The sequence below is a fragment of the Haemaphysalis longicornis genome, unplaced genomic scaffold, assembly GCF_048455015.1.
Source record: "Haemaphysalis longicornis isolate Haplotype H1 unplaced genomic scaffold, Haemaphysalis longicornis Haplotype H1 scaffold_9, whole genome shotgun sequence".
In the NCBI taxonomy this organism is placed as follows: Eukaryota; Metazoa; Arthropoda; class Arachnida; order Ixodida; family Ixodidae; genus Haemaphysalis; species Haemaphysalis longicornis.
Genome location: NW_027526460.1, coordinates 8,771,166 through 9,056,785, shown reverse-complemented (window position 1 = coordinate 9,056,785; position 285,620 = coordinate 8,771,166). Strand labels below are relative to the sequence as shown.

Below are 285,620 nucleotides of genomic sequence, written 5' to 3'. Positions count from 1 at the left end.
AACGAGACCAAGAAGGCAACACCTGGTGGCGTCAGTTTACAGACTAGTGCTTCGAAAATTGCAGTGCTTTAGTCATTTTGCAGAAATATTTTGTAACCTCAGCAGACAAATATTCTTCTTTGGCACTTTGCGATAGTTTTCAACGGGGAACTAGAAACGCACAGAACATAGAACGTGCGATCTGAAAATGTGGCTCAAAAAGCTTTATGGTCTCTTGCCCTGTGCTGTGCACAGCCCAGCCAAACTTGCTCATCTCCCTCTCCACGTGCATGCAGAGAAATGAGAGCACAGAGCCAGCCGGGGCTTCACTGGTGTTATTTGCATCGGTATAAATACAAAAAGGGAGGAGAGCAGCTGTTCATGAAATGCCGTTGGCCGACACAGGTGGAGAGAAGTCGCTGGTTCTTCTAGCATCCGTGCAGCAGACCACCCGGGAGATGCGAACGCGGTGTGCGTACCGAGGCCTCTTTCACTCACTGAAACGGGGGGGGGGGGAGCCCACCGTTAGGATGCCCCCCGTACACGGGAGCTGCCGAGAAGGCCGACAGTCAATGGCACACACGGTATGGAGGAATTTCACGAGCGCCCTACCTTTCTAAGCAGCACACGGGAGTCACTTGGGCAGCAGGTAACGCACGTACGGCACTTCCACATCCTCCCCATTCGCATCGTTGCAGCAGAGCTCGAAGACCAGGGCCCGAACGTGGGGAGGAATGGGCTTGCGGGACACCTCCTTCACCACCTCGGTCATGCTGCACAAGTCGAGAAGGGAGCCAGGCAAAGTCACACACCCCCCAACCTAGTTCACCACTTCTACTGAACTCGTAATAGGGAGAAAGTGGAAAATGCGTACACCGGCATGCCTGTTCCAGAACGCGGGCTAGGACGGGCCCAAACAAGCGCATTGATGCCCGCCTGCAAACCCGTAATGGAGGTGCTGTGCCCACTGTGTCCACGGTACAAGCCCACTGGGGGGACAAGCACCTCTACTATGAAGTGGGTTTCCCTTCACCAGTGTCCACAAGTCAACAGAATAATTGCAAGGCCGGCAAGGTTATCAAACAAGGCACGGCCTCATCTGGTTATTCCAAGGCAGCTGTTCTCAGATTGGGACATACAAGAGTTCAGCAACCATTCGCACACCGTTCGGTCATCCCATCATTGGAGGAGCAGCAGTCAAAAGCTCGCTTCCTGCCATTCAGAGTTCTTCATCGCTTTGTTCTGTGCTGTTTTCGGGTCTGCCTCGCCATGCAGCCGTATGCCAGATATAATACAGCTGCTTTTAAGCTGAAAGCTAACGAATACGCTATGCTGCATACAACTGACCCTCACCTGACCATTTGTCGCTGAGGCGAGGGTGGGTTGTTTGCTGTACCGAGCTGCACCCTCATGCCTGTTCGTTGTACCTGCAACTTACTGCCATTGCCTTAGTGCATATTGTGACGGTCGTGCAACGTTCCTTTGTTACAACTGCGGCTACTATAAGTGGGTTCAACCGTGCACTTTTCATCCTCGTATACCACCCCACCAAAGTACGGGGAAAATAGACACCGCTGTAAGAGAAAACGGGCACCGCAAGAGCAGGCTGCCTGGAGAAGGGTCACTCACAGCAGCTTGAGGCGCTCCTCCTTTTTGGCGTTGCCCATGAAGAACGAGTAGAGCATGCACACCCCCTGGGACAGCATGGTGATGTCAATGGCGTGCTCGTTCTGCAGGGGGGGGGGGAGAGCACCACCCGTCAGCCACTGCGCGCGCGCGCACATGCACACGCACACACACACACACACACACACACACACACACACACACACACACACACCGCCACGCATGAAAGCACGCACCTTGAAGTAGTCGAGGAACTGCCGCAGCGTCAGCTCCCCCTGCACTTCAAAGCGGTCCCACAGGGTGAACTCGTGGCCGTTGTACTGCAAAAGGGCAGAAGAAAGGTTGAAGCAGGGTTTATGTGGCAAACATTCAAGGGTCTTTCAAAGCTCTATGTTCAGGGGAACATGGAGGCTTGAAATTATGAGAAGCAGCAGAAAAGGGGAAACATCGCTGGAGCCAATGTTTCAACACGGGAACCCCCCTTTGGAGAAGATGTCCAGCGACATTTTCTTCAACAATTTCACATCATTAATAAAGTTGCACCGGCAACCTGTGTTAAGTGCAAAATTTTATTTGCTAAAAATCAACCAACGCCCAATCAATCTTTATGTAGCCTCCTGTTGCTTCTCCTGAATTTTAGCGTCAATGCCAAAGATCTCCTGCTGTTTGCTCTTGGCAGACTTGGGCTGTTTGACTTCATGGTGCAAGTCAGGTTACTCATTGCCTTCACTTTTTCTGCACAGGAGTCTGCCGACGCAGTGAATTCTGCAACAGCAGCTTCGTTCTTTTTTTCTCTTTCTGAGAGTTTCAACCTCTTCACCAATGCACCATTTCTTCCTCTGGTTTGCATCTTCTAGCTTCTGCCTTTTTCTGGATTTCCAAGAAGGCACGGCATTAGTTCCTCGCAGAGGCCACACATGATTGCAATTCTTTTGTGAAGGGCACATTTAAAATGCCACCTGCTGCATCTACAGCATTACAGACAATGCGTTGTGAAGTGTGAGAAAGTTCCTTTTTTCTACTAAAACTAGGCGATTCAGGCTTAATCCCCTTTCTATGCTTGCCTAGCCGGGAGTAAGCGTAGGCAGCAGTTTTACAAACTTCCACAGCTCAGCATATGCTAAACCAATTTAAAAAAAAAAAAAAAAAGTCAAGTGCCTGGAAGCTACTTTTGAACAGCTGCGACTCACGCTTGAGCTCCTTTAGCAGCTCAATGAACTGTGCAAGCACAGTTTCCCTTGAAGACGCATGGATTCTCTCTGCTGCAATGAGTGCATCCAGAACTTTAAGCCTTCCAGGCACTCATCCGGCTTACACATCTGCCTGGGGTCTAGTGAAGAGAGGCCTCGCACAGTGGGATACAGTAGGGGGCTTTCTCCAAGATATTTTTTGTGACACTTGGAAGAAACTGCTTGCACTGCATGCGAAATTCAACTGCAGCTTTTGCACTTTGTGGCTTTTAAGAAGCTGCTCGGCAGTGTCTCCAACATTGATCTCAAGTGACACGTGGTTGTTTAAATCTTCACAAAGTTAATTTTTTGCAGGCCGGTGATTCCCGCAGATTAACGGAATAGAGAGGGCTTGAGATATATTTTTTAGCAGCTTTCAGACAACACTCTCAAGGTCGCTTGCAAAAAGAGAGTGGCTTGTCTGTCTGCAAGTGCATTAGAAACGGCTGTAGTGTCATGCCAATGGGACTTGGAAACTTGAGATTCACTACCACTAGTGGGTCAGGGCAAAAATAATACATTCTGAAAGGAAGCACATTTGGGAAGGTTCACTTCCTTATTTCTTGCCACTTCCACATAACATACTCAGACGTCAGGCCAAAGGCCAGAATCCGCTCTATCAACGGCACAGCTAGAAAGTCTGCTCTCCAGGCAGGTGCATCAAGAAACAACCTGCTCCCACTGCAGAGCAAAAGGCCCAACCTCCATTTACTTGCTGCAAGACCTACCTTGTAGGCATTGCGCACAGTGTGCGTGCTACAGCTGCCCAAGTTTTTGAAGGCCTGCAGGCCTTTGAACACCTCGAGATTTACAGTGGGCCCATTCATTGATATTTGCACTATGTTATGCAAGGGAAGTGGTTCCAAGGCACCAAGAAGTTTTTCTTGCAGGTCTTCAGCCCTGGCATGGCCCATAAACACATGTGAAGCATGCCAGTACCGTAAATGAACATCCATTTGCTTCTGTTGGCAATTCTCGTTCAGAGACTCTTGAAAACAAGACTACGCGGCAGTCGCCACTCTCCATCTCATACCGCAGGGATGACAGAAACAATGGCCTTAAACCACAGCACACAAAATGTTTGCACTTCTGTTCTCCGCAGGTAAAAGCTTGCGCTACCTTACTGCCTGGAAACATCCTTTTAAGCAATCCACTCGTGATGATGAACGATATGAATAGTGCACAGTTGCAACCTTCAATGTCCACAAGATTTCCGCATCCATCAAATTTGACAGCTGCAACGGCACCGGGTGCGGTTCGTTTGGCTGGCATTCCGGGACCGTCAGGAAATTTCGTATCACGCCGCTACTCCCGACGGCTTGCATATGCTCGCTATATTATGTTTTGCACCTCTTAAGTGACTTTTCAGAGCAGACTCCCCCATGGCAGTGATGTTGAACAAAGGACCTGCAGCAAACTTTGCACCTTGCCTGGAGCGGATTTCTTCAGACACGACCGCTCAAATCTGCATTTTCCAGGCATTGCAGGACCGCATGCTTACTGCCATACACAACGCTCAATCATCAACCACCTATCTAGGTCCACTCCAGGACTAGGGCCTCCCCCATTGACCTCCACGCGCTTCGGTCCAGTGCTGCCGGAGTCCATTCTTTCCTTCTGAACTTTCTTAGTTCATCTCTCCATCGACACAACACTACATGTGCACAATGTCACGATACAATTGTACACACAAGCGCTAAGCATGCACTAAACAACACGATTCGGCCACACAAACAGAGCAGACAAAGCAGCCGTTATCTTTTCTCAACTGGAAGCTGAAAGTAACAGGAAATGGCAGACACGTCAGTGTCAACGTGGTCAGATGTTCATAGTGGCCGCTAGACATGTTTGCCCGTCTTATTTTTTACAAACCCGCAATGGAAATTTAGGAGGGTTGAAAATTTCTGAAATAAAATCCCTAGCATGAAGGAAGTACTGACACCAAATTTTGACGCCTAAAAAATGATATAATTGGCTTCATTAGTTTGTACAGATGCCTCAAAGAAATTTTTGCAGCGATCCGAGGCCGGAATCACATCTAAATCGATTTTGATTGTACCGGCCGCGAGCTTCCACAAATCGGCAGCACTAGCGAAATCGCTTTCGTCGTGACGAAACATCGGCCAGTGTGTCTGGCCGGTTCAGGGTGACGTCACATAGCCGTTTACGGAACCGGAAACGATATCCTGCGCTGCTGTTGTCGGTGGTATTCGATTGGGCAGGAGACGTACGGGTGTAGCTGTGTGAGCAATGCTTGTAAACTTTGCACACTTTGCGTGTTCGACATCTTTGCTCTTCAGTTCGCGGCCGGCGCATGGTGTTCCCTTTCACTGGTGCCAAAAACCGCGCCGCACACCTCCATGACGCGCACCGCGGCGTCGGGGAGGTGTGCGTCGCCGAGCTCGCCCAAGTTGTGCTATGGCAAGCTCGCGGAATGCGAAGTACTGCTCGTGGAAGCCTCTTCCAGCCAATCGACGCCGACGCCAAGATGCATTATTTTCCACGCGACGACATGCAGCGCTAAACGTGGACTGAGTTCGTGCGCGGAGGCCGCAAGAACTGTCGCCCAAGCCAGCGGGCTCGGCGTTGCTCGGGTCATCTTGGGTGTTGGGAACTTCAGGCTTAGTATCGTGGCGAATATTTGATCGCCGGTATCTGTACAACTGCGAATGACCATCCCTTACACAACTTTTCACCACACTATCATCCCCTTTTTCGCATACTGAGCTTTATTTTGGCGATAAGTGCCGTTTCGGCGGTCGGCGACCAAGACATCTGCCGTGGCCTGTTTTGATTCTAGCGCGCGGGTGGCGCCATCTTTCAGCCACTCGCCGCACCGCGGTGCCGGCAGTGCTGGGTCGGAGCGCCAAACCTCCGCTGCTGGTCAGCGTAGGCTTACCATCGCGGCAAATATCTGAACGCCGCTTTTAAATTCAGCGCTGATAACAACCCCTAGCACAATTTTTCACCACACTAACATCTACTTTCTCGCATGTGGGACTTCTTTTTCGCGATCAGATTGATTATAAGAGTGGTGACAAGCTGTTGCTATCACGGACTGCGCCGGTTCGAGCCGCAGTGATATTAAAAAACGGACGACGGCGAAGACATCGCCGGCCTATCGCCTGGCCAAATAAAGTTGCTCTGTCTGTCGGGTGGCAGCGACTCATCAGAGTCTGACGATTCAGACGGCATGTCGACTGCTCGGGCGAGTGCAGACCATGTGCAATTGTAGCAGACAATGCGGCGAACGTCCCCGACGTCACGGGCGAGACCGTGGCGTCAGACTGGCCCGCTTGCAGGCGGGCCTTCGAACGGCCGTTTTCCCGTGTGGCGACCGAATTTGAAACTGGTTGCAATAAACGTGCTATAATTAATTCTGTGTTGGCGGCTGACGGCTTTCGGTTCGATTTTCGTAATTACTGGGCCAATAGGTATTCTTTACAGCATAAAAACTGAAAGCGAGAAATTTAGTGCCAGTAGTCCTTTAAGGGCACAGGGTAAGGCGAAATTTTGAAAAAATGACTGTTTTTCTTCGCAATTAGGGACATTCTTGTGCACATTTTCCATTTTCACACTTGCCTTAAAAAGTCTTATTTCTCGCTAAAAAGCAGTTTTCCCGTAAGCAAGAAGTAAGTACCCACATCCTCTTAAGAATGTTCTCAGGGTTTATTGTCATTTTTTTCCTAAAAAAACTTCCAGTTCTATATCAAAACGCTTTTCTGGAACCAGCTACATTAAGAAATTGCTTAGCAACCATTGCATAGCTGATTTTTCAGCGAGGGCAATCCAAAGACCCTGTTGCACGTTTTTTTCCACATTTTCCCTTCGAAGCTGCATGAATGATGAATCAACGCATGAGCCAGCATTTTAAAATCATTCAGACCAAAACCTGGGCGCAACACCACCATCAAGTGGCTTAAGGGGGGACACTGGTCTTAAAACAATTTCTTTTAATTTTCAAGTGAACTCTGTGAAACTTGTCAGTCTTGCTGCTTTTTTCCCACTGATTTCAAATATGCCAGTATTTTTTCAGTTGGTCAATTAGTTCCCAAGATAATTAGAGATAATTAGCCATTTTTGCCCCCACAATTAACAAAACAGTGTTGGTCACAAAACTGTAATCTTTATATTTTCCATTACTATGAACCCTGCTGAATGCAATCTTAGAAACAGTTTTTTGATGCATCGCTTGGAACTAATTTTACAGCTCATTAAACTTCGGTGTTTGAAATGGGCACTGAAAATAGTTCCTTGCCACTGGTGCTACCGAAGTTTAATGAGCCGTAAAATTAGTTCCAAGCGGTGCATCAAAAAACTGTTTCTAAGATTGCATTCAGCAGGGTTCATAGTAATGGAAAATATAAAGATTACAGTTTTGTGACCAACACTGTTTTGTTAATTGTGGGGGCAAAAATGGCTAATTATCTCTAATTATCTTGGGAACTAATTGACCAACTGAAAAAATACTGGCATATTTGAAATCAGTGGGAAAAAAGCAGCAAGACTGACAAGTTTCACAGAGTTTACTTGAAAATAAAAGAAGTTGTTTTAAGACCAGTGTCCCCCCTTAAGGGGACACGCGGGTCGAAAAAACGCGATTTTTTCGAAATATACCGATTTTTTGTTTTCCCTTCCATTAGCATCTTTGACTATCCTTCTTTCATGGGTAAAAAAATGAAAACAAAATACGAACGAGAACTTAGTCAAAAATGTGTCTGAATGACTCGCGGTGACCCAAGAAATCGCGCAATCAAGCCAAATTTCGGCCAGGTTTGAGAATTTATTCCGCACGGCAGCGTGGCTCGCCGCCATTTCGGTAACTTGAGAGAGGTAGAGCAAGCCTTCTCTCGATTGAGCCGCTCGCCAGCTTCGTATCTCCGCGTAAAAAAAATAAAAAAAATGTTTCTTCCCGCTTGTTTTGCGAGCTCCCACTGGGCATTTAAATCACGTGACGCGAAAGCGGGACCGCCATTGGCTCTTGCCGCTTGTGAGCCGCCATCGCCCGCATCGTTCCGTTCGCTACTTCGCGCTATCTTTTCTATTTCCTTGTCGTGTGTTTTTAATCGTGAACGGTGAGGAGAAGCGTGACTTTTGACGCCGGAAGCAGCGTACTTCATGCCGCTACAAAGGAAAGCGCAAGCGGCGCAGCATTGTGACGACCACGGCCAATGCCGGCACGACCGGCACCGTGAGGCCTAACGGCGCCGGGCCTTCACGCGTTGCAAGCGCGGCTCTACCAGGCGGGCCTGATTTTATCAGCGAAGATATCGGCTTTATAAGCGCATCGGAGAAGAAGTCGGCAGCCTTCCAAGGTGAGGAGACAGCCAGCCACGGGAGCGGTGCAGTTATCTGTGAAGTCGGCGCTCTGACTGACCTTGAGTGGCACCGTGTGCGCGACGTGCGGGAAGTGCGAACTCGTCGTAGTTGAGGTTGCGAACAAGCGGAAGGGCCTCGCATTGGTACTGGAACTGAAGTGCAAAAACAAGAAGTGCCCTGCGGGAGTGGCTGCGGGAGTGATTTCTTCTGTTTACTCGTCGCAGCGCGCTGCCGCCGTCGGTCGCGGAGGCCGCAAACCGGAACTCTGCAGGGGAAGTCCCCGTGATAGTTTCGCCGTCAATGTGAAAGCAGTACTCGCTGCACGCGCGGTTGGCATCGGACACGATCAGCTGTGCAGGTTTTGTGCCATTCTTGGTCTACCAAAACCATAGCATCAAAAGACGTTCTACAACACTGCCAAGAAAGTTCATGTTGCGGCCACAAAAGGCGTCTCTGACAACCTTGCTGAAGCAAGGCAAGTAACTGCGTTGCAAGCTGGTCAGACTGACCTCAGTGTGATTTTTGATGGCACTTGGCAGAAGCCAAGACACGAGCCACAACAGTGTTGGCACTGCCATTTCTCTTGACACTGGTCGCTGCCTGGATTTTGGGGTGCTGTCAAACTACTTGTACTTGTAGCCGCCACCAAAAGCTTGATGAGCAAGAGGAGGAAGTGTGGCAAGCCTTTCATGCCACTTGTGTGTGAAAAAAATGTTGACTGCTCATCCCATGCCATGGAGACGGAAGCAGCACTGCGCATCTGGCACAGGACGCTATCGTACAACCTGCAGTTCACTGTAGTGGAGACTGCCACTGCCCTCGCAGGGTTGTGGTTCAACAGGGGCCACACTAGCTTTGAGCAAGTTCTCCAAGAACTGGGAATCTTCCCTTCAGAAGAACTGGTCAGACTAAGCAATGCAAGTGACCAGCGGAGGATCAGGCAGATGTGTGCCAAGCTGACTGCTAAGGCTAGCCCCATTGCCGCAGCCTGGTGAAACGGTCCCATACCAAGGACTACCCCAGCAAAAACCGTGAGGGTGCAACTTATGCAGCAGGAGCATTCTAGTTTTAGTACCTCAATGTGGACATTTCAGACTGTATCCCCACCAAGTTTCATGTTGTTTGAGCAAGAATTTCTGAATCTGCCAAAGAAATAAACTTTCAATTGCGTTTTTCTCAGCTTGTTGTTTTTGTCCGTTTTCTGAGTTTGTGCACACTTATTTTCCCACTTAAAGTTGTCGTATCAGGATGAAATTTTGCACAGATGTTCATTATAACACGTAGAGTGCACAAATCTTGTTCATTATGCAATTTGTGTCCTTAGATATTTCTGACGGTCATAAAACAAAAATATACAGAACAAAAAAAGGCACACTACCAGTCATTTTTTTTTGTGTGGTGAGGAAAATGATGATGAGGCTTTTTCAGGTAGATTTGTGCACTCTGCAGTTCATAAGGAACCACCTAGGCTATTTTAAAAGTTTCAGAAAAAATTTTTACTATAAAAAAAAGTGTGCACAAAAAAGCCATTTTTCTGAAAGTCATGCTGCGTAACATTTTATCCGGAGCAGCTATTCAAAATCTGATTACATATATGACCAGAGGAGCTCAATCTCTACAAGCTGTGAAAATTTCAGCCTCCTAACTTCATTATTAAAAAAAAAGTTGTTTGGAGGAGCACGTCCCCTTAACTCTTTCACGACGGCGCCATAGGCGATCGGAAGCCGGCGTCCGATGATTTTAAATCTCCCGCAAAATCTGAAACCCGCGCTCCACAGACAACTATCGCCATCTGGTGTGTTCATTGGCAACGTCTCTTTCAATTTCGGTTTCGTTTGTTTATGTGTCTCGTGTGGTGGCGGCGTAGCAAGAGTAATTTGAACCGAAGGGGGAGGGGAGGAGGAGGAAAAATGGCGTTCGGTTCGCGCCGCGCTCCGCACAGTCGGACTGCTGTAGCAAGCACTTCGGCTGCTCCTGCTGTCGATTTTTCTGATTCCAGCAGCAGTGAGGGATCAAGCAATGATGTGGGATCTTCAGATTTCAGTTAGGAAGACGAAGCTCCGGTTCAGGTGCCTCGAACTTCAACAAGCGCTGGCGGGTAATTTCGTTGTGACTCCGCGCTGTATTTATAAACAAAACGTGCTTCTTATCTGACGACTGCGGTTTTGATTTTGTGTTTAGGGTCTCGAGAACGTACGGGCGGGATATTTTGCCAAATGCACCGCGCCGTATCGCGCTATCACCTTCAAGATAACCTTGCGCTCGTGTCAGATTAGCGCTGCAGGGTTCAGGTGCGATGCTTGTCGAGAGCGCTCGATTTTTGTTTTCTTGTTTTTTACCACCGAACTGATAAGGATTTTGTGCGAGGTCACAAAAGAGTATACCGTAATTACCTGATTCTAACGCGCACCCAATTTTCCTGACAAAAAACCGAAAAAACTTGCACCTCCGATTGTAACGCGCATGGAACTGTGTGAGCAAGAAAAACAAATGCGATAGAAACGGGTGATTTATTTCCCGAAGTAATCTCACTCATCTCACTCCTCGTCGCTCTCCGCTGACCACAAGATCTCGTCCTCGGTGCCGTCAAGCACGTTCGCGATGCCACACTTCTGAACGAACGTTCAACCATGGTCGATGGGATCGTGGCCCACGCCTCACACGCCCATCCCGCGAGCTTCTCCAGAGGCGCACGCTTCAGCCGACCGCTCGTTTTGAACACGTGAGAGCCGCTGCTGCCATTGCTGTTATCAAGCGCGCAAGTGGAACGATCTGACTATTTGTATGAACTCCGATGGAAAAGCCTAGGCGCCTATGCTTCCTGCGTGCGAAAAATTGTTGCTAAAAGCTTCAGCGCCATCTTGACATGGCGATGGTGATGGGTGGGACGAAATTTTCGCTGTTTCGGTTTCGTATCCGATTCTAACGCGCATGTGATTTTTCGACCTATTTTTCCGGAAAAAAAGTGCGCGTTAGAATCAGGTAAGTACGGTACTTGGATGCACATTTTACATAGACTCACACACCCTTGAGTGCCCTCGCGGCGTGGCACAGCTGTCAGTTGCGCTAGGTTGACGGGCCCTCAAAAATCCAAAACTTGGTGTAGACTGTTGATTTATATATTGAATCATAGCCAAGGAACGTAGGAACAATTTGTATATCTTAAAATACCTGAAATAATTTTTAGTCTCGGTAAAAGTGCCGATTTGTGTTTTTAGTATACTTTTCTTGGGGGCTTTTTTCTGATTACTTGACAAATAAACTGTAAGTAATTGTACTTTTAACAAAACTGATGCTTTGTGTTTGGAAGAGCAATCTATAAGCTACAATTTCATGCATAGCAAGATTACGTGTGTCCAGTAGCTCAAGAGAAAAAAAACGTTTTGTGGAAGCACTTAAAATCGGCCGTTTTTCCGCCGTAACGAAAGAGTTAAAGAGGTTGACCACAAGCAAAATACTGTGAACAAATCTGTACGATGGAGCACAAAATAGTCAAGGAAGAACAGACGACCGGGTGAAAAGGAAAAAAATGACTGACAGTGATTATGAAGCTGGTGCTTTAGAAATAAATGGCTCCATTGGTGTTTTTGGCAAAAAAGTATTGTTTTTCACCTCTTTTTTACTTTAACTCTTTCCGTACCGCACGCGCGATTTCGATCATGAGCGATCGAAATCGATCGGAGTTTTCAAACGCTGATTTGAAAGTCGCGCCGGGCGCTTTGAAACGTTTGGCGCCATCTACCGTGTAGCACAAGAAATAAGCTTTCATTTGCTGTGTAGTTTGTATTTTTTGAGCCAGGTGGCGGTGTTTAAAGCCCGTATACGCGGCGTAGTTGCCGCGGAAGATGGCTGCGCCCCCGCGAGCTCGATGCTTGCTCCCAAACACTGCAAATCGCGAGATTCTACTCAATCTTCGGTGGATTTTCGGGACTTTACTAGCAGCAGTGACTCTTCCGATGATTTCGATCTGTCAGACTTGCGTTCTGACAGTGACGATGACGACAATCAGCCCGGAACATCAGCGGCCGCCAACAGGTAAGCGAGCGGCTTGTTTCTCTAGTGTAGCCGGTTTTCTTTGAGTGCTCCGCTGACGGTTCGCGAGATTTATCAGTGTCACGGATGGTTCTATCTTATCTGCAGGGTTTCCACATCCTTTGGCCAAGACTCCCTGCTGCCTCGACAACGGAGTTTTTGCAATAAAAATCTTTACCCAAAACAATCGAGAAAAGCTTTTTTTCTTCGTGGTTTTGAAGCGCTGTAAACAAACTTTTGCAGCTCAGGAACCGCTCAAGTTAGGGCTTTGATGTTTTTAGAGAACATTGTTAAGAAATGCAGAAAACGTTTGTATATTTCAGAATTTCTTCTAAAATTTTTTCTTTGAAGTTATAGAGTGTTTTCGCAATTTTGTGCTAAATTTGCCTAAAATGTCTAATTTGACAATTTTTATTTTGCCTTTTCTCTCTTTACAATTTCATAAAAGTTATATCAATAAAAAGAGAATATATTTAGGTTCACTTTCGCGTGCTTTATACATTTTTTCACTGAACCGGTTCTTCATAAAAAAAACATTACCGGAACCCACAAAAAACGGCACTTTTCCCCCGGTACGCAAAGAGTTAAAGGGACCCAGCAACACTTGCCATCGACTACTAGTACTGTATTTTGGGATAAAGTCTATTGTCCCAGAAATCTCCTCCCGCAAGAATTATGAAAATCCGTTCACAATTAACCAAACTACGCGCGATGAGAAATCGCGCATAATCGTTCCCTCTCAACTCGAGCGCGGACAAGGCGACGAAAGCTGCGCGCTCTCTCCCGGAGAGGGGGGCGGCTCGCGGCGTTCTCTTCGGCGGCCTTCGATATATCACATGCCGGGTAGTTTTCTCCTTTTCTCCGCAACGCGGAGGGACCTATTTCCGGTCTGGTGCCACAAAAAAGCAGGCATGGGTGCCTGCTTGCAAGTGCGCGCTCGGGCTGGTAGGGCGTTTTTGAAGCAATAAACGTTTGTAGTCGAGTGGTCCCGTTGAAAGGGAAGTATTGAGCTCATCACTCAAACTCCGCGCGCACTCAAAACACAAAATAAACGGCAAAACTGTGCCTACAGGTTCAGGCATAGAAGAGGTTCGTACACAGCGATGACGACGACGGAAATGGGAGCATCTAGCCGCGAAGTTGACCAGTGACAGCCGATCGGGCAGCCATGGCCTATGTGACGTCCCTTAGGCCATGCATAATGAGGACAACTGAAGAGAGAGCGGTTTGTTTTTCCGCGTCTTTCACATCGATTTGCGCGCTCACCGCTTCACGTGCACGTGTAATATTTGGCTCAGGTATTCCTGGCTCAAAGAGTGTTGCAGGGTCCCTTTAAACTCAATTATCTCAAAACAATGTTTTTTTTCTTACATAGGTACCATTATTTCCTATATCTTCCAAGACAAAGAGCCGATTTTTTTTCCCTGTCATCTACATAACTTGTCACACCTGCTGTACTAGAATTGAAAATATGCACGTAAGAGTTTTTTTGGTACACAACTTTTAATACTAAAATAATGCCAAAATTTAGATACTAACGGCCAAAAAATTATAAAAATCTGAAATTTTTAAGAATGTTTATAATTCTAGTACAGTTAAAAGAGCACAAAATTTGAAAGAAAATGATATATACGCTATGTAGATACCTTTATTAGATGCCGAGAAAAATGTACCTCAAAATGGCCAAAAATGCATGGGAAGTATAGGGCTTACCCTGTGCACTTAAAAATAAAAACCCAAGAAATTCAAGGATTTTCAAGGGTCTGTTGAAAATTCCGAGATTCTCGAGGCCTTGAATTCAAATTCAAGGGTTTTCAAGGGTTTCAAGGACCTGCATGAACCCGGTAAGGTGTGAAAGCGCTGTCGCAGCATTTGTTGAGCACTTGTGATGTGCGACGGGCGATGTTTGACACAGGTTTCAAACAGAAGCCACAAGGAAGGAAAGACGCACACACATGGTGCTACAAGAACTATCAACAGTTCACCCTTCAGCAACATGCCCAAAGCTCCACTAAGAGTCGCTGTAGTGGGCCTGCACCCATACTGGGAACAAATAGCTCCCCTGTTCTCAGTTGACTGAAAACTTCCCGGCTGCCACAACACACAGAAAACAGGATGCTGGACTTGTGCCGCACCAGAAAAGGCCCCCTCACCTTGTTCTTTGGAGCGGCAATGGGTTCTGAGAAGCCGAAGAAGGGCAGAGCGAGATTCACAAAGCCATTCTTGTACAGCTCCAGCTTCTTGTGGCCCTGGACAAGCTGCACACGTGAAGAAACCCACAGTCAGCTTTCCTTCTCAAAGCACCAAGGTCCCTCCTCTTGGAGTGTTCACTGAGGAAGGCGTGCCGCCACCTGGTACAACTGGGGGCGCAGGGGTGCGTGCAGTCTGACATTGCCTAGTCAAGTGATTGAAAGCAATTTATTATTCAATTGAATTAACAATCCGGGAGCTTTTTCTAAACTTATCGTAAAACTTTTTTTAAACTTTAGGCTTTTAAAGTAACCGCTACACTTACAGAAGACCCACCGACTTCTAAATGACTGGCTTCTTTCTCCAAAGCAACTGTATCACGACATAACACAAGTCACACTTATCGCGAGGCTAGTCCCAACTTCGATGCGCACCGACAGCCGAGTTCAACTATGATGAGATGCAACCCTCCCACCCACCCATCATGCCCACCTTGTAGAGCTCGAGGCAGACGAGCCCCGCCACCAGGGAGGTGGTGGTGGCAATGGCGGGGATGATCTTGCCCGCAATGAGCTTGCTGCGCAGCCTGTCAGCCGGTGCAATGTCGTAGTTGGCCGCCCGCAGGTTGGAGGCCGCCACGATGAAGTCCATGTGGAAGTTGGTGTCGTCGTCCTTCTCGAACTCCAGGGGCGTCAGCTTCACGCTCCTCTGCAGTGTGCCGGCAGACGGCAGGCTCTTCAGCACGCTGTCCAGGCGTTCCTGGTCTGCAAGGGGGCAGGGGGCAAGGCACACATTCTTTAGGGTGCGGCGGCATCCATTGGCACCTGTGTAACCGAGTGAGCGAATGAGGCAGCCAGGGCAGAAAGAAACCGGAGAGGAGCATCTCGCAAAAGTGTGAGGGGGAGGGCGGCACGCGCGGCTATGGTGTCACCTCTCTCACTGCCTCCCCCTCACACTTTTGACATGGGCCACCACCAAAGAGCGCCCTCCCCGTCGCACTTTCCCCAGGCGTTGCCCCATGCGCCACTCATCCAACCCATGCGACATTTGCATGGGAGGTTCAAACATAATTTGCAACAACCTACTCGGCAGCAGCGATGCGCTGTCAGATAATGGCAGAGTAGTGCGTGCCGCCGTGTAATTGCTGATCCTGCCCCGCAATCACTGCCCGAGATGCAGCATATATGCGCTATGACCCGGAAGACTGCAGTTTGTGCTGCACCCAAATTTCACACTAGGGAGTATAGTCATCGTCCGTGCATTTTTTTCTTTCTCTTCCACCCCTTCCCAGCTTGGATCCTTTACTTCCCCCTCGACTTCAAACAACCAGTCTGGCGGACTGTTTGACTCCCATCCAGCAGCAAAGTATTGTTTGCTACTAGAAAAATCCACAAAGGATGAACTGACAAACCTCCTACCAGCTGGGCAAGAACGACAACAGGGGTGACGTCATTTTACAGACGAGGCAAGGCGGCACTTTCTACGCCAAGTGCAGCCTAGCATCCACGTGAATCCAACAGATATTCAAAGGCCTCCTCCTTTGCAATTGTGTAAACGTAAAGTACTGTTTGTCTTTGTAGGAAGTGAGTGACTGCATAAACTATCATCGGTGGTGTCGCAGGTACTCGGCCTGGAAGATGACAGGCACTACCAGCAGTCCCTTGATTTGCTCATTACCTCGCTCAATTACCAAAACTTCCCAGTTAAATAAGGCGACATTGGAAGCATTGTGAGAAAGGCCGCCTCGAATCACATTTCCCTAAAAGCACTTCAGTGGCCCTTCATGAGCACAAGGAGCAGCACCTGTGCTAACATTCCTTCCTGCTCACTCGCTCAGGTTCGTCCGCGTGCCAAGTCCACGCTGGGCAAAGGGCAAGGCTCGTTAACCCAACCACCATGGAGTGCGAGCGCTACAAGGCAGATCAGTGGTTTCAGTGCCAAGAGTAGCAGCAGCAGTCGCCGCCATCAACGCACCGGTGGGTCCCCCGGACTCGGCGGCCTGCTGAGCCTGCTGGGCCTCCTGGTCGGTGACGGCTATGCGCACGCCCGAGCGGGGCTTGAACGGGGGCACGCGCACCCGCTTCAGGATGTTCACGATCTCGTCCCGGTCCGTGCAGTGGGGAAGGCCAAACATGGACGCCCGCAGGTTGGCCGCAGCCACCACGTAGTCCATGTGCAGTGGCTGCACAAGCAGGCAAACAGGGAGGGGGGCTATCCAACTTGCCCCAAGTGCTGTTGTCAATCTCTTGCTACCTGCTTTAAAATTTTAGAGTCGATCAATCGTGTCGATGCCTGATCCCACCCCGTCTGAGACATTTCTAAAACAAGCTGGGTCATTAACTAGAGAAATGCCTTTACGAGAGTTTCATTTGTGCTAAAAGAATGCAATTTGAACGCAAATTTGTACCATCCCGCCACGAAAATCGGATGAACGCCAACCACTGCTCCCGCCCAAAAAGGAAGGCACACTGCTTACATTTACTGCACATAAGCACTTGGTTTTTGTTATCAGGACAACCATAAAAAATGGACAATTGCTGCGGTACCCCGATAATTTAGGTATGACACTGCCAATCCTTCACGGTAGTGAACAAAACAAGTTGGCCTAGTACAGTCTATTTTAAGACACTGCTTGAATCTCCTTCCAAAGCCAAAAGCCCCGGTATTTGAAAATTTTAAGAAAATGAGGATTACGTGATCCCAAACTGCATGCAAATCCAAACCCCACAGGCCTGTTCCTCCCTCCCCAGGGCCACTCACCTCTTCTGTGCTGAACTCCAACGGGTGGGGGCAGCGCTTGGGGCCTGACCAGAACGGAGCACCCGATGTCGTGGTCTGCGAGGAAAACACGCACACACTGAACACCACCTCCTCCCCCCCAAGTCAGGTGGGAAACAATTCCTAAAAGCAGAGGAAGACGCACTGAACATACAGTTGAACCCCTTTATAAGAGACACGTACCGGGGAGCAGTTTCTGTCTCTTGTATGAGATGTCTTTTATAAGCAGGGTACCAAGTTTTCACTAACTGATCAACCCATAGTTCAATGTGGGCACCGTATGACTAAAGTAAGCTCAAAAGAACACTACAGCGTGTTTCAAAAGATTCATTCTAATTTATGTTTGGCCCCCAGAATTTATGAAGCAGTTCTGAATCTTTGTTTCATGACTGTACTTACACTGTTTTTTACAACCGATTCTACAAGCTTTCTCTTCTTTCACTGTTTGTGGAAGATGAATCGTAGATGTTGAGTTCACAAGCCTGATGAATAGCCAGGGCGCACAGCTTCTTCCGCTGTGTGCTCAGGCTATTCATTACGCTTGCAGGACTCAACATCTGCGATGCTTCTTGATTGGGAGCTACGCGAGTGGGAGAGCCCGCATGTGCAATCGCGCTCCATCCAGTTAATGGAAGTAAGCTTCAACCACTTCTGTAAGTTGCATTTCCATTGGCAGGGCTTCTCATCGTCATTTCATAGCTGACTGAACCACTTTGTGTTTGTTGAAGTTCTAATAAATAGTGACTGCAGGTGTCTGTCGTCCACCTGTGTTTCCAGAATGGAAGCAACTGCAATTAGTGACTGGTGGCTCTGCATCTGAAATTAATATGTCTGTTACAGGCGAGATTATTGATTAAAGTTCCAGGATGACTTGTCCCTTATAACCAATCTTCTATATCTGATGTCTGTTATAAAAGAGGTCAATTTAATGGGAAAGATAGGGCAGCCAACCATGTGGGTGAATAGTGTCTCTTATACCCATTTGTCTCTTACATCAGTGTCTCTTATAACGAGGTTCAACTGTATTGTGCAAGGCATGCTGCAGGAGTGGGATTTTTGACTAGCAGTGGTGGAAGCAGTTTTCCACAGAGCACAGCTGTTAGAGCAGCCCTGTGTCACTGTTGCGTGTTCCTCCCTAACCTGTAGCCGGCATCACTCGGGTAGCAACAACGGAACAGGCACAGCAGCAACGCTTTCGCCACTATGGTCGTCAAGCTGGCATTCTTGCCAATTCCTTTTTTGTTAAAACAATACACGAGTGAAATAGGCTCCAAATGTACAAGCATCTGCTGTGAATGAAAACCGTTTTTTTTTTTTTTTTTCAAAGCTGTGGCTAGCGTTCCATCCAGATGGAGCCGGCGCGAAATTTGTACAGTTCTATCTAGACGAAAGCAAAACCGGCTGGTTAGACGCCATGCTCAGTCTTCAGATTTGGTGTAGAGGTTGCGCCTCAGATTGCACTAATGTGCTGGCTTCAATTCCCCCTGGATATACTTTTTTTTTCTTTTGCGTGGTTGGTTGTGCCAGCATTTTTTAAGCTTTACAAGCTTTACAAGCATTTTGTAAGCTTTACATTGTGCCAGCTTTACAATTGACACGGTGAGAGCAGTCGGTCTTGATTTTGCACTCAACCGGCCACTCCGCTACAGCTCACTAAGCCAAGGTTGACGTATCCATCGCCAGAGTTTCAATCATCTGTAGTTCGTAATAGTGATTACTAATTAACAGTTATTCTGGCTAGTCAATGAGCGGAAGCGGTTCGTTCGGCTGGGTAAATATTAAGAAAGACTGCTCTCGCTGCTTGTTGTGAAGCGGGCAGGGTCAAGCTTGGTGGTTCATTTGACGGCCGATTATCTGTAATCATTGAGTGACTATTAATCAAATGTGACTCTGCTTAATCAGTGAGCGAAAGCGGTTTGACCGGAAAAGTAGCGAAAGCGGTTTGACCGCTCATTGACTAGCCAGAATAACCGTTAATTAGTAATCACCGCTACGGACTACAGATGATCGGAACTCTGACGATAGATACGTCGGCCTTGGCTCTAGTGAGCGGTAGCGGAGCGGCCGGTTGAGTGGAAAATCAAGACAGACTGCTCTCACCACGTCAATTGTATAGTGGGCACGAAGTCAGCTGTGATGAAACAGTGGCACAACCATGAAGGGGAAGGGAGAGAGAGAGAGAGAGAGAGAGAGAGAGAGAGAGAGAGAGAGAGAGAGAGAGAGAGAGAGAGAGAGAGAGAGAGAGAGAGAGAGAGAGAGAGAGAGAGAGAGAGAGAGAGAGAGAGAGAGAGAGGCAAGCAAGTCCGGGGGGAATTGAAGCCAGCACATTAGTGCAATTATCCGAGGCATAACCTCTACACCAAATCTGAAGACTGAGCATGGTGTCTTATCAGCCGGTTTTGCTTTCGTCTGGATGGAACTGTACAAATTTCACGCCAGCTCCGTCTGCACGGAACGCTAAGCTCTCAGTTGTATTCCGTCTGGACCGAAGGATAACCCACAGCACTCCGTTCCGTCTGGGCGGAACGCTAGCCACAGCCTTTTTTCAAACCTGTAACTCCCCGGCTGCATCACCTTTGGGCGCTGCAGGTATACGTTGAATAAATAATAATAAAGCTTATCAATGGGAGATAAGGAGAACAGTACGTGACCTAGAGCTGCAGGAACTACATGTCACAATTCAAGCGTTCACATCTCGATGTTCACTAGTGCCAACAGAACTACTCCACGAGTTGAGAAGCAAGCAGATCAGCCTGCTTATGCGTGGCCTCTAGGCTATGACGACAACGTGGCATATTAGTGTGGCAATGCTGCAGCTAAAAAACTGACAATTAAAAACTGGCACCAACCAAGAATGTTTATAAAACCCAAAAAAGAAAGACGTTTTGGCTGCCGCACGGGTGTCTTGTTCACAATGAAAAATGGGGGCAAGAGTGATCCGGTTATGTTGGCTTCAAGATATGACTTGGGCAACGCGCGTACACGTGTGGGACGTAGCAGCCATTGAGATTGTTTGGATTGTCAAAGATTCAAGATAAAGCCGTGAGGTCCAATTCTCTTTTTCAATTATTTCTGCATTGGCCCAGTCTATTCCAATGGCTTTTTTTTCTCTAAAAGGCTGACACATTATGGTGATCTTTTCCCGCAAGACAGTGCAATAAGAGTGAGTAAACTGATTTACCACATACAAAGAAAGCACTTGTTTCTCTTCCTCCCCTCCCATGTTTGCAATGCTGGGAAAAGTTGCATGTGCCATACGGGGTTGGTGGAGGACTGGGGCTACCACTGCCAACGGCTGCAACAGATGCTCCATTACCTGGTCCTTGGGGAAGTTGTAGAGCAGCTGCTGGATCTGGTTGCTGTACTGGTCCTGGAAGCGCAGCCGAGCCCAGGCCACGCAGTCGGCGAAGGACGTGGGCCGCTCGTCAACCAGCATCTGCTTCAACCCTTCCAGCGTGTCCAGCTGGCAGCGGAGGAGGAGATTGGGGGGACGCTCTTCTTTACGAGAGAGCACTCGCCATCTGTTCATCTAAAGCTCCGCCACGTTGGGTAATTGCGTTTTGTACAGGATTAAGTCTATGGTAGCCGAAAGGTGGAACTCAAGAGGACTTGTCAGGATGGATGTTGTGGCAGTGATACTTTACTCCACATGTACCCAAGATTCTCCCACCCAGACATACACATGGTCACGTACAGAGTTGAATTTTTGCCCAGATGGCCCACGCTCTAAGCTAGAACCCTATCAGATATCAGGTCAAGATATGCTAATATTTCATCAACAAAACAGCGCAAGCTTTCACGGTGGCAAAAATCACGCTATGTATAGATATGCAAGATCCTTACCGGTTGGTTGCCAGGCAGCTTTAACGTCCGCTCCCTAAATGTGGGGTCACTGTACAAAATATGCAATCAACAAAGCTTTAGAGACAAACAAAAATACAGATTCAAAAAGAATTCTGAAAGCCAACCCCTACTTACTTCAGGTACTGGACCGCATTTTCAGCACTCTGCTTGAACAGTCCCTCAAACTCGTCGCGGGCCCACTGAAGGGAAAGAAAGAGATGGACGTCTAGCTCCTCCCTGTCGATGGTCCCCCCCCCCCCGCCCCAGAGCCAGCCATACCTGCAGGGTGTGCTCAATGGCGTTGGGGAAGTTCTTGAGGGTGCAGATGGGGATGGACTTCTCGGGGGGGTCCTGGGAGGAGGAGTAGGACTCGGTCAGGTGTGGGATCACCACCTGCACGTTGCCCTTGGTGCCCAGGGTGCCAGACTCCAGCAGGGGCTTGCGGTAGTACACGCACCGCCGGTCCATGTAGATGCCTGCATTAAGGGGGGACGCGGGTCTTAGAATGGCCCAAAATCGAAACCGCATTTTGGGAAAAACACATTTTTGAAGTCTTTATACCTTCAAGCACCTACTCTAAAAGTGTCACCGCTGAATTTGATCGGGAATAATCTCAAAAATGACTTTGAAAACGCAGTGGGAGCAGCAAAACGCCGAAAACTAGGCTAAAAAAGCTTGAACTTCGCGCGCGCGCCACACTCGAAGCAGACTGCCGGCGGCGGCCATCTTGGGCTCGTTTTGTAGCTGATTTCTTTGTGCGTATTTTGCGCCATCTCAAAATGGCATGGCATGAGGAGAACGAGCGTTACCGCCGATTTACCGAAGGTCGTTTTGGAGCCGCTGATTGGCAGGAGCACGCGCGCTCGAGTCGAGCCCCCCGTTCCGCGTCTGATTGGCTGGCGCCGTTGAGCCGCCATTTCTTTCGTTTCGTTTTTGCAGGCGCGCGTTCGCTGCCGCAGTATTTTCAATTCGGGTGCGTTTTCTCTGCCGTTAGTAACTGCGATTCTGTCGCAATGTCTTTATGTCTCGTGCCGCAATGCCTGGAGACCTTTACCTCAAAGAACTACGCGCTGCAAGCGTACGAAAACGCGATGGAAGACGCCGTAGACGGCGGTGCAGAGATTGCCTGTCACGTACGAACCTGGTCCGAGAAGCGCCGCGTGGAAACGTCCAGATTTAGTTAGCTGTTGTGCTATTCTTTAGTTTGCATCAACGTTGAAGGAAGTGCAAAGTAGGAACTACCGTAGGTGAAGTTCAGCAAAAAGTGCAGTTTTCCAGCGCTGTTTGCAAAAGTTTTTCATTACTTGCATATAGCCTTGCTGGTTATGTTTGTGGTACGGTCGCATACTTGGTTCTTTTTTTTGAGGAACAGAGTGACACGGCGCTTTTTATATTGGGCCATGCTGTAGCAAGAGTTAGAAACTGAAGATGCATTTTTCTCTTATTTTGCGACATCATGCTCTGCCTTACTGAGTGTTTCACTATCAGGCTTTTGACCTAGGATGATAAGACTGGTATCATTTAATTTGCAATAAACAGATCTAGCAGGTGATGCTGTTTGGATCACTCTGGTATCCATAGCCAAATTGAAGTCCACCTGCAGCTCTACATTCAACCATATAGCGCAAAAGACGAGAGACAGACAAGTGGATGAAAGTTATGTACACACAAGCCCAAATTTCTACGCTACTGCAGCTCTACAGTTTATTTTGTGAGGTCATGCTCTTCCTTGCGGGGTGTTTCCTTATCTTACTCTTTCCTTATCTTACTCTTGAGCCAGGATAACAAGACTGGTATAATTTCATTTGTATTGAATTGGTCTAGCAGCTGATGCTATTTGCATCACTGAAACATTGATCACCGAAGTGCATTTCACCTACAGCTTTGCTGTAGGTTTGAGATGCACTCCAGGACAATCTCTAATTCTGGGTGGCTGCTGAGATTTAGTCTCATTGGTAGCACAAAAATAACCGCAGCACATGGTATTTGTGCCTTTCTTTATTCTGTAAAGACACTGACAGAAAAGGTGAATGAGGACATACAGTTCCTGATGTGTAACAGTAGAAAATTTAATTTTCCTTCGCAATTTGTACGGTATCCGTGTGAATTTACGTCTATCTTTCCAGAGTTATTTTTGTGTTACAGTCACATACTTGGTATGCTTTTCTTCGTGAAGAATAGAGCTACAAAATGATGCTATTTATATTGTTGTAGCTATGCTGTAGCAAAAGTTATCGTGATCTGTAACTTCAAATGCATTTTTCTCAGTTTCTTTTTTTGCAAGACCAAGCTCTGCCTTACGGGGGTTTTTGTAGTGTTGCTCTTAGGCTAGGATGACAAGACCGGTACCATTGTATTCGTATTGAATTGATCTAGGGGGTGATGCTATTTTTATTGCTCTGTCATTGTTTACCTACTTGCAAAAATTAACAAAAATGAGGCAATTTTATACGAATTGTTGATATCAAATGTTCACATCTTTCATGCTTTCCAAAAGTCTTCGAAATGAATAAAAATAGCATAGCCCCCCAGAGTAGACCTTTGGCATTATGTCCGTATAAATCATCAATGAGTTTGCTAAAGTGAATTTGCTCTAAACCCCCGTAAGAAATGCCTCAATAAATGAATTTCAGTGTTGTATTTCTTGAACAAATGAAGCTATGTTAAAAACAATTACATATTTGAAATCAGTGTAAAAAACTGCTTAAGACTGCCAATTTCCATCTAGCTGGCACTAATAATAATAAAAAAATTGTCTAAACACCCACGTTCCCCCTTAAAGGGACACTGAAGTGATATGTAAACATTGCGGGATTACTAGCGCAAATTGTAGCCTGGAGTCCCCAGGCCATGTTTCGACCACTCTGGGCGCGTTTACGCGATTTTATTTAGTAGAAAATGCTGTCCTCCTCTCTTTACGCTCGCCCATTTTCTGGGGCGTTTTCCTGTGACGTCAGGAGGTGCCGAGCTCGCAATTGGCTGCGCTACTGCACGGCTCCCCGGCCTTCAGACAGAGTCAGCTCGGCCCAGCGTTTCGTCCGCCGGACGCCGACGGGTCGTCGCAATTCGTTCGCTCAGTTGAAACGAAGCCAGGACACGTTTGTGAATGGAAGAATGTGCCTTTCTTTACTTGGTTAGTTTGTACACTGTATCTAGCTCCAAGTCAAGGTCGCTTCACACAAGCGCTGCACAAGCGCACATGCGACGCTTCGCTGACTGGTACGCCAGTAGGAAAATATAAGGCCTCTTGAAGGCAGGAGGAGAGTCAGCGAAGTCAATATAGGTACTAAGGAAATAAAATCAACTGATATTTTTACCGTACAGCGTAAAACTAGGGTGCGGGAAGCACTTTTTTGCGCTGGGCGAACAACCACAGCGGTCAGCAGCACGACTACGCATCTGCGAACGCTTTTCCGTCTACGAAATGCAATTGCTAGACGTGAGCTATTGTGGAAACTCGGGGTACGCTTACTGCACGAGCGCAATACAACAAATAGTCACCTAAGCTGCTTGAAATGCCAAAACTAAATAGAAGTGTAAACGTGTTGTACAATATATACCTTATATTACCAAGGTCGGCTGAGCCGGTTTCGTGGCCTAGTGGTCTGGGGCGCTAGGTGTGTTGTCGCAAGTGTTTTGCAAGCCACGAGTTCGAGTCCCCGCAGGTACGTGCCTTTTTTTTTTTTGTAAGTTAACTTTTTCGTTTTCTGCCGATGTTTTCTACATTGAGTTCACCTTTTTTTTGGGCCGCAACGTTCATGGCTCCACGAACTAGTTCACAGAACGTGCACAGGCTGGCACTGGCGCGCTAGCGAGTTCTCGTTGGCGTGCTGTTGCCATAAGCACCGACTGCTTGCGGGCAGTGGGCACAGGCCAGAATCAACAGACCCTTGGCCTGGTGCGAACACGCTTTTTACGGTACAGGCATGAGTGAGGCAAGCTCCAAATATGGGGGAAAAGCGCATGACACTTGGGCGTCTGCGGGTACGCGGAGGGCGTCCATGCACTGCGTAGGCCTCGGCTAGTGAATGCTACGATTCCAAGCCGTCCTGGGAGGCTTATCTTTATGCATTTTCACAGCTGACAACATGGCAGAAGCGCGGTACGATGATTACTGAGTTATTGAGAATGCCCATCCTACAACGCCACCAGTTGCGTTTTACAGAACCGAAACCGAAAATTGTTTGGTTGCTCACCTTGGGCATCGTCCAATCACGGTGCCCGCTCCTCCTAACGTCACAGCTTTAGTTGGTGCGGCCGCCACAAACCGCGCATGGTAGTTTTTCTTCTTTCGCGCTTTGTAAAATAATTACCGATTTGTCAACTGGATAAACGATGAAAAGTGTGCTAATTTGAGCCAGTCTACGCAGTTCAAGCAAAAACGGGAGCTTGACAAATTCACTTCAGTGTCCCTTTAAGACAGCAGCCCCACTCGCACCTCCACGTCCGTCTTGTTTTGCCCACGATTGCTACACTGTGACACTTCCCGCCTTCAAACAGCAATCCTCCACTGGGACTGTGGGAATAGTGGTGATCCACTGATTTCCCTATTCCCCACAATGCACCATGGAGCTACAATGCCTCTCCTTTCCTTTCAGTGGACGCACACCTCCCATAGTGGGAAAACTGCCTGATACCCTGCTATTACTAAAAATGTCTTGTTATGATAGGGTAATATAGAGCTACAGCGAGCAAAATATTACACGAATATCCACTGGTGGACGTTTAAGAACGCATAAGCACCTCACCCTTCTCCCTCGCAAGCTCAAGGCTCGGCCCGGCACACCTTGCTCTAGAGAACACAGCATTTCCTGCACTCCCTTGCATACAGTGCCAAGCATGCTTGGTGCTCTAACCGTCCAGTGGTCACGTTTGATCACCTTAGCCACGGCATTGGCTGGCTGTTGTCCCTTTTGTTTACCGCAGGGATTGTCATTTCATCACCACCATTCCCATTCCGTCCTTTTGGACCCCCCACAGTGGCAGTAGTCACAGGGCTTGTCAAGATGGCATGTGGCCAAATTGACACGTTTACAGAGGCAGATAGCCAGCCCTGTTTGAACTTGACACCTCTCTAAGGCAACATTGGCAGCGTTGCAAAGGCAGCCTTCTCCTCTGCCCCTCTGTTAATGGAACAACCGTCGTCGACTGCTGCGATGACGGATCAATGCGGAAATTCTTGCTGGCATGCCTCACCTAAAGCCCATTCAATAAAAACACCCAGGAAGCATAAAAATTAAGGGGAAAAAAAAAAAATTGCTGTGCACACTAAATGGTCATCCAAGCATTTTAGACTCCCTGGTATGTTGCATTATAGTAAAAAAAGCTGGAAATTTTATACGTTCCCCTTGAAACATTCCATGAGGGGAGCACTATTTGCACCAAGACTTCACGATGCTATGAAGTTGCCCCAACTCAAGGAGAGCAGTGCACTCACGGGCGTCCACGTTGTCCAGGGCGTTGGCCACTCCGTCGAGAGAATCGAAGAACTCGTCCGTGTAGATGTGCTCGGTGTCGTTCCCCACCCGGTTCTCGTGCGCCACAATGTTCACGTCCGGGTTCATGTTTGCCACGGCAGCGGCAGCCGCACCAGCCTTCATTTTCTGCAGGGAGTCGGGAGTGTCACAGTGGCAGGAAACAAGCACGAGATTTCGGCAAGCCTCCGGCGCCAAAATTCCCAACGAAAGAGAGAGAGAAGAAAGACGCCACTCACGCCCACGTCCCACGTCCGGAAGAGGAACTGCCGGTTGAGATTGGAGCGCTCGATCAGGTCCATGTCCGTGATGTAGATGCAGCCCCCGTCTTGCTTCAAGCCCACACCCATCATGCCAAAGTTCTTCAGGAGCTCGCATCCAATGGCCCCGGCACCCACCTGCAGAAAGGCACACGCTCAGCTCCACAACGCAGGCAACTGGGCCAATGGCACGCCACTTTTCCCTGTCTAAGGAGAAAAATCGAACGGTTCTTCTTCGCCCACAGTGCAATCTTACAGCACTTCCTAACTGAGGTAAGTGAGCTTCAGGATTGCACAAAGACTAACCAGAACAAACCACGTGACAAACTAAACTATGCAGAGGTAAGACAGCCCAAGCATAATGGGGAGCAGTTTTTGGAGCAGCAAAATTTTGATGTTGGAGCACAAGAATCCCCATCTGGAGCAGTTCATAAGGCTTTATGTCATATTAGGAGCTTAAAAAAAATTACATTTGCAGTATTTTTGGGGAAGAAGTACCCTTTAGAATCAGTTTGGAATCATACATATCACTGAAATAACGTCTACAGAAAGTGTTTTTGCCAGAGAATCACAAGGTACAAACTGCACTACTACTTCCAAAAAAAAAAAAAAAAAAAAAAAAAAAATATTCCGGCTGTATGCATAGGCAACCTAAAATGCAGCAAACAATTTCAAAATGAAAAATTCTGCAATCACGCGGTGTTCTTTTTTCTGACCATTTGAATGCCAAAATTATTTCTGTAACGAAACCCCTCCGCAGATTGCACGAACAGGTGTTACAGCAAAAGTTGCGAGATAGTGGTCATTGCACCAATTTGATCCCCGAGGGGCACGTTCACCCCGATCGCAATTTGAACAACGTTTTGTTTAGCCACCTCGCTTTCGGCACAAAATTTGACTTCACATACATAAACTATTATTCCTCGTGTGACCAGTCCTGCCATCAGGGGCGCATTTCTGAACATGTCACGGCGATGCAACAAGCATCGCAACTTCTGGTGTGTCAATTGTTCAATTCCCCAGGAACATCAGAATCAAGCACAGCAATAACTGAACGTTTTATAACATCGCAACGAGTCCCGAGGTTTCCTTCATGAACCCCAATTGCAGACGCACACACTGCATTTCACATTTAAGTATGAGCCCCGGTGAAGTTGTTGGCGCCACGTTGTTTCCAACTGACTCATGCCTCTGCTACACGGTAACTTTAAATTGACCATTACCCACAACTGTGCCCTATGTATTTATAATGGGGCACCCAATAGACAACTGGTTCAAGGGACTTCGGTAGGCCTTCGATACAGCTGTGTAGCACAGGCATTAGTCTTTCGAGCTGTGCAACTTCCCCTAACCTGGCACACGTTCCCAACATTGTCCCTGCGTTAGCATCACTGTTCAGTACCACAACATAAAATGGTCTAACGGGAATCCAACTGACTGCGTATCTTAAACCAGAGAAAATATCGCTAAAACTGAGCGCTGTAACTAAATGCAGCCGTCACTTTGCCCAGCGGCCACGCTTTGTTGCCACAGCGATGCCCCATCGGGAAGGCAGTTTCGTTTGCTTCGTTTCACAGCCGTTCTTTTTCCGTCCTTTGTGCATTGAAAACGAGGGTTCATCTGACCTAGAGTTGCCAATATTTTCACCCCGTCCCAGCAACAGCACCACTAGGGCTGTTTAAAAACCATGTCAACTTCGCCTTTTTTGTGACGGAAACTAACCTAAGCGTCGAAATCCTGGCATTTCTAAGCTGTTTTGGAGCCCCTTGGCACAATTTCCATGCTTTTGGAGCAGGCTGGTGCAGGAAAACGGAATTGTATAAAAACTGCACAACATGCGAAGCTGTCTCACCCCCGACTATGGTTGGGTGTAAAAATACCCACTGAAGGTCCGGCAGCATTGTCACAACGCAACAAAATAACATTCCTAGAAATGAGAAGATTCTTCGCAGTGAATGAACAGAAACTCCAGAGCACACATGCAGGGAAGGCAGTCCTTACCAAGAAGTACTTTTGGGACCCCAGCTTCCGCTGCACATCAGCGCCAAACACACAGGCCTGAGCCGCGTACCGTGTGCCCACCTGTGGAGAGCACAACAGAGCCTGAGCATCACAGCGCCAAGGTGGAAATAAGCAGGCCAACGGCGGCACCGCAACACAAGCTCACCATTGCATTGGCATTCTGCTCCGACACAGGCCCCGACTGCGGCAGGCACTCAAATGCGTCGAAGTAGAACCACTGGTGGAGAGGGCCAAACTTGCCACTGCACGCCTGCGAGGCACATAGAAAATCTTGGTTTTAGAGCAGGAAATTCCAAATTTGAAGCAGGTTACGGTAGAAAGATACCTTCCTTTGGAGCACCGAATCCCAAATTTGGAGCAGTTTATTACAAAATAAGTGTCAACATACTTCAGCTCCAGTGGATAAGGTCGAGCAAAATTGACGAACGAAACTTGCAGAACACAGCAAGGCATGGTGTATTTGTGCCAACCTACAAAGCAGGCTCATCTAAATGCTTAATCTGTTTACAAAATCAATGATCAAGCAAAGAAAAAACCAAAAACAAAAGAATGTTATTGTATTTGTACTTATTTGTAGCAAATAGCTTTTCCACCTAAGCAGCACCTGGCTACACTAAAAGCAAATACAACTGTTCTTCAATACCACCAGAAGAAAAGTAGCAGCAGATAAATGACTTTGCAGACGTCATTGGCATTACATCAATACTTTGCCTTCAACATTTTAGTTTTCCAAGCTAAGGGCACAGGGTAAGGCGAAATTTTGAAAAAGTGACTGTTTTTCTTCGCAATTAGGGAAGTTCAATTCCTTGTGCACATTTTCCATATTCACACTTGCCTTAAAAAGTCTTACTTCTCGCTAAAAAGCAGTTTTCCCGTAAGCAAGTAGTAAGTGCCCCCATCCTCTAAGAATGTTCTCATGGTTTATTGTCATTTTTTTCATCAAAAAACTTCCAGTTCCATATCAAAACGCTTTTCTGGAACCAGCTACATTAAGAAATTGCTTAGCAACCATTGCATAGCTGATTTTTCAGCGAGGGCAATCCAAAGACCCTGTTGCACATTTTTTCCACATTTGCCCTTCGAAGCTGCACACAAAAAACATTTTTTTTGGGCTTCACACTCTAATGATTGCAACACTGGATGCCGTTCTTTCATTAAATGTGATAGCAACGCATGAGCCAGCATTTTGAAATCATTCAGACCAAAACCTGGGCACTAAACTACCATCAAGTGGGTTAAAGAGGTTGACCACAAGCAAAATACTTTGTTAAAAGATCTGTACGATGGTGCACAAAATAGTCAAGGAAGGACAGACGACCGGGTGAAAAGCAAAAAAAATTACTTTGACAGTGATTATGAAACTGGTGCTTTTTAAATAAATGGCTCCAGTGGTGTTTTTGGCAAAAAAGTATTTGTTTTTCACCTCTTTTTTTACTTTAAACTCAATTATCTAAAAACTGTTTTTTCTTACATAAGGTACCATTATTTTCTGTATCTTAAAGGACAACGAGCTGATTTTTTTCCCCTGTCATTTACATAACTTGTCACACCTGCTTTACTAGAATGGAAAATATGCACGTAACCGTTTTTTTGGTACACAACTTTTAATACTAAAATAATGCTAAAATTTAGGTACCAACGGACAAAAAATTATAAAAAACTGAATTTAAGGATGTTCATAATTCTAGTACAGTTAAAAGAGCACAAAATTTGAAAGAAAATGATATATACGAAAATGATATATACGTTATGTAGATACTTTTATTAGATGCCGAGAAAAATGTACCTAAAAATGGCCAAAAATGCATGGGAAGTATAGGGCTTACCCTGTGCCCTTAAAGGGACCCTGCAACACTCTTTGAGCAGTGCAAGTAAACCTGCGCGACGTTTAGATTACACTGCCAGGAATACCTGAGCCAAATATTACACGTGGACGTGAAGCAGTGAGCACGCAAATCGCTGTGAAAGAAGCGGAAAAACCGACCGCACTCTCTTCAGTTCTCATTAGGCACCCCTGGCATGGCCTAAATGACGTCATTCGGGCCATGGCTGTCCGGTTGGCTGTCACTGGTCAACTTCGCCGCTAATTTCTCCCATTTCCTGTGACGATCCGCTGCCGTCGGCACTGTGTGTGACCCTTCTCTATGCCTCAACCTGTAGGCACAGTTTTGAGGTTTCTTTTGTTTTTAGTGCGCGCGGAGTTTGAGTGATGAGCTCAATACTTCCCTTTCAACCAGACCACTCGACAACAAACGTTTATTGCTTCAAAGCTCGCCCTACCAGCCCGAGCGCGCGCTTGCGAGCAGGCAGCCATGCCTGCTTTTTTGTGGCACCTAACCGGAAATAGACCCCTCCACAATTCGGAGAAAAGGGGAGAACTCCCCGGCATGTCATTTATCGAAGGCTGCCGGAGAAGACGCCGCAAGCCGCCCCCTCTCCGGGAGAGAGCGCGCAGCTTTCATCGCTTGTCCACGGTAGAGTCAAGAGGGAACAATTATGCGCGTTTTTTCATCGCGTGCAGTTTCGGTGATAGTGAACGGATTTTCATAATTCTTGCGGGAGGAGATTTCTGGGACAATAGACTACCTTAAAATACATTCCGAGTAGTCGACGGTAAGTGTTGCAGGGTTCCTTTAAGAGCCTGCTCAAGGTTTTTGGTGTCAAATTTGTGCAGCGCATCGCCTGCTAAGCTCACACCTTCAGCGCATGGGCTCTTGCACTATGTGCCAGACCAGCACATTCGCCGTGGATTAATCCGCAACCGCTCTGCTCGCGACTGCATGCACGGATACAAGCTGCTTTCGTTGCTGCAAGCAGCTCCGTGTCTCCGCGGTTGCACATTGGCAGTCACGCCAGAGGAGGCAGCAGCGAACAACACATTTGGGTCGTGGCCTATTAAACGCGTGCAGTACTTTACAGCGGTGCAAACAGCGCTATGCCACACGCGCTTCCGAGCTGATAGCTAAAGATGCTTATCGAGATTGGGTTGTCGGCACGTGCGCTCGTAGTTGGCCGCTATCACGCCTTTGCCCTTTTCACATGGTTAACATTAACAGTAGAGGGTCACCGCACCCATGCCGAAGTCAATCCCTAGTCAGCTGGTCTCTGTATCTCAGCAGTTAGTACATTCAAAACTACATTTCATGCAAGAGCGCTCCACCACACAGTGCGATAACGATGTTTTCAGCAGATGGTGAATGTTTTCATCGGATATACCGGTGGCAGGCCAAGCACGTGTGTGTGCAAAGTCCCTCAGCGACTTTTCGGCAAAGGTACAGTACTACAGTGACCTAAAGTCCCTTCATCATCTCTTTGCCAGTGAACTAGAGGAGGCATAAATGGCAAAGGCTATTGACTGTGTAAATAAAGCGCTTTCTCCGCTACTGGACTGGATGATGTACCTTGTCAATGCGTTCTTTATTCCCCGCTAAACTTCGCAAAACAAATTTTGCACCTAGTAGGTCGTTTTGACGTAGCGTGGTGCAATTTAAACGAATTTCAAGGCATAATTGGCGCAGCTGTTGCACCCCTGCAAGTGCAAAAAGGGATGCCATTCCCGTGCAGTCCTCTGTAGTGCTGCCATTTTGGCCTTGTTTTGTTTGTGAATGCTTGAGCTTTTTCCTGCTATCGGTGCTAGCGACCGTGGCCAAGGTGCAGTTTGCTAGTGATTGGGGGCTCACAGAGCTTTTGTTTCCCGCATCCTGTGCGTAAAGCTACGATTGAACCTTGCGCAATTGAAGCTCACGAGAAAGGTGACGCGGGACTGCTACTAGCTGCTGCACGGAATGATAACTCTTCTCCGCCGTCTGCATTCTGGCATGCCTTTTTTTGTTCCTCTTCACGGTTCAGGATCTTTTCGTTGTTTACCTACTAATTTTACTTAGTTTTTGGCTGCCTCTACGATAAAACAACAAACCACATTTTCATGTCTGATTAGCAACACTAATTTCAGTGCTGTGCTAAAATTTTTAGGCTAAAAAATTTAGATAAAGGTCCATCTTGCCCTAGGGTACCTATCCAGGAATTATTGAAACTTCACAGTGCCTGCACACTGCGCTAATTATCCAAGGATTAAGAACCCATATCAACCATTTTGATAAACTTGAGAACTAACCTGCACAGTTCTACGAAACGGCACTTTTTCCAATGCTTGTGGTATAACACTACCCTACAAATTTCATTCAGGTATCTCAAGAAACAAAAAACTTGGCTTTCAAGCGTAGCCTTAGTTATCAAATCTCTCCTGTTATTTTCCCCCACCTATTACAGCTTGGTACAAGCTCCCCTGCAAACAAGGTCGTTATCAGTATTTTACCACTTTAGTTGTGACTTCACGAACGCTACTCCAGTGTGGATCCCAGTGATGTGGGGTTCATCCACGTCATTTCAGAGCAGTTTTTGGACCAGCTCAATTGTAAATTCGTAGCAGCCGAGAACACATTGGTGCAGCAAAACGGGCTTTTCGAACAGTGCGAAGCATGTCTGGGAGCAGCAATTGCTTTTTGCATAGAAAACAACCCACTGTGTCTAAACGTGGGTTCTTTTTACGTGGTTTAGACACTGTTTAAAACAGTGCCTAAACGCTAGCATATCCCATCTGTCACAATTCAGCCAGCAAATTTGCTCTAAAAACAAGTTAGGTACTAAGTAAGCTAGGTCTTGTATTTTTTTGTTCACGACTAACTGTAGGGAAAAGCAATGAGCAGAGCACTTGCAACTCGCGCACTGACAAAAGCAAACTTAAATGACAAAGGAAAACTAAATCTTATTGGCCTAATAGACAGCAATTATTGGCCCTGCATTTTGATCCCTCAGACTCCTTCTCTAAAAATAACTTTGGCAAAAAAAGCAGGTGACTGGATAGACAACCCTAATTTGGAACACGGGAAAGAAGAGATGTCCACTACGCAAACCACCTTCGTGGCCCTTTTTGCAGCCAGGGCAGGGCAGCGAGTGAAGTGACACGATGGAGTGCCCGCATGCAAGGAAGAAAAGGAGCGCCCTCCGATACCTTCATAATCTCCTGGGCAGCAATGCCGCCAATGACTGCCTGCATAGGGCACAGAGAGCCGGCCGCAGTGCGGGCCAGGGTCTTGACCAGCTCCTCGTCTACCTTCTCCGCCAGGGGGCTGGCCAGGGAAGCGTTCTGGTCCTTGGCCAGCTGCGCCACCTCGGCTGCATCCGCCTGCGAGCACCACTCACCACTGAGCCCAGGCACAGACCCCAGCTAAGCGAGGCTGTGCACCACACACGGACTGAAACTGCCCTCTACCCCCTACAAACGGGACGTCCAGTTTGTCAAGAGAGCAGCTGCTTCTCAGCACAAGTTCACTGTGCAACCATCCTCCCCCAGTCCTAGCCACTAGCAGGGGGAGAAAAAGACAAGCAAGACAACAGCACGGCTACCCAGGCATCAGAGAAAATGCCCGAGAACAGAAGAAACACCCAGGGTGAACTAGAGGCCCATCTCCAGCAGATGTGCTGTCTCACAAAGTGACAAACACTCCAGTGCTTAGCTGATGCACCAGTAATAAATTTAGCTTGTTCGTTTTCCTCCTCCACCTCACCAGTTGCCCACCCGCACCCCTAGAACACAATTTTCACATGCTCGAGGAGAACACATTTTTAAGTGAGCAGGCACTCATTACCGAATATGCAGTTTGCTCCATGAACAACTGCGCATGATAACTTCAACATTTTTAACGCTATGCATACCTTGTATTGCTATTTTCCCACACCTCCCACAGTTCATCTATGCGTCTATTGCAGAAACAGAAAACTACCCATTCGATTATTCCAACCATGCAAGGGCTTGCACAAAACACTCCTAGTAACCTCCCCACAGAACAAAGATTTCACGGCCTAGTTTACACCAAGTAAATAAAAAATAACACAGCGTAACTTGGGCGTTGCCCAAGGTCACTTGGCCCAACCACTCCCACCACAAGCTTTCAATCCAATAGAAAACGAATGCACCCTCAGTACCAAGTGGGAATGCAAGCCAGCCGAGGGTGAAGATGGGCAACGTACCTCATTCCAGGGGCGGGGTAATCTGCCGTGCTTCTTCTCAAAGGCGTGCAGGGCCTGGAAACCCAGGTGCAGCTGCTGCGGACGCTCCATCTTGGCAAAATCCGACATCACAAACTCGGGGGACCCCAGGGACTCCTCCAAGGATTTCTGGGAAGGAGAACAAAGCCCAGGGTGTGATGACGTGCGCTTCATCTGGCACAGGCAGCCATCACTGGGAAGCTGTCCTCCGCCAGGCACAAGCAACTTCACAAAGTTCATGCCACAACATTTTACGCAATGACTTCAATAGTTGGGCTTGCAATCGAAGCTTGCTGATTTCAGATCTACTTGCAAGAGGAAGTTTCGCCTTGATAATCTAACAAGCAAACACCAGCTGGCACAAAAACGGGCAAAAAGACGCAACTGGTTTCATTGAAAAAGGTTTAAGCAGAAGAAAAGGAAACACCATGCAGCAATTATTGCCCGAACAAATATTAGCCACAAAAGTTAGAAAACCAGAGCAACAGGAGCATGAACCAGGGTGAAATGTACAAGCTTCTTGTATTGAATGGGTAGCCAACAAGTGTTTATAGTGGAACCCTGCTTATGTTTTTCACTGGACCACGGAAAGAAGAAGACATAGCTCATACAACATGGGGAATGAATGCAGAACTGGAGATGCAACTTACGAACTTGACTTCCTTGGGCATCTTGACCTGGGTGGCAACGCCCCCCCTGATGTAGTCGCTAAAATGCGTCGTGTCTCCCACACTAAACGTGTATGGGCCTGAAGTGGATGGCGGGGGATAGGAAAATAAAGTCAGGCATCAAAACCTGCTGATCAGAACAGGTTCTTGCTAATGACAACTCCAAAACAGTCCCGATTACAAAATACATGTGATTACGAAAAAAGAGGAACATTGTCCAAGGCATCAGCCGTAGACACTCACCAAGCACCTTGACTTTGATGGGTTTGCAGTTGTTGATCTCAGTCATGCCCTGAACCTCGGAGAAGGTGACGTAGTTACCATCCTCTAGACCGTGCCGCGTTTCATCAAGGCAAGTCACCACAGAGTCCTTGTCCTGAAGCACAAAAGGCAAGGCAAACTACTTTACGAGGGGACAAGGTTCTTACAGCTAACTTTTTTATTTATGGGTAGAAACTAATGAAAATGTGCACAAAAATGCGTTTCTCTGTAGATTCCAAATATGAAATTATGTTGGGCTGCTGCTGATAGTTTGAAAGTTATCATACGAAGATTGATGATGATTTGTAGGGTTTAACGCGCCGACGCAACGCAGGCGATGAGGCGCGCCGTAGTGGAGGGCTCCGGATTAATTTTGACCACCTGGGGATCTTTAACGTGCGCCGAAATCTCGTGCACACGGGCGTTTTTGCTTTTCGCCTCCATTATCATACGAAGACTGAACCATAATTAGGTAAGTTCTTATGCAGCTTTAATGAACCTTTTCAATGAATTTTGTACCTTTTAATTACATGAATTGATAGCCAGAGAGTTCCCATATCCTATGACATCCTTTGTTTTTCTCTAAGCCATGGCACAAAAAAAAAAAAAAAAAAAAGTCAAGTAGATGGCAGTATTCGATATTTTGGCTAACCAAAATAACTGCAATTCATTATTTATACATAGCCTGAACAGAAAAACTAAGAATGTCATCAGGTGCCTCAGGCTGTACGTAAAAAAAAAAAAAAAAAAAAAAAAACAAGATTAACCTTACGAAGCAAAAACGTTTCCAAAAAGCTGCGCAAGGCTGAGGGAAGCAACCAAAAACATGAAACAGAAAACTGGGTTTAGAGTGACCATGTCCTATGAGATGAACGGTCAGTAGTGTCACTGCAATATTTCTCAGTTACAAAGACATGTTCTTCCCATTACCAAAACTGTCTGTCGATTCCAAAAATGCCAACCTCAACTGGAGATACCAGAGGCCAAGCAATGTACACCATTAGGATACAGCAAAATTTATCAACTTCAAATCGGCTGGCACTGTGAAATCTGGCGTCGTCTCGCTAGCGTCGTGAAAGCTGCAACAGTCCTTTGTAAACTCCCATCGTTCATTACAGTGCACTTTGGTACCCAGAATACTGGGTACGGCAGAAGGAGGAGGCTGAAACTTGCTTTAGATGCCCTTTTTTTGTTCTTTCGTGAGGCTATTTTATTTGTGGTTTTTGCACTGAAAGTTTGAGAGGATACAGAGGTGGGACACTGTGTGCAATGTGTTCTCCACAAGTGCATCACACGTCACTGATTCTAAAAAGAGCCTCTAAAAAAAAAAAAGAGAGAAAAGAGAAAAGAAGGCAATCTTTCTTAGTTTAAGGCTGAAAACGGTCGGGCGATACTGCCACCTACAAAATACCACCAGTTCCCGCCCTGCCTCAATGTTCAGTCGCTAACAGTTCTCTGGCCAGTGGACAAATCTCGAGCAGAAAAAGTGATCAGCAGGGCGTGCGGCAACAGACGTACCTTGCTGATGGATGCGATCATCACGGACACCGGCTGCTCCCCCGTGGTGTCAGAGACGAGGAAGCTCTCGCCAAAGTCGCAGAAGATCTGACTGCAATGCAAGCAGCGAGTCTAAGAGCCTTCTCACGGGATGGCACGACAAAGGACGGAGGTTGGCACACTCACCCGCACAGGCCCCGCGTGTCAGCCACGATCAGCGCAATGTTGTTCTTGCGCGTCAACTTTGAAATGGCAACTTGTTCTGCCAATGGAGTGTCCGTTAGCACCACCACCTGCCGGGGAACCAGAAAATGCAATGACATCATTGCCTCCCCTCAACTTGAGCTCTGACACTCAGACTGACCCCCCCGTTACACCTCCAGTCCCAGCTTTCGGCCCTTTGAAGTAGTGCCAACAAAATTTCTGCCTCACTACCAGAGACAATGGAGCCCAATACACTTGTGCATCGCTACACAAGTGAACTAATTGGGCAAGCCCTTCAGCCAGGACCTTAGTTACTGTGCAAGTGCACACAACTTTCATGCATTACGTAAACGTTGCAGACTCCACAAAAGACCCGGGCAAGCATGCGCAAGATGGAACGAAGATCCACTCACACTGAATCTTTTGAGAAAATCCTCGCTGAGGGGCTGTGTGTAGGCTGTGACGGGGACATAGGAGTTCAGCTCGGCCAGGGAGGACACGCACGCTTCGGCACGGTTCTTCTGGAGGCATTTCTCGTTCAAGTAGAACTGCAAATGCACCCCACGGGGCAGAAAATCACACGGTGCATGTTTTCCCACCCTGCTCCTCCACTTTGTTTTACACCTAGATTGCAGAAGTAGTGCCACAGTCACGCTTTATTGTGCCGGTTGTAACAGACAATCGCAAAGAGGAAAGCACCGAACTGTTACACCGACAGAAAAACCATTACAATGTGAAGACTTTAAAACCCCTTCACGATGGGCTGCTTATCCAACATTTCAAATCAAATTTCCTCGTGAGATTTTCCCTCTAGACATGAGAATCGAAGCAAGAGGACACGCTTTCCGGAAAGGGGTGAGAAGTGGCCGTACCTGCGAGGAGAGATCGGCAATGGTGCATTCGCCCTGGTCGTGCACGGTGACCGACTTGACGCCGCCAAGGATGATGTTCTTGGCGATCTCTACGCCCAGTCCCCGCATGCCCGAAATGAGCACGTCGGACCTGGCCATCCGAAGCATCGCCTCTTTCCCCAGGACATAGCTGCAAGGCACACGGGCCAATCATGCCACAAGCGAGGGAGCACTGCACTGCTACAACAGTACCGACAGTCGCGAGAGGGCATAGACATAAGCAACTCTCTGGGCCAGTGCTTGCCTTGGCTTCTTGCACCCACTTGTATATCCATTCGAAGGTTGGCAAAAGAGCTGGGACATTAAGGACACCTGAGAGCGCCAGACATAAACAAACCTCCAAAGTATGCCATTTACCAGAAACAGCCACAAAGAAATGGTACCCATGCAATAACTCCCATGCAACTCGCGGTTTTAACATCAAGCCTGACAAGTGCGCTTACGCTGTAAAGCTCAAAGTTCCCATTTGAGTTTTTTTTTATGAAGGAAGCTCCGTAAGAAGTCTGCTGGAAAGCAGTGTCACTACTGTGCTAGAAGAAAACCATACGCGTAAAAGTAAAAAAAAAAAAAAAAGGACACAGGCAACCATACCACCCGTTACAACTGCTATGCATGCATTCAGTTGCTTTAGCACCTAATTTGTTGTACAGTAGCTGCTGAGAACTACACAGTCATTAGCCAAGCTGCTATGCATGATCGCATCACCCTGTTTTAATTCTTGAATTTTACCAACTTGCGCGAAAAATGTTCAGTGTCTGCCTGACATGAATCTATCTCTAGGGTTCAAGGTAGCGTATTCAGGATACTAGACAAGTGCGGAGAAGCAGACAATGTTTTCACTGAAACAACAATGTGCCACCGACATCATCCCAACTGCCTGGATGCCTTGCAAGAGTATTTTACTGCTTTACATCCAACCTGGCACTTATATGCTGCTTTCGAATACAATTATGTATGTGTAATGTACCCAGTAAGCTTTATGCAGTACTTCTTAAGTATTAAGTACACCAGTGCTGCACAATTTATGTCAAGTGCACCGCCACCTTTAGGAAGCATAAAAAAGAAGCACATCATACCATGTACTCCCACCAAAAGTGCAATAGTAAGCAAACAACTCACAGCTGCCTGGAGTAGAGGCCCTCATCAATACCAGAGAGGTTCTGTGCTGCTGAGCCATTCTGGGCCATTTCCCCCTGCAAAGACAAGAGCAGCAAAGTCACTGTTAGCACTGAATGTACCAGGGGAGGGAACTTGCTGACGCAGCTGCCAGATACACTCTAGAAAAACAGCAAACGCAGCAGACTCCCATCACATTGAGGCAAGAACCTTAGAAGAGCTGATGCACCCCAAATAGCCTATCATTAAACAGAAACTTAAACATTTCATGCTACCTTCAGGCTTTTACTGAATAACATTCAATTGTATGAAATGAATGATTCACTCAAATGCCCCCTGGGCTACTATAAATATCATTGGAACATTCGATTGTTTCTAGACACACTGGCTGATAAAGAACCATTGTGTGTACATGGACTGTGGTGTGACGGTGATAACAAAAATTTCTGCAGTCATCAAGTTGAAATTTATCCCCGCTTGATAGGAGTGCCTGTCCAAGCACAAGCAGGAAAAACGCCCCGCCAAATCATTGCGAATATGGTTGAGAAAAACAAAAACGGACGCATTATGTAACATACCCACGCAATTCCTGTGCTCTATTAAGCTTCGAGTACAACGTCATAAGCACGCCAAAAAACGTAGAAGCAATATCGTTTATAAGTGTAATAGACGCTTAGTGCGCACATGCGAACGTTTATGCATTTTTACAGCAAGGCTAGAGGTGCCCACCTCTACAAAGTCTGTCCTGACTTCGTTGGCAAAAAGAAATTTACTACTGTGCAGTTTTCCTCGGCGCTACTTTCCGCAGAAGGATCGGCACAGCACGGTTCGCTACGATCGGCCGCAGCAACGCCGAATGATTCACCAAACAAAAACACCACCAGCGGGGGCACACTGCACCCACAAAGAAGGGCCACAAAGAATCGGGGACGCGTCGCCAGCGCGATTAGCAAAGCGTCACACTGGGATAGGCACCCCGCACACACACAACTGGCAATCCAAGCGCAACCGCACAGGCACAGATCAGGCGGCGACTTCCGGATGGAACACGTACGTGAAAACCCAAGCGCTCGTCCAGCGAACAAGGAGCGCCGATCGCAAAGTTCGTCGACTCTGAACCCACCGGAGCAACGCCGAGTCACTCTCGCTGGCCAAACAAGTGTCACACGGGCGCGGATTCAGCAGCGCCAGTTTCGCACTGGCCAGACTCGCAGCAGACGCTTCGCGCAGCTGTTTCGCTGCCCTCCAAGATTCGTTCGACGGCGTTATTCCGCTACAAATTTTCTTCCGCATCCGTTCAAAACCGCGTCAGCCGAGAGGCCCGTGGTGAGGAGGTACGAATCGAACGATGCGCGCAAGGCGGCTGGTGACCTCGGAAAGCCGTCGCGCGTACACGTCACACCTATTGTGCGGCAGCAGCGGGAAACACGGGACAGAGAACGGTAACCGAGAGAACTCGGTGAGCGCAAAAATTACACCGGCAGCGGGGAGCCGACGGCACAGGCGATCGCAGCGTCGGCTGTTGTGACGCCAAGCCGATCGCGTAGCTAGGCCTAGCAGCTACGCCGGTCGGCCGCACAACACCCACCTGCCCAGGCTGCGAAACGGGGAAATCTGGGCGCGCAGACTTGGTCGGCGTCCTCCGGCGGCTATCGGGCTTGCCGAAGACGGCCGCGTTCACCGAGGAACTGACGTTGGCCGCCGGCTTGCGGAACGTCGTTCCCATGGCGACCGCTAGATAAACATTTTGCAGACGCTTATTTCGGCAGCACGCGACCGGCCGCTCGTCACGCGGGAGCCGCAGTTCTGGGAACAGGCACTCGGACGCGAGACTACGATACACTGCGTGACCTTTCCACTGCATGGGAGCGTTTGAAGAGCAGGAATATTTCGCCTCATTTTTCAGTCATTCAGGCGGCGACTGCCCTGACCTTTTTACAAGCGCGTATTCGGTGCCACGAAGGAATCGATGAAAAATCAAATATCGCGCACGGCCGTTATAACGCGATAGGGCACGCAATAGAAACATGACTGGAGAACTGCCGTGGGCCGACTGCTGGCAAGAGCGAGCTTCGCAAGGCTAGGCTGTCAGCCGTTTCGCATTTCGCCAGCGAGGGTCAGAGACGCAGATGATTCGGGTCATACGGACACCTCCCTGTCACCATTCTGGTCAAGTATGAGCTCAAGCAGACAAATGTGCTGTATACCAGTCCAAAAAAGAAAACAGGAGGAAGGGGCAGAAAGTTTATTGCCACAGCAAGAGAGAAAAAAAAAAAAAACGCGAAAGCGAAAAAAAAAAAAAAGTGCCACACTAAGCGCAAACATTGCATTTTTCCCCTTTTATGAACACCACCTGGACAGCTCGATAGAAGGGGAAGAACAGCCACCCCATCTGCTCAAAACTCTTGACGATATGGTGTGCGGAGAAAGGCCACAAAGAAGTTTCTGAAAGTGCACGGCTTCTCCTGCAATGCCAATGTGGCAGAGCTTCCACAGCCTACGCCAGGCCATTCAGTATGCTATTTACAATAAAAAAATCCCCATATCAAACCGACACAATATTAATTTTGTCCTGTTCAAACAAAGGCAGAATTGCTTGCAAAGATGGATTGAAGAAATCAATCTACTTGGTCTACCTGAAATGAAGTTCACGATTGGTTTTGGTTAAAGGGGCACTGACACAAAAATTTTGCATCTTGTTTTTTTTTGTTGCAATAAGTAGCTAGGGACCTACTTATAACCTGTAGAAACCTCATTTGCTTCAGCGTGCGACGGTTGTTTAATTAGAGGCATTTTCAATGCGGCCAGTCGCAGTTTCGGTTTCAGCGAGTGCCGCGAAACGATGGATTTTGTGGATTTTGTGTGAACAAAGCTGACCACGTGACCGTCGGAGGGATATCACAGTTACAGAGCAGAGCCGCCGTAGCACTGTCGAATCCGCATCGACGGCAGTTTCTGCGAATGCCCCCCCCCCCGTACTGATCTCGTGAGGCGCCTAATTAAAAAGCGACCGTGGATGTGACGCAGGCGCTGAGAGGGCAAATGCTACCGCGGCTAACGAACGACGCGCGACACTCGAGACGGTGGGTGGCAAGACGCGCGCTGGGAGCAGCCGGCCGGTCTGCCTACAGGTCCGCCTACAGATGTGTTTGGCTTAGCACTGCGGCGGATATTCGAGTGCCGCTCTCGCAATCGGTGCAGATGACAATTTTTAATGCAACCCGCTATGGCATCATTAACTCCTTTCTCATGTAAGCCACCATGGTCGGGACTTGGGGACAATTTCGTGCAGCGGTAACAAGCTATCACTCGAGCTACCTGCGCCGGCGTGGGCCACTTCGCGGCCGTGGCCGCCGCCTGCACAGCGACCATGCGGCTTGCTCAGTGGGCTTTTCGTGCCTCCGGCGCGTTTCCGCATCCAATGGTAATAAACAGTAATAGAAACAGAGTGCCTGGAATCGCTGTAGAATTTTGGTCGCGGCCAGCTGCCCGATGAGCTGACGAAATCACGGCGCCTCCGCCGCCAACGATCGGGTCGTTCGTTCTCGAGAGCAGTAGCTCCGCCCTCCGGCCCTCCGATTGGAGCGGCGAGCCGGCAGTGCGGAAGCGGCAAACACAAACTCGTGACGTGTTTGGATGTTGTTTATTTACACTTGCGCGTGGTCCTCTGCTGGCCGCTCGGTTGCGTTTCGCACACTTCAAAATTGATTTTAAATATGTTCTAGGCTGTATTCACCGCTGATATTTTGCAGATGATGTATATGTGTCCCCACCAATCTATCTCCGAAGTTATCTCGCCTTCAAAATTTTGTGTCAGTGCCCCTTTAAGAGCAGGGACGCTACACAGGCCGATGAGTTGGGCTGTAGTCAAGCTCACGATAAATTTTGACCACCAAGCTCCCCATCAATTTTGGCCAGCCGGGGACCTTAACATCTTGAACACACCGGTGTTCTTGCTTTTCGTCTCCAAAAAGTCAAATGAAATTCTCCACCTTTCTTTAGTAACTTGCTTTGTGTTGGCCAAAAGTATGAGCTTCCCTAAAAGTGCTATTTTCATGCAGCAAAAGAGCAACAGGATGAAACAAATACAACAACTACCCACTTTACAAGCTTCATTGTTACGACGCCAATGCCTACAAAAACAAAAAATGCCAATAAATATGGCAGCAGAAAATTAAAACAAGCACAGCAATAAGCCAAAACTGCATTTATTCACAGTGCTTGAAAGTAATGTCCATGCAAGCAATAAAATATGATGCAATTGTATGCATGCACGTGATGCTTCAATGGGATGAAAGGTTGTACATTATGTCGCATTAAAACAGATGGTTGCCTTCCACTACAATGCTTAACAGCATTTTTTGTTCCATGGCAGAGTCAGACAACCACACACACACAGCCCCACATTGCGACACACTAGAAGGAAGAACTTGCAAATACCCATCTCCATGATGCTGCCATTAAAACAACCGAAGAACATGCGCATTAAAAGAGTGCATGCATTCTCCTGCAGCTATGGGGATGCAAGTGAAAAGGGATAAAAAAGGAAAGCCTGAAATCACATGTTTAAGTGACACAAAATTGCATAAATCTGAACAACACAAAAGATCCCAAAGCAAACTCCTCATAGCTATGCAATGAAGGACTGCGGATGAATTTAGGCATCTTAGGAATTTTTAATGTGCACCAAAATTTGTGCATGGTGTATTTCCATATCTGCCTCAATCTGAAGTCACTACAACCATTAATCATGCCTGTGATTTCGTGCTCAGTAGTGGAAAAACTGTCATACTTTGCCAGTGAGAAATGCAGCATATTGCTACGCAACGCCATGGTTGAAATGCACTTGCTCTACTTATGCAGCCTAATTCAACTTCACGGTTCAGAGCTCTGCCAATGACGGCACCGTTTTTTCTAACCGATATCTTTCCAGCAGTCCCTTCTGTATGTTATGTCCAATTTTTGATAATGTGTCAACATTTCGTGCCTTTCTTTGTAAACTCCAAAATACGCTGCAGTACATTTCCTGAATCATTTTTAACATTTCCTGAATCATTTTTAACTATAATCGTTATGCAGGCCGTGACTTTCTAACTTTTTTTTAGGGGCTGGGGCTGTTGGGGCTATCGTAATCGTCGACTGATGTAGTCGCGGTGCTAAAACACCAGAAAACTCGTTTACGCCTCGCGCTGAAATACCTTGTATCGCATACTAAAAAAACACCAGGACACTCGTTTAGCCTTGCGCTGGAACGCTTCGTGCTTCACATACACGAGACCTTTACAGCAAAGCTGTATACCTCCACCCCCAAATGGTTTCACCTCCGTTGGCGAAATTGCCAAGGCGCCAAGAGTACATTTATACACTGCATGCTTCACCCCTCCCCAGGTTTCACGTTAGTGGAGATGGCCCGGGAATTTAGTCATTTGGAAGTGTTGAGCGGTCGATGTGTTTTGTATTTTGTACGTAATCCTTGGAGCAAAGCATACCACTCAAATATTACTACTGTGCACATGTAAATGTTTTTCTCGCTGATGTACTGCTGCAACCTGGGTCTTGTACATTTTGTTACACCACTGCCAAAATGGGAGCCCGAGGCTTTGTTTAAGTGTGCTCTCCTATCGTGTAATCTCTACATGATGCAAATATATTTCACTGTTTATAACACCCAATTTCTAGCCAAAAAGTGTGGCTGCTACTGAAGCAACATTTTTATGCTTATAGGTTGCATAACATGAGTCGCAATACCATTAAACGCTAATTTGTTATCACGGTTAAGGACGACAACTTTCTCTTACAATTCCAGTTTTAAATTACTACAAATGAAATGCGTTGTGGTAAAAAGTTTTCTTGGGGTGGGCACAAATGACACCATGGGCCATGAAGACAAAATAGACGTTCAATTTGATAGAACTAGCCCTTGGTAACTCAATTAGCTTATTCCAGCCCCGAAGGGTACTTTTTTTAACGAAAAAATGAAAAACTCAAATTTTGCCCTACAGTGACATAACATGGGTAGGAGGCATGCAATAGAGGCCAGCAGTAAAGTAGTGTGTCAACTGAACTTCAGCATTCAAGAGATATGATCAAAATGAACTAGAAGCCTCATTGCAATTGCCCACTCATGTTTCCTCGTGGTGGCTGTGTGATGTCGTACAGCAATTGCTGCAAAATAGTTGGGCAGTCGACACTCCATCTGTTGTCATTAAAATCATTATTTGTTCGAAGTTTATGATAAATGTGGTACAATTGTAATCGAAACAAGGCAGTTCTTAATTGCCCAAAATTGATTTTTTGTCTTCATGGCCCCTTTAACCATTGAATAAAACTTTGCTTAACCAGAAAAAATCAACATGTTGACAACTGTCTTACAAAATAAAATGCAAAGTACCAAGTTAATTCAGCTTGTTCAGAAAAGCAAAACCTCTCCAAGAAAAAAAAAAAAAAATAGACAGGCGAGATAGAATATGCTGCAAACTGCAGCATTTGGGAAAACAAAAAAAAAATCATTAGAAAGTAGCTCACAGCAGTGGCCCAAATAAAAACTTTTCTACGCAATGTTTTGGCTATGTGCCAGCGGCACAATGCGTCACATCTGGTGCTCAGAATCTGGTTCCTCATTCTCCAGCAGCATTTTACTCTTTCTGTACAACGCATTGTATTCGTGTATCTGGAGCGTTGTAGCCAAAATTGTACGAACCAATTGTAAGTAAGTAGGCGAAACTTATGTTCAATGCATACGTAGTAACGGCACACTCACTTTTGTTGGGTGCAAACCTAGTAGAAATTTGGCAAAACAAGTTGGATTTGAAATAGCTGGCCCACTAACTTTTTGGTCATTCCCCCCCCCCCCCCCCCCTGTTATGCTGAGGATAACTGCATTTTTCAAATGCCCTTCGGAAAGCAATAAGTCCAACCCACTGCGCTTGCCGACAACGATCAGCACACACTGGTGGTGCGGGACGCGCTTTTGCGAGCACGGGGGCAACGGCTGAGTCGAAGGCGTCAGTCTTTTGATAGCACAGCTTGTGAACATCTCACATCGGCTTGTCTGCCTAATTATCACACCTGCGGTTGGTGAGCGACATGTCTACTCATAGCGGAACATCCGTTTCACTCCCTTCAAAAACTAGGCGAAAAGCGACGAAAGCAGTTAGCTGTCCCAGGCCTGCGACTCCCTTCAGGGGAGAGGTGCTATTTATGGCGGGGATCAAGTGCTGCCCTCACCGCCGCGAACTCAGACGCTATCCGAGAGAAAAAGGAAATGCAACCACAACTCTGGAATAATTATCGGAACCCGTTATAACGAAACTTGACAGCTACCTAGCCGGCCGCCAAACCCTGCTAACTCGCTCGAGAAACTCGGAAGCAACAAGGATGGATAGCTTCACGCGTCACGCCGCACCTAGGGCATGTGCTCGAATATCGCCTGCTCTGTGCGCAACAAGCTCGCAACACACTGCGCTTACCGACAATGATTAGCACACACTGGTGGTGCAGGACGCGCTTTTGCAAGCACGGGGGCACCGGTTGAGTCGCAGGCGTAAGCGGACGCCCCATAATTACGTTGAGTGCACGCCCACAATTTCGCGGCGCTGGAACGCTCATTACATACATTCGTGAACGCAAGGTTCACAAAAAGAGCTTCTGGAGGGGAGGAGCCGCGCAGGGAAACCACGCAACTTTCACTGGCCGGATGCTTAGGCCTAACCTCATGTGGACAGCCGGGCGACGTGTGCGTTTTAAGCGGCGAACAAGGAGCGCCACAGTCTTTAGGCGCAGCAGAGTCCGAACTTACGATTGCGTTTCCAGACGTGGCGTTGCCCGCAGTACCTTCGGTCTTGGGCTTCTTTGCCGGAGGGCTCGTGGCGTCGTTTTCAGAAACAGTGTCCTGTGCACAAGACATCTAAATCTTTGAGAGACCGGCACATGAATACACCATAGGATTAGTTTGTTTCTGCACCGTATGCCCTCCCCTCCAAGATGCACCTGCCTTCGCCGAGGCTATAACAGTCTTGCGACTGCTACAGCAGCAAAAGCGATGCACCCAAAACGCCGCGGACGCACACTGAAGATGGCCGACTCGCACACAAAAGGGAAGTAGAATGGGCGCGTTTCGATGCGCGCGAGCCGGCGCCGGCAATGCAATGCGGACGCGAAATTTTATCAACACGTGACTTTTTATGGCAAACAAAAAACATTTGCACTAGTGGTCACTCTTTTTTTGACGCGTAATGTGTTATTATCAAATATAATTGTGATTACTAAGTGAGATTACATTTTATGTACAATTTAGTACCACAGACGTCCGCAAGTATGAACTCTTTGTTAAAAAATTTCTGGCATTAACTGCAGACTCTGGTTAACTGTGTATCTTTTTAGTATTTTTTAACGACGGCAGTACGTTTCGTTAGCATAGCGTGGTTAATCCTTATTTTAGAGAATGCAGATAATCAGCAGTGGCAGCAGTCATTGCAAGTGCGTCTGACTTGTTGGTCGAAACTCGCATGCAATCTTGAACGCAGGGCGGTAAAACAGAAACCACGTGTGATGCATGCTTTTTTTACCTGTACAATTGCTCGTTTTTAAAATTGGAAGTGCCGCTGTTGCTTTAAGGATATCCAAGCTAGCTTAGCGGAGCACACACGGCACCAATGGAAGGTGCGCAGAAAAACTTGTTCACCGTTTGTCGAGCGCAACACGCCTACCTAGATGTTTCGCTGTGAGTACAAGTTTCTTGTTCGAGTCATGTCATGCATTTCGTCATGTATTTTGTACTGTATGTATACTCACGGCATCACTGCTCCTCTAAAATGTTCGGCAAGCACTGAATCCTATTTTCTCCTTACAGTACCTATTCTTAAAGGGACATTAAGGTGTAAAAACAAGTTGGCGCTTATTGATCAGTGTCGTGAACACAAATATGCCACTCGCAGTCAGTAGGAGTTGTTTATTAACAAAGAAAATGCCAAACGCGTGAAAACAAGTGTCGACGACCCACGCACTACAATTTGTGACATCATAAATAGCAAACGCATGGTGAACAGGATTAGTGGAGCCTGCCTCTGCGTTTTTCCGGAACAAACACTGAGGCAGCAGGGACATGCAAACGTAAAATAATGCCTGACAAGGCCCCGGCCTGACGGGGCCGGGTCCCCATCAAGCGATTTTTCGTCTTCAGCCCTGGTCTCTGAATTTCGCCTGCGAAATCGTAGATGCGGCAAAACTTTCCATATTTTGGAACTGTCTATGTTGCCGGCACTTCACCCCCATTGGCTAGCTGAAGTCGCGTGACCAAACTGCCGGCATTTGTGTAACACTGCTATTGTGCCGGCACAGTAGTCGGCATGGAAGTTTGCCGGCACCTGACTCAGCCGACCGTGTGTTTGGGAGAAACAGCAATGCTTGCAGCTGGTATGGCAGTTATGATAATTTGTGGACAGACCGAAGTGGTGGCATTTATCGGGCCTCACTAAATGCCTGTGCCTGCAAAGCACTGCTGAGAATATAGATGTCCCATTCTAGTGTAATAGAATCGTCACCGTGCACTCTTGCATTATTTATGAAGATCCGCCAAACAAACATGTATTCTGACTTACCCCTGTCGCACAGATCAAGGCAAGGGAGTTAGCGCAATGCCTGCAAAAAAATAATAAAATAAAAAATAAAGGACCAAGAGAAAATTTACACCATTTGTTTTTTTCACCCATCAATGGGGTAATGGTACATAGTGCAAAGTTAGAACTAAGGGGGCATTTATTGTTGAAGTCTGACATAGCGTCTTTCTGGATTCACTATCTATGTACAACAGTGAATAGAATATGTACAGTGCTCAGCGATTGAAACGCGATACTCGGAGCGCGTGGCTGCCGGTGCTTGTTGCGCCACAGGTGAGCGCTTGTGAAAGCGAGCTGACGCATTGTGGTATACGGTGAGGGTGAGAGCGTTCGTGACGCATGCTGACTGCATCCGGGGGACAGCCCTTCAGTGTGTGGTTCTTGGCGGCGCCATAGGGGTGCTACATGCCATGGCTTCAAAACGCTGCACCTGCGTGCAGCGCTGCTCCGCGCAAAGCTGGGCGAGCTGGCACCGCGCGCGTTATGAAGAATTTGAATGCGCGTTTATCGCGATGTGTTATCGTGGCGCGCACAGCACGCAGGCGCAGCGTTTTGAAGCCATGACATGTAGCACCCCTATGGCGCCGCCAAGAACCACACACTGCAGGGCTGTCTCCCGGATGCACTAAGCATGCGTCACGAACGCTCTCACCCTCACCGTATACCACAATGCGTCAGCTCGCTTTCACAAGCGCTCACCTGTGGCGCAACAAGCACCGGCAGCCACGCGCTCCGAGTATCGCGTTTCAATCGCTGAGCACTGTACCACCCCTGTAATCTACTGCTCGGCCTGTGTTCTGTCCTATAATTCCCTTGAGGTTTCCATGTTGTATATTACTCAGTATCTCTAAGAAAAGATCCTCACCACAGAGACAAGTATTTCAAATACGAATTCGACACAGAATATTACTTTATTTGGCACTCACAAGATAAAATAAGCTACAAAAACAATCAGTTTATCACGGAAGATAAAAGGAGGTGCAAAAAATAAGTGCCATCTAGATTCTCAGCAGTGCTTTGCAGGCACAGGCATATGTGGCCAGATAAATGCCACCACTTCGGTCTGTCCACAAATGATCATAACTGCCACAATGGCAGCAAGCAGGCATGTACCCGGAATTTTTTTTTTTGAGGGGGGGGGGGCAACCCAAGGTAACTTTTATGTGCAAATTAGGGGGGGGGGGGGGGGGGGGGGCGAGAGTACTGTACCGACCGTTAATAGTGCAAACACGATGAACACCCAGCGTTCACCACGAAGGCGCGTAAACCTCCAGAGTGAAATTAAGTGTACCCACCTTTCTGATGGAGGCGAAAAGCGACAACGCTTCTGTGTTCGAGATTTCAGCGCACGTTAAAGATCCCCAGGTGATCAAATTAATCCGGAGCCCTCCACGACGGCACGCCTCATTGCGTGAGTAATGTCGACCCGTTAAACCCCGCGATCAATCAATAAATCTATCAATCAATCAATCAAATTAAGTGTATCTAATAGCTACGCCTGTAAGATTCACCTACCCATACTTGGTAAACAAGGAACCAGGAAGAAATGCAGGAACGACACTGCCAAGAAAAAGTTAAAAACAAGCGAAAATGTAAAATAAAGATATCTATTAGCGGTTTGTTGAGTTAGTTCTGGAAGAGTTGGAGAGAAAGATACATTGGCGGAGCTGTCAAAGTTCTTTTGGATCCCTTGTTCACTGCTCTAGCAAGTTCAGTGACAAAACCGACTCGTAATATTATTTAGGAAGTTGCTGGTGCAGCCGTACAACAGTGTAGAGCGCAAGACGCAGCGGTCTTAGACGTACTGCGCCCAAGGCAGAAAATGAGAAAACAATTCACATACACAGAGCAGAAAAGTGCCTACATCGAGCGACTTGACTAGTAACTGTTGAAGCGTAATTTAAAAGACATGGAATCACGCTCCACCTGCGACGACGCTTTCTCAACTATCTTTTTAAATAAGATTTCTCTCCAAACAAGTCCACTGTATACTCCTCTGTCTAAACGACAACGATGGGGGAATGCGAAACTTACCAAACCAAATTCCAATAGCGCGCTCCGTTTATGTGGCGTGTCTGCCGTGACAATCTCCCATTGGTCGAGTGTATGATGCAAGACTGCGTTTTTCATGCGAACGCCTCTTTTTCATCGGGGAGGTTCACTGCACGGCGGGTGTGCTCTCTGGTGCTTTACTGATACCGCATTACATGGCTTTCCCTAGCACTCAACCATCGTCGCCGTTAGACGAAGGGTGGCACTCTGTTTAATTTTTCACGGCCACACCCGTCTCCAAATCTAGACTACTTCGACTGTGCCGGAATGGCGCAATCGGATAGAAGTCTGCTTCATGACGCGAGGGACCCCGGTTCGATTCTGACCATTCTTCACTTCACCCAGGGCCATCATCACCGTCAGGAAAAGTTGACTTTTTGGGTGGACTACTAACGACATCAGTGAAACCCTGGAAGCTTCGCTTTTAAATATTTCCCATATACTGATTCAATTTATTTTCTATTGCATTGCCTTCCTGTTTAGCTGTTGCCTCGGTTCGCTCGCTTAGTAGGTCGCCTACTTTCTCAGCTCCTTGTGACTCTATTTCTCGTCGCCAATTTTGCACAAAAAGCTTGACTCCATGCCCTTCCCCGCTCATGTCCGGTGTTCTCGAGGTCTGTTCATAGGAATGCAGCTCGGGGTCCGTAAATCCGCCGTTGTGCATAGCAGCCATTACCCACAATGGCTGTCAATCAACGATGCTGCTGTAACTGGCTTTAGTTGTGCGAAGGAATGCCGCCGGTGTCTCTTACCGCCATACAACTGCGATGCGCGCCTACACTTTGTCACCCTGCCGTCGTCGGGCTCTGTAACGTTCTTGCGCTTCCTTCGTGAGCCATCCTTCTTGTACAAACAGACGCGCCGACTGTGAACAGGGCTTTTGTACTGCTACGGTAATTTTCTTTAAGCGGGTGCGACACTCGTTAAAGGTGCCGGGCGATGGGGTCAAACATTATCTCGTGCCACGTCGCTCGTCGACATCCGGCTCCAAGTCTTTGTGTCTCCTTGGCTTGTTCGGCAAACACTGCACACGTACGTGAGCCGGACATTGGAAGGCATTCCGTGAGCTTATGGGGCTTTCAACACAACAGCGGGTTTCTCAGTGACAAGCAGACTTCTTACCGACAAATGCAAAAGCAGCATTTCCACAAAAACCAGTGGACAACGCTCTGTGAGTTTGGCTAAGGGAAGGAAACGGTTGAGCCACAAACACCAGGTATGGGCAACAGTATCCGCCGACACCATGGTGCGCTAGGATGGAGGGATGTTTAAAGAAAAAACGTTTTCTTCCCCATCAAAGCATATGCGATGCGAGCCGCGGAAACCGCCACCCTGGCGAAACCAGCGATGAGTTGCTGCTGTCCGAGGGAACCCAAGCACCGATTGCAGCCGAACAGGGTGAAGGGGCTGCAGCGAATGGCAAGTGGCAGGCCGGCAGCAGAGCACGAAGCCAGTGTACAGCGGTACTGGCTTGCATGTAAACGGAGCAAATAAACCTCGTGTATCTTTTTTAATTCATTCCATTGAGGTCTAGTACCAAACTTCCCTTTTTCTTTCTCAAATTCGTGTTCGGTGGACTTGGCTCACTTCGAAAGAAACACCTCAAACAGCTATCAAGCCCAGGATTTAAATGGCGGCGCTAAAGAATGTGTGCGACGAGAGAAGAGAGGAGGCGTGAAGGAGAGGGGCTATGGCGCAAAAAATTTCAGGGGGGAGGGGGCCCGGGTAAGGTCCCTCCTGGGCTCCCCCTCTGGGTACGTCCCTGGCAGCAAGCATTGCTGCTTCTGCCAAACACGTGGTCTGCTGAGTCAGCTGGCGGCAAACTGCCATGCCGACTACTGTGCTGGCTGCCGGCACAATAGCAGTGATACACAAATGCCGGCAGTTTGGTCACATGACTCCAGCTAGCCAATGGAGGTGAAGTGCCAGCAACAATCCACGCAGCCTACTTTGCCGGCTGCTGGCAACATAGACAGTTCCATCTATTTTTGTATTTCCATTGCTGCGATAAATTGCCAAATACCAAGCAGTGTTCACAGTAGTAGTTCGACTGTTTCAAACATGTGAAAGTTTGTCACAGCAACGAGAATGGATCCTTTTACCCCACAAGCGGCATTGAATCTTGCGAATTCACAGCCAAAATTCGCATACCTACTAATGTAGAACGGGCTTAGACGTGTACACTAAGAAATAACTTAAGGGGAAAAAAATGTATGCAGGAATTTTTGCATACATTTTGCGTTTTTGCTGGTCACGCTTTTAAAAGCACACAAACCTTAGCTAGCCAACATTAAAAAATGCGGTACCTCTGTTTGTTTCGATTTGACTGAAATGTTTTCCCTTGCGAACAAGCGCAGTCAAACTTAGCATGGATGCCTGCTGCACGCCTACTACTGTACCTACGAGCGCATATATATGAAACCATACCTGCTAACTCTTCCGAATTTTCCATAAAATGTACGAATTTGGACTAGTCTGGCGATTTTACGAATCTTGCCTGAAATTTTATGGATTTACAAAAGAACGGGAACATCTATTAAAATGACACTGTGGTGCCTTCTGCCGCGTGCACGAGGGCAATACATGCTCTTGTTATCATCATCCGCTGTCTTCTTTGGATGGACCACGCCTCAGTATCAAGTACTCGCTGCCATCTTGGCAAGCTTACTCATAGCACGTTGTTCGCGGGCCGGTTAAAACTTGCGTGTTCTCGTCACTCTTCGTCTTTATAGGAGTTTATTGGCATAACTTCCATACAGCTGAGAGCCAGAGGCAGCCAAAAGGCAGGAGCTGCGTCCGATGCAGTACGTCCTGCGGTACGACCATGGTCTGCCTCACAGTGGAATGGTGGGCTCAAAGCTGCGACAGTACTACCATGTGTTTTTGAAATCCTACACGTCATAATTTGCTCCTCCTGCCCAGTGGGTTTGTATGAGGACGCTTGTCCTCACGTGAGGACGCTTGTCCCAGAGCTTAAATTCTCTTAAACTTAAAAACATTTAAAAACATAAAAGTGTTTTACGAATTTCCAAGTCATCACGTTGGCAGGTATGATAAAACAGCCAGTGGCAAAAATAGATACTATTCGCACAATTCACTTGCAATGAGATGGCCGTCAACCTATTTCATCTACTGCTGTCCACTTTGTCCTGGGCGTTCCTGTAAAAGCTTTGAAGCATTACCAAGCCCCGCCCATTAAGCACTGTGCATCATGGCTGAGTTTGCTTGCACGCTGCCGCACAAACGTGGTGTTTCAAAAATCCTTTCCGATTGTGGCTGCGACAACAGTGAAAGCCAATGAGAACAGCCTTTCCAGGAGATTGAAGTGATTGAGTAAAATTGGATTCTGCTCGTTCTGGGCACTATGTGACATGCTCCGAGTTGTCACAAAAAGATGGAAGGGAAATGCCAACTTTAATTATTTATTTCTCAGGAAACAAGGCATCATTGGCCTTCAAACAAACAAAAACCGAAAGAGCTGCAAAACGTGATCTTTTAGTTAAAACAAAAATTTATTCCTCCTTTAGTGTCCCTTTAAATAATTTTCTCAAAGTGACAAACATAGAACACTGCTCTGTGTATCGACGTAAAGATAACTAATGGAATACATCTCAATCAGATGGCCCTTTTGGTTTATAAAATACAGAATTGTGTATGCGTGGCGTAAAGATCGCAATTGGATAGTTCTCTTGGTTTATAAAATACACAGTTGTGTCATCATCATCAGAAGCCTGGTTGCATCCACTGCAGGCTTCTACACACTTACTTGTTTATAAAATACACAGTTGTATATACGTGACTTATTAATTTGGGGTCTTTCAACACCTGTTACCATGAGAGTTTTAGATTAGGGAGCATACCTAGGTCGCAGATGTCCTAGCTTGTATTAAAATGTAAAGTTGGCAGAGCACATGATGCAGAGAACAGAAAACAGGTGGACCATTAGGGAAACGGGATGGCTACGAACAGATGGGCTCATCATCGCCATCAGCCTACCCAGGCCCACTGCAGGACGAAGGCCTCTCCGGGAGACATTGACCTTCAACTGTTCCTTTCCTGCACTGCTTGAATCCACAGTTTACCCCCGAATTCCCTTACTTCCATTGAGTAATTGGCCTTCCCCTTCTAGATTCGTCTCAGTAGCCACTCTGTTGCCCTGGTAGTTCACCGGTTTAATCTCACTGCATGGCCTGCCCAACTCCATTTTTTTTCCTTTATTTGATCTATGACATCGACTCGAGTTTGCCCCCTGATCCAGCAGGCTCGTTTTCTGTCCATAAGTGTTATTCTGATCGTTATTCGTTCCGTGGCCCATTGAGCCGACATAGGTCGGCTTTCTCATTGTTTTCGGTTTTCTATTTCTATACTAGCTAGAAATAAAAAAAACGATAACTCCATGTTCGGACAATATAAGTGAATGTGGTGGATGAGAATGGATTCACACAAAACAGGATGATGGGCTGAGGATGATGATTATCAGTTACGGACAAACTGTGCGATGTCCTTCTATTGCGTATGTTTGCGTTGAGTCCACACATTTCCCGTGCCATCATAAAGATGGCGGAGAAATTTGCTGGGCACAGTGAGCTGGAGGATCAAAAGTAAAGCTAAGATAATTTCATGTAATTTTCTGGCGCGATGTTACTACTGCGCAAGGGAAAAAAATATCAGGGTCTAAAATGTGTACCTTTTTTGACTCCCAGCTTGCATAACCTGCACAATGTTTCAGGGAACAAAATGGCACCCCTCACAACTGCAACAACTCGTATTTGTCTAGAATTTTTAGTGCTTAGGCATGAGCGTGGTTCTACAACTCGCCTACCCAGTATGGGGCCATCAACGCGACTCATGACACCTGGTAACCTACCATGTCTAGAGCCACTGGATAAGCTTCCATTTAGTGACACCGACCGGGCCATGGAAAGCCACTTTGGCCACTTTTATTCCATCCACAAGGAAGATTCGCCCAGCCTCTCTACTTTAGACTTATCACCCTTGCCTTGGCCCAGTGTTTCACTGCTACCGACAGAATTACGGGTATGACCTGTAGCGAAGAATGTAAGTGTATCAGTCACAGAGATATGGGGCTCACAGTGCTCACAGACTATGCTCACAGTGTATGCTCACAGAGATATGGGGGCAGTCTACAAGCCACCAGCCAGTGACCTATGAGCTTACAAAAAAACGCTATACCGTCGAGTCCTGCAAATCATCCTTCTCAAGTTCACTAACTTGCAGGCTAACAAGCCGGCTCGTTCTCTCTGAAGTCCCTCTGCCAGCTTTGCAAAAGCAACCTTGGAAGTTCTCCCTTGCCAGATGGTGCCATTGGCCAGCACTGCAACTCTCTGTTAAAGCGCCACCAAACAGCGCTCAAACGCCGAACAAAGTTTCATTAATATTAATAATTTCATGCGCCTTCAACAAAGGCTAGACGATAGGTAGCTGTTCCACTTTGTAGCGACAAATCTGTCAAAGTGTCACTACATGGCAGAATGCTGTCGAGAATAGTGTGACCAGTGTGCAGCATAACTCATGGTATTCCTAAAAAAAAAAAAAAAAGCTACTTTTCGGCTAGTAAGCTTGATTTCATATCATTGGTGCACACCCTTCACAATGTAAATGTTCGGGAAATGTGACAAGTGGCCACTATCTCCCCAAACCGTATGTTGTGAAACAAGAGAACACGAAAAAAGAGAAAAAGGTTATCTTTCACTGGTTTGGTGAACGTGCACTCGTGACTAACTCCTTGCAATGATGTGTTTCAGTGATTTTCAAGGGCGCCCTTTAGAAATCGATGCAAGGATATTCAAGTTCATTATCGGGCAAGCTTTGAAGAAGCTGTTTGGTGAAGTAAGTTTAATGGTTCAGCCACAGTTAGTACTTGGCCTTACCGGAAGCTTCATTTCCTTCGTTCTTTTTCTCAACAGGTTGGTGCATCTGTCCAGGTAGATGTGCTGAGATTCCGCGAATCCGACCTACGTGCATACTTGCGCGTTTCATCCAGGTATTTTGCTTGTGCCAGCATCATTTGTGTATGCTTTTGGCAGTAGCTGGCACACTATCGACTCAAACATGTCCCTTCTGTGACCCTCTAATTCAATCTTTCGCTCCATTTCTAGCAATCTGGTCAGGCTGTGGAGCTCACTGACACTGCATTCTTCGTACAATGGCAAACCATGTTCCTTCCGTGTGTACAAGGTACTCTACACTCCAGCTTTTCTCAGCTGTTGCAGAACCCCAGAGTAACACTTTCGTCTTCTTTTCTTCTTCTTCTTCAAGGTGTCCTCCGGTCTTGCTTCACTCAGTATGGCAAGCCCACACTATCAGCACTTGCCATCGACACAGCCATCTGCGAGCTAATAAATTCATGAGCTGTTATGTCAGCTGCCTGCCTGCGAGCGAATGCATCTTAGACTGTTGAGTTGCATTTACTTGCACACACTGAAAAAACTACAAGCATTTCTGAGGTGATCATCAAGGGCATAAGCAATGGCACAGCAGCTAGGGTAAGCTGTTTGTTGGACTGCTTTCGCGACGTAGCCCACACGCTAACATTGTACTGTACCAATAAAAGTTCTTGGCCAGGCCCCACTAAGAGGCAAAAAATTTGGATTCCTTGAGGTGCAGTATGTGCCTTTAGTGAAGTTCCATGCCTAGCACGAGGGCATTTGAGGGCAAGAGGCAAGGCAAGCTGCATGCCATTGCAGTGCCAATTTAAAAAGCAAAACACGCAGCAACATGTAGAAGATAAAGAATTGCAGTGCCGTGCATGTTTTATTAGTTTTGGTTTTCGGTGCCCGAGATATTACAAGCAGCTGCAAGTGGAAGGGAACTATTCAGTCCATTTTATAGAGCTTTTCCTGTCCAAGCAAAACACTAGCCTCAATTTTACCACTATGTAATGCATATTGCATAAAGTAGTGCTTAGAAGCTATAATTGCTGCCAAACGTTCCAAATGCCTTCCGAGTAAAAGTAAAAGCAGGTGGCGCCGATTGTGCAACACGTGGAAGCACAGCTGCAGAAAAGTATGTTGAATGCATCTGTTGCACCACTAAAGTGCCTGTGATACAAACTTTTAATGTATAAATTAATGCTAACATGCAAAGGAACCGGGAGAATGCACGTGGCATGTGGCACCCCTGTGCGTTCTTGCAACAAATACCTGCAGCTTACCTGTTTTCATTGTTCTGGCCTGAAAGTCAGACAGTTCCCCAATGTCATCTGTAAATGCAGAAAGGAAACTTTTGCTTGGTCACACAAGTCCCTAAAGCCCAAGTGCATAGGAAACACGAAACACCGGTCGTGTGGCCGCAAGTCTTTTGATTACCTCAAGTAGCCTAGCCAAGGAGTCACTGCAACAGCTCGAAGCATGAGCTACCCAGAGATTGTGCAGAAGGGAAGCCTCGCAGTATGCAGGGAGCTACGGTCATATGCAAGCACAGAAACACTCCGGATAAGAGCACGTATTTAATTGAAACGTTCACAAACGCGAATTTATATACAAGACGAGGCTGTCATTGTGACCACGTGCGTGATGACGGGGCGTGTCACTTAAACACCTGGTCCACGATTTCTATAAACATCTGCACCAGGACCCACTCGGAGACGGGGTCCAGAGGCGGGGTCTTGGTCCGCAGCGTGCTGGGGGACGCCTGGCCACCGCGCCGCAGGTGCCGCTGGACTTCCGCCTTGATGGAGCTCTGAAAGGGCACACCTCGTGAGGCACATAGGCAGGGGTTGGTGCTGCAGCACACGGTCGTCCCTAGACTAACTGGCACCTCCCTAGTAGTTGCTCACTGCTAGAGTTCTCAAAGGATGTTACTGTTGCGCAAACAGGTTGACTCTCCTGTAGGTATCCCACTGACCTTTAGAAATTTATTACATTGTTGTGTACGGTGTCTGGAACTGCGTCTGCATACTGCGAACTTCTTTTAACTGGCCCATTTAACCTAGTTTCTGCTGCCAATGTTGCACTAATAAAAAGGTTTTTGAGGTCTCGCATAGCATGTAGTATTCATTTCGGCAGCTCACAGACTTTTCGCTATGTGCTGTGCTGGAAAGGACAACAGTGAACACATTGCATGCACAACTTCCAGTTGAGCACCTAATTCTCCGCAAGCTACTGTGAACTGGTCCTTGAGTGAGCGACACAGAATCAATGAATTATATGAACCATGGGAGTGGCGACCAAAACTGATCGCTGTGCCACCTGTCGAGACCGCTCACAGCGCCGGCGTGGCCTTTCAGCGCTGCACACATGCCACTATTCCTTGCAAGCGTGCGACTGCTTTGTGCTCCAATAAATTTGCACCAGCAATATGGGATCCTTGCTGGCCATCGGGAAGACTGCTGGTTACCACCTCTTTCTGTGGAAATGCGGGCACACAACAGCTGGCACGCTGTTGCCTGTCTTGTGCTTGGTGCTTTCTCTTGGCTGCTTGGTATATGTTACTATGAAGAGCAGCATATCCATTTTTTTATGCACAATAATCTATTTTTGAAGCAAAAAGAAAAGGGTTGATGCACGAGGCCTATGTGCTAACAAATGGTGCTTCTATGCCACTGCTGGCTAACTTATATCTCTAATCAAGTTAGTGAGAAAAAAAAAAAAAAAACGCCACTCATTCAACCAATGCATAACAATTGGCGGTGTTATACAGCAAGTGTTACTAGCCAGCCATGTAAACGGCACCGTCCTATGCTACTCGGCAGATCACAAGTGCACGTCAAAGGGAGAAGAAAAAAATCTACGCAAGCAGTGGAGGCTCACAATCTCGTGGCTGAACGAGCGGGACAGGTGCTGCTTCTCGTGCGAGGGCATGCTGGGCTGCATTCGGTAGAGCAGAGCTTGACCCAGGGCTATGGACAGGCTCATCTCCAGCACGGCCAGCTCCACAAGCCTGCACGCACATTACAGGAGGGGGCAACAGAGTCGCACTCATTTACTGCAACACTGAAGGAGGACACCAAGCAGAGTTGGGTGCCCAATGCCCCTGTCTAAGGTGACTGCTTGGGGCAGCGCAGCGGGAACGGGGATCAAGCGTCAAATTTCGTGCCACTTTTATGTCGTTTTTGTGCACGCAATCCAATACTTAGTAATGCACACAAAGCAAACTTTCAAGGAGGAAACAAAAATATCTTAAAGAAACCACTGCAAGGAGTTTTGCAATAGTGTGCAAGCGATTTGCCCACATCCATCCCACTCACACAGCATCCTACTAGTTTTTCTTTTTTTTTTTTTTTATGCAACTCATTTACTGTCACAAGACCTGACTGAAGTTTTTCCAGGGGCAACATAAGCAGTCTCATATCAGAATATAATAGCCCCAGAGCTTTTTATTAAATTTACTTATAAGACCACATGCATTTCGACGAAGTGTCACAGAGGCACCACTGTTTCCAAGGGAAGTAGCTTTGCAATGCTTTTGCATCAAAAAAAAGAAAAATGGCTGCAGATGTAATGCGGTTGCCACCGCACAGCTTCCTCTACCTCAACACTTTCCTGCCCACGGAAAAAGCAGTGATTTTGGCTAGCCTGGCAAACAACTTTTCCCAGTCGCAAGAATATGGAACATACAAGTGTACGGTATCGAAATGTAGAGTAAATTTCCTCTCCGAAGAGAACGACCAGGAAAAAGAGGGGGGACGAAGAGTCGCCGAAAGAACAGGAGAAGATCAAGGTCAGAACAAGCGGCGGTCACACCATCCTGGAAGTCGAGAGGATCCGAGTGCTAGGCATGTTGATAGAGCGCAAGCGTGTGAAGGACAAGGCGGTAAACCGCCTCGTGGCTAAAGTCACCGCGGCCACACGGCTCATAAGAAGGGTGTCAAAGAGAAAGGTAGGCATGAAGCAGGAGAGACTCACCCGACTGGTGCAGTCTTTCGCCATAAGTCACATCACATACGTCACGGCGTTTCACAACTGGAGGCAGTGCGAGCGAAACAAGATCAACGCGCTCATACGCAAGGCGTACAAGGCGGCACTCAGACTCCTCGACTGCACGAGCACCGAGAAGTTTCTGGCCTGGGGTGAACAACACCCTGGAGGAGATCGCGGAGGCGCAGAGGACCGCCCAGATCTCGAGGCTATCGGAAACGAGAACGGGCAGACGGATACTGCGCGACCTGCATCTGACACCAATAGAGGAGGGAGCCGAAAACGAACAGGTACCTGTGCCGGAAGCCACAGGCAGACAGTTACAGGTATGCCCGGTACCGAAAAACATGAACCCCGAGTTCAACAAGAAGCGAAGGATGGCAAGGGCCAAGGCGCTCGTGGACCTCCACACCAGAGACTAAGGGACCATGTACGTGGACGCGGCGGAGTACCAGCAAAGCGAGAGGGCCTACGCCGTGGCGATCGTCAGGGCATCGACTGGCAAACGCCGCCTGTATAATCCTTGCTAACGCGTGAGCGAAAAATGGTCAAACAGCCACTCTCCTGTTGCTCTCTCCTACCCTTTCCCGCTCCGTAGCCTTCCTACGTGCTTTCATGTCCGCCAGCCAGCGCTGCTTCTTGGAAACTATGCAAAATAGTTGACAGTTTGTCTAGCGTTCCCCAGGTGGCGCTCCGACGCCTTCGAGGCAAGCTGACAGACACACGCTGTAGAAGTGGGTGCAGTGTTCGCGACTCGCGAGCAGTGATGTAAGGCGGGACGTCCGCCGGCGCGTGCCACATAGCGGATGAGTGCCTGAACTAAGCGTCCCTACCCCTCCCATTGGAGAAAGCGGGCAACGCGTTAGGCAATGTTTGTACAGGCAGCGTTGGACTGGTGAAATGGTAACGGCGGCGAGCGCGAGAACCCAGAAGGCGCACTGGGCAGAGGAGGTGGCCATCGCCCTGGCCATCACCGACCCCGCGTGCATGACGGTGCTGTGCAACTCAAGAATGGCGGCGCGTAACTACGCCAGAGGGAGAGTGTGCAGGGAGGCCGCGCGAGTACTACGCACGGTTGACCTCGACGGCGAGAGGAGGTGCGTGGCCATCAAGTGGTTCCCGGCACACCTTGGCATCGATGTGTCGGACCAGGGCAACACCAACCATAACGAGACTGCAAACGCAGCAGCGCGAGGACTAACCAACCGTGCTGCTGCGGCAGAAGCCGACTCGTCGCGGTGGTGGAGGGAGACCAAGGACAGCATGACCACCTACACCGAGCTTGTGATGTGGTACAGACTGAGCAGACGAAAGGTACCGCCACCCCACCCAGGCCTGACCCGAGAGGAAGCGGTGATATAGCGGCAACCGCAGACCCTGGCACTGATGAGGCATGTGTGTCCAAGCGTGTACGAGAGTGACTTGTGCCGAGTGTGCCAGAAAGAGAGAGCCACCGCGGCTCATATCCTTTGGGATTGTGTCGACAGAGACTATGATCCCGCCGCATCTCAAAGCCGCAGCGGGAAGCTACGACCAGGAACAGCAGACCAAGGCCGTCCAGCAGATCTCAGCGGCCCTCGAAAGGCAACGACCAACCGAAACCGATGAAAGGCTACCGCCCCAACATAGGGGCCGGCGAGGCCAGCCGAAGGGAGTAGCGAGGCTGGAGCCGAAGTAGAGGGACAAGAAGTTGAGAAGACGTCACGGCCAGGTCACAGAAAGACCCCCACGCGAGGGGGATGTAACCGAGCTGCAGGCACTTTAATAAAGTTGCTCTCTCTCTCTCTCTCTCTCTCTCTCTCTCTCTCTCTCTCTCTCTCTCTCTCTCTCTCTCTCTCTCTCTCTCTCTCTCTCTCTCTCTCTCTCTCTCTCTCTCTCTCTCTCTCTCCCTCCCTCCCTCCCTCCCTCCCTCCAGTGGTAATTGTTTCAAACATAAAAAAAAAAACTGAAAAAAAAAAACAAGAAAAGATTTGGGACAGACACAAGAAAAATAAGCAAAACGTCAGTGCTGCACCACACAGAAAAAATAAATATTCAAGATATACATTTTGTACATATACTATTAGCGCAGAATTCCTGCAAATATCAAATGCCTGACTGTGAAGACTCTTGACATAAAAAAAAGAAGATAGCGCTACTGGGTTTCGTGCCACTGTGCAAAGCAGTTCCTCGAAATATAGGTTGGCCACACATGCATCGCAGAAAACATTGTTTTTAGCTGCACTCTTTTTCTGTCCGTAGCACAATTTAGTTTCGATACTTTTGCATTTTCTGGTGCTTATGTTCAACAGGGGTATCAGGTTCTGGGCTGGTCAGTTTCGGCGCTGAACTCCAATGACCAAAAGTTGTTCTTGGAATCTGTACTGCTAATTTTGTCACCAAAAGTCGCGTGTAGAACCGTCCAAATCGCTAAAAATGCGGTGTTTCCGCAGTTCCATAGCCCATGAGTCGACACCATCTCCGCATCATCCGAGCACCCGTCACATGACACCGGCAGTGCTTTAAAAAATAGCGGCGCACAGAAAAGCAAACCAAAGAGGATGTGTCTCTACTACTCAGTAGATGGCGCCAGCCCTCAGAGCACACTCAAAAAGTGCCAAATTTGAGTGGAAAAACGTCAAAATTTGAACTTAAAAGTGTCGATAGTATACTATCGACTAGAACAGGCGTGGGCAGGAAAGTGTGCAATGAAGGCCTCACCTTTGGTGGTGACAGCTTTGTGCAGAGTCCGCTGGTGTCTTCACAGGGGACTGATGCTTGTCAGCCTGCATCAGTGAAGCCAAAACTGTTACACGGGCTGCACTCTGAATGAAGGATCACTGACCCCTGCAAGCATGCCGCACAGGTGACACTCATATTCTAGGTGTACACGGCTGGAGACCGGACGAGGTTTCCAGGGTTGTGGCTGCCGTCATGGCCAAATGTAATGGCAGTGCTAATTGTTGCACAGTAGATAGATAGATAGATAGAAACTTTATTGTTCATGGGATGGTGGGGCGAATCAGCCGCCTCGGTCCAGGCAGCCGCTGAGGGCCCTGATGATGTGGGCCGCCAGTTCCCGTTGCTGTTGGAGACTCGCCGCAACAGCCAGCCACTCTCCGGTGTAATTGTGTGGCTGGGTAGGGTTGTAGGGGCACTAGAGATGAACATGATGTCAAGTAGGGCCATTCAATTTCTCTGCCTTGAGAGTAGGATCAGAGGTGGTGGCCTGAACGTAGTGGGGACCTACCTCCGTGTGCGGCAGAACAACCTGTGGTGAATGTCTGGTGAAAGACTCCGCTGCCACCATCAACTGCAGGTGAACAGCCTTTGTGGCTTTGGTTGGAAAATGCAGGCCTACTTCTGCAGTGTTTGTAAGAAATGGCAAAAACCTTAACACAACTAAAGAATTCCTCCACAAAAACTGTTACTCCTGAGTTGCACGTCATAAGTGTCAATGAGGCCTGAAGGTGTCAGTGAGGCCTGAATTTTGCGGAATATTTACTCCCGCTATTGTCACTGACATCATGGCCAAGGTCACTTTGTTTCGTCGTTTAGCACCGCGCGGCCAAAGTGCACTTAAATCGGCATGTTTTACGGGTATAACACACACTACTGGCTCCTTCAACATATATGGAACCCTGAGCATAAAAGAACCAGCGAAAAGAACGCAGGACACGACAAGGACACAAACACCAGCGGCGTGTTTGTGTCCCTCTTCTCGTGTCCTGCGCTCTTTTCACAGCTTCTTTTATGCTCAGCATGAACCAACTCACCCAGCATTTCGCCCTCTTGAAATATGGAACCCTACGCTTGAGGTTGCTACAGTTGATTGCACCTGTTGGCAACTACCACCAGCAGCACACTGAGCCTGAGCCACTTCTGCTTGTTTGTATCGCATGATTGTCACGTAACATAATGGAGGAATAACTTTTAACAGCAATCTACCTCTGACTGAGCCATACCCACTGCCTCAGGGATTGCTACAAGTCTGTTGCTGCACGGGGCTCCCAGCGTGTTTTTTGCCACGCCTGAATGGTCTTGCTGCCCACAACAGCAGGGTTGGCTATGGAAGATATAAAAAAGGCACCCCTGACCTTGGTGAGCGACTTGAGGCAGACCTGGGTGGCTGCCAGCAGGGTGCCAAACGTCAGCTGCTGTTCCTGCTCTGCCGATGGCGGGTGGAAGGACGTCTGGGCTATGGGCTGCCACTCTGCTACATCCAGGGCCTTGGAACAAAACGGAGCAAGAGATTGGGCAGGGAAGGGGTCCACAACACCGCCTCAGCGGGCATCCAAATACAGCCGAGTCCACTTATAACGATACCGTTTATAACAATATACCGGATATAACGATGAACAACTATGGCACTGTCAAATTCTGTATAAATTCTATGGTAAAATAAACCGCCTATTACAATGCTCCTGTGCCACGAAATCGGATATAACGATTGAATCCGGTTACAGCATGCACCAAAAATGCGAGCTGCTGCCGGCTCTCCGCACTGACAGCACTCGCCGTGATGTGCCTTGCATCCCACCCACCCCTCAAAAAACGAGTCGACTGCGCCACTTACGGGGAAGTGAGGGGAGGATGGGAGCAGTTGTCCTTCAGAACCCCCCTCCTGGTGCTGCCGCTTCGGCATCATCCCCGCGCCCGCTTGCTGGCTCGAGCATTCTCTTGCTGTGCCACGTGTGTGCCGCTTGAATTTGACTGGGTGCCTCTTCAACTGCCTCCGTTTTTCCACGGGTGGAACGTCAGGGCTGATGTTTTGGAATGTCCGAGTGCCTCACTGAAGAGGCGATCATTGCACGGATACGTGCTGCGGACAGCAGGGATGACGATGCGATTGTGCAGCCTACTCGGGCAGCATTTTCGCAGGAGGCCCAACGCATGATACTGTCCCTCAGGGTCTTTGTTTTCGTCAAGGACCCTTCGCTCAGCTAGGAGGAGCGCCTATAGATGCTCTTGATAAAGATGCGCCCCAGCTTCACATGCAGCAAACAAAGCTGACCGACTACGGCTTCTTTTCTGAAAATAAGTAGTAGTAAGACCTTGCTTGCACGCGAATAAAATGTTTCGAGCTCTGTTTCATCTTTTTATTCCGCAACCCGCTTATACAAATTATCGGTTATGGTGATGGGATTTCGTTGGCACTTGGATATTGTTATAAGTGGACCAGATTGTACACCGAGAGGTGGCACCTGTACATGCACCACAGTGTGACGAGAGGGTTAATGAACTTCATGTGATGTTTCATCAGCATTCAGGGTTCAGTATTGATGTCTCTTCAGTATTCATTAAAGCTTTCTCTCTCTCTCTCTCATCAGCAACCTTTGCTACTGGCACTTTCCAATGGGAGCAAGGACAACAGGCACATGCATTGAAGTTGGTGTATAGTGCTTTTGCTACTATTGGGGAAAGAAAATGAAACATGGGTGCTAAGCAGAGGAGAAAGCAAGCAGGCGGGTGCACACTATCACCGCAGTAGCTGAAGGTGAGAACAAGTAGCGCAGTCATTTTGACGTAAACCGGACATAGATTAAATTTTTGTTGGGCACCCATGTAGAAAAAAAGCAAGAAAAAGGTGCTCCCGCCCTAAGAAAAGTACAAAGTGCTGCTTTTGAGTGCAGCAAGATTTTGCTTTCACAATAAAGAGGGCTCGTAAGATTTACCTGGTCTGAGAGTGCCTCAGCAACACATGGGCTGAACCGCTGGCAGCAGGAGAGGCAGACGAAGAGCAACTCCAGAAGCCTTGAAACACACAGACCACCACGTTCAGTTTGCAGCATGGGCCTTACAAGCAAGCAAAGCACGTGCATGGCGAACAAGTCCGCAAAGACAAGGGCGCAACTCATTTCCCAGGAATGTTCGCATGGCTGGCTGCGATAGAGAAATGATGCTGCAAAGTGTGACTTTGTGCAGCAAGGAACCACGAGTGGATCACAAGCCACAGAATCCATTCCCTCTACTGGAGGGATTACACCGAGTAGCATACATTTCAGAAACAGCCACTTTGTGCAACACCGCAGCACTCACAGAGGCCACTGCGGGGCACCTCACCACCTCCAAAGTATGTTTCCTACCAGCTGTGCCATCATAATTTCCCACTGGGCACACTCAAAACAGATGCTTTTTACAGGCATTGAACTCAGAATTTTGTTCCTGGAGCAGCACTGTCACATCTCTGACTCATAAGGTCCGATTTTCAATCGTAAAGGGTCAACTCAAGCACCCAGAGCATCATGGTCAACTGTCCAGACACAACTATGATGTCAACAACTCTGGGAATAATTCTCACACATAATTGCTGCATTTTTTTTGGGTCTTTAAAACCATGACCCGCACAGCGTTCCCCAGAGCAGCAGCCCCACGCATAGTTCCCTGGAGACTTGACAAAATGCTTGGCTCGAAAATGCTCCTCACTTTTTCCTCGCTTCATTCAGCTTGGGCGACGGGTCGACAATTTCGTCGGTCGACACCTGACGCCTGGGCTGGTTCCCCTGTTGTTCGGCTCGCACTTTCGCCGCAGGCCCCTGTTGGTTGTACTGGGCACAGAAAGAGGGAACCACACACCACAGGTGAGGTTTTCGAACGCAAACACAGCCTGTCCACTCAAAGCAGCCAGAAAAGCAAACAACACATTCTCACTCTTGAAAATAAAAATAGAGAAGGGGTTGGCGAGAGGGGATCCAAAAGACTATGATACACAAAATCCAATACAGTCGAGCCCACTTATAACGATCCCGTTTATAACAATATATTAGACATAACAATGAACAACTATGGCACCGTCCACTTTTGTATGTGTTCTATGGCAAAATAAACCACCTATTATGATGCTCCAGTGTCACAATATCGGATATAATGATTGAATCCGGTTACAGTGTGCACCGAAAATGCGAGCGGCCACCGGCTCTCTGCGCCAACAGCACGCACTGCGAGCTGCAATGCGCCGCCTCGCATCCCTTCCACCCCTCAGAAAACAAGTTGCCTGCACCGCTTACAAGGAAGCGAGAGGAGGGGGAGAGGTTTTCCTACCAAACCCCCCTCCCAGTGCCGCCGCTTTGGCACTGCCCCCGCGCCAGCTTGCGAGCTCGCATGTTCGGCGGTTCTGTCACGTAAGCGCCTTCAACTGTCTTCGTTTTTCCGCGGAAGGGACGTCAGGGCCGATGTTTAGGAAATGTCTCAGTGCCTCACTGAAGAGGCGATTGTTGCACAGATACCTACTGCAGACAGCGGTGACAGTGACGAGTCTTATGACACGGTTCCGCAGCCTATTCAGGTAGTGTGTTCACAGGAGCCCTAACACATGATACAGTCCCTCAGGGACTTCGCTTCCGCCAAGGACCTTTCGCTCAGCTAGGTGAATCATTCATATATGCCCTTGAAAAAGATGTGCGCCAGCTTCGCGTGAAGCAAACAAAGCTGCCAACCATGGCATCTCTTCTGAAAATAGGTAGCAATACAACCTTGCTTGCATGCGAATAAGATGTTTTGGTCTCTGTTTTGCCTTTTTTTTCCCCACAACCGGCTTATAACAATGATCGGTTTTAACGATGGAATTTTCTCGGCACATGAATATTGTTATAAGTAGACTAGACTGTAATATACACACACACAAAAGCAAACAGAGAGCGGCTTAATTGCGTATGACTATGATATCAGCCAATTTGGAAACCACAGTTATCAGCAAGAAAACTGGGCAGCTGCTGCCCTCACCACATTTATTTTTTTTTAAACATCTTGGAAGAATGACAAGTGCGGAATTACCTCTAACATGTGCTGTAGAAGAATGGGTCTGCAAAGGTAGGCAACTGCTGCAGACGCTGCTGAGCAGACACTCCTCTGAAAAAAAGAAGAGCAGAGGAGAAAGAGAGAGACCATGGGGTGTGATGCAGGCACCTGTGGGTAGCACTGCCTTTTCACACAGGGGTGGCGGCACTTACGACCCTTCTTCCACAACATCCCAATGAGAGGGTCATGACACATGGTTGACCAAAGGAAGAAGTCTTTAGAAATGAGAGCTCTCAGAACACGAACGTTGGTTAAAGTTGGGCTAGTTGGTACCGAGCGTAATAACGCATGATTACTAGTGCAACTGTAACAAGAACGGAAAGAAGAGCCACAGGACGACGCAGCGTCCCCTGCTCCAAAATCCAATCCAACCGCTTTCAGTCACTTGCATCATCTGCACCCTTGCGTTCTTTAGAAAGCATCTTTTTAACTTCTTATTGCTTTGGGAGATAAGAAAATTGGGAGAAAGAGAGAGCGAGAAACAGAGAATGCACATTCATGCATTTCTTGAGCTATTGTTGCCACAACAAATGATGAGACAACAACTTTCTTTCGGGAAATGACTACAAGGCTCCACAAATATTTCAGTTCTCTCCTTTTCTTGACTTCAGACCAAGAGTCTATTTCCAAGTAAAATACTATAGTGCAGTGCAGAAAAAAGCTTGTAGATGCTCTAACACCTATTAAGCTGACTGTTTGCTCCTTCCCTTGGGAAGTAGAGACAGTGGCAGCTTCTGACCATGCATACATCACGGTGCGCCCAAGGAAGGGACTGGAATTACCCAGAGTGCCACTTTTCACTGTGCAACACCTCACAGGCACAGGTTTGAATGGAGGCTCTTATTAAAAAGAACACTCACTGAGTATCGCACTCACAGGGGTGAGACAGCTTAATGAGATTTGGGAGCAGTTTTTGGAGCAGAAAATTCTCGATTTTGGAGCAGGAGAACCTTGATTTGGAGCAGGAGAACGACATTTATTACGTCACCTTAGGAGCCTAAAAAATAATTTTTTTGGCAACTTGGGGGGCAAAAGTGCACTTTCTAATAAGTTCTGTACGTACATAACACTGAAAAAGCCTTTCAATAAAGTTTTTTCTACCATAGTATCACAAGGTACGAACTGCACTACCTTTTTACAAACCATTTTTTAAATTCTTAGGCTCTATGCATAGATGGCGTGGAGTGCCATTGAAAATATTGAATTGAAAAACTAAGCACTCGCAAGGCATTTTTCTTACCACGTGAATGCCGAAATTATTATTTTTTAAAATCCCCAGACTCGGCTTTACGCGCAAGTGTAAGAGCCACAACAAAAGTTGCGCAAAGCGAGGTGACAGTCGTCGCACCCCACCAGCCCTCCTATATCAATCCTCAAGGTGCACGTTCACTAACGTGGGTATGTTTGGCCACCACTCTTTTGGCAATAAATTTCAGTTCAGATAGGTGAACTACCATGCAATAATAGCCCGTCCTGCTATCGGCGAACCCTGCTTGAAGATTTTGCGGCGATGTGCCTGCGTCGCCCCTTCTGCAGTGTCCATCGTCCCACCCCCACCGCTCGCAAGCTCGCTGTCACAGGCATCAATAACGAAGCGTTTTAAAACACTGCAATGAGTCCAAAATTTCACTTCAGGCACGCACCGCGCCTCACACTCAAGGCCGACATGAATTCCCGTCTTAGTCGAACTTCCCGCAACAGATCAAACGACTAAATGTAAACGCAGCCACCCCCACAACCAAAACCACGATAGAAATCGCCGTGAACGAGCCTCTGCCTGAACCACAAGCAACTGCTTCGCCCGGCAGCCATGTTTTCCAATCTTCACCACACCAAGATGGCGGCGCCCAGTAATGTCATTCTGGAGATACGGGGCGTTTTTTTCACCAGCTCGCCCAAATAGTTTGGCGCCTCAGCAAACATAAGTGTTTTTCTGTAGGACTTTGCAATGGTTTTCCGTGAGAAAGCTTTAAAAACGCACAGAATATAGCATGCGCAACCCAACATTGTGTCTTTCGAAAAAATTACCTCGGGGACAATTTTATGTGGGTCTTTTATTGGATGATCAATCAATTAAACCTTTACAAACAGCATCATCTTGGGGTGCGGGAAAATTATGCCATCTGTAAGCATTTTTCCTCACTGAAACTGACGGGAGCGTTAACATCCTCAGCGCTGAGACTGTTTTGGAGCAGTCTGGCGCAATTTTTGCAATTTTCAAGCTTTTGGAGCAGCCCGGCGCAGGAAAACAAATTTGTATCAAAAGTGCGCAATATGCGCAGCTGTCTCACCCCTGCACTCATACTGCCACCATGGTCTGTTCGGTTAGCAGCAGCATGGAATTTTTGCGAAAAGAGCTAGCATATGCAGACGTGTGAGACATGAAGTGCCAGTTGCATGCATGTTTCGCACATGGAGGGCACAGCACTGCATTCTGCTTACTGCAGATTTCATGCACAGCTATCTACTAATTACATCCATTTCTTTTTTATTAATTACCAGGCTTTATCTTTTTGCAAGAATCGATCACAACAATACAAGTTTTGAGTTCTGTCACTACATGTAATGGCAAGGAGAAAGACCTAGTACACTACTATGAAGTATGATACAAAATCAAACTAAAAAGGATAATAGTACCATTCATGGCACAAAATGCTAGAGCGTGATTGGTAAGCCAGGACCTACCATGAGCACGAGCAATGGATTTGTCTGGTTGCACGGCCACGATGTTCGCAGAGAAGCCACCTTGCAGACGAGGCGACAGGTAACCAAGGCCTCATCAATCTGTGTCGGGCACGTGCGCACTTTCGTGAGGCACTGCAGAAAGAAGGCACGAATCAATGTGAACAACACATTAATTCGTAGCTGTTTTTCACGGGGTGGCTACAGCGACAAAAATATTCTGCCTGGAATGACCGCAGAACAACATGATGCATTTTACGAGCCCACGCAGGGAAAACGAGGGCCAGAAAGAGACAGCCAGATAGCTTGCACTTGTGGTAATGAAGCAGCCTGTTTTATGATATGTTCCTTCCTTTCCTCCACTCCACCCACCCCCATAGAAGAATGCTCAGACAAGCTTTGGCAACCCCGTTTCATCATTCATAATTTACGACATCAGAACTTATAGTGTGAGAAAATGTATGCACTGTCCACACTCCTTTCTCACGCTTTTCAAAGTTTCTTTATTAGTAAACTACTACTGCCGCTGCTGCTGCTGCAAGTTCAGAGCACTGCTGCTGCAGTGCTCTGAATGCAGTTGCATTCAGAGCACTGTAACCTACCCCTACAGGCAAACTTGTTTATGTACTTTATTGCCTCCTTTTAGATTCCACATTTCCTATTTCTCGCAACATGCACTACGAAAATAAGTCTTTAACCCTAAATGCTACACATGTCATGACTAGTGCTTGTAAGTTGAGGATGGATACTTAGCGAGAAGCCATTCCTAACGCAGCAGCAAATCGGGCATCAAAGAGGCGTAACTCCGGCTGGAATCGAAATGGTCACCTAAAATGGGCTCTGATATGACAGCTTCAACTGAGACGCCTGGAAAGAAAAAAGTGCTCCTAGCCCTGTCTCAAGCAGTGCACGAGATGCACATTGAGCAGCCTAGAGAACGTGTCCGAGCCTTTAGAATTCTGCCAGATAGAGCTACGGGTGTCATCAATTTGGCTCCACGACTACAGTTCCAGGAGCGCGCCACTCACTTCGTAGAGGCGGTCCACGTGCAGCGCCATGAAGTCGAGTGCGTCTTCGAGGAAGAAGTGCCGGAGGGAGTGGAGCAGTGCGGTGACCAGCTGTACCAGTAGCTGGTACACAGCCAGCCAGCCCTTGTCGGTGGACGCGTAGCAGGCTGCCACGAAGGGGCTCACCTGCCCCGTGACGCCGCTCGACCGAAGGGCCTCGGCCATCTGCGAAGAGACAGTCACCCCGTCCCTTGCTTCACAAGGAGTGCAAAACAGAGGAGACAGACGACATTTCTTCCTTCCTGTCACAACGTGCCGTGCTTCAGTTGAGGAGATGCACCTCACTGATAATACGGTACGCACTGCTACTGGGTACTTGGCACCAATGACAACCTTCGTCCGTGACTGACAGGGACAGAGGCGCAAACTTGCATTAGTGTTTCTTTGTCCTGCACCATTTCTGCATACTTTTCTAGCTCTTCCTGGCATTGTTTTGTCACCACATCATCACAGACACTAACAAAGCTGCGCTACTTTCCAACTCATCGTAATAACTTGGTTGCGGTTACGTTGCAACTGGGGGCGACGACTCTGAAAAACTGCACGACTTAGACAGATGTAGGGCCAGAAAGGGACAACAGCTTGGGTCACATGACGTGCAGAATGAGAAAAGGCAGCAGAGTGGCGCCATCAAACAAAAGGCAGTTTTCTTAGCAGTGAGTGGCCCTGCATATTTATCCCCCGATTGTGGAAATATCTACAGACCCTAATTAATACCACCCTTCTGGCTCCTGGAAGTTATAACAGCCCACCACAATACTCGTACATAAAGCCCCACAGCCTTACTTGCTAACAGAGTGAGTCATGGTCCAGTTGTTACGATTCCCTGCTAGAAAGCTGTGGGATCCCCAGTGCTTGAAAATGTATTCTATTTGCGTGAACACACACACTCACTGAAATTTGAAGATGAGTTGGGCCACTGCTAAGAGTGTTTCAAGAGCATTAAAGGACAGTGTGCTGGTCAGATGTTTAGCCCAGCTACTTATCATCAAGTCCTAAAATCCTGTACCTGGGGTGTAGCCGACAAAACAATGAAGAAATGGCAGATGGCTTGGGCTAGGCGACTGTCCTTCATAGCCTGCAAGTGCACAAGAGATGCATTCATCAGTTCAGTGATTTCCTTGAAATTACTGTCTCCCTCATGCAATGTTAACACTATAACCAACAATAGAACAGCTTGGATTTCAGAGCCCACTTCAAATGTGCATATCAAGGGAACCATCTTAACCTAGCCAGAACTAGTACCATAATACACATTACTAGATAAAAACTGAACTTTAAGATGGCACTGAACTTTAAGATGACAATATTATTGAACTGGGGGATTCAAACACTGTTGTCCTGCCAACCCGTCGATGCTAGAATCCTTCTGCCATGTTTACAGCTTGAGCTGACAAAACTTCTCTCACTGCAAACGCAATTTTAACGCTTGTGCTGACATGATTGAAACTGCACACACAGATACAAAACAAAATGCCGTATTTCCGAGATTCTAAGCACCTTCTACTTTCGGAAAAAAAATAGGAAAAAAGTTTGCATGCGGATCTCAGCACCCAATTTTCTGTGAGGAAGCGCACATTACCCAGGCTGCCAAGTGTGCTTGCTTGCTCTGTTTTTGAGCCCGAGCTGTTGGAGTGGCGCAACCTCTACTCTCGTGCACAGCTAGGCTGGAGGCAGGTCCAAGTTGACCTTGTGGCCAAGTCAATTGTGAAGTGTTTGATTACAAACCACTTCGACAGAATAGAAGACGACACGTTGTAGGATAACCTGCTGCGGTGGCTCAGTGGATAAGGCGTTGTACTGCTGACCACAAGGATGCGGGTTCGATTCCCAGCCGCTTTTCTGATGGAGGTGAGAAGCAAAAACGCCCGTGTGTACGAGATTTCAGCGCACGGTAAACATCCCCAGGTGGTCAAAATTAACTTGGAGCCCTCCACTGCGGCGCGCCTCATTGCCCGCGTTGCGTCGGCGCGTTAAACCCCACAATCAATCGACATGTAGGACTGAGAACGGTAGCTTAAGTGGTGCGGCGAACACAAGTGGTAGTGACAGCGTGAATATTATACGTGCAAGCAGCAGGTTCACTGTCTGTACCTACTTTTCTTTAGAATACTTGCCAAATAAAATGTTATTCCTCGTGCCTGCCTCATCGAGATACCGCCACGAAAAAAAGAAGGGGAAAGGAGTCATTTTACATTTCTTGAATCTAAGCACCCCCCCACACTTCAGGCATTGCGATCGTGAAAAAAAGAAGGGGCGGTTAGAGTCGGGTAAATACAGTAGACCTTTTTTCTGATTTCTGGCTTTGAGTTGAAATTATTGTGAACAAGAAGAAATGGACAAAGCAAAAGAAACAAAATCAGTCAAACCGGCTTATTGCAGCCCACTGGCTTTATTTTGAGGCACTCGCACAAATCCAGAACGATCAGATTTTCAGGCCACAAGACGATAAATTTATACTGATAACGCCATAAAAAATGCAAAATTGCAACAGTAAGCTGAGGATTAAGATGGTACTTCCCATTTTGCAAAAGTTATAATCTACTTGCAACTAAAAAAACAAACTAGTTTCAGTAGCAACTGTCTACACAGTGTATGGTAGATCACATCAATATACTAAAGATCAGTACAGCATCTACAGAGCCTTATGTATGCTTACATTACTTGTACTCTCCCCTTAATAATCAGTGAAGTTTGAGTAGAAGACGACTTCACTGCGGCACCACAGCCAAGACCGTGGGTGAACTTTTCCAACCATGGTGTACAGCAAGGTCAATCAGAGCACACAGGTGTAAGCTAAAACTTTGCTTGGAGTGCCCAAACATCCAGGTTGGTACTGTGTTGAAATGTTAAAGGGGCCCTGCAGCACTCACCACCGACTACTCGGAATGTATTTTGTGGTAAAGTCTACTGTCCCAGCAATCTCGTCCCACAATAATTATGAAAATCTGTTCACTATCACCCGAGATACACGAAATGAAAAATTGTGCGTAATCCTTCCCTCTCAACTCGACCGCGGACTACGTGACGGAAGCTGTGCGCTACCTCCCAGGGAGGGAGGCAGCTCTTTGGCAGCCTTCTATATATCACGGGCCAGGGAGTTTTTTCTTTTTCTCCGCAACATGGAGGGCTCTATTTCCGGTCTGTTGCAACAAAAGAGCAGACACTGATGCCTGCTTGCAAGCATGCACTCAGGATGGTTAGAGCAGTTGTGAAGCAAGTATTGATTTCGTCACTCAAACTCCGCGCGTACTCACAACACAAAATAATTACCAAGACTGTCCGTACAGGTTAAGGAATAGAAGAGGTGGGCGCACAGCACCGGCGACGGCAGACCGTCGCAGGAAATGCAAGAAATAAACCGTGAAAGTGACCAGCAACAGCCTATGGGAAAGCCACCACTGTAATGACGTAATTACAGTGGTGCGTAATGAGGAAAACTGAAGAAAGCGCAGTTGATTTTTCCGTGTATTTCACAGTGAATTACATGCTTAACGCTTCATGTGCATGTGTAATACAATGGAATTTCGATGATATGATTCTGCGTGATACGAACTTCAGGATGATACGAATTTGTGATAAGTCCCGGCGAAGTTGCACTGTTTGCAATGGGAAAAGTTCGGCTCTTACGAACGAGCCTGCGCAGCCCGGAGGATGATACGAATGAGCCGGCAAGACGCCCGACTGCCGAGCAAGCAAGCGACGGCGACGTACGGGCTCCCTTTCCCCTCTTTGTCACTCTTTCTCCAGGAACGGCCAGGCTGTTGTTTTGTACTCGCGAATTGGCTCCGCACACTCCACAGGCGCACTGACGCTGCCGCGAAACCACCCTCACGCTGCGCGGCCGGCCGCGGCAACATAGGGCGGCTTCGGTCGCGAAGTAGTGCAGGGTGCTCGAGCGACTGCTTCTAAACGCTTTTTAAAATGCCGCCCAAAGCACACACGAAGATCTTTTGCTTCAAATGAGCTATTAATGTGGGCGAAAACGGTGCTATAAAACATCACCCGTGCCACTAGTGAAAGCACCAAAGGAATATCTGCCGGGGAGCTAAGCCTAACATCTACGGCGAAGCCAGCCGGCTGTCTCGAGCGCTTCGAAACTGTGCACGCCTCCCCATTGGCGCAAGTCGTCAGGCTCTTCCCACTGCCACGTGCGTTGCGCGAGGCACAAGCGGCCACGGGCGCGGAATTGCCGACGCGGGTGTGAAAAATATCGTGTGCGCAACGCCGATCGACGCGCACGAATTGCGTGCAAAAACGCTTCATACGGCGTGTAGTGAGCTTGGGCACCGCGAGTGAGGAGATGAAAGTCTAGAAAGGACTACTCGGTGACATGGAGGTTAAAAAAAAAAGCACAGAAACGCCACCGATTTTTTCAAGCGAAAGTAAGAACAGAGATAAACGAAAACTTTTTTAGTGCTCAATATTTTTGGTCTGGGTTGGTCATACGAATTTCGGATGATACGAATATTTTTCGCGGTCCCACGAAATTCGTATCGAGATTTTACTGTATTTAGTTCGGGTATTCCTGGCAATGTAATCTGAACGTTGCGCAGGTTTATTTGCACTGCTCAAAGCGTGTTGCAGGGTCCCTTTAAGGCCCAGGAGGCTTATGGCGGGTAAGCTCCCTAACACTGGTCACCGACAGCTCTACTCAACAATCCCTCCGGGAGACCCACAAGATGCCCATGTGAGGAAACCCTGCCGCGCTGAAGAGCGCCCACCTCCAGAGAAGCCTGCAGCAGCCTGGCGAGCAGGTCCACAATGAGGTTCTGCTGAAGCACCGGCACACAGCTGGTGTTGTCCCTGGAGAGCGACAGCAGGTCCTTCAGCAGGACAGTCAGCGCAGTGCACACCTAGACAAACGCAAGGCAAGAAAGGGCACGGTGGAACACAGACAGATGCACACAAGACACTCTGTTTCCTAGAGACGAAACACCAACCTGAACCGTGAGTGCGCTTTTTGATCTGAGGTCATCTACGCACTTCTGGCTGTAGTAGCCCAGTGCCGGACAGAGCAACGCCACCCAGGAGTGGAGGTTCGCCAGGCACGGCGCTGCAAGCAGGGCACAAGGAACACTGTCACTGCACTTGTCCTATCACACGCAAGACCATTTTCTGCCAGGCAGATGCTCGAAAAGAGCACACTCCCTCCACGGAAGAGTGCTTTTCTCCACATGCATGTCTTTTTCTTCTGCTACAATGTCAGTCCATTTGATGAAATTCAAGGTGGACAAAATGTGGTAACGGCTATCACTGATGCAACAGAGGGTGGGTTAGGTAACTCTGGTATAATTTGGACTAGTGTCACTGGATAAGACACAGAGTACCATCCCGAAGGCATGCAAGTGAGCAACGGCCGCCATTTTAATTTTTATGAGTATTTCCAGATTGCCACTTCTGCGGCCTCACCGCTAACTTTGATCAGGTCATTTGTAAACAACACTGCCAAAGATGAAGCAAAACGGCATCTTCGTACACATTTCTACTGCTGAAATGCTGTGAAGCGCCGTATTTTTTATTCGCGTTCGGAACGACACTAGTCGCACGCAGCCGCTGAGCTGGGAAGACAAGCTAAGCCTACCAGGTTAAACAACAAATTTGCGGCACCCATAAACCGTCGCAGTGTAAACAAATGTCACGTGATGCGAACTGACCAATGATCATGGCGGCAGCACGGAACAGTAGGAGAAAAGAGTGCCGATACAGTCGAACCCCGCTACAACGAACGCCGCTTCAACGAAATTTCCGCTTCAACGAAATATTTCCAATGCCCCGTCAGCTAGCCATAGAAGTCAATGCAACAAAGTCCTCGCCACAACGAACCATTTGTCAGGCTTGCTTTCGCTTCAACGAAATTTTCGATGATTTGGGCTGGGTTTGAACAATTATTTGACAACAAAATAAGCATAGCGCCAGCTATCTGTAACTTTTTATACATTCAGGACGCTTAGTTTCACCGAAAATGCGCGTTGCGACCACACCGCCACCCAAAACAAAACAAAAAATAACTCATAGGCGCACGCCATTGCTTGATGGTGATAACGATGTGGCTGGCCGTCTTTACACGAGGCGCAGGCCCGCTTCGCCAAGGCGGAGCCAGAGCTACAGCCAATCCGTATCCAGTTGAAATTGCATGAATGTGCTCCGCTGCTGGCGCGGTCACGGGTGCCGTCATGTATGCGTTGTGAGCAGCTGTCCTTGCCGTTTTCCTTCTACCATTCTTCATAGCCAAGAGCGAAAATCATGTTTGCGCGTTTGGTCTTGAAGCCTAGTCATCCTATCTTAGTCGCGAGCGCGCGGTCATGTTAAATGCAAGCGCGCGCGTCTTGCCTGCCAAGGTCAGTAGCTGCTGTGCCCTGTCAGAGGATAAGATAACGGCACTGCTCCTGCTACAAGCGAGAGGGGGGCTTCCCACGGCCTAGCAGCTATCTGCAAGTAATCAGCTCAGTGGACACGCCTTGTTGTACAGCCTGCATATCTTCACCCCCCTCCGTAACGCGTTCTTTGGGTGGTGAAAAAACAGATAACCATTGGTATGTTTGTTATCCGAATAAACATGAGTTATTGCGCGTCACTCCTTTTTCTAAACATTGTATTATGCTGCCAATGTTGCGGAAACGCACGGGGCTATTTTTCTGGCCTTTCCGTGGTGTGTTGGGGCAGATTTCGCCTCAACGAATTTCCGCTTCAACGAAATTTTTCGCACGTCCCGTCAATTTCGTTGTAGCGGGATTCGACTGTACTCTGAAACCTTATCTAGGGACATTAGTCTGGACCAGGGGTTCTCAAGCATGTTGGTCCCGGGGAACCCTGCTAAGATCCGTTAAGTGCCAAGGAACCCCGACCCCCCCCCCCCCCCCCCCCCCCCCACCCCTTTCGCCATTTTTCATTCAGTTCACGCTACATTCACGTGCAATAAATTCAAAATGAAGCAAGCTTGCTTGCTTTTGAATTTATTGCACGTGAATGTCGACTTTACGCGAGCGCGTACGCCAGGTGCACCTATCTCCAAACAGGAGAAATGCGCATGGAGATTCTACGCGGCCCGTTTTCAGAGTCTGGCTGGTTACAAGCTGCTGGCGGGATTTATTGCACAGCTCGCGCTTTTGTGTTATGTACTGAGATGTGCTTACTGACACTCGGGCACGAGTAATGGAGGTTCCTTAGATCGATCGCACCTCGGATTCGCCACCTAAGTTACTTGGCAAGTGCGGAACCAGGGAAAATTTATCAGTGGCTCGCGGAACCCTGAGGAGGGGGCTGCGGAACCCCTAGGTTCCGCGGAACCCACTTTGAGAAACCATGGTCTGGACTATTGCCATTTAAGACAGAATAAAGGTCGAGACAGAATATAGGTTGACCCCCTTACCTTGCAGCTGTGAAATGGGAAAAAAGAATTTAGGTTCACAGTATCGTTTTACTGTGGCCATAACCAGTTCTTTTGTCTAAGGTAACTTACTACAGCTGTCTGAAATCTCATCGAACGACTGCTTCTGTTTGGATGTCTTTCAAACAGCAAGTTGTACTCAGTGTAGACCTGGGAATTGCTTATGGATCACTTCTTAAACACTCACACGATTACGTCACTAGGAAGTGAGCACCCAGCATGGGACACCCACACGCAGACCGTCACGGGAGAGAGTCTTGCAGGTAGCCAGCGGGCGTCTTAGGGTTGTTGCCAGCCACTGATTCATAGCGACGTTGCACGATACTTGTGGAGAAAAGTCGCCCCCCTGTCCTTCAGTTTCAAGTGCGCAGCGTGGCGGCCCCGAAACGAGGTCTTCTGAGCGTTGCATATAATGAGCTGCCCCTTCAGCTTACGCCAGGAGTGTGCACTTTTTTTTGTGACACCGAAGTGGAGCTGGTCGGAGATTTTGTCGTTGGTTTAGGCATACTTAGCGCGTTTCTTTTAAGGGGAGACACTGCTCTTAAAAAAACTTTTTTAATTTTTAAGTAAACTCGGTGAAACGTGTCAGTCTTGCTGCTTTTCCTCCACTGATTTCAAATATGGCATTATTTTTTTTGTTGGTCAATTAGGTCCCGAGATAACTAGAGGTAATTAACCATTTTTGGAGGAACAATAGACAAAACTGTGTTGGTAAGAAAACTGTAATCTTTACATTTTCTAATACTATGAACACTGGTGAGTGCAATAAGACAATTAGTTTTTTGATGCGCCGCTTGAAACTAATTTTACAGCTCGTTAAACCTTGGTGGCAACACTGGCAAGGAGCCATTTTGCGTGCCAACTTCAAACACTGAAGTTTAATGAGCGGTAAAATCAGTTCCAAGCGATGAATAAAAAAGCTGATTGTCTTATTGCACTCACCAGGGTTCATAGTGTTGGAAAATGTAAAGATTACAGTTTTCTGACCAACACAGTTTTGTCTATTGTTCCTCCAAAAATGGTTAATTACCTCTAATTATCTCAGGGCCTAATTGACCAACTAAAAAAATAATGCCATATTTGAAATCAGTGGGGGGAAAGCAGCAAGACTGACAAGTTTCACGGAGTTTACTTAAAAATTAAAAGAAATAGTTTTAAGAGGGGTGTCCCCCCTTAAATGCTGCGGGAAACTGGCGCTGAGTGCCTGAACGTATTTTGAGCAAGAAGAAAAGAGCACATCATGCTCATTGACAGCGAGAGAAGCAACAAAACAAAGATGGCAGTTTTTCATGTCAGTGGCTATGGTTCCTTTGCGGTTTGGATGGGCTCGATGGTCTGCCTGGTTGCCAGATGATCACCAATATTAAGCTAATGACCAGTATATAGGTCAAGGGGGGACTTCTCGGCAACTTTTTTGGTAAAAAAACTCGACCGATATTCAGACTTATACGGTAATCAGCGGCACTGAGCACAGCCGTCTCTTTGGCGAAAAACACTGTGGGGGTCCAACCTCGTTGCTCCTGTGGGTGCCGCTGCAGTATGTTCACCATGGAGGTGGCCATGGTGCTCAGCACCAGCACCAGCTTGGGGTGCAAGGTGGTGACGCCCGAGTTCACCACGCGCAGCAGGGAGTCGATAGTGTGGGCCCAGTCAGTCACGGTGGACGTGCACTCACTGCCACGGGAGGAAGGAGAAGAAAGGGCATTAAGAGTGTAACAAGTGCGAAAGATGAGGGGCAAGGCAGGGACAAGGAGATTAAACATTGGGGTGCAAATAATTAGAGTTACAAAATTAATAGGTGCTTTGTTCTGTTTACTTACTGGGCAGTCTTTCTTTCTTACTTTTCTTAATTTACTTACTTGCTGAATAAGTGATTGCTGCTTTCGGTGCGAATAACGGTTTTGTTTGAACAGTTTCAAATTAACGCGGATTTTTGCAATTCTCAATACGAAAGCTGAAATTTACATACAGCATTTATGCTACAGTAAATACCCCATGTAAAAAAACAAAGAAAAGAAGGAGAAAGTAAAGGCTAGTTTCAGTGTTTCAGCACTAGTGTAATAAGGGTTTAAAAGCATTCTAAATGTCGTGATTAACACAATTTCCTTCAAAATGTTACAAAAACACATGCATGCATTTGCGCACACAAAAAATCAGCGACAAAAATTATGAACTTCATCTAGGAAGAAAACCCAGCATGCAGGGCATTAACTCTTTCGTTACCGCCGGAAACTGACCGATTTTTAGGGGTCTAAGAAAACTTTTTCTGTGCTAAACATATTGGTCAGGCACACATTGCAGTGACACAAAATGCATATAATTCAACGCCCTTTCCACACCAGTTTTAACAATTTTTTTTCATAAATAATGATTGCAAAAAAAATTATGAAATTGGAAATTTTTGTCTACGTATTGAAAAAACTAATAAAAAAAGGAAGATGTGTATAACAAACCACAAGTAGTAGAAAAAATAGTAAGAAGCAGTAGAAAAAAAAAATAGAAGAATATACATTTTGTAGGCAAACATTTCGCAAACCCATCAGTGGCATGCATTTTTCGAGGAACAGTAGCAGGCAACGGAGGCGCCATGGCAAATCGGCTTGAAGTTGGGTAACCGCGTAGTAGCATCAAATACAAATTTCGCAACGGAAGAACGAAACTAAAACTGCTGGAAGCAGGCCGACAATGCCAGGTCCACTCGTCAGACATGCGGGGGACCTTCAGAAATAAGCTTTGGCAGAATAAGGCTATTCTTTCTCCACACTAAACATCACTAGTGAATAGCTGGTGTCATTTTCAGGTAATTATCACCTCTTGATGCTGTCGGATTACAAAGCTGACAACATAATTTGGTATTTGACTTGCTAGGAGCTTTTGGTTAAAAAAAAGTTGATGGTAACGCAGCATAACCACGAGTGGCATGCTTTTTTTGTCATGCAGCAGCCATGCCCCCTTTCGTGAAAACACATGCACCTAAGCTGGCAAGAAATGCCGTCAAAAATCTCAATGTTGCTGGAGTGGGAAAATTTAAACTGATTCTACATGTGCAGTGCCTAGACTAACCACTGGGACGCATTAGGTGTACACAAATACACGTTGAAATCGGCAATATAAAGCATCGATCACCGGTGGTCGATTTGAATAGCCATGGTAACAAAAGAGTTAAATAATCAGCCTGACTTTAAAACCTTCAGCCTGACTTTAAAACCTCACAGGCATGCCTTCGTGGCGTGGTGGTACCATTCCCACGTCAGTGCTATCCCCGTCTCAGTACTAACAACACCTGAATTACACCAACACCTGTACCACAAATTTCCTTGCACACATGTACTTCAAACACGGGTTCCACCAATAATGGGGCAGAGTAAGTGCTTACCTGCTCCACTGCTTCAGGAGGACAAGGTACAGCTCACCCAGCACAATGCTGACTCTGAAGTTCTCCTGGATTTCCTGAGACACAAGAAGGGTGGAGGCATGTAGCAAAGGCCTGGCAGTCAGAACAACCTGACCCCCCACAAACATGGTGGCTTTTTATTTTATATCTCACTCCTGAACGCAGGCGGCAAAGGTCAACCAACCTTGCTCTAGCAGAATGGAAGCCCAATTAACAGGTATTAATTAACCGCCGGACTTATTTAAAACCGCCTGCTTATGTATCAAAAAGGACAGACAAAAGCAAGAGCAGGGAAATTCATTGCTGCACCTTGCTCTTTAAATTATCTTTTTTTCTGCTCGCATTTTCTGCCGGAAAATGTTGTTTGTGCAACTGGTGTTAGATTTGTAAAGCGTTATCTGCGTGGCGACATGAAAAACAGTGTTACTTGAATTTCTGTGATTTTGTTCCTGTGTATTAATTGTTTTTTTTTGTATCCATTATTGCTGCTGCATATGCTTATAGCAATCTTTGATGACCGCTGTGGCTTGTTTTATAGGATGCCTGTTTTTCTTTCTTTTTTTAATTTCACCTTCTGTCTCATTTTCCTTTTTCTCTCCCCCCCTTGCCTCTGTTGTTTGGTGTTGTACAATGCTGTTGGTTGCAAGCTTTTAAAAAAGGCCTCTGTTGATTTTTATGCTTGTATATTTTTTTAGTACGAGATTCATGGTTCCATTCATGGACTGAACACATTCTCTATGGATCTCCTACACCAATGCCCTCTTGGCGAATGTAGTAATGCGAATAAATAAACAGATCACAGATGAGTCAGGGACTCACATCGGAAAGCAGGCTGGCCAACACATCCTGCAGGATGGCATTCTTCTCATTGGGTGCAGGCTGCGCATGAGGACACTGGAAAAAAAGAAAGCAGGGGGGAAAAAAAGCCACGCTAGCTGCTGTGCTCACCTTCACCCAAAACTGCCGCCCCAAACAGCCAAGCTGGAATGCAGAAGCAGTGAATACCCTGACTGGTTTCACTCAACCACATACAAGGAGATCAAAAAATAAACGTAGAATCCCTCAGCTAGTCACTGCTCGGAAGAGAGAGAAGATCGGAAAGCAGTCGGGGTGGGGCTTTTGTGCCAAGCCTGCATGAAGTAGTGCAATGAAGCCCCATCATTTTGTGCAGCCAAACCGAAGTAACAACGACACTGCTGAGCAAACCTGAAGCATCACAGGATCTAAAGGAAACACTGCAAATGGGTCGTTATTGGCGTACTTTTATAGGTTAAAATTTTAGAAAAAACGGCTGTGGTTAGCAATAGCTCCCTTCCAAAGCCTTTTCTCCATTACCTTGGAGAGGGTGACGCACAGGTCCCGCCAACCGGACAGCAAAGTGAGGCTGTCAGTGACGGGGTTCGGCATCTCGCTGACGTCTGCAAAGCTCGCGGCCGACGCGTTCAGGTTGCCCGCCAGCTGCCTGGGCAGGCTGCTGGTCACAAACTGGGGAGGAAAAGAAGGCGTACGCACGCACACGGTGAGAAGCACGACTGCATGCATGAAAGGAACCACAGCCCACCAGCAAAACTTGTTGTGAACAAAGCATTTCAGAGAAGTGCCCACAAGCACAACAATAGCAAGAACCCAACTCCAACTCCTTGCACACAAATTCACAACACAACACTGTGCGTTGGATTTTGCCAATGTTATAAACCACTGCAATAAAAATGAATTAATGAGTTCATTTTTGCAACAAATTATGCTGCAAGTGAACAAAATTTCACATATTCTTCAGTACGCTCACTGGCTGCGTTAGGCACATTTGCCCACAGGTATTGTACACCTGCAGTACAAAATGCCTGCAAGGCATGCAGCTTGCAAGCACCCCCTTAGCCCACAGTTCAGCTTGAAGAGTGGTGATGTCAAGTTTCACAAATTCAGCTTTGACAGCTCTGTTGCAATCCATAAATCACGTACCACTGCTTTGCATACACTTGTCTTGCCTCAGTGTCAAGTAGGGTTTGATAGAATTCCGAGCTACTGTGCAAACACAGTATTTTTAGATGGTGGCACTTAACAAGTACCAACGAGTCCCACCTGTAAACTAGCATTGCTGCTAAAAAATAGGAAGATGACAATTTCAAACTGCTACCGAGGGCAAAGGCGACCACAAGCCACGGATGTCATTGCTTGACTGGCTAAACAAGGAAAAGAAACTAACTCAAAAACAGCTCACCCGCCGCGGTGGCTCAGTGGCTAAGGCGTTGCGCTGCTGAGCACGAGGTCGCGGGTTCGACTCCCGGCCGCGGCGGCCGCTTTTCTGATGGAGGCGAAAAGCAAAAACGCCCGTGTGTACGAGATTTCGGCGCACGTTAAAGATCCCCAGGTGGTCAAAATTAATCCGGAGCCCTCCACTACGGCGCACCTCATCGCCTGCGTTGCGTCGGCGCGTTAAACCCTACAATCAATCAATCAATCAAAAACAGCTCACCTTGGACAAGGCCTTGATCAGTCCCCTCTGCTTCACCTTGTCAAGGATGGTCTTCACATTGGGATCCAGCTGGCTTCTGTGCGCACAAAGGGGGGAAAACAGAGGAGAAGCGTGATCATACCACATGCCTCCAGAGCATAGCAGGCAAACAAAAGAAAAATCTACGTGCCAAATCATGGAGCCATCACGGACAAGGCTCCACGGACAGGGCACTAATCTGGACTTTCCTTTGCCGGCAAAGCACTAGGACACGACATTCAAGCGGCCGTGAGGACAAAATAACAGTGTGGTTAATTAATTAGAAACACTGCTTCGTCCCCATGGCAGTGGTACCAATTATATTGCAAATGACAAACAAATAATCAAGACATTAAAGGCACCATACAAAGCAGTAGCAACTCCCTGATTTCCGGCGATTTTGCTATGACATCACAGAATCTTGTTTGTGTGACTGGAGGTCGCCGGCCTAAGTTTCCGCCAAGAACAAGACTGGGCGATTGTAGTGGAGCCTGTAGTGTGTTTTATCGTGCCACCTGAATGCCAACAAGCAGTCAACACACTGACAAAAATTTTCTAAGTGTTGGCCCATAATACGTGGCTCCTGCCCATATTATGTCCCTGTGCAGCACAAAATTTGAAGGTTTTGCCATATTTCTTCCGTTTTTTCTGTTAAAAAAAAGTGCCTTTAGAGGCTCACGTGGAGCTGTGCAAGTTACCAAAGGCTAGTTCTTTCAAAGTGAACAAAGTTGCATTTTATCTTCATGGCCCCCCCAAAGCTTCCAGCACTAGTGACCTAAATTCGGCCACGCACACCCCGATAACACGCTTACACACCCCTTATCATAACAAGACATGCTCCGTGCAAATTCACTGCATCATACTCTGTGGAATGCGAAACTGACCGCTGCGCTGCTTTTCTCACTGCCAAGAGAGTAACCAAGGGAGTAACCAAAGGAGTAACCAAGGGAGTAGGAAACACTTGCTCACTTGGATTGATACAGCTCCAGGGCCAGAGTCTTGAAGATGAAGGCCACCAGCCGGCACTCCTGGCTCGCAATGGAGTCCTCGTTGAGAGGAAAGCACACCAGGCCCCAGAAGGAATGGCTGCGAAAACATGGGAAGAGTCACAAGCGTTACTTGTGAAACCATGGTCCGCTCCACTGCTTTTAATGGCTTCTTTTGCTGGCCAGTCCTGAGCCGTTTTGAGCAGCTTGTGCACAGCCCGGAACTGCTCTCGCAATAGAAAATCTATTTTAAAAAATAAAGTAAAAAAGAGCTTCTCTGGAGCACTTGTGGGCAATCCACAATGACCAATGAAAGAGACCACACAACACCCCTCCATTTGGCTCAGCTATGGGCTCAATGAATGCCACCCTTGGCAAGGCAGGAAGAGAATCGTCCAAGTAGCTGTGCATAATGCCAGGGTAAAAGTAATCCAACTTTTGAAAGTTTGCCCGCTGTTCTGGGGAGGCTGGAGAAACAAAGTGGCCCGCAGCCCGTGGCTCACTTGGTGCGCAGCAGCTCCATGGCCCGCAGCTGGTGGCAGGCCCAGAGGGTGTGGATGAACTCCATGGCGGCACAGTGGAGCTCGGCTGGGCAGAAGTCCACACCCTGAGGGAGGAGGAGGAGAGAAAGGGCGGGCACGGGCAGTCACGAGGGATCGGACGAGGCGTACCCATCGATCGGTGTGGTGCTGCAGCTTCCAGAAGGGAACAAAGGCGATGGTAAGACAGTGTGGGAAGTGAAGCTGTCGCAGCAATAAAAGGCACAGGCAGAGACACACGGGAGGCAATGAAAAGGAAACGCTCACAATAGGCTTTAGACTGCCTAATTCTGAAGCGCAACTTTGTCGGTCACGGAGCTAGAAAGAATGCTGGCAGAATTTCAACCCACCTCGATGCATGTCAAAGGATTCCCCGGAATTTTATTCCTTCCCTTTTTACGGCACTGTGGGCCCTGAAAGCCCTACCGCCAACAAGTAAACACCAAAACACACAACGGGCTGTAGCATGCGCCCACTTTTTAACACACTTCTTTTTTTTATCGTTTGTAGGTGATGCAGATTAAAGATTACTAATTTCTTTATTTCTTTTATTTATTTGGACAAGTGCCCACAAACAGCATGATGCCTTCAGTGTGGTGCACAGAAGAAAGAAAGGAGAGGAAAGGAAGATGTGTACAATAGAGAAAGAAGAGAAAAGAAATGAAAATAACAACAACAATGGAACAAACATCACATGACTGACTCACACGTGATTCTACAATACAAAAGAACACACTCGGGCTTTAAATGCATTTTTAACAGATCGAACAAGAGTGTTGCAACAGTCAAAGATACTTAGATCAGGTGCCTCAAGTGAATTGTAAAGGAGTTGTGTTCTGACAAAAGGAGCTCTACAACTTTTCTTACAAAGCTCGAAAACACAGTTATTCAAACAAGGGAAGGTTGTAGGGGATCATCTGCCTTTTTTGCCCTCAAACTTGGGACTGTAAGCAGCTTTAGTGTTGCCTATGTTTAGTGATGCCTATGCTTTACTGGCTACTACCACTCTTTGGAAAATCTCTGTGGTCTACCATGAATGCAACTGCATAAAAAACAAAGTGGCCAAGCTTTGTCAAGAACGCCAAACAGACCACCGCACAACCCATAATGCTTTGCTTCCAAGATGATCATTAAGGGAGCTCGGCTTAGGGGGGTAATCCCTTTGAGTGCCACAATGTTTACATTACAATTGCCTTCCCACTGCTCCAACAAAGCTCCATTAAATGCAAATAGTATGTGAAAGAATGGAAAGGCATCCACAAACCTCCTGTTTCATTTTGAGAATCTTCAGCACTTCCCCCAGGCAAAGACCCAATCCTGATGAGTGCTGTGGAGAGGACAGGAAGGAAACGGTAAAAAGCACGTCACTCACGGCATTGTGCAGAGCTGAAACTAGGGCATGTTCTATTGGCACATAGCGAAAGCCGCACACGCAAGACGCAGAACAAGGAAAAGCACAAAGCACAGCATTCATTCTGGTTGGCTATCAGAGAGGATGGCTATATGTGAGTTTTACATTTCCTCTAGTGAATTATTTGTTCAGGCTCAAAGAATGTGAACCAGTCACAGCTCAGAGGAGAACCCAGAACTTGTCCACAGTGCAATGTTGCTGCATGCAAAGTGTTTGCATGTTGAGTTCTGTACTGCTTGAGTGTAAAACAGTTGTTTGGCTTCAGGTGCCTCATTTTAGTGCTCACACCATTCCTGCCTGGTTTTAAGTGCACAGCAGTAATCCACAGCAGAGCTTAAAGGCCCAAGTGTAGAACCACTGCAAAAGAGTGATTTCTGTTCACACCTTCTGCATATTTCTTTATGCTTCCCAAACTTCGAAACTAGCGAGAGCCAGCGAGAGCAACTAAAATGGGCCATTCTTCTTCTCTACACATCAAGAACACGTACGGTTAACAGGGTTCGTACAGGCTTCAAAAGCAAAACTTCAAGGGTTTTCAAGGACCAGAAAACACATTTTTAAGGTCCCCATCTAACGTTTTATCTGGGATTAATTATAACTTTTCCAACAAAATGCAAAAGTTTTTTATTGCACAATGCCTAAGCACATTAGTGCACATTTAGATAGGTGCTAACAGGTTCGCAAATGCTCCTCCAGCTTTATTTTTTATTTATGGCTGGTATTTAGAGGTTTTTCTTTTTTCTTGGTGTTTTGCTGAGGCTGTTTGATTTCAAAACTTGGTTAATGTTGCCTGCATGTCCTGCTTTGGCAGCAAGAGTATCAGCAGAAATGAAATCCGCAAGTGTTGCTGCAAGGCAGGATGAACTATGTACACGTCCACCATTTGCACGTAAAAGCAAACGCAGATGGAGCGTATGAGGCACAGCAAACATGCAATGGGCAAGCGTCCACAGACTAGACCAGGGGTTCTCAAGCATGTTGGTCCCAGGGAACCCTGCTAAGTTCCGTTAAGTGCCAAGGAACCCCCCCCCCCTCCCGCCATTTTTCATTCCGTTCATGCTACATTAACGTGCAATAAATTCAAAAGTAAGCAAGGGTATCGTTTTTTTTCCCGTCGACTTTACGCGAATGCGTACTCTAGCGGCACCTATCTCCAAACAGGGGAAATGCGCATGGGGGTAATATTCAAGTGCAATAGTTTAACCACGTGGCCCGTTTTCGGAGTCTGGCTGGCTACAAGCTGCTGGCGAGATTTATTGCGCAGCTCGCGCGTTTCTGTTATGCGCCGAGATGTGCTTACTGACACTCGGGCGTGAGTAATGGAGGTTCCTTAGATCGATCGCACTTCAAGTTCACCATAAAAGACTTTGCGACTGCGGAACCAGGGAAAATTTATCAGTGACTCGCGGAACCCTGAGGAGGGGCCTGCGGAACCCCTAGGTTCCGCGGAACCCACTTTGAGAAACCATGGACTAGATGGAACATGCAAGATAGAGAACAGAAGCTGGCTTTCACTGGATTGTATCGTGACATGGATTGGATTGACAAGTGCCTGCTCCCAATGTTGCCTTGTAATAATTAAAATCCACCAAACTTGTAATTTCAAGCAACACACTGAAACTTGATTGTTATAATGTTGCTTTACATTTGTTAACACCTAAAATCCACGACAAACACTTTAAATTTTTGTGAAAAGACAGGGCCATTGATTCCCTCCGGAAAAATCAAGGGTTTTCAAGGACCATGTAAAAATTCCAGGACTTTCCAGGCCTTGAAATTGACACTTCTAAATTCAAGGGTTTTCAAGGTTTTCAAGGACCTGTGCGAACCCTGGGTTAAGGAGAAGAAACCATCTCTGAGAGAGAGAGAGAGAGAAGGCTCTTTATTGAAAAAGCAGAGAGTTTTGCCGGCGTTTGTGATCACCTACATGCTTCTCTGCTAGGGGTCGGGGATGTAGGGAGAACAGGCCCTAGAGAGAGGTGGGCAGAAAAGAAAAAAAAAGAGAGAGAAAAAAAAACGAAGAAGCAAAAAAAAAAAAAAAAAAAAAAAGAACGGCGTGGTTTGGCGGGCTTGGCGGACTATTTTTTAGATTGTGTTACAGAATTTACAATTTTGAAATGTGGCCAATGTCTTCCAAATAGGAAAACAAACTTTTTAGGGCCTGACGCTGCTTCGAGGGGCTTTATCCCTGGCCTACACAAGGATGTGTACAGCTATAGTTCCGCACTGGCGAGGGTACTGCTCCCTTCCCTTTCAGTCCCACCATCTCACCAGTGAAGAGGGAGCTGGAGAGCGGGCAGGAGCAGCCGAGGACGCAGGGGAGGAGGAGCCCAGCAGGAGCAGCAGCTGGAAGAGCCCCGGCTGGGTGCGGACGCAGACGGCCAGCAGCTGCAGCAGGGCCACCTTGAGGCGGCCGTCCTCGGTCTGCTTGCTGAGGCGCAGCAGCAGCTGGTCCCGGAAGCTCTCCGCATCGGGGCCCAGGCACGCCAGCAGGGACATGGGGTACAGCTGGAGTGGAGGGCAGGGTGGAGGGCAGGGTCACGTCACCCGGTCGGGAGAGGGAGAAGGGGGAGCAGCAGCCCGCCCACTTGCCTTGGCGATGCGCTTGAGCAGCTGCACAGCCAGGGTGCAGAGGCGGGGGTCCAGCCGCAGGTACAGGAAGCGCCCCACCGACACGGCCAGCGAGCTGCTGCCGCCTCCGCCCGCCTCCCCCCCACAGCCGGCCGCCAGCTGCTGCTGCTGCTGCTGCTGCAGCTGCTGCCCGGGGGACACGAGCAGCCGCTTCTCCAGCGGTGAGCCCCCCGCCGCACCCAGCAGAAGCAGGCGGTTCAGCAGCGAGAAGCACAGCCGCACCGAGGTCAGCAGCTCCTCCGACTGACGGCTGCACAGGACAATGGGGAGAGGGGGAGGAGCTACACTGCACTGCTCCCACCGTACACTGCCTTCAATGGAAAAACACACTGCCTACCTTCTACGGGAAGAATCCCACCCACTCCGAAGTCATGATTGCACAATCGCAGATGCACAACATGTGCCCAGTCACTTTTTCTTAAACTCACGACCTGGCCACTTTCACTGACCTCGTAAGTGCTATCTCACTAGTTCACTCTAAGGAGCCTTACGAAAGCCATCAGTTCAGAGCACACAGCAAGCTGTTGTTGACCTGTTCTCACTGGTCATTGTCACCAGTTGCATGGCACGCGCACAAGGTCACCAAAAGGGATCACAGTTTGGGCATGCTCGCAACTGGATTCATGGTACACATGCTGAGAGGGTCTGATGGAACCATGTGTGTCCACCAGGGGTGCTCTCAGGGTCAAGTGCTGGCAAAGAGTCCGGGTGCACACTGTGTTCTCAATTCACTCACCGGAACCTCTATGTACCAGACAAACCAGAATATAGGTAGAGCTGTTTCCCCAGAAAACGCATACAAAAGTTGCCCCTTTGTCTCATATGGTGGCCACTGGCTGAGTAAACTTTACTCTGGCAACCACTAACCACTAAAGCGCACACGTTTCACAGTTGCAGTCTCCACCACCTGAACCAGCACGACATAGCCTTCTTCTCAGAAGCTTGTTGCTTTTCATTATTTTTTAATTCTCACTCGTTAGTGTATTTAACCATTGCTTTTGCGTTTTGTGCTGTTAGTCATTAGTCAGGAACTCGGTGGAAGTTCACTGCTGCATTCAACATGTATGTGATACGAGCTGGCCAAAGCAAAGGACAATAGAGTGGCTCGGCGCCAGTCTGGCGTGACCGAGGAACACTGGAGGATCTAGACATCGAAGTTGTCATGACTACCAGTTCCATCAGAGGCCATCCACGGCTAAGCAATTAATTAAGCTTGTGTGCTAAGGACTGTGAAGAGAATTTAAATCTTTTAGGTCTTCAATTTGCTAAATTCAATTTGCTAAAAATCAATTTGCTAAATTCTACGACAGTAAGGTACATTCTTAACGCTGTCAACACGTTTTTATTCCCAACTCAGACCGATTTGCATGATTATTCGAAGTACACGGGAAACGTTACGCAAGAAAGCGATATGGCTCGCCCGCATTGCGGCACTCGAATACTGCAACATGTCATATTTTGTTTATCCCTAACATGGCCCGTCAGGTCGCTCTTAACATTAAATCTAACTTACAGGCATTCACTACAACTACTGGTGTTCAATCGTACCCTGTTGCGCAGTTAGGCGATCTTCTAATGCGCAGCGGCTACGCTGTGCGCGCCGCAGCTTCTGATGCGCCGGCCGTTTCTTTCGCAAGGCTAGCGAGCCTATACTGTCAAGCTTAGCAATAACTAAGTTTGTAAGATAGCAAATCAGATGAAAAGTTCACTTCGCAAACCACTATCACAAGCGCGCACACCGCATTTCACTCTCCAGGGTAAAGTCACGCGTACCATGAAGTGTTCGATGACCTCCGTCTTTCGAGCCATGCAACTTCCCATAATCTGGGTTTTGATCTCTGGCATTCCCATCGCAATATTGTCCGTGTTGCATACCACAGCAGATTAAAATGACTGAACAGAAACTTGGCCGCGCCAAGCAGCGCAAATCAACTCAGAAACGTGCACTAAGCAGTTTAGGCGGCCGCCACCTTGCATTTCCGCAGCTATGCCCAATCAGGAGGGCCATTTCAACGCACTCCGACCGGAAGACCAACCGCGCTGCAGCCTCAATTCTGGCTTCGTTCGTGCGTCTTTCTTTTGCTGTCATTCGTAAATTTGCAAATGAATGAAGATAAAAGAGACGGCTAGGACCGGAAAGAGGATCCCTCGGCCGATCGAATGGTACCAAAATGGCCGCGCCTGATGGCCACGTTGCGGAGATACAGCGCTCCGAAAATTGCAGTTTTTTCGCCCTTTTGCGCCGACATTTTGTCACCCCTGCTTGCAAAAGTATTTTTTATGCCACTGTGCGACGGTTTTTGGCGATAAAACTTTGCAAATGCACAGGATAGAAAACATAGAAGCTGCATATATGTGGCTTTCAAAAAATGTTTTGGTCATTTTTCCGAAGTTGAAAGCCACGTCCTTCCCTTAAGCTAATCAATCGAAATATTCGAACCCTTTCGAATATTTGAAATGTTTCGAATATATAGTTTTCGAAGCGAACAGGAATATAACATATTTAATATTCGAGTAATATTCCAAATTTTCGAATATTCGCACACCCCTAATAAAAAATAAAGTGACGTTTATGGTAAGCTTCTCTGCAGGTTCTCCTTTTTGTAGACTACTTTTTTCACTTAAAGTTAAGAGGCCAACCTACATAGACAATCGACCTATGTTAGCTTTATACGGATTGCGGTGTGTGCTATGAGTGGGGATTTTCAACTTTAATGTGACAGGGCGAATGCAGCAAGAAGGCTGACCGTTCTTGTATCAGCACAAAGAACAGCTGTTTTCTTTTTTTGTTTGTTTGTTTCACTACGTTTATCCCTTAATTTCGAACAAAACCCCTGTGGTGTGAGGTGCTTTGAAAAGTGCTCGCCTTTCACTGACACCATGCAATTCGCACGTGAATAATTTCAGCCCCCTGTCCCTTTTAGAGTACCACCTGGTGTGCCTCACCTGCCTTCGAACTCAATGGCCCGTGCAACGGGCTCCTCCGCCGTGACAATCAGACGAAGCAGGGCCGAGCACGACTCGCCGTGGAGCAGGCTGTACACGCACAACTCGGTGCTCCTGCACAAGGGGGAGAGAGGGAGGGAGATAAGGAACTGTTCAACCGTGAGGCCTCCTTCACGCTCCCCGCAGCAGCAGAGGGACGGGCGACGGCCCACCTGACGGCGTCAGCCTTGAACTCGGCCGAGACGGTGAGCACGCGGTGGAAGATGACGAGGCAGCGGTGGCCAATGCTGTCCCGGTCGTGCGCCCGGTTGTAGGGCCACTTGTGGAACAGGGGGAACACGTCCTGCAGCACCACCGCCAGGCACGCCAGGAAGTCCTGGTCTGGGGTCGTCACAAACGTCTGCAACCAGGGAAGGGCCAGGGCGATGAGAGCAGGTGGCAAGGAGGTGCTGCTGGTACCCAGGACATGCACTGAGACGCACTGCGTGCAGCCTCATCTAGGAGCACTGCGAGTAATCAACTATATTTTTTTATTTATCGTATTTATTAAATATTGGCTGGCGATTACGATACTTGGCGCAGCAGCAGTTCGCTGAGGCAGCACTCACTCGTGGGTTTTCTCGACGGCAGCGATGATGAGCCTCTGCGTCAACGGCGCGAAGTGCGGCTCAGGAAGGGACCGCGTCGTAGGCAGGGAACGACAGCATCGTCACACGCACGCCCCCCCTCACGTTTTCACCAGTGTCGTGTAGACAAGCACCTCGTGCGGGCACAGCATACTGACCCCCAACCCCTTCCTCCCCACCCGCACACTATCCAGGAGTGCTCGCGCCACCACGGCGAAACTGCCCTCCCCTCACAATTTCGCGACACTCTCCTCCTTTGCTTTCTTTCACTATTCGGTCTCGCCATCGTTCACTCGGTTACGATGGCAACGCCGCTCAGCCTAGAGATGGGAGCCAAAGGACTGCGCCCTAAAGCAGAAGTGGGAGAAGAAATATTTGGCTTTTTTGGCAAAGAAGTTGAGACGAACAGTTGTAGAAATTGTTCTCGCTATGTTACCTCTGTTATCCACCCAGGCAACAGCAAGGATCTTGTGGGGTGAATACACAGTCACTTCTTTAGTGCGCGACTTTTACCACATGCAACCTCCACAATGAGCACCTTTTACTAGACGTGCTTCCACCATGCCGTTCATGTAATGCTGACAACTACAGTAGAACCTCGTTGATACGTTCAAAAAATACGCAAGGGAGAAATGTTCAATACGGGAAAACGTACTATCCAGTAAGAAATGCACTATGGGGAATTTTCAGTGTTCACAATTGACAGGGTAGTAAGCGAGAAATCGTATGAACAGAGAACGTATCAACAGGGTTCTACTGTAGTAGTGTAGCCATGTTAAAAATGCAATGTGGTTAATTGGCAGAGATATAGGCTATTTTTGCTATCCATGCAAGTCCACAGTTGACTACTCTCTCTTGAAACCTTCAATAAATGGTAGCCTAGGTCCAATGACTACACAAAAGACACCGGGTTAATCTACCCCACCTGCCTGCGTTTTTAATAGTCTATGAAATTTGTTGAGGGGCACATGGCAACGTGGCCGGAATCAAGAACAACATCGCAACAAGATACATTACCCTGTAACCAGCATTTGCAGTGTAAAAATGCTGCTTGTAAAAATGCATCGCAAATGACACAAACAGGCAAGAAAGGAAACGACAAGGACGGGTGCCAACGTCCAAATCCATTTTTGAAGTCAGTTTCTGCTTGCATCACAACCACTTTTGACTCCTGGTAGTGTTCATGCTGTATCTTCACCAGCGATGTTACCTTCTATGTCCGGCTATCAGCCTTGCTATCAACAAGACAAACCAAGAGCACGACACAAAAAAGAACGAAACCACTCCAGCGACCCATACCTCAGCCACTGCGGCAAGCAGGTTCAAAAATGCCAGGCACACAGGGTGGTCTCCGGTGACCCTTTCATGCGAAGCCATGGCTTGGCTCAGGATGTTGTCCGTAACCATGTAACCCCTGCGAAAGATTTGGGCACAAAAGGGGGGAAAACAATGTTAAATAATCATAAAGTGCAATGCAAAATGAGTACCAGGCAGACAGAATGGGACAGTACGCAGCACTGGACACTTCATTCTGCACAGCTTTCACTATCCCGATTTTATTTGAAGGAATTTCACCTCTCTTTACGCATTCTCAGTTACGAGTGCACAAACTAGAGGTAACCATGACATTGTCATTAGTCTCGGCCCCGATTTCACCATCCCACTTTTTATTTTCTGTTTATAATAAGCACAAAAGAATGAAATGAGTGTACAAGATAGCAATTGCTTTTCTATGTTTTGAATCGTCTATTTTAAGCTGTCTTGTGCATAATCGTTTACACAGTGAAACTAGCAGAAAGCGTTAAGGGTATTCAGTGAGAAACATGCCCTCTACCAAAATGCAAAAGTTGTGACAAGAATATAGGGAGCATGGGGCTATTCGCCTGTGCTTTTACTGCACAAGTAATGTTGTGTTCATTTTTCTTCTTCGTTTTCATTTTCTTGAGAGCTATGGGGGTGGCGCCTCATAGAAATGCAGAGTTTTTTAAACATTTTAATGGTTGGAAAAAAATACTTCGAGAGGTTTTGTTTGTTTTTACCACAAGCAAATTAAAGAATGAGGCGAAGGCAGTGTGAGCTGCACTGGCCAATCAAAGATGCCAGTTCAGCAAAATTGAAGATGCCTACAGTGGGTACCCTTAAGCACTAACTTCGTATGTTATTGAACCCCCTCGGGACTAAAAGCAGCATAGACAATTCATTCTTGTTCGTAGGGTTTAACGCGCCAACACAACGCAGGCAATGAGGCACGCCGTAGTGGAGGGCTCCGGATTAATTTTGACCACCTGGGGATCGATTGATTGTGGGGTTTAACGCGCCGACGCAACGCAGGCGATGAGGCGCGCCGTAGTGGAGGGCTCCGGATTAATTTTGACCACCTGGGGATCTTTATCGTGCGCCGAAATCTCGTACACACGGGCGTTTTTGCTTTTCGCCTCCATCAGAAAAGCGGCCGCAGTGGCCGAAAATCGAACCCGTCCTCGTGCATAGGCAAATCATTAGGTTCTGATTTCGTCATACTTGTTATGAAAAAATGGTATGCAAACACAATTTTATCACTTTTGGTCCTTTGCTAAACAATTCAGGGTTTTTTTTTATGGCTAAGAGAAAAAGAAAACACTCGTAAACATTCTCTTGCTGCAGTATTTCTAGTTTCCTAGGTTTCTTTTCTAGGTGCAAGAGAAATATGGCAAAGCATCTACCTTTTCAAGCTAAAGTGTATTTTTCACTGTTTCGCTAGCATCCCGAGATTGCACTGTTGGTGCAAGAGACTGGAACAAGGAGAGCAGTAAGGAGACAAGGCGAGTGTACTTCAGTCTTCTTGGATAAGCTCAAAGCCCACATAGCAACAAGAACGATGGAGAAGCAACCCTGAACAAGTCCACATGGCCAACATGGAATGCCTACCATATGCTCTGGAAGCCTACCAGGCAATAAACCTTGGAAAGTGTGGATCTGCTAAAGCTTGCCGCATACAAGCGATTTCTCCAGCATTCCTGGGAAAAAGAAAGGGCGGCAGGGAGCGGAGGCGGTGCTCACTGGACGATCTGCTGCACGGACTTGGGCTGGGTGCTGAGCCCCGGCAGGAGGCCCGTGAGCACCAGGCGCTTCCAGGTGGCCTGCGGGTTGCTCTTGGCCAGCAGGGCCACCACCTCCAGGCACTCCCCCAGCAGCTCAATGGGCGGCCTGCTCAGCAGAATCAGCCTAAATAAAGGAGGGAGAAGGAGAAGGGTGAACACCACTTAGAGAGTAACTACGAATTAGGCCCCTTGAGGTCAGGAACACATGCCAATTGAAGTTAAAATAACAATGTGCCTCCTATGGAAGCCTGATTATGTAGCTTGACAATGCACAGTTTCACAAGGGATGCTCGCACAGGGGCAACTTGGTTGTGTGGTGCTCCAGAGTTTGCGGTGAACGCGATATTTCCTACATGGCTTCCTGGGCTCTGAACAATAAAGCAGCAATAGAACAGCAATAGCTCAAAACCACTGAGAACTGGCTTTTCTCTCCAGCATGGATGGAGGGGCTTTCGTGCCCTATGCAGTACACTGAAATGCGGACGGCGTTCAAATGTCATTTCAAAGCCGTGAAACGCACGAGAGGTTCATTCCTCGCACCACCTAGGTAGTTGGGAAACCCGTGAGGAACAAGCGAGGCGCACGGGCACGCACCTGTGCAGCGCGGCAAAGAGGCCGTCGATCAGGTGGGTCAGCAGGTCCTGCATGGAACGGTCAGACTCCAGCAGGCTGCGGACCAGGCGGGCAATGTGCAGCAGCCTCTGCAGCCAGCCCTTGTCCGAGTCACCCGCTGCGAGCAGCAGCCGCAAGGGCCCCACCGTCAGGGGGAAGCCCATCGGTTGGGCACAAGGAACGCTCACGCGCTCCAGGCTGAACACGCTCGTACGGGGGCCATACTCTTTTTCTTGAATCGGATCAGTTTAGGTGGGCTCCCATAAGGATGGGCAGTGTCCCCATATTCAACATGAAACGGAAACCTTGTTCAGTTGTGGGTAAGCACAAAGTGGCCTGCCTTCGTTAGTTTTGTTCCCATCTCTCAAAGGTTGCCGCCACACTTTAGCTTACCCCGTTGCAAAGAAGAGAGCAGATTACTGGGGAGGGAGCACACACCGACGGATACCGCAAGCCCCTCAATTTAGTGAAGAGCAGCGATCTGGCTTACCTGACTTGTAGAGCTCGCAGAGGCACACCTGCCAGCCGTTGACACCGACATGCCACCGAACGAGGGTGCACGCTGCAGTGGGGGGAGACAGAGCGCCACGCTTTGCTTCAACAAAGCAAGGGAGAACACAGGGGGAGAGAGGGACGGGCTACAGGGAACTCGTTAAACTCTAAATACAGCTGCCCTGTGTGGCGCAACCCACACCATTCTTCCATTCACCAATTAGCTGAAATCCAAAGCCTTGGTTCTTTTACAAAGCCGACAAAAGAGAGAAGCAACCTCGCACCTAACTAACTACAGAAACGATGTCCTGCTCGTTTGCAATATCACGAGGACGTAGGTTCGATTCCCGGGCACGGCAGCCGCTTTTCTGATGGAGGCGAATAGCAAATACACCCGTGTGTACGAGATTTCGGCGCACATTAAACATCCCCAAGGTCAAAATTAATCCGGAGTCCTCCACTACGGCGCGCCTCACCGCCTGCGTTGCGTCAGCGCATTAAACCCTATAATTAATCAAATTGCTTGCAATATGCCTTGACGTTGTCATAGTCTCCAGATATAAATTTTCATTTGTTCTCATGGCTGATTCTGACTCTTTGCTAGTTAAAACACACCATTTGTATAAGTCAATCACACTCACAATCAGCTGAAACAAGCCCTATGGACACGCCAGTGCGCAATCACACTTGACGTCGCCAAATCTGCAAGGAGCTCGGAGTGAGAAAAACAGTGCATTTAAATGGACTTTTCTTTCGAAGTAAAGATGCATGTAAAGTGGCCAGAAAAGGCAGAAAAGCTAGTGTACACATTCCATACTTAAAGCTAACCCAATGTTTCTTCTAGCGTGTCAAGCCAAAAAAATACTGATTCCGTTACGGTTCGGGTTCGGGTGAATTCATTTCATTCCAGTTCGACTAACTCATATGCCAAACCGGTTCGAAGAGGTAAATTATTGGCAAAGTGCAAAAAAATGTTTTGGAGATTAAAGCGACCATAAAAAAGGAATACAATTCTGGTTCATTCTTTAAAAACTGCCCTTTCCCGATAAAAGTGCTTTTTTAAAGACAACTGTATGCACATAGACTAAATATTAAGGAAAACAGATAATGGAGAATTACCAGCGACTCTTCACCCTGCCCTAATGTTGTCCTAGGAACTACACAACCCTGCCACCAAGAGACATGACTGTGGGATATATTTTCTATCACTTCATTTCTTTGCGTTCCTGAAATCGCAATCCTCTCTATATAATCGCGCATCACGCTGACCATTAAACCCCTAGAGTTAAGTCTGTGTTCCGGCATGTCACTTGGAGGGGACATGTTAAAACACCAGCGGTGTACCGGTGTTTGAACGTGTTTATCAGTTGTAGCATAAGGCAAGAAAATCCTAGAGCAGCCACATAAATGCCACCTATGAATTCGGTTGTTTGGTCACCTAGGAACATTTCTTAGTCACCTTATGAAGGGTGTGAGACAAAAAAAATTCATTAAAAGCAAGCTGTAGTTGACACTCAAGACACTGCATTACTGCACTGATCACTGAAATGCATTTTCAGATAGCCATCACGGATGTGTACATCCCTATGAATATGCCTCCATTCTACCTGATCCACGCCATTGATCCTTCCGCTGCACAGTGGAAGCTTATAACAGATTATGCAATTAAAAACTGAAAGGGTAATTTGACGCGTGAGGAACAAGATTGAACTCTTTTGGCAAGATGCTGCCATTTTGTCTGCAGCAGTACTCCCCCTCTTGAACGAGAAGCAGTGTATCGAGTTAGGCTAGTCACTGAAAGTGCACCTTCAGAAACAAAGCATCGCTGGAAGAGACAAAACATCAGGACAAGCAGAAAGGATGAGCACTGGGCAAATGGGACACAGCGGGATGGGCCTGCCTTTCTGCATGTGCTGTCTACTTCTTTATTCCACTTCATTCTTTTATTTGCTCCTTAAAGGCCCGAGGGCATTACATCAGGGGGGGGCTTGCGCCAAGGTATAGGAATACATACAGTAAAAACAAAAACAATGAAAAAGGACACAATGAAAATCAACATCAGCTGGAATAGCAAAACTATTGCAAACATGATGAGTGGGGAGAATAAACGAGGAAAAAAGCAACAATAGAATTTGCACAATCGATTTGGAAGGAGTACCACGTGAAGGTTGACAGGTTAGTAGTTCTAGTGCTAATAGGTTTAGTGCCGCTTTTTTTTTCCAAGTTGAAAATACCTGGAGCCCGAGAGGCTGGGAGATACAGATCTCTTGCAAAAGCATAAAGTGCGTACCACATGCTAACCGTTTTGTCTGTGACATCTATTATCATTATTTGGTTCTCTTCAAAAACCCAAATTTATCCAATTTTTGCCCCTGAAAAAGTTAAACCAGGCTTTACGGCTTTTGCTACCTTCACAGTCGTGACACGTTTGGTTGTGAAAGGAAGGACAAAGGAGGGGATGTCCAGAGCAAATTCTACGTGCTGGTGTTTTACTTATTCGATTGCTAAAAGCAGGAAAAAACACAAAAAAATGATAATATTCATTCATATACTTTTTGCGGAATCATTTAATTTAAAATTAATAATGGGCCTTCTTTGCTTTGTATTCCCGTGAAAACACACTTGCCCAAAAACACTGGCGCATATGAAGCCCCGAAGCTACTCCTGTGCTATTAAGTGTCCCGTATACAGTCGAACACGGATATATCGAACACGGGTATATCGAATTATTGTCTATATCGAACTCATAAATTATCCCCTTGAAAATTCTGTGTAAAAGTATAAGAATTCGTACGTTTATATCGAATTGTATTTTTCCTGACATTGGGTATATCGAACGCCGCGCGAGTTGGAAGGTGCTCTTCGGCGGTCGCTGCACTCCCGATTGAGGCTGAGGAGGATGTCGAGGAATGCGCGGGCATGGCGAAGACTGGCTCGCGTAACTAATCCCCCCCTCCGGAACGAATTTGCGCTTGCCCAGTCAGGCCCCGCTACCGGCCGCCGTATCGTTAGCGGACGGAGCCCGGTATGCTAAATCTGTCTAGGCACACAAGCCCGAACGCCCGGAAAATATGACAATGCGAGGTAGGGATGCCCCGACTGCGTACGTCCTTTTTTTTCGGCTGCGTACGTTCCCCGGCTTGCCAAAAAAGAGTTTTTCTTTCTCTCACTCTGGGTCTGTCTAACCCCGATGTCGTCTCCGGAAAGGGAAGAGGGAACGAAGGCGCTGGTGGCCTCCTCCTTCTTTTGCATTTTGCTGCTGTTGCTGCTGTTTGGCGAGTTGTCCCGCACCTTTCGGAGATCACTGTTTCTCTCGGAGATGACCATCGCGAGCGTTTTGTTGGACTCCGTTCAGAGAGCCTTGGAATTGTTACCTTCAAAGTTTTTGTGGCACGTGCGCGCTGTTCGTCTTTTGCGTGCGTGTTGTGCATGGTGTGCGAAGGCGCAGCGCGCTGCTGGAATTTTCTAGCTGTGCAGCATCGAGAAGATCGAGACCTGCGTCTTTAATTTCATTTCCAGGACGAAGAAGCAGGCCAAGATGAGCGATTTTTTTTCCACTGAAATAAAGTGTCCTGTTGCGTCGTGAGTGCGGAATTAGTTGTCATTCTTGAATGCGACGATCGGTAAGCGATCGTCCGTCATAGGTGAGGTCTCAGAGCCCATATTTTTTATATCGAATTTTTCATATATCGAACTAATTCGCGATCCCCTTGGAGTTCGATATATCCGTGTTCGACTGTATTGCAGTGTGGCAGAGGAATTTCGACAACCTGGGCATTTCCAACGAGCTCCAAAATCTCGCCACAGGGACGTTTTCATTTTTCGTTTACCCAAAAAAAAAAAAACAGCTCCCATTCCGGCGATCGAACACCCATCCTTGTGGCCAACAGCCAACGGCTTAGCCACTGAGCAGCTCCTGAGGGTCACACTTGTCACACTTTCTGGGTGTGCGACCTTTTTAGGAAAATTACGAAATGCAACAAGTACGCACATTTCGGGTGTAAGGCCTTGGCCATTCACAGTGCAGCACTCTTTCGCCCTGATTGTCCGGACAGAATCTTATCGAGGAAAGGACAAAGCCAGTGTTTCATGCCGCCTACAGGCTGCCGAGGGTGTGACATTTGTTTGCTCAACCTTTCACTCTGCCCGCGCTGCCAGTACCAATATACCATTACAACACTGGTTCACATCCCTTTCCTTGTGTTGCGACGACAAAGAGATCATTCATAGTGTTGCAAATGATCTGAAGGAAAAAGCGCGTGAAAGGATACGAAGTTGATTGCGCGTGAAAGAGAAAAGCCCCAAATCGTATTGACTGTGCATTACCAACAACGGATGGTCAAACTGTTTTGTCTCGAACCGGTAACCATTATTCCTTGACACCTTGAAAAACAGCGTGAAAAATCTCGGACGGAGAGAGGGCAGACAGACACGAGCGCTCATGTCAGCGCTCGTGTCTGTTTGCCCTCTCTTCGTCCGAGATTTTTGCGCTGTTTATCAAGGTGTCGTGTACCCAACTAGCCGAAAGTCAAGCTTTATGGCATTATTTCTTTTTTTGGTTTAGACGAGGTATTTCTCAACCAGCTTACCTCCAGAAGTGAAACGGGTCCCTGCAGTTCCTGCTGGGATGACCAGGGAATCTGCATTGAAAATCAGACAGCAGGGAAGAGCCATAAATTGGAATAAACAGTGGCGCTCTGAAGGCAGCCCAAAGCAGTTTCCACAGGGACAGCATCACTTGAGAGGTGCGGTGGAGCTCATGAGCTTGTTACAGAGGTGATGGTGACATGGGAAGGTTCTGGCAAACAGTAAAGGAGAAAAGTGCAGGGAGAGGGGTACCTGCTGTTTCATCACCCGATAGAGTCATTAAATAAGCTGCACAGCTCATCCAATGGGTTCGGTTGTCCCCTCCTCACTTCCTATTATGTAGCCAACTTTACATAACTTGCTCAGGAATTATGGTACACATTCTGAGAAAGTAGTGGTGTGACGACTTCTGCTTGTTCTTGTAATAAACCCAGTGTGTACTACTGGTGTGCTAATAAAGTAAAGTAATGTGATGGTGTGAAAGGATGACATATACAGGAATTAATTTGGTGGGGGGGACAAATGGGAAGAGGGAAAGCATGAAGGGAGGAAAACAGAATCAAATTAAAAGAAAAAAAAATTAAATTTTCGAAGTGGTGTGGGCATACTCTACATGACCTCCCTTTTTTTTTTTTACGTGGTTTTTCTCCCCTTACTGAAAAATGGGCAATTGTTGTGGTAAGGGCCAACATCAGAGATGCACAAGGTTGGTGCTTACCTTGCAAGAGCAAAATTTGCAAAATAATAATTGGTCTCTGTTATTGGTGGTAGATGGATTTAGTGCCGTTATCACCCACCCACCAAACCCCATTTCGATAATTTCGGGGGGAGAGGGGAGGGATGTCAGTGGCACATCACATCACCTCAGTCCAAAGTTATTAATTATACCGAACTAACAACTAATTATACTGAATCGGCATAATAAGGTTATACCCCTGTCACATGGCAAATCTAATGTCATTCAAACTGAATGACATTAGCTGTTGACGACATTCGGTTTGGCCGTGCGGGTCTACAGGGCGAAACAAATGTGATTTGATAGTTATAGCGATGACGATTAGCAAGCTCGCAAAATTGCAAAATTATACTTCAAGTGCGTCTAAGATATTTTCATGCATAATAGCTTTTTTTAAAACAAAACAGATAATTCTTTTTTTCAATTAAACAGAAGAAAACCACCGTTTTAGCCGACATAAGTACACATCACAAGCCGAGACAAGTACGCAAATAAGCCTTACCAGGCCAGTGCGCACATTGGGGACGAGATTTTTTTTTCGAAAATACTTGTTTGTCGTTCTTCATTTGAAAAACAATATGAAGGGGAAAATGTAAGTTTACTGACAATTTCTAAAAACAGTCTGCTTTTGTTTAATACTGAACTTTCTCATCTAGTGACACGCCACTGCTGTCAAGGCTACTGATTTGGCCACTGAATGAGCTCCCAAACCTCACTTAGCCGCTAAATGCCATTTGCCTCGAATGTCATTCGGTATTATCGTGTAGCGCCGAACTAAAGCCATTTAGAGCAAATGACATCTGCTCTAAACACCGTTAGACTTGCCGTGTGACAGGGTCATTAGGTAATCAGTAAAATTTATATGCACCCTACGCTAAACAACAACAACAAAAAAAAAAGAATTGTCATCTCCCTCTGATGTCATTGCCTCCTGGAGATGACAGGGCCGTGCAGACAAAATAGAGGTTTGGTTCATTAGAAAGACTGCTTTGTCCTGATAACAATGATACCAATCTTATCACAAACTCCGAACAAACAATGGAGATATTAAAGAAAACACATGAAGCAGAGGCCAATTAACCGCTTTCTGGCGACTTTCCTATGATGTCACAGAATTTTGTTTGCGCAATTGGTGACCGCCGAACTAATGCGTCGCTAAGACACATGACTGGACGAATGTAGTGGGGCCTCTAGTTCCCTGTGATCGCATCATTTGCGTGATAAAGTAGGGGTAACACACTGACAATTATGTTTTTACTGCTGGCCCGTCAATGTAACATGAAATTTGAGTTTCTGAATACTTGTGGTGTTTTTCTAGTCAAATAAATGGAGTTGAGTGAAGTACTGGGACCTAGTTCTTTCAAATTAAACGAAGTTGTGTTCTGTCATCGTGGCCCCTTCAACGATGCCACTTGGCATAGGACTGCAATTCCACCATACTACGATGAAGATTCCCAAAAAAATTTTGGCAAAATTTGTTTCACCTTCCCACTCCTGCTTCACAACCAGATCAGTTCATGGGGAAACACTGCTCGAGAGACTGCCGAGCTGGAGCAAGCACAAAGCACATGTTGCAAGTAGAGTGAGTTTACCAATAAACATTGCTGCCAACGTGAGGACACCAGCGTCCTTCCGGTTGTGCAACGATAGATTTGTGCTGACGAGCTGCCCTCCTCTCCCCTGATAACCCTTCAGCCTCTCTGGTTTGGGGTTCAAGTTGCTCCTCCTCCATCCTCTCCCTTCACCCTCCTTGCCCTACCGTTAGATGAAGGCTGCACAGATTACAGCAGATACCAGCAGACCAAAATAGTTGGAGAAAGAGAGCACGTGCACGCACAGAACAGCACGAAGAGCCCGAGAGTGGCAACAGCACAGACATTGGCCTCACTTGAGTCGTAAGGCAAGCGAGCCACACGAAGCTGGACCAAATCGTTGTCGGCTCCGTGAGGCCGCAAGTCGTTGGGATCCATGCCATCCAGCACCTCCAGAAAGTGGGGCACTTCCTGGAAGCAGCCCACCACCTGGGCCACAGTGACGAGCAGTCAGCCCCCAACATTGAGAGAGACCACACGTGCGTCCAAAGGGTGTTGTTCAATGACAAAGGCAGTGTAAATGGGCAAGTGAGTGAAGCATTGGAAACTCGATTATGACTCAACTCAGGAAAGAATTTCGGCTATATAAAGACCCCACTTCGACGCAAAATAAAAAGGCCCATCATAAACTCTGCAAAAAGGAGGACAACAGCAACCCTTAATCAAAACAAGCCTCCACGATTTCGCTCTGCGAGGAATCAGCAAATAGCGTGGCAATGTAGCAAGCGTTCACGCACACGGGCTACAAATTGTTAGCCCCAAATCTAGGCGCACACACGCAGAAAATTTGTGTATGCGTACCTAAAACACCACCTCTTGACTGAAAGCTCTTGAAGTGAAACATCCCTACTACAGCCTGACTTACAGCAATTTAACCATCGTTTGTTTCAGTGAACTCTTTATTATGTGTCACTCTATATCCAACATGGCTACGCAAAAGCTGCGACCCGTTCCCCGCACCCACACTAGCAGCATCCCCCTGCCTCCTCTAGCGTGGCACTCCCGAGGGGGGAAGGGGACGAGGAGCACGCACCTTGCGAGCACTGTCCTCGCTGGCCCTGGCCAGGGCCGCCAGCATCTGAAGCAGGGGCTCCGCCTTCAGAGGAAACATCTCCCGGGCCTCCCCAAACAGGTGGCCCAGCCCAGCACCTTCGCCCTGCCCGAAAAGAGGGAGCGGCACAACACGAGGAGCTTCTTGTGGCTGATAGCCAGCAACCAATGCCCCTCTAAGCCAGCAAGCCACCAGATTGTTCACTCCACTTGAGCGAAGCGTCGAGAGTTGGAAAAGAGATGCCACAAGCAAAACATGCACACTCTTTTTGCGAAAGAAAAACAAAAGAAAACAAAACACAAAAAGTTGCCGCAATTAAAGGAATCGTTCACAGGCACCTTCAAAGACGATCCCTCACTGGGGGGCTGGCTCACAGCTGCCAGTTTCAACTGCAATTTTAAAAACACCAGGGGCCAAGAAAAAGAACAAAAGAAGGTTCCTAAGCTCCCACTGTGAGTTTCGAAAGCTGCGTGGCAAGGGGTGATGAGGTAGGCTCCATCGACCACACTCGCACAATTTTCATTGCACAATTCATCCACAACACTGCACCAGAATAGCAAGGACCCAGTGAGGGCCAACAGCTTGAAAGGCAAAAGGCAGCAGGAAACAAGAGAGAGGCCCGCACCTTTTTCCAGAAGTCTTCAGCAATAGTTGGGTACTCAAGAAGCTTTTCAGCAAGGTGAAACAGTGGCTGCAGCAAAGAAAAAAAAAAAGTATGGAAAAAAAGCCCTAATTTATGGAACTCTGCTCACACACACGCACACACATCCTTGGAATGAATCAGGGGGATATTTCACTGTGATTAGTGTGAACTCTTCGGTGGCTATTTGTGACCATCCTAAACTAGCTACGAAAAGAGGTTTTTGATCTGCCAATATACAGTTAAGCCTTGTTGTAACAAACTAAAGGGGTGCCGGGTTTTGTTTATTATAAATAATATTTCGTTATAGCCGTAGCGGGCACTTACTACAAATATTGTTCACTGTAATTACCTAAAACAAATAGTGGGCGAAATCGGACCTCGCCGCATGGCTCTACAAAACAAAATATAACCGCATTCCGGAGATAAAAAGCAAAAGTCATGCATGCAGTTCAAAATACGTAACTCGTACTTCAAGCAGTCTTTGCTGCAATGAAATCCTTAATTGGATGTTGATGCATTTATCTGATGTGAATGACAGCTCGCTCAACTTCGTGCCCGACGTGACGGCTTTTAGCGCCTTCTGGTCTAGCGTTAAGTCTTTCACTTTCGCTTCCCACATGACGCATTTATGCTGCTCAAATCACACATGCAGCCTGGTTAAGGATAAGACTGAAACACTCAAAAAAAAAAAAAAAAAAAAAAAAAACATCCACACAACTTTGCGAACGCTGCTCTTGTAGTGCATGTCCGCGGCTGACAACAGCTGACGGTCAGCGTGCTGTGGCTGAGCATGCCGCGTTCTTTTTTTTTTTACTGCAAAAGTATACTGCAAAATGTGATGTTTGTGTACAGTTTGGGCGCGATAGGAGCACCAGTTTGCTCAGGACAATTTTTAAGGACACACTCATTTATTGTAACACCCCGCCCGTTACGCTATTAAACACCATACTCTTCAGTCTCAGATTTGAAACGCTTCTCTCGCACGCACAGCACTGCAACTGTTTGATGCTCAGGAGCAACACCCCAAACAATATTTTTTTTCCTCACACGCTTTGTAATTCTTTGGACATCTAGCACCACGTGCTGACAGACGAAGGTACTCGGACCTCCGAAAATTGAGCAAGACAGGGCAGCACGTACTTTTTTGCGCTAAAAAACAACACTTGTTTACGCGTGTCAACTCGCATCAAGCCCGGAAGCTCAATGGGCCCGTGACACGTAAGCAAAATTGTGCAATTTCGTTGTTATCACAAATGATAACAATATAATCTTGGGGTTTATCGTCTCAACTTGAACAATAAAATGAGCACGTTGAGGCTGATAAAGGTAGCGTCCTTGTTCGGCTGATATATGAAGCAGCAAGTGCCAGGTGTTGCTCAGAAGCAACACCTCATTTTGTCCGTCCTAATAAACCTAGTTTTTCTTTCTGACTTCATATTTGTGATGTCTGGAGTCCTTTCAGGTCACAAAAATGTTTTCGTAATCGTAAGTGAAAAAAGTAAAGTTTGGGACATCAAAGGGTTTTTAGAGGAACCAAGTTTGATGCTGAGCACGGTACAGTGTTGTCAGGGCTAGAAGGCACACCGCGGTTGGGGGCCCTGCACAAATAAGGCTACCAAGAGGGCAAACTATCTTCTCCCGCACACGTACAAGCCTGGATTTAATTCCTCTTCACCAGAAATAAGATACTGCTGACAGCACTGGGAGTCTCACTGGCGGCCTGTGGCTCAACAGCAGCAGAATGCCTTGGCAAACCAACAAAAAACAGCCAAGTGGCGTATTTGTCGGCCTCCCTCGTACTACCAGAAGTCACAGTAACAATGACAGCGCACTTATTGGGAACTTCCGGCAAAAACAAACAAATCCTGTGGGGTCGTTTTGCTATAAGCTGGGACCACCCGTGCAGCAGCTCACCTCAATGGGGCCAAAGGTGCTGTGCTCAAACGAGGTGACCATCAGCAACACCAGCTCGTAGACAATGGCGTGAACTTTGCTGGGCACCACCTGCAAACAAATGCAATGGGCCATTCACTGGCTGCTTAAAAATGCTCAACTCTCATTTATAAAAAGATAACCAGCTTGGCCATTTTGCCAACCTCAACGCGTTCACGCACACAGGGTCCCACCAATGCAGGCCGTATCCAAATGTAGCTACGTCACATAGGCTCGGCCAGCCCACTCGCCAAAACAAGACAAGGCTTTTTCAGGGTCCCTTTTTTGATAACTGCCACGCCTACATTTCTGGCTTTGGTGTCACATTTGCCACAAACAGTTTTTTGTGGTAGCAAGCCACCCAAGATGTTACATGAAAATGTTTGCTTCTCAGATCTTAGTAAGGCAAATCCTAATATTACGGGCATTCAACTACGAGGATCTGTAACAAATGAACGTGAAGTTAATGCTGCAAATACGGATTACACAAAATGGTCAACACATGGCGTTGGCAGCAAATTCAAGAAGGAGGGGATACTTACGGGAGAACAGATACTAAGGGCCATATTCCGAGTCCCTCCTCCACTCCATGTGCTCCTCCACTCGGCTGAGGGGAGGATTCCGCAATGCTTATGCATGGGGAAATCAATTTCAAGGACCTGCTCCACTGGCGGCTCGAGTGGAGGAAGGATTCAGAATACCAGGGTAAGGGTCAATGGAGGAGGAGGGCAAATGCTGCAGAAGGCCCTTACGAATCCACCAACACAGCCACACAGCTACACAGTCTGGCATGCCCCGCTGCACATCCAAGGGGTGCTGATAGTTAACAAGAAGCGCTCACCCCGGTGCCCAGGAAGGCCGGGTGCCGGAGGGCGCTGTTGAGGTAGCCAAAGGCCTCCAGCCGCAGGGCCTCCCGGCCCAGGGCGGTGAGCGTGGTGCCGGGAAGCACCCAGGAGCGCACCAGCAGCCACGACAGCAGCAGGGGGCCGTGGGCGCGGTTGCCGCCCAGGCAGGACATGCTGCGGTCCAGGGACTGCACACGGGCACCACCGCCATCAGTACTAGGTACGGGCCCACTATGGGCGCCTAATCACAATCACTGGCACAACGCCCAAAGCAACACCTGCGGACCCGCGCAGCATCCCAGCAGTGACTGGCACCACAGTAAAGTTCAGCAACATCAGCACACTTGAGAAGAGGAGTGACACCAATGGGGAGCCCTGCACTACAATTATCTCAACGCAAACAGGGCAGAGGCTCAGCGACTGCCTTCAGCCCTGCCATTGCTCAACATGCACAATGCTTCATCTGAGCACCTCACGCATGGTCCCTTTCCACATAACATCAATAATACGTGTCATCATTTCACGCTCCCCTTTAGTACCTGTTCCACCTGGATCTGTGTGCTGACACAAAAGTGCTGGGCAGTAGGCTAAGCACATTTCATATTTAGAAGGGAACCACAGTAGCCTGCTTAACAAACCTCCCCAGTCTGGCCTGGTTTCAGCACCAACGTGCCTTTTTTAACAAATCAGTCTGTTGAGAATGGCACATAGGCTTTTTTTTTGCAACACCATTGGATCAGAATTAAAATAGGCCCATGCACCTTGAACATTTGAAAATAGAAATTAAGAGAGAATAATACCCAAAATAGTAAAGTGGTTAGCGAACTTGCAGAATGCTTCCACAGCATGTCATTCTGAACGCACTTCACTTTCACACCTTGTACTCAAAGTAACAAAAATTGCTCTGCGGTGCACAGGCCAGGAATATCCTTTAAATGCTCAACTGTATGCAACACATCGGCGTATGCCAACTAAAGCAGCTTCAGAACCAAATTCCCAGGCCCACAAACTGCAAACTGTTGAACGCATTCTGTTAGACTTCAAATTTTTTAGGTGTGTCACAAAGTTCCCATACCTTGAGTGCCTCTGTGTCCTTCAGCAGCTGGTGGTCCGTCCTGCGAAAAATGTGTCAAAATTCCGATCACAACACCCTGCCTCTGGCGTGCCTCCGGCATGAACTCAACTGAAAGGCTTAATTAAACAGTCTGCTGGCCCAACACATGCACTTTATGCCCCATGCACTTTACACTCTTGCCAACAAACACGTTTCTTTTTCGTGCCATTCTCCCATTTCCCCATCCTTGGCCTTCCTGGAGGGCAGGCCTCCAAGACGCCAAGACGGCCAACTGTGACAGGCTGCCGCAGGTGCGAAGCAGAGAGGAGGAAGAGTGCAACCGACGAGCCACCAGCTCACCACCACCGAGGGTGCTGGGAGCGCAACTCACGAGCTCCTCAGGTGGCACTCGTGCAGCCAGTCCAGATCAAGGCTCTCCACCAGGACCAGGCACTCCAGGTAGCTGCACAGGATGGCATTTCCTCAGAAGCCGCTACCTCCTCACTTAAATTAAAGGGGCCATGAAGACAAAATTCAAGTTTGGTTCATTCAAAAGATTGCCTCGTGACACCACTTTTAACGTAAACTTGGCTCAAATAAGCTATATAATTAGGAAAAAAGGGAATGGCCATGCGACCCACTAGCTCATTTCTGGTAACAGAACCTGTGATGTCATATGCGCCCAGATGCACGATTGCCTGAGGCCGGCAAAAGCAAACGCAAATTAGGCAGAGCTTATAAGCTTGCCGAATGAGCTATTTGCGCTTAAATTTAGGACACATTCTTTTTATATCAGTAAGAATGGTGGGACAAACAGTGGAAGTTACAAAGGCACGTGAACATACAAGTACTGATGCACACTGCTGTTGGTACTGCGCGCACTATGCTTGGTTTAGGTGCACAGCACTGCGGGACTGTGGGGCTTTGGGGTCGTCTCAGACGACACTGGTCGATTGGTGCAAGCGACGATGTCTCACGTGACCATATTTGTCGAGCGAGCACCATGTTTCACAAAACGATTTTCTTGAACAAAAACAAGCCAGGTCTAAATACACTCACAAACAAACCAAAGGCTTTTTGAAAACAGCTTGCCACAGTGGGGTGGCGCCATCTAGGTTGACTAACAGTAAGCAAGTCTCCGCTCCACACCAAGTTTAGCAGAAAGACCTGTTCTTATGATATCATTGCAAACGTCATTCAAACACACGTTTTGGCTTGAGAATCAAAATTTTTGCTTAAATTGATTAATTCGCAGTAAATAAAGCATCGTTTGCTTGAGAATCAAAATTTTTGCTTAACTCTTTCGTTACCACGCCTATTCAAATCGATCACCGGTGATCGATGATTTATATTGCCTATTTCGACATGTTGTAGTCGTTTCTCGTACACCTAATGCAGCCAGTGATTAGTCTAGGCATTGCCCTTTTAGAATCAGTTTAAATTTTCCCGCTCCGGCGACATTGAGATTTTTGGCGGCGTTTTTTGCGAGCTGAGGTGCGCGTGTTTTTGACGAAGGGGGCGTGGCCGCTGCACTTGAGAAAAAAGGATGCAGGTCGTGGTTAGGCTGCATTACCATAATATTTCTTTTGTCAAAAGGCTCCTGGCAAGTCAAATACCAAATAATGGGGTCAGCTTTGTAATCCGACAGCGTTGAGAGGTGATAATTACTTGAAAATGGCCCCAGCTATTCACTAATGATCTTTGGTTCGGACAAAGGGCAGCTTTATTCTCCCAGAGCTTATTTCTGATGGTCCCCCGCATGTCTAGCAAGTGTGCCTCACATTTTCAACCAGTTTCCAGCAGTTTCGGTTTTGTTTTCGCATTGCGAAATTCACATTTGGCGCTACTACGCAGTTACCCAACTACAAGCTCATTTGCCATGGCACCTCCGTTGCCCGCTACTGCTGCTCAAAACAAGCATGCCGCTCGCGCTTCCACTTTATCTACGCCTTGCTTCTGCGATAAGAGCTTCCGCTGAAAGTCAAACGATAACACCAAGTCGTCAGGTATCAGTTCAGACGAGGAGAACGCTTCCAATTGGCCTTGAACGCCGCCAGCGGTTCAGCGGGCAGTTTCGGTTTCATACGAGGGTATTTCCGGAAGTCTAGTGTCGCTTCTTAGTAGTACTGTTTATTCTGACAAAGTCTCCAACAGCCTTGTATTTGTTTCTTTTCGAAATTGTTAGGTGGCGCTGCAATGTAGTAGGCTCATAGTGCTGAACTCGCTTCACAGCCCGACGGCGGCTTGGTGAAAGCTTGCTGGGCATGATTCTAGCGCGTCGTACCTTATTCCTGCAAGCAGGGCTACCATAGTGAGTCAGAACATGATAATAAAACGCAAATGAAAGTTCTGACTGATGAGCGATCATCAGAACGTCAACAAGCATCCACCAAAGAGTTTGGTTCTCAACTCCAAGCGGATTTTTTCACATCGCTTACTTGCCTTCAATATTGTGCCGGTCATAATCATTGACAAGGTGTTTTTACATCACATGGAGGCTAATTTGGGCCTTTAATAATGTCAAACCACCAGATTTTTTCTAGAGAACTATCCAAAATAGCATAACTTGAAATAGAGGTTGGGCTTCACCACATGGCATGGGCACCACGTGGGCTAACATTTTCTTTTGTATCTGACAAATTGTACTGCGCAACTCAATTTTTTTTTCTAGGACGGGTTTTTGAAATGTCTACCTACAAAATGTATATTCTAAATTTTTTCTACTACACGTGGTTTATTATACACAACTTACTTTTTTCTTTTTTCTTCGACGCGCGGACAAAAATTTCGAATTCGATAATTTTTTTCGGAATCAATATTTAGGACAACATTAATAAAACTGGTGTCGTTGGAAAGCGCGTGGAATAATCTGCATTGTATGTCACTGCAATGTGTGCCTAACCAATATGTATAGCACAAAAAAATGTTTTGTTAGACCCTTCAAAATTGGTCAATTTCCCGCGGTAACGAAAGAGTTAAATTGATTAATTCACATCGTTTGCTACTGGACAAGCACTGGGGGCACTACAGAACACGAAATCTTTCGAATAAAACAAACTTGTATTTCGTCTTTCTAAGCGTTACAACACTAAGTGAACAGTGTGTGTGTGTGTGTGTGTGTGTGTGTGTGTGTGTGTGTGTGTGTGTGTGTGTGTGTGTGTGTGTGTGTGTGTGTGTGTGTGTGTGTGTGTGTGTGTGTGTGTGTGTGTGTGTGTGTGTGTGTGTGTGTGTGTGTGTGTGTGTGTGTGTGTGTGTGTGTGTGTGTGTGTGTGTGTGTGTGTGTGTGTGTGTGTGTGTGTGTGTGTGTGTGTGTGTGTGTGTGTGTGTGTGTGTGTGTGTGTGTGTGTGTGTGTGTGTGTGTGTGTGTGTGTGTGTGTGTGTGTGTGTGTGTGTGTGTGTGTGTGTGTGTGTGTGTGTGTGTGTGTGTGTGTGTGTGTGTGTGTGTGTGTGTGTGTGTGTGTGTGTGTGTGTGTGTGTGTGTGTGTGTGTGTGTGTGTGTGTGTGTGTGTGTGTGTGTGTGTGTGTGTGTGTGTGTGTGTGTGTGTGTGTGTGTGTGTGTGTGTGTGTGTGTGTGTGTGTGTGTGTGTGTGTGTGTGTGTGTGTGTGTGTGTGTGTGTGTGTGTGTGTGTGTGTGTGTGTGTGTGTGTGTGTGTGTGTGTGTGTGTGTGTGTGTGTGTGTGTGTGTGTGTGTGTGTGTGTGTGTGTGTGTGTGTGTGTGTGTGTGTGTGTGTGTGTGTGTGTGTGTGTGTGTGTGTGTGTGTGTGTGTGTGTGTGTGTGTGTGTGTGTGTGTGTGTGTGTGTGTGTGTGTGTGTGTGTGTGTGTGTGTGTGTGTGTGTGTGTGTGTGTGTGTGTGTGTGTGTGTGTGTGTGTGTGTGTGTGTGTGTGTGTGTGTGTGTGTGTGTGTGTGTGTGTGTGTGTGTGTGTGTGTGTGTGTGTGTGTGTGTGTGTGTGTGTGTGTGTGTGCGCGCGCGCGCGCGCGCGCGCGCGTGCGTGCGTAACTATCAGCAGCCAGTCATCGCAACTGTGGCAGGGATGCAATATTCGTCTTCTAGTGCCCAGCCAAGAGAAACTGAATCATAAAAAACACCACATGTGCGGCACATGCGCTTTCACTGCTCCTAAAAGAAGCCACTTTCTTGAACTCATTAGCACAAGATAATGCAAGTATTTCTGCAAGACAAAAGCCATTACACTGTCACATATTAGTCAAAATTTCGTGTTTCACCCATGGTAGATGGTAATTGGTTGATTTTGGAAGCAACAAAACTCAAACATTCTAGCAATGCTTTCTCGGAAAGTCCCCAAAAAGAGAAACAGGAAGGCCCAAGTCAACTGCTGTCCGCAAAATGCGACTGTCAAGCTGACAAAGGTCGGCGGAAGATGCGGGGTCACCCTTGCATTTTCTGCCCAGTGTAATCTTGCGCGCCTGTGCTCGCGCATACCGGGTGAACACAGGAAGAAGGCCTGCGGAAAAAACACTCAAATCACTATGTCGATTGTGCTGTCAATGCTGTCTACAAAATCCTGGTATCTTGAAGAAGGTGTTACGCTGGCCAGATGGGCCATTGCCTTAACGAGCGAGCCAGGGAACATGAATTGGCTATAGGAAGAAGGCAGGGCACACAACTGCCTACCCACTGTCATGCCTTGGGCTGTGAACCATGGTTTAATGAAATCACAATACTGAACAGAAGTAAGAACAGGGATGCGAGGGAACTAGCTGAAGCGCCCTATATAAGAAAGAGAGCAAGGGATTCCGTGAGTGATAGCTCGATTGCACTGTAGAATAGTGAAATGGGATTTTTCAAAGACATGTTATGAACATCTTTATCGTGTTTATCATGTATGTATTACTTACTGCCTTTCTTTCTCATCGTCTCGTTTAACTCTGTTGTGCACGTTTTTCGTTGCATTTCAAACCAAGGGAACTACTCACCAATTATCTCAACAAGAAGTTCTACCCAGCCCCATTCTGAAGCAGTTATTTATGCAGCTTACACAAGACTACATCCACAACTGGAGTACCTCTGAGGAAAATTACCAGCTTTAGCATAAGCATTCCCATTGCTATTGCTATAACGCACCACATCATATGCCTTGATTAACACAACCCCCACACTAAGGGCCCAAGCTTCCACTATGGTGCAAAACTGAATTTTTTTAGGTCAACGTGGGGGTATTTCAAAAATGTTCCGGAACACAAAACATATGGCAAATTCAAGTTTAAGTTCAACCATTACAGGCATGCACAAACTAATAGAATCACAATCCTGCTCACAATCAAAATTTTTGGACTTAACTGGTTTGAAGCCGTAATCTAGTGTTTAGATTCATGCTTTACACTCAAACTAGTACCAGCTACCTAGGTATATTAGTAATTGCAGAGCCCACTACCCTTTTTTTCTTGGTCCTTTGTCCTGAACTAACTGGATGACATCAACCGACATTTTATTCGTCTAAAGTGGCCCCCGCCCGAACTATCGTCTTGCTGGCAGAGATGAAAGGCAGGCAGATTTGTTATGCCAGCTGCTCTGGCATTTGTGTGAGAGGCCCACGCTAATTTATCTACGTGCTTGCTCTTGCACCTGCCCATAAATCCAGCTGCATGATGACACATTCAATTATGCAACACCGCTAAGGCATCGCATGCGATCATTTCTGCAAGGCTACCCTTCCAAAAGGGTGTTTTCTCCCACACAACTGACATTGAGGGGGCAGGGAGGGAAGTGCACACACACTCTGCAACCTCATGAGAAAAACTGGTTAGTGGACTAAGTCAACCGTTTGTTGTGCAGCAGCAGGTGACGTTAGAAAAACTGCAACCTTGTTCCCACTTCGTCACCCCCAACATCTGAAGGAAATCCTCGAGCGGATGTCTAGGGCAATGATGATTTGGCACTTTTAATCCCTATAACTCCACTCAGTCAAAGACACCTGTTTTCTCAGCGCCCCTGTAGGCAGGCAGGGCCCGCCAGAAATTTCCAAACTGCTGTTACTGACTTCACACATGAAGCCTGCACCTGCAGTTTGTATAGATGGTATTCACTGAAAAGTGTAGCTGTCAATGTCTTTGCTTGGCAACACTGGAAATGGCCACAGACATGTCCGAAGGGCCACGGTTTTGTGCCACTGCGCCCACACGCCACAGAAAAAATAACACCGGCGTGCGTCGTCTGCTTCGTTCAACCCGATGATTCTCAATGGTGGTGTCAACAGAGATGTCGTTAATCGCACTCACATTGGAGTCGAGGCATTACTTTGCGTTTGGTGGGGCAGAGTTTGGGACGTCCAACACACATCGTGTTAGCACGGACAAGTACCGCCATCCCGCGGAGCCCAATGTACCCACCGACGGCGCACTCATATGGCTACCTGCATGCATGCCTCGCCAGTGAATACAACCTATAAAGAATTGGAACGAAAGAAGGGCACTCACCTGATTAAATTCAAGATCGGCGTATGGCTGTCATTCAGAAGCTTCCGGAACGAGTGCCTCTGTCCGAAATTATGTTTCTGCAACAAGCCAAGCAGCAAAAATAATTATCGTGTGGTTGAAGAGATGCGTGGTGACAGAAAACGCCATTAAAGAACAACAAAAGTTCACGTCCTAGCTTAAATCACACTTCACTTCTACCCTTTCGATCAACAACAATGACACAATCGCTAAGAAGTGAGAAGCTTTTGTTATTCAGGTGCAACTAACTTGGAAGAAATCTCTGAAACTCCGCACTGCATCGTTCCACTACAGCTGGCTTTGCATGAATTCTCAATCTGGATTCACTTGCCTCATCAATAAGAAAAAAAATGCTACTTTAAATTTCCAGTAGTGTTATACCCGTGCTACACGAGCGTTTCGAAGGCCTTCGAGTCGAATGTCATTTGACTCAAATGACGCCTTTGAGCTGCTACACGACGTTTCTCAAAGGAATTTGGTTAAAATAGCATTTGAGTCAAAGGAGCACGACAACTGACCTTTGAGTCTCAAAGGCCTTTGAAAAGCAAACGGTCGTACCCTCGGGCTCAGTTTCTGCAAGCCCTGATAACAAACAATTATTTACGAGTAAACCTTGGTGTTTGAAGTACAAAATCTTCACAATTTTTCGCTTGTTTTTGCTCGTTGTCACTCACTCTGATATTACGAAGTAACTTAGTACTCTCAATACCGGCGGTGCGAAAAAAGACAAAAAGAAACTGGCTGCCTTGTGCATGTTTTGTGCGCACTTGTAGATAGTTCTCAATTTAATCTCTAATAATTGCTTTTTTGCCCGTTTCAACTCTAAAATTACATTTTCGCCAAGAACAAAACATGGCAGCAGTGGCGACACAAAAACATGGCGGGCGAACGCGGAAACTTCCAACTGCCTTTGAGAATGGCAGGGGTGAGACAGCTAAATCAGTTTTGGGAGCAGTTTTTGGAGCAGCAAAATTTCGATTTTGGAGCAGATGAACCTTGATTTGGAGCAGAAGAACGACGTTAATTATGTCACCTTAGGAGCCTAAAAATTAAATTTTAAAGTTTTTTCTACCGGTGCATCACAAGGTACGAACTGCACTACCTTTTTACAAACCATTTTTTTTTACTTCTTGGGCTCTGTGCATAGATAGCATGGAGTGCCATCGAAGATATCGAATTCAAAAACTAAGCACTCGTAAGGCATTTGTATTATCATGTGGATGCCGAAATTATTATTTTTGTAATCCCATACTCGGCCTTAAGCACAAGAGTAGAGAGCCCCGGCAAAACTTGCGCAAAGCGAGGGTCACTGACAGTCGTCGCACCCCACCAGCCCTCCCATTTCGATCCCCAAGGTACACGTTCCCTACGCTTGTAATTTGAGTAACGTTGGTATGTTTAGCCACCTTTCTCTTGGCAATAAATTTCACTTCAGATAGAGGAACCATTAGTACTAGCGTGCAATAACAGCTCGTCCCGCTATCGGACACTGCTTGAACATTTTGCGGCGATGTAGCCTGCGCCGCCACTTCGGCAGTGTCGATCGCCCCATTCCTGCGGCTCACGATCTCGCTGTCACAGGCAGCAATAACTCGGCGTTTTATAACACTGCAATGAGCCCGAAATATCATTTCAAACACGCAGCGCTCCTCACACTCAAGGCTGAAACATGGCGAATTCGGGGGCACCACATTGTTTTTGATGAACTCCCGTCTTTCGAGTCGCGCAACTTCCCGCAACAACTCAGACTAAATGCAAACCCAGCCACCCCCATAACCAAAACCACGCCAGAAATCAGTGAAGAGCACTCTTCCTGAACCCCGAGCCACTGCTTCCCCAGGCGGCCACGTTTTCCAATATTCACCACACCAAGATGGCGGCGCCCAGTAATGTCGTTCCGGAGATACGGCGCTCCGAAAATTGCTGTTTTTTCATCAACTTGCACAAGCAGTTTGTCGCCTCCATACACAGAAGTATTTTTTCTGCAGGAATTTGCAATGGTTTTCGATGGGAAACTTTAAAAATGCACAAAATATTTTAATATGTGCAACCCGACATTGTCATTTTTGAAAAACTGTCTCGGGGACAATTTTATGCCGTTGTTTTATTGAATGATCAATCAATTAAACCTTTACAAACAGCATGACCTTGGGGGTGCTGGAAAATTATGCCACCAGTAAACATTTTCCCCACTAAAACTCACGGGAGCGTTAAAATCCTTCGCTCTCGGGCTGTTTTGGAGCAGTTTGGCGCAATTTTTGCAATTTTCAAGCTTTTGGAGCAGCATGGCGCAAGAAAACGAATTTGTATCAAAACTGCGCAATATGCGCAGCTGTCTCACCCCTGGAATGGTCGTGTCGATCGACAGAACTCCTTCCAGTTCGAATGACATTTGAAATTTCAAAGGTCATTCGACTGAAATGTCCTTCCAAACGCTCGTGTAGCACAGGTATTAGCTATTATGCCAGCTCACAATGCTTATTCTTGGCCGCTTACACTAATGTCAATTAAGTCGTGGAAGGTTACTGGCATGTCCACCCATCCCTTACTGCTCCTTACATCCGCAGATTATTGAAGAGCTGCCCGTGATAAAATCATAGATCAGAGGTTCCAGCACAATATCATTACCAGTCCTCAAAGTCTCCCTTCAGGATCCCTTTAAAGTTATTGTGGCTGGGCGAGAGAATGGCAGGTCCCCAATGTTCCGTACCTGAAATATATCGAGGAGTTGAGTGATGTTCTGCAGCTTGGGCTGTATGTCCTTGTAGTAGAGGAGAACAATCTTCAAAAGCTCACACTGAAAAAAGGTAAAAATTTCACAAGTTATGAAGAGGCAGTGCTTCATCAGTAAAAGAAGCAGGACCACCGGAACAGGAAAAAAAAAAAAAAAACTGCGAATGAGAATATAGGAGAACATAAAGACTCATTAAATGCCAATTAGAGAGCAGACATAGCCTACTTATATGAAAAAAAAAAAACACTAAGGACCATATAACTTTCTTGTCTTAACTGAAAGATCACGCCTTCTGTAATTCTTTAGGCTTTAAATCTAAAAGGTGCATACAATACATGTATAATTTCAAAATACAATGCAACTGCAATTTGGTACAAAATAAAAAAAATAACTGAAATCCCAATATGCTCAGTGAATTCAAGTGACAGAAATGCAATGTATCAAACATCTGCGTCTTTTCTTTCTTATTTCAATTTGGGGTGGGGATAGCGGATATAAAGGCTGAAGCGCAAGGGTGAGAAGCACTGGAGAAGATTTACACTTGCTTCTTATAATTCATACCGTTCAGCTTATTCGAGCTGTCCTAAACAAGATAGCCAATGTATCGGCATTAAACAACTAGCGTACTAATCCTGCCCTATGAAACAATAACATCGAATTATGTGCTGAATGTTTCTTGCAGGCATTCTCAAACAAAATGTCATGTTATTGGCACCCGCATGCATTGATGGCATCTGCCACTGTCTGCACTTCATTTGATATCTTACAGACCAGTGTTTACAGAGTTCAATCAGATGTGCTGCCTAGCATTAGAACAAGCCTTCCTGGTAAGAGAAATAATATGAGCAACGCTTGCTCACCTATAGTTCAAAATAAGAATGGGAGCATTTACCTGTTCCTGAAGTGTGTAGTTAACCCACTGGCCGATGAGGGTATTGGTCTGCAGAGATTGTACCACATACAGATGAAATAGTGCTTCTAAACAAAACCAAGCTCAGGAACAGCAGACAAAAGAAAAGTAACTGCCATGAAAACAGTTATACTTGCCTCCCAGTGTAATGGTCCCACATGTTGCATATATGAGGACGAAATGCGGTCACTGACCAAGTCAAGGTGAAAAAACACAGAGACGTTTCGGAACCCGTACGGGTTCCTTGATCAAGGAACCCGTACGGGTTCCGAAACGTCTCTGTGTTTTTTCACCTTGACTTGGTCAGTGACCGTATTTCGTCCTCATCATGATACCTGCCCAGACGAACTTTCGTCGAACTCTTGACTACATGTTGCATATATATTTGCAAAAACCGTTGCCAGGCTACTTTCCCTAACTCCCCAAAATACGGCACATGCAAATGCAGATTTTGAAATTGGAATTGGACACCTATCATCTGCAAGTACAAGCGGCGTAGAGCCTGTATGTCCTGCATCCGCTTCTACTTTCAAGGATGCAAGTAAAACACCAAAGGTGCCTTTTCACTATGAGGCTACAAACAAATATTACGAAAACAACCCGCAACGGCGTGGAATCCAACACCAACACAGCAAAGAAAAGTTAATTTTAACGATAAGCAGATGGAATCTTTTACTCGCTGCTTTTTCAAGGTCGTTACTTGCTGTTCTTTTCTAATCCATTTTTTCAAGGAGATGATCACGGAATGTCTGTTTACCATGTAAGGTCCATGCAGCTCCCTTGTAGGTGGCTGGACCTCAATGACTGAATCCAGCTGCTCAATGACCTGGGAAAAGGGGCTTTCACTGAAGAACACACACCAGCTATAAACTGTACAAACACAGGGTAGAGGCTCTAAACTTCAAGCGAGACAATTGGTAATGTGTTCCAACTTAATAAAAGAACCTTTCTTAAGAACTTAAGAACCTTTCACTCCGTTTTCAAAAGCACTCTGCATGCCCCAGGCTATAGGATGCAAGCTTGAAACTTTTTCCTGCGGGGAAAAAAACTGCGAACCCCTAAGCAAGCTGTTTAAAAAGTCTCACACACCAAACAAGACAGCACAATAACAAGTGCTCTAATTACTATTTTTTAAGAACTTATCATTTTTAGGATGACAATGGAATGAAGATTGTACAGGCCTCATTTAAATGAGCCAAGAATCAAGAAAGCAGGTGTGCTACACCAGGACTTCAGTTTTCACTGCTCAGTTCATCTGCCAAAGCGCTTTATTCCCTCCCCCTACTAAAAGGAAAAGCAATGTCCCACATGACTTCCAAATGTGCAGTTATAGGCTCCATGCAGTCAAGTTTGCCGAGTGAAGGCAGCGCCAACTACGGCGCTGACTGGGTAGACAGAGTCGCACTGGCCTGGCCGGCTGCCGGCTTCAGACACTGTGCACGCGCCTTTGCAAAGGCCTGTACCATACGTTTACCTACGCTTAAGCTTGCTAAATACACTGCAATGGCAACGGATCAAGTGTTATCCACTGACAGGCTTAAAAAAAAAAAAAAAGCGCATAAGGAAGGCTACCACCTTTGCTGCCCTGAAATCGTCCAAGCTGTGATGGCCAGTAACAGGCAGCACATATGTTTTCATGAAATTTTTACAAAATGCAGCGGCTATGACTACCGAGAAGATTACATGCTGCTGTTAAAGTAAAGTAAATCAGCTGCCAGCTGTTATAATACTCTTGAGTGTACAATAAATTTTCCCTCCAAGCAAATACCGCACACAATGGCAGTATTTGCACGAAGGTTTGATTTTTCTGCATCAGTAAAGTAAATCGGTTGCCAGCTGTTACAACACTCTTGAGCGTACAATAAATTTTCCCTCCTAGCGAATACCGCACGCAATGGCAGTATTTGCACGAAGGTTTGATTTTTCTGCATCATGCGTGTGCCTTTCACAGTGTTTATACCGAAAATTCATGCGGCATGTAACAGCCAGCCGTATGTTAATTATAAGAGAAATAATTGATGGATACAACATCCCACCCCTTTTCTGGCAAAATATGATTCTTTTTAAGCAAAGTAGGAACATTTGTTTGAAAAAAAAAAAAGCTGTCAAAAAATCGAAATAACTACTTCAATACAAGGTCTAAATTAAAGCAACACATGCGGGATTTTTGCATTACAAATAAACGTTTTTCAATACAACAATGCCTTAAAGGGGTTCACAACGTACAGGGGTTCCGCAGCATGCCTGCTGGGAAATGGCTGTGAACGATTCAAGACCATCTCTTCCTTTTTAAAGGGCAAGGAGGGCCTCCAAATATTATAAGTTATTGTGTAAACTCCATTTACTTTTATTCTCTTTTTACTCGCGAAACCACGGCGGTCCAACCCCGAGTATGTGAAGAAAACTGCTTTTTTTCAATGCTATGAACAGCTAATTAATCTACGCTTTCTAGCGAAGACACAAATGCACTGAGAAAACTATCTGGAAACATGAAAACGCACCCAAGAAATGCTGTACCTTTGCTTGGCGTGGCACTGGGCAGTCACCTTCGCCTGCACCCCTCCCCCGTACATGCAGTCAACTGTTCTATCCGTGTGTCTATTCCTAGCACGGTGCGGCGGAATTACCGTAGCATGCTTCAATTAATTTGAAACTTAAAAATTGCGCATACTACATTTCATCCGGTGCCGCCAGGCAGCAGCACACCCGACACCGGAGCGTGCAGGCGAGCGGTGGCCAACCCACTATTTTTCTTATTCCCCGATGGTGCCACTGGGTGTCACGGCTCAGTGTCACCCTCTGTTCACTGCATGGCGCCTATTAAGCATTTCTCGACTCCAAGCACATGTAAATACTTGTACCTGCCCTTGCCTTCCTCTAAGCGGGCACAAATAGATTAAAGCTGCTCAGACACCCCAATTTTGTGGTGTACCACAACAGAGGGGCATCAGAAGGAGGGGAGACACATCCCGGTAAGAGCCAATAATAGTCAATTGAAAAAGAAAAAGAACCACTCCTGCACTGCATAACACATGCTTTTCATTTTGGCAATATCAACAAGCAACTAGATGCAAGGGCTCTGAATGAAGAACTTTAAATGACTGCACTGTGATGTGAAAACAAGCACTTGATTGGTTGTTGAAACATGTACACTCAGATGATAAAGCACTTAATTATGCACCTTCTTAATGACGATTTCATTTTCATTGAAGCGCTCCAAGAATCCATCAAAGAGTTTCTGAAAAAAATAAAAGAAAACACAAATGCAGTCTTCATGCCATGAATACCCTAAATCAGAGAAGTAGCCAGAATCGTACTTTAAGGGAGGATTCCAAGAACCCTGGCTACTATCTGTCCTTTGCCACCATGGTTCTCAAAACTACGTCAATGGAAGTCCTTTAACCGACTAGCACATGGAATCAAATATAACTTTGGCAACACTTTTCTGCTACTCACTGGTTCACCTCGGGAAACGGTAAGGCAAATGCTGCAAGGCACCAAGAATGTCCACTAGAGGTGTTAAAGGCGCAATGCTTGAAAAGCATTGTATACCATGAAATTTTCAACAAACTGTCTGACATATAACAGTCGAACTACATCCTTCACAGGTGGTGCTTAAATGTGATAGGGTTCATTAAAACGGGGGCATGCAGACAAAACACAAGCTTGGTTCATTCTAAACATTGCCTCATTAGAATCATACTGATACCACTTTTATCGTAAACTTCGCTCAAATAAGCTACGTAATTATGAAAAAATGGAATGGCCATGTGACTCACTAGCTCATTTACCGCATTAGAATCTATGACGTAATATGCACAGCCATGAGAATGGCTGAGGCTGGTAAGAGCGCACGCAAACTAGGCACGGTTTATAAGCTTGCAGAACGAGCTATTTTTGTTTAAATGCAATGCATATTTATTGTATAGCAGTAAGAATGGCGGGGTAAACAACGGAAGCTACAAAAGTACACGTAAACATAGAAGTACCAGTGCGTACTGCTGTTGTTACTGCACGCACTGTTTTTTATGCTGCACAGCAGTCCGGTGCTTTGGGGTTGTCTCACACGACGCTGGCCGATTTGCGTGAGCGACATTGCCTTACATGACCCTATTTGTCTAACACACCCCATGTTTCACGAGATGATTACTACCAAACATAACAAAAACAAGCCAAGTGCAAATACAGTCAAAAACAAAGCAAAGGCGAATAGCGGCACAGAGCAGTATGTCGGCACCATCTAGGAGGACTGGCGGTAAACAAGGCTCTGCAGTTCGCTGCAGACTGAAATGCGCACTTGAAGCCCTGTCCTGGTTACATCCTCGCAGACGTCATGAAACACACGGTTTGGCGAGCGAATCAAAATTTTAACTCAAATTGATTAACTCTTCAGTGAATAAAGCATCGTTTGCTGCCGGACAAGCGCTGGGAGCACTACAAAACACCGAATCTATCAAATAAAACAAACTTGTATTTTGTCTGCATGGTCCCTTTAAAGCAGCAGTTCTCAAATGGGGCTCTGCGGACACTAGGGGGCCCGCGACAACATTTAAGGGGTACGCGAGCCTCCCTCAAAAATTTTCCACCCACCATTCTTTTCTCAATTTTGCCAGCACTTTCTTGCACTGCAAAAATGTGGCTTCGCCGCATTACATGCACGCTTAAATTCTTCGTGTAGCCCATATTTTAACATCTACGTTTTGCACAACACACCAGCTCTGGGAAGAAAAAAAAAACAGGCACAGAAAAGGCAGCATATCGGTGTTTAGAAGACTTTTAGATTAAAACAGACACAGAAAAGGCAGCATATCGGTGTTTAGAAGACTTTTAGATTAAAACAGACACAGAAAAGGCAGCATATCGGTGTTTAGAAGACTTTTAGATTCAAGAATAAATTGTTTACCATTATGAGGCGCATTCTCATTAACATCAAACAGAAAAGGCGGGCATTGGATAGCTGTGTGGGCAACATAAGCTGCAAGTACAAATTGTTTGGAACTATGACACCGATCAACACATGCTTCACCTCGGGGTCGCCCACCACTTTCGCAAACCCAAAAGGAGTCCTCGGGGCAGACATGGCTGAGAACCACTGTTTTAAAGGACTCAGCACTTAACATGGCATCTCACAAAGGGTGGCCGAAAAGTAGAATGTCTCAGTACCACATAGGGGTGGGAATTGTCCATCCAATGCTCGAGAATGTGCCGCAAGCAGAACAAGCTGAACAGGCGCTCTGTGCGGTAGTATTTCCACACCTGTATGAAAGAACGCGAAGGTTATGCGCAGAATAACAGACACACAGCCAAGCGGTGACAAGCTGGATAGAGGACAGTGCACTCACCTCGTTCAGTATGTGCGGTATGTTTCGTTCACTCGAAAGAGTTGACTTTTCAGGGAGAGCGAAGGGAGAATGAAAAGGATAAGTTAGAAATGCCAACGACTATCGCCATGTTTCTAGCAACAACTACGCAGACGGTCTCGGTTGCAGCATTTTAATTTACCTTCAGGTCTTCTTGGGTGCCTCTGTACTCGTAGGTCAGGTAAGAGCAGAACAACTCATAACTGCGATTTTTATCCAGGCCCTGAATGAAAACCGCTTATAAGTTGAGCTTCGCAAAAGAAAAAAAAAAAAAAAGAATCTGCGTCGCAGGGAAGTTGTGTCGCCGTGCTTACGAGGAGGGTGCTGAGCTTGGAAAGCAGTTCCTGATTAAAGCTTTTAGGTACGACCTTCGTCGACTTCCTAGGGTAGTGAAAAAGGAAATATGTTCATTTTTCGATGCAAATGACGAATGAAAAAAAAGTTACCTTTCTTCGGTGAAATACAAGATCCCGTTGAGAACTTGATCGGCATTTTTACTCAGTTCGGTGCCCACCAATTCCTGAAGAGCAATGCAAAGTATACGGACTAAATAACGCGCAATTGAAGTGTCACGCCCGATATAGCAGGAATACGTACGTTGGACTTGAGAACAGTGTTTCCGGATATGATGACCCACAGATCCTTAATAGACCTGAAAAACCAACCCATAACTTTCGTTCAGACCCACGCCGGTTGTCTCGCATTGATTACTGGTGCACGTCTAAAATTGTAACAGCTGCAAAGGTCAATTTTCAATTTCCCTGTCAGCACTGTTAAACTAGAACCGAGGCACATCACAACGCGGCATGAAAATACGTCACACGCAATTATAAAATGTGTTCAAAAGTTTCACGCGCCTTGGATCTTCCGCCATGGCGATGCCGATGATATGTGTGGACCGCAGCGACGTTAACCTTTTGATTTGCATAAAATATAACTTACATTTAAAAAAGGCAATAAATCAAACTAAATAAATTTAAAATAATATTATGCAAACAAGATAACAAATTTTGCGTTACTTAAAAAGTGTAAGGTGACGAGTATTTAAAATAGCCCCGCAGCACGCACTTACCCTCGGCGGCCTATTTAAACGTAACAACAGCAGCTTAGTTGTAAGCAAATCACAGCATTTATAAAGCTTGTCTCTCTCTTCCTTTCGCTGTTCCTCAAATTATTTTCGGGTGATTATTTGTAGCGAACTGCAACTTTTCGGCAAGCCAAAGGCGACAAAGCTTTTTGGCACGCTGGGTACCAACGCCACCGGCGCTCGGAACAGCCAGTTCAGTACAGATCTTCGGAGTAGACCACTGAGATCAGTGGAGTAGACATATGGTGGGCAGTGTCTGTTCCCCAGCTGCGGCTAAACGGCAGCCCTGTTTACCACATGTGAATAACGGAAATGTATGACAGTATTTTCTTCTATTAGACACTGGGCATCCTCGATTTAGCAGTCCTGGGCGGTCCGCGGCAGTCCGAGGACTGCGTTCGAACCGGAACTCCCATAGGAATACACAGGAAAATCGAGCGCCGGATCGCGTCTTGGGCAGTTCGCGGACGATCCAGGATTGATAATCGAGGAGGCCCACTAGTGTTTGCGTCAAATTTTTAGGGGTATTAATACCGAGGGTAGACCCAAGGGGACTGAAAATAAATTAATAGTATGGAATGCACTCTCATACCAGATATGCAATCAAGACGTTTTCAACGCATGAGGATATCAAGCGTTACTTGACTTCCCGAAAAACGCGGCATCCCCTGCAGAGTGACAGATCGTCAGTCTGAAAAAATAGCGTGGCAATATAAGCTGACAGCAAAGAGCGTTGACAGAACGTAGGTCGGCGAAGTTCTGCATGTGGGCGATACAAGGAAAGGACCAATGTCTTAACATTTTTATACGCCTCGAGCGCTCTGTAGGGGCGCCACTGAAAGCCCCCTAGCGGCCCGTTTCGAAAGCAGTCGCGGGAGCCGCCGGCCCACTCACCACTGTCACCGTTGCTTTTGCGGCACGTTCGCGACTGATATTTTCCGTTTGTATGCGTTGGAAATAGATATTTATGGGGAGCAGTCACTCTGTTCGCAAATGTGGCGTATTTAAGACAGTGTAAATGTTTCTGACGCGACCTTACTGTGGTACATTTGGTCCGCATAAGCGCCAGGTGTGTGTCACAAGCCGGCGTCATGAAACCGGCATATATGCATGGAGCTGATTTTTATTCCACTGCCTTGAAATTTACTAAACAGTACCTCCATAAGCAGCGTTCGTTCAGATGCTGATGCTACGGCTATACACTGCGATGTAAATCGGTTTTGTGTGCTTTCATAATCTAGCGGAGCACTCATACCTGACAGCCTGCCAGTTACGCTTCATATCTCGGATCACTACCCTGAACAATGCCAATGTGGCATAAATTTCACGCACATTCTACGCAATAAGTACGATGGATAATGCAAAATTACATGCAGGAGTCAGCACAACGAATTTATAGCCTTGTCGCGAGGTGAGCTTTCCCAGTCATCGGTTACATATATCTTCAGCTTATATCCACGGCAGTGACTAAACGCTTCTTCGAAACATCATCATATGACACAGGGAGCCTGCAGAATTTTGCACAAAAGTAAAATCAGAGGGCCTTATCAGATACCACACTCTTGCAACACCTTTTATCACTTGTGAACTTCCTTACTGTATACTTCAAAAAACAAGTCTGCCGAGTGATCAGCTGTTGAAGTCGAAAAACAAAATAAAGGTGAATGCGCAGCTTGTGTGTGATTACTAAAACGGTCATTCCTTGATTTCGCTCCGCATTTGTACACAACGATAATTATGTGCCTCCCTCCTCCTCCTCCCGCCCCCGGAAAATATCAGTGCATTTTGCATCTAGTTCGTCTAGTGAGTTCAACCTTACCTAAGGTAAGACGAACGTCTCTAGGGTTTCCGAAACTGCACTGGGTTTTTTCATTCCCGCACGAGCTATTACATTGCTTCTGGACTTGGCAGACCATTTATTTTTCCGTGGTTTCAGTAACTCTCCTTGGTTCATGCTATCAGGCGGGAGTGGGTATATATTTAATGACCCACAGACTTGAAATATACTTAACATGTTCGCGTGGCCTCTATTTCTATAAAACGCACAAGTTATTGTCATCAGGTAATCACCTCCCCAAATAATATTTTTCTACGACGTGTACATTCAAAACAAGGCCGAATTCGTTGACTGTGCTACAAAACGAAATCAACCTCTCACTGTGCCAATATCAGGTCTAAACGAGGCGTCAATAGAATTCACTTGCGCCTGAGATATTCGGAGGTGACAGTGTTGATATGCCGCTGCCGTCGCCGACGCCCATGAGAGTGGCGATGAAGCGCGCAGTACCGCGTCCCTGGTTAGCTCTTGTTGGCGTTCGAGCACTCTAATCAGGACGCAGCTGTTTTTTGAAGTGCCTAAACGTACTATTTACTTATAGACATCACAATAGCAAGATGTTTAGGGCGCGTAAAGGCAAAAAGAAGCGAAAGAGAACCAAAACACTGCATGAGCCGCTATCAGCTGTGCAGTGGACATCCCGTAAGCGCCGCGGAGAAGCGGCGGAAGGCGGCGCAGCGATTGCGAAGCTCGAGGCGTATAAGGCCCATATTGCCTCAAGAATGCCTTCCCAGAAATGCATTTGTGTGAACTAGTGATGCCGACTTTTAAAAGGCTCGATGTAAACAGCACAAGGGACAGGATGAGAAAAGCTGACAAGGACGGGTGCTGACTGACGACTTAATTTTATTGAAAGTAACAACGAAATGTATATGAAAAAGCAAGAGCACAAGCAAAACAAGAAAGGCAAACAAAGGTTACAATAAGATTATTAAACAGAGGTGTCACCCTCCACAGCCACACTGCCCAAATAACTTATCTCTTTTGCATGCAGCGAGATTGACGGCATGCTTACACACGATGCCTCCGCAACTTCACGTATGCGTTGATCCGGGTATCTGGTCACAATAGAGGCGTGGTCAAGCTTAGGCGAGCAGCCATGTTTTCCGCAATGAGTAGCGAGGTTGCTCCCCTGTGAGGTCTTGAGCGAATTAGCATGCTCACGTAGGCGATCGTTGATGCAACGCCCCGTCTGCCCTACGTAGAACTCCCCGCAGGACAGTGGGACATCGTACACCACAGAGACACTGCATTCTGTGTAAGGGCAACATGCTTGACGATGCAACGTCCCAAGCTACGGTCATCGTTGTTGTCCTGCCCCTTGCGCTGTTTTAATCATGGATCCTTACGGACTCACTCAGCTTTGCACTCGTTCAATATGGCTTGATGTAAAGCTTGATCTTCTGTCAAAATCGCTTTCCCACACTGAGCTGCAGTGAAGCCTATTCCTAAAGAAAAATCGAGTTCTTGCATGTTTCGCGACATTGTACACTCCGCAATACTAAACTCATAAACTTAACTCAGTGAAAAGTAAGAGAAAGCTTATGTGCCTCCTTGCTGTCGCTTAGCAAACTAGCCTTATGGTAGACATCCTGCCAGCGATTCAGTTCCACGGCAAAAGCATCCATACAAATAGTGCCGAGTGCGAAGATTGAAAGCTTAAATACGGTCTCTTGGTACACATAGAAATACCATTTATTTTTTGACAAGACAGGTAACAACCAAGGTTCAAAGTAACTGAAGTTCAATAAAAGTCTCAAATATTCAGTGAAATGCAGTTTCCACAGTTAATGAAGTTGTTCAAGCCAAATCTGCTTGCCCCACCAAGAGGAACTGCCGCTTGCTCACAAGAGCACGCTCCAAATTGCCAAATTAGTGCCTTTGGCCGAGATGCTGTCCTACGCACCTTGGTAAGTCAGCTTGTGCCACAGAAGGGGCTTTCTGACAGCTTAGAGGTTCTTGCTTCCCTGCAACTTTTTGGTCCAATCCAGGCCTCTCCCAATGTGATCCATTTGACACATTTATTAATCACCCAACAGCACAAGTGCTCTTTTCAGAGGCCCTTGTGAAGGCATAAAAGCATTCAAAAGAGACAAATACACAGTTGTATATGGTTTATTGGGGCAATAACCACAAACATGACAAATTGGCAATGTGAACACAAACTTTGGGAAAGTGACGGGTAGAAGGGAGTCACCGATTACCGCCAAAGGTAAAAGTGAACATGGCTGATGTAAACTCTAAACCTCCTCTACTTTGTGTGTATAATTAACTGCTGGCACAAATGGCACATGTGTTAATCTTTGTTCCTGTTACAGTACGGTACTTCCAAGTCTTGCTGCTTTTTATCATCCCGCAAAACGACAACCCACTAAAGAAGAAAATCTGTGCACCAGCCATTACATTGCAGCACAAGTTTCCTAGGAGAAGTCTGCAGTTTACATTTCCGCAACTTCTATTTGCAAGGGAGATTCAACCTTAAAAATCAAGCTAAAAACACATCTCATTACTGTCAGTATGAACTTAATGACTAGGGAGTGCGTTGAAGACCTTGGCATTACGCAACCACAAATAATTGGTCGATGCAACAGATTTTTAAAAAGAGTGATGGAAATAACAGCTAACACGAGAAATATCTTTTCCCATTTCGTCAGGCAAACAGGTAGAGGAAAGTGGACAAGCACATAAGAAGTGCAGTGCAAAGCCAGGACACTTCATAACAGCTGCGTAGTCAGCACGCAGTAGTTCATGGAACAAAAACTGAACACCCAGGAAAAGAATCCAACTTTTTAAGTAAAGTCTCGTACTTCGGTTAGTCCATTTTTTAAAACACTGGCCACTCTGATAACTCGAACAGTGCTTTTCCCCAGCAAGAAAATAAAGCAAACGCCCACAGCACAACAGTTTCTGAAAACAGTTCCTGCACCGTATCAGCCTTGGAGCAGAGGCTTCTTTCGCACAGTGTCAACACAGTATTTGATTAGGAAGAGCCTGCATTGAATTTTTCCTTTTTTTTTCTACTGTAATTTACAGCGTCCTGATGCTGACTGCCAGGTACGGCCCAACAAGCCAGTTTGGCTTGGGCTGACCCCTTATGTACGTTTACCTCTACGACAAATAAAAACATTTATTACTAAAAAAATTACGCAACATAACAGTTAAAATACCACTAATAAGCAAAAATTTTGTGCAGGCAGCATTACCGAGTAACTCATCGTTATACACGTGCGTCCTTTCGCAAAGGGGGAGTTCAAAGGGAAAGGAAGCCTCTTACATTTGGGATTGACAGCTACAGGAGCGGAGGTCCATTAAGATATCTTTTTTATTTAGCAATTCACAGGCTAATTGTGTTTCTGCTTTGTTGAGAACCAGTAAAGCCTCGCTGGTTCTCTCCGGTACTCCCATTTATATTGCCACAGTATGTATCTGCTCGTTGTTATCACTTTGGCTGGAACAGAGATGGCTCGCCCCATTTCTTCAACCACAAAAAAATTCTGCTCCCGCCAAGTATCCAGATTTATTCCCAATAAGTAGTACCTTTAATGCCGCATACAAATTCAACAGCACTACCAAATGCCCGTGATCACCTTACAACCTTTAGTATCGCCTTATACACGGCTTCAAGTATTGCCTGCGGCTTATTAAGCAATCGGTGGGAGCACATTCTCAGCTTAATAGGCGAGACTCAACACTAGCCACAAAAGGCCTTTCCGGCAACGCACTTCCAACCTCTGCAGCAAACAATCAAAATGGCACGCATTTTACACGCACAAAACTATTAAACTAATAGTAGGCTTGCCTATGAAGTAAGGAACTTGCAACAAGTAGAAATAGGCATCCAACGAAAGTATGGAACTGTATTACTACTAATAGCACAAACAAAGCACTTATCTAACCGAATTTTACACAGACTAAACCAACAGCCACTGGTCAAATTAGGTCAAGGTACACCAAGAGAAAAAAAAAAATGGCTGCCTAGACTCCAGGGCTACTATGATTTGGCTATGATTTGACAGGTTAACACGGAAATAAGCTGCATTAAAAAATAAAATAAAATGAACTGGGTTTACTACAGGGAAAGCTTGGAAGTGCCGAGCTGAATGAGCATTAATAGTTGACACTTGCTAATAGTGTCGCAGTAGTAACACAGCTTCAGTGTAGAACCGCTAAGACAGGGCTAAGAATTCTGCAGCTTTCACGAGAACTTTTTCGAATTTCAAAGATTAGGAACTTGGCGCTGTAGTGCTCATGACCATGCGACGCAAAGTTGGCCACTGATTGTACAAAACAGACAGAAACAATGTTGTACAGCTACAAGCACACGTACTCGGCACACTTCTCGGTCAAAAAAAAAAAAAAAAAAAGGAACTTCTTCAGAAGGCATCAGCAAGCAGCAGCAGCAACGGTTGTTTGCAAGTTTGCCACACATCAGGCTAGATGCACATTTCGATAAACAATCCCATGCTTGCTGCACGCCCTGCCTGGAGGAAATGATATTCTGTTGATTTAAGCAGCCATCCACAAGGCAATAAGTTCTCCCCAAGAGTATTCCTCAGTTTTCTGGCACAAACGAAAGATTGTACACAATGTAGCTATCACCACAACACAAAATAAGAATCGTAACGCTTGTTTACAGTTAACAGTAGCAAACTGAGGCAAAAATCAGTCAGAACACAAAATCACACGTCCAAACACTTCATGCCAAAATACAGATCACATATTATCCAACGTTTCTGTCTCAGTCAACAGGGTCCCCTGAACTATGTCAACTTTTTTTTCACAGCTCCTCACCTGCACTACACAGTATGGGTCAAGTTGGTAAGCAAAAGCAAAGCATTACATTGGGGCTGCATCCTGCAATGTCAATTTGAAGGTGGATAGTGCAATGTACACTTTACGAAAGGGCTCAAACAGGACAAAAACACGGCGCTTACATTGTGAAGCACCCAATGTGTGTTGTTGCAAAGCCCACAACGTGGTGTAAAACCAGCCAGTACTCTTCAAAGCATTGCCCTAATCACGGGCCGCACGTTTTTTTCCCTAGAATTGTATTCACCCATTTGCTAGCTCCATTTAAATAAAGCTTTATATCTAGTTAGAGATACGAAGCAGAGTAACTGAGTAATGACAGAAGCATTCTACTCACATCCCCTATTCCCAAATGCAGGGAGGATGACATGTTTGTGTGACCTGATGAGGAGCACAGAAGAATGCGCGCAACTTTTTTCCCATTTTCAAGTACTTTCATGTATGCCTGTTACTTGCTGTGCAGGTCTTTTTTTCACAGGCGCAAAGTGAAGTAGAGAACGTATCTTTTGAGAGAGCACGTATTTTAACAGTCCATGTTCTGCAAGGAGATTCCCACGACATAGCAGATGACTCGCCGCACTGCCAAGGTTTTTTGTTTACGCTGGGTTTTTCTTCAGTCTATCAGATTGAACAGGACTCAGGGCAATCAAAACGAAAGCATTCTGCAATACATATTGATAGGACTCTCTTATGCTAGGACTTGGGGAGCACAACAATTTAAATGCCTTGAAGCATATAAAAATACTGACCTGAAGAGAAAGAGCTCCACAGAAAAGAAGAGGTCCACAGAAGTCCACAAGAAGAGGTCCACAAGAAGAGGTCCACAGAAAAAAAAAAAAAAAAAAAAAAAAAGAGTTGCTCTGCTTTACCGCTACATACAACGAGATGTTGTCAATTATCTGGCATTCCACTCCTGTTCACTCAAGAATGAGCCAGCATTACGGCAACACCCCTCCCCTATTTACTCGGGTCTTCGTATCACGGCAGTTCATTTTTCCTGCTCTGACATTGCTATGCACAGCAGGGAATATCCACAGGTGCAAACCCATAGCCACTAAGCAACTGCCTGTCCAGGTCAGCCCCACAACTACTTCCACAGATGAAGTAACTAAGCAGAAATTTGTGTTAAATGGCTGGCCACCAATAAACTTCGTCAAAAGATGATACAAAATCAATTTGAAAGCGTTCTATAGCACAAATAATGTACACGTGCGGGAAAGCTCAAGCACAGACAATAATGTACACGAAATAATGCCACTGGTTAACAAAGAAAGAGGTCGCAAAGGCTAAGACTAAATAAAAATGAGCAATGTTGACACTTTGACAACCAACCTGGACGTGCAAGCAGGTTTTGCGTGTGGAAGTCTGCGACAGGTAGGATATGAAGTCCAAGACATGTTCACTGTTGGGTTCCCCCCCTCCTCATATTCAGCTGCCTTCCTAATTAAACCACCAGTTTAGGGGGAATCTTCCACATTTTTTGCACGCCCAACGTGTTTTGATTTACGAAGCACTCCTCCTACACTTCTGTCTCCAAAACTGGACCTACACCACAAATTGATTTTTCTGAAGGTCTCTCTGGTAGACATAAGTTCGTTTACGAGGTGTCCCTAATGCAGCTACACTGGATAAAATTTTTTTCCAGAGCATTCCCACAATGTATCGTTCTTAACCCCCCTCCCCCATTTCTGCATTGGTTTACCAGTCCCCAATTTTGTCCATCTACTCAGAAGGGAGTCAAAAAAAAAAAAAAAAGTCAAGTGAAAGCTCTGCAGGTTGGCACCTGGTAGAGACACGAGACAGACGGCACACACCAAACACTCCCGGCACGTCACGTCCCAACTTGCAATAACAGGCGTCGACCGCCGTCGAGTGCACCCAGCCTTCCCGGCCCAGAATCACTGTCCGTCCACCACAGTCTCGGGCACCCCTTGAGTCCCCTGGCCGTACCCCGGCCGTCAGATGGCCGGCCCTCACTTGGCCGGGTAGCCGGGGTTGTAGGGCGGCTGCTGCATGGGTGGTGGGGGCTGCTGCACGGGCATGGCGTTGTCCGTGTACGGGGGCGGATTGCCGTAGGGGGAGGCGTAGTAGCCGTAGCCTGGCATGGCGCCCCCGACGGGTGCTGGCTGCACGGGGTAGGCCCCCGGCTGTGGCTGCTGCGGGTACGGCTGCTGCGGGTAGGGCGCCATTGTCGGCTGCATCATGGCTGGCTGGGGCGCTGCCGGTGGTGCTACTGTGGCTGCCTGCCCACTCACTGTTCCAGGGGAGACACCGCAACACGTGAGCAAGTCGTTCGCAAGGCCAAGTGCAAATGCAGCAAACATTCAGCTCCAGCTGTCTTCTCCTAGTGAGAGCAACGTTACAACTCTTCTCTCTCTCTCTCTCTCTCTCTCTCTCTCTCTCTCTCTCTCTCTCTCTCTCTCTCTCTCTCTCTCTCTCTCTCTCTCTCTCTCTCTCTCTCTCTCTCTCTCTCTCTCTCTCTCTCTCTCTCTCTCTCTCTCTCTCTCTCTCTCTCTCTCTCTCTCTCTCTCTCTCTCTCTCTTGTGAGAGCGCTTACAGGGCCGGCCCACGAAAAATCTTTCGTCTGCACTCCACATGCTGTCTAAGGGGTGCAGTGTGAGACGTGGTGTCAGAATCGACAGTTCAAAAAAGAGGGGACAAGCCACACCATCTAAAAGCCTGTCCCTATCCACATTACCCACACCTTTCCCCACCACTTTCAAAAAAATTGTAGGCACTGCACCATACCAAGAAACGCCATCAGATTTAGTGCTACTTTGAAACTGCCGAAAAAGCAGCTGCCTTCTGGACTTCCATTAACTATGTATGCTGTTGGGCTAGTTGGTGCATAGCTGCTCACAAAATATAGCACTAAAACGGAACACACACAGCAAGGTAGACAAACAAATGCACTACTCACTGAGTAGTGCATTTGTACGTATAGTGAATTTGTCTCTCTTACTCTTGTGTGTTCACTTTTAGTGCTATATTTTGTGAGCCTTCTGGACTCTTGCTTCAGCATTCGCATTTTCTTTCCAAATTCTCACAAAGCATTAATGACATCATCAAGGTGACAGAAGACAGTTTCTATAATGAAGGCCTGCAGCAGCAGTGGTTTCGCATAATTAAGCATCCTTGCTGCTAATTTTTACCTCTAATACTCCATGGCTAGCCAATACCAAAAGAAGCCATGGTGCTCACCAAGGACTCTCCCCCGTTGTTGTCTTCGCCTGGCAAGAAGGCAGCAGCTACAGCAGAAGCAGGACACGATGACGATGACCACCGCAGCTATGATCATCACTATGATCACGCCAATGATCACCCCAACGGACTTACTGCAAGGCAAAGGGGAGAGGGAACCGTTTCAGTTTAGAGCCACGCAAAAACTGCAACCCGCGCCCCTGACCAAGCACTACAAGCCCAAGTGAAATTGCGAGAATAACACAAGGTTGCGTATAAAACTCGCACGGTGAAGCGTAACCAGGATCATTCAAACATAGAAATAAGTCACTAAATCAGGAGATGCCACTTCTGGAATAATGGAATGGTTAATTTATGAGATATGTGATGTTGCATGCAATTCAGCCCCAAATCGAAGATCATAAAAAGGGCTGTAGCATCTCAGTTTACACAAGAGAAGAAAAGCTACCATAAAAACCACAAAGAACAAAGATTTAAAGAATGAGCAGAAGAACATGCCCCTTTCACACAGCAGCCTCAAGTGATCGCGCCACTGTCAGCGCACAGCGGAATCCTCTCCCAATAGCTTCACACCGACTCTACGTTGCATCAGCCAAATTCATTCCCCATTTCCAAACTTTTTATGCGTCCCCTCAGCCAGCCTTCTTCAACTCGCCATACCAACCACTGGAAACCACACTGTCATGCACGATCCACTTGACCGGCCACCCCACCTTGCTTCTATTAGTTTACTGTACCAACACGAAAACTTGTTACTGAACCTACATCTATCCCTAAGTGGTGTTGTAAGGCAGTATGTAGATTAAAATGTTGGACAATTCACAGCATAATCATAATTAGGCAGGCTACAATCTACTGGACATGATTAAAGGGGCAGTCATCCCCATTTGTAAGCCTGGGTAACAGATGCAGGCAACATTTAAATAGAAATAAATATCAGCTCTCCCTCACAGCAATCTGTTGCTAATTGCGTAACACAGGGGGAAAAGCAAACGTACGAAGCATGCATAAAGGTTGAAAAACCCACAAACATACATCAATTTCTACTTGACAGGCATGCTCATGCATCACTGCTGTACTTAAAGGGACCCTGAAGTCAAAATACAAGTTGTTCTAGATCGATGGATTAACTCTCCGAGAATAAATCTACCACGGTTATGCGTAGTTTTTTTTTAACAGGGTAGGAAATAGCAAAAAAAGTGAACACAGGTGCCGCCGCCACCGGCAATACTGCGCAACTTGCACTGGAAGTGGTTAAAATATCTAGCATGAGCAATGTCTTTCCTGGCTGCCGCTGGATGGCGTTACTTAACCACACTTGGAGCAGTGGTACTGCTTTTCAAAGAAGTGCTCAAGCTACGCTAACAATTGTGAGGCCTCAAAAGGACATGTTTTTCCTCAACAAAGGCTCAACACTGATCCCGGGTCCCATGAAAGAACATTTTGCTTAGTGGTCTGGAGCTGCAAATGACATGGGAGTTCGGGAAAGCAGTACGTGGTAGCGTTGTATTCAGTTTTCATAGATTGATTATGGGGTTTAACGGGGCGACACTTCATAGGTGATGAGGCGCGCCATAGTGGAGGGCTCCGGATTAATTTTGACCACCTTGGGATTGTAGAGGGCGCTACAAGCCATTCTTGCTATATATTGTTGTGACCAATAAAGGTGGGGGTCGTTCATTCAGCTAGCACTGCTCCAGTCACTTGTGTGTGTGCGGCTAGTAGCCGTCAGCACCTATTTTCGTACAGGGATCTTTAATGTGCGCCGAAATCTTGAACACACAGGCATTTTTGCTTTTCGCCTCAATCTAAAAAGCAGCCGCCGCGGCCATTAATCGAACCCACATCCTTGTGCTCAGTAACACAACACCTTAGCCACTGAGCCACCGCGGCGGGTAGCAATGTATTCGGTTGTTTCTATACCACAATACACCACCGGTGCCTCGCTTGCTTCCAGTTTATCTTGACACAAAAAGCAGCTGCAGTCGCTGTTTGTGTCACATTTGATCAGAATCTGATTAGTGATTTCTCAGCAATTAAAGGGACCCAGAAAAGCTTTGTGAAGGTGGCAATCAAATGCATTCAGGTGGTAGAACACATAACGGGGAATTTTTGAGCCAAGTGTGAGCCCCATACGTTGTACGGATAATTTGTAAACAATTTTTGAAGATCGCCTTTCTCAGCCGATGAGCACGCCGCTGCAGCGAGCCGATCGTGGCTGACGCAACGGTGAGGCGCCCCCCTGATTCGCCCGATCATCAGCCGCCTGCAACGTCACTGCCATTGACTTTCGGCTGCTCTTCCTCCTTCCTCCGAGATCCCGAGGCAAAGGCGAATCTGCAGCGATTGACACGTGCCTAGGCGCAGGAATGTAGCTAGCAGAGAATGGGAGTCGAGTGTCGCAATGTCACGTGGCTATTCCCAGTGTTTCCAGCTGCTTTGAAAGAAGCAGAGAGGGAGGAGGAATCGATCGGCAAGTGGGGAGAGGTGCACTTAATTGCTTCTGGCGCAGCTAATACTGAATGTAGATCAATAATTCCAATGGCATTGCATCGCTATATTGGTACTACGTGACAATAAAGGCCTTTTGTAACTTTTACAAAAGGCTTTTCTGGGTCCCTTTAAGGTATCTTTCGGCACTAAGTGAACGCTACAATGGCTGCCAAGGTGAGACTTTCGTTTGAAACCAACTTGCTGGTTGCCTTCAGTGTCCCTTTAAGAGGGGAAATAAGCTCAGACATGAGACAAAAGCAGGCATAAAGATGGCATCTGGCTTCAACTTGTTTCCAGCTATGAGAGTGCCAACTGGCATCAACACACTGGAAACTTGCAAAATGAAAGGAACAGCACAACATTCCATTCTGCATGCAGATGCAGCATGGGAAGTGGCAAGCAGCATCTCCTAGGTGTGAACACTGTGCAGCAGTTCTTGGCTGGACTCTTAGACCTGCAAGTCAAGACGCAGTGGCTTTCCGCACTGAAGCTGCACCTGGACTACGATGTGCACCGAAGTTGAGGCTAGACTAACTTTGGCCAACCCTGGATCTGTAGTGTGTGCTAAAATGTTGCACTCGCAGGTGTTTCTGTTTTTCACATCCATCAGAAAAACAGCCACCGAGGCCTGGTATCGAACCCATGACCATGTGCTCAGAGGTTGCAACATTTTTGCAACCGTGGCATGGCTTAGATCTTCAATTAGTAAAGAATTGAAAATACCATAGCATTACCTACCTGCATCGGTATGTATGAGCTGCAGTTCACAACACAAAATACCCCACAAATTTTTAAAGTTTTTCAATACATAAAAAAAGTTTCACACTAGCCAGAAGGGTTTAAACTCAGTGAACTCAGTTTTAACGATTCGAAGACCGTTATGCCAATGCATCGTTCAGCACCACTGAGCCCATCTTCATAATCCCACAAGCACGCTGCAAGAACTGCGGCGGGTTTGCCCAGGCAGGCACACAAATGTGCGCACGCACACCAAACAGCAACAGGCCAGGACAGCGAAAATAATGCCATGGCGTTGAGCAAGCTCCCTTCGCAACTGCCACAACAGAGGCGAGGACGGGGGAAGAGTGCACTGGCCTGCACCGAGGAAGGTGCGAGCACAGCAGGTGCGGCTATCACCTGATAATCCGCCTGGGAGAAACCCCACTAAGCAACTTGTTTCCGTGCTTATTTTTGAAGCCGTGCTTGTAGCTTGAGCCCCGGAATGCATCACAGGAACAGAAGGGAGAAAAAAAAAAGATGTGGGAAAAGGCAGACGTCTTAATGAGGGGGACATACAACATAGCAGTGACTAGGGGAAGTAGATCATCAAATAGGCAAAAGTCAACTCTACTGGCAGAAAAAAACGACGATACAGACAACGCTGGAGATAAGATAGTCCACAAACAAACAGCAAAGAGGCATGTGCTTTCCGGCATGGGGAACTTCTGATAAGTTAGAAATGTGTGTCCTCAGATACAGGGAGCAGCTTCTGATGCACTAAATATATGCAAGATAAGGGATCGCCACCTGCACACATGCTGACACGAATTCACTGAGCCTGTTAACCTAGCAAGTTCCCAACGACATATGCTCCAACACCAGCAAAGCAGTTTTACGGCACTACTGAGGTTAGCTTAGCAACCGCCCTGACTGCTTTTGGAGTATGAGGGCGCCACCTGACATTTACATTCCTCAATTCACACATGGCAAGTGACAGCCCGCACACTTAACGCGATCTGTGCTTGTGCGATAAAATTAGGCTTTTTGCCCTGGCAAAGGTGGCGCAAGTTGATCTTGCTTGCAGTCTTTAGCGTGTGTGCATCAGACGCAGCATTAACTCCTGTTTTTGGACCTCTTCTGGAACAGTTTTGCGCTTCGTTGCAGGTCAACGCCTCTCGGCCACCTTCATCACATTTGGCACATCCTTCTCACTGCGCCATCGCCCTTTCCCAGCGTCGGCAGAGCCCCTTTTCTCTTGCACCAATGCGAAGTGCGGCGGTCTTGGTTATTCACCACTAACTGATGTGTCCACCCCCAACTTCAGACCATCTACCGAGACTGAACTCAAAACTAAGCAAAACAATTTGAATTGTCTGCAACCAATCTCGCAATTAACCAGGCCAACTCCTGTAGAACAGTTTACGTTCCTTAGTGAAGAAAAGCATCGCCTCCATGATGCTTGCAAGGTCTCAAGGAATGAAGCTGCTGAGTAGTTTTTCAACCCAGTTTGCAAACGTAAATGAGAATAAGCTAGTTTGGGCCCGACCAAACGCAAAGATGTGGACAATGCATTTAAAGAACTGTTACAAACTGTCAGTTTCCCTCTATTACAAACCCCACTTCAGAGTTCCTCGGCAGAGGGCCGTGAACTTACAATAGGCACCCTATGGTGCAGCTCAGTGCCTTTGCAGATCATTTGAATACTGTACATGAATTTGTACTGACCACGCAATCCAACTCAAGACTCCAAAACACAAAGAAAAATGCCCCCAAAAAGTGTCCAACACCTGGCAGACAGGCCTTTTTAAGATGGACGCTGCTACGCACAAGCCATTTTTATGTTTGTCACTGACCACCACTGCACAGCTGACTGACGAAGGCACTTCAGCCTACCTCTGCTACCCATGGGGACGCTGGTGCAGATGATTGGGGGGGGGGGGGGGGGGGGGGAGGGGGGGAGGGGGTCATACAATTACGGCAAAACCGTTTTAAATAAAAGATCCTTGGAAGGCACTCCCCATGCGCAACGGAACCGTGCGCCCCCTTCTCCTTTTAAGCCTACACTTCGCCGACTCGACGACCTCCCCTTTACGGCGCAGACAATTTTGTGCCATAGGCGCTGTCCGACACAGGCCGAAAAGGCTATAAAAGCCCTACTGCTCTTTTTGAAGGACACGGGCCTGTCTGAACGATTGTAGGGGCATTACTATAGTGCAGTGCCCTTAGTTCGCCCATTTTATCAGTGGACCGTATTAGTTTTGTGCATTTTCTGGTTGTGTGCGTTGTTTGTACCGCCTTTATAGTTGCCTGGTCACGCCTTGTGTTTTTTCTACTTTTCTTTCTGTCATTTTCTCCTTTAACATGTACCGCTGTCCTTTCTTTCCCTTTCATTTCCCGTATCCCCTCCCCCCTGAGTAGGGTAGCCAACCGGACAGTATTCTGGTTAACCTCCCTGCCTTTCCTGTACTATTCCTTCCTTCCTTCCCGTCGAATGAGGGATCATTGTGTTCAGTGCTTGACACCAGCCTCGTTGTGTTGTTGCCGGCCGAATTGACACGCCTTGCTCCGCGTACATGGACAGTGTGGCACAGCTTGGACGACAGCTACGGGTGACCATCATTGCACAAACTGTTTGGGAGAGGGCCTGGGAAACCCAGGGAACCTGGGTGGGTCACGATACCAGGCTGATCGCTTGTGTTTGTATCTAATTTTCATGCCTTGCAAACAAACACATCTATCATTTTGAGTTCCGCCTCTTTCATCAGTCCTGGCATCGGTCCGGTTTGCCTTGGTAAATCGATAATGAACAAAAGCTATGCTGCCATAACAGCCTGCCTTCGCAAAGACCAGCAGATAATTAGCAATGTGAGCCTGCTAAGAAAGAGGCAAGCAGGGGAATGGTTAACATAATCAATGCCACGGGACAACCATCTTCCATGCACTTTTCTTTCCACGTTTACACTTTTTGAGCAATGCTATGAATGGGCTAACTTTCGAAGTTAGTCGCAGCAAGGGGGACCAAGAAAAAGTGTTTGCATATAGGGCGGCAACAAATGAGGTTCCCTCAAGCCCTAATGACCCTGCAATCGTTTTTTCACCTGTGCACTGTTTATCTCTGCAAGAGCTCCACCCCGCGTAAATGCGATTAAATCCCACAAAGAAAAGCATGGCTTCTACATGAGTATAATGCACAATACCGGGTATGGCGCAGTTCATAGAAAAGTTGGTGCGTAACACCGCAAGAGTGCTTCAACAACACTACGATGGAAGTGACGACCCACATGGTCGAAGTCCCGTCTTCACAAGGTTGCAGCAGCTCACTGAGGTTCGTCTGAACAACTTTGTACAGTAATCCCTCGTTATAACGAAGTCAGAGGGACGGCCAAAAATTTCATTATAAGCAGGGTTTCAATATAAGCGCCAACTCGAGAAAAGCTAAAGCCTTTGAGCTTTAATTGCGCCACAGCTGTGAGGAATCAAAACACAAGGTATTCCGTGAAGCAAAACTTTATTAAGGTGCAAAAAAGGCAGCAAGCTTTGGTTGTTTCAAGCTTTGCTGGGCGCGAGCAACCGCTGCTCTAATTTGACAAAGCACTGCATGACGCTGCGGTCGCCACACATAAAAGTGGCAGTGGCAGTGGCCACTTTTATAGGGGGCGTGCGGGCATCACGGAACGTTACGAGAGTTCCGCGCTGGAAAGCACCGCAAACACAGTGGCTCGAGTTTGAGGTTGTATTTGTTGAGCCAAAAAACGACTATCCACTCATTGTGGGTGCACAGCGCAATCATGAAAACCAGCCGGTTTTACACTAGGGGCTTTGCAAGATGACTGGGCATTTTTTCCTCGAGCTGTACAGCAGTTAAGTTTGCGACACAAGAGTTCTTTGGCGCCCTGCCGACACTGCTGATTCTATGGATTCTATGAAGTGTCGGTGTTCGCGCACCATCTCGTCCGAGCATGACTAATGTCCAGAAACAAAATTCAATGGCCTTAACATGAATTTGGACCGTTTTTCTAAAGTCGGATGGGGCGAATCGAGCATGACCAGCTCGAGTAAATCGAATCGCCGGGAAAACACCAGCTCTCGTTGACCCGCCATGTTGATAGCCTGACTCGCGATGAGTTGTCGCTGCTCGGCGACGCCTCTGCTCGCCACTTCGCTCTAAGCGGGTCAAGCTCTTCGTGCACTTCCGAGCAATGCGGCATAAAATGCATGTGTTTGGATTGGGACCAGAAGATTTCGAATAAAGCGATATTTCGAGCAAAGCAAGTTCGTTATAACGAGGGATTACTGTACTCTAACTATTGCTGGGTGGCCATTTTTAGCCAAATATAGCAGATGCAGTTTTTCTTTTTTTTTGCACTTCAGCCGTTTTACGTAAGCAAATTTATTTTACGCCTTGATTTCCACTCAACACCCTGCAGTTAGTTCGCTGAATTCATGAATTTAACAATATATTCAATTTAGACACCAAATGTGATAAAAGCCACTTCCTGCCCTTCAACGTAGGCGTATTTATATAGCGACCTTCAAATTTCTAACATAGTGTATTGGCTGTAGGAAAGCAAGCAGCTACAGTGTTTCACAAGGCAATTGTGACCACCTTGAGAAGCAGTCCTGTAAAGCCATCATCCTTCTCGCATCATTTTCACAACCTATTGATAAATGTAGTGTTTTTCAATTCCCTAGACAAGCGTTTCATCAGGCATTTTAAAAAAAATCTGCATTTCCAGACTGCTCTTTACAAAAAATTCATTAGCTGACAGAGGCCAACTAGACAAGGCGTGTGTTGCTCGCAGTCCAGGTGCAACCAAGATCGGATCCAACCAGTCATGGGCACGTTACCGAAAAAAAGTAACAGTGTTACAGTTACAGTTACCTAACCCAAAAAAGTAACTTTGTTAGAGTTACAGTTACGAATTTTTCTAAAGTAACTAGTTACAGTTACAGTTACTGCAAAAAAGTAACGTCGTTATTTTTCCGTTACTGAAAAGATTCGGCATAGGTATTTATTAGAAACGTACGAAGGCATGCAGGTAGTAAAAATTACACGTAGTAAAGCCTGCATGAGGGGAACCTAAAATGATGCACTCTCATGCCCAAACCAGCAATCGTTGTGTACGCCTCCTTTTTTTTTTATTACGGAAGTGTTGCTATCCATCACAAGGAACTTTGTTTTTTTTGTTGCTGCACTCTCGCTGTAAGAAATTTATTTGCAAACATCATTGTAGCGCAGAATTAGTTGTTTCTCAAAATTGGAATCAGAGAGGCCGAACTTAACTACACCGAGCTGGATGACAACACAGCTAAAACAATCTTTCAATGTCAACTTCATTTTTTTTTTTCCGCCTACAATGCCGTCGCTTGTCCGCCCCGCGTAGTGAGAGAGTATCGGAAAAAGGGGGCGAAGGTGGCGGATCGACGGAAGGCCCTTGGGGGAATGGGGAGACGGACGTGGGAGTACATCGGTTGCCGAGGTGTTTTTGAAAGATACTCAAAAAATGTGCTTCGTTAACTTTTTATTTCGTGCTTGTGGTCGGAGACGGAGACCAATTTGAGCCATTGCCGAAGCGACGTTTGTTTGTGGGCCCTCGGAGTTGTTCTCCCGTCCCAACCCCCCGCCACCTCCATCCCCGGAATGAGACAAGATATTTCCAAAGGGAATAGACACTGAAATGAACGCCCCTGTTTCGCCCCTCTCTCTCCTCCCCCCTGTCCTTACAAAGACGGATTTCGCCGTCTCGACCGGGAAACACTGCTCTCACAATCCCAGCCTTCCACAGCAATCACTTCGCTGATCCCAGGAACCCCTCCCTTCGTTTGCTTTGAGGCGTAGGCCCAACGAAGCTCGCCCAAGTTTTCCTTGCACCCAACATTCAGAAACAGATGTAGCTACTGTTTACGTTTCGGCCACAGCCCTCGAAACGAAGTCGCAAGGCTTTCCAAGAACATTTCTTCGTGTAGTGGCAGTGTGTTCAGACGTCTGCTGGCCAAGATGCTGGCTGGTGTGAGGGCACTCGGGGGCCACCATCGTTGGGGTTGTCGTATGTGTGGAGGGGCGTGAAATTTATTGCTTCCTAGACCTCGTTCGAGCACTGTTGACAGCTCGACGAAGCCTCTAGACCAGGGCGTCCCAAACGCGTGGCCCCAAATACGGTCAGGCGTCTCTAAAGAGCACAATGGTCGCAAGCAACGGCGACTTGTGAATCGAACACTCTACAGTGCGCACAGAGCTGGACGAGCGCGAGGCCGCCGAGAGACTCCCCGCGGCGTTTTATGACCCCACAAACGGGGCTGCTTGTCGCTAATGAGAAAGCGACGCCCTGACTGGAGTTTTCCAGGCTTCCGCGAAAGTGCAAAGGTTTCAGGCCGTTGTTCGGCGTTGGTGGGTGTTTGTTTTCCTGTTCGCCTTTGTGTCAAACACTTTTACTTCGCCCCAGATGTGGCAAAAATGGAGCAGCCGCGCGTCGGCCTATAGGCTCTGGCGCGTCAACATGCATCCACGTGCGCTTAGACGCGTGTCGCAGCGTTATCTGTGGACTGGGTGAGAGCGATGTCGCGCTGCTGAGGAAAATACTGCAGCTTAGACTTCGAGCCCTTAGTAGACCGCGTGAGGCACCACGCACACGTGCACGGCTAAACATTTCTAGTCCAGATGTTTTTCACCCATGCGAAGGGAGTGAGCTGGCATAGATGAAGTAGACGAAGGTTCTGCGGCAGAAAGGCCGAAAAGTAAAACGCGCAAACTGTAGTCAAACCCGGCTATAACGAACCCAACTAGAGCGAATTATGCTACATATCGAACAAAAATAATTCAGCTACGGAAATACACGGGAAACATATTCCTTTTAACGAAGTTCACACCCGACATATCGAACTCTGCGTGCCTAGAATGGCCGCCGAAATGCATGGTCTCGGAGCGGCGATTGAGGTGTGGATTGGCCGCGACCACGGAGCAAGAGTTGCGGCTGAGACATTGCGCCTCGCACGTAGCGACGTGATGCCCGACACTTTCCGTAACTGTTTCCGACGCGCGGGACTCATGACGGAACCCGCCCAGTCAACGAGTCCGGACCAAGACAGCAGAACTGTGGCAAAAGCTCACCAATGTTCCCGATGACGTCGCGAATGAAAGCCGTCCGACGCTTATAATGAAGCGCTTTCGGCAGTCCATGTGCTCCGCCAATGCTTCTTCGATTTTGGAGGACGCGGACTCGAACTGGTGCAAACAATGTTTCGTGTAGAGAATGCTATGCTATTTGAAGCCACCAAAGCGAAAGTGAAAACAAAAATCACCGCTTTTTTCTTTGCAAAGTAAGCAGTTCAGACGGAAAGTAGCTTTATTACTTGGATTATTTTATTATGGATTATTTTTGGCATGGTAATGGCTACTTTACTGTGTTCGTTTCTGCATTCGGGGATGATGGAGTTGGGGAAGGACAGAGAGGGAGGTGGGGGGGGGCTCCCGCGGATTGCGAACTTGTTACAATAAGTTCGTTAGAGGCTGGTTCGGCTATATCGAACTACTGGATATATCGAACTAATCGCGGTGCATATTGCAATTCGCTATAAACGGGTTTGACGTACATCGGCCGTTAATGAGTGTTGCTGTCGGATAATTTTTTTACAGAAATAAAGTAACTGTAACGGTATTTCTCGTTACAGTTACACCACAAAAAAGTAACAGTGTTACAGTTACAAGTTCCTCTAACCCAAAAGTAACTAGTTACAGTTACAAGTTACCGAAAAAAGTAACTAGTTACCGGTAACGCGTTACTAGTAACTAGTTACTGCCCAAGACTGGATCCAACAGCACCCGGTCGTGGAATAAAAAGTTGATTTTTCAGCTCTCACAGCACTTGGCAAGTCAATCAGCCGCGCAAAAGGCACATGCGCCGAGTTGCAGGCAGCTAGCCTTTGAGCACACCCACCACACCATTTGATGGTGACATTAGTGTCCCTGTTTCAGCACTCACAGCCAGTTAGAGCAGCTTAAAATGGACAGACAACTAATTTTTGTGGAGTGCATGTCCTCTGGCTCATATGAAAGCCAGCATTTTATTATATACTGGGGTAACCACAAGGAATTTCTGAATGAACAGGTGGAAATCACTTTAATTTAGCACAAAAATTTCGGCAGTCTGAAAGGTAGTGTAGTGTCCAAACGTGACACTAAGTATGTGTCCAAACAGCTCCGTTGGTTTCTACTCGCAATTCCACAACCACATAAAGGAATAGGAAAGCGTGTGCTTGTTGTTTTAGCCAGGGACAAGTTTCTAAATGCTGGTTTAATCTCATGCGCAGTTAGAAGTATGTTGCCGCTGTCTGAGCCTCATGGTTGCCAACATTCCTTTTGGCGGGCTACGTATGGCTGGTAAATCTAAAAATTCCCATTTCAAAAGTTTTAGGGTGCTATCAGAAAAACCATTTCAGGTTAGGTGTTTTAACCAATGCCCATTCATTTGGGATAAAGAAAATATACTCGACAAAAAGCAGTTGTCTGTCCCTTTAAACAACGCATTCCGAGAGTAAATGAGACGTGGAAGTGAGGGTACACTGAATATCTGCAGTCAGTGCAAGACAGTCACTGTGGACGACAAGTGGGGCACTCAAGAAGGCCAGTCAAGAACCTTGCAGAGGGACACTCACATGGCATCCGAGTAGTTGTTTAGATCGCAGCAGTAGCGGAACTTCTTGGTGCCGCAGCAGTATCGCTCCGAGGGCCTGTCCAGGGTCCCAGGGCAAGTGAAGTACTGGGTTATGTCGAACACCTCTCGCGTGCATGTCGTGGCGAGAGCTGGGAGCAAAGAATAGAGTGTGCAAGTACAATAACACTATCAGGTACATTTGAACCGATCCACACAAATGTGTACTATTGCACACCTCAGGGAGAACAGGCTACGTTTTCACACAACTCTCTTTGTACCATCCTGTGTCAAAATATAACTCGCACCGCCTTCGAATTTTGTGTGCAAGTTGTGCTTCAGAAGCCAAGTTGGTTATTTGTAGAATTAGTACGGTCTTGCCCTCTTAAAACTCACGCTAAATCATGCACTATCAAAATTCTGTGCGTAAGGTGTACTCAAGGTCAATGACATCCCTGTCTGCTCTAGTCAAGTGTCACCTATGTACACACAGTGTAAACATCTAGTTTAGCCCCTAAAAAAAGTGTCAATACTACTGCATATATCAAGCATGCTCACAGGAAGTATTTTAATCTCTAGAAAGTTTACTATAATTACGAAAATTTCGATTCCCGCTTTTATTACACAAACCTTGTCTCCCAATGTTAACCGCCTTAAAAATGCAAGCTGAGCGTGGCAACAACATCAGTTAGATCGGGCGCTAACAAGAGTGGCTGAAATTCAAACCAACTTCCACATGAATTAAAGCAACGTCGACATATTGAAAGTGGTGCACCGTGAAATTTACCACAATCTTCATAGCAGAAATAGTGCGTCACGAAATTTCGCCTTCAAGGTTATGCGTGCGTAGCCGGACAGTCAAACGGCAACCGGATACGATAGAAATGGCAAAAAGATAAATTTAAAGCGTGGTGTGCCGAACCACTGGGCGGACGAGAGCGGATGGCGAAATGGCCCGTTCGATTAACTCTTTCGCGCCTTCGACAGGCAAACCAACTTACGTTCAACACGGTCAGAATCGTGAAGGGACGTGTTTACGCGCCTTTCTCGCGCGGACAGCCCACCCTACGATAATTTCGCTTCGGTGCAAGGCCTAGCTGTTGTGTCTGGTGGGTCCGGTTTCAAGAAATACGTCTTAGCCCGAACAGTTTCTGGTCGATTTCTCGTGACTATGCCCAGATCAGAAGCAAGAAAAAACTCAACGCCTGAACAATGTGAATCAGTGGCTAGCGCGAAGCGTTCAAACCAAGCGATTGCAATCGTCATTCCGCACGCGTTCACTGAAAGCGTTTCGGCACTTGCTACCAAACTGAAGCGCTTCAACGGCCAACCGTCAATTGGAGACTTCTTAAACATGCTTCCAACCAATGGAAAAACATCCACATACCGCTCTCGACGATTGTTGTCACGAAGACAATGGATAGGCTCAGGAGAACGTAGACGTTCATTGTCCTGCCAACGTCCGCGCGCGCAAGCAGGTAAAGAAGGGGCCGCCGGTGGCTGACCAAAGAATACCAGGCGCCTTTGACCACTTCGACCAACACGAACACGGGCGGTGACACCACGGACACGCACTCCCACCCCGACAACCCGTATCTCAAATCCGCTTCCGATTCTTCACGTTTACTACGTCACCCAAACAGCCGCCTTACGAGCAAATCCACGAGCAACTGCTGACTGACGTCACGCGCGATCTGGGCGACGCGGTGACGGGATCGGTGCACTGCGCGGATTCTCTTGCGGCCGAAAACGCAACACGCACGCAAAGGCCAACTCGGTCTTGGACGCAAAATACGGGAAGTCGTCTGGCAATAAACGATTTGTGAAGTAGGTTGTAGCACGTGCCCCCCGCGGGCCATCTCCCGTCAGTATTTGATGGCTGTTACCCAGGAAAGTTACCGATAACGAATGCATCTTTTTTTTTTTTTTTTCGGGGGGGGGGGGGGGGTGACAGATTTCTGGGAGCTTCAAGTGAAATGCGCGGGAGCGTGGGATATCGAGGCCACTTGAACTTTTCCCTAATAATGCTTTGCTGCGGAAATAATAAAAAAGTGCAATCCGGCGTTTTACGAACCAAAGCAACATACGTACGTACATGCAGGCTTAAAAAATTGCAAATTTGTCGACCGAGGATTCACAATCTCAACAGCTCGAGCAAAACTGCAAAAAGGCAGGAATGATGTAGCTAGCTGTGCACGTGGCTTGCCTCTACAATAGATCCCGTAAATGCATGCACAATAGCCAGGATACTTGGTCAGCTATAGCTTAATAACTTGAGTTATAGATGGGGCCTAAAAAATTAGCCGATTAAAAACAGCAGCCCGGGCGAAAGCGCGATGTCCCGCTAACAATCCCCGCTATCACAACATTGCAGCTGTTTTTTTTTAGAACTAACGTATTTATCTGTGGACGCTTACACGTACCGCGCAAAAATACAGGACATACACATTAGTCGACGAATTTGTGTATCCCTGTATTTTGAAAGATATTGATCATTATGACAGTTAAATTTAGGGCAGCAAATAATGGCGAAGTATTCTAGCACTTCTTATAGTTAAAAGAAAACGCGCATTTAGCCAGTTATTTTTGGGAAAATAGTCTTGTTAATTTAATGTGTGACAATTAATACGAAAGATATTTCTAAGCAGCATATACGGAGGAGTTTTACAGCGAACGTATACCGGCGGCAGCGGCCGCCGTTCGGCTGCCGATCTCAGGCCTTGATAACACTTGATAAACCGGACCAGCACGTGCACGTGCCGAATTTCGCACTGGATCCCTCCGGCTCCTTTCGCTGCTCTCGTCCAGCGGCGCAGCAATCACCACTTTCCAGCCAGCCAGGTGGCCCTGCGCTAAGTCACCAGGAACTCGTACGTTGCACTTACTCCACTCTAAAACTGACTGTCACACGCCGCACGAATCACCTCCCCCTGAGTGGCTCCGCGCGGACGGAACCCTGTCCCACCCCGTACCCTGTGCACACCGTACCTATCATGGAAGGCGTGCCATGTCCCGCTCATGCCCGTCTGAACGGCTTCGGCTGGTCGAGCGTGCTGTTGCGGCTCCTGCACTGACGACTCCACCTCAGACGCCATCCAAATTTTAATGATCGATCGATGTTGATTCTTCCTCCTCTGCTCGCTGCTCGTTTTCGCGGACTTCTCTTATATGGCTAGGGTTACATATGTATTTTGAATGTCCGGGAACAAGCTTAGGACTCCTGAGGCTCCCCGTGTCTTTCGAAAGCAAACATCCCTGCGCGCTGTGTGCTGATATATCACGCGGTCACAACCGATTAAGTCGCGTGCCCTTTAAAACGTGAACTGGACCGAAAGCAGCCCTAGCTAGCATAAATTGTTGCCGCAACGTTTCTGCCATGTTGTCAATGTTGTGTAACGTTAGGCAACATTACGCAACGTACGTGGTGACAATGTTGCCGAATGTGGGCCAACGTTCGACACTTTCAGCAACATTCACGCAACGTTGAGCGTCTCCACGTCTTTATGACGTTGCAGCAATTGATGTTGCCGAATGTGGGAAAATGCTGTACACATTCAGCAATATTCACGCAACGTTTACAAACAACGTATTGGCACACCGGCGGCGCTGCGAAGCGCGTCTCCGTGACGTCGCATTTGTCGTCTGCTTCACTCGGGTTAGCTCTCCCCGCTGTTTCTTTGCGCTCGGTTGACTTTTAATTGATGCTTGTCAGCACCAAGTTTTGTTTGTGCGCAACTGTTTATCACAATAAAACACTTAAAATCGCATACACTAACATTGCCGGCGTCGCCCCATTCCTTGCGAAACCGGTCCTGTGCGGAGCGCGAAGAGTCGGATATGCCTTAGCTCCTGTATCTAGCAATGTTTCGAACAAAGGGAACAGTCAGCTGCTAATAACCGACAACAGAGAAAATGCAAGACCAAAACAAATTCCCAAGCCTTCTGGGCTGTCGGCTCTGGCAGAAGGCATTACGACTCCCGCGGTAATCGTTTCTAAGGTAAAACAGTATTTGCAACCTTGCCGAACGCTCGAAAGCATTGCATCACATCTCTTTACGTTGTCATGGCATGAAAGTATGCCGACATGCACTATGGGCCGCAAAAAAATGTAGCTTCAGTTCTAAATAACCTACTGCGTGTATACTGGCGCGTGCTGTTTTTATAGCAGGCGTAACCAGGAGCTTTATTGAACAAAACGAGCCACGTGTACGCGGTAAAAATACAGTAACACTATGTTTGTTGAGACCTGGAGGCATACTTCGGTACATTTCCCACAGCCATATCTTCACAATATTCAGATATGAGTTACAGTAAAACTGCACACAAGCGGAGGTGGGGGAGGAGGAGAAAACTTTAGCAATGAAATCGAGCTGGTTAGTGAGCGGGGTCCTCAGTCCAGGACAAGACAGTAAGATTAATTTTCTTCAATTTATAGAACGTCCTCCCGAGTCGGCCAGGATTTGTTCTTTACGCCCGAAAGCCTTGGAAAACAATAAACAGCTGCTTGTACATATTCATCGGTTTCGATTCTTGTTGTACTGGAAACCGGCAGGTATATACTATTTATTGAGTTCGTTAGCGAGTATATCAGGCCTTCAACACCATAATCATGTCACAGCTGTGTGAGTTGAGAGTCAGTTCGTTATGATAACGATGGTTACGACAGAAATTCGGGGCACAAAAGCCGCCTTCGAGCGCTCTGGAGTCTCTGGACAACGTCGTTTCGCAGTGGCGTAGCAGACACTTTTTCATTGCATTTGCACGTGGATAAACAACGCACGCTACGTATGTGCACCTTCTTGCACGCAGCCATAACGAAAGCCAATCTGTGAAGAAGGTACTGTACGCCTTTTGTATGCAGTCTGAAGAAAATATCCACACGAACTTTGTGAGCCTCCCAAGCATCCCCAAATTTCCTAATAAGAAGTTTGTGACGGTGCAGAAATATTAATGCGTTGGGCACAGAAAAAAGAATCGTCTGATACAAGTCAAAAGCGAAAAAAATAGAAGACAGTTGTTTTATTTCCTGTTGTGCGATGCGCGTGTAGAGGCCCACTGCTTGTTGCATAGCATTAGATTTTTGAGCCATCATAGGAGCGTCTCAAAAATAATTTAGGGCAGCCTACGGATTGCCTCCCTAGAGAAGGCAAGCGTGGCAGGGGGCAGCAGAAAGTTAGATGGGCAGATGAGATCAAGAAGTTTGCCGGGATAAATTGGCCACAGTTAGCACAGTACCGGGATAATTGGAGATTAATGGGAGAGGCCTTTGGCCTGCAGTGGGCGTAGATAGGCTGGTGATGATGATGATGATGATGATGATGCATTTGGATACTTATCGAGGATGTCTGAGCAATGAACCTTACACACGATCATCTGACCTATGCTCTGAAGAAAGTTGTCCTTTCCCTCCTCGTGTATTGCATTTGATTGATTGATTGATTGATATGGGGTTTAATGCACCGACGCAACGCAGGCGATGAGGTGCGCCGTAGTGGAGGGCTCCCGATTAATTTTGACCACGTGTGGATCTTTAACGTGCGCCGAAATCTCGTGCACACGCCGGGCGTTTTTGCTTTTCGCCTCAATCAGAAAAGCGACCGCCGCGGTCGGGAATCGAACCCGCGTCCTAGTGCTCAGCAGCGCAACGCCTTAGCCACTGAGCCACAGCGGCGGGTCCTCGTACAGCTTGAAATTATTCAGAGGTGTCAGACGCTGCTAAGATAACTTAATTACTGGAAATACGCTCTTTTATGCACTAAAGCATCAAAGCGGGCGGTTTCTAGCACAGGCACTGTTACCACTTACAAGCGGAGTGTAGTAGCAGATGGCAGCGGCGCGAGTTTCTAAGCCGACGTCAGAGCGAGGGCGCCACTTAAACATCTCTTGCCCGTATATCCAACGTTAGACACATTCAACAACATTCACGCAACGTTTACAAACATGGGCAACTTCGTTTACATGGGCAACTTGGCCCGCATAAACTTTTTTTTTTTGCGTTGCTTGCAGCGATTTTGCCAAATGTTGGCAAATGTTTCTATGCATTCAGGCAACGTTGTGGGATTATAGAGGGGTAAAAGTAGGTTATTAATTACTTTCCCCTGTACTACCAAAACTGGCGACGAGAGACACTAATCAGCCTTTGTCTTCTCGTTTCGCCCAGCTAGCAAAATCTCCCACCCCGCGACTGCGCGCTGCACCGCGCCAGCCGCGGCGGGCCGTGGCTCGACGGAACAAAGGAAGAGACAGGTGTTTTCGCGCATTCATATTTATTACTGAATAATAAATACCGAAAGAGCATGCAGAGTATTTCGTTGAGAGCGAGGATCTAGTTCCTCTCCCGGGCAATTTAAGGGAATCGAGAGGTTCGACTCACTGCGACAACAGTCATCACCCGGGGCGCCTCAGCGCGCTCGCCTTTGCCTCGCCGGACGCCGATGGCAGCCATTGTCGCATTCCTCTCTTTGCCCGATCCTTAAAGGAGCCATGAAGACAAAATACAAATTGGGTTTAATTAAAAGACTGCTTAGTCCCGATAACAATTATACCAATATCATTGCAATCTTCGAACAAATAACGGAGATATTAAAGAAAACGTGTGAAGCAGTCGCGACCTCCTAGCCAATTTCCAGCAACTTTTCTATGACGTCACGGAACCTTGTTTGTGCGATTGGCGGCCGCCTAACTGACCTGTCGCGACGAGACATGACTGGACGTCTGTAATGGGGCCTGTAGTTCCATTTGACCATATCACTTGAATGCTAACGTGCACTTAACGCACTGAAAATTATGTTTTATTGTTGGCCCATATGACGCCATTCTTGCTCATAACACGTCACTGTGGCGCAAAATTTGAAAGTTTTTAAATACTTCTTGCTATTTTTTCGTTAAAAAATTATCTTTTGTGGCTGTAATGGAGCTGAGTGAGATACTGAATCCTAGTTCTTTCAAAATAAACGAAGTTGTATTTTCTCTTCATGGCTCCTTTAAAGGAAGGAGGTCACCAGGCGCGTCCTGTGGCCTCGCTTCCCGAGCTCCAACCCCCGCAGCTTTCATCCCGCGCGGTCTCGCCGGCCACAAGACACTCCTTCGGCGAGGAGGCAGGTATCCCTCGCCGACGTCTTGTCAAGCAAGTTCCCGCGAGGAGCAAGCAATGCGGCAAAGCCGAGCACAAGAGAACGCGCTAAGGGCGCGTTCCCACAACGTTTACTAACAAGAGCAAGCACCGTTACCCGTATGCACATGTGTGTGCGTGTAACTGCCGTACACACGCAAGCACGACGCACGCACGCACATGAATAACATCCTCATCGTCAGCCTGTCCACTGCAGGATGAGGGCCTCTCCCTTTTCGCCCAATGCTACACCAAAGGGGCAAATCTTGTTCTCTAGAACGGATGCTGTCTTCTTATGCATCGCCTATCCGGTGTAGCCTCTCTGATATCCGCTGATGATATACCGCAGGACCAGGCAGCACCCCAGACTGGGGAACATAACGGAACAAAGGGTGGTAGCTGTACTAGATTTGAACTTATTCAGAGGCAGACAACAGGGAACCCTACATTGACGTGTGATCATTTAGACACACATCTCTCGAAAACTTGCAGGCATACATGTGGAGGAGCTAGGGTCACGCCGAGCGTGTAGATTCCCCCATGAAATCTAAAAGGAACTGCGAACGTCAACGTTTCTCAAAACGAAAGAAACACGTGGGGCCGGTTCGATGGATGGCGCAGTCAAACTCGGCGGTCCCTAATTTGTTGGATGATCCCACAATATTAGTTTAGAGTGGATACAGCCTGGAATAAAATAATACCCCCTCCCGCGATCCGCATCGTTTCGTTAATGCCAAGTGCTGCGCCATTCTACGATGGTCATTTTCTCAAGATGGCCGCCGGCTGTCCCATAGATGAAATTCGTTTTTATTTGATTTATAAATAAGCAGCTAAGTTCCGTCACCGTTCTTGGTGTTATACAAAATATACCGCAAATATGGGACCTTCGTGTAAAGATTGAGTGCGAACAAAAGATGGGTTTGTTCAGGAAAAACTTGCAATAATTTATTGCTGTAACATTCTGTATAACTAAAACACACACAAAGTGGCTTCATTTATGTTGGAGAACAGAATTTGAACAGGCCAGGCAGGCAGATTACCGATCATAGCCGATACTCTTTCTAGCCTCATCAAGTTATCGGTGTCGTGATGAGCTCGCGTCATCCGCAATGATCGTGTTGGCCGCGGCATTTCTTTGTGTCGGGCGCATGGGTCCGCGGCGATTTCTTTCACGTGGAAGAAATCGAACCTCTGTCACACAGGCGTAATTATTACAATCATCGTGTAAATTACGTCCTATAAATATAAATGTCTGAATTCTAGCTGTTTCCCCTGTCTTAGTTTTATGGAATAGCAAGCTCAGTATAAGACAATATCTTTGCAGCGTTAATTGTTTTCAGCAATAAACAATAATGAAAAGTTCGCCCCCCGTCGCCCCCTAGTTGTTGCTTACCCCTGTATGTCCCATTTGCATTTCAGCCTTCGTAATATTGCTCAAAAACATTCACTTTCGAAAGCAATCATGAAATTTCTACTCGTCGGGCAAGTCGCACTTTTTTTGTGGAGTTGCTGAATTGTGTACTTTTTTACGGTGAGCTGCCAACATTATTTTGAAGACATGGCTCAACAACGAGGCACCTAATTATTTCTATACTCTTCCGTTCTTTTTTTTTTATACACTTTGAAGTATACACGCAAAAATTTCTTGGCGGCGTGCATCTGACACGTGAATTTCTTGGGGACAGATTGAACTTACAATAACTGTAGGCCGTCAATTTTCTTGGCTATCGACGCGTTTCTGTGATATACAGTCCCCGTGAAATTTATGAACGTGTGCGATGAAGCGTCGCTGCGCCCCACCTTCGAGATGAAAGCCAATCAAGTTATATAGGCGCGACAGTCATGCTCTGAAAAAAACGGTAGTTGATTCCTCTGTCATAGGAATCAGTAAAACACGAAAGTGAAATGTGCAGCGAAATCTGCAGCTGAACATGATTTGCGGGTCGGCGGCTCTCGTGGTTGGGCTTGGCGAGCGACGTCCTGCTGGCGGGTCGCTTCGGCAAAGGTGCACTGGCGTCGATCATTTCCGTGACGGATATGAAGTCAGTGAAATATTCGGCTATCGCGGCATAAAACACTTTTGTATTAAAATATAAAACCAGAAAACGAACAACCCTGTATGTATGTATTTATTGTTCTTTGGAAAAGGAAGATCCACCACCAGGCGTAAATTGTCTCGCCTAGGGGGCGGACACCGGAACGCCTGCTGGTGTAGGGGGGGAGGGGGAGGATAGGGAGAAAAGAATACATAGTAATAGGAGGATAGGGGAGAAGGTTGACATTATACAATGTATGTAACACGCACAAGGGTAAATATAAAACACAAAAGAGAAAAAAAGGAAAAAAAGGGGAATAAGAGAAAAAAAAGAAAGGAGTTGCACATTGAGAAAATTAACATTACAGAGAAACACTACAGATATAGACAACACATGAATCTACAAAGGACAAAGCACACATGTAAAAGGGGTCACACACGCACACACACAAGTACAGAAGCTGCTTCAGCAGCAGCACTCCACCACAATCTGGGCAGCTAGGCAGAGTTGTAGTGGAGTGCGCTGTGCAGCCCCGAGGCCCGCAGGTATGTACCCAGGACCTCGAGCACTTTGTCTCGCTCCCTAGCACTGCCCGGGGGCCAAAGCAGATCCTCAAGTGGCCGCGCTCCGTGAAGCACGACAAGCAGCTCTGCCCGCCCTGCCGCAAACTTGGGGTACTCGTATAGTACGTGCGGCAGGGACTGCACGGGCGCTCGGAAGTGGGTGCAGGCGGGGCTGGTCGCCCGCCCCAGACGGTGCTTCCGCTCCGCCGTCCACACGTCCCCCACGCGGAGGCGCAGGATGGCCGAGCGCAGTCGTCGAGGCAGGCGTGAGGCCCGCACAGGCGGCAGGCCTCCTCCGACACGCAGCCGCGGGTCCGGATGCCTGGTCAGGATGTCTCGCTGGATGAGCAGGCGGGCGTCGCTGGATGAGCAGGCGGGCGCCTAAGCATAACTTACTCTTTAGTACTAAAGGTTGCTTCCCCGCAAGAAGACCCTGTGTGCAGGGGTGCACCCTTTACAGGCCGCTTGCTTCGTTGTCCTGGCGTCACTTCCGTGACGGATATGACGTCAGCGAAATCTTCATGTACCCGGCAATAAAACACTTTCGTGTTAAAATCCCTACGTCCACTGTAAATCAACTCAGATCCGTGTAAACCTCAATCAAGATAATAGTGTGTTTCCAGCATAATTTCACTGGTGCGCGTGTACACGGGCCGTCGCCAGCCGTCAACACTCAACAGAAATAACATGTGCTCATACGTCTTTATCCTAAATTCTGTCACCCTCTATATGTCCTGTGATGCTTCACCGGCCATCCACATTAGCAGAGTGGAATGGCCTAATTATGATCGTCCACATCTTTATCATACGTATGCATGGTTTCGCCGCCTTCTAGGATTCAGGGAAAAAAGGGAGCTTTCACATGACCTGAAATTCGTGTATGCGCTTGCACGCGCGCCTGTATGCGCGCGCCAGTAGACGAGGCGCTGCCAATATGATCGTTTATCGATATAGAAAATTGGGCGAGCTGGTCGCTGTTCATCTTAGTTTAGAATCGCAAACGACAGAGGAAGAAAGCTACCCAAACGACCATGGACGACCGTGGGACGTCCGAAATACAGCCAAACATCCAATGCCCAGTTTAGACGGCCACTGTATGTCCACAGCACGTCCATGTTTGGATGTACATCTTTGTACGGACAGTAGACGTCCAGAAACGGATGTACAAGTCCGAAGGGCACCCGCCCGTGGACGTACAAAGTTACTACACAGCATCAAATATGGCTTTAAGTGAATATAAAAGCAAAAACAAAAAAGCTACTCGTCTTTCCAATTAAAAAGAATTTGCACATCAACACCCTGGCTTGAATATTGCAAGTTTCATCTGCACTTCTCTAAAATTAAGTGCATTTTTTTACTTTTTTGAAGCATGTCACCGACTCCAATGATGATCTCTTTGAGGATCTCTTTGGTGAAGGATATATATATATATATATATAAGTATTGAGAATCGCTAACTGAACATGTGAAGCAAGTTCACTGTGTTCATGTATGCTTGTCTGCCCGGTAGTGCGTTGGTGTTGTGCGGTGTAGTATTCGTTGTAGCAACGTGATCTTCTCCTTATGCGATTCTGGAAATTTTTAAATACATCCAATTTCGGACGTCCGACTGGATGTACGGAAGTGTTAAATCAGGACGTCCCACGGACCAACACGGCACGTCCATCGACCCTGAAACGGACGTCCGCTAGAGCCGGAATGGACGTACGGTGGACGGCCGACAGACGTCCGGCGGTCGCTTGGGTAGGCACTGGACGATCTGCATATTTATGTTGGCTTCTCCTTTATGTTGCATTCAAACTTTGAGGAGGACCCTTTCTTCTTTGCGTTTGAATTTTTGTTCCTACTCCACCCGATCGAGTGTACATTCAGTTTATTTGTCGATGTTTAAAAGCGCTGCCAAAACACAAAGACGTACAGTAGTCTGCGTGTCTTATATGTTTTGGTCCCTCGTCTCGTGCAGCGCTTTTAAACATCGCCAATAATCTACCAACTGGCCGGAACTACCACTCTGATTAACCATATATTTCTGTTTTTCGAATAAAATGTGATAGAACCGCATGCGCGCGTTAAACAAGAGAATGATCTTCCAAGTCAGCGGTAAAGGTACGTAACCAATCTAGCTCGGTCAATCACGGTCGACAAGGACGACGACGGTATTAGATAATTTAATACGAACAATTACAGACCGATTCTGTAAAATCGTGGCTCCTCTCTATGCGCAGCTAGCTGTCAAAATGTAGACTTCCGAGGCTGCCATTTTAAATGCAGAGCATTTCAGTAACTCACGATGTCACCCGCGTTGTCACCCGCGTTGTCCGCACCCCTCCCCCTACACTGTATAAAAGAAAATACTATCCGGCACCAGGTTTCGATCCCTCGACCCTGCGGGCGGAATGCAATGTACATGGTGCTCTACCCACTGCGCCACAAAGCCGTCTTTTTTTTTTTCTTTAATGCATGGAAATGTTAGAAAACTTCAAAAGACGAGACACTTAACACACAATTTAAGCACTAACAGACAGTCGAACAAAGATCAAAACTCAGGCAAGCAAACGCACGCATCCAAAAGAGGCAGCCACTCTGGTGGATCACTCTGCGCAGCATAAACGCTCCGCACCAACGCCGCCTGTTCCCGAAAAATGCACTTGGTCGGCCTAGGGGGTTCCGCATGCCGATCAGTCATACGGCACTTCCACAAGCTAAACAATCCTAGGAGAACGAAAACGTCATATGGCACCCGATTAACATCTTCAAATGGCAGGAAGCGAATGGTGTACGGGGTGATGTCGATGTCCTTTTTTAGTGTCCGCTGCAAAACGTCCCAGAAGAACACAGCGTCCCGGCACAACACAAAACAATGATCAATTGTCTCTGGTTGATTACAGAGGCGACAATTGTCCGACCAAGGAATAGACATTCCTTTTTCGCGCAGCCATGTCTTAACTGGGAGTGTGGAAGAATGAAGCTTGAAGAAAAATGTTTTTGCATTTGGCGGGATACACATGCTCATTACGCGTTTTAAAACATTGCTTTTCTGGCGGCCTAAGTAAGGCTGGCGATAAACAGGCACCGGGAATAGACTTTCAATAAGAGTGTTCGTCATAGCTTTCCTTGACATGCTGAACAGATATTCCAAGGAAAACCGCGCGGTAAGAAAGTTAAATGACTCCACGACCTCTTTGAGAAATCCCCATGGGGGCTTCGTATTGACCTCGCCCGTACATACAAGCAAAAAAGGCAAATGGAAACTTATGCGCTGCTGAAGTACAGTCAGTAAAAGTGGGTGATCAACCAATTTGTAGAAGAAAAAACGAGACACAAGTTGGTGCACAAACAAATGCATGAGCCCAACACCCCCTGCCTTTAAAGGAAGAAACAAGTTGTCCCTGCGCATAGGTTCCCATTGAGAGCCCCACACAAATGTTGCAAAAACTCTATGTAGGGCCTGAACTTTTGCTCGCGCACAGTGAAGCACTTGAAGCACATAAAGGAGCTTTGTGGCAAGGAAGACGTTACACACTCTTGCACGTGCAAACACAGAGAGGTCTCGCCCATTCCATGCCTGCGATGCGCGCTTAACTTGCGTGAGCGCTGATGACCAATGAGGCCCTGTGTTCCGTATTTGATGTAACGGCACGCCGAGGTACTGAAGTGGGGCGCTATCCCAAATAATACCAGCGAATGTAGATGGTTTTGTTCCCCATTGTTCGATCCAAAATCCCTTAGTTTTTTCCATATTAACATCCGCTCCAGACACATCGCAGAACTGCTTAGTCACTGTAAGGGCTTCCTGGACACTCCTTTTGTCAGCACAAAAATACGCTATATCATCTGCATAAGCAAGCACCTTAACTTCGCACGATTGTAAGCAAAAACCTTTTACTCTTTGACTCTGCTGAATGCTGAGACAAAGAGGCTCGAGGTACAATGCAAACAGCAATGGTGACAGGGGGCAACCTTGTCTGACAGACGACTTGATCGCAATCGGCTCAGACAGAATACCATTGACGATAAGCTGTGTACTGCACCGATCATAGCACAGCTTGATGCCCTTATATAACACATCACCTAAGTTGACTGCTGCCAGAAGTGCGAATAAGAAATCATGAGAAACCCGATCAAAAGCTTTTGCAAGGTCAATTTGTATTAGGGCCATCTGATCTACCGAATCGGACACGCACTCCGAGACAGAACGAGCGATATGAATATTTGTGTGAATACTCCTACCCCGAATACCGCAAGTTTGGTGGGATCCCACTAAACTAGTGATTGCTACAAAATTTTTGCGCCACAAAGCCGTCACAGAATGGGACGCTATGAACGCGCCTTATATCGTTGACTCATTCAAATTACTGCTGACGAGCGCTCTCTCGTCAGCAGTTGCCACAAGTGCAACAACATTAACGTAACGCAAACTACTTAACGTCGTGCGCCCCCAGAAATGCTCTGCATTTGATCGTGCCCCTCGCGAGGGGGATGTTTCACTGCGTCTTCCTACTGGCCAGTACACTCGTCGCCATCTGTCGGATGTTGTGCGAACCCTTTGCGGCTGATGGCACGCGATTTGAAACGACATTTTATTTGGACAACGGGCGCGGTGATCAAATACATGGAAGGTATTGAATAAAAAATTGTGTAGTTCAATATAAAAACCTAACAAATACATTTATGTTAGTATGCGAAACTTTGCATAATTAAAAGCTGCAAGCTTAAAATATATCCAGAGAATAACTAGGATGGGCCAATCCAACGTTGTTTTTAATAATATCGCGCGAGCATCGACCATTGGGGGTTCTTTTTTTTTTTTTTTTTTTTTTGCAGGTAGACAAGTAGAATTTGATCCACTTACATGTTTCAACCTGCTGATGGGAACACGTTCTCAGCAGTTTCTCCAAACATTTATTTTAGTAATGAGCAGGAGGATGTTCTTAGGGCCTCCACCCAGTGAGAGGCATCCTCATTCCAGGATGCCTTGGAGCTGGCTGGCCGTCCGGGCCCGTTCCACCAGTCGGCGCTGGTCCGAGAGCTCGGAGCTGGTCAGCTGCTCCACCCACTGCTCATATGTAGGATTGATATTTGGGGTTAGAGTGGGACTCCGTTGGCGCTCCCATACCACGTGGTATAGGGTTCCAGCAACAGGGCAAAAGTTACAGGTGGCAGGGTATTTGGTGGGCCACGTGTTGCGCACGACGCACAAGAGTCAAGGGATATTTGAGTTAAAAATTGGGTCAGCTCTCTGCAGTGGTATTTAATGTATATTCCCGCTGTTGGTAATCTGGGCTGTCGTTGATGCGTTGAACTGTTACTTTTGTAAGCTTTCTTGCGCAAGGACGGCCATTTTCGGACGGAAGTTTGGTAGCGCACGATAACGTAACCGAAAGCGAAACCGCAATTTCTTGAACGGGGGCGCATCGGGCGGTGCCCCTTCCGAAAGCAAAATGGCGAACGAAGTGGAGGCTGCTCCTCTTCGGAGCTTAGATGATTTTATTCTCGAGTCCGCCCGCTTTCAGCTGCCCAACGTGAAGGACTGGGACAAATGGGGAAACAGGGTGATCAACAACCTGCTCTACTACCAGTCCAACTACTTCGTCCTTGCCATCCTAGTCTTCCTCGCTGTTGGGTGAGTCGACTGGCAGATGGATGACACCACCCTAAATATAGCCGCTCGGTGAACAGCTGCGTTCGCGCACTTACAGCGCTGCGCCAATACACCGTGTCCAGTCATCTCTTATAACGTTGTATGCGAGTCGGAAACCAGAGATGAAAGAAGTTCTTGTGTTAACGTTCCTGTCCCAAGTGCACGGCGTGGCATGTCATGTGGAAGCAACCGCGCAGTTGGCCGAAAAAGAGCTGCAAACGCTTGCAGCTGCAGTGCTGCACGGTTAGTTGCGTCATGCCGGCATGATCTGTTAAGGCGCCAATACATATGTATTGAACCAGCCTTCGATTGATAGTTTTCGTCCTCTTTTGAGTGCACACGGTGATCTAACAAACGTAATTCCCTTTCTTTTTCTGCCGCAGAATCTTGCATCCTTCCAAAATGCTGTGCGGAATGCTTGCTGTGGCAGTCGCATTTGCCCTGTTCTATTACATAACAAACTCCAGAAGGGCGGCGACACAGTTCAAAAGGGATCACCCGGTCCTGAGCGTCTTCGTCATTTTGTTGGGTATGACAAATTAAGTTTCACATGATTGCACTGCACCCGCGCGCTGTTTGGTTGCGAAGTACTCACCATTGCCTGTTCTATTTATAGGCGGCTACTTCATCGTCCATGTCCTCAATTCTGTCGTCGTGTTCTTGTTCGGCATTCTGTTGCCCATAGCGCGTGAGTAGCAACTCAGCCTCTTCTGCTTCTTACATCTGTCATGCCTTGTAATTTTGTTGATCTGACATTCGATGTCCAATGAAGCGCGTTTTTCAGGGTATTTAAAAAAATGGCAGTGAAATCAGTGTAAGTGCGTGTGTTGTGTGCAAGCTTGTAGTTAGCACAATAATGGTTGACGTGCATGAAACCGATCTCGTTATAAGTGATACTTCATTGAAAGTGGATATCATTTGCTCTCAATTCACAGCAGTAGAGGCCATAACAAAACTTAATGGTGACAAAACTTCAAACAAAACTTGGTGGTAACGAGGGTTTAGTGCACAGTGGGATGCATTGTTTAGTAGAATTTAGTTACTCTGGGAAGGGGTGTTAATGTTTTTATACAGTTGAACCTCGTTATAACGAACACTGATGTAGCGAATTATCGGCTGCTGCGAACTAAATACAGACTTTGGTTGGTCACGCTTTATTTCAAAGACACTTATTCTTTTATAACGAAACTGAAACTGTGAGAGCTGCGCGATATCGGATATAACGAAGAAACGTTGACCAGGAGGCTGAGAAGCTAATAGGAAAAACCCCCCCATAGTCCTAAACTGCAGAGGTATAAAGGTCTTTTTGTTCGTGGACACTGCGGAAAACTTCATCCTGCTCAGTGCTGTGAGTATCCACCAGACGAAGATCACACCCTTCATCAAATAAATAAGGATGCGGTCCTGCTTTGTCAAGTGAACCCTGTTCTGTTGTAATTTCACGTATTCATGGTCCGGTTCATTGAGCTCGAAATGCAACAAGGAGACAGGTGAGGGTTACCTTGTGTATAGTGGGTTCGAAGCCTCAAGAAATGCATTTTTGTATCAAGTATCTTTGCGGGAGCCAGATTGTCGATTTGTTATAGCCGATGTTTACCTCTACTGTTATAATGAGTAGCGGTTATAACGAACTAATTTGCTGCCCCGATGCTACTATGTTATAACGAAGTTCGACTGTAGTGGAATCTTGCTAGTGGCAGTGGGGGGTGCACCTAAGTGAGCCGCGTTGTCAATTGCAGTGGTGTTCATCCACGCTTCGATGCGTCTGCGCAACATCAAGAATAAGCTGACCAACAAGATTGAGACCATTGGGCTGAAGCGGACGCCGATGGGGCTGTTCCTTGAAGCGCTGGGACAGGAACAGGAGGCTGGATCGTAAGTCTTCGCACAGACCTCCCTCGTCGCTCAGCCATCAAGGTTGCTGAAAATGCCTGCTGGGCGCACTATTGCTTTCCGGCTGCCGCCTTGCTTCGTCAGTGCACCGGTTTCCTAGAGGACCTTCCGTGGCTCTCGTGTACAAGAAATAAAGCAGGTGAACTCTGTTGGGGCCCTGCCTTTCTAGTTCATTAATGGCAGCGTGGAAATCTGGTGGTTTCGGTAAAAGCACTGCTTGCTTTAGTAAATTCTTAGTGAGATAAGGGCTGCACTGTTCCAGCATAAAGTGTTCGTGATAATTGAAGGGAGTGCGAGATATCCAGTTCAAAAAGACACCTACACTACACTGTGCCCCTTGCTGTGGGAGTAGGGCTTTGTTGTGCAAATTGATTGATTTGATTGATTGTAGGGTTTAACGCGCCGACGCAACGCAGGCAATGAGGCGCACCGTAGTGGAGGGCTCCAGATTAATTTTGACCACCTGGGGATCTTTAACGTGCGCCGAAATCTTGTACACACGGGCGTTTGCTTTTCGCCTCCATCAGAAAAGCGGCCGCCGCGGCCGGGAATCGAACACGCGACCTCATGCTCAGCAGCACAACGCCTTAGCCACTAAGCCACCGCGGCGGTTGTTGTGCAAGTAGTGTGCATAGAAAAAAAATTAGGAAAACTTGTACATTTAAAAAAAATATATGTCAGCACAAGGAGTCCTCATGAAATCCAGCCCAGTTAAGCCCTAGTTTGGCATTAAAATCAGCTCTATTGAATCCCGTACTTAGGCTGCTGTGATGTTGCTTTGTTAATTGAATTGTTTATACTGTTCCTGGCAAGTGCACATTAACTAGGTTTTGTTTCAGAGCCAGCACTGTTTGGGGAAACAAAAGAAAAACAAAGTCTTGCTGCATTGTAGGCTCGGTAGTTTGTCTCCCCTGTGCAGTGGCATAGCCAGAAATAAATTTAGGGGGTGCTATATGCCACCAGGAAAATTATAAAGAAAAAAGAAAAAGCAGACGTTCAAAAAATACATGTCATTTTTCTGCATGCATAAATTTTGGGGACTGTTCTCATACCAAAACACCCCATCTGGCTACGGCCCTGTCCCTGAAGCATTCTCTTCAATACTTGGCAAAATGCTGCAACACAGTATTACATTTTTTAATGACATTTTTTTATCTGAACAAAATTTAGTGAACATCGTGTGAGGTGAAACAGCAGCACACACATTTAAAATACAATGGTATAATATGCTACGTAACAGTTAGTCTAATGGCATACTGGAGGCCACTTCAGGCCAACATTCAGTAGAAGCTGTTGGGGGGGGGAGGGGGGTTGCCGTTATGCAAAGCTGAAGCACAAGTGCAAAGAAACCTTCTAAGAAACACCTAGCGTGTTTTGTTTCAGGTGCACCCAGTTTGCCTGCCATTTTCAGGCTGCTGTCAGATTGTTACTGGTGCTGCCTGTTCATTTTTTGTGCAACCAGTGAAAGTGACCATGCAAAACCAGTGGAAAGTTGTAAGCTGTAAGAGGAGAAAAAAGAACCCAAGGTAACTGGTGGGTCGATCAAAAAGGAAGTACTACAGCTAAGGGAGGGCCGATCGCCCCTCTCAGATGCCTGAGCTAACGCTACATGCCAGTGCGGTTTGCTGAGCTCGTAGGTATTCAATGAAGAAACAGCACATAAGATAGCACACTGAAAATGAAGAGAAGTAAACTTTTCAAAACGAGCAAGGTTGGTGGAGATGGCAGGGGCACCAGCCCTGTGTAGGGTGCCCCGGTCCTGGCTGGCCACCCAGGCTCTAGCGGTGACTTCTAGTTGTGCCACAACGTCCAAGCAGGACATCCAGTCCACCCACTGCCCGTAGGTAGGGTTGGGGATAAGTGATAAAAGCGGATATTACTGGCACCCCCATACCAGGCGCTATGAGGCACCAGGGAACGGGCAGTAGACACAGGTCATGTGGTATTGGGTAGGGTAGATTTTGTTAAAAAGGGTTTGGTGGGATTATGAGTTTGGTTGTAGCATTCGGAGAATAGTGGCTTCAAGCCAGGCTAGGTGAGGGGGAGGATATTTGTGGTGACTGAAGACATAGTGGGTGAGGGGGAAATTACCTTTTCTGTGATGCCATTAATTAGTTCAGTGGTTCTCAGCCATGACTGCCCCGGGGACCCCTTTTGGGCTTGCGATAGTGATGGGGGACCCCACGATGGAGCGTATGTTGATCTGTGCCTTAATGTCAAACAATTTGTACTTGAATCTGTAAGTCTTCTAGACACCTATATGCTGCCTTTTGTGGGTTTCTTTTCTTTGTCTTTCATAGCTGGCGTGTTGGACAAAATGCAGATGTCAAAATATGTGCCACGCGGAGAAGCTAAATGCACATTTAATCCGGCGGATCCACCTTTTTGCTTTGCAATCAAATGCTGGCAAAATCGAGAGAAAAATGGCGGGTGAAACGTTTGGCGGGAAGCTTCGCGGACCCCTGAAATGCTATCGCGGACCCCCTGGGGTCCGCAGAGCCCCATTTGAGAACCACTGAATTAGTTCATTATGCGTAGTCTGTTGTGAAGTTATTATAATCGCGACAGCCTAATATATCCATTTTGGACTTTGCGGAGAATATGCCTGAGCTGCGTCAGTGTAATTGGCTCATGGTTGAGGTTACACAGTGCATGTCTGTCCAAAGCCGAGTGCTTGTTTTTGCGGAGCCTGCCAGCAGCTGGGGAAGAAAATGGGCAAAAAAGAAACGCTGTTGGGGATGGGCATAACAGTGGCATCGGTTTTGGATTTCCCTGCGGTGAGGTGGGAACTGAGGGTGTGTCGGCCCATCAGTGTTTGCAAGCTCCTCAAAGACAGACTTTTTTTCCCCCATTTTTGAATGGGACTTTCCTCTCCTGAGAGAACAGGGTAGGTCCCTTGACAACGATCGAATGGAGGTATAGTATGACAGGCATGCCCAAAGTGCTGAAATAAAAATTCTATGCTGCATGCAGGCTGGATTAGTCAGCACCGGTCGAAATCGTGACATGGCATGCTGTGCCAATGTTAAAAAAATAAAAGAAAAGCGTATGACGGTGCTTTATATGGGTTTGAACTGAAAGAAAAAAAATCCGGTCATAGCTCAAACTTGTGAGGACTTGTTTTCGTGTCACGTGTCGCCTGAGCAGGGCAACTATGCTCTGTGGATGATACATAGCTGTCGTGTAATGAACAGTCGCGTCGATCGTCATTCTGCTCAGGAAGATGAAGCTTGGTTATGGGTGCAAGCGAAAGACAGAAGGGCCGGTGCCTCGATATTTCGGCATACCAAAGATTCCTGGACGGCATAAATTAATCGGTTGTCCTACACTTTGGCGTGCCTTGTAGCTAGGGTTGAGCATTCTTGTTCTTTTCATATTTTATTCAAATTTAGGCAACTTTTTAAGTTTTTATTTTGAAGGCATATCTTGGGTGATTATGCATGCAGGTTTTGCATTTGCATTAATGTAATATGATGTTAAAACGACAGGGATACATACTGGCCAGTTTATTCATCAAACTGGGACCGGGGTGAACACGCAAGCACAATTACACGCGAGAAAGCTATTGAATTCAGAGTAACCATAAATTTCACGAGCAATGAAGTCGTGTTTATTTAATTTCATAAAACTCACACACATTAGAGTTATGTGGCTGTCTTTGCCATTATTATTTTGAGGGCCCATTTTGATATTTCGAAATTGGCAGGCATAGCCTTTTGTGTGTTTTTTTTTTCTACCCATATTCTGGGAAATCGTCACAGCAGAGACAGCAAACAGTCTGAATCATATTTATACTCACCTCACTACACACTTGGTCGAGCGAGCTACAAGTTTTAATGTTGTCGCAATATTTCAACATATCGCTAAGTCGCGTTACGATAGTGATAGTATCTACATTGATTGAAACCTTGCCCCACTGAGCCAGATTTTCAGTGCAGCAAGCATGAGAAAAAATCAATTAGGCAAACTAAGGGGCAGGAGGAATTGACGGTTGGTTTGTGGGACGGTGCGTCATCTTAATGAAAGAGCCCTTCCCTGTGTGCCAGCCTGGCCTCTCTCTTTTTTTATCCTGCTCACCCTCCGAATTGTGCAGTAACAGTACATGTTATCTGCCTGTTTGAGTACCGTCAAATATTTGCTTGCAGTGCTCCATACACAAATTGGGAGATTTTTTTTCTCGTGTAGGTTGATGTGAGGCTGATCTGTTATAATCTATACTTTATAAATGTCTGTTTTCTACCGTCATTGCTTACCTGTGTTTGTACCTTATAGGTGCACTTGTTATTGCCGAGCTCATTCTGTACGCCAAGAATGGTTCATTAAACACTGGTTGCCTTCCTTACTTTTCTTTTTTGTCACACTTGACGTTCTGACTTGTGCATTGCTTCATATTAAAGACCCGGTCCCGTTGCAAAAATGGGTATAAAAAACAACAATGAAGAAAGTTTATAAATTGGGGATTTAAAAAAGTGGTGGCTTCCCCGGTGTTACACTAGATAAGAGAAGTAGTGCCGTTCTGCGGCATGATGACCAGCAGACAACATATTCCACTTTGCATGAGATGAATGGGAGGGTGTGCCTATGTGCTTGAGATTTACACATTCAGTGTATTTCAACATCCTGAGCACAAATATGCAGTCAGTTTTCGTCTATGGGGTGTAAGTTTAGAGTTGTGCAACATGTTATGTCACACCGTTTCGGGCAATATTTTCATTATGTACCTCTGAAATACTCAAATAGCTTTTATTCCTTTGTGCTCTAGAAGTACCAGGGAGTGCAACTATACCACTGCAGTAATTTTAGCATGGTTTCTGCAAACACTGTAAAATTCGCAAATGTCAGGTCATCAATTTACAATTTTTTTGTAAAACGAATTGCATAAAATCTTGTGCCAGCAAAAAGAAGTTCTGTACTTTTGTGGTGTTATTGCACTGTTCAGTTCGTAAGCTTTCGAATGCAGCCGAAATGGTGGAAATCGAACCAGTACATCCCAAGATATTGTATCCGACAGCTGACCATGTGGGAAAAAAATTGGTTCTGAGAAAACAGGGCACGAAGTTTGCAAACATAGGCAAAAATGGTCATTTAGGCGACTTCAAAGGGCGACAGCTTTGTGAATACTTATGATACAGTTATGATATTTTGCAGGTACATTCTTTGGGACCTGTAGACTGCAAAGAAAATTAATACAGAAAATTAATTTTTTGGCAAATTTTCGGTCCTCAAGACCAGTGTCCCCCCTTAAACAAAGCTGTTGGGCGAGTTGGTGCATCATGATTGAAAAATAGAGCACGACTTGGACTACGACAGTAAAGAAGGACGACGGGACAAGCGCTCACTTGTAACCGACATTTATTGAAGCATCGTCTCATATTTATGCATGCATCATTAGGAGCATGCGCATTAGGGTACACTAAATGGAAGGCATCAAACGGAGGACGCTATCAAAGTGAAGTTTTGCGTGCCAGCGAGTTTGAGTTTTTGAAAACTTCACTTTGATCGTGTCCTCCGTTTGATGCCTTCCATTTAGTGTACCCTAGTGCGCATGCTCCTAATGATGCATGTATAAATATGAGACGATGCTTCAATAAATGTTAGTTGCAAGTGAGCGCTTGTCCCGTCGTCCTTCTTTACTGTCGTAGTCCAAGTCGCGCTCTATTTTTCAATCATAAAGCAGTTTATGCACGCAAAAGAAACAAAGTAAAACGGTGGAGTTAGCCTATAACAGCTCCACTGTAAAAACAAGATAAAAGGATTCGCTGAGAAGCGAAATTTGAGCGCAGTACGAACTGCAGTCTTCTGGCGACGGCACATATCAATTGGCTGATGCTTCGGCGGCGAGCATCTCCGGATTCTGGCATCGGCGGCGCTGAGCCTCTGCTTGGGCATCTCGTTTAGCCGCAGCGGCAGACGAAGCACTTCCTTCGTCTCAGTAAGTGATCGCATCATCGGCGAACGCCTGAGGGTGCGCTACTCAGCGTTATTTCGTTATCTCGTAGCGCGGTACCCTAGGCATTGCTTTTCCTCACACTTTTGCCCTACTGTCCTCCTTACGCGTTCGTTCTCCCTTTGTCTTTTAACAATTCATTTTTTTTTTTTTTTTGAACAGAGGTGCTGTTCCAGGGCTGGCCCTTAAGCTACGTGCACACTAGCGGCAAACTTGCCGTAACGCCTTGCCGATGGCCGCGAGCGGCATGGTGCCGTGCTGCCGGTGAAGGCCACGTGGTGAAGGCCACACCAACTTGCCGTGGCGGTGGTCACGTGGTTAACCAGTCCTGCGCGCGCGATCTTGACCGAAATCTCCCCCGCTTTTTCAGGTGAAATGTATTCTCGCCGAGATGGCCCGCGCTCGCGGAAGGCGAAAAGCGAAAACGGCCGTGTGTGCGAGATTTCGGCGCACGTTAAAGATCCCCAGCTAGTCAAAATTAATCCGGAGCCCTCTACTACGGGGCGCCTCATCGCCGGTGTAGAGTCAGCGCGTTAAACCCCGCAATCAATCAATCAATCAATCAATCGATCAATAAATCAATCAATCGATCGATCGTGCTTGCGGAGGGGGTGGCGGTGAGGTGGAAAAAGGTTGGCGCGACACGTCACCTGCGCCAACGTTACTGGAATATTCGGTAGCATTTCGGCTGGCGTACCCGCAAATCTTCCCGCCATTTTTTTTGCGGGGCTACCATGGTTGCCAGACCAGGACTGCCCTCTGTTGATTAGCTCGCATCATCCGTAAAGGCCGCGGATCTGTGAGCCCGCTCTGGGTATACAAACCCCTGCGCGCTCGCGCCGCGGGCTCGGGCTCGAACCCGGGTTTTTTTCGCTTCGTCCCCATGGTTACCAGAACATTACTGCCCTCCCCTTTACGGACTGCCTTTACGGGCCCCATACGTTTGTAGTACCTCCCGTGGGGACGAAGCAAAAAAATAAACCCGGGCTCAAGCCCGAGCCCGCGCGGCGAGCGCGCAGGGGTTTGTAACCAGAGCGGGCTCACAGATCCGCGGCCTTTATGGATGATGCCAGCTAATCAACAGAGGGCAGTACTGGTCTGGCAATCATGGTAGCCCCGCGAAAAAATGGCGGGAAAATTTGCGGGTACGCCAACCGAAATTAGTAACGTTGACCTGCGCGTCGTCACAACCGCCATCCCTCATTGGCCTCTGCGCTCTGCGGAGCGGTAAAATTGGGTCTTGATTCTATTTGCTCTGCGGCAAGGAAAACGCGCCGTTCTCGGCGACAACAGGCTTCCAGCGGCTGCCGACGTTGGCAAGCGGCGCGCGACACGGCACGGCGCCGCTAGTGCGCACGTACCTTTACCTTGACACGCACCTGCTGGTATATCGCGTCACGCTCTCCGTGGAGCAGGTTTCTCCGCCGCCGAAAAACTGGTTCTCAGTAAAGAAAAAAATTCATAAGAAAATAAGAAACGGTCCTAGGGCCGTCATACTTAGATATAAAACAGCTCATATTGCCCCTGGGAAGATTTCTTCCCAGCGATGCATATGTGTTCAGAGGTGAAGCCTACTTTAAGAGGTTCGGTGTGGGCTAGGTCTTTGTAAGCTAGCTTTCCCACATTAGCGTGTCGTACAGTGAAGCATGGTCATCTACGGAGAGATTATGATTCCAGAAAACGGCTCTAACGTTTCTTGTATTATCGAAAGTATCCCGAAAGAAATTATATGGCAATTACCCGCTGAGACGACTCTGCCATTACGCCGAGTTTCAGTCAGTTCGCCAGTTCGCAGGAAAGTTGTGAACGTTACAGAATTCCTGTTTACTGTCAGTACACGGCTATCTACACAAAACATAAAACGGCTGTGTAACTGTTGCTTTACCGGAACTATCCGGAAACAAATTATATTACAATGAACCACTAAGAACAGTAAAATTAAGCACCACAGCTTCGCTGGTCATCCTTCATAGAGTGGAATGGCACTGATTTTTTTCTCCGTGGTGCAGTCCGAAGCTAGAGCTGTTTTCAAAGGCAAAGGGAGGGGAGGGTGAGGGGGGGGGGGGGGGTACTGCGGATGAATGATTTCATAAAATGAATCTGCGCGAAATCTAGGCTCAACCGTCGTTTCTTCATTGGCGATGTGACAAACGTTTGCATGCGACATTGGCCAACATTTAGTGATCATTTGGAAGATTATATATTATGGCCCAAAAAAAGTTGTGTGCGTGTAATGGTGACATGCATGCTGTTTACCGAGTGGGTACATAAATCGCACCCGTCGATCGCAACCCTAGAGGGTTGGCTCTAGGGTTGCCAACTCTTCAACGAAGGAAGTCGGGATGGGGGAGGGGGGGGAAGGGGGGGGGGGCGGTAGCGTACCCTGTTATAGGGAGGCATTGATTGATTGATTGTAGGGTTGAACGCGCCGACGCAACGCAGGCGATGAGGCGCGCCGTAGTGGAGGGCTCCCGATTAATTTTGACCGCCTGGGGATTTTTAACGTGCGCGAAATCTCGTACACACGGGCGTTTTTGCTTTTAGCCTGTATCAGATAAGCGGCCTCCGCGGCCGGGAATAGAACACGCGACCTCGTGCTCAGCAGCGCCACGCCTTAGCCACTGAGCCACCGCGGCGGGTCTGTTGCAGGAGAATCTATACTCATAAAAGTTGTCTCACTTCACGCGGAAGTTCGGCTTTGCCTGCAGCTCTGCATGGACAAATTCGTGCAAATTTCGTGTTGCGTAGCGTGACACGCCTTGTTGAGCGCGCGTTGGATCACATAAAAATTTCTAACTGGACGGTCCAGAATAAATGCGGGACATGTAGCTGTCCTGACAGGGACGGCGCGGGACTCTGGGTGTTGTATGAAAAGTAGGGACAGTCTCGCAAAATCCGGGACGGTTGGTAACCCTGCCGCTGACACCGATTCGTATGGCGTATGTGGTAGATGCAACAGTTGATGCAGGCAGGGACTTGTTCTCGGGTGTATCACGATTGCCCCGCGACGTTAGCCCCGTGTCTCAAATGCCCCACAAGCAGTAGCCCCGCTCCATAATCCCCGCGTGCCAAAAGCTCCGATGCCAGTTTCCCCGAATCATTGTTGTTGTTGTTGTTGTTGATCCTGATAATTAATGGCGCATACCCAATCAGGGGATCGGCCAAACAACAGAGGATTGTAAAAATGAATGGTACTCTTATCAATTCACGACACGCCTAGGAAGGATAATTTAGATCAGTTGGTTTTGAGAAGAAAAAAAAAACTGGAAAATTAAAGCGAGGATGACCAATCTCAATCATAAAGAGAATCGTTTAGAATTTTCAATGTAGCGCAGGAGAGCAGAGCATACATCCCGGCGGCAAAACCCCGTTTCGGATGCCCCGAACGATAGTATAGCCGGCCCTGTTAGTGATATCCCGAAACTGCAAAGCGGCACCTCCAGGGACTGACGTCTCAGTCGGGAAAAACGTCGGCATGTCAACAGGTAGTGTTCGACAGACTCGTCTTCGTTGCAATAGCTGCACAGAGCTGTTGGCGCCAGACGAGACCTGTGCAAGTACCTATTTAACTGGGGTACTCGACAACGTAAGGCTGTGATAACCACCTCTAAGTTGTGTGAAGGGCACCATTCAGGTTTCCATGAGAATTTAAGATGATTAAATTCACTTAACGACAGTAAAACCGATTCTTGCTGTTCTCGGAGTTTCAGCATCCTACGGTACCTAGCTGCTGTTATTAATGGTGTCGGCTCTACGACGTCTACTACAGGACCTGAAAGTGCTATCCTTGCTAGAGAGTCGGCTGTCTCGTTGAATGTGATCCCCGCATGACCAGGAACCCAAAGAAGGTTAATTTCAGTGAAGTGAGGTGGCACGAGTGACCGAAACGTCCGCAGAAGAGGAGTGTCTTTAGGGGAAGAAAGGGCTAAGCATACAGAAAAAGAATCAGAAATTATGATTGGAGATGTAATTGATACATCCAGCTTTCGTAGCGCCAGGACAATTGCCAGGAATTCCGCGAAGAATATCGGGATAAAATCAACCAGACGAACCGAAAAGGACCAGTTAAGGGAAAGGGAAAATATTCCTATACCGGATTTTTCTTCTTCTCCCGGGACGATATCATGGCGCGTCATTTTCTTTTCAGTGCCTATTTTTCTTTTAAATGAGTACTGACACCAAATTTTGATACCTAAAAAATGATATAATTGGCTTCAGTAGTTTGTACAGATGCCTCACAGAAATTTTTGCAGCGATCCGAGGCCGGAATCACATCTAAAATCGATTTTGATTGTCCAGGCCGCGAGCTTCCACAAATCGGCAGCACTAGCGCAATCGCTTTCGGCGTGACGAAACATTGGCCTGCGTGTCTGGCCGGCTCAGGGTGACGTCATATAGTCGTTTTCAGAACCGGAAACGATATCCTGCGCTGCTGTTGTCGGTGGTATTCGTTTGGGCAGGAGACGTGGGCGTAGCTGTGTGAGCAATGCTTGTAAACGTTGCGTGTTCGACGTCTTTGCTCTTCAGTTCGTGGCCGGCGCATGGTATTCCCTTGCACTGGTGCCGAAAACTGCGCGATGTCGACGGGCACCGCGGCGACGCGGCGGTGCGCGTCGCCGAGCACGCCCAAGTTGAGCTATGGCAAGCTCGCGGTATGCGAAGTACTGCTCGTGGAAGCCTGTCCGAGCAAATCGACGACGGCGCCAAGTGCATTATTTTCCACGCGACGACATGCAGCGCTAAACGTGGACTGAGTTCGTGCGCGCCGGCGGCCGCAAGAACTGTCGCCCAAGCCAGCGGGCTCGGGGTTTCACGGGTCACCTTGGGTGTTGGGAACTTAGTATCGTGGCGAGACTGGCGACTATTTGATCGCTGGTATCTGTACAACTGCGAATGACCATTCCTTACACAACTTTTCACCACACTATCATGCCCTTTTTAGCATATGAAGCTTTATTTTGGCAATAATTTCCGTTCCAGCGATCGGCGACCAAGACATCTGCCGCGGCCTGTTTTGATTCTAGCGCGCAGGTGGCGCCATCTTTCGGCCGCTCGCCGCACCGTGGTGCCGGCAGTGCTCAGTCGGAGCGCCGAACCTCCGCTTCCGGTCAGCGTAGGCTTACCATCGCGGCAAATATCTGAACGCCACTTTTAAATTCAGCGCTGATAACAACTCCTAGCACAATTTTCAACACACTAACATTTACTTTCTCGCATGTGGAGCTCCTTTTTCGTGATCAGATTGATTAGAAGAGTGGCAACAAGCTGTTGCTATCACGGACTGCGCCGGTTCGAGCCGCAGTGATATTAAAAAACGGACGACGGCGAAGACATCGCCGGCCTAATCGCCTGGCCAAATAAAGTTGTTCTGTCTGTCGGGTGGCACTGACTCATCCGAGTCTGACGATTCAGACGACATGTCGACTGCGCGGGCGAGTCGCGGACCATGTGAAATCGTAGCAGACGATGCGGCGAGCGCATGGAGGAAAGAGTATTAACTCTATGGAGGAAAGAAAAACGTCCCTGACGTCACGGGTGAGACCGTGACGTAAGGCTGGCCCGCTTGCAGGATGGCCTTCGAACGGCCATTTTCCCGCGCGGCGACTTAATTTGAAATTGGTTGCAATAAACGTGCTATAATTAATTCTGTGTTGGCGGCTGACGGCTTTCGGTTCGATTTTCGTAATTACTGGGCCAATAGGTATTCTTTACAGCATAAAAACTGAAAGCGAGAAATTTCGTGTCAGTACTCCTTTAAATTAGAGTAGAGGAAGGTTTGACGATCTCCTCAAGAAAATGATTGCGTCTGCCGCTTTTCCGGAGTAGCACAGGGAATAGATCGAGTGTAAACCGCTAAATTCAAGTATAAATAAATCGGTGTGTTTTAAGAAACGACTTCGTATGGATCAACATTATTGATTAATTGATAATTAGGAAGCATGGACTAACAGAGGACAAAGCATTCACCTCGGCCGGGCAACAGCCTCGTCGAGTGAACACGATATTCAGCACCAAATGAATTCCGTCGCTATGCTGGTTATTTCGGAAACGGAAAAAATGGTCCCGGAAAAAATGGTCCCAGTGACTATCTAGGAAAAAATGGTCCCATGCTCCAGTCGACGTGTTTCCCTTCAAGTTAGTCAGATCTGAACTTTTTGGCGGCTTTGCTTTTGTGCGTTTGCGTTTTAGCTAAAGGGTTGAAAAAGAGATGGAATGCTTTAATATTCAGCGGCAGAAATTAACTCCTGTGGAGGCTAAAATCTGGATGGATGGGTGGGCGATTTACGTACAGATGGATGGATGTATAGATGGATGGTAGGGCTGAGTACCGATTAAAAATTTAGTGCAAGTAATTGGATTAAAACCTCTCAAACAACTGCGAGGCCTGGAACAGCCGGTTTAGAAGCTTAGTCGGACACAGCTATCTCAGTGTCTGGAAGGTCATTAAAGCTCTACGCTGCGAGGTTTCATCAGAATCGGTGTAAATTGAAATCGGGATTTACGCGCTGATGCTCCGCCTTGGTTTAGCCTTCGTTTCTGCGCAGTGCGGCCCAAACCCAACTCTCGAACGTAAAGTCATCGAAATTAAAATATTAAAGCTAAAGCTTTAAGTTAATGCCTGGGACATCCCGTGCACTGAAATGATCGCACCGAAACATCGTGCACCGAAACGTCCGTGCGCTGAAAAGTCCGTGCACCGAAATGTGCGTGCACGTAAATATCCCCGGAAACGGAAAAAATGGTCCCGGAGAAAATGGTCCCGGAAAAAATGGTCCCGGAGAAAATGGTCCCGGAAAAAATGGTTCCGGAAAAAATGGTCCCAGTGACCATCTAGGAAAAAATGGTCCCATGGCCCAGCCAACGTGTTTCCCTCAAGTTAGTCCAATCTGAACTTTGTTGTGGTTTGATTTTGTCGCTTTGCGTTTTAGCTAAAGGTTTGAGAAAGATCGAATGCTTTAATGTTCCTATTAGGGGCCGAAATTAAAGCCTTTAAAGACTAAAATCTAACAAAGAAAATTGGGTAGACAGACAGACGGACGGACGGACGCTTTGATGGATGGATGGATGGATGGATGGATGGATGGATGGATGGATGGATGGATGGATGGATGGATGGATGGATGGATGGATGGATGGTAGGGCTGAGCATGGATTAAACATTTTAATGCAAGTAATTGGATTAACTTCCGCACAAGCAACTGCGAGGCCTGGAACCGTCGGTTTAGTAGCTTAGTCGAACACAGCCATCTCAGTGTCTGGAATGTCATAGAAGCTCTACGCTGCGAGGTTTCGTCAGTATCGGTGAAAATTGCACAAAAAAGCCGTGGGAGCTCCATCAAAGAAGCGCACAGCGTCGTCCCGAGTGTAGGACGTTTCGGTGCAAGGCATATTGGTGCAGGACGTTTCGGTGCAGACATTTCGATGTACGGATATTTCGGTGTACGTACATATCGGTGTATGGATACCGTTTCGCTGCACGGACTCCCTCCGTGCGCAAACATTTCGGCGACCGAATTATCGTGTGCTTGCTTGTTTGAAACAGCCATTATATATTTATTTTCGCTTAATATGGATTATAGACAACAATCTAGCGCAGCGCTTGCATTTTTAGATTGGTGCCGTCTTCAATTTTTCCGGGCATTTTTAAAACTGAACATTCCTATATTTTTCTTTAATACCTCGTCCATTTTAGCAAGACAAACGTTCTTGGTTCGATTAACCGGCTTTACTCGAACAAGACTTTTTCGTGCCTTGGGTTCGGGACCAATTTTTCCGGCACCATTTTTTCCTACCTTGGATTTGGGACCATTTTTTCCGGGACCATTTCTTCCGGGACCATTTTTTCGAGGACCATTTTTTCCGGGACCATTTTTTCCTACACCCAAATATCCGTGCACCATCATGTCCGTGCACCGAAATATCCGGCCACCGAAATATAAATGTAAATACAATTAAAATATACAATCTTTAACTTCAAAGCACGAATAAACAAAGGAAAAAAGCATTCAAGAGAAACAAATAGCAACAGAGTGTAATAAAAAGTTAAGAAAAAAAACGTAAAAAATTGCAGGGGGGGGGGAGAAGGGGGGGCTTACAACTCTCTGAGAATGTGAAGGCGAAATTGTCTGTTGATATGCCTTGAAATTTCATACGAACTTAACGGTCGCCCCCGTCCACTCCTGAATAGCCGCCTGGGCAGCCCCCTCTGACGCTCCTTCCTTTCACTACACATCACCAGGATCCTGTTTTTCGTATCGGTACCTTCACCTGTCGAGGTTGTGTGGAAGCGGTTTACCCTCCTCACAACGTGTGGGTTCAAAACAGAGATGTGCTGAGATTTATGCATGCTATATGTGGTTGAGACGCCATCAATGCGAAACATCTGTGGATTAAGCTAGCGTAACGGCAAATTAGAAAATAAATATTGGAGAGGTCATGAAAACAACCCAACCTGAATTTTGGTAAAACAAACGTTCTTGGTGCGATTAACCGGATTTACTCGAACAAGACTACTTTTCCTGCCTTGGCTTCGGGACCAATTTTTCCGGGACCATTTTTTCCTACCTTGGATTTGGGACCATTTCTTCCGGGACCATTTTTTCCAGGACCATTTTTTCCTACACCCGGTTATTTAGATCCAGTAGAGCAGGATGCGCTCATCATACGTGACTACAAGTATGTCATGCCAGCATGTATGACATCGTGAATGAAATTGATATTTTCAAGACACGAGCTTGGAAGACGAAAGCATTCACCACCAGACGACCCAGCTGTGCCTTTTGTTTTCGTCTCCCGTCTTTACGTCTCCTTGCCAAACAGAAAAAATACAATGAAAAAAAATTCTCTTTTCGTGCTCAGCTTTTGTTCGTCCACTGCACTGCTCCAACTTACTCGACCATAAAATAACACCAATGAAAGAACGGCAAACGCTCCTTTTCGAATCCGGCCGTCGTTGGGAGGGCGGTTAAAATTACCGTCGAACACGGATATATCGAACTCCAAGGGGATCCCGAGATAGTTCAATATATCGATAATTCGAAATGTAAAAATTGGGCCCATCTCCCAGCGAGGGGGACTCGAGTAAATGCGTTGCATAGGGGGTGGGTGTATTGCGTTAACGTTTAGTGTTTGGGGAGTTGGTGGTAGTGAATGCGTTGTATCAGCAGCTTCTTGACATAGTTTGAATGAGTCAAGGATATAAGGCGCGTTCGTAGCCTTTCGTTCTGTGTCGGCTTTGTGGCGCAGTGGGTAGAGCACCATGTACATTCCGTTCCGCCCGCAGGGTCGAGGGATCGAAACCAGGTGCCGGATAGTATTTTTTTTTATATAGTGTAGGGGGAGGGGTGCGGACAACGACGGTGCGGACTACGACGGATGTCAACGTGGGTGACATCGTGAGTTACTGAAATGCTCTGCATTTAAAAAAAAACATACGTAGAATAGCGTGGGCTTAGATTATGGCTACGGCGCTTAAAGAGCGGTTCTTTCGGCGCGGGGCAATCGGCACGGGCAAATGAGACGTTGCAAAAGCGACGGGGAAAATGTGTCTGGGGCTTATGAGCACGCGGCTTTCGAAAACGGGGCAAAAGCCGCGGGGCTTCCGGCGTGGGGCAAATGAGACGGGGCTTTTGAAATCGTGGGCTTTCGACCTCTTGTTCTCACATGCAGGCAAATAGTTTGGCCCGTCCCAGCAGAAACAGCGGGGAAGGGCGTTCTGTCTGGATGGATATTATATATATTGAAAACATTCGGCTTCACACCGTCCAGTTACTCGTGATAATATTTATAATTTTCTTGTAATACCAACGACATTATCAGGTCACACCAAGTCGCCACACCAAGAAAACTCTTTGTTTTTTTTGCTAAACGGAAGGTTACGCCCGCATTCGCCACAGGCGTAGCTGTGCGAGCGCTTATTCAGCGAAACATCGCAAATAAAAAAAAATTAAAACGCAAATTTCTCTTGTACAAAGACGTCAAAGGTTGAAAAGTCGCTGGTGTGACCGCAGAATGCGAAAGGACACCCTTTTTTTTTTTTTTTTTGAAAGCGCGAAGTCAGAAAAGCAGCGGCAGTCGCCGATCACACGGCACGGAGATGGGTCTCGAACGGGTGGTATCAGCCGGGTGTAGGAAAAAATGGTCCCGGAAAAAATGGTCCTGGAAAAAATGGTCCCGGAAGAAATTGTCCCGGAAAAAATGGTCCCAAATCCAAGGTAGGAAAAAATGGTCCCGGAAAAATTGGTCCCGAAGCCAAGGCAGGAAAAAGTAGTCTTGTTCGAGTAACTCCAATTAATCGCACCAAGAACGTTTGTTTTACCGAAACTCACGTTGAGTTGCTTTCATGGCCTCTCCCATATTTATTTTCTAATTTGCCGTTACGCTAGCTTAATCCACAGATGTTTCGCATTGATGACGTCTCAACCACATATAGCATGCATAAATCTCAGCACATCTCTGTTTTGAACCCACACGTTGTGAGGAGGGTAAACTGCTTCGACACAACCTCGGCAGGTGAAGGTACAGACACGAAAAACAGGATCCTGGTGATGTGTAGTGAAAGGAACGAGCGTCAGAGGGGGCCGCCCAGGGGACTAATCAGGCGTGGACGGGGGCTTTCGTACGAGCTTTCGTAAAGTTTGTACGAAAGTTCAAGGCATATCAACAGAAAATTTCGCCTTCACATTCTCAGAGTTGTAAGCACCCCCTGCAATTTTTTACATGGTTTTTTCCTTAACTTTTCCTTACACTCTTTGTTGCTATTTGTTTCTCTTGAATGCTTTTTTCTTTTGTTTATTCATGCTTTGGAGTTAAAGATTGTATATTTTAATTGTATTTACTATTACATTTGGTGGCCGGACATTTCGGTGCACGGACATTTCGGTGCACGCACTTTTCAGCGCACGGACGTTTCAGCGCACGGGCGTTTCGGTGCACGATGTCTCGGTGCGGTCATTTCGGTGAACGGGATGTCCCAGACATTAACTTAAAGCTTTAGCTTTAATATTTTAATTTCGATATGACTTTACGTTCGAGAGTTGGGTTTGGGCCGCACTGCGCAGAAACGAAGGTTAAACCAAGGCGGAGCATCAGCGCGTAAATCCCTATTTCAATTTACACCTATTCTGATAAAACCTCGCAGCGTAGAGCTTTAATGACCTTCCAGACACTGAGATAGCTGTGTCCGACTAAGCTTCTAAACCGGCGGTTCCAGTCCTCGCAGTTGTTTGTGCGGTTTTAATCCAATTACTTGCACTAAATTTTTAATCGATGCTCAGCCCTACCATCCATCCATCTATCCATCCATCTGTACATACATCGCCCACCCATCCATCCAGATTTTAGCCTCCACAGGAGTTAATTTCTGTCCCTTGTAGGAATATTAAGGCATTACATCTTTTTTTCAACCCTTTAACTAAAACGCAAACGCACAAAAGCAAAGCCGCAAAAAGTTCAGATCTGACTAACTCGAAGAGAAACACGTCGACTGGAGCATGGGACCATTTTTTCCTAGATGGTCACTGGGACCATTTTTTCCGGGACCATTTTTTCCAGGACCATTTTCTCCGGGACCATTTTTTCCGGGACCATTTTTTTCCGGGACCATTTTTTTCCGTTTCCGTATCAGCCGCTTGTAACTTCGGTACAAACAAAATGACGCGACATGTCTTTCATCAGTATTCGTGGCCCTCTTGAATAGTCTCGTTTCCCCAATTTTAAAGAAAATCGAAACTGTTTTTATTGGGATTTTTGAAGTTGGACATTTTTTAGAAAAAGCAACGCAGCCAATCTTTTTTGCGTATATTTATATTCTTTCTAGACTAGCGATATTCTACAGATATGTTTGGAAATATCTGGTCGACATTACCCATCACTAATAAGTTGGCCACAATTGCAAATACGGAGATAGGGGGTGTCAAAAGTAAGCGACTATCTAGCGTCTGTCCCGATTTCACAAATTTTTTTGTTTACGGCAGAACACAAAATTTGTCTTTACCTCTTTGTCATTTCTGTTTTCAAACAATTTTTAGTCAGAACGATCAAACCTTGCCGTGAGCAAAGCCCCAAATTGAAAAAAAAAAAAAAGAAAACCTGCAGCCGCCAAAAATCGTGCGTCACCTTTGCAATTTTTTTTTTCTCGCGAACTACGCACGCTATAGAAAAACGGATTGCAGTTGTAAGTTATTCTCTGGCTTGCGCATAACTCATAGAAATGTGGGGAAAAACAAGAAATGCGCGTGTACATGCACGTTCGTCCTCGCGTGGAATCACCCAGCATTAAAGTTAATTATTAATATCGCCAGGCTTTCTCCTTCAAAGCACGAAAGCAGACTTAAGTGCCTGGGAGGATGTTTTTGCCGCTTCCTGGGGTGAACCTGCCCACTCCCCACTAAGGGAGAAAGCGGAGTTAATTACAAAGAATAAGCCCCACACGCACAAGCGTACGCGCACGCGCGCGCGCAAGCACGCACACACAAACAAACAAAGAAACAAACAAACAAAGTCCACGGACGTTGACGCCGCCCGCATTGCCGCCGCCCTAGAGATGGGAGCGGTTGAAAGGAAAAACACATTGGAGATTTAGAGAAACAACTTTTATTTCAGCCCGGATAAAATTGGAAAAAACAGCTTCCCCACGGAATTTTGTGGTCATGCGGCTCTTTCTGGACATCGGGAATCTGCTGCTGTATAATATCGCAGAATACAGACCGTGAAATGGAATTGGGTCAAAAGGAAGAGTTTGGGAGTCTTCGAAGCACCTCGATCCGTCAAGGCGGTGGAAAGGAGTTCAAGCCACCGTTTGAGTCCCCTGGCCTGTCGCGTACTGCAGATTCCCCTACTTTTGAGGGCATGTGAAAGAAACTGGTCCTAATTTAGAAATGTGCACGCAGAGCTACTTAATGGGCTCGCAGGGGATCGCGTCCAGAATGCAGTCCAATCTCAATGTCTGGAAGACGTTGTCCGCCGCACAGCTAAGCATTATCAAGCGAATATTGATCGGACATGGATTGATGTAAATGTCAGTCCTGACGCTTCGATGTCAAATCAATGCCTTGACGTGAAATCGTGCTTAGATTTCACCTCCTACGCAATATATCAGTGTCTTGTACTCCAATATATTGCGTTGGAGCAGCTTGCCAACCGTCGTGTACTGCGGATAATTGCACCAAACTTAGTCACACAAAAAATACGTCAAAATGCACACCTGTGGTGAAAAATGCGACAAGATTATATTTTGATCAGGGCAACAAAAGTGTCACTGGCAACAAAGTGTACACCTATACAGAAAGCGCTTTCTATATACATGGTGCGAATTTACTTGCGAATCCGCGGCTGCGGCGGCGGTCGTGCGGTAAAACGACTTATTTTGGTAGCTGTGGCTATAGAACGTTTTTATTGATTGATTGATTGTGAGGTTTAACGCGCAGGCGTACACAGACGATGACGCGCGTCATAATGGAAGGCTCCGGATTAATTTTGACCAGCTGGCGATCTTTACCGCCCGCCGAAATCTCGAGCACGCGGACGTTTTCGCTTTTCGCCTCCATCAGAAAAGAATAGAATAGTTCGTTTTGCCGCACGAGCGGCGCCGCAACAGCGAATTCGCAGGTCCTGGAGGCCTTCGTGAGCAAAAACAACTACGGCAACTTCGTGACACCACCCCTTTACGGAAGAGAGTGCCCCACCGTTGAACAAAATTACGGCAACCGCTTTAAAAAAGTACACATAAAAGTAACTAAAAAACGTGGTTGATTCCTCTGTCATAGGAATCGGTAAAACACGAAAGTGAAATGTGCAGCGAAATCTGCAGCTCAGCATGATTTGCGGGTCGGCGGCTGCCTTGTGGGTGTGCTTGGCGAGTGACGTCCTGCTGGCGGGTCGCTTCGGCAAAGGTGCACTGGCGTCATTTCCGTGACGGATATGACGTCAGCGAAATCTTGGTGTATCCCGGCATGAAACACTAAAATAGAAAAGCCGAAACGAACAACCTGAAGTGTAACGTACTCTTTCGTTCTAACGGTTGCTTCCCCGCTAGAAGACCGTATGTTCAGGGGTGCACCCTTTACAGGCCGCTTGCTTTGTTGTACTGGCGTCACTTCCGTAACGGATATGAAGAAGGAGAAGAAGAAGAAGTTTATTTTGCCGAAGATATATTTACATAACAAAGTATACAGAAGGAGGTCCCAGAGCACGAAGCTGGAGGGGGACCTCCTATTACAGATAGAAAATAAAAAAAAACTCAATTCTGCACCAAAGTCACCAGTGAAAAGAAGGTATAATGCGTTAGTGCGAAATGCAACTCAGAGCTTTTTATGGATATTATATGTGTACCGTGCGAAATTTAACAAAGATCGTTGAAAACAATTTCGCAAAAATGGTAAAGTAATAAGCAGGTCAGGGGTGCAATGACAAATACAGCGTAAAAACATCGGGTCCAACCAGTTAAGCAAATTATTCTTTCAGGTTGAGTAAATATGCACGGAGATTGTTCTTAAAGCTTGGCAAAGATATCGATTGTTTTGTATCTGTCGGGAGAGAATTCCAGTTATTTACAGCCACAAAAGTAATATTCAGCTTGCCATAATTGGTGCGTATTTTAGGTAGAAGTAGGTTGTCAGTCGAAGCGTATACCTGGTGAAATTCAAATTTTTTAGTGAATCGCGGTTGAATATGCTAAATGAACACAGGCCATGCACAGATTTGAACAAGTAAACAAGGAGGTTGAATTTCACGAGATTTGAGACCGTGAGTATACGATATTCTGTAAGTAACAATGAAGCGTTAGTCCGGTATGGGCTGAAAGTGATGATCCGAAGATGTTCTGCAGTCGTAAGTGAAATATTCGTGAACCCCGGAATAAAACACTTTCGTGTTAAAATAACTCGCAGGGAACAAGATTCACACAGACCTAAGTGAAGGAGGGGGGGGGGGGGGGTAGACGAAGTGCGAAGTCGTTAGCGCTATGATTTTTGGCGGCGGCCCTGGTTGCATGGAGGTACTGAAACAGCCGGGCCTGTGGTTTCGCCCGCGAGTCTCCCCTAGTTTGTTCCGAGCAGCGACTCTCCGTCGAATTCCGGAGCGCGAGCTCGCAGAACCGCCCCGGGTATGAAGGCATTGCACCAGCTACGAGCTAGGCATGCCAGGAGGGCCACCAGGAAAGAATAGGTGCGCTTTCCGGATAGGATTGCTGGGCTTCTAGACAAAATTGTGGTTTCCGGCGCATGTGGTTGGCTTGGTCGCCGTACATGACAGCGCGGCAAATTTTTTTTGCCCCCCCCCCCCCCCCTACCTCGCTACGCCACAGCCTTCAGGTAAAACAAACCTATGCTTTCTTTATTAAGCCTACAGCCTGGTAAACTCCCAATTGCGCCTACATGACTATCCCAGCTTAGATTACTTGAAAGCTAAACTCCTAAAACTTTATTGCAGTGGTTCTCAACCACGAGTATGCCGGGGTTCGGGCTGGCAAAATCAAAGGGGAACCCATGATAATAAACGATGCTGATTCGTGCTTAAGTGTCAAACAGTTTGAGCTTTAAGATAGAGTCGCCCACAGACCGCTTTTGTGTCCGACTTTTATGCTGATGCGTGTCAAGCAGTTTTCTCTTGCAGCTAAAAGTAACCCAGACACCCATGTGCAGCCTTTTCTGTGTCTGGCTTTCCGGCACAGCTGGCGTGTTGTGCAAAAAGCCAAACTTAGAACGCATGCTACGCGAAGCGATCAAGTCATGCAGCGAAGCCACCTTTTTGCGTACCAAACACTGTTCGGCAAAAGGGAGAAAACAAGGGAGGGAAGAGTTTCGGGAAGGGCTTAGCGGACCGCTGAAATGCCCTTGCGCACCCCAGAGGTACGGTGGGGTCCCAGGATTCGAGAACCATTGCTTTAAAGCAGGGGTCGGCAGCCTGCGGCCCGCGGGGCAGTATTACGCGGCCCCCGGACGACGTCCGAACCCCACTACCCCCCTTGTCACTTCCTGCCTAAGGCCGACGTGGCAGTTTTGGCGTCAAATGCGGTTATACAGGAACAAATATCGCTTCCAGTTGACATTGTCCCCATTCCTCGCACCTCGGTTGGATTTGGCTCATATTGAACTGAAACATTCAAGTTTATGCGGCATTCTTACGAAAACTTTATTTAAATTGACTTTCAAGAATGGTGCAATGGAGTTTTTGCGCAAAATGCACTTAACATGTGCAACAGGGTTGCAAGAATGCTAGAACTATACATGAAGAGCAGGTGATTTCTCTTGGCAGCATTAGCAGCTCTTTTCGAGATCTTCCCTAGGATGAAGACACTCCCGAAGTAAGCAAGCTATTCGTTCCTTGCCATGAATTTTCAAAATGCTTCACAAGAAGGCTGCTCATATCTTCTTCTTCACCTTAATGAAGCGGCTCGTACCTACAGAAGGAGGGGGGAGGGGGATATTATTGCCAGGACTTGTAAGCGGTGACTATTAAGTACTAAAATGGTAAATATAGAAGTAAAAAAATATATATTACCAGATTTACTCCGCAGGGACGCGGGAGACGACATGAACGATTGTTTCACATCTCTCAGTTTCATTTCGTTCACTTCTTCCGGTCACTTTGTCGTCGGCGTCTGGGGAGACAGATCATTCGCCGATCTCCGAATTGCCGTCTGAATTCATAATAAGCCAGCTCCGAAAAGCAAAAAAAAAAAAAAAGACTCCTTCTCAAAACATTTAAGAAACAGTCCAAACAGTCAAGCCTAAAGCCAACTCCCATTGGGCAAATTGATTTGGCTCATTTTGATCCGTGCCACATCTGGCTCATTTTCGGTACAAACTACGATCTGCGTACACGTTTTCAGGGCGTTATCTCACCTTTTTTTCTGGCCACCTCTTTTTTTAGGGAAAAATTGCTGAGTTTTCCTTGTCACTGCAGTTTTGTCCGACTTAGTTTCGGTTTGTGGGTTTAGCTCGTGTCGAAAAAAAATAAAACGCCTCAAATTTGTGTACTCGCGCAGTAGTTTTCGTAATCATTTTTCTGCCTGAGGTCAGGGAAAGGAGTGTGGACACGCAGCTTTGTTAGTGGAGTAGTACTGGCTGTAATGGCGGAATTTCCTGATGCCACTTTTAGTCATAATAATTTTGTTATTATGGTGATTGTGGCGTACCGTGAATATCATCATCGTCTCGTGAAAAACATTTCGACCGCCTTATCATGGCGAGTGCACAAATCTGTTCATCGCTTCGCGCGCGCCAATTCCCCTTACTAATTCAGGCTTGTGAGAAGAAACTAGGACGGAATAAGAGGGCATGGAAAGTGGAATGCCAGTTTTTTTTTTTTTTGTCTGTCTGAGCTTTGGGCGGAGTTTAATGTTTGCATAACACGATAGCTATTAATTGAATGCAGAAGGAACTGCAGAGCTGTTAGAACCAGTTGAAGTACATTTTTCGTTCAGCGCGATTAAATTTTCGCCCTATTGCGAGTCTGTAGCACTCAGACATAATATGCTCCCAGAATTTATTGTTTGTGAATAATTAGTCAGTTTTCCCTTCACAAGTTTTATTTTATGGTGTAAGCAGAAAATATTAATTCGGCATCGCAGTAACAGAATGGAATATTGTACCGTAATTTATTCTTTGTTTTGCTTGAAACGCCGTGACAACAAGCCTTGGTTCTGTGTCGTATAATTTTTATTTCCTCGGAATATATAAATGTACATATAATTCTCGTGTTACACCGGGCTTTGAGGCACGCTGCAGGTGAATCTGTGCCCGTGCAAAGGACCCGGCTGTTTGAAAAATCGTCTCCATGGCACAGCAGGTGCGGCTGTCGCCAGTCGAACCCGCTACCTCGGGCGCTGAGGCTGAATAGCTGCGTCGTCATTTGCGCACCGTCTCCAGTCCGTTGCCCAGATGGTTTGTTATCGGCAGCGCAGCGTCGCAAATACGCATCCGAGGCAGTTCAAGGCAGGGGCTCCGCAAAACGAGCTCGTGTTTCGGTCGTACGGGCGCCTTCCGCATTAGGCAGTGCACTTGTACGCGGCATCAGGGGGGAGCATCTGTAAAGATGTCGATTGTTTTCACTGTAACGTCGCAGGTAGCCAGATCCAGATGTGGCCCCATGTCGGCGTACAGATGTCGCCCCGAGAGCTCTCGCCTTGAGCAGCAGATAAAGCAACACCGCCCCTGCTGTGGCGGGTATTGTTAGGAGTGCAATTTTCCGCGCACTCGTCGCCGCTTCCGTGCCTTGTTCACACTCTTGCGTATGGAGTCGACGATAACGGCGAGAAACAGCAGGCCGACGACCCCACGGGTGGCTGGCGTGGGTGATCTTTACCTGCCACAGGTGGAAACAACGTTATTTGAACTTAAACGTTGCGTGGAACGTGCGGCAGGCTTCCCTGCACGTCGCAATGCCCAGTTCGTAACCGGCTTTTTCGGGAGTGCGCGCCCTTCCTGGCCTCCACGTGGCCGCTGGGCCGCCGGGGGAAGGAGGGGACAATGGGACAGCGGTTAATGACGCTCCCACCGTTAGCCCTCCAAAGCGGTGAGAGCGGGACGTCGAGTGTGGGAGGTCGGGCACGGTTGTACCATTACCGTTAGCACCTTTCTCTCTTTTCTTTCTTGCATATTTCTTTATCGCTGCGAGTGTCCCGTCGGAAAATGCATCGTTTACGTCGGCCACTCACTGTTCGGCCCGCGGCTAACGGTGAGATAACGGCTTTTCTTTCAACGGAGACGCACATGTCTTCGCCTTTCGACGACTGCGTGCCAGACGTTCGTGCTGACGGGTGGCACGGCCGCGGGCGCTCATGAGGCATGCAGGCTGGCCATAGTCCGCGCACGATACCGAAATGCGAAAGGAAAGAAGTGGCGGTGCGAGGGCGGCGCTTCCTCTTACTAGTGGGCTTTCTACGAGTGGGCTGGGGTTTTCTTTTCTCCCCTTCTCTCCTTTTATTTTTTTTTCTGTGTTTGTTGCGCCGCCTTTCCCGTCGGTTTATGCCACAGGCTAAGAATCCGCCGTGCTTGCGCGTGCGATGTTTTGCCAAACGTGCTCTCTTCAGAGTCTGTCTGCTGCAACTGAGGCGTTGGAAGCTACACGAACTTTTTGGGGGCCTCCTCGTCCTCCTTCCGTCCCTCTTCTTTTTCCGTTCGCGTCAACGGGGGCGGCGTAGAAACAAGAGCGGAAAGAGGGAAGGGGCATCGTTGGCCGCTGAGGCACGTTCGTCCAATAAGCCGCCGCCGCCGCCTGTCTCGCTTCCCGAGAGCGCAGACTTTATAATTAGAGCCAGCACCAACTCGCACACAACACCACCACACGCATGCATGAAAAGTAAACAAGAAAGCGCGCCGCGTGCAGCCGCCTTCGCACCCTTTTCTTCGTCCTGCGTCGCTTCCCCCTTGCCCCGCCCTCCTGCTCCCTCTCCGCGTCTTCCCGCTCCTTTGCATAGCGGGACAAAGTTCGGAGGTGTTGTTGCTTCTGCTGGAATCGCGCTGCCGCGGCGGTGGGCGTGAAAAAGAAATAAGAGCTCCGCAAAAGGACAGCGATGCCGAGTGCAGACCTTATGCAAGAAGCTGACACTTGGTACACGCGTCACCAGAGTCGCTCACCATAGCCACGACCGAACAGCAGGAAGGGTCGGCATCGATGTTCGCCGATACGGAACTTGCGGCCTTGGACGTGCCCGAGGTCTACCAACGTCATCAAGCATCGAACGCTGCCGCCGCAGCGTACGAGCGTTGCTACACGTCCGCGGTCCTCATGCGACGATCTTCGTATCCCGATGTCGCCGCGGCTCCCTTCTATCCCCTCGACGACCTGGCGCTTCCGTGTTCCGCCCTCTCGGAACACCGGCACCCTTCGCCGTACCCCGTGTACGACCGCAGCTACGTCGACGCCCCGCCTTCGTCCTCGTTCCTGTACAACGCCGCCGCCGCCGCCGCTGCGTACGACTGCGCGTACGTCGGCTGTCCCGATTGCGTCGATCCTGGCGGCTACTCCTCGACGCCCGTCGGAGGGCGGTCCTCTGCGGACGATGAAGACGACGACGACGAAGGCGCGCCGTCCACTCCGTCGTCTTCGGCGCTGCGGCGGGCCGGCAGCCTGCGCAAGCGGTCCCTGTCGCAGGCCGAGCTGGAGCGGCGCAGGTCCCTGGCGAACCACCAGGAGCGGCGTCGCATGCACCGCCTCAACTCGGCGCTGGACCGGCTCCGCAGCGCCATTCCTCCACGCCTGCAGAACGGCAGCCGGCGCCTGTCCAAGATCAAGACGCTCAAGATGGCCATCAGCTACATCGTGGAACTGCAGGCCGTGCTGGCACCGGCGGCGGCCGCCAATGGCGGTGGCGGGACGGGTTCATCGGGTGCCCGCTCCTGGAACTGACTGTGGCACGCACTGGGACAGGCACGTGTCGGAGACGAGTGCGTGCGCGTGTTGGAACTGGGGAGAACAACGGTGAGCCTGTCGCGCTGGCCGTTGGTGATTGCTGCTGGGGTTGTGATATGGCCGTATACGGTCGGTGGGAGAAGATACGGTTTGGTAGTGTAGGGCAGGGCTGCTTTCTTCCGAACTGATAGCTACGCTTCGGAGTTGTCCTCTCTGTCTGTCTCTCTACCCTTTTTCGACCGACTGTTGTGATTTGTTGGAGTGTATAGCAGACGAGAAAGCGAAGGGGAAATACTTGCGCAGCTTACGACGACATGCCGCTGTTCTCTATGTCTTTGCTGTGTCCATGCCTGAACTGTGGGCTGCTATTGCGGGAATGTAATGTAGGGAGTTGTATTCGGCACACTGCTGGTATGTTTCATGCCGTATAGCGTAAGTAACCGATCACGACCTGTATGGCCTAGTATAGGCTAGTATCAATGCCTGTTCAAAAAAAAAAAAATCGTTAAGGCTAGGAGCAGGGTGCAGTTAGAATTCCTCATCGCGCCTTCCTTTTTCGTAGCGTGTCTACGTACCTTGCTCATTTTTTCTCCGATATTCTGTCACACTTGCGTGTGGCGGAAAGTGAGCAATCAGTTAAAACAAAGAAGACCGATTATTCATACCAGCTTCTGCTCGGGTTGTCACAAAAGGAAACTGCAAGTCATGTATATTTACGTCGCCGCCGCGTATATCGAGATACTGCTTACTGCCAATTTCTATCCTTCCCGAGTGATGGCTTCGATTTAAGAGTGCGGACACTGTTCGGAACAGATATAGTGTATTGTATGCTTTCTTCATGGTGCTAGCTACTACACCACACGATGTGTTCGGCCGAGAATGCCAAGCTCACGCTGTGCACTTGTTATCTCTGTTGGCACCTTGATATTTCCAACTATACCCTAAAACCAGGAAGGGCCCTGTTGAGGGATTTGTACATGCCAACGCAGGGTATTGATAATTATAGATACCAAGGCGATGGCTAGAGTGCGCGCGTGATTCATATTTTTAACTTTGGCTTAAGTTTTTTTTTTTTTTTTTTTAGCATTATAGCAAGCACGTATTGGTATCGGCTGCTTATATATAATGTTTCATCCTGAAGATTTCCGCTTCGCAAAGCCACGTTGAAAAAGGCGCGCCGTTCGACTCACTCTGTATGTGACCGAAAGATCTTGTTCATGGGGGTTAAATATTAATCGAATTCGACAAACGATTAATGTTAGCTGGCAAAAGGAAAACTATACACGAGGAGTATCCTGTTTTCTGAGGCGCAAATCTGAACGGGTAGGATCTTCATATTCATTGCACACTCAGACGTACGCGGTCAATTAATAACTTTGCAGGTCATTAATGATAGATATCTCGGTCGCTTCTGATTTTGGGCGCGACGATTTATCATTTAAGGCTGCGTACGTACATTTCTTTTGTAACATGTGCGTAGTCTGCACGACATGAGATTAACCGTATATGTGTTCTGAATTGGAGTGTATAGAATGCGAAGCGCAAAGCTTCGTTTGCCGCATGTCCTCGCCTCACTGTTTTTACGTCTTTCTTCTTTTTGAAGATTTCAGTGCGGCCTTTGCAGATTGTGATTTTGAGATGTATGTTTCTATTCTGCCACACGGTGTACTTTCGTGTGAAGCAATAAAAAGCTTCCCACAGATGATTTGATGTGTTGGATCGCTTTAATACTCTAGCTGAGGAACGTAGCCAGAGGGAGGGGGATGGGGGTTCGAACCCCCCCCCCCCCCCCCGCCCCCGAAATTTTTTTCCAGTCAGCGCGTAAGCGTTGCAATGACCGTATTCTGAGCCTGTCCTCCACTCCATGTGTTTCATCGACTCGACGGAGTGGAGCACACCGCAATGCTTTGAAAAATGCCTTGGACTGGAGGCCCGAGGGGAGGGGGAAACGTGTTCCTTTAAACAAAACTCCTCTCCCTTCCAATTACCCATGACAACCTCCGGAAAAAATTTCTGGCTATACGGCCATGCTCTAGCTCATTTCTTAAAGGTTGACGCCGGTACAAACTTGAAAAAAAAAAAAAAAAAAAGTTGGGACATTTCAAGGGCAGAAATATTTTGAGGCGGAATACGTGAAGTTTTTCGCGCTAGCATTCGCTGTAAGGTTTCATTGTTGTTGTAAGTTTTTTTGTTTTGTTTTGTAGATCACCGGTCTCATTTAGTAACACGGCTATCAATGAATTTGCGCAATGAGCGCTCCTAACTCGCCCCTACATTCTACAGTGGTCGGCGGAGGAAAAACGACAATAGGCGTTGGAGCCTCAGAATGACGTATCCGCTCCCCTGCCGTGCAGGTGGAACCGCGAATGAGCTCCGAACTTTGGGGATGCGCGCCGCTAATCGCGAGTGAGATTCGAACTCTTTAAACGCGCAGTAGCGTCGATTCTTACTTGGCTTCTCCCGTTTCCTGATGTGTGGCTTTAAGCCGGGGGCCAAAATTTTAACCAACGAATATTTTTACGGTTGTTAAGTACGTGCTTCCTCGCGTATAACGTCCTCCTGACCGTGTAAAGTACCGGTAAAAGTACCGGAGATCACGGCCTAAAATAGCTTTGATCACCTAAGAACTGTGCCGTGAAGCGGTTGTTGCAAATGATTTTGTTGCGGAAACACACACGCCTTTTACAAGCCGACCTAATTTCATTTCAGGAAACGCTTTCTGTTACTCCCTTGCCATCCCATATGCGCGTTGCTGTAACAGACGGCGGAAAAAAAAATTTTTTCGGCGTGGTCGGAACGATAGAGTCTTCACCTGCGCGACGCTCACAAAGCGCGTCTTTTTGCCGCACCACGCGCTCGGATCGAAGGAAATGACCGATGGGCAGAGCTCGCTCAAGGCAATGTCACATTTGTAAAGAGAGAGTAGGAGAGGGAGCAGACTTTAATTGCCGTCCCTTTTAAAGACGAATGCACCGAGCGGGGGTGTCTGGTGTCTTCGCCCCTTCCGAAGGGGGTGTCAGGATCTACAGTGCTTGCAAATGTCCGTCAAACCGGTTATCCGGTTAAACCGGATCGGAGCGACTCCGGCCGTGAAAGCAGGTTATCCGTGTACCCGGATTTTGAACAACTTATAATCAGTATAGCCCGTTTGAGTAGCCGGTTAACCGGATATTCGAAAACTCGAACGGTTGTTTGAAAAATACATTCTGCAATAGAGCTAGCAGCCGCGAAGAAGAAATGGGCTTCGAAACAGCGACGGCGACTCGGTGCCTCCATAAAATCGACGCCAAAAAACCTGCTGGTGTTCGCAAAGATATCTTTCGTACATAAAACAGAAATCCCGATATCGGAAAATGCGGATACAAAACCGGTTAGCAAGGTGCGCGAACAGATTACTCCGGTTATCCGGTTATCCGGCTTTCAAATTCGAATAATCGATGACCATGCAGAATAACCGGATAACCGATTTTGCCGGAAAATTTCTTCTGTATTGCCCTACTATCAGGAACCCGTGGGCCGACTAAAATTGCCTGCGGCCCACATTGCACTAAACAAATGGCAAATAGTTGCGTGGCGCAGGTTGCAACATCTTGGAGACAACAAACCACATTTGTAGAAAACAAGAAAAAATCAACAGACTAGGGACGTAAAAATGGGACGAGGTGTTATTGCTTAACGGCTGATTACCCACTCTTCAAAATAATTGTTGTGCGACCTTTATAGCAATAGTTCAGCTACTCTCTCGTTTCACTGACGGTTGTCTGGTGGGTTTTCATATTTTGCAACATGTAAAACCTTACCGCTGTGGTTTGACCGATAACCGCTATCTGACCGAGCGTCGTGAAATAATTATTATGGCCGTATACTTGGTTTTCTTCCAAGTGTTGCGTTTCTTCTTCCCATAAAAAAAAAAGGATATCCCTAAACTTTGCCTCTGTATAATTTTGCCGCATAAATATAACGCACACGTCCATATTGACTTGAAATAAAAAAAAAACTGCTTGGCAATATGCCTTTACAGCAAATTTTTGCGCGTAGAAATGATAGTGTCCGCGGGAATTTCTGCTCGGAAATGTCCGTGGATGACGGCCTGGGTTCATAGGTCGACAGCTTATAAGCTTCGCTAAGTTAACTTTATATGAACTCCGTAGGCGTACTGAGAAATGAACGGTAGAATTTTGACATGTTGGTATGACTCCCGTCTCTGGAAGCGCATCCAGTGCCTGGCAGCTCGTATCTTAATTTTCCGTTCAGCGCAGGTTTCGGATCGCAGGCCGACATCGCCGCGAAACTGCGCCAACCCTCCCACATGAATTTGTCACTGTAGTAAAACTGAACCGCATCGACTTTCATCAACGAGATATAAAAAAAAAAAAAGAACACAAATATATGCCAAGAAAATGCAGCGAAACCTCGCAATTCAAGTTTTGTAATGACTGAGTTGCAGTAATTGGTTCTCGAAGGTAGTTGAAGTGTTGCCATTCTTCGCGGTGTACGTGTCTGAAAGCCGGCTTCTAATTTTGGTGTAAAGTAATGCCTAATGTTTATGTAAATAAGGCGCGAAGTGCATGACATTATTGTAAGCTACTTAACCTGGGGCGGTATTCTCGTGTTTTGTCCGTTTTGTGTCCATTTCAAAAGTGTCCGTTTGGAGCAAGCCCGGATTGTCTAAAAGCGAACATCCGGATGTGACGCCATGCGAGCACGGCGCAGCTAAGAGCCGCGGCTTTTCGACACAGACGATTTGGAGCAGATAATTTTTCTTCGCCTTGTTGTTGGTTCGCTGGCGGAACAATAAACACATAAAAGATAGTTTAAAACAGGCTTAGTCGTTTAAAATGTGTTTACAAGAACATTTGCGCTAAAGTCACCCCAAAGCCTGCCTGCAACTGGAAGTACGTCTCAATCAAACAGATGCAAAACGGATAAACACGAGAATACCGCCCCTGATGTAACGATGTATTGATTGTGTGATTGCTCGTGAGTCGTGATATTATCTGAAAAGTGTAACTAGCATTATGTACGAGAGTGCTTATTTTAAAAGTACGCGCTGAATATCAGGAGTAACCCTGTAACAATGCTAGCATTTTTATGCTTACAGTCAGTAAATACCAGTCAAAAGTCGGCACATATGGTCGGGTGACACGGGCTGGAGGAGTATGTTACAGCTAACACAGAAGGGAGACTAAAACGTTTGTAGTGAATCACAAAAGGCTTCGCGCTCACGTATTACTGACACTAACCATCGATCATATCAATTCGAAGTTGCATTGATGTCAGTATTGCAGCTTCTTAACTTCTTGATCATCGCTCATTTTGGGAATGTTTGACTCGACATTAGGCAGTTAAATAAACAGTGAGAATAACGGCATAACCCTTAACATTTATCGGAAACAGGTGAGCACCTAGAACAAAGCCTTGGGGCTCACCGGAATCTAGGAGGCCCAGTAGAGATTTGTAATTATGGGCCATAATTAAAAATTACGTTTAGGTCTATTAGCTTAATTTGTTGAAAAATCGCCGATTTTGTCACTTACTTTACAAACGGTTGTAAAATGTATTGCACTCATACGTGTTGGTGCCCCACCTCCTGATGTGCACTTCCCCTTCTGCTTTGTGCGCACATGTACAGTCTTAGACAATTGAAACGCGAACATGAAGATATGAATCGGAACAAATTTCATTCCATTTGCAGTAGTAAAATTGCGGTAATAGCATTTTCTAAACGTACACGAATTGCACCGTTAGTTGACATCCACGAACAATATTCTTGTACTTGCGAATCCTGGTTCATATCTTTGTGTTCGCTTTGGTCCTTTGGTCACGATTGTACTTGTACATCATGCTGACTCGCGCTTATGTTAACACTTACCCACGCAAAGCAGCTGCGGCTGTAGAAATGTGTTACCTTCGCTTTGGCTATTGCGCACCCGACACTCTCTGTCCCATTTGAACCTCGCGCGGTGCAGTGCGCTGCTCATGTGTCTCGAGTGGCAAGCCGCGGCTTTCGGGTGTGTACCAAAGTCATCGTTAGGCTTGCGGTTCAGTCCCCTGAGGATGGTGAGAATGTATGCGGGCCAAGTATCATCGTCATCATTCGCTATAGGCCGAGGAGAGCTTGCATTAATTTTTATATTCTTCTACGGGCGGTTTAGGAAGACGAGCAGTTATTATTTTTCCGCACTTCCCTACACTGCTGATGCATGCCAGTTTCCACGTTTATGCACTCCCTTTAAATCTACGTTATGTTTTGTTCATTTGTGATGAGTAGGTCGGAACGCGTAAGCCGCTTTTGTAGTGCCGTTTCCTTTGATTTCTTTAAATCCTCCCCCTCATTTTTTCTTGTTCGCCACGTCGTCTTTGTGGGCGGCTTATATTCACCGTGGCCGAGCCTAAACACGGGATTGTAGAAATTGGAACTTTTTGAACGAGAACTTAGATTCTGGAACTTAGAACTTGTTAGCCGCGGGAAGAGCTTGCCTTTGTGGGAAAGTAAAAAAATATGTAAAGCTGGACAGGACGTTGCATATTATGGTTGTGGGCAACCAGGATGTTCACCTCGCGTTGTATAGACGAACCATAGCCGGAGGCTATGGAGGAACAAGCAAGTATAGTTCATCTCACAAGCTACCTGCAGCACTGTGGAGGCTACGTTGTTGTCCCCCTCAGGGCGCCTAACTCATCGCGAAGGAAGCGACAAAAGGCGCTGGGGCCGTGCGGTGCCACTTGCCGAGAGGGGAGAAGGGAGTGTCCTTTCAGGAGCCCCTTCACGGCGGATTAGGCGCCCTCAGCGGGCGCACTATTGATAACAATGTAGCCTCCACAGTGCTGCAGGTAGCTTGTGAGATGAACTATAGATAGCTGCACTGCGCGTGCATTTTGGGATGGTGAGTGCTCGGGTTGGCCAAAGCGAATGACGCAATGCGACGTGTAATGCGCACACGCTTGGCGAGCCTGCTGCTACGCTGCGCGCACACTGTCACCGGTGCACGGCGTGGTACTGACTAACCGGCGGCCACCGCGCCCCTTGCAGTCGCCACGTTGGCTCAGCGGCTGTGCAGGCCGGCTGCGATCTGGCTGACAAGCTGGAGGAGAAGTTCGCCCAAATCGGCCAACGTACGTCCCCTCCATCTCACGGCTGCACAGTAATGCACGCATGCGCTGCGTATAATATGTATATGGACAGGGCTGCATGAGGGGTTCTTTTCCTGGAAGGGCTGCATGAGAAGGTATACCGGCCTTGCAAGGCCGCCGACCAATCGGCGGGACCACACTCTGTTACCGAACACTCTGTTGCCGAGCATTGCGATAAGGCTATGAAGGTTTTGCCAGAGCGATTGTACGCGTGATTTACGAAACAACGAGCTGCTGGCTCTTTTTTTTAAATGCCGTTTAACGTACTTGTGAAGGAATCAGCGCAGTGAAACCTGAGTCAGTTGTATACAGGCGAACCTCGTTATAACGAAGTAGTATTGGGACAGCAAATTAGTTCGTCATAGCTGATATTCGTTGTAACAGTAGAGGTAAAAATCGGCTATAACAAATCGACGATCTGGCTCGCGCAAAAACACTTGATACAGAAATGCATTTTTTGAGGGTTCGAACCCACTATACACAAGGTAACCCTTACCTTTCTCCTTGTTGCATTTCGAGCTCAATGAACCGGAACATGAGTACGTGAAACTACAACATAACAGAGTTCACTTGACAAAGCAGGACCGCGTCCTTGTTTATTTGATGAAGAATGGGATCGTCGTCCGGTGGATACAGCACTGAGCAGGATGAAGTTTTCCACAGTGCCCACGAGCAAAAGGGCCTTTATACCTCTGCAGTTTAGGACTAGGGGGGGGGGGGTTCCAATTAGCTTCTCAGCCTCCTGGTCCAATATTTCTTCGTTATATCCGATATCGCGCAGCTCTCGCAGTTTCAGTTTCGTTTTAAAGAATAAGTGTCATTGAAATAAAGCGTGACCAACCAAAGTCTGTATTTAGTTCGCAATAGCCGATAATTCGCTATATCAGTGTTCTTTATAAAAAGGTTCAACTGTATTGGCGCATGAACATGGCATAATTTTTTTTTAATTCATTCAATATGCAACCCGTTGTACAGTGTTTCTAGCCTCGTGCAGCCACTTCGTTTTCGAGCTGCGATTCCCACATATGTCAATCAACTATAAATTTAAAATTGGCAGTGTTCTTAAGTTCCCTCAGCCGTTCAACGCAGGATTGTTCCAAGATGCCCGGCGCGAGTTACAGTAATTTCCCGGGATGGTTCGTATCAAGGCTTCCACGGTCAGGTAATGCAATCCTCCAGCTTCTGCGGGCGGCCGCATCTCGCAGCGTGCACACTGTGCTGGAATCGAACACTGATTCCTTACGTTTGCGGCAAAGAGAGAGACAGACGCTGTTCATTTTTTTTTTTCATTTCGAACGTCTTTACTGCGCGCGCTAGATAGAATAACCGCTCCTTCCTCGGGCGTATAACCGACGAACTCGCAGCCTTATTACCAGTAGGGTGGTTGTGGCCTCAAGACGACCGGTTTAATTGGCACCGTATAGCCGGCTTTGACGGCCTCAGTCGCGGACGTTCTCTTGCGCTGCTGCTCAGTTGTCTATGCACAATGGAGGTCCTCGGGAAGGGATGCTGGAGCGGCGGGCACAAGAAGAGGGCCGCGATTCATCTGCTCTTGTACTTTTCCACCGGATGTATACGACCAACTGTATACCATACATTTGTCGAAGACATCCTCATCTACAGGTTGCTAACGTGTGTCATTGCTGGGCATCGCGCGGGGTTTATGCCTGATCGTGGGTTCGTCTCAGGCGAGTGCATGTTTCGTTTCGCTGTACCTTTTTTTTTTCACTTACACTCACAGCCAGTATCGACGTTTTTCTTTCGCAATTCTCCGGCAAACAGAAGTGCTCAGTGGGCAGGCACGTTTGTAGGGCTGTCATAGGCTGTTCTTTTTGCGTAGATACATATATTGCACGATTTGTGCGCGCGTTGGCAGTAGGTGCGGCGCACGTTTTTACCCGTCCCCTTGCCTCAAGAGAGGGAGAGAGATAAATAGCATTTTTTTTTTTAAATATCTGTTGCCATTGTCATATATATTTCGTCTGCGTTCAATCACGCTTTGGGTTTGTTGACGAGCAGCCCAAGTGTCTGTGTTGCCTGAATTTTTTTTCTTTCTCCTCGTGTGTGTGTGGGGGGGTTCAGCATGCGCGCATCACGCATACAAGAAACAGTTCCAAATTCATTCAGCATACCCAAAAATTCCGTTAAAGGGGTTGAAAAAGGGGTTACCTACACTAATAGCTACACGGCTGCGTCTGCGCCCAATCATGTGAATTTAGCGTAAGCAACGAACTTTCTTCTGACCTGTTTTGTCCATTGTTTGGGTCGTAACTGTTAATCCCTTTTTCGCCCCGAAGGTATGAAGATTAACAGGAACAGGTGATGACGACGCCACGCACTGCTTGGGGAACGGATGCAGCAAGTCTCTCCATTTTCGTGCATTTGTAACTGGAATGCATTTAGAGGAGACATCGACTGCGCTCTGCCCTTCAAGCTCAAGGACTTTCTGACCGCAGGCTGAACGAGCTTCGGGGACGCTTCGTCGGGTCCTTCGCTCTGTAATCTCGCGCACAACTCACGTGCATGAATCACTGCAGCTATATTTGAGCTCATCTCAAACCGTGTTGTTAATTATGCAACCTCTGCGCTCTTTCTGACTTTTGTATTTATAACAACGAAAATGTTCACTCTGTAATGCACCAACCAACGAATAAAGCTGTATCTGTAGAGCTTCCACCTAACGTCTCAGACTCGGTTCTGGTCGAACGGAATACCTTACGTGCTTTACGTAAATGGCTTTCCGTAACAACGAGGGGAACTGTCATGCCAATCCTCGGCCGAAGGAGACATCATGCAGCGAAGTGGGCCGAAAGAACCCTGCGGTAATAATTTTATTCGTGGCAAACTTGAGCGTCGACATTTCATTTCTTTATTATTGATTCTTTGATTATTAGAGAGCGGCCCAGAATAAGACGTTGTCACCGCTTTGTACGATGTGCACAATCGCAACGCGTGCTTATACCTTCATAGGACCGCACTTAATGAGTGAACCTATCTCGGATAAGCTTTGCAACTGGGAACACGGCAGTTGGCGGATATCAGGAAGAAATGCGCCAGTGAGGGTGACGTTATAACGAGCACTGCTAAGCCTACAGTCCGTGATATCGCCCTTTTTCTCCCCTTACTAGCCATGCCCGCGAATGTCTAACCCGGCTGCACCAAATACGTACGGGTGCTTCCGAATGTATACAGTGCAGGGGCCAGACATCAGTGTCAAAAGGTAAACACGAATTCGGGGAAGCGTGCACTCACGCTCAAGACTTGAATGGCGAAGCTGTAGGTGAGCGTTGACGAACACACAGTTAAGTTTCATTGTTTATTCCATAGTGCTACTCGTCGTCGTCGCCGTATGCGTCGAAGAAGTCGTCGTCCGCGCGAGTGGCAGGTGCAAAGTCACTGCGCAGACGCTGCCACGTGAAGGGCTCACCTACAGTACTGAGCGCACGCGCACGACGACGCGAAGACTGGCTCTTATACGAACGAACCGATAGGAGCTCTCTATGGCGTGGCTTATCGTTCGAGCAGGTGTTGCGACGATTACGGCGAAGCGCTCCTCTCGAGTGCTGCTGCGGCCGATATCACGTGTGTCTCCGTTGTCTAGCGGGTGTTAAGACAGCTGCGCGATTGCGTTCCTCTCGGGAAGTTTTCTGCAACACCGAACTTGCGGCCAGTAACAACAGTTCGGCTGTTGAGTTATGGGAGGGATCGCAGCAGGCGTCACTCAAGTGACAAGTCTAAGGACCACATTTAGTTATTGCACACAGCCTGTGCTTGTATGAATCTGTCCTCTGAGAGGAGGTGAGTGCAACGTCGTGGCCGCCCCCTGGAGATATATATGCGCAAAGTAATGGTAAATGCGCTCGGAATAGTAAAGGTGAGTTTTTCAGGCGGACACGTCGGAGAGCGAACACTTCTCTGCGATGGCGGATACCGAGGAGGCCCGCTGATCGCAATCCTCTAGCCGCATCGCATCATCGGACCATCGCATCACATCGCATCATACATAGTTTGTGAAACGAAAACGCAACTGGCTGCTGTTTAGCCATTTCATATCGCAAATTTTATGTCCCGCCTCCCTGCTTGATTCATCCGTACTGGTGTCGTGAATAAAACACGGCGCTCTGCCTGTTCGCGGAGGGAAGCGAGGGCATGCTGCTCGAAACGTGGCAGCGGTGACTTTTATGCGATTGATCGCATGATGGTTTGAAATGACCGTTCTCTGTGAACATCGCAATCATGTCTGCCACAGGGACTGCGACGCCACGCAGACCCTGCAACCACTTCAGACGACGCATCTGTCAACGCCCCCACTGTTTTGTTTCCCAACGAGCCTGCTGCCGTTGGTCTGCTTCTCAGGTACGGCATATACTGCGTATCGTGACCAGCCTGTCGTTTTCCTTCAGCGTCTGCAGTAGCGCGGCTGCGACGCCTCCACTGGATGAGATGTTTCATTTCCGCACGGTGCATCCGGCATTGGCGTTCTTGAGTCGCTCTGCGTTTACTACTTGCGCTGCTGAGCACGAGGTCGCGGGTTCGATTCCCGGCCGCGGCGGCCGCTTTTCTGATGGAGGCGAAAAGCAAAAACGCCCGTGTGTACGAGATTTCGGCGCACGTTAAAGATCCCCAGGTGGTCAAAATTAATCCGGAGCCCTCCACTACGGCGCGCCTCATCGCCTGCGTTGCGTCGGCGCGTTAAACCCCACAATCAATCAATCAATCAATCTGCGTTTACTACAATCGTGGCCATGTACTCGTGAGTCGTAACGCAGGCGGTACAAGCCTCGCCATTTCAGTCCGCGGTGGCGCTCTCTTTGCATGTGCCAATGGTAGGCGTTATGTCAATACGGCATTGCAAGTGATAAGAATCGAGCACCTGGCTGATATCGGGTGATCTGTACGCAAATTCCGTTCCAAGTGGGCATTGCTTGAAAGCTCCCTACTTACCACGCCCCATCAATTTGTTGTGTCGGCTTCTCAGCAGTGCGCGCCGTTCGCCCAGAAAATCGCGCTTTACAGGCAGCACGTACACACTTTATTTCGCTCTCTGATGGACGGGAATGCCGTCGCTTACACTGTGTGTGCATTGGCTATGGGTTGTGACGGCGCACACAAACAAAGCGGCGCAGTGCGCACGGCTTGCGCGACGTCTGCATTTTGGGCAGCCGCTAGATGTGTGCCATTATGGCTGCTGGCGTGAACTCGAGCAAACTCAAACGCGTCGAACGAGCCCCATGTGTGGTGTGTGCGACCGCTTGCGTTTCCAAGACGATGGGACCTGTGTGCTGTCCAGGTAAGCTCGGGTTCTGGCACTGCTAATCGCAGCACGCGTTAGCATGTGGTCGGCTATGGTGTTCAGTCCTATTCGTGATTGCTCAGCCCGATCGTATCCAGTAAAACAGCCTGTAAAACCGAGTGCTCGTGTACCCTCTCTTCTTGATTCGTCTAACGCGTTGTTGCTTTCATTCAAAGCTACGTACCCGGAACCAGCTCGAGTTTCAGCTGTTCTGCAGAAAAAAGCCAAACGCGCCTTCAGGCGACGCGCGTGTTGAGACGCGGCTTCGCTGGGCGCCGGATGATCACCGATTTCAGCGGCTGTTGAGATCGCATTCGCCACTTGAGGCAGCTATGCGAAGGCCATCCGTCAGAGACGTCGCCCCGTCCTCGTCGAAGCAAATTTGGAATCACACTGAGCACACTCAAGTTAAACAATCGGAATAAATAGCTTTACAGTCGTCCCTCAATGTCTGATCCATTTCATTACCGTTTCTCAGCCAAGCGGTACGGAATCGTCGTTACGGCCGGATTCATTTCGTTGCGACTTTCGCGCTCATTTTATTCCTTTGATGGAGCAATATGGTACCCGTCCTTTTGATTTTTTTTTAGCATAAGTCTTTTTGTTGTTGTTGGGGCTCCTTTGTTATTGGTCAATGATTGTTGTATTTGTGCTATGCAGTAGTACAGTCAAACCCGGCTATAACGAACCCGGATAGATCGAATTATGCTATATATCGAACAAAAGTAATTCAGTTACGGAAATACATGGGAAACATATTCCTTATAACGAAGTGCACATCCGATATATCGAACTGGGCGCGCCTACAATGGCCGCCGAAATGCATGGTCTTAGAGCGGTGATTGAGATGTGGATTGGCCGTGACCACGGAGCAAGAGTTGCGGCTGAGACATTGCGCCTCGCACGGAGCGACGTGACGCCCGACACTTTCCGTTTCCGAAGCGCGGGACTCACGACGGAACCCGCGCAGTCAGCGAGTCCGGACCAAGACAGCAGCATCGGTGAACTGTGGGAAGAGCTCCCCCACGTTCCCGGTGATGTCGCGAGTGAAAGCCGTCCGACGCTTTAATGAAGCGCTTTCGGCAGTCGATGTGCTCCGCCAATGCTTCTTAGATTTTGGAGGACGCGGACTCGAACTGGTGCAAACAATGTTTCGTGTAGAAAATGCTATGCTAGTTGAAGCCGCCATAACGAAAGTGAAAACAAAAATCACCGCTTTTTTCTTTGCGAAGTAGGCAGTTCAGGCGGAAAGTAGCTTTAGTATTTGCAATAAATGTATTATTTTAGGTATGTTAATGGCTACTTTACTGTGTTCGTTTCTGCATGCGGGGATGGTGGAGTCGGGGAGGAGAAGGGAGGGGGAAGCTCCCGTGGATTGCGAGCTTGTAACAATAAGTTCGTTATAGGCGGGTTCGGCTATATCGAACTTTTGGATAAATCGAACTAATCGCGGTGCATATTGCAGTTCACTATAAACGGGTTTGACTGTATAATGAACATTTAAGAGTAGACTAAGCGGTAGGTAGCGAGGGGGGAGGCTAAAGTGCTGGAAGGGTCCTTCAAAGATTCATGGTGCTGGCTATGAGTCGGGAAGGGACTTCAGGTCTGCGTACCCGCAGCGTATACGAACCCCTCCCTTTTTTGTATGCGCTTTTTTTTTTTTGCCGCTACTTCGAGCGGTGAAGGACAAAGGCGTCGCAGGGGCGCCGGGAAATACCATTGCGCTCGATTCGCACGGGGAACAACACTTCGGAAGACATATAAGACGTGTCGAGTGCTAGGAGCGTCTCGCCAGCGTCTGGCGCAATCCCCTCTCCATGGCCGCCGCATCGGCGGTGTCGTGTTTCTTCCGAGCGTGCCCCTTGCGTGACTGGCTCGACCCAGACCGCGTCTACGCGCCTGGCGGAAAGAAAAGGTTAGGACATTGAGCTTCCCGCGAAAATAGGCGCACGAAGCGTTATGCGTCGGGAGATGCAAAAGTAGACGCCAGAAACCGATCGGACACTCGTGCGGCTTTTGCGTCGGCGATATGTATTCAATTCATACGAACGACGACAGTGGAATTCATCACGTCACAACGAGCGCGCAGGATTTTCGATATAAACTGAGCCAGGAATGCAGACAGGAGAATCGGACGCATCCGACAAGGCAAAAGAAAAAAAAAACAGAAAAAAATAAATTACACTAGTTTTCTGTTCTAACAATTTTTTGACATGCCGAAAATTTTGATCCATGAAGTTGTCGACCGCTGTAAAATGTGCAAGTTGCGAATTTTCCGCTCAGGAAAGTTGCGGCAGCGCGCGAGTCCCGTCTCGTTACGGTGGCTTGCACGAAGGTGTCCTCTTGCGCGCACTAGGATTCAGGTTTTCAGGTTTTATTGAAAAATATTTGTATACAGGAAAAGAACAATGGCAATTATTATTACAGAAGGAGGTCCCAGAGTTTACACTGTCGAGGGGACCTCTTGTGCTGAGTACAAAAGAAACGCACACACAGGCAGGTAGAGCGTTACAGAGACCAGTGAAGCGATATTTGGCTAATAACGAAAAAAACATCAATAGAACATAATTAAACAGATATATTAAAAGAACGGGTTAGACGTAATAAATCAAGGTTAATGGTCATTGATTACCGGCAAACTGTTGACCACAAGTGATTTTTTTAAGCAGTTATGAAATAAGCGTTCAGAGTTGATGAATTTGATGTTTGTGGGCAATGAATTCCAAAGAATTATTCCTGAAAAGAGGACTGTTTGTTTCCCGTAATTAGTGCGCACTTTTGGTAGTAGCATATTGTTTCGTTCCGCGAATCTGGTATTATTGGGGTTTAGCAATTGTGGGGCAGAAATATTAACGACAGTACCTTTATTTCGAATTCGATGAATTAGAATGCCGAGCTCTAATTGTAGCGAGTATGTGAGCGGAAGAATGTTCAGATTCCGGTAGATTGGGAGGGCAGATGTCTGGAAAGGATTGAATGTAATCAGGCGTACTGCTTGGTTTTGCAAGTGTTCAAGGTGAGACATGTGAATTTCGTACGTGTTTCCCCGGGAAGATAGGCAGTATGTGAGGTGGCTGTGTATGAAAGCGTAATACAGTGACAGAATAACATGCTGCTGGAAATAACGGCGAGATTTGATTAATACATGTATACCAAAACCAATTTTTTTAACAAGGAACATGACATGTTTGTTAAATTTTTGATGAGAGTCAAGCACAACGCCTAGAAACGTGGCCGTATTTGATGAATAAATCACGTGGTTATCTAGATGCTCGGAACTAAAAAGGTTTGCTTGTGAAAAACCATGAAGCATGTTTTTCTGGCGTTTATGTGCAGCGCATTATTGTTACACCATGACACAATGTTTACCAGTTCCTCGTTAAGTCGCGTCGCTGAGTTGTGAAGATTCTTATCACCGGCAAATATAGTCGTATCATAAGCGTAAAGAATGCAATCAGAACTGTTTAAGGCAACTAGGTAAGTCATTAATATACAAAAAAAAGAATCGACCCTAAAATGGATCCCTGCGGAACACCTTATACCCCTGTCACACGGGCACTTTCAATCGCGATTGAAGTGAATCGCGATCGAGTTTTCGAGCGCGCTCGGCGTACTGCCGATGCTACACGGCACGTTTCAATCGCGATTGAGAAGTTGCGCGGGTTGCGCTCGTGTTCGCCAGATGGCGCTAACCATGTACTTGTGGCCGGCGTCTGGTAACTTCGCGCGGTCGTAGGTATACGTAACTATGTAAATATTACCTCACGCTTATTTGGGTCAAGTTATTTCACACAATTTGTGGCGTTAGTTGAAGTTGTCACATTCGGTGCCATTACTGAGCGGGGACGAGAGTATCGCCGCTTTCGTTCGATCGCGCTTGGAAGCCTCGATCGCGCTTGAGAAACGAGGATTGAGTTCGAGCGGGATCGAGCTCGATCGCGATTGAAACTGCCGTGTAGCAGGTGCCCGATCCGGATTGAGCTCGATCCGGATCGACTCAATCGCGATTGAAAGTGCCCGTGTGACAGGGGTATTAATTAATAGTTATTGGCTGTGATCCGGCATCGGCAAATTGAACAACCTGTGTGCGGTCACACAGATAACTTTTTAGAAGGGTTAGAGCCGGCCCACATATACCGAATGATTCTAATTTCGAAAAAAGTATACTATGGTTAATTGTATCAAATGCCTTAGTAAAATCGATAAATATTGCCGCAGCCCAGCAACCATTGTCAAAAAAAGTTTTAATCTGATGAGTGAATTCTATTAGCGCTAGCCCCGTAGAAAAACTGGGCCGGAAACCAAATTTCCGTGGTGTGAGAAGGTTAAATTTTTCTAGGTACTTAGTGAGGCGGTCAGCAAGAAGTTTCTCGATTAGTTTACTTAAGAATGGCAGGATCGTTATTGGACGGTAGTTACCCAACGCATTTCGTTCTCCTTTTTTGAAAACTGGCACAACTTTTCCAAGTTTAAATCTGGAGGGGAAAATGCCTGTGGTAAATATGTTATTTATAAGAGTAGCGAGAACACCCGAAAGCTCACGAGCGACAAGCTAATTCTTGATGGTTGAATGAGGTCTAACCCTGGACCAGTACATTTTAGACCACACAGAACACTGAAAACCTCCTCCGGTGATGTAGGGCGTAAGTAAAATGATTGGGAACAACGAGCATAATGCGGATTATTAGTTGGTGGGATTGAGGATACCCTCGAAAAAAAAACTTGTTGAATGCATTCGCTATATCGGAAGAATTAGTCAGGCACTTTCTATCGACAACATTTCATTTGCGCTGGGTGCTTGCTTAGACATGTTCAAAAATTCCTTAATTAGTTCCCAATTTTTGTGATTGTTGTTACCATTTTTAATAATTTGATTTTGATAATAGTCTTGTTTTGCTGCTTTTATAACTTAATTTAGATAACGTTTGGGAGTAATTTTTGAACCGCTTCTGTAAAGCTAGATTAAATGGGCGCTTTTTAAGTTTTTTATGTAGGTTGTCCTTTTTACGAATACACCGTAGTAGATTGTTTGTGATCCACGGGTTTCTTGGTGCAGAGTAGCGTTTGTATGTCACAGAAAATGATGAGCATAAATTGTTTCCGTTAATTTATTAGAAAAATTGCTGAAAGCGGCTGCAACATTCGGTTCCTGGATTATAACGTTCCAGTCAATGTTTGAAATTAACTGTTGAAACAATTTGGTGTCGAAGAAAGACCTTGTTAGGGTTTTTCCCTTGCATTGATTATGAGTTTCGACCTTTCTGTGTTTATTTCATTTCAATAAAATTCCTCTCTCTCTCGACCAATAAAAAAATGGGGTAATGGTCCGTAATATCAAAGTTAACGATGCCCGCAATCTGAGGCGAGATGACGTTCGTTATAGGACATGATCAATGAGAGTGCCATGGCGGGGTGAAGTGCAGCGTGTAGGCGATTGTAACAATGATTCCAAACCACGGCCAACAAAACATTTTACGTATTCTGCGCAGCAGCTGCTCGTGATATCTGTAATGTCAATGTTTATATCACCAACTGTGATTAAATTTTTGTTTTTGTGATTCAGACGGCTCAAAATTATTTCCAGTTCTGCGCAGAAATTCACGTACGATGACGAAGGTGGGCGATAAATGGAGGCAATTATGGTGTTTTTGTTAGACGGGAAAGAAGCGCGGTCAAATTCAAGCCACACGGACTCTACTTTATCAAGGTTAAATTTTATGCCAGAGCGGCGCCTGTATGAGAGCAGATTCGAGATGAATATGGCTGAACCACCGTGGCGATCACTTGTTCGGTGGGCGTATTCCGCTTCATAACCCTGTATGGCAAACAGCCTATCGTCATCGCATGACAACCATGTCTCCGAGAGACAGATAATCGAAAAATTATGATCAAGGAGTGTTAGGAAGTCTGTTGCGTCATCCTTATGTTTGGGTAAACTACGTGCGTTAAAATGAATTACGGACTTGTGCGACGAAGACGATTTTCTGAGTAGTTCTTTAAGTTGATCTACGCTGTAGTACATGCTAAGCTGGTTATCTGATAGGTGATTGTTCATGTGAAGACGGAAAGATTATTGACCCCCGAAATGCGGTGCACATGACTGTCTTTGCACTTGCGAGCTAGAATCCATCCGTTTGCAGTTCAAAGAAATTCCCACTGTTTCTCTCGTTTCAGTGCAAGTGCCTGCGCAAAGAGCCGCTTGTTTTCGGGGGTCAGGCGAGGAACTATTGTGAATTCTTATACACTGGCTTCATTTCTGCGGGAATCGTTACGTCGCCATGTATTCAAGTCCAAAAGAATAGTAATACTAGAGAGAGAGAGAGAGAGAGAGAGAGAGAGAGAGAGAGAGAGAGAGAGAGAGATACTAGGGGCGCCGGAAAGATGGGGGTGGGTCAGGTAGACTAGCGCCGCCGCTGTTGTCAAAAAAAGAGAGACCCATACCCTCCCATGTTCTGGAAAGATGAGCGGGATTATGGCTCTACAAGCCAAAATAAGGAAAAGTGGTTGAAGTGATCCAAAGAGCAAGGCTCAATACGACTGAGTCATTTTGCCTGATCGTATGGTTCGTCTGCCAATGCTGTTAACAGGAATTCTCAATTCGCCTTTTGTAGCGTAAGCTACATTGGCCGAGGTTGAGCCGTTTCGCGTGGACCTTCAAGAGCCGTGCTGCGCAAGCGCGAGGAGCATTAGATTGGATTCGATTGGATTGCATTGGATTAGATTGGATTGGAAATCGTTTTAGCAGCAGTAAGAACGATAATCAGCTAATCCTAGACAACCAGGAAACAGAATAACCAGCTGAACTTTAAACTTTAGCTCACGCTACGGATATCCTGGCATAGCCGAGCTAAGCCACTGCTATTTTTTTTAAATGCAGAGCATTTCAGTAACTCACGATGTCACCCGCGTTGACGTTCGTAGTCGTAGTCCGCACCCCTCCCCCTACACTATAAAAAAAAAAACTATCCGGCGCCTGGTTTCGATCCCTCGACCCTGCGGGCGGAACGCAATGTACATGGTGCTCTACCCACTGCGCCACAAAGCCAACTTTTTTTTTTCTTTATTACATGGAAAAATACGCTCAGACGTTGCAGTACGAGGAATAAAAGCAAACAAAAGAATACCCTGAAGTTATGAGAAGCAAATATACATCAAAATTCAGGCAAACACACACAAGCGTTCAAAAGAGGGAACCAGTCAGGTGGTTGGTCAAGCGAACTATACACACTATGTACAAATGCCACAGTTTCTCGGAAATAAAACTTAGTTGATCTTGGTGGCTCAGCATGCCTATCACATAAGCGGCATCGCCACAGACTGTACAAACCAATTAACACGAACATGTCATAAGGTGGCTCACCAGGATAGTCGAATGGCAAAAATCGGATAAAGAAAGGCGTAATATCCATGTCTTTTTTGAGCGTTCGCTGTAGTATGTCCCAGAAAAATACAGCATCTCTGCAGTCTACAAAGCAGTGATCAATTGTCTCTGGTCGAGTACAGAGCCGACAGTCTGTCGACCAAGATAAACAGACCCCGATCTTCCATCCAAGTTTTAACAGGGAGCGTGCCAGTGTGTAATTTAAAGAAAAATGTTTTAACACCTGGCGGAACACACATTTTACACACTCTATTGAGGACATCCTGGTACGGACACTGTAGGTACAGAACACGATATAAAGGTGTGGGAAAAAGCCCAGAAACCAGGGCATCAGAAATAGACTCGCGCGTAGCAGTAAATAAGTACTCAAGGCTAAACCGAGCCTGTAAGAAGCGAATTGTGTCAACCACTTCTTTGAGGAAACCTCGCGGGCTTCGGGCTGCGTCCACAGACAGCGAAGACACCAATATCAGGGAGAAAATGTGCAAGACGTATTTGCAGTACAGCTTTCAAAAAGGATGTTGAACATCTCGAAAGTAGAATAAACGAGAAAGAAGCTGCCAAAGAAACAGATGAACAAGCCCAAGTCCCCCTCGCACAACCGGAAGGAAAAGGTTATCTCGACGCATTGGCTCACTACGCGAACACCAAATGAAGGTTGCAAAAATCCGGTGAAAAGCCTGTATCCTGAGTCGTGAGCAATGTAACACCTGTAGGACATAAAGAAGTCGGGTCACAAGGAACGTGTTACACGCCCGAGCACGAGAAAAGATGGACAGCAGCTGCCGTCCCCGCCAGTCATTCACTTGGCGCTGTAGCTTCACCGCCTGCTCCGACCAATGCGAGTCAGTATTGCGAAACTGCGAGAGGGGTACTCCTAAATAAGTTAGGTCTCTATTCCAATTGATTCCGGCGAAACAATCGGGTGTGGTTCCCCATTCTCCTAACCAAAATCCGCAGCTTTTCTCGAAATTCAGGGCCGCACCTGAAACCTCGCAAAATTCTTGTGTAATGGCAAGAGCATTCTCCACGCTGGCCTTGTCAGTACAAAATAAAGCGACATCATCGGCATATGCTAAAATTTTCACTTCGAAGGACGATAGCGTGAACCCTCTAACATTAATGTCCTCTATTATGCGCATGCATAATGGTTCCAGATATAAGCAAAACAGGAGTGGTGATAATGGGCACCCTTGACGAACCGATGAAAGAAGGTGGATTGGTTGGGTTAATCGACTGTTGACTATCACTCTTGTCGAGCCATTAGCATAACATATTTGAATACCTTCGGTAAGCCAAGACCCTGCGTTCACATGCTGTAGAGCACGAAACAGAAATTGGTGACTGACGCGATCGAATGCCTTTGCCAAATCTAGTTGTACTAAGGCTACCTGGGCTGACGTACCCGAAACACACTCCAATATAGACCTTGCTATGTGTATGTTAGTTTGAATAGATCGCCCACGGATGCCACATGTCTGATGGTCACCAACTAGTAGCTCAATTACATTTTGAAGACGGTTGGCCAAAATCTTAGCGAAGACTTTATAATCTACATTACATAAGGAAATGGGACGATATCCTTCTACTTTACGCAGTTTGTCAGGATCATTACTTTTGGGGATTAGAACAGTGTGGCCTTCGTAAGACTGCCGCGACCATCGCTTATATCACACATAAGAGCAGCGAAGCGCTACGCCTGATAACCGCGGAGCGCACCGATGTCGCCGATTCACTCATTCGTCAAGCTCGACTGCAATCAGCGCTGTAATGAACTAAATAGTCACTTTTCGTTGTTATTTTTCTCTTGAGTTCGATCATGTGACCCAACAGCTTACAAGGACAAGTATGGACAAATGCCATGCCATGGAGGAAAAAAAAGTTAGGAGACGGCATGACGTCACGCAGCTAGCCTTCGCAAGCCCAGGTCCGTTGAAGCCGCTCCCTCCGCCGTTTCCCTTTCTCAAGCCGCCGCAGTCGGCCCTCCAAGGTCGGGTGGGCCGGCGGCGGCGGCGGTCTCCGACTCCGGGGCATCTCTCGTGTTTCGTTGGCGGTAGCTGTTCCCCGTCCTTCCTGCATTTGTCTGCTCGGCGATCTCATGCCCGTGTGCGGGCAGGAGTGCCGCGTACGTGCGGAAGACAAAAGCCGTGGGAAAAAAAAACCAAAATATAGCAGGCTTCGCGACAACGGGCCGCAGAGCAGTTTCGAGCAGACGAAATTGAAGAGCGCGGCGGCCCATACAGAGGCGGTGCGGTGGGGTCACGTGGTGCAGTGACGCCTGGGCCGACTTCGATTTTACTTTTTATGCATAGGCTTCATGTTTCTCCGGCGGCGCCGTCTCCTAACTTTTTCTTCCTCCATGTGCCATGCATTGGCATGGAGGAAAGAAAATTCTTCCTCCATGTGCATTGGGTTCTCTTTGTCATGGAGAGGCTTGTACTGCCCTCTTATGTTGCGGTTACGCCAAACAAATAATTTTTATTTCATTGCCAAACATAAAAGCAAAATACTGCATGTTATTTGTATGTTCCATGATCGCTGACTTGACAATGGTCTCCTCGATTCGGCTACACTTTCTGCACTAGTTCACAAAAGTGCCGTGCAAGTGCAGCGCCAACTCGCAGTCTCGCACAGGGGCTAGTGCAGAAGTGTAGAAGAACTGGTGCAGCACGGCGTCAAAACGAGGGCCGAAGTGCAGGTGGCGCAAGGTGCACTGGCAAATCGAGTGCGCGAGTGCTGCACCGCCTGAACTGGTGCAGAAAGTGTAGCCAAATCGAGGAGACCAATTTTCAATTTGTGCACCGTAAGCCCGTAAGAGTTCTCTAGTATTTTATTGCCCTATGCGGTATATTCTCAAGAGCTCCCGTGAAGTCTATGTTAGTTTTTTATTCTAAGTCAAGAAAAGAGCTGCAGCCAAGCCAACACAATCCAAGGAGCTTGCGCGCTAAAGCATGATTTAAATGTCGTGGTAAAATTCGTGCTTTGTTTACAGAACTCCGATGAAATGAAGCTTGTAAGTTGGAATATTAACGGGCTTCGATCGCTGAAGTCAAGCATGAAGGATGTCTTGCTTGATCTGGACGCTGACATAATTTGCTTCCAGGAAACAAAAGCAACTCGTAAGAACCCACTTCATTTGTTGCAGTGGTAGCCACGTACCCCTTTACCGTTTCAGTGGTGAATGCATTTGCGTTTAAAGGGCGTCAACTTCTTCCTTCTTTTTCTGTTTTCTACACTCTACAGGGTGCGTGTTGGAGGAGAATTCCGCTATCGTCGACGGTTACAGCTCGTACTTTTCATTTCCGCGTCACCAGAGCGGTTATTCGGGTGTAGCTACGTTCTGCAAGGACAGCTGTCGCCCATTTGCAGCTGAAGAAGGCCTGAGCAACGTGTGGTCAAGTCCGAAGTGTCATGATTGCCTGGGGTCCTACGGGCAGACTTCAGTTTTCGACAGCAAATTTCTAAACGCAGTCGACGGCGAAGGACGTGCAGTCTTGACGCTGCATCGTGCCACGTAAGTATCAACATCTTTAAAGATGAACAGTCATCTCATTTGTGTCTCAGGAAGCTTTGATAATAAAACTGTGCAGCGGTTGCAGTTGCTCCAACAGGGTCGTCACTGCGGTCTTCTACATTGGAGCGCAGCGGTTACCTAATTACTTCCATTATTTTTAAGGTGAAGCTGTGCATGACGTGTGCATGTTCATTGCACTGCCCAGGTTTGGCGAGGATGTGAAGAAAATTGCCATCATCAACGTCTACTGCCCCCGTGCCGACCCAGAAAAACCAGAACGTGGCCAGATGAAGCTTGATTTCTACAGGTTACTCGAACTCCGTGCAAGAGCATTGTTAGAAGATGGAATGTGAGTTCCGAACTGGTTTCTTGCTTTGCAGTGCCTAGAGTGCCGTCCGACGGCTCTTTAGCTGGCTCTTGCAGTGCCGTCCGACGGTGCTGCAAATGTATGCTCCCGTGCCGTCCGGCTGGTCCGGCGCTTGAGAGCGGCTCCTGTACAGAGCTCTCAGCACACGGCCAGCACGAAAGAAAAAGAAAGTGCTCAGTTCCTTATGATGCATCAGCCAGCTCAACATCAGACGCTTGCGGGCGGTTATATAAGCCGTTGTGTTAATGTATCCCTGTGAGCAAGCGAACCGAAAACAAATTAGGTGCAATGTGAGCGTACTCATTCCCACTGGCAACTTAATTACCACGCCGCACCGCGTCGCGAAGCGATGAGGCGGCCTTCGCTTTTAGTCGCTTTGCGACGGCGGAGCCGATCGCTTGTCCCTTGTCGCGCAACGACCTCGCAAAACCAGATAGTTAATCATGGCTGCAAAGTCACCCGATGTAGTCGGTAACGAAACGTTTGTTTACATCTGCAATGGCAAACGGCGGCGAGCCGCTACCCGGTCAAAGTTGGCCACGCCGGCCAAGGCGGGCTCGCTGGGCCGGCAAGCAGCGTCCCGTGTGCTCACCAGATCTTTGGTCTGTGGCTTCAGCGTACACATGTACCAATAGACGAACAGTGGGAGACTCATCAGCGTGCAGAAACTACTTTGAATTGTCAAAGCAAGCTTCATCTTCGTAGGTATAGCTAGACGCATAGCGGGACGGTAGGCTGACTTGCACATTGAGTTTCTCAATAGCTCACATTGAGAAACTCTATGGACTTGCAGCCTTGTCGTACCTAATCGGCGAGTAGTAAACACTCGTAGAGTTTCAACGTGAAGTTCGAAGGTGCCAGAACTTTTGCTTCTGTGAAAATAAGCGAACTTTGCAGTCTGGGATACAGGTGTGGCATGTAAGCAAACGTGTGTATTTCTTGCTGCAATACGATGTTGAAAAGTGTCTGCTTCAGTTCGTTATTTTCGACTCTTCGCGCAACCGGCAATGCTTTGGGTACTGTTCCAAATGAAGTCGCATACATTTACATATAAGCACCCACGAGCATCCGATCTTGAGCTGGCTGGTGCGTCGTCAGAAACTTCTGTTTTGTCGTATAGGTATCTCAAGACGACTGAAGCTCGAAGGCGTGGTGCTGGCCGTGTGCTGAAAGCTCCGCCGCTCAAGCGCCGGACTGGCCGGACGGCACGGGAGCATACGCTTGCAGCGCCGTCGGACGGCACTGCAAGGCCCCACTAAGGAGCCATCGGACGGCACTCTGGACACTGCGTTCTTGCTTACAAGTTTGCATGTTCAAAATGCACTCACAGGTGCAAAACTGTTGAATGCACAGGGAAGTGATCATACTTGGTGACCTGAATACTTCACACCAAAAGATAGATCACTGTGACCCTTCAGACGACGAGGTAAGCCCTGCAAATTAGGAGTGCGTAGAAGCAAAATTTAGCACATCAGAGGTGTTCTTGTGCAGGACTTCTATTCAAACCCAGGGCGTCTGTGGTTGAGCAAGTTACTCATGGATAACAATGGTGAAAATCCAGCAGAAAAAGAGGTGACCAAAGGTATGAAAATGTTGGTGTGCATGCTTGCTTCAGTGTTGTATGCAGCCGCATGAGGTGCAGAGAACCGTAGAAGTATTTCGAAGTGCAGTGGGAGCAAGGTTAATTCTACTGAACGAAGCTACACATTGTACCTTCTTGCATTTAGGCGCATCTGCTTTCTTTAATGAATCGTTAATTCCTGTGTGTGCAGGCCAGTGTCACCCTGCGCCAGGGCCTCTTTCAGTGTGGACCTCTGCTTTGTTGCACGCAGATGAGCCTGAGAAGGCCTGCTTTCACGACACGTTCAGGAGTCTCCACCCCGCTGCAGAAAAGGCATTCACCTGCTGGAACACTCGGCTGGGTGCACGCCAGACAAACTACGGCACGCGCATCGACTACATCCTCTGCAGCGATGCCCTGCGACCTTTCCTGAGCAGCAGCGAAGTCCTGCCCCACGTGTTCGGCTCCGACCACTGCCCCGTGAAGGCTGCCTTTTGCTGCACGCCCTTAGCCTCGCTCCAGTGTCCATCTTACGCCACAAGGCACTGGCCTGAGTTTGCAGGCCGCCAACAAACCATCGCGACATTCTTGAGCAAGAAGCACGCATTCAGGAATGAGCCGATAAATTTGCTGGCAGGGTCATCGAGAGATCGTGCAGAAAGCAAAGAACAACCTTCCAAGAAGTTGAAGACTTCAAAAAGCAATGGGCAGTCTACTCTCAAGGGCTTCTTTGCAGTCGAAAGAAAAGGAACCAAGAAGGCTGAAACAGTGCTGCCGGATTCGACTGCATGCAGTGCCTCGGTGAACGGTCACAAAGCAGTTAGCTGTGGAGAGCTGCCTGCCACAGTCACCCCCAGTTGTGAGCCTGGGGCAGCGGTTGCTGGGATGGAACTGAACCGTCCCAGTGTGGATCAAGGTTTGGGGGAACAGGTCAAGCAGGCGGACTCCTCCCACGCTTGGAAGAGCCTTCTCAAGGGTCCGCCCACTGCTCCCATCTGCAAGGGCCACAGTGAACGGTGTGTCCTCAGAACCGTGAAGAAGCCAGGGCCCAATCTGGGTCGCCAGTTTTTCGTCTGTCCCCGACCTGAAGGCCATTCATCCGACCCCAGTGCACGCTGCAATTTCTTCCAGTGGGTGAACCCACCAAGAAGGACAAATGCAGTTACGAACACCCCATGACACCTCTCCTTGTGTTACAGTCAAGCTGGAAGTGCAGTGTGCATCCCCCCCCCCCCCTTTTCTTTTAATTACAGCGCACATGCCTACAGAGGGCAATGCTCTGCACATCGCATTGAGAAATCAGTAATGTGTTTCAGCATATTCCCTGGCATATTTTCTCAGTGATAACCATGAAGCTATGCAAGGTGGCAGCATTGACAGTTCATTGCAGTTACACCAAAACACCATTTTCAATTAGTTCCACCTAACTTAAAAAATAAAATAATTTATTCTTGCCCTGTGTTTTCTGCTCTGTGCAGCTATGCAAATGTGAAATTCTGAGCTTGTCCTTCTCAAGTCATGAAGTTCTCGTTGTGAGGCTTCTGGCGTGTGTGCAAAAGCCTTGCTTGCTGTGCGCCGAATTCGTATCGTCTGCCTTCAGCCAATTAAGGCCTGCTGAAAACGGGTACAACTTGGAATTTTGCCTCTGCTATGTTAATCTTATTACAGGTACTTCTCGTATGATCGACATAGTTTGCATCATAAAAATATATGCTTCGTGAATACAAACGTGGTGGCAGTTGTGCAGGTCACTTCCATTATGATCCCTAGTAGACAAAACTCGCCCGCTATATCGCAATAGCTATTCATGGCACGGACTAAAGGCTGTGTAAAGGCGTAGAAGTGTTGCAACCACTCGTTGCCATGCACAGGGTGTAAACCACAGTTGCTTAACATCTGCTTTCCCCTCTGGTTTTTGTTCACAAGATAATCCCTCAGAAGGCGAAAGCCTGGTGATATTTTTTAGCAACTTCTTTACTGCTGTTCCATATTTGCATTGCGTAGTGCAACAGCTATGGCACTGTCCCGATCCTGTCAGCAAGAGCATGTAGGTACTTGTCCCGTATGCGCGACTGTTAAACAAGACCATCGCTTTGTGACAGACCTCTGAGCAGTGATGGATGCGACAATCTCCCCTGTGGTGAAACAAAGTTGGCTGCAGCAGCAGTTGCCCATAAACGGCCGTCCTGGAATACAAATGGAGGGACGAATGTGCCAGCTTGTGCCTACAATGTTCACCATTAGTGCCCAGTCACTTTCTGCCACCTGAAAAGCATTTTAACCATCTGATCTTGTCAGCTACTACGTCCACGTTGGGTGTTGCATGCAACTGGCACAACCCACCATGCAGGACAGAGAAAGAAGCATCAGCTAATGCTGTGAGCAACTGCTCCTGCACGCACCTCAATTGTGCAAGTCCGGCTTTCCTGTTTCAAAAGAGCTTGTCAAGCCTTCCAGGAGTCTGAAGGCAGGGCTGCTTACTTGTTCCCCATTGCTCTTCATTGACGGTCCATACCTCTCGGGTGCACAAACCTCCTTTAGTGCACACTTGTGAAAATGCTCTCACTAAAAACATGTAACATTCTTATCAATTTACCCAAATCCTCTTGTTCCTTAGTCAAGAGCATATAACAGTTTTGACATTTTATAATCAATGGTGTTTTTAGAGGAAACAGCTAATTGATGTACACTGTCGCCTTAGAGCCCAAGATAGAGCACTGCACGGGATCGGGCCGGGCCCGGGCTCAATGCCGCGGGCCCAGGCCGGGCTCAGGCTTGACGCCGTGGGCCCGTACCGGGCTCGGGCTTGAATTCATAGGCATGGCCGTTAAAGGTCCGACATGAAGTGTAGAAAAGAGCATCAAAATGAATATTCTTGGTTTATTTTTGCGCGCTTCTTGCTGTTATCTGTACGCATTGTTTTAAAAACGTGTTTTGCTAGGTCTGATGGTCACTATACTGCAATTTTAATGACATTTCTTGTACTGCATCAAGATTTTATATTTTGGTGTACAACATACCAAAGATACAATTACAAGGAATGCCCAAGAGGGGAAGGAATTAATTCAGACATCCTGGAGCTGTGCACCTATGCCTATGTATGTACACGTGTGTTTTAGATGTCGCACCAATCAAAATGCGGCTGCCGTGGTCGGGAATCAAACTCGCGTGCCAGAGAAACACCACCGCTTAAACCACTGCAGGTGAAGTATTTCAACGCGCGTGCTTACTCGTTGATTCAAATGCGGATCAAAAAATTTCAGCAATACCAGCTTGTGGCCGAGACAACCACGTGAAGTTGCCAAAAGTCTGGTCATCAAAGGTGATGGTGTCTCTCGTGTAAGAATACGAGCTATTATTACTGCCGATGTGGCGTGAACTGCAGACGGTGAAAGCTAAACTACGTGCACTTTTAAACCCTTATTTTTTGCGTTTCAGTTCATGACGTGCTTGTACAGACTAGATGCTCCGTCTGATCACCCGGAATATAATAAACAAACTTTCTTCAGCGTCAAAGAGCGGGCCTGGTCACACACACGCGGGCCATCCCTAGGCCAAAAAAATAAAATACCGGGCCGGGCTCACTTATGAATGCCCGGGCTCGGGCTAAGTGTTACGGGCCCAGGTCGGGCTCGGGCCTCAAAATCGGGCCCGTGCAGTGCTCTAGGGCCCCAAGAACAGATTGGCAGATCTCGCAATTAGGCACTAAGCAAGCTTGCAGTGCTGGTAGGCTTGAAGGACCAAATTGTAGCTCAGTAAATTAAAAGCACTGTGTAATGCTGCAACAGCAAGGATGCTGGTGTATTGGCTGTTGCCCTCTGTACAATGATGCAAATTTGCTTAGCACCTGCAGTGCAGATCACGCGAGGAGGTCTCAATAAAGCCTGGCCTATTCGAAGAGCCCGAGTGCAGACAGCTCGTACCAGGGCTCCTGCTGCCATTTCCAGCCAGAAGAAAACCGTCGGCGAGTCGCAACACGCGTATCAATGCCCTGAAAAAATTTATCGCACTCAACACTTAAAGGCAAGGCTTGACAGAACGCTGAATTCTGTCTCTGCCTGAATGCGAACAACTTCACGGGCATTTGGGGCATTAAAAAAGAAAACAAAAGTTGCACGTTTCCAAGCTTTATTTCCAGTAATATAGTCTCTTGGCATTTACATTATGCACTATGTACATCTGTCAAGAGTGTCAACAGTAACAGGTTCCTCCGAGACAGCTTTGAACACTGGTCACGCACGGTAAGTCTCACAAAAGGACGAGCAGCATGCAATACTTGCTCTTCTCTTTCTATGGCACGCAGCAACAGACATACCATTCGCACCACGCAACCGTGTTGTATGCATGCCGCGGCGTGGCTCACCCCCATGGATTGCCATTCACATGTGACTCAAGGGGCCAACAAAACGCGGGAAAGATCACCAGCTTCACACCTGGCCTCCACCAAGCCACCGGAAACAGGAGCTGCCCGCTGTGCAAGAGCAGCCCCGTTTCTCCGAGCGTGATGGGCGAACAGAGACCGAGAGTGTAAGCAAACGATGCAAGACCTTGCCTCAGGGCCCACACACTGCTAGAGTTCTCCCAAGTGTCGTTGGGGATGGATTTGCCGTCCTTGCAACAGTCTTGGCTCAACCGATTCAGTGTAAGCGAAGAAGTGTGGCAAGGCTCCCAACGCTTTTGAGCACACTTCAGCCAATCCTTGCGTGTAGATTCAGCCTTCAAGTTCTGTTGTTGATCTGCAATGTCAATCAGGCTTGTAGAGTACACAGGTTTCTTTTTGAAGAAACAGTCCGAAATTAGCTGCTTACTTAATTTGTGTTGATTTTTTTTGTTATATTTTAAGCTAATGCCCTGCAGTTTACTTATTTCCTTTTATGCCAGCACTGACTTGCAAGGCATTGCGTGATCCACTACAGTTGCTATCGGTGCTCCCAAATGGACATGCTTGGGGAGTGTTTTTGATGATCGGTCAGCCCTTTGCCTCAATGTCAACATCTACGATCACCAGTACACATGAGATTAACAAAGGCCTCTCACTGCCACTTCAGTCCTAGCCTTGATGAAAAAGAAGCCCTACTTCAGTGTACGAACCCTCACAACAATCAAAGTATGGCAACGAACGGAGCGAAACATAGAACTAAAGAACATTCGTTCCACTAAACCTGGCCCACAGACTTGCCGGAACCAAAGCAGGGGGAGAGGAAGAAGATCAGGCAAGGCATAATGGAAGCACAGTAGGACTTTGATAACGTCATGGCCAGTCGGTTGGAACTGGTTGCCTTTCATTTATGGAGAGCTGTTGGGCTAGTGCGGCTCGGGGGGAGGGGGCTCTGCTTCCGGCCATCTCTGCGTGTGTGTATGTGTGTGTGTGTGTGTTCAGTCTGGGCGCCACAAGTATGCCGCAGCGGAGACAACACCAGACATGCAAGGTACCCCCCCCCAAAAAAAAAGAGCTGGCAGTGCACTCTTCACGACTGGTCTGCCCCACGTGCTTGCCTCGTGAGCAATGTGTGAACTGAAGGAACTCGGGGGAAACAGTGCGCTGGCAAACACAGCAGAGAGGCAACAGTTGGGACCATCGACTGCTCACCTGTGCAAAGCGCCAAAACATGGGCTGCAGGCAAGCACTCGTTGAGGAAACGAGGTTTTGTGCTACACTCCTAGCCTAACCTTGCACAACATGCTGCAAGTGTGGCAGTGGCTCTTCTCTGCTGGTGCGCCTGCCCTGGATGCCGAGATCAAGCAAAACACCCCACAGTTGGCTTTCCACAACCAACGCCTCTCGAGTCGTGCATATGAAAAAGCGCTTGCCGCACTAGGACAGAAAAATAGCTGCCGATTCTAGGGTCGCACAGTGCCTGAAGTAGTCGAGGTGATGCTACGCTAGCTCAGCGCCTTACATGCGAAGGAGTGCAATAGATACGCACGTGTGTATGTCTTGTTTCTCATTTCTCCTTTCACTGTGTTCACGCACGCGGGCACATACATTCACACACAACAACACTAAGTACCACAGTTCCTAAACAGCAATAGTTTTTATGTGCTCTGCCTAACAGGGTGTTTTGTATCTTTGCAGCAGCAGTGGAAGTAGCATGCTGGGGGAAGAGTCGTTCCTTTTCTCTGGCACGTCGCCAAGAGGCAGCCTCGTGGCCTGCAACCATAACGACTTCGCTGGTGCCCAATGAACAAACAGCTATGTATACTGGTTGCGGCATTTCGAATGTGATCGCTACAAAGTCTGTCAGCCAGTAAAGCACTCCGATGCCAAGTGGCAGCTGCCCTGGCCAACGAAAGAAGGTTACTGGCTAAGCAAGCAAGCTTCATTTTGGTTAACAAATAGATAAGAGGCATACTTCAATATCAAAGTATAAAATTAAAAAAAAAAAAAAAAACGATTTTTTTGCAATCCTCAAGAACAGACTTACAAAAGGGCATCCACTTCAACACTGTAATCATGCCTTTGATTTTATTCACACAAAATAATAACACTGCTAGCAAAGTTTTGTACTTAACTGCCACCAAATCCCACTTTTCTGTCAAGCAACGTCTTTCGACTCTCGATAAAATCAATTCAGCAATCCGCGCATAACGTCGCCACATAGATTTGTCGCCTTGACTTCAAACAGCAGACCTTGTTGAGCCTACGTGCAGTATGGAGCAGCGGTGGCATTGCGCTGCTGCCGCTGTCGATCGCAATGCAGTGCTTCCAAAGAGATGCACTCCGACACAACAGCGCTGTACTGCTCAGTGAGGGTGGCGTGCAAGAAGACAGTTCTAGGAATCATCCCGTACTGGGACACCAACGAGGTTTGCGTTGCAGGAACGCGGCATGCCACTGTGCAACCTTAACTTATAGTAGTCGCACAGACACATTCGAATAGCCACTGCTTATTGCTGGCTTCTGTCTCAGTGTGCTTTGTAATGAACAGAATGCAAAAACAGGCAAGAAATTCCTGGCTTTGTACAGGCGCCACATGGATGACACTGGACCAGAAACCTCAAAGAAGAAAAAATTAAACAAGCACCTTCATTTGCACTACCATAAATGTGGCAAAAAAAATCCACGACACAGAAATGCATGAATGGTTCGCGTGAACAACAAACGTCTGGCTTTTGCCAGGTCACGTGCAAACCAGGGCAAAAGGCATCAAGTAAGCACGTTCACAAAATGGTCTTGACAAGTGTTCAACACGTGAGCCACACAGTCTTTGCACGCAACAACTTTGGGTGAGTTCAGCTTGCCCCATTCACAGACACCGAGGACTGCACAAAAAAGCAGTGGTGCTCGTAACAGAGATCAAGCTGAAGGTTCGGCCAATTCAAACAACCGTTCCTTCGCGTAAAACCATTTTTGTGTGACACCTTCCACACTGCTACATGCTACGCGAGACGAACAAAAAAATAAGTGGAATGTTTTTGTACTAAAGACAACTTTTGCAAACACAAGTATGAAATGCACATTGGTGAGTATCCTTAACAGTGCAGCAGGCACCTGGGCACCTTACCTTCGAAGGGACTGATTAGTGGTTGCACTCGGAGATGTTGACAAAGGGAAAACCACATTTACAATTTGCAGGAGGGGAGGGCAGGGGTGATGGGGCAGTAAGGGAGATTAGCGTGACACTTCTCGGTGCTAAGCTAATGACATGGGCTACCGACACATACCGCAAAAAAGTTTAAAAGGAAGTCCAATGCCTCTTATAATTACACAAGCAACGACAAAGCAGCAGCATCTTAGAATGCCTGCCCCATTAAACAATTTTTAAAACAATAAATTTAAAAATACCCAAAGGAAATAAGTACCATACTTGCTCACAACCTATATGAGATTCTAGGGCAAATTTTCCCTTTCCAGCCAGCTGGATGGAGAGGAGTTCATTATTTCTATAATGGCAAACAAACCACAACCGATGTAGTTAATACCTTTGCAGCAAGAGCTTACAGCAATAACCCACCCAAATGCTCTTGCCGCTGTTAGCATCAGTCTGATGTAGCAAAGCTAAAGTAACACATGGCACAAATCATTATAGCAATAAAATTCACTTTTCTTTTGCCGCTTTGGTGCTTTCTTTAGCACAGGCTCGGAGTGCAGCCGGGCCGTTCTTGATTAGACGATAGTCCAAGCACAGCTTCTTTCAAGAGCTCCCCATTTTAAACTACTGTCATCATAAAAAACAATACAACAAAGATATTCCCGCTTTAAACAACAACTTCCACCTCTGGAACAACCTGTACTAAACCCTCACAACAATAGAATACATATATGCTGGAATGTATGTTCTCTGAAGAGGTTTACATAACATGACATTTTAGTTAAGGTTGTTGATCAAGCACACTCTGCCCGTGCTTTTTGCAGGAAAAAAGATTACTATGCTAGACTAGACTATGCTGAAATAAAGCAGCGATGCTGTGAAGCAATAATGAAAGAAAGAAAACAAAACGTGCACTAATCCCAGGCAGACAATGGCTCCACACTTAAATATTGCGTACGATGGAAGGGGAAAAAAACAGGTGACAAAAATAATTGGTAAAAGTTGGGTGACCCGTAAGTAGCTGATAAATGCATTTTTTTGCGCAGCAAGAAACCAAAAAATTAAGCAGAACACTAAGCTTCCATGCTTTGACGTGAACTTAGTTTAAAAGTCAACATAGAATAGCTTGGGATGTTGGGAGTGCCCGCATAAAAATCACTGGGCCATACAGTGATGCCAAGAGTGCACCGGTGAGAATCACGGGGTCTGTTATCACCCTACGACAAAAATTATTCACACAGAGTTGCAATGGGTCAGGAGTCCTGAATACACACACAAAAAATTAAGTATAAGGTAGCCTTTCCTAATCGGGCACGGTGGCACAGTCACAAGTCCCTGGCCACTCAGTTAAAACAAAATGCAAGTTTGTTGCATGTTGGCAGAGAAAAAAGCTTCTCTCATAAATTAGACTGAACACCCGAGTTGTTGAAATTAACAACAGCCTATGCACACTGGGAGAAGTCATTTAACTGGAACAGGATTGCCGCAACTGACCGTTAATAAAGTCAAACAGCAAAGCCTCGTTAACCAGGGGACTAGTATGGTCAGTTCTGTTTATCTAGAGCTCTCACTCACCTAAAGGGGTACTCACCGAGGAGCGTTACTCGCCAAACCAACTTTCGGGCTGCTGTTTCGAGCGGCACCTCCATCAGGCGATTCCCATTCAGCCCACTGTATCTACACACCACATTTACTGCCACTGGGCTCGTCCAACAAACCGCTCTTCTGGCAGTTCCCAGTGGAAAAAAAAAAATGTGCTCGTGGCCTAAATGGCTGAAGGGGCGGGGCCTACGAAGACCCCCGCCCACAAGCTCGCTGCCATCAGTAGAGCTGCTCTGTATTGCTATATCGAACGCAAAGGAAAATAAACGCTGCTTTACTGTGCAGCACAGACTGCCAACTCTCAGTGCTACCTGCACCAAGGTCGCCGCTGCTACAAGTGCGTGTGGCTGAAGCGACATTTGTCACAAACAGGTCAAACAGAAGAGGTCAGAGGAGAGGCAGGGTCCTGCTGCGGGGCCAATGAGCAGTTCTAGCGGGAAGTGTACAGTTTGCTGGCAACACAAATGTGGCCATGCTGAACCACAAGCACAAGTGCCAGGTACGCTCCGCAAATTATGAGTGGCGGCAGTTTTTTTTTTTTTTTTTTTCACGGTTCCTGCTGGAGCCGGTGTCATTTGGAGAAAACTAGTGTTTGAGAGCTTGGCTAACATGCGCAACTAGACCCTCCCACTAAACTGGCACATGGGAAAAAGAACAGTGCAAGTGGGGGTGGAACGCTTCATGCGTGTAGGCTCAAATGCAGCTGTGCACGGGGGCGGAAACGGCTGCCAAAACACGGAAGAGTCCTTCCTGCGAGCACAGGGAGTTGGCCGCCACAGCGCGACAGTTCAACCATGCCACTCAAGCATGCCCAAAAGATGTGGAATAACAAGCATGGGAGAACCACAGGGAAATGACTCGATGAGCTCTCGCTGGCATGTGCTCGACCATGCACGTCAGCTCAGCAGCACGTCTTATGCAAAGGCTCTGAAGCGCTCTGGGCTCGTAACGCCAAAATTAACTTGACAAGCAGGATTCACCAATCCTCCTTACAAGGAAAAAACAACTTAAAGAAGTGCCTTTCTGAATATAGCAACTCTGCAATGACACTTAAAAAAAAACAAAAAAAACCTACATGGACAAGAAAGCCCCAACGTATCAAAATGCTCCCAAAAAACAACAAGAATCGAGGGCACAAAATGAATGCACACATGGGAATGTGGTATATCCAGCACACTGGCAAAGCCCTGAGCCCATGCCAGTGAGCCTGAGCCCCCAGGGCTGACCCCAGGTTAAAACAGCTGGTCGAAGGGAGCTGGGCAAGCTGGACCTTCTGTCTCCGAGCTTCCTGCAACGCTATGCATGTTGCTCCTCACGACCTGTGCAAGAAAGACAGCCCCTCCGTTCTCATTTCTCACGTATGAAGCGAGGGTGCTTCGACTGAAAAACTGCTCACCAGTAAATCAGCACTACAACAGGTTTGTCTTTACGGATGTGCTCTGCGAGCCTCGTATAAAACCATAGGCTTACAGCAGGTTGCATTCCAACTTGTGATCTGACCAATGAGGGTAAACCTTCCGCAAGAGCGAACCGCCAAGTCGAAACGACACAACGGTAAAAACTAAGTGCGGCCAAAACATTTGTAAAGGAATGTTTAAACACAACCTGAAGGTAATGGGTAATTTCTCAGTTTCCCTCGTACACAGCTAAAGTTTGAGAGGCACTGGCGCTATACGTGTTCACAAACATACACAGTCACACGCAACTCCGCCTCTGCGTTTTCAGGTTGCACCACAATGTGGGGCAAACTGCCAGAGCTCAGGCACCTATATATTGTGCTCCTCCCAGAAATTGCCAGATTTTCATCGAGTGTAGCTAGTTTCAAATCTCTCTACACTTAAAATGCATTCCAACTTATGAATAATAATAATAATAATAATAATAATAATAATAATAATAATAATAACCAGCCCATTTTATGCATTTTATGTCCACTGCAAAACAAAGGCCTCTCCTATTATTGACGTCAGACTTCTCCAATCTTGTGCTGTCAAAATCCACTAGAAGTTATAAATTATGTTTTTCTCCATTTAGTGAGCTGTATCAGAGCCAAAAAAAAAAAAAAAAAAAAGGTAAGGTCAGAGCAGCAGCGGTAGCATTACCGAGACAGGAGAGGTGCAAGCTCGCCCAGTCCCGTTACGGGCACTGAACTCTTTTTCTCCCCAAACATAGCTTTGCCCAGTGGTGCTGGATCCTCCCAGGCCAGCAGCTGGCTGGCTCAGTACTGGGTGCCAAAGGTGGGGCTCTGGATGGGCGGGGGCGACTGTGGCGGGTACTGGGCGTTGGACTGGGGGAACGGGGGCACCGCACCCCCGACGGGGGGCGGCTGCCGCTGGCCGTGCAGGCTGGTCTCCTTGAAGACGAACCAGCAGCCGGCCAGCCACAGGAGCACGTTGAAGAAGCCCAGGATCTGCCATGCAAGGAGCAGGGGGAACTTCAGCTGAAGCTAGCCGATTCACTGACGGAATTATTGAACTGAGTGAACCACAGTAACAGAAAATTGGTGCCGCTGGCACTACCGGTGCAAGGCTGGAGAAACAGCTGAGCTGGCAGCCCCTCTCCCTTTGTACGAGAACCAGCTGTTGCACCTCGCACAGATTTTCGAACTTGCCGCTGAAAGCTCTCCGTGACTGGCAGGCCTGGATCTTTTCGTCCGCAGGCTTTCACATCTCTCCTAAAGTGGACCGTGTTATCACGCACTAACACCCGTGGCCAGGAACACAGCCTACAAATCCGGAGGAAATGCTGTACGCCCGGAATGCAATGATAGCTCAATTAGATAATAACGCAAGAGACCCATGTTCAATTCCGACTGCAGCAAGCGCTTTTTCCTTTTCGATTGGCTGCACATGTCATGGTTCCCCACCACTGACAACCCTGTACCTCTTGGGCCTTTGGGGTGGCCCACTGGCTATGTTGCCAGTTTGACGGCATAAAGGCCCCCGGCTTGATTCCCAGGACCTCCCCGACCACGTTGGTTTTTTGGGGCTTCAGGGTTATCTTGGTGCGGCCTGGCGTTGACAGCTCTGCCGTTAAAAAGCAGTACAGATGAGACCTGCTTGGACAGAAACAAGTACAGAGCACAGGTTGCACACCAGCTTCTTATCACTGGCTGGCAGCCCTGTCAATGAAAAAGGGCTGAAGGGAGCAGCCAGGATAACTCTGCAATGGCTGCCTTCTTTGTACTATCTGTACACACTGCAGTGTTACTGCACTGCGTCATTTGTACGTATTATGCATACTGTGTTATATGCAGCATAGTTTCATACAATAATAACAGAGAGGAAACTGGCGCTAGTGACAACGTGAACTCAGACGGCTCTTACGCTTCGATGGGAACAATGGGTAGTCATGGAACCAGATTGCATAGGATTGAAATGGGCCTGGGGCTGCACAAATTGTGTTTTTGTCAAAAAGACTCCTGTTGCTCGGTTTGCTGCTTACAAATTACACGGTGAACAAGAAAGTGACCAAAAAAGTGGTTTTGTACGAAATGAAACGGCACATTCTAGCCTGAATTAGTGACATTCATAAAGCGCCGTTCCTACCAGCTGCTGGTACTGCTGCAGTCTACGCCGTAGGAGCCGGCGTTTTCACGAAAGGTGTGGCTGTTCCAAGCAATTCGCAACCGCTGTCAGCTTCGAAAATACATTGCTCTGCCGAATGAGCAGCGCCACAACTCCTAACCTGCCGGCAACTTCGCCGCATACAGCGCCGTCATTTGTGTTTTCGTGCTCACTGTGCCAGCACTGAAGTGATAACCTACCCAATTCACAACTCTGGTTATAAAACACTTCCACTCAGGGCGGCGTCAGTGCGCGTGCGGCATTCAGTTCAAGAAGAAACACACTTTTGAACGCTTCTTCCAACCTAGGCAAATGCGTTCATCCAATCCATAGTAACCTCCACAAGCCATCAAGTGCCAATCCGAATCCAGAACTATACCCATCATGCCCATCGCAGTAGACGATCGCAGTGCCAGATTCCTCTCTAGTTGTTATTGCATGAAACTATGATATGCAGGTTATTGCAATTATTTAACAGAATGAAGAGGTTGATGGCTGGCCAACAGCATTGTACACAGTATCTTCGCACAAATAACCCACCTAGTGCATGTAATTAAACTTTCAGAAAGTCATAGAAGCATCATTTTTCTTTCTTTATCTGGGTGTACACAAAGCACCACTGGTGAAAGAAAAGCATGGAGCTGTAGGGCAAGGCACATCTGTTGAGCTGATGTCACTAGGTTGCAAGAAGCTCTGGTCATGCTTGTGCCAGGGGCAGTGCATATACTGCATCTGGGAGCCGGATGGCACATATGGTGCAGTGCTCCCACCTCTGATACAGCACCCTTGTGCAGGACACTAAGGATTGTCACACGTGGGCTCCACCACGGAGCAAGATAAACAGGAGCGCCGACTTCGCTCTCTCCGGCGGGCTCTTAATGTCCATAACTCGTGGAGCACAATGTAGATGGCGCAGCGAAAGGGACCTTAGCCGGCGGCGGCTAAGCGGCCGGCGTTCCCCGTGCGCCGGCGGGAGAGTTGGCGGAACGCATTCCGTCGGCTCTGTCGTCTGCTTCGGCGACGGTAGTTTTGGGCACGGACTGCTTTGGGCCTGCTTTGGCGCCGCTTCGCGTTCATTGCGCGCCTCCTTCGCACAGTTGATTAACTTGTTCGACAGCACCTTCCGGGTAACCCGGACCCGAAGGAATCGAGTGGCCGTACGGCAAAGATACGTTAAGGATTGGTTTCCATGGCGGGAAAACAAAATATAGAGACCACATACAAACATATGGCTGCTATACAAACACTGCCTTTTGCGCGGTGCTTGCCGAAAATGTGGCTCCGTTTTGTAAATTTGGGAATACCAATTTGGCTCTGTTTTAACAGGTTTTACAAAAGGCGAAAGGAGTAACTGGTTCTGATCACTGGCGATTATAAAAGTTCCCTCAGCTTTCTCGCAGTTCTGCAACTTGCGTCCAAAACAGAGCGCGCCTAGAACACGGGCCGGCACTTACACGCTCATCAGAAAAGAACAGAAATGCGATAACATCACCCGCGACTGCCCGCGACGTAGCGATCTGCTCAAGATCAAGTCCCTGACAGTGCGGTCTTTTCACAAGCCTTCATTTTGCGATAACTCGCCGAAAGAAAAGGTTTAACGAGCCGGTTGTTTTGCTGGTCAGTCGCTTAACGAAAAAAAAAAAACGCCGGGAACCCTGGTAGGCCAAAAAATTGCAGCCATACAAATCGCAGCATTTTATTTGGAGACCGCGGTGTTATCGACGAGATAACACGACCGTAGAGCGACAGTGAACATCGGGCGGTAAGTTGCGGCATGAGTTAAAATGAAGTATGCGTTTGATATTCTTGGGTTCCTTATCAAGCTGACAGTGTTTTTGTACAGTTGATACAACAGGGCAGCCGTCCAATTCAGTCATTGGCACAGAAATGTGCATCATTGCCGTTTGCCGATGGAGTCTCCGGGCGACCCTCGTAAGCGTTGTTCGTGCGCAGAAGCAGCATAAAATAATTAAGCACGCGGCCGGAGAGCGGGATAACAACAGAGGGTAACCTTTGCGCTGCATCGATTCCTCGTAAGCAGAATCACGCTAGACTAAGTTGTGGCGTTCCATATTACTCTTGCTCATTCTTTGGTGCTTCTGAAGTCGTCGTCGTTCAGTTGCGCCTTACATGTGCTGGGTTAGTACAATATTTTTAGTATTTAGTATTTAGAACGTTTAGTCTGACAATATTTCATAATGACAGACTAAACGTTCCGGGAATAAGCGATCGCCATGTATGCGGCGGCGTGCGCTTATCTGCGCCGTCTATTGCAGCCGCGCACGGGTGTTTAAATTCCGCGCGTGCACGCATGCCTCCTGCATAGTAGGACAGGCATAAGACAGACGTCGCTGCGCAAGAAAAGATGCCTCTGGGGAGAGCGAAGAAGGGAAGAGCCATGTACAGAGGCACAGCGACGAGAGGGCGAACGAAGGAGGAAGAGAGCAAAGGGAAAGCTGGGCGGCCAGCGGCGCGTGGACATTATCTGCCCGAGCAAAAGATTTTTTCTGGGCCACAGTCGGCGCTCCTCTTTATATCTTGCTCCGTGGGCTCCACCATATAACACTCTCAACAGCAGCAGTTTTTGAGCAACGTAGAAAATCCGTGAAGTACGGAGCAATGCATTGCTGCCCCATTAATTTTCCTGCACTTCTACTTTCGATGGCACAAATCCTGAAAACGTTGGGAAGGGACTGGTGGACCTCGATTAGACGCTTTGAATAGGTGGCCGGTAAAAAGTGCAAAGGCTCATGGGTACCTTGTCCCGCAGAGTCCCGCCACTTCGGTTCGAGAGCTCTCCTGGCTTCCTGTACGATGGCCGCTTTCACGCGCGTGTGCTTGTTGTTTATCTGTTTCCATCAGGGAGGGGGGGGGGGGGGGGGGGTACGCTCATGCATCGTGCATTTAAGAATAAACGATTGACCCTACTAGGGGTTACAGACGGCGGCTCTTGAATACCAGCTCCTGCTCACCCAGCTGGCCCGAGAGGCAGGGGCTGGCAACAGTTTCTGCCAGCCCCTGCTCTTGAGGGCATGGGGAAGGGCTCGTGCTTGCTTTTTCTGCCTTCTGTGAAAATATGTCTGAGTGTAGTACCTGGCTGTTGGCAGTGTTTGCGTTCTGCTGGATATCCGGTGCAGCCTGATTGGATGCTGGAAGGTGTTTGTTTCTGCACGCCTGAGTGCTGTTTCTTGGGACTTCTCGAGGTTTGGGTGAGGTAGCGGGAAGGTCTGTCGATTGAGCTTGTAATGCTGTGTTATTTCTTGGCAGGTTACAAGTGGTGTAGGTGTCTCCCCGTCCCTGAGGCCCGGTCGGCAAGTTCTCAAGCCTTCTGGTGGGCAGATTGGTTGCCCTTCATGGAGGCATGTGCAGGCGTCCACACAGTCCTCGCTCTTCTATCGGGGAATTTGGTTGAGAGCCTGAGGTGCATTGCTGGTGCCACCCAACCCGATCTGAAGCTCCTGCACGCTTCCTGGGAGCCACTTGCGGCCACCGTGGCTTTGGTCTATGTGGTTATTAGGGTGGCACTGACAGGGGGCGCTGTCTTTGTGGTGACCACCGCTGTCTTTGCTCTTCTACCACATACGACTGCGGCGTGCAAACATTACAGGATGCCCTGTACAGCCCGTCAACAAATTTGGTCGCGTGTTTTGCCCTGGTGTGCACATGCAGTCTAAAGTACGTGCTAACGTCACCTTCCACTGCCAGTGATGTGGTATCTGCTACAGCTGCCAGCAGAAAAAGTGCAAGACTGGAAGAACAGGCGAGTAAGCAGCCACAAATTCGCTGCTCAGGTCACGAGTAGTTCTAACGTCTTCTGCTGGGTAGGACAGCGCACGGCCGTCTTGCTCGACAGGATTACGGGGGCTGGGGCTGAAGGTGTGCTTGTAATTACTGGTAGACACATATCATAATTATTACTGGCCACTCACCAGAGACACGTTGAGGGTGGCAAAGCTCCCGCTCGACTCGGGGGAGCAAAGGGCAACGTTTACGTCCCTGCAGATGCCAATGGGGGGCCACTTGCTGATGTAGTCGGGACTGGTGTAGTACTTGACATCACGCACTCCCTGCGCCCACGCACACGAGCCCGCAAACCAGAACAGCGTCAGCAGCGCTGTCAGGCACAGGTCCTGCAAGCAACGGAGGGCAGGGACGTTGGACCAACTGCGCATCGCACAAGACGCCGTCCGCCTGGCTGCCAGAAAAACATTTTTGATGCACGCACGTCCTGGCGTACTGTCGTTGACGTGAACGACTCCTAACTGACCTGCTACTCACCGAAGCGAGTGGTGAAACGGTGTGCGCAAATCATCTTGTTTGCGATCCCACTCCCAACAGGAGAGAGTGGATGATTAGTATGCAGTACAAGGCACGCCATTACTGGGAGTGAGTAATGACAAGGGAAGTACCACACATGCAACAGCACTGAGGCATTGATCATAAAATGATGCTTGAATTGAAAAAAAAGTTTAAACAGCCACCCATCGGTCGGCAGGCTCACACAACCCCCCCCCCCCTCACCATTGACGAGTGAGTGGTGAATGCGCTTCACCATCGTTTCAAGCTCGTGAGTGTGAGTGAGTGCGTGCGCCGGTCGCGGTGTGAGCCCCGCTCACCAAATGCGATTGCAGAACTCCGCCCGCCACTCGGAAGTGGTAAGTGCACTCGCACAGCCTGCACAATGTACGAGGCCTGCTGCTTTGAGCACCACTCTTGCGTGCGTACTCGCAGTGGACTAATCGTCACAGGAGCCGCTTGCTGCAGTGGTTGCTGCTAGCGCCATCCATGTACGTACAGACACTAGTTAATGGCACAATTGCATTCAGCTTTGAGAATATGTCATCACTGCACTCCTGTAATGGCGAGCGTGGAATGAACTCTACGGTGACATGTTGATTTAGTAATACGATTTGGATGGACGTCTGATGCCATATTGCACTAATACTTTCCTGTGTCATGACTCATGGAGGGACTGCTGCGCACACTGACACCAAATGATGTTTCAGGCTTGTAGCATTTGGTGTCGTAACAACAACACCGCATTATGGTGTCGTAGTTCCTGGTGTACACAATTGTCTTGCTTGCTACATATGTTATACTATACAGGCTGTTCTATGTGCACACTGCGTGCCCATCCTCGCTAGAAAAGGTGTCGCGGATTTTAATGAATTGGCCTATAGAGTTGCCACCTGCCCTGTTTTTGACCGGCCCGACCGGTGTTTTATACAGCGGGCCGGTTGCCAGTTCGTACTTAAAACCGGCCGTCATTGGCGGTTTTTCGGTCATTGTGCGGCGATTATTTCTTTTATGGCATTTTATAAGCGTAATTCAGAAACTACGACGATAAATAGGTGTCGGCACACTGCGCAAAAACACGCGAGCGGAGAAAATATGTGCCGCGAGCGCGGGCGAGATGCAAAGAAGAGCTTTTAATGGATGAAGTATGTGTGGTTACTTTTCAATGCAGCACATTCAGAGCAATAACCAAAATTTCAGTAACTTTCAGTTGTGGGGATCCACTTGATCCCCAGTTCGTCTACCCACGAGCGGAGCCTTTGAACGAGCGCACTTTCCCGCACACGATACGTCACCCACGGGCCTACGCGCCGACGGCCGGCAACCGCTCTGTTGCCGCTCCTCCTTGCCCAGCCTCCTCTCCCCTGCTCCTTGTAAGCACGGTGCGTGTGCTTCGCGCTCTCTCTTGCTCTGGCCCCACGGATAGGGGAGATGGGGAACGGAGGAGATCGGAGCCGGATAACCGGGGCGCTGCTTGTACCAGGTTGGCTCGTCTCCTCCCCGCCGCGCCGTTCGGCCGGGGCCTGCTTTTGGCCCTGCTCAGACGCGCAGGGTAGGCCTACCCCTACCTTGCGAGCGGCCCACGTGCAACCTCGGCCATGGTCGCCCGTTTGGGCTGTCGTCGCCTTTGTCGGTGAGTCGAACCCGTCGCGGCGTCTCCCTCGTGGACGCCGCGAACCTCTCTGAGGCATTTTGGATGGGTCATTTCCGGGCGTGGGGAAACACCCTGTATCCCACAACGGCCCACTTGGGCCCATCTTGCCCACACAGTACAAACGTTAAGTTGATCCCTCTATATAGGATAACGCTATAATGCATGCGGCATTGCATGTCATAAAATATGGATTTTTTTTTTCACCACAAATTCAAACGTCTAAATACCCCCCCCCCCCCCCTTCTCCCCCCCTCCCCTTCCGAAGGGCCGGTTTCTTTGGGGGGGGGGGGGGGGGGGAAAGGTGGCAACCCTATCGGCATATCAGAATGGCAAAATGGTTCGGATCAGCAAATGGCGTGTTGTGGAAGTAGCCTATTTTCGGGGACTTGGCATCTTACATGTATCAGCATTTGTCATTACTCATTACGACTGCGCTCTCTTGTGATACTTCGCTTTCATGCAGACCTGGCGTCACACATCCTTCTACTACAGTTATGGTGCTTGCCTTGAGGCATGTGCTTTGCTGCTGTCACTCTCTGACACACCTGAAAACTTCAGCACTGGTGTTTTATGAGAAATGCACCAAAGTTTTTCTGTTGCGTTATGCTGCGTGTAAGTTGCATTGATTCCTACACGCCAATGTACGTATCTTTCGCAACGTGCAGCAAATGAAGTAGCTTGCATTCACACATACCTGACATGTATGTCATTATGACTTGCCAACTGCACCCCTTCGTAATGTTCCATGGCTCCCGCAAAAGTTGGCGTATGTGTTCGTGCAGCATGACAAGAATCGTACGTTATGTCTGACTCTTCATTCGCCTTACTGATTGATGATTGATTGTAGGGTTTAACGCGCCAACATAATGCAGGCAATGAGGCGCGCCATAACAGGGGGCTCCAGATTAATTTTGACCATGTGCGGATCTTTAACGTGCGCCGAAATGTTGAACACACGGGCGTTTCTGCTTTTCGCCTCCATCAGAAAAGTGGCTGCAGAGGCCGGGAATTGAACCCGCGACCTTGTGCAGTCGCCTTATCAAATTAGGGACTATGAATTGCTACTGTTGCGTGCAGTTTCTGAAATACTATATATTTCATATCTTCAGATAACAAAAGGTAAAATACGTACTTCTCACGGTGATATGTTGTTATCGACGGTCATTTACCATTACGGTTGTGAAACTGCATACCCAATTTGAAAGTGAGACTCGGGCTCCCGCGATTTGCTTTTTCACTCTATCATTGTTTTGACCAGGTTGCGGACCCGACAGAACCAGGCTCTGACGTCGGCGCCAATTAACGCGCGTTCGTCGGCAGTCCTGTCATCACCCTGGGATTTGTCGGTATCGACTCGTGCCACGTGCGAATCCGCATTGAATACAGCGGTTCACCAGCCCTGCGTCAACTTCACCCCTTCAACTCTCCGAGCGACGACAGCGACAACAGAGGGGGCGAGTTCAGGCACGCGACTCACCGAGCCATCCCCGCACAGGTGACTCTGATGAAAGGAGACACCAGCGGTAACAAAGGAGACGACTTCGGAGGCGCGAGCCATGAAATGGGTAATCGGCGAGCATCATGAGTCAAGCACTCAGGTGCACCAGGCGCTTGGAAAAAAGGTCTCCCCGTACCAGCGGCACCATCGCATCCTCACCCTCGTGGTCATGTGGGCAAGCAATATGAACAGCTTTGAGCAATGGCGGAGCCAATGTGTGTCAGATTGTGGGTCCGTGATTAGACCAGACATGTGCGTCAGATTGTGGGTCCGTGATTGGACCAGACTTTTGGGAGTTGAATTCCCTAGGAGTACTCTAGGGCCTTTTGCCGCCGATTGTTGCTGGCTGTGCGATTTGTTTGAGGCACAGCATCTAAACTTGTACTCATCATGTAAATACGTGCATAAAGTTTTTCTCCTTCACCAGCACGGTTCCGTTGCCCGATCATTGTCTCCGGACACCAGTCACGCTGCCAAGATAGATTCCCAAACCCGGATGTCACAACACCGTGCACGGTTGCCAACCAGCTTGTTTTGAAGGCGAAATTGCCTGCGCTGTTTTATTTTCATATTTCGCATTGTCATTAGCCCAAACACTGTAGCCCCCGCTATGCTTGCTACGCTTGCTCGCTGAAAAGGGCTTCCTTGTCTAATGTTCGTCACATTTTGTGCCCCACATGTAGATCGCAATATGTACGCCGATGGCGTACGGACTACCAGATAGTTACTGACCGCTGCTGGTATACATCACTGCGCCCAGCACTCTGTGGTGTGGCGAATTGTTCACTTTTACGGCGATCAAATAGCACAATTTGTGAGTGAGTGAATGAATAAGTGAGCGTGAGCGTGAGAACATGTTTGCTCATTTCATCTGCAAAACGTGTGCACGCATTAATGCTACCTGTGTAACCGTAAGGTGCCACGTTATGGTCGCTGTTTCCAAAGCAACAGAAAGTTGCGTGCTTGTGTCCGTTCACTATCATGTTGGTTCGTAGTCGGAGCTTTGCAATCGAAGCTTGCCACGGCTTAGTGCTGGGAAAATACTGAATGATCTCACTTTTCAAATGGAAAAGAGTTTGGAATCGCACGATATAGGACAAGCTCAGTAGTGTTGCTTGTTTGTGCATCACGCGAGACAAGTTTAGTAGTCCCACCTTGTCAATTTCATAATGACCAAACAGCTGCATTCCGAGTCGTCCCTGAAGTGGTAACCCTTTGCATGACAGGCTGGTTTTCTTCCCACGACTGCCTACCGGCGACGTGCCAAACCTCACTTTTATTGCCCAAGTAAGGGCTGTGGGCCACCTCGGCGCAGGGGGTGGTGCGCATGCGCGCAGGACGCCCGCAGGGCACAGAGCATTACACACGACCAAGCCCTGACAGTTCACAGCCGGCAGGAGATACCAATCTTCTACGCAGAATGCGCGCGCAGCATAGGCAGATAGTGGCGCCCATAAGAGGGGGCCAGACAAGCCGAGGGGGCGGTCAGTCGCGCGTAGTCGAGCGGTGGTGTTTGACCCGTGGAAGTGAGTGACGAGAGGCCCGTACCTACTCGGACGGAAGGACAACAGCACGACGCAAGGTTGCCGAGGAAAACGAATAAGTGTCCGCTTTGCTTGACCACGGCTGGTAGTAAAGCCTACACGAGGGGAACCTAAAATGATGCACTCTCACGCCCAAACCAACAATCGTTGTGTACGCCTCATTTTTTTTCATTACGGAAGTTTTGCTATCCGTCACAAGGCACTTAAATTTTTTGCAGCGAGAGTGCAGCAACAAAAAAATAATTTGCAAACATCATTGTAGCACAGAATTAGTTGTTCTTCAAAATTGGAATCAGAGGGGCCGAACTTATACTATACCGAGCTGGATGACAACACAGCCGAAACAATCTTTCAATGTCAACTTAATTTATTTTCGCCTACAATGCCGTTGCTTGTCCGCCCCGCGTAGTGAGAGAGTATGGGAAAAAGGGGGCGATGGAGACGGATCGACGGAAGGCCCTTGGAGGAATGGAGAAACGGACGTGGGAGTACATCGGTTGTAAAGGTATTTTTGAAAGATACTCAAAAAAAGCGCTTCGTTAACATTTTATTTCGTGCTTGTGGTCGGAGACGAAGACCAATTTGAGCCAATGCCGAAGCGACGTTTGTCTGTGGGCCCTCGGAGTTGTTCTCCCGCCCCAACCCCCAGCCACCCCCATCCCCGGAATGAGACAAGATATTTCCAAAGGGAATAGAAACTGAAATGAACGCTTTACTGTTTCCCCCTTCTCCTCCTCCCCCCTGTCCTCACAAAGGGATTTCGCCGTCTCGATCGGGAAACACTGCTCTAACAATCCCAGCCTTCCACAGCAATCACGTCGCCGATCCCAGGAACCCCTCCCTTCGTTTGCTTTGAGGCGTAGGCCGAACAAAGCTCGCCCAAGTATTCCTTGCACCCAACATTCAGAATCAGATGTAGCTACTGTTTTCATTTCGGCCACAGCCCTCGAAACGAAGTCACGAGGCTTTCCAAGAACATTTCTTCGTGCAGTGGCAGTGTGGTCAGACGTCTGCCGGCCAAGATGCTGGCTGGTGTGAGAGCACTCGGGGGCCACCATCGTTGGGGTCGTCGTATGCGTGGAGGGGCGTGAAATTTATTACTTCCTCGACCTCGTTCGAGTACTGTTGACAGCTCGATGAAGCCTCTAGACCAGGGGTCCCAAACGCGTGGTCCCAAATACGGCCAGGCGTCTCTAAAGAGCACAATGGTCGCAAACAACTGCGACTTGTGAATCGAACACTACAGTGCGCACAGGGCTGGACGAGCGCGAGGACGCCGAGAGACTCCCCGCGGCGTTTTATGACCCCACAAACGGGGCTGCACGTCGCTAATGAGAAAGCGACGCCCTGACCAGTTTTCCAGGCTTCCGCGAAAGTGCAAAGGTTTCAGTGCGTTGTGCAGCGTTTGTGGGTGTTTGTTTTCCTGTTCGCCTTTGTGTAAAACACTTTTTTACTGCGCCCCAGATGTGGTGAAAATGGTGCAGCCAAGCGTTGGCCGCGTCAACATGCATTCACGTGCGCTTAGACACGTGTCGCAGCGTTATTTATGGCCTGGGTGAGAGCGATGTCTCGCTGCTGAGAAAAATACTGCAGCTTAGACTTAGAAACTTCGAGCCCTTAGTAGACTGCGCGAGACACCACGCACACGTGCACGCCTCAACATTTCTAGTCCAGGGCCCGTTTGCCCGAACGCGATAAGTGTGGGAATAAGTTTTCAACTACAACTTCAAGGATGTCTAGGTAATAAGTCGTTCGCCCGAAACTGATGTAAACGCTCGGTTAAGGTAGCGTTTCCGTCGGGTTTTTTGGCAACCGGCTTATTTCCCGTGGCCGACTAACTTATTGGCGTCTTATTCGTAAGCGGGAACTTAATCGAGAACTTATACGTACGGGCAAATGGGCCCAGATGTTTTTCACCCATGCGAAGGGAGTGAGCTGGCATAGATGAAGTAGACGAAGGTTCTGCGGAAGAAAGGCCGAAAAAGTGAAACGCGCAAACTATACATCGGCCGTTAATGAGTGCTGCTGTTGGATAATTTTTTTATAGAAATAAAGTAACTGTAACGATATTTCTCGTTACAGTTACTCTACAAAAAAGTAACAGTGTTACAGTTACAAGTTACTGAAAAAAGTAACTAGTTACCGGTAACGCGTTACTAGTAACTAGTTACTGCCCAAGACTGAGTCGCACACGACGAACTATGCACCCTCTCCCTCCATATAGAGATAGAAAAAACTATAGAAAACATTGCTGGCATTAATGTGGGAAGCTAGCCAAAGCAGGAAAGCCCATGTAAATGTAACTGCAGCTTCAGTTGCGGTAGCACCTCCTTGAGCCTCAATGTGACAATTCACGTCGATGAAAACCCACGTTCACTCTGGGAGCTTGTGCAAAATCAGTGAAGGGTTTGCAGAGCCAAGAAACCTTGCCCAGGTAGAAGAAGCTCTCCATCACATGAGCAGTCGCTACTGCAACCAACAAAACTATAATAAATAATTTTCAATACCTCACAAGGAGATTTGCTGACACGTTTTACCCATGCTGTCTGAGACAGTAACCACTCCATACGCCTGGCACCTGTGGTGGTGAAGGGGTCCGGGTGGCAATGCCACCACACTGGTGCCCGTTGCTGGCTAGACAAGCCCAGCGGTTCATTTAGAAGCTCGCTCATACTGTAAATACTAGACAAGGCTTCCCCCTCTACTTTCCGTGCTGCTGCCGCGTCCCTGTTGTCTAAGCGTTCATTGTAAATAAAAAATCCTTTCATCCCCAGGCGCTCAAAATTACGCCTTAGCTTTCCACTAAGCCATGCCAATGTGGAGCTACGCTTGTAAGGCATTAAATTATTCTTTCCACTTCACGTACTGTGGCCGCACGGCCGCATTTAATATTTCCACAAAATGGAACGATTCATGTGGTTCACAAACATCAAGCGAAGTTAAAATTCCTATGCTGTAAAGAAGCAAAATGTGTGCGAATGCGAATAAGTATTAGCGGAGGTTGTGAGCTGCGCGTGTGAGTGGGGGATGTGAGTGGTGAATGCCAGTGCGAGTGCATGTGAGTGGTGAACATGAGTGCAAGTGAGTGCGAGTGCCCAATGTGAGTGGCGAGCGTGAGTGATAGGCGAGTGCCAGTGGTGAGCCTATGTGCGAGTGAGGTCGAGGTCGAGTGGTGAGCGTGAGTGAGAGCAAGTGCTAGTGGTAAGGTTGAGTGGTGAGGTTGAGTACGAATGAGTGTGAGTGACAGAGCGTGGTTAGTGTGAGCAGAAGTGAGTGTGAGTGACGATGGCAAGTGGGGAGCATGAGTGCGAGTAGTGACGGTGAGTGGCGAGCGTGAGCACGAGTGAGTGCGAGCGGTGAGCACAAGCGTGGGCGAGTGTGAGTGGTGAGGGCAATTGTTCATCGAGAGTGCGAGCGAGTGGTGTCCAGTGTTGCCAAGGTATGCAGCCACCAATATCCACTGCCCCCTGTAATTGTGAAATGCTCTCCACAGTAACACAAAGAAGGAGCACCCGCTTCTTGTTCGTAAAACTGGCACCGACCTGATGGGGAGGTTCACAGCAGCTGCACCACACTCCAGCCACACCGAGTGCAAAGACATGGGCTCTGTATGCAGGGTGAAGTTTTGGCAACACTGCTTCCACACTATGATGCAGCATTACTGCAATGGCCCCTGCATCCACTCGGCTTGCCAAATTCTGCTTAGGGCTCCTGCCTCTCTACAACAGCACTTCTGGATCGTTCATAAACTCCTACTCGTGGACAAGCTGGGCCGTTTCCCCGAAAATCCACGGGCCACCCTATGGTCCCTGTTGGCTGCCCACATTGAAACTCTCTGTGCACTTGCGGCAAGCCTGCCACCGTGGGAGGAGTATGCAACACCCCCTTCCTCGGAGGACTCGTAACTGAGGCTCAGACTTGAGTTGCTGAATAAAATTGGCCCTCTCCCTGTCTGCATCTTCACCAACGAGTCTCTTTGCCAGCTCAAGGAGCCTTGACAACTGATTGTACAACACTCGCATGGTAGCACGCCAACAACGCTCACCCTTGCGGCGATTTCACAGCTCCATGTTACCACCACAACAGCACTGCCCTCATCACCACAGCAACAGCACTGGCCACATGGTTGCCTCTATAAAACGGCCGCAACAGTCCCTATCAGCCGGGAGCGTGCCATCAACAGCTCCGGTGCAAAAGATTTGCCCGATTATCACAGGGTGAGTGTTGTGATTTGGTTGCAGCAGCAAGCAGCTGATTTTGACTTGCCAAACACCACTGGGTGTGGCAATACATTTTATGTGCTGCAATGCCGTGCCAGAAATCACGCATGCAGCTGGCAAACTTTCTTACAAATGGGGCAACCCGCCTTCTTCAACATTCATTGCTGCCGCACACACGACCTGGCCAACTCCTGTACACTAGTGCACAGATGTGGTTAGCCAAGGTCAAAACCAGCTGGAACAAGTTTCTTGCCCCTCTTTGACCCTCTCTGCACATCCCGCCTGCAACCTCTTCTACTCTGAGGTCTGCTGAAGTGAGATGGTTCTGTGTATATCAAGCCAGTCTTCTGGCACCCATGTGGCTAACAAGAAACAGAAGCTCCCCACGGAGGCACCTACCAGGATGGGCACGGTCTGGTTCTCGGCGTACATCTTGCTCGAGAAGAGGTAAATGCCCAGGATGCCCACACAGTACAGGAAGGACAGCACACCGGTGGCTACGAAGAATTCCGCATTGCTCGCAAAGTTGAAAGGCAGCTCAATGGTGTCCATGACCACATCCACGTTGATGGGGCAGGATTTGGGCACTTTGAAGGGGAAGTAGGACATCCTGGAACGAGAGCAAGGCTCCTGTTAACGGAGAATATGCGCGGACAAAACAAGACTTTCGAGAGGAGTGGGCTTTTCAAATTGTCGTGACAGTTGTACGTTGACTGTTCAAGCTTGGGTAAATCACTAGAGGCCTAGTTTTAGGCAAATACCTATTTTGTCCCCGGCACTCCTATCGCGCCACTTTGATATAGTAGTATGAGCATTATTACACGTTAAAGGGACACTAAAGGCTGAATGAAATTTTGTTTTAATTCATCAATATTTCATGCGTTTCGTAGCTCTCCCGGCTTCTTTTCAACGAGCAACGATGCGTTCTCTGCTGAGAGGTAAGCAAACAAAGCTGGCATTTTTCTCACCTGCTTCCCTTTCATTTTCCATGACGTACTCCAGCCACTGCGTTACAAACTGGGAGCGAGGCACGGGTACGGTCTACAGGCACCCTCACGCTGGCTACAGCAGCTTTTACATCTGCAAGCCATGGCTGACGCCGGCAAAGTTCGGGCTCGGGCCAGCCAGCACGAGCGGGCTGGCTTGGAGTGTTGTTATTTCTTCTCCCCACCGGAACAAGAAATGCTTGCCACCACTTTAGCGGCCAGTGTGCCCGCCTACACCGGACACCCAGACCCCATCACGCCGGTTGCGAGCGAAGAAGCGACAAGCGCCGTTTCAAATACCCTGCAAGCACAACTGCCCAGCTATGCACCATTAAAGCGGGAGCCTTCGTCTCACTTCATCTGGCGATTACATCCACCTCACATTCTCTTCTCTCACGCGACGCGACAACCTGGCGTGAAAGACACACTTGCTTCCCGCACCTCTCTCGAGTAGTCCTTGTGGCAGAGGCTCTGATCGGCCGAAACATGACAAAGGTAGAGGTATGCGCGCACGATTTACGGATTATCTATCAACGGCGGCTCGCAGTGAACAGAAAAGCACAAGTTTGGACTGTTCGGACAACCCCCTGCATTGATTACCCTAACCTTTCACGAGCGACGAGATGCAAAACAGGCGCGGGCATGCTCTATACCACCCAATAGCAACGGCCAAGCGCGGAGGACGGATTAGAAGCTCAGGCAGGTCGCCTAATAACATGCAGTGCACCTTGTTCCTTTTGCTGCTTCCTACGAGGGGTATTGTTTACAGAAGCTCAGGCGTTCACCGCGGTAGGTTATAGACTTCGCTAGTTGCACACCAATGCTTTCCCAAAACGAAACTGAAGGCATGATGACCGACTCTGAAGCATGAGGGAAGCAGCCCGTCTCACAATGTACTATACGAGTTGTAGTCAGTGCTTTTTAAATCAAATCAGCTTGCGGAAAGTTCTGATTTTAATTTATTTCATGTGCTCAATCACTTAGGAACTGTTCATTTGAGGAAAACGTTTACAGATGTTTCTCCCATGAGCTCTCGCCAATCACAATGTTTGTTTGATTGATTGATTGATTGTGGGGTTTAACGCGCCGACGCAATGCAGGCGATGAGGCGCGCCGTAGTGGAGGGCTCCGGATTAATTTTGACCACCTGGGGATCTTTATCGTGCGCCGAAATCTCGTACACATGGGCTTTTTGCTTTTCGCCTCCATCAGAAAAGCGGCCGCCACGGCCGGGAATCGAACCCACGACCTCGTGCTCGGCAGCGCAACGCCTTAGCCACTGAGCCACCGCGGCGGGTAATCACAATGTTTGTGACGCCACAAACCGTAGTAACCAAAAGCGTACGGGGCGTTGTCGCCTGCTTTCCCGTTTCTGGCGTTTTCTGCCCTACTAAGCAACTGCTAGTTGCGAGAATGGTGTATTTAGATTGTCGGCACCGTAATCTACCGATACAGGCCATTTTGTTTCCACCCTTTAGTCTCCCTTTTTTTTTTTTAAACCGCCGCCCGCGGTGGCTCAGTGGCTCAGGCATTGCGCTGCTGAGCACGAGGTCGCGGGTTCGATTCCTGGCCGCGACGGCCGCTTTTCTGATGGAGGCGAAAAGCAAAAACGCCGTGTGTACGAGATTTCGGCGCACGTTAAATATCCCCAGGTGGTCAAAATTAATCCTTTTTTGTTGTTGTTTTTGGGGTTTAACGCGCCAACGCTACACAGGCAATGAGACGCTGTAGTGGAGGGCTCCGGATTAATTTTGACCACCTGGGGATTTTTAATGTGCGCCGATATCTCGAACACATGGGCATTTTCGCTTTTTGCAACTGTTTGGCTGCTAAACACCTTTTGGAAATGCTCTTTAAATGTGTGGAACTTGTATCTGGCCATGTTGGAACATTTTGCCTGAACAATTCAGATAATTCAATATACCTATACGAGGAAATCGCTAGAATTATACCCAAGAGCTCTCAGGTAAAAGCATGATAATTTCTTGATAAATCAGAGCCTCTTAAGTTTATTACTTGCGTCTGTTTTTGTTGTGTCATAATAAATTGCATCAGGCAAACATAAAGTAGTGCTTTTTAATCCGTATTTCTAGCTCTGAGGTATTCTTTTTCATGCCCATTTCACCATATGCAACGCTCGGGTAAGTGACAGTGGAGCAAGTGGCAGTGGCCGTTGAACACGAATGCTTGCAGGGCACTTTGTTGTATTCAGCCAACGGATCATCATTAGTCCAGCAGTTTTACAGGACAATTGAACGGCTATGTTCAATTGTTAGCATCTTTGTGCCTTTTTTTGGTTTAGCTATCCTAGATACAGGTTGCGCACTGCTTCATTTGAAATTATTTGCATTTACATATAAAAATTTATGGTGTCTATATTTACGACACTGGAGGCCTAAAACGATGCTTTGCCTGCCTGTTTCGGGTGCCTAAAACATGGCTTTTTAATGCCTAAAAATCCGACAGCTAGTAATCACCACACTGCTTAATGCACCACGAAAAGCAAACCCTATTAAAACATGTGGCAGGTGCTTACCGCAAGGACACAATAGGACGATACTAAAAAAAGCTGAGAAAGAAGCCACAAGGTCAAAGGAGACAAAACCTGGAGCTGGTGACGGGCTGTGCGCAGTGAGGGTGTACGTGAGAGACAGCAAGCAGGAGACAAAACCAGAGAGTGCAAACAACAATTGCAGTCAAACAGTCTTCTTGTCCCATGTAACTGTATCTGCAGCACCTTTCCTTTCTTTTTTTGTGAACCCTCTTTGACTGAACTTTCCTTGTCACATACAGTTCTCACCATAGCATTGTTAATGGTTGTGCTGCATAGACAACTGCATCACCTTCACAGTGGAAACTGGTAACCCAGTAACTCCTTCGCTTAAAAAATTTTGAAATTTTCTGTCCATGCTCGAACTCAAGATGGCACCAAACAAGATCCCCCACTTTGCTATTTCTCTATAATGAGTGATGTGCGAATCTTCCTTGACCCGTGACAAAGTTCCACAGAACAGCTACTTGAAAACGTGGGTGTCTGTAAAAGGATACAACAGCAAACAAGGAACAATTTTCCCCTGTGGAGTAAAAGGCTGAAGATGGACAGCCATGACCAGCATGGTGGTTACCTACACTCGGGAAATGTTCTGAAAATACCCCTTCAGGGCCCCCCCTTTGTGCAAGTGGCAGAGGGACAAGCGCCGAGTTTGCATGCTGAAAGACGAGCCCACCTGAAGGGATAACCAAACTGTACAGCAACATTGAATGGGGCTTCCTTCTGGGTGCAGGTTATGGAAAAAACAGATGTGGTCCCGAAGCCAGATGTGGTTGCAAAGGCAAATATGGCAAACACCTGCACAGCAAGGGAGGCACACATCTCACATCCACTGCTCCACCCGATTTCCTGAGCACGAATATTGGGTCAAAACGCAGCTAAAAGCACTGAACCTGTGGCTTACAAGCTAAAGACACAACGAGGTGGCACATACACAGCCCCAGGTTTAACTTCCAGCAACAATTTGGTGGTCTTGTTGTATATGCAAGGTAAAAAAGAAGTGTACGATTGTGTGACCCATCATTTGCTTGGGGCGGAATCGGCGCAAAACTGACGTGGTATCTGATTTCCCGCCTTGTTTACCATGCACCTTTATCTGGAAAAACAAAGTATTGACACATTGTTGACAGTGGATGTAAAGGTGCCACCGGTCAGAACATCTCAGCAAGTTCGACCACATGGTCTATAAATCTAATGTGCATGCCAAGATAAGAAGGCACAGAAAAATCAATGTGCTTTTTTAAAAACACGGCTCCACATAAATACGCATTAAATGGCTAGTGAGCACTGATGTGTAACTGATTTCTGTTTCATTCTGTTCCCTGTGCCCCCTCCATTTGTAATTGTAAAATTTTACACTGCAATTCGTACTGCAATTAAACAAATTGAAAAAGTTCACAAGAAAGTTTCAAATTTTCTGGCTTCACTCACAGGCCCACTAGATGACATGAAGCAGGCCACAAGGGAAGCCTACAGCCGAACTTATACCAACTGAAGTCCTTTGTAGTGCACCAAACAACTTTAATCACCACACAAGTAGGAAAAGCTAGCCCCCCCAAAAAATGTGACAACGCTCTTCAACTGTAACCATGCTCTTCAACTGAGCAAAAAAACACAAAACGTTTTTCTACCCTCCCTAATATTAGCAATACCGAGACTTAGGACACCAGTTCACAGATTCCACAAAGGTAGGGTAGAAAGCAACATGGTGAGCAAGTCAGCGTCGTAGCTCAGGGACGGTGAAGATATCACTTCGTACACTGGAATTTATTGCCTGACATAGTGGACTAACCGCACACCAGACCCCACCACAAAAATGCCTCGCAAAAAAGCAAGAACACAGCAATGCAAGAAATGCGGCATACAAGTTAGGAATCCCCATACAGCGGTTGGGTTGAATGTCATTTCGTTATAAGACAGCTGTAAATGTCACTTAGACTTAAAAAATGCAACACACATAATGGCGTTTGTTTGACAGGTGCGGTCTAGGAAAATTTTAGTGAAGTTTTTATGGCGGACCTGGGTTACTTTTTTTTTTCACTACTGGAATTCTGATGCGCTCGTTTAACTCGTACGACATTTAGCTGACAGCGTGCACGTGACACGCGTTACCGAAGAGGAAAAAAAGTAGGCAGAGTTTCAGTATTTTGTTAAAGTTGTTGTTTCCATGTGTGTGTCATGCTCGCAGCATGGATCGACTCATATATATCACACTGAGCAACAGTTTTGTCAGAGCTTTGGAAAGATATGGCTCACTACATTAATGAGCAACCTCGCCCCTTAGCAGAACTGACGTTTAACGGCTGCACAGCTCAGGCACATGCAAATCTATGTGCGGGTATTTAAAAAACCACAAAGAAGTTTTTTTTTTTTTTTTTTTTTTAAGATGCATGAAAGCACAGCGTATACTTTTCATAATTTATTGTCACTGTGCGAGCGAATACCCGAGAAGAAAAAAAAGATGCGATGAATTGTGTTGCTGTAAGCAAAATTGGTAAGCAAATAAATGCACGGCACACTTACAAACTGAAGGACTCGTATGAATCCCCTCGGTTCCTTTAGGACTCTGAAATTAAGGTCCATCGCTGGTCTAGAGCAGAGAGAAAGGAAAGAAGAGCGCGCTATAAAACCACCTCCCTGCAGCCTTCACACTAAGAAAGGGGGGGGGGGGGGGGGGAGAAAAAAAACAATGGCAGGAAATCGCGTCGCAATCATGGGCATGCAAGCCACTGACTCGTGATCGCTCGGTTCAAATGAAACAAAAATACATACAACAGTCGGTTTATTTATTTTTTCCCAGGATTAATTTATTCCAACCGGACCGGTGAAGAGCACGGTGAAGTTTCGTTTGCTCCACATATTTCGAAGCGATCGTAATCGTAGCGGAATAAAAACATCGCCCACGCGACCCCGCACAGGCGGTCGACACGGACGTCCTCAGGAGGCGCACCTGCGTTCGGCTCCCTCGGCGATGAAAACAGATTTCGCCATGCTAGCGGAGCAGTCACCTTACAGCCGTTGCGACCGTTTGCCGCAATTTCTACACAGTAACCTGCCCTTTGCGGCTGACCACAACAGGGGGTCAGCGCGCGTGTGCGCGCACCCGTGAGAACGCCGCTTCCAAGAGTTAAAGTCGCGTCGCCGCAGGTAAAGATAGCGCGAACTGCGCCGAGAAAACGCGCCTAGTACAGTGAACTTGGTTCTGCACGTGACACACCTGCATTCCGCAGCTGCAAATTGACGCCGAACAATTTAGCCTCTCTGCTACCTTGGTCTTTGGACGGGTGCGGGCGGAGATACGTATCGATCTTCGGCGTCTAAATGCGGACCGACACATTCCGCGAAAAGACACTTTACGGAGGCCAAAGTAGACCTAATTCGCTACCTTTGCAACGGAAACGGCCGCGCGAGTTAATCGCGGCCCAAGGACAGACCGTACGGTGGTTACCTGAAACGGCCCCTCCCGGGAACTCCTGCGCCCGTTGGCCGCCTGCTGCCCGAAGTCTGGCCCGCACCAGCCGCTGCTTCGCTTTCTCCTCTCGCTCCTCCACTGCCCTCTGCGCGAATGAGCACGGGAAATCGGACCAAACGCCCCTTCAAACTGCTCCTCGGGGCCCAAAGCGCTAAACGAAACCGTCCGCACGGATTGTACGGGTGGAAACGTTACCTGTCAAGACAGCAGGCGCGCCCGACGTCTAGTAGGTCTCTGCGTTTTCGTGCGTATTTTTTCTGGCGCCTATGCGGAATCCATAGGCTCCGCTGAGAATTGGCGCCGCCCCTCGCAGATGATAGCTTCCCTTGCACTTTGAGGTAACGGGCAGTAACGGGTATGTTTGTGACAGTGCTAATACAAGTTATAAGAGGGCGTGGTAAATTCTGAAACTAATAAAATGCTGCCACTCTTTCTTATTAATTTTTTTAAAAATAAACCATAAAAAATTTTATAATTACATTGCTTAAACAACCAAGAAATGGTTAATTTAAAAGCTTTGAAAATTATGTTATAAAGCGTTCCCTACAGGCAAAACTTACGAAAAATATTTAAAACTGCGTCCAAGTATTCCTGTAAAGTAAACCAAAATCAACCAAAAATTTATCGAGTTACTAATCTGATCTTATTGAATATTTTTAATGACAATGTTCAGTGACAACTTGGGTATTTTGTACACCCTCGCACGAGAGTACTACACCACGTCATTACACGTGTTCTCCTCCTCTTTAGCAACATGGCAGCGATGTGGTCACTAGCCGCCGCTCTCCTTTTGGTTCTCGTTAACTACAGCTATGGTAAGTCTTATTTTGCACTTTTTATGTTTTGTTATGTGACACAGAAACTTTTGTAGTTAACTACTCACTTGTTTAGCATCTCTGATTATTTTTTCACTTTCGGTCAGGCGTCTGAACCCGGCGTAGCATTTGCTGAACATACTTGACCGGATAGTCATACCAGTTCTCATTTAGTTTCGTTCTTTCTTAAAGCATAGTGGGCTAAATATTGCTTGCGAACGTGAAAACTGAAGCCAATTGATTACTTGCATTTGTTTTTGCAGGCAAAACGTGCGATAACCCCGAGGTAACGCCAAAAGTATACACCACCACCGATGGACTCATCGTCGCAAACATTGCTTTCATCGCCGAATTCCACCTCAGATGTCGAGAAAATCTGCAGGTAACGAGAATTCCAGTAGTCGGTTTTCTTCTCGATTTATTAATCTGTCTACCTGTCAGATTGATTGACTGTCGGGTTGAACACGCCGACGCTTCACAGGCGATGAGGCGGGCCGTAGTAGAGGGCACCGGATTAATTTTGACCACCTGGGGGACCTGGAGTTCTGGGAATCTCGAACACACGGGCGTTTTTGCTTTTCGCCTCCATCAGAAAAGCGGACGCCGCGGCCGGGAATCGAACCCACGTCCTCGTGCTCAGCAGCAATCTACCTGTCAAAGCGTCAAAATGCAATGAAATGGTTTTGCGGGGCTTGGCACAACGAATCGCGTAACAAATAAACGGATTTTGAAGCGGGCTTGTTTTCGGTCATGGGGCCTGTGGAAGAGTTTTGCAAACTGGCGCACCTCTTTCCCCCTATGGGAGCTATATACAGGAGTTCTACACGGGACTGTTAAGTGAGTGGGAGTTTGTCAAGAAGTCAGGGTTTCATTTAGTTCTAAATTAACTTTCGAGTTTCCTTTTTTAACTAACATATTAACCATATCGGATTAGGAAAATTTTGGCCCAGCTTAAACCTTGCTGTTGTTATCATAAGGCTGTCTTTTTTTCAGATTCTGGCAATTTCTGTTAAATTACGTAAATGAATCAAGGTAATTTTTTCCACCACACTGAATTTTAATATCCCGTGTACAGCTTGTTTTGACTGGACGTGCTGCTTGCATGTGAGCGGACTCCAGTCGGATGATCAGGAGCCAGAGGCAACTGTTTGATTCGTGATGAAATGTAGGGAATAATCAGGTAACCGCAAAAAGCATAAAGAATCTCGAGTGCTACACAGAACGCAATGCCCCAATCTACGTTCACTGCCGACAAGTTGGTACGGGGCACATGGGAGTCCAAGTAAAAACAAACGACTCCTGCCGCTCAAGATGGCCGGTGATTCACTCGTTGAGAGGCTTGAGCAAGTGACCACACATGCTGGAAATAAGAACCATGCTGCCTTGGATGGCAATGATTCCTAAATAGAAATCTCTAGGAAGTCGCGTTTCCTGTTGAGGATTATTATTTCCAAAGATGGCAGCGTTGTCTGCACGGCACATCACTGTATATTTTGTTGTTTCAGAATGCCCCGCTGTATGCAGACGTGCGAGACAAGATTATTCCTGTGGTCAAGTCTGCCGAGACCAATGATTACCAAGTGAGCTGGACCGAAGAACTGAACAAGGCACGCTCTGGAGACTACCTTATAAGGGTGTACGATGAAGAAGGCTACGGAGCTCTGAGAAAGGTGCGAAACAAGCTCTCCCTTTGCCACACACGAGGATCTTGATGTGGTGTTGTGCACTTGCGCCCTTTCAGGCTCAGCGGACAGGAGAAGGCGCACAGGGTGTCACCCCTCTCTTCACGATCAACGTTCACCATCCTGTGAGTGTTGCTAAGATGATTTGCTCTTTGCGTGCCTTGCGATGCAGCCTCTGCGAGGTGGTTGTGGTTTGCGTCAAATATTCAAAAACCTCTGTGCTACCGCAAAAGATGTTCGAAGGTGGGCAATGAATTACTTAAAGGGACAGACAACCGATTTTTGTCGAGAATATATTCTCTATCCCAAATGGAAGGGCATCACTTAAAGCACCTTGACGAGAAACGGTTTTGCTGATAATGCCCTAGAACTTTTTAAATCGAAATTTTTAGATCTGCGAGCCGTATGTGTCCCTCTCAAAAATGATGCTGGCAACCACGACATAGAGTAGCTCAGCAACATACTTTTGTCTGTATGCGAAATGAAAAACGATATTTAAAAACTTGTCCCCAGCTAAAAAAGTTTGAATCGCAGGCTTTCCTGTTCCGTTATGTGTTTTTTAACGCAACAGTCTATTGTAGAGTTCCTGTATATAGCTCCCCTAGGGGAGCAGAGTTGCGCGTCCATCCACCATCTTAAGTTCCAGGTCGTGCGGAAAAGCCACCCTTCTCGCGTGAAAAAGCTGCCGCCGGCACTCCGTGGCCACCGGGCCAGCGGCAGTGGCGAGGAGCAGCCGGGCAAAAACTGGCTCACGATATTGGACCGCTTATCAGATGAGCGGCCGCCACTGCCGCCGCTTCCACAATCGCCAATACCCAGTTGAGCACAACTGACTGAATACGGGGTCTTGTGTGCAGCACTGAAAGCGGGCATTCCTGTCGAACTGGAACCGGCGGCATGTGGCAACCAGACGTGCAACTCTTGCGCTACGCTATATACAGGAACTCTAGTCTATTGTGCACGAATGCGCCATCTGTTGGGATAGACGATAGGTAGAATCTGGCTTCACGCTGTGGAGGTGGGAAGTTCGATTCTCCCTGGGTGCACCGTTTTTTTTTTTTTTTTTTTTTTTTTTTTTTTTTTTAAACCTGCCATTGGCCTATTCGGGAACTGAAATCAAATATTTTGGCAGAACAAACGCCTCTGCCTCAGGCAGAATCGTCAAAGCTCCTTCACTAGGTCTGTTTACTGAACGCTGCCGTTGATTGTGGGCATGGTGGCTCAGTTAGCCACACTGAGAAGCAACCCAGCGGCGGCGGGCGGCGTGTCTTTAGAATTTTCAAAATAATGTTTAGAAATACATATAAAATTTAACCTTGTACAAATACTTGTGTCGAAAGGTCTTCAATACGTAAATAAACGTTTCAGCAGTTACAGTAGCTGCTAGGTTTGCAGGTCACGTGACAGGGACACATATTGTAGTGCCAAGTTTCGACACTACGAACCGCCACCCTTCCGATTTCAGGAAGTTTGCTGCCAAATAAAATTATTTCCGCCGATTTGTTTAGAAATTGCTTGTGGTTACCGGTCTATATAAAACGCTGGCTTTCATATGAGCTAGAGAACGTATACGCGACAAAAATTGGTTGTCTGTCCCTTAAAAATGGTGCTGGCCAATCTCTGTGCCAATAAAATGCATCACAAATATAAGTACACTAAAATAGGGGGAACTGACTTCATAATTCAGTACCCTTTAGCTGTTTAAGTTAGCGTGACAGTATATTTAGTAAAGATATAGCATATACATGCTTTGATGATGACGTTCATGAAAACTGGGGTGAACGCAAGGACAAAAAATTGGCATTTACATGCAAATGCGATTGCTAGTTGCCCTCCTTGGTTTGCTCAAGTGGTAATGGGACAGTTAAGTTAGTGCAAGTTGAAATGATGGACACAAGATCTAAACAGTGGTAATTAGTTTTTAATAGCAATATGCTGTGAATTCTTGAAATGTGATTGTTTTTTAGCGCTTGCGTGGAGGGTATTTGAGGCTGTTAAACTTACCGCAAGGATTGTAGACACATGAACGCTGCTGATAATCGAACTGGCATGTTCCACTTTGTTGTTACATGAAGTGAAAATCTCTACTCCTGGCACCAGGGGTGAGACAGCTGCGCATAGTGCGCACTTTTGATACAAATCTGCTTTCCTGCACCAGGCTGCTCCAAAGGCATGAAAATTGCAAAAATTGCGCCAAACTGCTCCAAAACAGCCTGTGAGCCAAGGATTTTAACGCTCCCGCCAGTTTCAGCGGGGGAAAGTGCTTACTGACGGCATAATTTTCCAGCTTCCCAAGGTGATCCTGTTTGTAAAGGTTTAATTGATTGATCATTCAATAAAAACCCACATAAAATTGTCCCCAATATAGTTTTTACCGGAGGTCACCATGTCGGGTTGCACCAATATATTCTCATAGTTTTTTTTTTTTAAGTTTTCCCATAGAAAACAATTGCAAAGTCCTGTAGAAAAAATATGTATGTGTACTCAGGCGACAAACTACAGGTGAAAATTGATGAAAAGACGGCAATTTTCGAAGCGCCGTATCTCCCGAACGACATTACTGGGTGCCGCCATCTTGGTGTGGTGAATATTGGAAAACATGGCCGTTGGGCGAAGCAGTTGCTCGTGGTTCAGGCAGAGTTCTCTTGGCTGATTTCTACCGTGGTTTTGGTTATGGGGGTGGCTGGGTTTGCATTTAGTCGTTTGATCTGTTGAGGGAAGTTGCATGACTCGAAGAATGGGATTGCGCTGCTGAGCACGAGGTCGCGGGTTCGATTCCCGGCCGCGGCGGCTGCTTTTCTGATGGAGGCGAAAAGCAAAAACGCCCGTGTGTACGAGATTTCGGCGCACATTAAAGATCCCCAGGTGGTCAAAATTAATCCGGAGCCCTCCACTACGGCGCGCCTCATCGCCTGCGTTGCGTCGGCGCGTTAAACCCTACAATCAATCAAATCAATCAATCGAAGAATGGGAGTTCTTCAAAAACAACGTGGGGCCCGTCAATTCGCCGTGTTTCGACCTCGAGTGAGAGGCGCGGTGCGTGCTTGAAGTGAAATTTCGGGCTCATTGCGGTGGTATTATAAAATGCTGAGTTATTGCTGCCCTTGACAGCGAGTGGCGGAAATGGGACGATAAACACTGCAGAAGTGGCGGCGCAGGCTACATCGCTGCAAAATGTTCAAGCAGTGGCCGATAGTGGGACTAAGTGGCTAAACATACCAACATTACTCAAATTGCGATAGTAGTGAATGCGCACCTTGGAGATTGAAATGGGAGGGCTGGTGGGGTGTGAAGATTATCTCCTCGCTTTGCGCAACTTTTGCCATGCTTCTACAATTGTGTGTAAATCCGAGTCTGGGATTACAAAAATAATAATTTCAGCATTCACATGATAATGAAAATGCCTTACGATTGCTTAGTTTTTTTATTCGATGTTTTCAACGGCGCTCCATGCTACCTATGCATAGAGCCTAAGAATTTATAAATGGCTTGTAAAAAGGTAGTGCAGTTCGTACCTTGTGATACTCTAGTAGAAAAAACTTCATTGAAAGGCTGTTTCAGTGTTATGTACGTTCAAAACCCATTAAAAAGTGCACCCCCTTCCCCCCGAGTTGCCGAAAATTTGATTTTTAGGCTCCTAAGGTGACATAATAAATGTCATCATTCTGCTCCAAGTCAAGGTTCTTCTGCTCCCAAATCTGATTCAGCTGTCTCACACCTGTGCAAACAAAATACAAGTTTGTTTTATTCGAAAGATTTGTGTTTTATAGTGCCCCCACTGCTTTTCCGCCGGCAAACGATGCCGTATTCATTGAGGAATTAATCAAGTGAGGTTAAAATTTTGATTCTCCCGCCAAATCGTGTGTTTCGTGATGCCTGCTGTGAAGTCACAAGGGTGGGTAGTCAAACGAGCTTCCAGTGCGTCGTTAGGCTCTGCAGCCTTACTTACCATCAGTCCTCCCAGGTGGCGCTACCAAACTGATTTGAGGACCATTTTCTGCCTTTGCTTTGCTTTGCTTTTGACCGTATTTGCACCTGGCTTGTTCTGGTTACGGTAGGAAGCAATCGTTTTGTGAAACATAGGGTATGTTCGACAAACAGGGTCATGTAAGACCTCGCTTTTGCCAATCGGCCAGTGTGGTGTAAGACAACTCCAAAGCGGTGGACTGCTGTGCGGCTACAACAAGCATAGTGCACCTGGTACCAACAGCAGTGCGCACCGGTACCTCTATGTTTAACAGTATTTTCGTAACTTTCATTGTTTGCCACACCATCCTTACTGCTGTGAAATGATTGTGCTCATTTAAGTGCAAGTAGCTTGTTTATAAGCCCTGCCTAGTTTGCGTTTGCTTTTTCCAGCTTCAGCCAATCGCAGAGCTGGGCATAGGATGCCATAGGTTCTGTTGCGGGAATTGAGCTAGTGGGTCGCATGGCCATTCCCTTTTTTCCTAATTATATATCTTATTTGAGTGAAGTGTGCATTAAAAGTGGTGTTGGTAGGATTCCAACGAGGCAATCTTTCGAATGAACCAAATGTGTTTTGTCTGCATGGCACCTTTGACCCTTTCCTGCCTGCAGGAACAGCAGTGATTTCGGGTAGTCTTATCAAAGCATTTTTTTCCCGGGCAATAAAATGATGTAACATGCTGGTGTATGGTATCAAAATGTAGAAGGGTAAATCTTCTTTGCAGTGGCAAGTTGTTTCAAACAAGGATGTTTGTGTGGGGAAAAAAAATGAACAAAAAAACTGCACAGAAAAATTTTGTGACAAATACAAAAAACTAAGCGAGAACATTGGTGTTGCTCCACACCGAAAAAACAAAAAATTGAAGATATATGTTACCAAATGTGATCTAGTGTCAAGAAAGACGACGCAGAAGCAATGAGCCCAGCAACAACGGCACGGGCAGTGAAGCTCGTGCCATCTTCTCCCTGTATCGAATCACCCCCTCGAATGTCATAATAAACCGGTGCTCCTTTAACCACGTCTGCGTCCTGGTCTTCAACGATTTGGTGCCGTGACCAGGATGGAAGGCTTGCACTGCTGAGGAGCCCTGCTGATGAAGCAGGTCCACCTGAGAGAAGAGGATGCATCGACCAAGAACGGCGCATCACCTCAGCTCCTGCTAGTGTGGCGTCTCCGTGAACCGCCCACCATTGTGGATCACCTCAGACGAACATGTGGTGCTCTGCGCACCTCAACTACTAAGATTATCAATGAGGTGGAGTCCATAATGGAGGTGACCCTGCTAACACCTCAATATGCTCAAACTGAAAGAGACGGCTTTAACGGATTTGGAGGGAGAAATAGAGCACCGTGTTCCAAATGAAGATCTAAAGGAAGAATTTGCCACAGCTGAACGTTGCCGGGATTCGCATGCTTTTCTGCACTGAAAGACAGCTCGCAGCTGTGTCATATAGTATAAGACAAGAGGTTGCGTCATCTCACGAAAGAGTCCAGCTTCGACTGCCGAAGCTAGAGATTAAGCCTTTCGGTGGAGAGTTCATTCAGTGGCTTTCATTTTGGGACTTAAATGAGTAGGCAATGCATAAGAACCTATCGCTAGCCGACGTTAAAGTATCTGTGCAGTTATTTGAAGGGGAAAGCATCAGGCTTCATCAGCAGCAATCCAAAAACCAACAAAAGCTACCCCATAGAACTGCTGCTGCAGCGTTTTGGAAATGAAACCCTGCTAATCAACGAGCATATGTGCAAATTGCTGAACCTCCCTAAAGTGACCTCCTGCGACGACATGAACGGCCTATGGATGCTGGAGGATCATAATGTACACAGTGAGTCCTACGGGGTAACGTTGAAGACGACGCTATTGCAGAATCTGCCCTATGAACTCGTCCTCAAGTTCAACTAGTTAACTTTGACGGAATTGTCCACACGAGGACCACAAGTGGAACGGCCTGACGATGCCTCGACGCTACGTGACGTATTGAACCTTGAAGTATGGAGTGGGGAGTTGACTTCTATAATGACTGGATCAGGCACATCTGCCACAATTGAACCAACCCAGAATGAAGTCAAGGACAACATTGAAGGTTCTTCTTCCGCGCTAACGGTCCCGATGTCCCGCCATGTGAACCTAAGGACCACATCGTAGATGAATGGCCGGCTGACCTTCCGTTAAAAGAAAAGAAAGCCAAATTGTGAAAACGGCGATGTTGCTTTCGCTGCTCCAGGCACTTCCGCCGCGCCAAGGATTGCAAAATCGCAAGAAAGCGTTCATGTCGACTTTGCAGAGGACGTCATATTACTTCCTTGTACAATCCCAACAGAAAAATTAACGACTGCGTCCAGCTCTACAGCTGTGTCAGAGGCGCCCCAGAAAACAGCTTTTGGATGGACACTGCAAGAAGAAACGAAATTTAACTCGCCAAGCATCGAATTGGGAGCGGTGACAAACTTGCACGTGGCAACTGAAGATCGCGTATCCATGCCGGAAGCCTTTCGGGAGCTCGATCACCTAAGACACCGAGATAAGCGAATACATTCAGAAGAAGAGTATGAGGACTTAATTGCCTTCACCGCAACCACATTTTAAAGCAGTGAACGTAACCTTGTTCAATTTCGTAGGCGCCTGGATCGTCATAAGCCCAGGCACGATGAACACATTGACAACATCAGCGATTTGGAACACAGCGAACATATAGACGACACAGGCGATAAAAGTGAGTTTACATCAACCACCTTCAAAAATCTGACATTTCAATGAAGTGGTTACCTACAAACGAAAAGGAACACAAAACATCCGAATTTCATTGGATGCGTTTCGAGCGATGGTTGGCGGAACAGTGTCATCGCTGGGACGCTGCGACGCCTACCTCAACAAGAAAGAAACACTGAGGGGAGGATGGCTTCTGCAGCTCGGGAACTTCACCGGAAGCATAGTGCTGGCCGAATTGAGAGATTTTCCTGCCCCTTGCCCAACTGCTTCCCGTGATAGTTTATGCTCCACTTTAGAGCGCGAAGCTTCATGAGCAGAAACCGTTTGTGTGCAATGGAAACATCGAGGGTGTGGATTGTGTCAGCATGAATGCCTGCACAAGTTGCCCGCCGCCCATATGACACCAAGGAAATCTTAAGTTCCTCTCGACCTTGGAGACACCGCGCTTGTTAAGCATAAATTCACCCATCGACAAACGTTGACGAGTGACTCAACTCTTCTGGGAAGAGATGGAAAATTTCATTTATGTGAAGTGCGTACGCCTGCCAGAATCATTTCTAGTCGTCCGATTTAGCTGTGGGGTCGCTTTGAGGCTTTGGATTAATACACAGAGTTCATTCCAGATCCAAGAAGTTATTCAACCAGATTCGTATTATTTGGATGCCTTCCCTGAGCTTGTTACAAAATGTGATCTGGTTGGAAGGAAGAGACGCAGAAGCAATGAGCCCAGCAGCAACGGCACGGGCAGCGAAGCTCGTGACATCATGGGTTGGCTGCAGATGCATCACAAAAAATAGTAGTTTCTGCTTCACTCTTTTTTGATCGTAGCACAATTTAGTTTTGCTACTGTTGAGTTTTCTGGGCCTTCTGTTGAACAGGGGTATCAGATTCCCAGCTCGTTTTACACACTTTAGCTTTTCATACTAAAATTAGATGAAGAGCTGTCCTCGGAGTTAGTGCTGCCTATCCAATAATTCGTGTGTATGCTCTGGAAGGCAGCGTTTCCGTGCTGTGGTCGTGCGCAATGTCGACGCCATTGCCCTATCTTCAGAGCACCGTCACATGACTCCAGTGATCATTTAAAAAATCAGCACTATGTGAAAAAACAAAAGCAGTGAGGGTATAAGTGTCTGTACTATTCAGTAGGTGGTGCCAGCTCTCAAAGCGCAGTCAGAAAGCGGCAAATCCAAATGGGGAAAGGTCAAAATTTGAACTTGAAAGCGGCGATAGGCTACTATCGATTTGAATAGGCCAGGGAAGTGTTCAGAAGGATTTCCAAGGCTGTAGCCAGCATACCCACAAAAGTCCTCTTAAAAAGCACCGTTGCAGTAGCTTATGGGGTATTAGTGCTTTAATTTGATACCAGTGGCTAGTTGAAGCGGAGCGCCACATTTTTACAAAATTGCAGCTCTCGTCAAACTGAGCTCAATTCAGTTATCCCTTGTTAACTTGAAGTTGTAAAATCTGCTTAAAATTTCAAGAGAAGCAGAGTTTTGAGTTAAGCGAAATGCCTAAAATTTAGGGCGAGGTCACTGAAATAAGAGCTAGTGCTGGCAGCAAAAGTTCCAATGGGAAGGCCTACTTCCTTAATAACGGCAAAATGTTTGCAGGAAACGCGAATTTTTGTTATGGTGGAAGAAAGAATGGCGTGATGTTCGCGTGAGCTGCGTAGTCTACAGGAATTTCAGAGATGTAGACGTCAGACAACAATTTGGTAACAAGGCATTGGCCTCATACAGCGCGTAGCTAACTGTTCGAATGGAGACTTCATCAGCTGCCTGTAGCGGACTTCTTTGTCTTGTGTCCTCACTGCCAGCATTTCAAGATATCCACGGTCCCCCGAGGGGGGGGAATGCATGGGGCCTATGGGAGATAAATGCAGGGTGGGAAGAAGTTACCACTTAACCGATATTTCAAGATATCCAAGTTTGAGTTAAAAAGGGATTACTGTATATTGATATCAGGGCTGTCGCCAAAAAATGAGTAAAATAAATGAATGCATGAAAATGAACACAATAAAAAAATTGCCGCCGCTTGCACTGGTGGTGCTAGGCTGGGGAAAGAGCAGAGCGGGCGGCCCCTCTCCCTTTGTCGGAGACCTCGGCTGTTGCACCTGACATTTATTTCCGAACGTGCCGCTGAAAGTTGCCTCTCCATGACTGGCAGGCCTGGATCTTTTCGTCTGCAGGCTTTCTCGTCTCTCCCAAAGTGGACCGCGTTAGAGCGTGCTGTGCGCCCAGAATGCGATGATAGCTCAGTTGGATAGACACCCGTTTCTTAACGCGAGGGACCCAGGTCCGATTCTGACCACGTGAAAGGGGGCGTTACTGTTCCCCGCAGCTGCTAACCCTGTACCTCCTGTGCCTGTGGGTGGCCCAGTGGTCATGTTGCTGGTTCCATGCCGTAAAGGTACCAGGTTCGATTCACGGGACCTCCCTAAGCACATTTTTTTTCTTGAGGCTTCCAATCTTTATTTGGTGTGACGGACAGACGAAGTTTGGCTCTGCTGTTAATAACGGCGTACGTTGGGGATGTTGAGGGACTGCACCTAGTTCACAGCAAGAGGGCTGCATTCAGTAATTTCAAGCCTTGAAGGGACTGTGAAGGCGGCATACAGCTGCATGCAAACTCTTCGGAGTAAAGAAACTTGTATAATATGCAATCTAGGAAGCTGCACATGTGACGTGCAGTACTGTCTTGTTGAGGTCTCGCAGAAGTTTGAAGCGGGAAAATTTTTCCACGTGCTGCTCTCACTCCTTCTCTCCCTAGGTTTGCCCATGTGCTGTATCATGGGTAGTTTTTCTTGTCAACGTGCAACTTTTCCTTTCTTCCCTCAGGGAACCTACCAGGGCCCTTGGATCCAGAGTGAATTTGTGGCTGTGCTGGCTTCGGCGCTACTCTGGTACTTTGCCTACAGTGCAAAGGCAAAGCTTCAGGCATAGGCTCACCACACCTGCTCAAATTCCTCCTGTCTCATAGCATTTTTCTCCACTTTTTTTTTTATTTTTCACGAGAATAAAAGGGGGCCAGTGGGGCCTAATGCGTCCTTTCGTAACCACAATCGTTCTGTCTTTTCTTTTGGGAGCCTACACAGTTTTGGTGATAAGTTTACACTGTGCTTTCTTGTGCACTGTATGCATAAAAGTGTGTCTAGATCAGCCGAAAGCAAAATTACGTGCCAACATTAGCACATAGGGGATAATGGTCGGTCTCATCTTGTAACATATGCTAAGCTGTGTCATCACATAGTTTCGTAGTCCTTGAATGAATGTGGAGCCTTCCACTACAGTGCGCCTCATTATTGCCTATGTAGCGTCCGTGTGTATCAACCAACCAATCGTTTAGTAATGCAAAAAATGTCAAAATAGTGGGAATGAATATTGCCACCCCGAGCACTTTTCTGTCCTGTATTTGGGACAGGGAAAGTTCTAAACCTTGAAATGGGATTGGCACAGCTTGTCCAATTATTGATTAAAAAAAACGGTAATGTAAGGGCATTTAAGCGTGATATGGGTGGATCTGGCAACTTAATTTCATTGGCTGAAAATGGGCTTCGTTAGTTATTGGGGAGTGGCGTGAGAAATTGCGCGCTGCTTGCTCTCAATGTTCGTGGGGCGACAGCAGGAGCTGTGTTACGTGGGTTTTGAAAGGGGGGAGTTTCGAAGCGGGATTTAGCGCACTCTTGAGTGGACCCAAAAAGGACACAAGTTAAAAGTGTCCAATTATCGTCCGGTATCCATTACGTGCGCTTATTGCAAGCTATTGGAACATATAGTAGCCGGTTACATTCAAAATTTTTTAGCGGAAAATAATGTCTTATACCCCTGCTACACTGGGGTCTAAATGTCATTTGGCTCAAATGCCAAGTTGTGCTGCTACATTAGGTCTTTAAATGCCATTTGGCTCAAATGACATTTGAGCCAAATGAGCACCGAGAGAGACATTTAAGATTCCAAATGCCATTTCCAGCACTCTCGGACGCAGCGTCTTCGATCGGCAATAAAAAATATAATACTTCCGTACGTAAAACTAAAAATATTGTTGTTTGTGAAACTTTGTTCACTGTTTATTTACTTAAAATACGAAATCAACATATTTAATTTTCATACTCTCAAAACCAGTGGGTCAGTTGCAAAAAACACAAACAAAAACAATGCAAGACAGCCATATTTAGAGTCAAAACTGGTGTCTCTTCTAATTTGATATCATTTTACTGCCTCGGACTCTCCTAAGTTTGATTGTTGTATTAGTGTACGAAAACGGAACGGGGCAACAACAGCGCCACTACAGCACAGCGAACAGTTGTGAAAACTTTCAAATGCCATCGAAATTGTAGCGTAGCAGGGCGGATTCTGAATGGCGTTTGAAGCAACCCATTTGGTTCAAATGACATTTGGACCCCAGTGTAGCAGGGGTATTATCTTCCCTCCAACATGGCTTTCGGAAAGGTCTCTCTACTGTCACTCAATTGGCAACAGTTGTTCATGAATTTTTGAAGGTACTTGACAACGCTGGGCAAATAATGTTGTGTTAATTCCTTGACCTTTGTGAAGCGTTCGACAAGGTGTCCCATAGCAAGCTGCTGTCTTACGGCGATCGGTCTTCCCGCGTATTTGGTTAACTGGGTTCGTGAATATTTAAAAAATAGGGCGCAATTTGTTGATGTTGGGGAATGCGTTTGTGATGCTGTCTGTCTCATCTGGAGTGCCTCAGAGCAGTGTGCTGGGGCCCCTTCTTTTTCTAATTTACGTCAATGATTTGACTGAAGTGGTTTCTGGCCCTGTTTCATTGAAATTGCTCGCTGATGATTGTGTTTTGTTTATGAACGTTCGTTCTGCAAGTGATCAGGCTATACTACAGGAAACTACTGACAGTGTTGAACAATGGTGCTAAGATTGGGATATGGAAATTAACTCACAAAAAACAGTCCTTTTGAGCATAACGCGTAAAAAGTAGCCCAGCGTTTTCCAGTACCACCTAAATGGCTTCGCAGTTTCAGAAGTTTTGTCTTATATGTATTTAGGCGTCACTTTTACTCAAAATTTGACATGGTCCCAACATATTTCCGACATATGCGCATCAGCCTTTAAAAAGCTATGTTTGTTAAGGCGAAAGCTTAAGCATTCTCCGAGTAATGTTAAGCTCTTAGCCTATCAGACTTTCATCAGGTCAAAACTTGAATATGCGTCTGTTGTGTGGGACCCGCAAACTAAAAAAGATGTCAACCAACTTGAGATGCTCTAAAGAAAATGCGTTCGTTTCATTTATGGCAAATACAGACGACAAGACTCCCCCTCGTAGCTCATGATCAACAATATTATCCCGACCCTAGAAACAAGAAGGAAACTAAACCATCTATTGCTTCTTCACAATATATTGACCAAGAAAGTTTCGTTGCCTATACCTACATTTCTTAAGCCCTTAACCACGAAAAGAACGCGTCACACACGAGAGCATGCTTTAGAGCCTATTTTCGCAAGGACTAGTTCATTTAAAAATAGCTTTTTTCCGCGTACCATAGAAGACTGGAATTTACTTCCTGAGTCAATTCTAGCAGCTGACAATGTTGCTAGAGCATTGGAGCAGCACTTGTCTTGGTTGAACCGATGGTATCATATCAGTGTGTTAGTATGATTGATATTGCATTCTGTTCGGTTTCATGATTTATGTTGTCCATGCGCTGTTTTGTTTTATGTTGCCTTTTTTGTTGTTGTTGCTGCTGCTGCTGATACCGAGTAGTGAGCTTTGTATTCTTCACTTGCCCCTCCTGCTAGGGCCATTCTGGCCTGCGGTATTTTGAAGTAAATAAGTGACAACGATTCCAGTGGTTTGGAACGGTTCAAGCATCCGCTTAACTTTTGGCCGGAAAGCTGAATCAAGAGTGAATCGGGTATCTTTTCCACGCCTCTGTTTGGGTGCGTGACGCCGCGTGACACCGGGACCGCGGGCGACCCACGACGACAAGCCGGGCCCATAAAATGCTCAGCACTGAAAAGTCCGGGCTGGGCAAGGCCGTGCAAAGCAGATTTCGGCGGGCCTGGGATCGAACTTGAAGCCGCGGGCCCGGCACGCGGTTGTACTGCATAAATGCAAGACATTAATTCTTCGCTCAGCTAAAGTGACGAGCCCCAACCACATGGAGCGATTTTTTCGCCGCGCACCAAGTCGCTCATCGAATCGCTCGGTTCTGGGTCGCCAGAAACAGTCGCTCGCCTCCCGGAAGTGGCCTCAGCGACTAGCCAATAGGAGAGCCCCTACGTAAGCACGCAACCTCCGGTTTTGAAAGAGAACGGGGGGAAGATTTTGCAAATCCACGCAGACGACGTTTGCGGTGCAGCGGCAAAGAAAGCTTTGCGTGGCAAATCTTGTGTACACGCTGAAGCAGAAGCAAGAAGGCTCCCGCGCACACTGGGTGAGACCCGTGTGGGAAAAACGACGTCAAGAAAGCGAATTCTTCACGCCGTTCATGTTGGAGCCGAGAAACGAGGCGCAGAAGGAAAAGCGTGCGCTATCGCTAACCCAAACCAGTTTTAGAGATGCAATGAAGTGCAAAAAGCAAGGTGGAAAGGCGTAATACTTTTTAGTCATGCTTTTTATGACAAATGAATACAAAAAAATGTTTGCAAACATCCAGCGTACCAAGCGCGTTACTATGCGCAGTGCGGAAACATTGAAATCGCCATCCTCAGTCGCATGCTCAGTCGCTCGGGAAGCACTTGATCCAGCTGCGCAATCAATGGGCGGAGCCACGGAGACCCATGACGTCATAAATAAAAAATAAAATCCGCTTTTACTGGGCGGAGCCACAAAAGCCCGTGACGTCATAACAAAAATAAAAAAGAAAACAGACCGGGTGAACGCCACAAAATTTTGCTTTTTGTTTTTTATTACTTTTATTTTTACGAAAAGCAGCGTGAGCCGATGTTGTGGCTGGGAGTTCGGTGGCATGCTCGGCGTTTGTTTTACGAGAAGCGGCGGCGCGGAATCAAAATCCTCCCTGTTCTGTGGTGGAATCGTGGAGGAATCTCGAGATGATGGCTCGATGCACTGCGGGCTCCACCAAGTTCCAAAATGTGTTTGTGTGTCCGCCTTGTTTCAGCTGATCAGTTGGGGACTTCCGTCGATGTCAACATACGTGCGTGAAGTGGTTGGTGCGTTAGGGCCCGGTGGACAGCACTTGTGTTCGATGATGCGTTTGTGTGCGTGTCCGTTTTGTTATTTGATCAGTTGGTGCGTGCTTGTAGTGCACATAGGGGATGCGCCAGGGCATTGCAACCGCTTTGAACGTTTTAAAGCAAAGCTTTTTACCTCTACCCCCCAAGGGTTCTTTCGCGACCGTTGGTGTCAACAGAAAACTCCCGCGAACCAATCAAAGAATTCACTGGCACCGCCAGGAATCGAACCTGGAACTAATAGAGTAACAAAGCCATAGCCGGTTGTCCCACGCGCAGACGGGGAGAACAAGTGGTGAACACCAAGCACATCTACGGGTTTAACCCCTGCGTTCTCGCTGAACGCCACGCGATAGCGGTTAAGGAAGCTCACACCAACCCGTGGTACCTCTCTTCTAGTACACCAATGTGCTAAATCCTGTGGCTTCCAGTGTTCGCGTTAAAAATCTCAGCTCCTTGTCGTCTGCCCTCACGTGAAACGACACCTCAAGGAACACATTCAAATACTCCTTGATGGCCAGGCCACCACTCCAAGCGCCAGCATCAAGATCCTGGACCTACATCTTCAGGGCAACACCAAGAGTGACGTATCCTTGCAGCACCTCAAACTGAGCATGAATAAAATCATGCACATGGTCAGGCGAGTTGCCACCAAGAAGCGAGGCCTCAAGGAATCCGATAACTTTCGATTGGTTCTAGCTTTTGTCCTCACGAGAATCACTTACGTGAACCCCCCTGTCTTCTTCTCGGCAAGGAGGACATAAAGATGCTTTATATAATGATTAGAAAAGCGGTTGAGCAAGCCATTGGTATTCCAATGAGTGCGTCCACAGAGAGGCTGCTTAGCACAGGGCTCTACAACATGCTGGAAAAGCTGATAGGGGACCATCGTTCTATCCATAAGCTCCAATTGAGCAGAACTGCAGCGGGTCGCCGCATCCTTCACCAGATTGGCTGGGCAGCATGTCATTCCGCTTGATGTACTCTGTACTCCTGGACTTTTGGCGACAAGAACTAAAGATGCTCCCTTTGCTTAGAAATATGAACCCCTCGCACGACGAGGGTCCCCGACAAGCACTGGCTTAAGCGCTCAACACCATCCTCGGTGGGGATCATGCAGTTACCTACACAGACGCCTCCCAACATCGAGGGCAGCAGTACGCCATCATCGTGGCTACCTCCTTGCTCACGCCAACTGATCACCAGCACACAGCAAAATAGATTCACATACATAGAACTGCACTCCGCCAATCTTCCTTGAATAGCAGCTGCAGACGCCGCGGGTTTTAGTGGGCAAATTAATTGCGAGATGACATGTGTGATAAAGTCTGTTGAAATGGCTCACGCAATAAAGATATACTACTCGCCTCCCTGGCTTTCAATGCAGTACAGGCGTACAAGCGTTTTGAGGGGCTGATTTATAGGTTTTTTTCGGGGCTTGGGTGGTGCCGACATTTCGCAATTTAAAAGGAAAGGGTGTACAAGAATTTGGAATGGCACGGTAGGATGTTACACTCTCCCTACTAGGTGTAGCGATGAAGATTTTTTGCTGGATGTAGCTGCAACTTTGTCCGAAAACTGAAGTCCTTGCGGTAAGACTGCATAAACTTAGAGTTTAGAAAAAACAAAACAAAAAAAAACGTCAAAGCTTTCATAATTGTTCGCTATCTTCAACAGCCAGCACAGGTAGTCTGTTTCACTGCCGTCACATGACCGGCAATTTCTAAAGTGCAATGTTGACCGCAGTCCTGAAGGGCGTGCCATACGGATACGCAGGACCTGAGTGTGCTAATCACGGAGCAAGATATAAAGAGGAGCGCCGACTGTGGCCCAGAAAAAATCTTTTGCTCGGGCCGATAATGTCCACGCGCCGCCGGCCGCCCAGCTTTCCCTTTGCTCTCTTCCTCCTTCGTTCGCCCTCTCGTCGCTGTGCCTCTGCACATGGCTCTTCCCTTCTTCGCTCTCCCCAGAGGCATCTTTTCTTGCGCAGCGACGTCTGTCTTATGCCTGTCCTACTATGCAGGAGGCATGCGTGCACGCGCGGAATTTAAACACCCGTGCGCGGCCGCAATAGACGGCGCAGATAAGCGCACGCCGCCGCATACATGGCCATCGCTTATTCCCGGAACGTTTAGTCTGACATTATGAATATCCACTAAAAATATTCTACTAACCCAGCACATGTAAGACGCAACTGAACGACGACGACTTCAGAAGCACCAAAGAATGAGCAAGAGTAATATGCAACGCCACAACATAGTCTAGCGTGATTCTGCTTACGACGAATCGATGCAGCGCAAAGGTTACCCTCTGTAGTTATCCCGCTCTCCGGCCGCGTGCTTAATTATTTATGCTGCTTCTGCGCACGAACAACGCTTACTACGAGGGTCGCCCGGAGACTCCATCGGCAAACGGCAATGATGCACATTTCTGTGCCAATGACTGAATTGGACGGCTGCCCTGTTGTATCAACTGTACAAAAACACTGTCAGCTTGATAAGGAACCCAAGAATATCAAACGCATACTTCATTTTAACTCATGCCGCAACTTACCGCCCGATGTTCACTGTCGCTCTACGGTCGTGTTATCTCGTCGATAACACCGCGGTCTCCAAATAAAATGCTGCGATTTGTATGGCTGCAATTTTTTGGCCTACCAGGGTTCCCGGCGTTTTTTTTTTCGTTAAGCGACTGACCAGCAAAACAACCGGCTCGTTAAACCTTTTCTTTCGGCGAGTTATCGCGAAATGAAGGCTTGTGAAAAGACCACACTGTCAGGGACTTGATCTTGAGCAGATTGCTACGTCGCGGGCAGTCGCGGGTGATGTTATCGCATTTCTGTTCTTTTCTGATGAGCGTGTAAGTGCCGGCCCGTGTTCTAGGCGCACTCTGTTTTGGACGCAAGTTGCAGAACTGCGAGAAAGCTGAGTAAACTTTTATAATCGCCAGTGATCAGAACCAGTTACTCCTTTCGCCTTTTGTAAAACCTGTTAAAACAGAGCCAAATTGGTATTCCCAAATTTACAAAACGGAGCCACATTTTCGGCAAGCACCGCGCAAAAGGTAGTGTTTGTATAGCAGCCATATGTTTGTATGTGGTCTCTATATTTTGTTTTCCCGCCATGGAAACCAATCCTTAACGTATCTTTGCCGTACGGCCACTCAATTCCTTCGGGTCCGGGTTACCCGGAAGGTGCTGTCGAACAAGTTAATCAACTGTGCGAAGGAGGCGCGCAATGAACGCGAAGCGGCGCCAAAGCAGGCCCAAAGCAGTCCGTGCCCAAAACTACCGTCGCCGAAGCAGACGACAGAGCCGACGGAATGCGTTCCGCCAACTCGCCCGCCGGCGCACGGGGAACGCCGGCCGCTTAGCCTTAGCCGCCGCCGGCTAAGGTCCCTTTCGCTGCGCCATCTACATTGTGATCCGCGAGTTATGGACATTAAGAGCCCGCCGGAGAGAGCGAAGTCGGCGCTCCTGTTTATCTTGCTCCGTGGTGCTAATCATTTGAGTAGCGTGGATTGTTGCGCTAGTTGGTTCACGTACATAATTAAAAAAGCTTTGCGCTAAAGGCCAGTACAAAGCAGAAGACGTCGGTGTCGTTCTCTCCTTTCTTCCGTCCTTCAGAACAACTTTAAGTTATTTTATTATGGACCAACCAAGCTGTGCAGGTTTTTTGTAGTGCATAAAAATATCCGAATGTCCAAGGGGGGGAGGGGGGCAGTTGCCCCCCCTTGCCCCCCCTTCCGGACGCCCATGCTTCTGTGTGCAGTCGTGAGTTTCAAAATTGATGCTTGAGAAATGCCGGCTTACTGTAAACATACAAAACACGCTGCAATTATAAATTACCACGCCGAGCACCTAATGGAAACTAAATAGTATAGCCTTGTCCGAACCCGCTCGAAGGCGTTAAAAACTCGCGTTCATACCGTTCATACATTGCGGACAAGTCGCGAAAAGTAAACATCAGCCGTGAAGAGTACAGGCTACGGCAGTGATCGTTAATCGAATCCGGGCATGACTATAAAAACATCTTAGGGGAAATAGGCACTGATTAAGCCAAACTGCAGATCATAACATTTTTAAACATGTGCGGCGAAGCAATCTGATCACCGTTCTCGCGTCATACATTTATCAGGCAATACGAGCAGTCGCGCGGTGAGATCATAAGTGAGCTACGCGTTTCCGTCGCTGTTACAAGGTGTTTGCTTGCACACACATGTCCCGCCACAAGTATTTCATAATGAATTTACAGCGTACTTTTCTCGGCATCAGTTGCATCGTCCTTGGCGTTAGCTGGCTGCGTATGTATACGAGCTGTGGGTCGCGATGGTAGCAACTACCTAAACGCGGCGGTGTCGCCGGGAACGCTGATTGCTTGCCCGAATTATTTGGTTTACAGACAACTTTTTTTGGTAATTTGCATCAAATCCACAAGGAGCGGGCGAGACGGTGGCCACCAAAAAAAAGAAAAAAAAAACGCGTCCGCATACGCATGGGAAATGTGTTGTAGCAGACGACAACCCGATTCGGCGTCCTACAAGTGACGTCACTCGTAGGTGGCGCCACGGTATGTCCGTGGTGCTGTTGGCGCGCGCCTGTCGGCTTTTCCGCCTTGTGCATCACGTCACAGTTTTTGGTACTGACGTCACGTGCAACTATGGCCGGTCGGGCCGTTCTGGCGCGCGCGCGCGCCCATAATCGGCTGTGGTGCGACAAGAACAGTGACGTCAAATGCGCCTTTTCGTCATGGCGGCTGTGGTGGTGGTGGTTCATGTGGTGGTGGCGTTTGTGACGAGGCGCTGGTTTTACCGTGCCACCCAGGCATGCTGCGCCGTTCTTGGGGAGCAGGGATTTATACACCCCCCCCCCCCAACACCGCCCTAACACCACCGCCCCCCTCAAAAGGATTTGGACCCCCCCCCCCCAAAAGAAAAAAAATTAACATCCACGGGCACCCCGCCCAGGGATTTACACACGTCCCCCAAAAGGCCCTCAACACCCCCCCCCCCAGAAGATTTCGACCCCCCCCCCAAATCGAAATTCTGGATAAACCCCTGTTGGGCAGTATGAGGGAAGGTGAGGTGCCCTGTCGACAGTGTTCTGGTGCGTTGAACGCATGACCGACCTCCACCTGAGCTCCCAATAAGGCTGAGCTACGCACAGGCTCTGGGGGGAAATGATCGCGAGGTAATTACGTGATGAAATTAAATGCGGCAGCTACGACAAGGATTCCACCGATGATTTTCAAGTGTTTTCCTTTCAGTGTAGACGCAGTAGAAATTATAAGCAGAACAAGGTCACGGAACGCGCTTTCGAAAATAGCGCAGAGACAAGTGACAAACAAGTGCGCTTAGTTTGTCACTGATCCGTATGTTTTCGTATCTGCGCTGTGTTTGAAGTATTCAAACGGTGTACCCAGAGTCAAGGTTTGATGTGTTATCTTGGACCCGCTTGGTCACTATAAGAAGAGTCGAACGAGACAAAAGAGTTGGATGCCCACAATTACCCGAAAGCCGCATTGAATGTATGCGCGTTCACCTCAAAACACTTAAAAAAGACTCAAAACACTCCAAGTAGCCCATGTTGAGGCATGGGTGCCCAGTCTGGTTCGTATCGTCTATGAAGTACGTCGCCTACCTTCATTTGTGTACATTTCAAGCACGCGACGAGGTGCGAGGTGAAAACTGCGACGCCAATCCCGGGGCCGACATAAAATGAAACGGGTGTAACAGATATATTCGGTACTGGTTAGCCTCATCAACGATAAATTCTTTGCGAATTCGTCGAATCAAGCCTGATTGTCTTCAAGCACTGTTCGAGCCTTCGCTTCGAGACAGAAAAACACAAAAATGGCTGCTGCGGCTTAGCTCAGCTAACCTCGGATATGCAAAGCAAAAGCTCGGCTTGGTTTCGCTTGGCTAAACCTTTGATTTGGTTGTATTTCCGACCACGTCTCAAAGCCGTTCGGTTCCGTGCAACGCTCACAGAAGGAGGCCCGGCGAACGCGGCGTTCATTCATGGCGAACGCCGCAGTGCCGCATGCATGGGAGGCTGCGGGGGTGGTTGGCTGCCTCGACCGCAGCGGCGGTGGCGACCACTGTCGGCGCCCGGAAGCGCCAACAGCGGGCCCGGCGAATCACGCGATGCGCTTCGAGCGATGTGTCGCCGGGAGTGTGCCTCCGGTCAAAAGGTCATTTGCGCATACTCCACGAAATCGCTGGACGAAAGCAGCAAAACGCCGAGTGCAATGATGATGATGATGATATTTTGGCTGTACCCTTTGAATCGGGTGGGTGTGCCGCGCACACGCTAGCCAGGACAAACAGAAAGAGAAATGCATGACAAACATAACGACAATAACGCGGCCCGAACGAGACACAAACATATGGCACACCAAAAATAAACACGTGACAACACTCAGCTACATACGAGAAACCAAGAAAAAAACAAAAAAGCATAAACGAAGAATCTCAGAATGTACAATTAACGTCCCTGCAAGCTGGGCTGCCGTCGCACACCAGCGTTCCAGGCGGCGCTTTGTACGCGCAACAGCGGGCACGTCCACCACACCGTCGGCGTCCCCGAAGCCGAGAGCTGCCTGCAGGGTCGGAGGCGGACCACTTTCTCCAAGGACGGCTAGTAACGTTGCGGCACACCACACTGGCCACCTGGTCATCGAACGTTTTCTGGCGCACGAGAGTACGGAGGGCTTCCGCACGAGCCTCGAAGAGCAGCGCGCTCCCCAAGCTGTTGTCGTACAGCTGGCAGCCACCGATCGAGGTCTTGTGCTGCGCGTAAACCGCCAGAGTGGGCTTTTCCCGCACAGCACGCTGCCACATCGCCTCCTCTTCTTCGCGCACTCGACGGCGCGTGTCACGTGTCCAGGCTGCGGCAGTGTCCACAGAAACAGGCTCGCGGAAGAAGCCGTACTTCTTCTCCAAGAAGTACACACGGCGTGCCCAATTTGTGCGGATGCAAGTCGCCGCCAGATACTCGAACACTCGTCGCGCCCAGCGCTCCCGATGCATGAACTGGAGGCGACCGCGGTACGACAGCTTACTAGCCGCCTCACGTGCTTCAAAGGACGACCAGCCGAGGTCTCCCTGTACCGCTTCATTGGCCACATACCGATGACATCCTACAGCGGTGCGTCCCACTGCGCGCTGCTGTCTCTGGAGCCATTGCCGAGTGGACGTTGAGAGGCACACCACAGCATTCGCGAACGTGAGAGCAGGCACATGCACTTAACTTCCACAGGTCACTCACCATCAGGAAACGGTTGCAGCCCCACAAGCTTCGGCGGCGAAGAATGCACTGGCCACGAACGGCAGACTGACGCACCTTTGCCTCGTGGTGTGAGTACATGGAAGGACCGGCAGAAAGCACTACGTCCAGGTACTATGGTCCAGACGAACCGCACGCATGTCGTCTCGCCGCCGCGCGGTCGAATGAATACACCCTATTGGCGGTGAGTGTTTGAGTGGCGCCCCTTGTCTCTGACGTCGGCTTAGGGACTCGCGCCGCTGTCGTCTGCTACACTCCGCTTGTGAGGGGCAGCAGTGTCTGTGCTAGAAATCGCCCGCTTTGTTGCTTTAATACATTAAAATCACAGTTCTAGTAATTCAGTTATTTTTGCCAGCTTCTGACACACCCAAATAATTTCAAGCTGTATCTCCCACAAGTTTGCAACACACGAGGAGATAGAGAACAACTTTCTTCAGAGCATCGGTCAGAAGATCGTGTGTAGCTTGTCCTTTCTGGCTTATTCGCGAGGATCAGCGCTCACAGATCCTCGATAAGCATTCAGAATGCGTAGGCTTCCATGCAGTGTTTTTGAGATGCTCTTATGAAGACTCAGCAGTCTAATGCTGCGTACCAAGCAGCGGCCCCTACACGCGCATCGCACAGCAGGAAATAAAACGGTCGTTGTTGTTGACTTGTATCAGATTAATGTTTTTTTTTTTTTTCTGTGCCCAGCGAATTAATTTTTCTGCACCGTCAGAAACGTCTTATTAGGAGGTTTGGGGATGTTTGGGAGGCTCACAAAGAGAGTGTGGATATTTTCTTCAGGTTGTATGGCATACATTCCCTTCACAAATTGGCTTTCGTTACGGCTGCGTGCAAGACGATGCATATCCACACTGATTCCGCAGCGTGCGTTGTTTATTCACATGCAAATACAATGAGAACGTTTGTGCTACGCCACCGCTATCGCACCCCAGTCAACGTTGTCCAGAGTACTCGAAGGCGGCTTCTGTGCTCCGAATTTCTATTGTAACCAAATTGTCATCACAACGACCTGACTCTCAATCCTAACAATTATAACATGATTACGGCGTTCAAGGCATGGTATACTCGCTAACTAACGCAATAAATAGTGTACGTGCATATATTACAAGAGCAGAAACTGATGAATATTTCCAAGCAGCTCTTTATTGGTTTCCACCCCTTCGAGGCGCAAACAACAAATCCTATTCTACTCAGGATGGCATTCTATGAACTGAAGAAAATTATTTTTACTCTCTTGTCCTGGACTGAGGACTCGCCCCATCAAGCAGCTCGATTTCATTGTTAAATAAAGTTTTCTCCTCCTCTTGAGTGTAGTTTTCCTATAACGCATATCCGAATATTGGGAAGATATAGCTGTGGGAAATGTACCGAAATGCCCCTCCAGATTGGTATTATCTTTACAGTAGACGTGATTCGTTTTGCTCAATAAACGTCCACACATGGTTAGAAGCCTGGTATAAAACCAGCTTATACACACAGTGGGTTATTTGAAACTCAACCTACAGTTTTTGCAGCCCATAGTGCATTTCGGCATACTGCCATGCCATGACAACGTAAAGACATGTGATACAACACTTTCGATCCTTCGGAAAGGTTGCAAAAACTGTTTTACCTTAAATATGATTACCGGGAATCGTAATGCTTCTGTCAAAGTCGACAGCTCTGAAGGCCTACAATTTGTTTTTGGTCTTGTATTTTCGCTGTTGTCGCTTACTAGCTGCTGGCTATTCCCTTTGTTCGAAAGATTGCTTAAAGCCCCGAATCTTCGAGCTCCGCAAAGGACCGGCTTCGCAAGGAATGGGGCGACGCCAGAAATGTTTCTTCCGTAGCAGCATCGAAAACAATACTTTAACTCCCACCTTGAGCTAGTGTATGTGATTTTAAGCCTATTATTATGACAAAAAGTTACGCACACGCAAATTCTGGTGCGGGCAAGAAGAAGACGTCGAACTTACGGAGGCGCGCTTCGCAGCGCCGCCCGTGTTCGCGCTCACCGCCAATAGTGTTGATCTACTAACAAAGGCGTATTCGATGCTCAACCGTTGCGTTTGAAATAGGGTTCGACATGAGGATGCTTCTACGCGACTGCACACGAAGGAATCGGTTTGGAGAGCCCGTGGAACACAGTCCAAGAATCACTTTAAAAGTTGTGCAGACAATAGCAGCTACCACCATTTTGGATTCAAAACTGTACCTCTTGCCAATGCACCCCATTACGTTGCTGCTAGATGTTGTTTTTCGGGCATTGGATGAACTAGAAGACTAGGATGAACCCGATAGAGTTCATAACACTCAATTCTAGCTGCTCAGTAACATGAATTGCACTAGAAAGCGAACATTGAGGCTAAGCAGTGTTCATATAAGAGCCAAATTTGAACACGGGCATTGATAGGCATCTAGGCACAAACGCCAAAGTAGGCATTTAGGCACCATAAAAAGACAATAAAAGCCCTTCGTAACCTCTAATTCATCCTGATATATCAAAGTGGCGTGATAGGACCGCAAGGAACAAAATAGGCAATGTGGCTTTGATGTGTGTGGTCAAAGCGCAAACTATTCTCGCAAACACCACGTAGATGGGTGTTCTCAGAAATTTTATTGCAGATGCGCTATGAAGCCTTTTATTTACTGCGCATCATTGATGATTGTGTTATGGTCACTGTTGTGCACATCGACGGCATCTGCCTTAACCTCATTCGCAATGCCATGTGCCTACAATCTACGCACGAGCAGGACTTCGTCTTGGGATAGGCAGGTGTTGCAGAGGATTCCCCGCTCGGGCAAGGACAATGGGACCGGATTGCGCTGCTGAGCACGAGGTCGCGAGTTCGATTCCCGGCCGCGGCGGCCGCTTCTTTAATGGAGGCGAAAAGCAAGAACGCCCGTGCGTACGAGATTTCGGCGCGCGTCAAAGATCCCCAGGTGGTCAAAATTAAGCCGGAGCCCTGCGCTACGGCGCGCCTCATCGCCTGCGTTGCGTCGGCGGGTTTAAACTCTGCAATCAATTGACCAATCAAAAATGGTACCAACACAGCAAGTCATTCGTCTTTCTTGGCAGCTCAGTGTGCTTGCAAGTGTGCTGCACGAAAAGGAAGTCGTCATCAATTACTCATTCGACAGCACAAGGGGGTGGCAGCGTTTGTTTTATGCTGTATACCTATGAATTCGTCGGGGATTTTGCGCGACAACGCCGGACCGTGATGGAGGGGATACCATTGACAGTCCTCAGTTAAAAAGAAAGGCGCAGCCTTTGCATCGCAGAGATGGAACTGGCGGGAAAAAAGGCACTCATGTTACCGCCCGATATACATAGCCGTATACTGGCGGAAGCCAATGCAGCACTTTATTTGCCTATCGCTATAGCAGTAGGCTCAAAAATATTAATGAACATGCAGGGAGGAGAGAGAGAAACAACTTTATTGAACCGATTTTACGAGGTCTTGTCCCGGCGTCGTCGATGGGAGTGGTTCCCTATTCTTGAGACCCATATGCCTCTCTGGCCTCTTGTCCCCTGGCAACCAGCTTGATTTGGTCTTCCAGAGAGGGGCTGATCAGCAAGGTCTCCAGTACGCCTGTGGCCTTAATCTGTTAGTTGGGTACTGCCATTTTGTGAAGGCGATTGCGGCGCATTTGTTGGCTAATATTTCAGGACCACGTGCCACAATAAATTTCACAATCAAATTTATCGCACACAAGGCTCGCGCAGCGCACTCGCCAGTTGCGGCCTGAGCACCATATGCGGATATCGGCTGCGTTCATTGGAATTTCAAGTTATTGCGCTGTAAATCCTCGACATATCATCTGCAACCGCCTGAGTCGTGTGACCTTATCAACCGAGCATCTGTGGTCTCCCCGTGTTTGGCTTTCCCCCGCCCTTAACTTCCTTCAACACCTTCTCCATTTTCTTTTGACTATGCTTTAATGCGCTGTTCTCGAACGAATAAACGGTTCAGTCCCAGCGCCGGCCTAGACTGTCGGCCGCGCTGTGTGCGCGCCGACTGCAACAGATTGTGGCAGAATCGATCAGGAATCAGCACATCACCCTAGCCGACTGTGTTGATCACGTTGTTCGAGGTTGTCTCACCATCTGCTGCGGACATGTAAATGAACCTGTCGGAAAGGTAATGGAAGATCCAGCCCTGAAAGGACTGCAGACCTGTTGCCATGCGGATAGCTTCACGGAGCATCATCATACTCCGGTGTGATGTCAAGAAGTTATCTGCCGTCGAGTCTGCATGCATGCTTCACATGAATTGCAAGGACAATCACACTCTCCGGCCATTGCGGAAGCCAGACATCTGCGAGCGACGGGTAGACGTTCCGCTGTTCTAGGTACTAACCCAAGCGGAACAGTACCATCTTCTCCATGAGCTTGCCTATGCAGCTTAGGAGCACTATGCGCGTGGGCGCTAGGTGTGTTTCCAGACTGATGCGGGCGCTTTTCCACTCTTGTTCAAGATGGCCGGTCTCCCTATAGAGCGGTTAAACGTTCAGAGAAACCACGCGCCGCTTCGCATTGGCATATATGTGGCATAAAACCACACAGCTGATCTCGTCTGAACATAAGGATGAGTCTTTCTTAAGTTCCGAACTGAGGCCAGAGCAGCCTCGAGCTCCGCCATTAAGAACGGTTCATCCTCTGTGGACGAGTGCTGTCTGCAGGTCACCCCCGCGGGTCAGTAATTTTGACAGAGATGGTCTTAGCAAAGTTTAGGTCACTTACCTTTATTTTCAGCTAAATGAAGTTGAAGAGGTGTAGCTAAGACCATGGAGCACGAAGAACTATAAGCTCTACATCTTAGTGAGTTGCTTTGTGGGGACAAACTTCGAACACAACACCCATTAAAGGGACACTGAAGTGATATGTAAACATTGCGGGATTACTAGCGCAAATTGTAGTCCGGAGTCCCCAGGCCATGTCTCGACCACTCTAGGCGCGTTTACGCGATTTTATTTAGTAGAAAAACTAATTCGAAAACGCTGTCCTCCTCTCTTTACGCTCGCCCATTTGCTGTGGCGTTTTCGTGTGACGTCAGGAGGGGACGAGCTGGCAATTGGCTGCGCCACGGCTGCGCTACTGCACGGCTCCCCGGCCGACAGAGTCAGTCGGCCCAGCGTTTCGTCCGCCGGCCGCCGGCGGGTCGTCGCAATCAAGGAGGTTAAAAAAAATTGCTTGGTCGCAATTCGTTCGCTTAGTTGAAACGAAGCCAGGACACGCTTGTGAATGGAAGAATGTGCCTTTCTTTACTTGGTTTGTTTGTACACTGTATCTAGCTCCAAGTCAAGGTCGCTTCACACAAGCGCTGTACATGCGACGCTTCGCTGACTGGTACGCCAGTAGGAAAATATAAGGCCTCTTGAAGGCGGGAGAAGAGTCAGCGAAGTCAATATAGGTACTAAGAAAATAAAATCAACTGATATTTTTACCGTACAGCGTAAAACTAGGGCGCGGGAAGCACTTCTTTGCGCTGGGCGAACAAGCACAGCGGTCAGCAGCACGACTACGCATCTGCGAACGCTTTTCCGTCTACGAAATGCAATTGCTAGATGTGAGCTACTGTGGAAACTCGGGCGACGCTTACTGCACGATCGCAGTACAACAAATAGTCACCTAAGCGGCTTGAAATGCCAAAACTAAATAAAAGTGTAAACCGGTTGTACAATATATACTCTATATTAGCAACACATTCGCGTCCCGCTCCGTGGCCTAGCGGTCTAGGGCGCCAGAAATTCACTGCAAATGTTTTGCGAGTCACGACACGAGTTCAAATCCCCGCGGGTACGTGCTTTTTTTTTTTGTAAGTTAACTTTTTTGTTTTCCGCCGATGTTTTCTATATTGAGTTCACCTTTTTTGGGGCCGCAACGTTCATGGCTACACGAACTAGTTCACAAAACGCGCGCAGGCTGGCACTGGCGCGCTAGCGAGTTCTCGTTGGCGTGCTGTTGCCATAAGCACCGACTGCTTGCAGGCAGTGGGCACAGACCAGAATGAACAGACCCTTGGCCTGGTACGAACATGCTTTTTACGATACAGGCATGAGGGTGGCAAGCTCCAAATATGGGGGAAAAGCGCATGACATTTGGGCGTCTGCGGGTACGCGGAGGGCATTCATGCACTGCGTAGGTCTCGGCTAGTGAATGCTACGACTACAAGCCGTCCTGGGAGGCTTATCTTGTGCATTTTACAGCCGACAACATGGCAGAAGCGCGGTACGATGATTACTGAGATATTGAGAATGCCCATCCAACAAAGCCATTGGTTATGTTTTACAGAACCGAAACCGAAACTTGTGTGATTGCTAACCTTGGGCATCGTCCAATCACGGCGCCCCTCCTCTCAACGTCACAGCCTTAGTTGGTGCGGCCGCCACAAACCGCGCATGGTAGTTTTTCTTCTTTCGCGCTTTGTAAAATAATTACCTATTTGTCAACCGGATAAACGCTGAAAAGTGTGCTAATTTGAGCCAGTCTACGCAGTGCAAGCAAAAACGGGAGCTTGACAAATTCACTTCAGTGTCCCTTTAAGCGCTTGTGTGTGTCGCCCCTGTCTGTCCCCGTAATTTGTGCGCGTTGAAGTTTTCAATCATGGCTTGAAAGCCTCTTCAGATGTCTTTGAATGAACTACTGTATGTGCCTAGCCGCTCGCACGTCTTCTAACACTATTTTCCTTAGCGCGCGTCTTTGCGTCCTTCTTGGGACCGCCGATGCTGGTCGGCGTGTACCCTCCTTTGGCAGCCTTCCGGTTTTGGTGCACAACTTCCGGGCTTTCGTGACGATGTTTATAACGTCATCGTATAACGAAAAAATTAGTGCCCTTCCACTCTGTGAAGAAGGATGTCCTGCAAAGCTGGACGCAGTCCGCGCAGTGCACGAAACAACACATTTATCGTAATTTGCGATGGAGCATGCATATTCCCTAGCCAATCAGCTGAGTGAACCTTTGATGGATCCAATCTTTGTTTTTTTTTTCAGATAAACATGGAACAATCTGTGTCCCTCCCGTCGTAAGCATCTTACTGTTTGTGTAAGGCCGCGTTCAGACTGTTGCCCCAACTGTCGTATTAGCTTTAAGGAATGACGTCATTTCGCGTCTCAGCCAACCGAACTGCGTGACATGGAAGTTTTATACGTCCATATATCACGATGCGGGTTTTCCATCGGTAATCTGAACATAGCTTAACACACAAACCAATCCGCTCTACCACTAAGCACTCCTGACAGGTCCCACTGGGCCGTTTAACGTCCGCATTTAAATCTCGCACCAGCACAACGGACGTGCCATCCATCAGTACGGACATGAAACCTATAGCTGAACTTGAGGCGGTAACGGCGGTGCCAGCAGCTTTCCGTTGTTTTTGCACCCATTCGCGCTTGTGTTCGGGCCAACGCTTCGATTCTTGCTCTTTTTTCTCCAAACGAACGGCATGCATCCATCCCATAACGATTTAAAACCTGGAAGCCCTTAAGCTATATTCTCGCGTACAAGCATGTCCGTTTTCCTTCCCCCTCGTGTGCATCTTACTGTGTGTGTAAGGTGTCTGTGTAACACATCAACCCACACCCGAAACACTCGATTGAGGAGGACAGCCGACTAACCGCATTGACCCATGTAAATTTCGACATCTAAATACCAGCACAACCGGCATTTCATCGGTAGCGGCATGAAGTGTAGTTGTTCGTGCACGCCCCTTTTTCTGCCCCCAAACCGTGCACGCATAAACCAGCAATCGGTGACAGCGCATACTTAGGCGTGCAAGACACCGGTAAATGTCGCTCGGAAGGCATTCCTAGAAGACAAAGAAATATGGCCTCAAGCCTGCGTTCCAACTGGGGAAGTTTCTCTTCTACCGGGAGGGTTTCGCAGCTACTTGGCGAAGTGAATTTGAGTGGAAATGGCGACGGCGGATTTCGGTCGTTTTAGCGGACAGCCCTTTGGCAGCCGTTTCCTGGGCTTTGCGGGAGCGGCGTCTGTTTGTGTCCACGTAACCGAGTGAGCGAACGCAGCAGCGACGAAAGAAAGAAAACGAAGAGGAGCGTCTAGCGAAGGGCGAAGTGGAGTACGACACATGCGGCTACGGCGTCATCTCTCACTGCCTTCTCCTCGCACGTTTCATGTTTCGCCACCAAGGAATGCCCTCCCACTGACACTTTTTCCAGAAGCTGTTCCATTCCCCGCTAATTCAAACCACGTGACGTTTGCGCGGGAGGTTCCAATACGATATGCAACATGCTCGCTGCTTCCTTGTGAAGGGCTAATCCGAACCACGTGACATGTGCGGAGGAGGTTCAAACACGATTTGCAATATGCTGGCCGGCGGCGGCGGCGCACTGCGAGGTAGCAGCAGAGTAGCGCACGTCGCCGTACGTTCGCTGATCACGCGAACACTTCCTGAGACGCAGCAGAAAGGAGCCGTGACCGAGAAGACTGCAGCTCGCACTTTCTGAAATCTGAAAGGTGACGTTTCGTATACGAAAGCGTAGTGCCAAATTAGAATGATTTCGGCCAATTTGTTTGTAAACTGCTTGTGGTTACTCCACTATATAAAACGCTGGCTTTGATATGGGCTAGAGAACATATACTCGACAAAAATCGGTTGTCTGTCCCTTTAACGTGAGATTTTGTTATGCGCATGATTTGAGTTTTACGTTTCTGTGCAGTGCATGTTTGGACGTAGTGTCATAATAAGACACCATTAGAGTACTCCAGAAAGCCTTTGGGAAACAAATAGAGCTGAGGGGCCGTGTCTCGTCCCCGCTTCAAATTCTTCCGGGGAAATTCTGAAAATCCCGCACCACGGCTCCTGTTTTGACCTGTTAGTGTTGTATTCTGTGATAGTTAGGCAACTGTCCTTTCACATCTACGAGCCATGTGTTTCCAAAAAAATCAGGAGACCACACTTCAATCTCCTTGCTGGTGCACACTTCTGTACGAAGACAAATTTACACCTTAGGCAGGGAAACATTTTAAGATTTAAATAAAATTTACTGACATTTTCCAACAGCGTGTGAAACGACAAACAAAAAGCACGTGCACAGACCAGAACGGAGAGTTTTCCTTCAATGTTAAAAGGGGAAGCAGAACAAGGGAAGGTTAACTTAACGCGGGCATGTACACAGATAAGTTCACTGGTACAGTTGATGGCGAATAGAGAGGACCGAATGAACAAACGTCCGCAATGGTGCGCCGATTCACTTCTCCACGAAGTCAGGCGCAGTTCTCTTAGCAGCAGAGGTGCACACATGTAGCTGACGGGCACCTTATTCCTGGCTAAACAGGCAAGGCATCTGTGACACCTTCCCGAAATTGTTATTGCTAGAGCAGAGGCCTTCAAGCGCTGCTTTATCAGTGCCCCTGAAAAAAGGGCGTGAGTATCCCCGCTCTATGGTTGCGATTTCGTTACTAACCTGCGTAAAGCGAGTATGCTGCCTTATATGCGAGTATGAACCTTGATGAGGTCACGGCGAGACGTACCATCGCGGGTATTTCCACGCTTCACGCTTTGCACTTGTGGGAAGAGTGCGCTCTCAATTCATGTTTACCACGGCCAATGGAGTTGCACCAGTAATTTTTGCATTGAACTGCAAGTTTATCTATTCATTGATAAAGTAGCAAGACATCCTTGCCTCACTGTAAGCAAGACATCCTTGCCTCACTGTACCAGATGCAACTTGATGATCCTAGATATGAGTGCACCTAGCATTGACGATGGCCTCGTCTTATTGCGGTGAAAACTTGAAACACACATGCATAATGTATATTATTTTCTTCAACTTGCTGTTTCCCTCAACCTCACTCCAAGCTGTCCAAATCAGAAGACTCTTGGTCGCATCCAAACGAATATTAGCGTCCACCCAATTCGCTTACACCACATGTTTCCCACTCAATTTCCCGCCCAATGCACTTTTTGCCCACATTTTATTAGTGTGTGCACATAACCCCGACCTCCAACTTTTTCCCTCCCCCTTACCCTCCTTGGGTTGTGGGAGAACCTGAATACCAGCGACCACTTGGACGTCCAGCAACTTCAGGCATCTAGGACATCGGTCGCCCGGTCGTCACTTGGATACCCGGACTAGGGAGCCACTCCTACTTTATGGCTCATTAAAGATTCGTACTATGTTCACTGCACCGTCAAATACGGTTCAAGCATTTTTTTCCGACGCGTCCATAATTGTCCATGAGCATTATTAAGCTACTGTAGCCTGAACAGCTAGAACGCGAAGCATTTGAATGCATTGACTGTGCCACAAAGCCATTCCTTTTGCCGTGAAGTAAAGCTCACGTCTCTCGGTACTTGAGCTAAAAATGGGGGGAAAGTCCTTTCCACCGGTATATCCGTGGCCCGACGCGCATCCCACCAATCTTGGCACCACCAAATGCACTACGATCGCGTGCGTCGATCGATGCGCGCGCATCGGCACAACCCACAAAACGTGGCCCTGC

General features: G+C 47.5%; 10 protein-coding genes across 19 annotated transcripts in view; 5 read left to right on the top strand and 5 right to left on the bottom strand.

The window, feature by feature from the left end:
• Nucleotides 1-296: 296 nt before the first annotated feature.
• On the bottom strand, nucleotides 297-47,585 carry Uba1 (ubiquitin-like activating enzyme 1). 3 transcript variants are annotated; one of them, XM_077683340.1, is made up of 26 exons: nucleotides 47,256-47,585; nucleotides 39,461-39,534; nucleotides 38,303-38,471; nucleotides 37,844-37,978; nucleotides 37,413-37,519; nucleotides 37,248-37,338; nucleotides 35,712-35,844; nucleotides 35,451-35,548; nucleotides 34,783-34,929; nucleotides 33,764-33,937; nucleotides 28,898-29,002; nucleotides 28,732-28,812; nucleotides 26,710-26,868; nucleotides 26,434-26,599; nucleotides 21,276-21,472; nucleotides 21,132-21,196; nucleotides 20,997-21,045; nucleotides 20,470-20,616; nucleotides 17,136-17,210; nucleotides 16,350-16,557; nucleotides 14,868-15,139; nucleotides 14,339-14,443; nucleotides 1,842-1,925; nucleotides 1,609-1,709; nucleotides 592-752; nucleotides 297-476 (listed from the first exon to the last, which is right to left on the bottom strand). In XM_077683340.1, exons 1-25 carry the CDS (start codon nucleotides 47,361-47,363, stop codon nucleotides 614-616), a joined length of 3,189 nt encoding a protein of 1,062 aa, XP_077539466.1. In that variant the 5' UTR covers nucleotides 47,364-47,585; the 3' UTR covers nucleotides 297-476; nucleotides 592-613. The 3 variants fall into 3 exon arrangements, with proteins under 3 accessions (XP_077539466.1, XP_077539465.1, XP_077539467.1); XM_077683339.1 differs by lacking the exon at nucleotides 47,256-47,585 and adding an exon at nucleotides 41,046-41,198; XM_077683341.1 differs by lacking the exon at nucleotides 47,256-47,585 and adding an exon at nucleotides 40,512-40,656.
• A 194-nt stretch (nucleotides 47,586-47,779) lies between these two features.
• On the top strand, nucleotides 47,780-57,524 carry Rpp14a (Ribonuclease P/MRP subunit p14 a). The gene is made up of 5 exons (XM_077683342.1): nucleotides 47,780-48,179; nucleotides 56,892-56,976; nucleotides 57,054-57,130; nucleotides 57,246-57,324; nucleotides 57,406-57,524. Exons 1-5 carry the CDS (start codon nucleotides 48,112-48,114, stop codon nucleotides 57,484-57,486), a joined length of 390 nt encoding a protein of 129 aa, XP_077539468.1. The 5' UTR covers nucleotides 47,780-48,111; the 3' UTR covers nucleotides 57,487-57,524.
• Nucleotides 57,525-58,592: 1,068 nt separating this feature from the next.
• Nup188 (nuclear pore complex protein Nup188) lies at nucleotides 58,593-127,929 on the bottom strand. The gene is made up of 48 exons (XM_077683338.1): nucleotides 127,884-127,929; nucleotides 127,624-127,678; nucleotides 127,473-127,546; nucleotides 127,341-127,407; nucleotides 127,169-127,249; nucleotides 127,009-127,053; nucleotides 126,830-126,922; nucleotides 124,848-124,904; nucleotides 122,424-122,492; nucleotides 121,649-121,696; nucleotides 120,733-120,819; nucleotides 118,005-118,081; nucleotides 111,959-112,030; nucleotides 111,589-111,628; nucleotides 110,510-110,701; nucleotides 109,651-109,740; nucleotides 107,719-107,784; nucleotides 107,076-107,198; nucleotides 106,339-106,471; nucleotides 103,717-103,767; nucleotides 99,126-99,197; nucleotides 98,618-98,753; nucleotides 97,983-98,147; nucleotides 96,243-96,357; nucleotides 94,530-94,717; nucleotides 94,318-94,431; nucleotides 91,333-91,621; nucleotides 91,012-91,248; nucleotides 88,594-88,656; nucleotides 87,294-87,397; nucleotides 86,774-86,890; nucleotides 85,787-85,862; nucleotides 84,649-84,798; nucleotides 84,133-84,207; nucleotides 83,296-83,369; nucleotides 81,430-81,593; nucleotides 77,473-77,585; nucleotides 77,254-77,385; nucleotides 73,539-73,607; nucleotides 72,491-72,694; nucleotides 71,466-71,597; nucleotides 68,757-68,831; nucleotides 67,410-67,531; nucleotides 66,659-66,737; nucleotides 65,081-65,212; nucleotides 63,705-63,769; nucleotides 59,898-60,027; nucleotides 58,593-58,827 (listed from the first exon to the last, which is right to left on the bottom strand). The coding sequence occupies exons 1-48, from the start codon at nucleotides 127,898-127,900 to the stop codon at nucleotides 58,675-58,677; spliced, it is 5,082 nt and encodes a 1,693-aa protein (XP_077539464.1). The 5' UTR covers nucleotides 127,901-127,929; the 3' UTR covers nucleotides 58,593-58,674.
• A 4,120-nt stretch (nucleotides 127,930-132,049) lies between these two features.
• LOC144152125 (uncharacterized) lies at nucleotides 132,050-151,488 on the bottom strand. Of its 2 annotated transcripts, XM_077683336.1 has the most exons (5): nucleotides 151,209-151,488; nucleotides 149,826-149,973; nucleotides 141,591-141,662; nucleotides 137,961-138,094; nucleotides 132,050-137,013 (listed from the first exon to the last, which is right to left on the bottom strand). In XM_077683336.1, the coding sequence occupies exons 1-5, from the start codon at nucleotides 151,267-151,269 to the stop codon at nucleotides 136,733-136,735; spliced, it is 696 nt and encodes a 231-aa protein (XP_077539462.1). In that variant the 5' UTR covers nucleotides 151,270-151,488; the 3' UTR covers nucleotides 132,050-136,732. The 2 variants fall into 2 exon arrangements, with proteins under 2 accessions (XP_077539462.1, XP_077539463.1); XM_077683337.1 differs by lacking the exon at nucleotides 141,591-141,662 and having other exon boundaries at nucleotides 151,209-151,481.
• A 13,453-nt stretch (nucleotides 151,489-164,941) lies between these two features.
• Jwa (PRA1 family protein Jwa) lies at nucleotides 164,942-202,970 on the top strand. 2 transcript variants are annotated; one of them, XM_077683556.1, is made up of 6 exons: nucleotides 164,942-165,154; nucleotides 165,556-165,701; nucleotides 165,789-165,860; nucleotides 166,912-167,047; nucleotides 200,401-200,483; nucleotides 202,799-202,970. In XM_077683556.1, exons 1-6 carry the CDS (start codon nucleotides 164,973-164,975, stop codon nucleotides 202,822-202,824), a joined length of 645 nt encoding a protein of 214 aa, XP_077539682.1. In that variant the 5' UTR covers nucleotides 164,942-164,972; the 3' UTR covers nucleotides 202,825-202,970. The 2 variants fall into 2 exon arrangements, with proteins under 2 accessions (XP_077539682.1, XP_077539683.1); XM_077683557.1 differs by lacking the exon at nucleotides 200,401-200,483 and having other exon boundaries at nucleotides 202,799-202,946.
• LOC144152309 (uncharacterized) lies at nucleotides 192,484-193,505 on the top strand. Its single transcript, XM_077683555.1, has one exon. The coding sequence runs from the start codon at nucleotides 192,630-192,632 to the stop codon at nucleotides 193,362-193,364; it is 735 nt and encodes a 244-aa protein (XP_077539681.1). The 5' UTR covers nucleotides 192,484-192,629; the 3' UTR covers nucleotides 193,365-193,505.
• A 2,366-nt stretch (nucleotides 202,971-205,336) lies between the features above and the next one.
• LOC144153670 (DNA-(apurinic or apyrimidinic site) endonuclease 2-like) lies at nucleotides 205,337-220,072 on the top strand. Of its 2 annotated transcripts, none has more exons than XM_077685329.1 (6): nucleotides 205,337-205,791; nucleotides 216,419-216,689; nucleotides 216,895-217,038; nucleotides 218,410-218,482; nucleotides 218,548-218,638; nucleotides 218,889-220,072. In XM_077685329.1, exons 1-6 carry the CDS (start codon nucleotides 205,671-205,673, stop codon nucleotides 219,794-219,796), a joined length of 1,608 nt encoding a protein of 535 aa, XP_077541455.1. In that variant the 5' UTR covers nucleotides 205,337-205,670; the 3' UTR covers nucleotides 219,797-220,072. The 2 variants fall into 2 exon arrangements, with proteins under 2 accessions (XP_077541455.1, XP_077541456.1); XM_077685330.1 differs by lacking the exon at nucleotides 205,337-205,791 and adding an exon at nucleotides 216,005-216,294.
• Nucleotides 220,073-222,731: 2,659 nt separating this feature from the next.
• On the bottom strand, nucleotides 222,732-251,893 carry LOC144153668 (synaptophysin-like protein 2). 2 transcript variants are annotated; one of them, XM_077685326.1, is made up of 7 exons: nucleotides 251,734-251,893; nucleotides 251,515-251,623; nucleotides 250,590-250,656; nucleotides 248,743-248,864; nucleotides 244,929-245,139; nucleotides 235,247-235,447; nucleotides 222,732-230,161 (listed from the first exon to the last, which is right to left on the bottom strand). In XM_077685326.1, exons 3-7 carry the CDS (start codon nucleotides 250,647-250,649, stop codon nucleotides 229,970-229,972), a joined length of 786 nt encoding a protein of 261 aa, XP_077541452.1. In that variant the 5' UTR covers nucleotides 250,650-250,656; nucleotides 251,515-251,623; nucleotides 251,734-251,893; the 3' UTR covers nucleotides 222,732-229,969. The 2 variants fall into 2 exon arrangements, with proteins under 2 accessions (XP_077541452.1, XP_077541453.1); XM_077685327.1 differs by lacking the exon at nucleotides 251,515-251,623 and having other exon boundaries at nucleotides 251,734-251,884.
• A 304-nt stretch (nucleotides 251,894-252,197) lies between these two features.
• Nucleotides 252,198-263,767, top strand: Tapdelta (Translocon-associated protein delta). The gene is made up of 5 exons (XM_077685328.1): nucleotides 252,198-252,353; nucleotides 252,617-252,735; nucleotides 253,859-254,023; nucleotides 254,095-254,160; nucleotides 263,550-263,767. Exons 1-5 carry the CDS (start codon nucleotides 252,293-252,295, stop codon nucleotides 263,652-263,654), a joined length of 516 nt encoding a protein of 171 aa, XP_077541454.1. The 5' UTR covers nucleotides 252,198-252,292; the 3' UTR covers nucleotides 263,655-263,767.
• Nucleotides 263,768-284,134: 20,367 nt separating this feature from the next.
• Nucleotides 284,135-285,620, bottom strand: part of LOC144152020 (protein SSUH2 homolog) — a 56,543-nt gene continuing 55,057 nt past the window's right edge. For all 4 annotated transcript variants that reach the window (XM_077683206.1, XM_077683207.1, XM_077683208.1 and 1 more), the window contains one exon: nucleotides 284,135-285,620. This exon is cut by the window's right edge and continues 5,225 nt beyond it. The gene's annotated coding sequence lies outside the window, so the exon portion shown is untranslated.

What these genes read in the sequence shown, in the direction of transcription:
- LOC144152125 (XM_077683336.1), bottom strand. Translation starts at nt 151,269, where the DNA reads ATGAACGTCTACGTTCTCCTGAGCCTATCCATTGTCTTCGTGACAACA. An exon ending in AACAACTACTCGGATGCCAT is followed by an intron (nt 141,663 to 149,825) that starts GTGAGTGTCCCT and finishes CCGGGGCTCAAG; the next exon opens with CTACAAGCACGGCTTCAAAA. An exon ending in TCTCCCAGGCGGATTATCAG is followed by an intron (nt 138,095 to 141,590) that starts GTGATAGCCGCA and finishes TTTGCCTTGCAG; the next exon opens with TAAGTCCGTTGGGGTGATCA.
- Jwa (XM_077683556.1), top strand. Translation starts at nt 164,973, where the DNA reads ATGGCGAACGAAGTGGAGGCTGCTCCTCTTCGGAGCTTAGATGATTTT. An exon ending in CTAGTCTTCCTCGCTGTTGG is followed by an intron (nt 165,155 to 165,555) that starts GTGAGTCGACTG and finishes TTTCTGCCGCAG; the next exon opens with AATCTTGCATCCTTCCAAAA. An exon ending in CATTCTGTTGCCCATAGCGC is followed by an intron (nt 165,861 to 166,911) that starts GTGAGTAGCAAC and finishes TGTCAATTGCAG; the next exon opens with TGGTGTTCATCCACGCTTCG.
- Rpp14a (XM_077683342.1), top strand. Translation starts at nt 48,112, where the DNA reads ATGGAAGGTGCGCAGAAAAACTTGTTCACCGTTTGTCGAGCGCAACAC. An exon ending in GCCTACCTAGATGTTTCGCT is followed by an intron (nt 48,180 to 56,891) that starts GTGAGTACAAGT and finishes GATGTGTTTCAG; the next exon opens with TGATTTTCAAGGGCGCCCTT. An exon ending in TACTTGCGCGTTTCATCCAG is followed by an intron (nt 57,131 to 57,245) that starts GTATTTTGCTTG and finishes CTCCATTTCTAG; the next exon opens with CAATCTGGTCAGGCTGTGGA.
- Tapdelta (XM_077685328.1), top strand. Translation starts at nt 252,293, where the DNA reads ATGGCAGCGATGTGGTCACTAGCCGCCGCTCTCCTTTTGGTTCTCGTT. An exon ending in GATGTCGAGAAAATCTGCAG is followed by an intron (nt 252,736 to 253,858) that starts GTAACGAGAATT and finishes TTGTTGTTTCAG; the next exon opens with AATGCCCCGCTGTATGCAGA. An exon ending in GCTACGGAGCTCTGAGAAAG is followed by an intron (nt 254,024 to 254,094) that starts GTGCGAAACAAG and finishes GCGCCCTTTCAG; the next exon opens with GCTCAGCGGACAGGAGAAGG.
- Nup188 (XM_077683338.1), bottom strand. An exon ending in TGTGCGTCACCCTCTCCAAG is followed by an intron (nt 84,208 to 84,648) that starts GTAATGGAGAAA and finishes CTTTTTTTCCAG; the next exon opens with TGTCCTCATGCGCAGCCTGC. An exon ending in GCTCGTTCAGCCACGAGATT is followed by an intron (nt 58,828 to 59,897) that starts GTGAGCCTCCAC and finishes GTGCCCTTTCAG; the next exon opens with AGCTCCATCAAGGCGGAAGT.
- LOC144153668 (XM_077685326.1), bottom strand. Translation starts at nt 250,649, where the DNA reads ATGGACCTTAATTTCAGAGTCCTAAAGGAACCGAGGGGATTCATACGA. An exon ending in TCATACGAGTCCTTCAGTTT is followed by an intron (nt 248,865 to 250,589) that starts GTAAGTGTGCCG and finishes CTTGCTGTGCAG; the next exon opens with GTGTTTGCCATATTTGCCTT. An exon ending in CCACCCTCAACGTGTCTCTG is followed by an intron (nt 230,162 to 235,246) that starts GTGAGTGGCCAG and finishes CTTGCATGGCAG; the next exon opens with ATCCTGGGCTTCTTCAACGT.
- LOC144152309 (XM_077683555.1), top strand. Translation starts at nt 192,630, where the DNA reads ATGTTCGCCGATACGGAACTTGCGGCCTTGGACGTGCCCGAGGTCTAC.
- LOC144153670 (XM_077685329.1), top strand. Translation starts at nt 205,671, where the DNA reads ATGTGTGCCATTATGGCTGCTGGCGTGAACTCGAGCAAACTCAAACGC. An exon ending in TTGACGCTGCATCGTGCCAC is followed by an intron (nt 216,690 to 216,894) that starts GTAAGTATCAAC and finishes TGCACTGCCCAG; the next exon opens with GTTTGGCGAGGATGTGAAGA. An exon ending in AGAAAAAGAGGTGACCAAAG is followed by an intron (nt 218,639 to 218,888) that starts GTATGAAAATGT and finishes TGTTGCACGCAG; the next exon opens with ATGAGCCTGAGAAGGCCTGC.
- Uba1 (XM_077683339.1), bottom strand. Translation starts at nt 41,183, where the DNA reads ATGGGAACGACGTTCCGCAAGCCGGCGGCCAACGTCAGTTCCTCGGTG. An exon ending in TGATCGCATCCATCAGCAAG is followed by an intron (nt 35,845 to 37,247) that starts GTACGTCTGTTG and finishes TTTGTGCTTCAG; the next exon opens with GACAAGGACTCTGTGGTGAC. An exon ending in CTGCCCAGGAGATTATGAAG is followed by an intron (nt 29,003 to 33,763) that starts GTATCGGAGGGC and finishes TGTGCCTCGCAG; the next exon opens with GCGTGCAGTGGCAAGTTTGG.